The sequence below is a fragment of the Microcaecilia unicolor genome, chromosome 6, assembly GCF_901765095.1.
Source record: "Microcaecilia unicolor chromosome 6, aMicUni1.1, whole genome shotgun sequence".
NCBI lineage: Eukaryota > Metazoa > Chordata > Amphibia > Gymnophiona > Siphonopidae > Microcaecilia > Microcaecilia unicolor.
In genome coordinates, this window is record NC_044036.1 from 332,817,008 (window position 1) to 333,058,815 (window position 241,808).

The 241,808-nt window shown below is 44.3% G+C and overlaps 3 protein-coding genes and 2 long non-coding RNA genes across 19 annotated transcripts; 2 read left to right on the forward strand and 3 right to left on the reverse strand.

Annotated features, from left to right (window-relative positions):
• The first annotated feature begins 1,276 nt into the window (after window positions 1-1,276).
• Window positions 1,277-40,935, forward strand: AMZ2 (archaelysin family metallopeptidase 2). Of its 3 annotated transcripts, none has more exons than XM_030208482.1 (7): window positions 1,277-1,371; window positions 5,397-5,643; window positions 15,142-15,315; window positions 22,638-22,766; window positions 33,367-33,530; window positions 36,878-37,054; window positions 39,370-40,935. In XM_030208482.1, exons 1-7 carry the CDS (start codon window positions 1,330-1,332, stop codon window positions 39,514-39,516), a joined length of 1,080 nt encoding a protein of 359 aa, XP_030064342.1. In that variant the 5' UTR covers window positions 1,277-1,329; the 3' UTR covers window positions 39,517-40,935. The 3 variants fall into 3 exon arrangements, with proteins under 3 accessions (XP_030064342.1, XP_030064340.1, XP_030064341.1); XM_030208480.1 differs by having other exon boundaries at window positions 5,397-5,679; window positions 39,370-40,934; XM_030208481.1 differs by having other exon boundaries at window positions 5,397-5,655; window positions 39,370-40,934.
• A 12,648-nt stretch (window positions 40,936-53,583) lies between these two features.
• On the reverse strand, window positions 53,584-57,700 carry LOC115473483. Its single transcript, XR_003942667.1, has 3 exons — window positions 57,617-57,700; window positions 55,105-55,234; window positions 53,584-53,855 (listed from the first exon to the last, which is right to left on the reverse strand). It is a non-coding gene; the product is annotated as an uncharacterized LOC115473483 (long non-coding RNA).
• An 804-nt stretch (window positions 57,701-58,504) lies between these two features.
• ARSG (arylsulfatase G) lies at window positions 58,505-231,874 on the forward strand. Of its 7 annotated transcripts, none has more exons than XM_030208465.1 (12): window positions 58,506-58,604; window positions 120,980-121,872; window positions 127,169-127,356; window positions 138,566-138,613; window positions 144,805-144,916; window positions 153,595-153,732; window positions 177,617-177,813; window positions 184,380-184,460; window positions 189,697-189,805; window positions 211,653-211,773; window positions 227,857-227,947; window positions 231,304-231,874. In XM_030208465.1, the coding sequence occupies exons 2-12, from the start codon at window positions 121,619-121,621 to the stop codon at window positions 231,621-231,623; spliced, it is 1,659 nt and encodes a 552-aa protein (XP_030064325.1). In that variant the 5' UTR covers window positions 58,506-58,604; window positions 120,980-121,618; the 3' UTR covers window positions 231,624-231,874. The 7 variants fall into 7 exon arrangements, with proteins under 7 accessions (XP_030064329.1, XP_030064325.1, XP_030064327.1 ...); XM_030208467.1 differs by lacking the exon at window positions 58,506-58,604 and adding an exon at window positions 76,894-76,914; XM_030208468.1 differs by lacking the exon at window positions 58,506-58,604 and adding an exon at window positions 90,230-90,249.
• SLC16A6 (solute carrier family 16 member 6) lies at window positions 64,992-75,870 on the reverse strand. Of its 7 annotated transcripts, none has more exons than XM_030208472.1 (7): window positions 75,777-75,870; window positions 73,486-73,580; window positions 70,185-70,426; window positions 69,086-69,229; window positions 67,665-67,793; window positions 66,493-67,311; window positions 64,992-65,340 (listed from the first exon to the last, which is right to left on the reverse strand). In XM_030208472.1, the coding sequence occupies exons 3-7, from the start codon at window positions 70,417-70,419 to the stop codon at window positions 65,093-65,095; spliced, it is 1,575 nt and encodes a 524-aa protein (XP_030064332.1). In that variant the 5' UTR covers window positions 70,420-70,426; window positions 73,486-73,580; window positions 75,777-75,870; the 3' UTR covers window positions 64,992-65,092. The 7 variants fall into 7 exon arrangements, with proteins under 7 accessions (XP_030064332.1, XP_030064334.1, XP_030064333.1 ...); XM_030208474.1 differs by having other exon boundaries at window positions 75,798-75,849; XM_030208473.1 differs by lacking the exon at window positions 75,777-75,870 and adding an exon at window positions 74,977-75,213.
• On the reverse strand, window positions 207,351-239,588 carry LOC115473482. The gene is made up of 3 exons (XR_003942666.1): window positions 239,519-239,588; window positions 213,687-213,933; window positions 207,351-207,921 (listed from the first exon to the last, which is right to left on the reverse strand). It is a non-coding gene; the product is annotated as an uncharacterized LOC115473482 (long non-coding RNA).
• Between the last annotated feature and the right edge of the window lie 2,220 nt (window positions 239,589-241,808).

The window sequence follows — 241,808 nt, forward strand, 5'->3', positions numbered from 1 at the left end:
CCATTAGACTACTTCAGGTAAGCCAGGAGGCAGTGTGTTTTTTTTTTTTTGGGGGGGGGGGGGGGGGGGGGGGGAAGCACAGAGTCTGTGCAGAAATGTTGAATTCTGTGCAACTGGGGAATTCTGCACTCCACAGTTGTGCAGAATTCTGGCAGATGTGGTATTCTATAAAGATGTATGTGTAAATTTCCCATGTGGATCCAAATAGGGGGCATGGGTGTTTGTAGAATTTGCACAGTGTTATAGAATATGCTAGCCCTGTGCCTAATTTAGGCACAAAGCTTTATACTAGCCTTCAGCTGGTATAAATCCTTGTGCCCGAAATTGGGCATGGATCTTGGCATGAAGCGCTAGTCTATAAACAGCACTCCAAGTAGGACGCCCTTTATAGAATAGCACTTAATGCCAGGATCCATCAACTGTTAGTGCTTTGTGCATTTCAGGTATACCTAACAATAATAAAAAAAAATAAAAAAAAAAAGTAGCACGAGCGGGTCTGACGAACAGCCGTAGCCTAACTCTGTTTAGATGTTATTTAGTTTCGGTTGGTGTGCACTACCTGTTCCACGGTTAATTTTATTCCTGGGGCCCTGCGTCAGGTGCTCCCTTAAACCTCTCTCGTTATGCTACTCTTTGGGATTCTACACAAAATGTTGCTGTTCTTTGAGATTCTGGAATCTTGCTCCTGTTTGCCCTTTTTCCTTATTTGTCCTGTTTGTCTGGCCTAATTACATTATAAGCTCTGTCGAGCAGGGGCTGTCTCTTCTTGGCCAGTGTACAGCGCTGTGTACGTCTAGCAGCGCTACAGAAGTGATTAGTAGTAGTACAGTTTCTGACCTTGAGAAAGGGGATTTAACTCCAAACTTTATATTCTTTGATTTTTTTTTTTTTAATGTCCCAACCCCTTAGATTCATAATAGTGAGTGCACCTGAGTAGGAAATCTTTCAAAAACCTTAATCGAGGCTCAAAATAGAAAGTACAAACTCCCAAACCCAACGAAGAGCTATGATTTCATTTTATTTGGCAACCAGCAACACGTGGTTGGTTTATTCCAATATAAATATACAAAGCACTATATAGAGAGAGAGGGTAGGGGAATGCCAGATGTTTGATGCAACGAGATAGATAGATAGATATAATTAGTATCTATCGTTGCATCAAACATCTGGCATTCCCCTACCGCCTCGCTAAACCATCTGCGATGTCCTCTGTGCAGCTTTGCCGCTTCCTGCGCAGCTGCGGTGAGCCGGTGACGTACTTCCGGCGTTCGGATTGGTTGGTGCCTGTGTTGTGCTTCCGGTTTCTTGTGGTGGTCACTGACAGTGAGGATGGAAGTTACATTGAGAAGGGAACAGGAGACCAAGGAGGAGGTTAGTTAGTAAGACTGAGAAGTAAATCTGCGGGGGGTGGGTGGGGGGTTACCCCTCCCCCCCCTCCACTGCCTCTGTAGCTAAGCCCAGAGCTGGCATGTGCACGAGATCTGAGCACGAGATTTTTTTTTTTAAGTATTTCTTTATTAATAGTCGCAACAATAATTCTACTAAGTAAAAAGCAGCGTGAGAAGCCGTGAATCGGGTGCGCAGGTCTCCAGCCCCAGGACCGCTTTAACGGGCTGGGTGAAGAAAAGTTGGGGGGGGGAGGGGGGTTATGCGGAGGGCGATGCGCGCACGGCGAGGAGGAGGCTCCGTTTCTGATTATCTGTTTGCATTTCTTTGAATCCCTTATATGCTGCCCTGAATGCTTATATTCGTCCCTGCTCCAAATGGTGCGTTGTCTGTCTCTGAGTTTTAAAAGCCACCCAAAGTGTAGAGTAAAACAAATAAATAAAGATATTGGTGGTGTGGAGATGAATACTATTACAGTACTGAAACTTCCACCTGATACAAAATTACAAAATTTATAATAGTATGTGGGGAAAAGCCTCAAAGAGCTCCCAGATCAGATATCAATCTGTCGGAGCTAAAATAGACCATCCGGTCTTCTCTTCATCATAGGCATAAAAAACCCCCTCCAGGTAATCCTCGATGAATTTCTATAGGCAAAAACCCCTTATGAATTGCCCTATGTAAATTTCAACTAGGGCTACAATAGTTTATTCAAAATTTAGTTTCTCATAAATAAGAATTTTGTGTTGCAATGCACTTAGCTTTGTTGCTTGAGATTCAATGCTACTGTTGCTTCATGCTGTGTTGAGTAATTTAACAAGGATCAACACAGCATGAAGCAACAGTAGCATTGAATCTCAAGCAACAAAGCTAAGTGCATTGCAACACAAAATTCTTATTTATGAGAAACTAAATTTTGAATAAACTATTGTAGCCCTAGTTGAAATTTACATAGGGCAATTCATAAGGGGTTTTTGCCTATAGAAATTCATCGAGGATTACCTGGAGGGGGTTTTTTATGCCTATGATGAAGAGAAGACCGGATGGTCTATTTTAGCTCCGACAGATTGATATCTGATCTGGGAGCTCTTTGAGGCTTTTCCCCACATACTATTATAAATTTTGTAATTTTGTATCAGGTGGAAGTTTCAGTATTGTAAGAGTAAAACAAATAGCCAAGGTATCTTGTTTGAGAAGGCATCGTGTGATCAAGTGCATCTGCTTTCTACCTGTATCCCTATTAAGCCTGCTGCTGAAGAGTAATTAGAAGGGACACTGCTGTTCAACAGAACATCAAGCAAACCTTTTCCAAGATGAGACAGGGGATAAAGCTAAAGGGCATAAAATGAAGCTGCAAGGGAGGAAGCTACAAGAAATATCTGGAAATACTTTCATGCACAGGGTGACAGACAACTAGAATGCTCTCTTGGGTGAAGATGGTATGGTAAGAGCAAAAACAGTGATGGAATGCAACAGTGCGTACTGTACCCGAAAGTACATTGCTTTTATAGCTTTGGGGATGGCAGACTATATATAAGAAATAAAAATAAACGTGGGATAGATACAGAGGATCCCTATGTAGCAAGAGAATGGGATAAATGTACAGAGCATTTCCACGCAAAGCTTGTGAGAAGTACATAGATCATTTATAAATGATCTAGAGATGGAAACAACTAATTGAATAATTCAATTCACTGATGACACAAAGCTATTCAAAGTTGGTGGTAACAAATTGCAAGAGGACCTTATGAGACTGGGAATCCAAATGTCAGATAATGTTTAATGTGAGCAAATGCAAAGTGATGCACATGGGAATGAGGAACCCAAACTATAACTTTTCCCCATCCTAATCTTCCTTCCTCCCTCTCCCCATTCCTGTTTCTCCCTACCTGTTCTCTGTATTGATGATTTAATTTCTCAACCATTAATTTCTCAAAAAAGCAAAGTAAAAAATGCACACAACTATTGTGCAAAATAATATTTTTTTAAATAAAACAATGTTTTTATGTAAATGTCGCACACTGTACTAAGTAACATTTGTATATAGATAATAAAGAAATAATTGCTGTAGAATGGAGGCTGTGCCTTTAAACAATCCTGTTGCACTGCTTCAGGTTTGTGTGTGAAAATTTGATGATGTGTTAGGATACAGCAATGATTCCCAAACCTGGTCCTAAAGGCACTTCAGCCAGTCAGGTTTTCAGGATACCCACAATGGATATTCATGAGAGAGATTTGCAAGTACTGTCTCCACTGAATGCAAATCTCTCTCATGAATATTCATTGCGGATATCCCCAAAAATCTGACTGGTAGGGGTTCTTCCAGGATCGGGTTTGGGAACCACTGGAATAGAGAAAAGATTTGTAAGAACACACAGGCAAATTACATGTAACTATCTCTAGGGAAAAGGTGATTAAAATCACCAGAAACAAAAAATGAGATTTTAAGGAATTCTGTTAGAGCAAACTATTTTTAATACTTGCCTGGTTTAGGTCCTATCTATCAGTCTATGGTGTTTGGCAGCACCTCATTGCCACCATAGGCACTGACCTGTGGGGTACCACAAGGATCGATACTGTCACCTATTCTGTTCAGTATCTACCTCAAACCACTAGCCAAACTGACTCGGTCAATGAACACTCAGTTCTACATCTATACAGATGATGTGCAGCTATTTATACCCATTGAACCTGACATACCCACAGCCCTGAATAAACCTACTACCTGTCTTAACATCAATTCAAGAATGGGCTAAAAACAGCAAACTTTGCCTGAACCCAAGTAAAACCAAGCTTCAATGGGTCCCTAACACAAGTGGGCACGTACCTGACATCGAAATCTCTTTGGGGAAATATGAACTTCCCCTCAGATCACAGCTTGATTCAACACTTACTCTGATCCCCCAAATCCAAGCAACCTTCAAGAGTAGCTTCTAGCACTTACAACTACGCTGCTCTTCTCCATACATTGAGAAGGCAAGCCTTGTCTCAATTGTGCAGGCCATGATAACATCAAGACTGGATTACTGTAATGCACGCTACACTGCTCTGACTACAAAGGGTCTTCACCAGCTCCAGTTGACCCAGAATGCTGCAGCAAGACTAATAGAAGGTTGTAAGCAACGTGACCACATCACACCATTTTTGGAAAAGCTTCACTGGCTACCCATTCAAAACTCTGTGTTTGACCTTCAAGGCCCTTAAAGGAAATGGCCAAGAGTACTTGAAGAACAGGGACACCCTCTACACACCTCCAAGGATGCTAAGGTCTTCCCAAGGAATATCCTTAACTACACCCTCTCCAAAGGACATCGCGTGATGTGATACCTGTAAGCGAGTCGTCTGCAGAGTATCCCCCACACTCTGGAATGCACTAGGTTTTGCTTAACACAAAGCTATCTCTACTTCAGGAAGCTGATGAAAGCTTGGCTCTTCAACCAGGCCTTTAAAGGAAGAAGTAACTAACTTGTTAGTCCCACTCACACATACAAGGAGTGACACGGGCTGCACATTCTGCAGCAGGACATGTTTATCGACTCCTAGCCTAGCTAATATTCAAGCAACTTTCTTTTACCCTGTCTTACCTATATGTTCCATCTTTGCTTACACTGTATGATGTCTATTAAAATTTAGTGTGTATTGTGTTGACATTGTAAATAGTAACTATTCCCTACTTTATTGTTGTTTGAATATTTTTACTGCTGTAATTGTCTATTGCTTATTTTTGATTTATTCTTGCTGTATACTGCCTTGAGTGAAATCTTTTAAAAAGGTGGTAAGTAAATAAATAATACAACAGTCCAAACCCCAATCTTTGTATGTGAAAAAAAAAAGTTACAGACATTTAAACATATAACTTTTTCAGACTGCTTATGGACCCACAACATGAAAAATGTTGAGAATGGCCAATTTTGGATCTGCTACTTTAGGTACCTTTTCCCAGAGACGGTCACATATGACATTCAGTAATGAATAGTAATACATATGTAAGATGCTTGTCTTTGTTTCAGATGCAGGTTATTAGACACTCAGAACAGGCCCTGAAAACAGCGTTGATCTCCAAGAATGGGCAACTCATTAAGCTATACGAGAAGCTCAGCCAGGGAGAGAGACGTTTGCTAAATGAAGCATTCCGGCCAGATAGCGTTCTGTTCCAGCCTATTTCCGTGCATTCTGAGTCTGACTGGATCCCCTCTCACCCGGAACCAACTCAGGACTTTGAACAGTTTTATCAGAATCCTTACAGAAGCACACCAAGTGCAAAGAGAAGTATCATCTATGTTCAGCCTATTGGTATTGCAGTTTACCATTGTCGAATGTTTGTACTTGCTGCTGGTTATGTCTCAGATGATGAATTCATAGGTTTTGACACTTTTCTTCCGCTCTAGCCATCTAGATTCCACGATCAACCAGCCGCCAAGGCTAAAACCTTCAGGGTTAATCATCCACAAGTAGGGGTGTCCTCTTAGCAACAATCCCCCCTCTCTGTTCTGGAGTGCATTACCTCCACATGCATCTGTATCCAGGACTGTTAAAAACCCTAGGAATCATGTTGCCACAGCACCTAAAATTCAGTAGTTTGTTCCTACTGCTGAGTCACGGGCTTGGCTCAATAAACTGCAGCTGTTCTAGTCTTGGGTGTGATTCTGGCCTGAGAAACCATTGCTGCACTGCATATTGGGGCCCAGAACAAGATGTTCGATGTTGCCGTCCAGGCCCCAGTTGAGGTACCATAGGTCAGAGTTGCCTCTTGCCTTAATTCATTCTCCTGGTGTCCTGTGAGGCAGTGGGAGGCAAGGGAGGATAAAAAAAGGGCCTTAGGTAAAGGGAAGAGATGATTACAAGGGGGCAAAAGTACCTGAAGGAAATTGAAAAAGCAGGGATAGGTAGGGATAGTGCCTCAAAGGAGAAGCAATTGGTAGACTGTAAAGACAAAAACAGAAAAAGAAACATTAAAAAAAAAATCCTTGGTACCTAAAAATTTGTCTACCCTGCCTCTCTAACATATTTTGGAAAACTAGTAGTAGAGTTGTGGATGGGTAGCCGGTGAATAAGGAGTCCTTTAAATACTGGTTTCAGTGTATCCCTTCACTGGGACAAGCTTTATTTGACTGGATTGCATTCATTTTTATTCTTTCTAACCCTACAGAAATTGGAAAGAATTATACAAAAGGGGTTGAGAATGTCTATCGGGGGCAAAATAACTCTGAAAATTGAACAGAATGGGATGAAATTTGACGTGTGGGAAAAACCAGTGAACTGGGCTGGATTGGACTTGGAGGTTAAAGTGAAATAAACCCCCTCCCAAAAATGGCCCAATACATTTCTATGGTCGAAGTAGTTCCAACATCTGTAATGTAAAAATGAAGTTAAACTGAAAGACAGCAGTTAGGGATTTGCTTCTTTCAAATTACCTCTTCCCCTTCTCTATTCTCCCCACTCTCTGAGAACCTTCACAACTGCCCTCACCACCCTCAAAGTAGTCCCTGCAACATCAGCCTCTCCCCTCAACCTGCTCCCACTCCAAAACAACCCCCCATCCCCCCAACCAGAGAAATAGCTTAGTGGTTAGGGCACCAGTTTGACCACCAGGGAAGCCCAGTTTAGATTCCACTGCTACTGCTTGTGATATTGGGCAAGTCATTTACTACTACTACTACTTAACATTTCTAGAGCGCTACTAGGGTTACGCAGCGCTGTACAATTTAACAAAGTCCCTGCTCAAAGAGCTTACAATCTAATAGACAAGTGAACGGTTGGTCCGATAGGGGCAGTCAAATTGGGGCAGTCTGGATTCACCGAACGGTAAGGGTTAGGTGCCGAACGCAGCATTGAAGAGGTGGGCTTTAAGCAAAGACTTGAAGACGGGCAGGGAGGGGGCTTGGCGTAAGGGTTCAGGAAGGTTGTTCCAAGCATAGGGTGAGGCGAGGCAGAATGAGCGGAGCCTGGAGTTGGCAGTGGTGGAGAAGGGTACTGAGAGGAGGGATTTATCCTGTGAACGGAGGTTACGGGCGGGAACGTAAGGGGAGATGAGGGTAGAAAGATAGTGAGGGGCAGCAGACTGAGTGCATTTGTAGGTAAGAAGGAGAAGCTTGAATTGAATGCGGTATCTGATCGGAAGCCAGTGACGTGACCTGAGGAGAGGGGTGATATGAGTATATCGGTTCTGGCGGAATATAAGACGTGCAGCAGAGTTCTGAACAGACTGAAGGGGGGATAGATGGCTAAGTGGGAGGCCGGTGAGGAGTAAGTTTAAACCTCCATTGCTTCAAGTATAAACTCAGATTGTGAGCCCTCCAGGGACAGGAAAATACCTGGTGAACTTGAACGTAACTCACCTTGAACTAATACTGAAAAAGGTGGTACTTATTTACTTGGATTTAATCAGTGCTTTTTTCGTGAAGGTATGCACCGGTACGGCGTACCGGCACCTTTTTTCACCTGTCCTGACTTTGAGCTGTGCTCTCGCTCGCTTGCTGTCTCGCCTCTGCTCTGCCACCAACGGTACGGTAGCTGTCCTAAGCTTCTCTCTCAACCCCCCTCCCCATACCCCCATACCTGTTCCAATTCAACTTTCGAGCACTAACAGAAGCAGCATTTCACATTTAGCTGCCTGTCCTGCATCAGCCCAGGAATCTTTCTCTCTGCAGTGCCGCGCCCCTGCGGAAACAGGAAGTTACAGCAAAGGGGGCGGAGTGCAGCACGGCAGAGAGAAAGGACTCCTGAGATGACGCAGGGCAGGCAGCTGAATGTGGAACGCTGCTACTGTTAGCGCCAGAGAGGGAAAATCATTTCAAAATGTACCTGGTAGGTGGGATGCATGGGGAAGTGTTTACCAATGCTGGCAAGGGAGGGGGACAAGAAGAGAGACATGGGGAGGGAGGAAATGTTCATTTGACCTGTGCACGGGGGGTGGGGGGGGGGCGCAGGAGAGAGACATCCTGGACTAGAGGTTAGAAAAAGCGGGAGACTGCTGACGGGGTCAGTCTATCATACTGCTTCACCCAAAACAATTCCAAACGCTAAAAATAGCAAAAAGATAATAAGAAATAAGGGACTGCCTATGTCTGTCCATCTGTAAAAAGTTTAAAGCTGTCCTAGTTGGATAGACAGTGTCTTCAAAGGTGGAGGAGAAAAAAATTATTTTTTAACTTATTGGACACCTTTTTAATTTATTTGAAAGCTTCCCATATGTAGATATAAAGAAACTGTATTTTGTGCTCATTTTTCTACACTGTCCTATACAATACAGTTGGCAAAATTTCAGTGAGGATAACCTGTTTCTTGATGGGTTCATCTTAACTGTTGTTGTAATCTGCCTTGGGAAGCCTGGTATTTTAAATATTGGAAGTACTATTAAAATCTCCATTCATTGGGGCACATGGAATCACATCTTCACCTAGACATAGATGGAGAGGAAAGCAGGAGAAAGAGAATTGCTGGACATGGATGGCTGGAGGGGTGGACAGGTAAGAGAGGAAAATCACTGGACATGGAAAAGAGGAGAATTGCTGGACATGGAGGGGTGGACAGGTAAGAGGAAAATCGCTGGACATGGAAAAGAGGAGAATTGCTGGACTTGGATGGCAGGGGAGAGAGGAGAATTGCTGGACATGGGAGGGGAGGGCAGGGGAGAGGAGAGATGCTGGACATGGATGGAGGGGAGGGAAGAGAAGAAGGAGATGCACATAGATGGGAGGGCAGGGAAGAGAGGAGAAATGCTGCAAATTGATGGAGAGGAAAGCAGGAGATAGAGGAGAATTGCTGGACATGGATGGATGGAGGAGTTGGCAGGGAGAGAGGAGAAATGCTGGACTTGGATGGAGGAGAGGGGAGAGAGAATTATTGCTTTATATGGTTACAGGGGAGGGAAGGGAGAGGAGAAATGCTGGATATGGATGGAGGGGAAGAGAGAGGAGAATTGCTGGACTTGGATGGCAGGGGAGGACAGGGGACAGAGGAGAATTGCTGGACATGGGAGGGGAGGGCAGGGGAGAGAGGAGAGATGCTGGACATGGATGGAGGGGAGGGAAGAGAAGGAGATGCACATAGATGGGAGGGCAGGGAAGAGAGGAGAAATGCTGCAAATTGATGGAGAGGAAAGCAGGAGATAGAGGAGAATTGCTGGACATGGATGGATGGAGGAGTTGGCAGGGAGAGAGGAGAAATGCTGGACTTGGATGGAGGAGAGGGGAGAGAGAATTATTGCTTTATATGGTTACAGGGGAGGGAAGGGAGAGGAGAAATGCTGGATATGGATGGAGGGGAAGAGAGAGGAGAATTGCTGGACTTGGATGGCAGGGGAGGACAGGGGACAGAGGAGAATTGCTGGACATGGGAGGGGAGGGCAGGGGAGAGAGGAGAGATGCTGGACATGGATGGAGGGGAGGGAAGAGAAGAAGGAGATGCACATAGATGGGAGGGCAGGGAAGAGAGGAGAAATGCTGCAAATTGATGGAGAGGAAAGCAGGAGATAGAGGAGAATTGCTGGACATGGATGGATGGAGGAGTTGGCAGGGAGAGAGGAGAAATGCTGGACTTGGATGGAGGAGAGGGGAGAGAGAATTATTGCTTTATATGGTTACAGGGGAAGGAAGGGAGAGGAGAAATGCTAGATATGGATGGAGGGGAGGAGAGAGGAGAAGTGCTGGACTTGGATGGAGGGGAGAAAAGAAAAAAGAAGAAGATGCACATGGATGGAGATTAGGGAAAGGGAAGAGAGGAGAAAAACTGCACATGGAGAAAATAGGCAAAAGCTGGATCCACGTTATGGAGGAGGGCCAAGTTTTTACTTACGGATGTATGGCAAGAAATGAAGAAGAAAGGAGGAAAGTAAAGAAATAATTGGAAAGGAAGCTCTGGAAACGGAGTTAAGGGAACATATAGAGAGCAGTAGAATCAGAGACTGGGACCAATATGGATAGAAAAACAAAGTCACCAGACAACAAAGGTAGAAAAAAATCATTTTATTTTCATTTTAGTGTTTGAACTATGTCCAATTTGAGAATTTACATCTGCTGTCTTATTTTGTACTGGGTATACTGGAGCTGTAACAGCTTACAGAAATTATTTCTAATGAAAAAAATCACGTAATTTTTTTCTCCTATACTAGTATAATATTTACATAGTAGATGACGGCAGAAAAATACCTGCACGGTCCATCCTGATGTCTGTTTATATGCGCCATAGCTGGTATAAGGGGTGTGGCTAATGTGGGTGTGGCTAGCATAGGGGTGGAGTCATATGTGGTGACCCCGCCCATAGTGAGTACCGGCACCTTTCTTTCTACAAAAAAAAGCACTGGATTTAATTCATACAGTAACCCCCCCCCCCCACCAACAGAACATAAATCCCAATAAATAAATATAAACAGCACGTGCAGTGATTAAAAAAAAATAATTTTCCTTTATGGGATACATTTTTATTCATTTTATCTATATTTCAGTTTTTGTTACTGTTAATTCTGTAAAAAACAAATGACCACATCATACAGTTTTCTTATTGATTGCTATCTGTACTGCCCACTACTATCGGTTGCTGTGAGCAAGGCCAGATTTCACCATTTGGCAAACTACGCTCATACTTTGGGTCAAATGTTTAGGAATGCCCTGAAAAATGTGTTTACATAGTAACATAGTAGATGACGGCAGAAAAAACCTGCACGGTCCATCCAGTCTGCCCAACAAGATAAACTCATATGTGCTACTTTTTGTGTATACCCTACTTTGATTTGTACCTGTGCTCTTCAGGGCACAGACCATATAAGTCTGCCCAGCACTATCCCCGCCTCCCAACCACCAGCCCCGCCTCCCACCACTGGCTCTGGCACAGACCGTATAAGTCTGCCCAGCACTATCCTCGCCTCCCACCACCGGCTGGCTCTGCCACCCAATCTCGGCTAAGCTCCTTAGGATCCATTCCTTCTGAACAGGATTCCTTTATGTTTATCCCACGCGTGTTTGAATTCTGTTACCGTTTTCATTTCCACCACCTCCCGCGGGAGGGCATTCCAAGCATCCACCACTCTCTCCGTGAAAAAAATACTTCCTGACATTTTTCTTGAGTCTGCCCCCCTTCAATCTTATTTCATGTCCTCTCGTTCTACCGCCTTCCCATCTCCGGAAAAGGTTCGTTTGCGGATTAATACCTTTCAAATATTTGAATGTCTGTATCATATCACCCCTGTTTCTCCTTTCCTCCAGAGTATACATGTTTAGTTCAGCAAGTCTCTCCTCATACGTCTCCTCATAAGACTCAGAAGGTCAGGATTACCAACTGTTTGGCTTTTTCCAGGTTTTCAACAGATTTATACTGATGTCCAGAAGAAAGCAGAAAGATGGCTAATGTATCTGTCCATTTTATTATTGCCCCTTGCGCGAGTGAGGCTGCTCCGCTTGCTTTCAGTGTAACTAACACCAGAGAAATTGGGTAGGAGGATCCAGCTAATGGGAAGGAGGTTGGGGGCAAAGCACTGGCAGCCAACACAATCACAGGAAGGGAAAAGCTGATTTGCAACAAGTTCTTTGCTATACAAATGTAGTTTCTCCATGTGGGGGGGGGGGTAGAAATGAAGACTTCTCCTCAAAAATGTCCCAGTACATTTCTGTGGAAGAACCAGTTCTATCGACTGCAGCACACCTATGTTAATTTCACTGTAACATAGTGATTAAGATATTGCACTTTTCAAACTGCCCTCCCCCCTCATGTCCTCTTCTGATCACAGGCACTCAAACGCACACAAAACAAACACGTACATGCATGCAGAGGTTTTGGAAAGAATTCCATGAGCTGTACCCTGCATGCTTTTCTCACTTGTTAAAGAAGGGATAGCTGCACAGCAGAGTCCATTTAATTACCGCTATGGTTTTGTTCTCTGCCCTGGACAAGGGCAGATTATAAATAATCTCTTCATTTATTTATTGATTTAACATGCCCATATGGATACACTTTGACTAATTTTAATGTATGGAATTCGGTTTCCATGTATTGATATTTGTATGTATTTATCATGTTTCTGGAAGTCAAATAAAAAATATCATATATTTTGTGTATAAAAACATTCTTAATTTTTCCATCAAGAATTCAGTGTGTTACAAATTGGAACTTTACATGTTACAGCAGATCAGAAATATGGATCCACAGCTTCCAAAATGCCCAGTTCAGAAAGGGGATTTTGGCCCAAGCTTTGATTTCTGACAACCCCATCCTGATGCACTATGGTGTCTGCAGTGCCCATATCAATAGTACGATCAGGGACTATAAATACCACACTGCTTCGAGATATAAGTTCAAAATTAGGACTGGCCAAAAAGTCTCTCTCCTGGAACTGGATATCTTGGAAAACTTTGTACATCATCTAAAAGATATAACGTGGTATATTGTCTGCACCAGGAAAAACAGAGAAGCCTAGATATATTGCACTCCTAGGTGGATCTCCGTTTGGAGTAAACATAGTAGGTGACGGCAGAAAAAGACCTGTACGGTCGGTCCATCCAGTCTGCTCAACAAGATAACTCATATGCGCTACTTTATTTGTATACCCGACCTTGATTTGTATCTACCATTTTCAGGGCACAGACTGTAGAAGTGTGCCCAGCACTAGCCCTACCTCCCAACCACTAGCCCCGCCTCCCAATCACCGGTGCTGCTACCCAATCTCCGCTAAGCTTCTGAGGATCCATTCCTTCTGAACAGGATTCCTTTATGTTTATCTCACGCATTTTTGAATTCCGTTACCATTTTCATCTCCACCACCTCCCGCAGGAGGGCATTCCAAGTATCTACCATTCTCTCCGTGAAAAAATACTTCCTGACATTTTTCTTGAGTGTGCCCCCTTCAACCTCAATTCATGTCCTCTAGTTCTACCGCCTTCCCATCTATCATTTGCGGATTAATACCTTTCAAATATTTGAACGTCTGTATCGTATCACCCCTGTTGCTGCTTATTCTAGAAATAAGCAATGGATTTTCCCCAAGTCTATTTTAATAATGGTCTATGGACTTTTCCTTTAGGAAGCCATCCAAACCTTTTTTAAACCCTGCTAAGCTAACTACTTTTACTACATTCTCTTGCAACGAATCCCAGATAGAATGATGAAAACGATGATATCAAACTATACATGCCAATGGGATGCTATGACTTGGCCTGCATGAACTAGACAATAGGCGGGGCCTACAACAGTGCTGTCAGCTGATGCTAGAAATCAGCATTGAGCAAAGCATAGACATGAAAGGTAGAACTGAGATCCTGTAAATAACTAAATAGCATTTGGGATACTTTCCTCCAGGGTATACATGTTCAGGTCCGCAAGTCTCTCCTCACACAACTTATACAGGGGCATCAACACTTCCTTTCTTCTGCTGGTCACACCTCTATACTACTACCATTACTACTATTTAACACTTCTATAGCGCTACAAGGCATACGCAGCGCCAGCCTAGCAACCTTCTACCGTGTTTCCCCGAAAATAAGACACTGTCTTATATTAATTTTTGCCCCCCAAAATGCGCTAGGTCTTATTTTCAGGGGCTGTCTTATTTTTCGGGGAAACATCGTGGTTGGATCGGGGTTGGCCCGCCCGCCCTCCGTCGCTCCCGGAACTAACCTTAAACGCCTCCTTTCACCTCCGCAGCAAGCAGCAGCAGGGCAGGCCACTCCTTCCTTCCATGTCCCGCCCTCGCCTGACGTAACATCCGCGAGGGCGGGGCACAGAAGGAAGGAGAGGTCTGCCCTGCTGCTGCTTGCTGCAAAGGTGAAAGGAGGCGTTTAAGGTTAGTTCCGGGAGCGACGGAGGGTGGGTGGAGGGGGGGGGGCAGCCTTGTTCGGCTCTCGGCGGCCCTGCTTTCAAACAAAAATTTGCTAGGTCTTACTTTCGGGGGAGGCCTTATATCTACCAAGTCAGGAAAACCTCTACTAGGTCTTATTTTCAGGGGATGTCTTACTTTCGGGGAAACGGTAGCTACAGCCACCGCCTTGTCACACTGTTTCATCGCCTTCAGATCCTCTGATACTATCACCCCAAGATCCCTCTCCCCATCTGTACATATCAGACTCTCGCCGCCTAACACATATAAGGAAATCAAATGTGTGCATTCAATAGGGGACACCGTGAGTATTTTAAAAACAGTTTGCAAGGGGCACCTAGGGGTCTTTCATTAAGGTGTGCTAGCGTTTTGAGCTCCTGCTAAAAATCAGCTAGTGTTAAACACTGAGACGCCCATTATATTCCTATTTGCATTTAGCACGAGCTAGAAACACTAGCGCACCTTAGTAAAAGCTTCCCTGGTTAGGTATTAATCTGCTGTGCCATTTTTGAGCAGTATTCTGAAGATTAGCAAATTTGTTGTCAGTTTCGTATTGAAGGTAGTTGCTTTCATCCTCTTAGCAGTAGGACATTTTGCTCCTCTTTTGAATTATGATAGTTTGCTTAAATCAGCTGAAGCTATGCACTTTTGCAGGCTGTTGAGTGAAGGACTGCACTAAAAACTTAATTGGTTTCTTACAAATCAAAGGCTTGGTTATACAGGATGACCGGGAAAGCACTGGTAGCATAGTAGATGATATCAGATAAAGGCCAAATGACTCATCCACAGAATGTAGAAAGAGAGACATTTATTTGAGAGACTAGAAAAAATATATTTTTAAGAAGTGCAACTTGACATAAAAGTTTTCAGCGTTGTTAAAAACTGTGGTATTTTGACATAGTGTAAATGTGAACAGACCCTGATGTTTACTGTTACTATTGTCTGCTCAGGCTCCTTTGGTGACTCGAGAGTTACTGCGGAAGACTATCTTCACTGGCTGAAAAGTTACTGTGAAGCGTTTTATTATGGCTTGGCTGTGAAAATCTTGCAGCCCATTCCCGTGTCATCTACTAGCTGTGCGTTTCGAGTCAATGAGCACACACACAACCTCCAGATTCATGCAGGTACTTAATGAAAGTTTAAGGTAACAGTGACTCTTTTCTTCTGATACCGAGACAGATGACATGCTACTTTATCATAGTGCCAAGAGTCTGAAAGGAGTGTTAAGAAAATTAAACTAATTGAAAACTAATTGATTAAGAGAATTTCATGTAAGTTGCTGACTGAAGATATATATATATATATTTTTTTTTTTTTTGCAAATTGAGTAGTCCAGTGGTTCCCAAACCTGTTCCTGTTGGCACCCCAGCCAGTCAGGATTTCAAGATCTCTATAATGAATATTAATGTGAGATTTGCATGCAGTGGAGGCAGTCCATGCAAATCTTTCTTATGAATATTCATTTTGGGTATCCTGAAAACCTGACTGGCTGGGGTGCCTTCAAGACCAGGTTTGGGAACCACTAGAGTAGTCAATAAGGAAATAATTACAAAACTATTCACAAACCAATATCTCTAGATAATTCATAATATGACTGAAATTTGCAGTACTCAAATTTACCACAAGGTGGCAGTATCATCTTTTGGATAAAGTAGCTCCCCAAAAATATATTAAGGTAGTCCAATAAATAGGTATCACCTTTTATATTTTTGTGTGTATCATTTAAAATATGTACTGCCCCTTGTTGTTTTGCTTTTCGCTTGTACAGTTTTGATGATTTAATGTTCTGACTTTATTTTGGAGGGTTACAGAGGGATGCTTATTTTTTTTACCTTGATTTACATGGAGTAATCTGCATTTGAATCTCTGTAGCATCTCCTCTTTAAAGGAATTCAAAATAGCGTTAAAAACTGGGCTCTTTGGCGACATGTCGTGATAAAGTTCAGGGGGAGAGTGATTTGGAACGTAGCCTGAGGTTTCTTCTTACAGTTGCCTATTGTTTCCCTGTTTGCTCAGCATCCAATCTTGGGTTAATCCTATTGTCTGCCCTGTTTTATCTATGTATAACTATGTCAGGCGCAGGGCCGTGCCTAGGGTCTCGGGCGCCCCCCTGCAGTTGGCCCCGCCGGCAACTGCAGTTGGCCGGCGCGCCCCCCCCCCCCCCCGAAAACGATCGTTACACTACCCGCCCTCTTCTCCCCAGATCCTTTTCCCTTTTGTTTAAATTTACCTCTCCAGCGCGCGGCAGCGTAGTGTTAGTGAGAAGGAGGCGGCGCTCCCCCGCCCCGACGTGTCTTCTTCCCTTCGCTCAGTGTCCCGCCTTCTTCTGACATCATTTCTGAGCGAAGGGAAGAGACTGACACGTCAGGGCGGGGGAGCGCCGCCTCCTCACTAACGCTACGCTGCCACGCGCCGGAGAGGTAAATTTAAACAAAAAAAAAAGGACAAGGATCTGGGGCGAAGAGGGCGGGGTAAGCATGGTGCGGTGGGGCGCCCCCCAGAGGATGGCACCCTCCTGCCATGCTTACCTCGCTTACCGTGTCGGCACGGCCCTGGTCAGGCGTTACTGATCAAGGAAGTAGGTGAAGATTTCTCTTTCTGGTAATGTATCCCTTATAGGATAACTACTTATCAATTTTACTTTTGATTTTGTATTTTTTTTTGTTACATTTGTACCCCGCACTTTCCCACTCATGGCAGGCTCAATGCGGCTTACATGGGGCAATGGAGGGTTAAGTGACTTGCCCAGAGTCACAAGGAGCTGCCTGTGCCTGAAGTGGGAATCCAACTCAGTTCCTCAGTTCCCCAGGACCAAAGTCCACCACCCTAACCACTAGGCCACTCCTCCACTGTTGCTACTATTTGAGATTCTACATGGAATGTTGCTATTCCACTAGCAACATTCCATGTAGAAGTCGGCCCTTGCAGATCACCAATGTGGCCGCACAGGCTTCTGCTTCTGTGAGTCAGACTCACAGAAACAGAAGCTGCAGGACGTCAGACTCACAGAAGCAGAAGCCTGCACAGAATCTCCAATAGTAGCAACATTCCATGTAGAATCTCCAAAAGTAGCAACATTCCATGTAGAAGTCGGCCCTTGCAGATCACCAGTGTGGCCGCGCAGGCTTCTGCTTCTGTGTGTCTGACGTCCTGCACATACGTGCAGGACGTCAGACTCACAGAAACAGAAGCCTGCGCAGCCTTATACATGGAATGTAGCAACATTCCATGAAGAATCTCCAATAGTAGCAACATTCCATGTAGAATCTCCAATAGTATCTATTTTATTTTTGTTACATTTGTACCCTGCGCTTTCCCACTCATGGCAGGCTCAATGTGGCTTACATGGGGCAATGGAGGGTTAAGTGACTTGCCCAGAGTCACAAGGAGCTGCCTGTGCCTGAAGTGGTAATTGAACTCAGTTCCCCAGGACCAAAGTCCACAACCCTAACCACTAGGCAACTCCTCCACTCCATTCATTTCTGTACTGTGGTTTGGATGTTGACTGAATTCAATCTTTGTATGTTTTCTGTCCTTTAGAAAATTGTAGTTATGCCCGGTTCTGCGTGTCAGTATGGGTGGTATAGAAAGTCTGAGTAAACTATAAACCACATATAATAGGAGTGATATCTCATTTTGTTTATAACAATAAAAATATATTAAAATACATACTGCCCCCTGTTGGTCACTGATGGCACTGCAGGTGTAAAAGTGGTTATTTTTCCAATATTCAACTAGATCCCTGTGTTTTCTGGGAAAACATTCCAGCTTCTAGATGGGGTTTTTTTCCCACATAGGTCTTCCTGTCCTGAATATGTGGTTGCTATAACTTAATGCATCCCAAATGCTGTTTAGGTGTTTACAGGATCTCAGTTCTACCTTTCATGTCTATGCTTTGCTCAATGCTGACTTCTTGCATCAGCGGACAGCACTGTTGTAGGCCCCGCCTACTGTCTAGTTCATGCAGGCCAAGTCATAGCATCCCATTGGCATGTATAGTTTGATATCACCGTTCTCACCATTCTCTCTGGGATTCGTTGCCAGAGAATGTAGTAAAAGTAGTTAGCTTAGCAGGGTTTAAAAAAGGTTTGGATGGCTTCCTAAAGGAAAAGTCCATAGACTATTATTAAAATAGGCTTGGGGAAAATCCATTGCTTATTTCTAGAAAAAGCAGCATAAAATGTATTGTACTGTTTTGGGATCTTGCCAGGTACTTGTGGCCTGGATTGGCCACTGTTGGAAACATGATGCTCGGCTTGATGGATCTTCGGTCTGTCCCAGTATGGCAATACTTATGTACTTATGCCACTATAGTAACAATCCCAAATGAGGACTTTGTGCATCTTAACCTCATTAGGGATGCAGTTTGGGAATTGCTGCTATAACTTGAATGGCTGATGAAATGGACTCTGGTCCTCAAAAAATTATGCCTCAATAAATTGGTTAAGGTGTCATTTAAATGGCTGAATGGCTCAGGCTAGAATTTGTAAACAGGTAAATGGTTGTTATTTTTTTTTTAATAGTTTTTACAAAAACCCTGGCAATGTTATTCTGGTTTCTAATTTTTAGATACATCTATTTTATCATGAACATTTGATTGTTAAGCTTTTGAATAGTTTGGGAGACAAAATGAAAACATAAGTGATGTTTTTAAAAGGAAAATGCCAAAAATGAGGTTATAGATATGTGACTTGTTTTCAGGGAGAAGGGGGGATGGGGTGGATAGTTCCCTCAGTTCAAGGGAACTGGTCATAGTCTCTTATAACAAGTAGTTGCACTCTGACAGTCATTTGCAAACTCTCCTCTTCCTTAGCATCCCTCTGGACCGGCCCAGAATGTGACTGATGAGTTGTGCACCCCTTCCAGCAGGTGGAGACTGAGAAAAAAACCGTGACTCTAGGGAGAGCCAATAAGAGCCCTTGCCAGCTAGAGAGAGATCCAGTAATCTCAGTCTCCAGCAGGTGGAAGGTGGTGAGCCCTTCAGTCTCATTCTCTATACGTTTCTATTTTCTCTGGGATTTTGTCTTCCTAGTGAGTGTATAACTCTTGTTCTGTGCATCTTTAAAAAAAAGGAGAAAGCCTATTAGTTTGAGGCAGAGGTCCGTGGGGGTCTCTTTGTGCCTCGGGGGTGCCAAACTCGGGTGGCCGGGTCCCTCCCCCCTTGTCCTCCCTGGTCTGATTTTGAGCAGTGTTTAAATTAATATTTAAATACATATAAGTGATTCAGCACTGAAAGACAGCTTCCTCAGGCACTTCAGGGGAATAGCCTTAGAGGCAGGGCGAGGCAGCCGCAAAAAAGAAAAAGCTGAGCATTGCTTTTTGGTTTACTGTGGGTATTTGGGCAGCGCAACTCCCGTTTCTGCCTTTTGTGTGGCTAGCCTCTTCTCTTGCTGTATTCTTATTGCTCTTAGCGTTTAAAAAAAAAGGCACGATGGCAGAAAAGCTCAGCCGCTGTTTGGTCTGTCAGCGGCGGGGTGTCAATTCCAGTGGTGTTTGTAAGTTTTGCACCGCGCTGGAGGATCAGTCGGCAGAAGTAGGGACGTCTCGTCCCTCTGCGCCGGCAGCTGGGGGGTTCGATTTGGGCGCGAATGTGGTGGCGAGTTTGTGCTCTATGGCGGCTCCAATTTTGGCTGGAAACGCCGCCATCTTGCCTTCCCCTTCGGTTTCTGCGTCTCTGCCGGCAGTTCCAGTTTCTCTGCCTGTTCCGGGTCCTGCTCTGATTTCTTCGGCGGATGAGGGAGGTTTCCCTTCTGAATTTGTACTACAAATGTTTCAGGCTTTTTTGCTGCATAAAGCGGGTCTGGTAGAAGCCCCTGGGAAGAGGAGCCCAGAAAGGTTGATTTATTGGTAAAAGGTATTTGCCGCCCAGGTAAGACCTTCCCTATGCATCAGGATATTAGGAATATCATTCAAGCTCAGTGGGAGGTCCCTGATTCTGCTTTTCATCTCGCTAGGTCTATGGTCCGGCTTTATCCTGTTCCGGATTCCGTCAAGGAGCTTTTGCGCCCTCCGGTCGTAGATGCCGTGGTGTCTGCGGTTACCAAACGAAATACAGTTCCCGTGGATGGTGGTTCTGCGTTGAGGGATGTCCAGGATCGCCGTATAGAATCCCTGTTGAAGAATTGCTTTGATGTCTCTGCTTTGGCTGTGCAAGCTGCTATTTGTGGTTCCTTAGTGGCAAGAGCTTGTTTTCGCTGGTCTGAGAGGGTCTTGGACCGGGCTTCGGATGACCTTTCGGCAGTAGATTCTGAGGTTGCAAAGTTAGAGATGGGTTCAGCATTTTTAGTGGATGCCCTTTACGATTTGCTTCGAGCCTCTTCTAAGTCTATGGCTTTGTGTGGCGGCCCGTCGTTCTCTTTGGCTTCATGGCTGGGCGGCAGACGCGGCTTCTAAATCCAAGCTTAGTAAATTTCCCTTTAAGGGTTCCATTTTCTTCGGTGAGGAGTTGGACAAGTTGGTTCGTGGCTTGGGAGAGTCTAAGGTGCCAAGGCTTCCTGAGGATCGTCCTCAGATTTTGGATTTTCTGCAGCGTGGCTTCGACAGGGGCCTGGCCTTGGCCTCCCTAAAGGTACAGGTTGCGGCCTTGTCTTATTTTCGGGGTCATTTGCATGGCAAGTCTCTTGCTAGCCATCCGGATGTTCTACGGTTCTTGAGAGGGGCTAACCTGCTTCGGCCTCCGAATCAGTGTTTTTTTCCCCGTTGGAATCTTAATTTGGTTCTTTCAGTACTTACCAAACCTCCCTTTGAGCCACTGTCTTTGTGTTCTTTGAAGGATTTGACTCTCAAGACTGTTTTTAGTGGTTATCGCCTCGGCCAGGCGAGTCTCGGAATTGCAAGCCCTTTCGTGTAGGTCGCCTTTTTGGAGTTCAGCTTGGATCGAGTTTTTCTCCTTCCGGTCCCTTCCTTTTTACCCAAGGTGTTGTCTCGTTTTCATTTATCTCAACAGGTGGTGTTGCCAGTACTAGGTTCTTCCTCTGGGTCAGAGGAACAGCGTCGCTTGAAATGTTTGGATGTCAAGTGAGTTCTGAAGCACTATGTTAAATCTACGGAAGAGTTTCGTCAGTCCGATCGGTTGTTTATTCTGCTAGGAGGTTCTCGCAAGGGACTTATGGCTTCTGAGCCCACTATTTTTCGCTGGCTTAAAGAAATGATAGCTTCAGCTTATCTGCTTGCTGGGAGGACCGTGCCAGAAGGAGTTAAAGCACACCGTACCAGAGGTCAGGCGACTTCTTGGGCGGAGCGTTGTTTGGTCCCTCCTGAAGACATTTGTAGGGCAGCGACTTGGTCTTCATTACACTCCTTTTCGAAGCACTATCGTGTGGACATCCACAGTCATCAGCAGGCTGTTTTCGGGGAAAAAGTCCTAATGGCGGGGCTGCTAGGGTCCCTCCCATGAATTTACTGCTTTGTTACTTCCCATCAGTCACATTCTGGGCCGGTCCGGAGGGCTGCTAAGGAAGGAGAAATTAGACCTTCCCTGCTAATTTGCTTTCCTTTAGTCCCTCCGGACCGGCCCAGATCCCCCCCACTTCAGTTATTCTATTACTTCAAGAACTATCTAAGGTTTTTCTCTTGGGAGCTGTGTTGCTTGTTGCGTTAAAAAGAAAAAAAAAGAAGCAAGAAAATACGACTGCTATTTCTGTGACTCTTTATGTCGCCTGTTGGGCGTGATTCAAAAAGACATGTCATTGAGACATTATTTTCTCTCGGGCACGTACCCTTGGTTGGCAATGTGCCAGTGGCTGCTCAGGCTTTCGGATGCACAGATGTTTTCTTTTACTTCTTTCTGCTTTGATACTCATTTACTGGATCTCTGTCTAGCTGGCAAGGGCTCTTATTGGCTCTCCTTAGAGTCACAGTTTTTTCTCAGTCTCCACCTGCTGGAAGGCGTGCACAACACATCAGTCACATTCTGGGCTGGTCCGGAGGGACTAAAGGAAAGAAAATTAGCAGGTAAGGTCTAATTTCTCCTATGTGCCATGATCACACTACAGTATCATCTATCTCTATACTACATTACCGTTTGACAACCTTTTAAGGGCTTGTTGATGAAGGTGGCAAGTCTTTATTCACAATAGAACACTTTCTTTTCAGTGCCACATATAGTTTAAGATTTTGAGGTACATTTTTTTAGTGCCCAACCTTATTTCTTGCATGTATTTCTCCTTCCTTCTTGTTATTTTTTTCTTTGATATTAATATTAGTTAATGCGTTGTTTAGAATGGTGTAATTTCTTGGTTCTATATTCTGGAATTTAATGGAAAAATTTGGAAATAAAACGCGTTCTAGTGTATACATTAAGGGCTAGTGATTCCTGCGCCACAAATGAAAGGAAATCAGTTCCTATGGGCTTCCTTTCGTTTGCTGCATAGGAATCGCTAGCGCGGCTTTGAAAAAGAAGCCCTCATTGACTGTAGTAATTGAAAGTTGTTTTTTTTTTGTACAGAGGACCTACTGAAATTCTTAAAACAGATGAAACCCAAAGATGCTTTTTGTATAGTGGGGCTCACGATGATAGACCTGTACCCAAAAGAGTCCTGGAATTTTGTCTTTGGTCAGGCTTCATTGACAGAAGGTACTGTATCCTACATAGTGCTCACGATTGGTCAAATGCGGACAGTTCCTATGTATGTTTTGTAAATTTGTGTTACTTCTGATATATTAGGGGCCCTGTTTACTAAGCTGCGTTTTAACGCACTTGCCCACAATATCCCTATAGGCGCCTACACGGTTAGCGTGTGCGCTAATTGTAGGTGCGTTAAAAATGCTAACGCGCCTTAGTAAACAGGGCCCTAATTGTGCAATTTCTGTATTTTTGTTTTGTTGCAAAATGTGTGTTTACATCCCATCCTCTTCAAAGGCCCCAGGTGAGAGAACATAAATATGAACGAATATACTTTTTTTTTTCCCTTAAACGATACATGCGTAGAAAGCTTCTGGATTAACTGCAGTTAACTAGGTTTTCTCTTGTTTTGTTTCTGGAAGTGAGTCCAGATATCAATGTCAGCCTTTTCTAATATTATATTTTGTATTTCAAAGATTCAATTATGAGCTGACAGATTTTAGCTAAAGCTTAATTCTTCTAAGACCAGGCTTTTATGGTTTGGAATACAACTTCCATCTTTTCCCTCTTCTGCGTTCCTACAGGAACTTATATTGCCTGAGAATATATGTAAATTTTAAAATCAAAAACTAGTAACATTTTCTTCTCCTGATTATGTATAATATATAACATTTTTTACTTCACAATGATCATTTATTTGCATCATATCATATATACATATACTAGCCGTTGAGCCCGTAAAAACGGGCTAGTAAAGGAAGGGGGGTTTGAAAGCCCCCCCCCCGGATAGGTCACCGCCGCCCCTCCCCCCCGGAGTCGCCGCCCCCCCCCGGAGTCCCCTCCGCCACCCCTCCACCCGGGCCGGGTACCTGGCTTCACTATTCAAACCGTCGGAACGCAGCACACAGCTCATCTGAGCTGCCGTCGGCCTTCCTTCTTCTCTGCGTGTGTTCCGCCCTCGTGTGACGTAACGTCGGTGAGGGCGGGACACAGGCAGGTAAGGAAGGCCAACAGCAGCTCAGATGAGCTGTGTGCTGCGTTCTGGCGGTTTGAATAGTGAAGCCAGGTACCCGGGCTGGGTGGAGGGTGGATGGCGGCGGCGACTCCGGGTGGGTGGGGGGAGTGGTAGCGGCAACCCTGGGGGGGGGAGCGCTGGCGACGGCGGTTCCCTCATTCGCAGGTGCGCAGGTTCCCTCTCTGTCACGCCCCCGTCATCACGTATTGACACGGGGGCGGGACAGAGAGGGTCTCTACTGCGCATTTGCGAGTGAGTACGCCTCTTGCCATTTATATGTTTGATAGAAGTCTTAGTACTTGTAGAAATTCTGTCAATTTAACATATATATAATTAGTTTTTAAAGATAAAATTCTCACTAATAACATGAGATTTATTGACAGATAAATTTAAAATTGAGTCTTTGATATATATTGTTTAACAGTTCCTTAATAATTAATATTTTTTTTGTCTTTTTTGTCTTTTTATTTTTTTATTTTTTCGTTTTCCATATAGTATTTAGCAAGATCACTTTTCAAAACGTAATATAAGAGCAATGGACCTTTTATTGTAGTACATTTGTTTCTTTGTTTTTTATTGCATAATAATTTATAGTTTAAGAGATAAAAATTGATATGTTTTAAATTAAATTTGTTTTATTTAGACTCCTGACGCAGGCCGGTTGGGCCGAAACACAGCTGTGTCGAGTCACATCACCTTAATAAAATCATCTTAATTAATTCATTTTTTTGCATTTTTCTTGTGTCGTCTTTTTCTGATTTTTGATTTTGTTTACACACACATTTTTCTTTTCTTCTTGTGCATATTTTTGCAATCCTCATCTTTTCAATTCTTTATTTCCTTGTTCCATTTTTTTTGTTGTTTCTTCTTTTTTTTCATTTTACCGTTATTTTGCGTCATCTTCGCTGTGTTTGATTATTGCCTGAGGGAAATCCATCTTTTTTCCGTTTGAAAGTACCATGAAAGTTTTGGGAGTAACTTTGGATTCCCTCCTCACTTTTCAACCACTAGTGAATACTGTAGTACAAAAATGTTTCCTTAAGGCAATTGAGATGTGTTTGTGCACTTTTTGAACAATATCATTTTGTGATTTTTGACTCTCTATATAACATAGTAGATGACGGCAGAAAAAGACCTGCACGGTCCATCTAGTCTGCCCACGATAAACTCATATGTGTATACCTTACCTTGATTTGTACCTGTCTTTTTCAGGGCACAGACCATATAAGTCTGTCCAGCAGTATTTCCCGCCTCCCACCACCAGTCCCGCCTCCCATCACCGGCTCTGGCACAGACCCCGTATAAGTCTGCCCTCCCCCATCCTAGCCTCTCAACCACCACCCCCTCTTCCCCCCGCCACCCAATTTCAGCTAAGCTTCTATATTGTCTTACTTGGATTATTGCAACTCACTGTATGTTGGAATTTCAGTGGACTTGCAAAGAAGATTGCAGCTACTCCAGGACACGGCTTCTCATATGATCTTTTAAGAAATCTAGATTTGATCACGTGTCACCACTTTGAGAGAATTACATTGGCTCCCACTGAATAGGAGAATAGATTTTAAAATCTCTTGTTTGCAGTGGCGTTCCGAGGGGAGCTGACACCCGGGGCAGATCATCAATGCGCCCCGCCCCCCGGGTGCAGCGCCCCCCCCCCCTCCCCCGGGTGCACGCCGCTGGTTACTGTTCCGGGGCAGAGGGAGCATGGAAACCAACGACGCTGACTGGCGCGCAGCACCCCCCCCCCCAACGGCGTGCACCCGGGGCGGACCGCCCCCACCTTGGTTCGCACTGCTTGTTTGTGTTTAAAGTTTTTTGAGAGGATATTCCAGAAGAGTTTTTGATGATAATATTTTTTTCCCATGGGTAAGCTTTCTAGGATTTTTAAGCTCATATATCCTTCTTTTAAAAATGTTTCTTAAAAAAAAAATGCTCGAACAATCTTTCTTACAAGGTGGTTTCAGTTTTGAACACTCTTCCTGAGGATTTGCTGATTCATATTTCACATTCAGAAAATATTTAAAGACTTAATATTTTTCTGATAAATGAAATCATTTTGTTTTTTTATATTATGTATCTTCTGTATTCATTTTTATTTTTGTAAACCACTTTGGGACCTTTTTAAGAATAGAAGTGGTATATAGGACTAGTGAATAGAATAGAAAAAAAAATACATTGTGAACCTTCATCAGTCGCTCTATTTTTTTTTTTTCTTTTTCTGTTACTATCTGTACTTAGAAACTTCCATAAGTTTGCAGCACTGTAGTATAACTGGCTGCAAAGTCTGCAGTGTTGGTTGCATGCCATTTTGATCAACCGAAGACAGTAAGATAGTGTTGTGTGTATTTATGAGCTTCTTGAACTTTCCTCCTTGTAAGTAAGCCTCATTAGTACACGCTATGGGATCCTTTTACCAAGCTGCATGAAAAAGAGCCCTGCGCTGGCGGCGGGGGCCATTTTTCCTGTATGCCAGGGCCCTTTTTACCGCAGTGAGTAAAAAGATTCCAGGCACACATGGCCATGTGGCAGGGAGCCCTTACCACCACCCATTGAGGTGGCGATAAGGGCTCCCACACTAACCTAGCTGTAACCGGGTAACATATGGTGATACCCGATTACTGCCGCGCAAGCCATTTCCGAGGGTTTTCTATTCCCCCCCCTCCCCCCCGGAAATGGCGCATGCTCAGGGCAGGACTACCGCTGGTGGTAGTCCCAAAAGAGCAAGCGGTAAACTCGCGTTGGGCTTACCGTTGCTTTGTAAAAGGGCCTCGCTGTAGGAGACTAGAATATTCAAGCCTGAGTGCCTACTTGTTTCGTAGATTGAGACAGCGAGGATACCCAGGGAGGGTATTAAAAAAAAGCATGCAAGAGAGCCAGGAATGCACACCGACAATGGCTGTTACAACCCCGCCCTGCCATGCGGAACCAACAACATCGAATGGTCTGTGTTTTACCCTTCTCAACACAAGCCAATTGCATTAAAAAGATCATCCGACAACATTGGCCACTGTTAGAACTACATGATATTTCTTCAGACCTCTGTTTTGCATATAAGAGATCGAGGAACTTGGGAGAGTTATTTAGTAGAACATACAACAAAATGCAAGCATCCACCATAGGGGGACACGGAAAATGCCAGAGGTGTGTATACTGTCGATACGCATGGTGTACTTCGGTGATCAAACAACCAAATAATGGACAAGATTATACATTCTGAAACCGCACAGATTGCGAATCTGTGAGAGTCATATAAGGGATTCAATGTCCGTGCACAAAATGGTACATCGGACAAACGAAGCGGCGAATAAAAGATCGTATAGGTCATCTGGTCAATTGGGGCACTTTTTTTAGGCTTGGTCCTAAAAATAAATGGACGGTCTGTGCCCTGAAAAGGACAGGTACAAATCAAGGTAAGGTATACACAAAAAGTAGCACATGTGAGTTTATCTTGTTGGGCAGACTGGATGGACCGTGCAGGTCTTTTTCTGCCGTCATCTACTATGTTACTATCAGGCTCATTTTCAAAGCACTTAGCCTCCCAAAGTTCCATAGAAACCTATGGAACTTAGCCTCCCAAAGTGCTTTGAAAATATGCCTCTATGTATAGCAGAATGAAAAATAAAAAAGGTGGGAATATAAGCCAGGCTATCCAAAGAATGGAACCAAATTATCTTTAAAAAAAGAAAATGTAATAATTTTCAAACAAATAATAATATAACAATCACACATTAAAAATGACTCGACACAACGTTGTGTTTCGGCCGGATAGGCCTACATCAGGAGTCTTATTAATCAAGGTGAAATTGAATATAGCACATCAAAGGAATCTCAAAATGCAGATAAAAGATTCCAAGGATAAAAGATCTGCAGATAAGATCTTAAAAATGGTCTTTCCCCAGGCGGGCGATCAGACTCAGCCACTTTCAGTTGAGTCCCTTTCCTCCTTTCCCTACCACTCTCGGGTGTATAGCGGAACACCTAAGCAATTTAAGAAATAAACAAAAAAAAAAGATGCACCTCTGGTCGCCCACTGGGCGGAAGCGGGACATCAAGAAAAAGATCTCCTATTTGTGGTGTTACAACAAATACCTGGTGATTTTTCAGGAGAGATAGTATCAAGATTACTTTTAATGGAACAAAGACTAATTTATCAATCGAAGACAATGGAACCCCGCAGGGTTTAAACAAGGAAATTGATTGGTGGATTTAGACACCCCCCCCCCCCCGAGACCGTTTAAAAGAAGGGCAGGGAATAGAAAGGGAGATACCATGCATGCGCCGGCGTTTCGGTCGAATGAGATTTGAGGCAGCACTGCTCCTGCCAAAAATTGTTTGACTATAATATCTATTTTATAGACTTTAAAGGAGTTTTCCTAACTTTCATAACGATTTGTGAGCAAATATAAGAAATGAACAGACTCGTATCACTCTGACATGGCATTAATTCTGAACAAAATTTGTTTTAGCATTCCGTTCCTCTGAGGACGCCAACAAGCGCAACATGCCCGCATGTAGGGAACTGGAAGAATGTGAGAGGCTGAATACCGGAGCTTAACCAGAAATCTTCTTCAATATTGTAGTCTAGAGAGCATACGTCAGAACCGGGACTCTGGCAGGACTACTCCAGAGCACCATCACCATCTCCACTCCATAAGAGCCAGAGAGATTAAACTTTGTACACCAACCAGGGGCGTAGCCAGACTTCGGCGGGAGGGGAGTCCAGAGCCTGAGGTGAGGGGGGCACATTTTAGCCCCTCCCCCCCGGTGACATTGCCAATATCCCCCCCGCCGCTATTGCCGACACCCCCCGCTGCCGCTAGCACCACCACCACCAACTATGACTCCCCTCGCCGTCGCTTACCTTTGCTGGGGGGTCCCCAACCCCCGCCAGCCAAAGTCTTCTTCCTTCATTTGGTTTCTGAGTCAGACAGCGACGGCGGGAGGGGGGTTGAGAGGGTCATCGGTAGGGGGGTCCAGGGCCAAATCTATGGGGGCCCAGGACCCCGTGGCCCCATAGTAGCTACGCCACTGACACCAACAAAGAAATAAGAATTGACCATCAGGTATAAGCACATAAAAGAGGTGGAGGCATGAGTGCGATGATGTAACCATGGGTAAATGAAACAGTGATGCACTGTGATAAAGTCTAGCCGGAAATACCCACACACTGAGCACAATAGCATAATATAAAAAGAAAAAATTACACTGTATTGACACAAGATAAGGCTTTAGTGTTAAAAGGTGTTAATGTCTGTATAGAACTCAGACAGGTTATTACGATCACAAAGTGTCTGACTTTATTGATTCTGTTCAGAATGTTGAATCATCAATAAAAACCATTGAAACATAAAGGTGTTAACACTATAAAGTTTTTTTTCTATGAAGAAGTTAACAAAACAAACGAAGATTAATACCCCAGTAAAACTACTACTAGTTAAAATTTAATGCCAAGAAGTGTAGAGTGATGCACTTGGGGTGCGGAAACCCAAAAGAGAGATACCGGATAGGAGGGGCGAGATTAGTAAGCTCAACTCAGGAGAGAGACCTTGGGGTGTTGGTGTCTGAGAATCTGAAGGTGAAGAAACTATGCGACAAGGCGACGGCCTTGGCCAGAAGGATGCTACGCTGCATAGAGAGGGGCATAACCAGCAGAAGAAAGGAGGTGTTGATGCCCCTCTACAAGTCGTTGGTGGGGCCCCACTTAGAGTATTGTGTTCAGTTTTGGAGGCCGTATCTTGCTAAAGATGTAAAAAGACTGGAAGTGGTGCAAAGAAAAGCTACAAAAATGGTATGGGATTTGCGTTGCAAACCATATGAGGAGAGACTTGCCGACCTGAACATGTATACCTTAGAGGAAAGGAGAAACAGTAGTGACATGGTACAGACATTCAAATATTTGAAAGGTATTAATCCGCAAATGAACCTTTTTCAGAGACGGGAAGACGGTAGAACTAGAGGACATGAATTGAGGTTGAAGGGGGGCAGACTCAGGACTAATGTCAGGAAGTATTTTTTCACGGAGAGGGTGGTGGATATGTGGAATGCCCTCCCGCGGGAGGTGGTGGAGATGAAAATGGTAATGGAATGCAGACGTGTGGGATAAACACAAAGGAATCCAGTTTAGGAGTGCTTCTGTGGAATCTTAGCGGATATTGGGTGGTGACACCGGTAATTGGGAAACAAAACGGGAGCTGGGCAGACTTCTACAGTCTATGCCCTGATTGTGACTGAATAGATAGGGATGGGCTGGAGTGTAAATTTTAAGGGGCTTCGGCATTAGCTTCAGAACTTAGTACAAGAACAGTGCTGGGTAGACTTCTACGGTCTGTGGCCTGAGAAAGGCAAGGACAAATCAAACTCTGGTATACATATAAAGTATCACATACCATGTAAAATGAGTTTATCTTGTTGGGCAGACTGGATGGACCGTACGCATAATTAAACTCTGGAATTTGTTGCCGGAGAACGTGGTGAAGGCGGTTAGCTTGGCAGAGTTTAAAAAGAGGTTAGACGGTTTCCTAAAGGACAAGTCCATAAACCACTACTAAATGGACTTGGAAAAAATCCACAATTCCAGGAATAACATGCATAGAATGTTTGTACGTTTGGGAAGCTTGCCAGGTGCCCTTGGCCTGGATTGGCCGCTGTCGTGGACAGGATGCTGGGCTCGATGGACCCTTGGTCTTTTCCCAGTGTGGCATTACTTATGTAGTTACCGTGTTTCCCCGAAAATAGGACATCCTCCAAAAATAAGACCTAGTAGAGGTCTTGCTGCAATTTGAAAATATAAGGCCTCCCCCGAAAATAAGACCTAGCAGGGGAGGCCTTATTTTTCGGGGAAACATCGGGGTCACCCCCCCACCCTTGATCGCCGGCTCCCCCCCTCGATCGCCGGCTCCCCCCGCCCTCATTCGCTCCCAGAACTAACCTCTTAAATGCTTCCTTTCACCATTCATCTTCGCACTCGCAGCAAGCAGCAGGGCAGGCCACGCCTTCCTTCCATGTCCCGCCCTCGCCTGACGTTACGTTACGTCAGGCGAGGGCGGGACACAAGGAAGGAGTGGCCTGCCCTGCTGCTTGCAGCGAGTGCGAAGATGAATGGTGAAAGGAAGCGTTTAAGAGGTTAGTTCCGGGAGCGACTGAGAGCGGGGGGAGCCGGCGATCGAGGGGGGGGGGGTGACCCGATGTTTCCCCGAAAAATAAGGCCTCCCCTGAAAATAAGACCTAGCGGGTCTTGGGGAGCAAAAATTAATATAAGACAGTGTCTTATTTTCGGGGAAACACAGTATGTATAAGTCTTTATCTGCCGTCATTTATTATGTTAGCGTCTAACACGCGTAAACCATTTACGAGCGTTAAAAACGCTAATGCGTCCATAGCGCCGTTTAGTAAACTTAGCCCTTAGTTTTTACACCAGAAACTCCCAGTCTTTAAATCCTGCATAGGAGCTTGGTCTCTAACGATAAAGAAAACTGTTCAAATGATTAAATGGTAAGTACTGTCTTCCTGTCTGATCACGTCATCATTTTAATATATGCTGGTATGAGCTGTGACTGACTTCCAGGTTCTTCTTTTCCTGGCTGCTGCATGCTCCCCACTTTGGGACAGGATGAGCTGCTGTTGGCCAACTTGTAGGAGTTGCAGGCCCGTTTTGGGAGGAAGGGATCTAATTGGCTGTTTAGGGGTACCTCTTTGGGTTTGTACAGTTTAAACAGTTAACTGTAACTACTCACATTTAGTTAACTTTTTAGCAGTCTCTACATCCTTTCCAGTATATAAAGAATTTGTGTAGTGCATTGGACCTGACATATAATAAATTAACATGTAAAGCTAAAGTTGCGGTGATGAAGGCCATGTATTGAATATACATTATTATGGGAAAGGTACCCAAGATAGTAAGATCCTTTAGCCCTGCTTTTTTTGTTTGTGTTCTTTTTTTTTTTTTTAACTTGCTTCTACATAAGTATTGCCATACTGGGAAAGACCAAAGGTCCATCGAGCCCAGCATCCTGTTTCCAACAGTGGCCAATCCAGATCACAAATACCTGGCAAGATCCCAAAAAGTACAAAACATTTTATACTGCTTATCCCAGAAATAGTGGATTTTCCCCAAGTCCATTTAGTAATGGTCTATGGACTTTTCCTTTAGGAAGCCAGCCAAACCTTTTTTTAAACTCCGCTAAGCTAACCGCCTTTACCACATTCTCTGGCAACAAATTCCAGAGTTTAATTACACGTTGATTGAAGAAAAATTTTCTCCGATTCGTTTTAAATTTACTACATTGTAGCTTCATCGCATGCCTCCTAGTCCTAGTATTTTTGGAAAGCGTGAACAGACGCTTCACATCTACCCGTTCAACTCCACTCATTATTTTATAGACCTCTATCATATCTCCCCTCAGCCGCCTTTTCTCCAAGCTGAAGAGCCCTAGCCGCTTTAGCCTTTCCTCATAGGGAAGTCGTCCCATCCCCTTTATATCATTTTCGTCGCCCTTCTCTGCACCTTTTCTAATTCCACTGGTAGTGGAATGAACTGAAATGCTAGATAAAATGGGAATGTGTTTAAAATGAAACTGACCGATAGGTTTGGCTCCTAGCCACTACTCAATTGCCTCCCCTTGTTCCTTCTCACCCAGTACTTCCCTCGCCCTTAATTGTCTTGTCTGTCTGTATTATTTTAGATTGTAAGCTCTATCGAGCAGGGACTGTCTCTCTGTGTCGGGTGTTCAGCACTGCGTGTGTCTGGTAGCGCTATACAAATGTTAATAATAATAATAATAATAGGTTTGGATTTCCAGCAGAGGGCAGTAGAGGAATGCTGAAGTGTCTGCATTTGATAAGCTTATTCTCTTCTCTGTATCATCTTTTCATTATAGGACTGTACCGTATATTCATATTTTATATGATTTGGCCCTGAATACATTATTTGTATTAGACCAAAAAGTGATTTAAGTTCAAATGCGAATAATCTGGGGCTGTACTGTGCTAAATCCTCTGAAATAAACACTTGATCTCTGATTTCATGTTGCTTCTTTTATTGTTTGTTATGTTAAAGCTCAGTGTCCATTATTCATATTCAATATTCGTATTCACCTGAACAGTAAAATATGCTGTTCGGTATAGCTCTACTTTTCAATACTGAGCTAGTGATTGGGACCACTTGAGAGCATCAGCCATGAAAAGTGTCTCGTGTACAGAGCGCTGCAAGCCACGAGTTCAAATCTTGATCCTGTCACGTGCAGAAGATGTTGACCCTCCGTATTCTGATTTAGCTAAATGCTAGTAACATTTGTCCTTTGTAAGCAGGTCTGCAGGAATGGGTGGTCACTGTATGCACATGACTGAAAGCTTAAGATTTATAAAGCATGTTTTTATTTCTGATGGAGCTATAGAAATGTACATTTTTCTACAGCATTTGTCAGTCAGTCTTCTGTGAAGAAGATTCCCAAAGCAACACCTTGTAACACCTAGTGGCAAACTTACTTCACTGAAATCCCCAATCTGAACTGTGTGCATGAAGTTGAAAAGGAGCTGTAGGCATGTGACTTCTGCATAGAATCTGTCTTCTTAGATATGTGTTTTTTCCATCTTCCACAGGGATGGGGATTTTCAGCTTTGCCAGGTACGACAGTGATTTCTACAGCAGAAACTACAAAGGCCGGCTGAAGCCAGGGAAGAAGCTAACTGCAGGAGACTACTCTGTGTTTGATGGCTATTACACCCCTCCTGTCACCAGCACGCTGCTTCTCAGGTCCTGCAAGGTGAGTGCCCAACGCCTCGCTTTTTTTCTCTCCGATCTTAATTTTGGCCTGTGTACAGGCTTCTCAACCAATATTCTCCAAATTCAGCAAAAGGATCCATGACTGGGAGGGATATTGTGCCCTTTTAGAGAATTTTGAAGGCAAAGGGACACTGATTCCTTTAGATAGGTCAGTGCAGGTAGAGAAAAGTTGGCTTGACCTATTGTGCATTTTACTTATAAGGTTTAAATAAAGTAAGAAAGCACTTGGTGAAAATGACATTATCATTTAACAAGATATCCCATTTTACCATCCTTAGTAAAGTAAGTGGTAAGAATTTTCCCATGGAGAGGCAGGTATAAGGAGGTACTTTTTTTTTTATAGGAAGGAGATGGTGTATGAAGTCCAACAAAGAGAAAGACAAGCAATCCCACAAAGTTAACAAGACCAACAAAACAAAACAACTAAGATATAATAGAATAAGTGAATTCACAGCATTCATTGACTACTAGTTAATCCACTATAAAACTGGGTTATTAAATATAATCCAAAATGTGTATAAAAGAAAGTAGTAAAAAGGTTAGGAAAAGCAAATAAACAAGCATAATAAGTACCAATATGCAGACAATGTAAAAATGCATGAAAATAAGAGTACATAAAACCTCTAAAAAGATGTGACATGAAATAAATAAAACTAGCATTCAGAAAAATGGTAACGGTTAAGTCCATTTGGGTGTACTCTGTTCAATTCAAAAATGAACCTTCATATGTAATAAATTCAAGTCGGTATTGCCATCTGTCCATCTCGGAGTAATGGTTCTAATAACACAGAATTTTAAATCATCAAGATCATGACCAGCCTGGACCCAGTGTTCTAGAATGGGTGCTGAAAAGATATGCCTGTTAATACAGCTTCTATATTCTACTGTTAACCATCATTTTTGTTTTGCCTACTTAAAGAAGACCGCAAGGGCAAATAATATTTTTACTGCTGTAATTGCCTATTGCTCATGTTTGATCTATTCTTACTATACAGCGCCTTGAGTAAATTCCTTCAAAAAGGCGGGAAATAAATCCAAATAAATAAATAAATGTAGACTACGTAAGCTGTATTACAATTGCTGGAAAAGTTTAGACTGTACATTTTTTTTTTATCTGTGGAGAGATGAGTAAACTCGGAGATTAACATAACATGTCTGCATGTTGAACGTGATCCACGGGGGTGTGTGCTGTGTGAACAATGTTGGCCTGTGGGGGAGCAGGAAGGGCAGCGAGGACAAGCCTGTCTCTGATTCCTCTCACGTGTATAGGCTTTTGTAGAGCGTTGTCTTAAAACATTCAAGGTTTTGTAAAATATGCCAGTGTTTGAGGATGATATTTCTTACACCATGAGTCAGATGAGAGAATCTTAAAGTGCAAACAACATTAAGAACTTGTTTCTCTTTATTTCCTGTAGATCCTCTCTACAATGTTAACGGGCTTTCCCCCCTCAGTGCAGCGCTTTGGATAAACCCCCTATTTGCAAACTTAGCTGTGAGTTTAGCCAACTGGCGTCTAAAGTGAGCAGGTTCAGAGCAGTGTCAATGTAAACGCAGAAACTGGCGCTATGGTAAATTGCCCTTAAGTTGTTCTGATAGCTGGTGTAATGTAGATAACTATTTTTGTCTGTAGGTTTCTTAAACAGTGAGGTAATAAATCTGTAACGACCTTTAGTTATCAGGGCATCCAGAAAGGATAGTTTGTGCTGATTAAACTGTATTTTAAAGTTCAAACGAGGATTCCTTGTATTGAACCAAACAAAAAAACGTGGTCAGACTTTTCTGTGCCATCTAATGTATGTGAAGCAATCCCTTTACATAGAGACAGAAAAATTTAGACAGATAAAGACCATATGGCCTATCCAGTCTGTCCATCCGTACCATCTACTCTCTCCCTTAGAGATCCTACATGCTTGTCCCAAACTTTGTTGAATTCAGATACAAACACAAGTAGCCTTTTGGGGGAGACGATGACCCTGTTTTGGTAAGATATGGATATGCTCTTTTCAGGCTTAGTAAAAGAAAGCACTATGGGGGCCTCCATTTAGGTGCCCCAAGGACACATGCCGAGAGCCTGTTCTGTAACAGCATCTGGGTGTCCAGATTCCATTCTACAATACTATTGTAACACGGTATCAGCATGTTTTTACATTTATACGCCTGCAGTTACGCTGACCGTAGACCTGACATAACTGCAGTCGTGCAAATGCAGCAAGGATGTATCTAAGTAACTTTATTCCGTGCTTAAGTGGGAGTTGTACCCGTGCTCTGCACCATGTCAGATACTGGTGCCCTTAGAATAACACTTAGGCACCCTGCTGGCACTTTTGTAAATAAGTGTACCCTGACGCACATAGGAGCTAGTATTCTGTAAATTTGTGCACTCAAGAGGCCCTTTTTACCTCCTGAATTGTGATCAAATGTCCTTCTCAAAGATCTAGGGTTTGATTGGATCAGATGTCTAGAACACTGTCTAAAAAAAAAGAAAGGAGGAGTGGCCTAGTGGTTAGGGTGGTGGACTTTGGCCCTGGGGAACTGAGTTCAATTCCCAGCACAGGCAGCACCTTGTGACTCTGGGCGAGTCACTTAACCCTCCATTGCCTGCCGCATTGAGCCTGCCATGAGTGGGAAAAAGTGCGGGATACAAATGTAACAAAAATAAATAAAATAAAAATTACAAAAGTCCAGATCAAAAAATGAGGCTGCTTAACTGTTCCACTCCAAATGTGTATTCTTCTTCAAGTCAACCGGTTTTGTATTTGTAAAATAAGGTGCGTCACCTCAGTGAAGGACACACAAAGCAAACTGAATTGAGCAAGATGCTTGTGCACCCTATGTTTGTGTTTTTTCTGGGTCCAGCTAAAGTTGAACATTGCTCTCATGCAGCTCATGTGTTTAGAAGTGAAGTGTCACATTTCAAGTTCCAACTAAGCCAGTTGTGTGCTTTCTAAACCTTTTTGACAAATGATCCTTTTTTTTAATGCATAAATCATTTTACTGCCATTAACTTGTTAAAACATGAAGATTTGGATTTTAGGTGACTATCCAGAGGGATCAGATTGTAATATAAAAAGAAAAAATAACCTTGGGATTGTGTGCTCATGTTCATTTGTTATCAAAGCCCAGTTCGGATGTTATAGCCCATATGTACTTTTGATTGGAACCTATTACATGGGTTGTTCTTTGGGACCTGAAGCTGTCAGTACAGCACACTGTGTCAGAATCCCTGTGGACACTTATTTGTAAGCCTGCTGTGGGACTATAGGGTAGTGATAAACAGGAGCTTCCACGATAAATAGTGGCTACAGCAATTAATGTATTGTGTTGCAGACCCTGACCCATGAACTGGGACACATCTTTGGGCTTCGCCACTGTCAGTGGCTGCAGTGCGTCATGCAGGGTTCCAACCATCTGGAGGAATCAGATCGACGACCACCCGAGTTATGCCCCATCTGTTTACGCAAGCTCCACTGTGCACTTGGCTTCAACATAGCAGAGAGGTACAAGGTAAAGAAAGTCAGTACTAAGTAGCTGGGAAAGAAAAGGGTTTTTGAATGTGTAATTCTGTTAAAATCAAGAAGTCGCTGAAGGAAAAGCTGAAATCTTGTGAGAATGAAAGCATGGCATAACTCTTCTCTAAATACTGATCAGAGGGAAGGAGTCATGGCCACGGTGAAGGAATTACTGGCAAGCATTAAGATCTCAGCAGTATTCAGAGAGCTTTCAAGAAATCTGATTGCCTGAAATGTAAGGCATTAAGATCTAAGGAGGGTTCAGAGAGCTTTCAAGAAATCTCATTGGCTAAAACCTAAGGCATTAAGATCAAAGGAGGGTTCAGAGAGCTTTCAAGAAATCTCATTGGCTGAAACCTAAGGCATTAAGATCTAAGGAAGGTTCAGAGAGCTTTCAAGAAATCTCATTGGCTGAAACCTAAGACATTAAGATCGAAGGAGGGTTCAGAGAGCTTTCAAGAAATCTCATTGGCTAAAGCCTAGTTAGCATTAGGCAGTGTCATACTTCAGACTTATCTCTGCTGAATGTTCATATCAGCTTATGACAGAATAGATTCCTTGTAACTTGACTCTTGTTTATGAGAATAACCTGAAGATAGTGTAATAAATGAACTTTGCAACCGGGTGAACACACCTGGAGAAGGGAACCTGTGTCGCCTAGAAGGTTCATGATGTACTCCAACATTTGCACATTAGTCTCATGTTGACTTAATATTATCACATCCTACTGTACAGATTCTAGTTATCTCACAGATCAATATGATGACGGTAAGAATGCTGCACTGAAACGTAAATACGAGTGGTTTTGTTTACATTGACATTTAATCACTTTACAATTGTTAAGCTGTTAATACAATGTAAGTTGTTTATATCAAGGAGATTAGAGCAGCTTTTAAACTAGAAATTGGTTGAAGGCCGACAGTCGATCAAAAGTGCATGGTTTGGAACAAGATCTTTAAAAGATATCACCAAAACAGGGAAGGTGGGGCACCCCAATAGTGAGGTTGCAACTGAAACTACAGTAGATCAGATGTCTTTAAATAAAGAGCAGACTGATTTTCAAGATTGCAAATTAGTACTCAACTGCTGAGCAAGCTGTGAATAGGAACAACAAACAATGTTTGAAATGTTTATATGCAAATGTCAAAAACCTAAAAAAATAAGATGGGAGAGTTAGAATATATTGCACTAAATGAAAAGATAGATATAATAGGCATCTCTGAGACCTGGTGATTCCTGAAAAAAGAGGTATGGTCACAGTAAAACACATGAACCGGGATAAAGGGGATGGAACGACTTCCCTATGAGGAAAGGCTAAAGCGGCTAGGGCTCTTCAGCTGAGAAAAGATGGCTGAGGGGAGATATGATAATGGTCTATAAAATAATGAGTGGAGTGGAACAGATAGACGTGAATCGCTTGTTTACTGTTCCCAAAAAATACTAGGACTAGGGGGCACGCAATGAAGCTATTAAGTAGTAAATTTAAAACAAATCTGAGAGAATATTTCTTCACTCAACATGTAATTAAACTCTGAAATTTGTTGCCAGAGAATGTGGTAAAAGCAGTTAGCTTAGCAGGGTCTAAAAAAAAAGTTTGGCTAATTTCCTAAAAGAAAAGTCCATATGCTCTAATTAAGATGAACTTGGGAAAATCCATTGCTTATTTCTAGGATAAGCAGCATAAAATCTGTTTTGCTGTTCTGGGATCTTGCCAGGTACTTGTGGCCTGGATTGGCCACTGTTGGAAACAGAATGTTGGGCTTGATGGACGTTCGGTCTGTCGTAGTATGGCAGTGCTTATGTCCCTGTTCACTGCCTTGGGTGAGTTTCTTCGTAAAGGCGGTTAATAAAGTCCTAATAAATAAATACAATTTTGGTTGTAATAGCAGCTGTGTTCGTTGAGGGCCTACCATGTTAGGAAGGGGTATTACTAGCCAGAATGTCTGTATCTGAGAACTAGGGTTTGATTAGAGACCAGCAGTAAACCCCCTGATTTCTGAGCAGTAGCACTTGTTCAATAGCCTGCAATGTAAACCAACTCTGATACTTTGTGCTGAAAGAAGTGGTCAGCTAGACTGAAAAAAAAAATTAACTATGCTGTAGTCTGTATGGAAGGTTTTCAGTATTAAAATAAAATGACATTTTATAACATAGTTCAAGGGGGAAAATATGTCTGTAGGCCATTGCAGTTGGACGTTACTGATCTTCAGTAAGAATATAAACACTGTTTGTTTTATGTTGTGTTTGGTGTTTTTTTTTTTTTTAACTGTTCATTTGGATTTGACTCTGCTGCTGCTCATATGTTTCCAGGCTTTGCTGCACTGGATTGATGGAGGAGGCTGTGGTGTGGAGGATCCTGGTTGCAGTCATAAAACACGCCATTCGCCCAAGGCAGTGGAAGATTTTAAGGAGCACAGAGGGTGGATCCTGAAATGTCTGGACTTGCTGCAGCAGTGAATGAATTGAGCACGTACTGTCTCTAGAGTGAAAGTACAGAGCTGCTGCCATTCATGGTCCAACGTCAGGTGCAGTCATTGACAGTCCTGGTAGGAGAAGAATGCAGTAATAATTATAATGAATTGTGTCATATGCCTTTGGGGTTGTGTATGCTACATCATAGTCATTTTATTTCTATTATGGCAATTGGCCAGCTGATGTGTATTGGAATGCTACACAAGCCAAAAAACATGCAACATTGTTTACTCCAGCGAGCAGCTTTGAATGGGCTTAAATAGCCCTGAAATTCTCACGTGACTTCAGAGATTGACCTGGGATTGTCAATTTAAGCATCTCATAGGTGAGATTTGTATGTCTGTTGATCAGTTTGAAGCACACGCTTCAGTATTAGACCTGCTAATACATTTAACTACGTCATATGTTAATGATCTGTGCAACTGACAAAATCTAAATGAAACTACATAAAATTTAATGCATGATAGTTGTACAGACAGCATCTGCTATTACAAAGAACCCCCAAATATTCTGCCATTGAGCTTTTTTTAAGGCCTCACTTTAAGAAAACGTGTTCAAGTACTTTTCCTTTCTCTGGGAAAATTACTGAATACATAATGCTCCAGCTGGTCTTTTTTCTTTTCACGTTGCCATTTAATAAAATCTCCCAAATTAATTTTCCCTGCTTCTTTTCCTCTGTTGGTCCTCAGGAAGGTTTCATTCCATAAAGGGGATTAGATGAAAAGGTGTTCCAAAGTACAAACCTTTTGCTTGTTTACGAAGAGAAAACTTGGCAGTGCTTCTGAAATATAAGTCTTCTAATTTGTTTAGTCAACTCCTGGTGATCTGCTGTTTTTTTTTTCCTGGTAACCAGGGTGTGTCTGTGCTCACTTTCTCAGTTATAGGCAGGGCTGTCTCAACAGCAACCGCTTTGCCACATTCACGTACCAAGATGTTAAAGTTCCCTTCCCCTTCTTGAAAATCAAGTCTTTCTTTTGAAACAGATAGGGTTTTTGGCAGCTGTATAGAGGACCTGTCGGACATTGGCCAAGGAGAGATTGATTTTGATTCTTCTTGGTGACCCTGCTTTATTTTTGTTGCTATAATACAGAAGACTTGTATCTAAGATTAATCGAAAGCAGTACACAATTGGTAAGGGTTCTATAGGGCTCAGAAAAAGTTTGTGAACCCCCCCTAAGATGGTCTGTATTTTAGCACAGCTTATACTTGAGCAGAGGTCCTAATCTAAATTCTGAAATAAGAGAGAGCAAGAACGTTACTGAATAAACGACTTACAAAAAGGATGTTTTAATTATTTAATTACCAACAACGAAATATTAAATATCCAATAGTCTCTGATAAATAGTTAGAATATAATTGATTGTTTGCTGAATTGATGTATGTTTTTGCAGACTGATGTAAGCCACATTGAGCCTGCCCATGGGTGGGAAAATGTGGGATATAAATGCTATAAATAAATAATCCACTGCTGGAACCAGGATCGCTACCTAGTAAAAATTGATACTGATATACTCCAATCCAGTATTACACTATATTGCTATTCACCATAAATTTTTTATATATATATATATTTCTTTTTTTGAGCACACCCAGATATTTCCACTATCTTCAGCATTTAGATATACTTCTGCCTAGTGGTATAGCACTTCTTTCATCGGGTTACTCATTTTATGTGTGTATAAGTGCTAACGGGTTGGTACATTCACTGGACTTTTTTAAACAATGTACCTTCTAAACCAACCCTTGTACGATAAGATATGTAAACCAACACCAGTTCACTTCATAGAGTAATACTTAGTAATACTTCAAGAATGGCAATAATCTCAATAAATCAACCAGCACTTATCTTTCTTCGTTCTGCTTCCTCAGTGCCTCGCTACTTCCAAAGGCCAAAATATTAGAAAACAACCAACTGCCTTCCCCTGAACGTGCCCGACTCCACGGGTTTCAGGATTCTTTCTTCAGGGACTAGGGTTAAAGCCGCCCTCTGCACCATCTATCCTTGTAGAGCAAACTGCAAGATGGTTCTGGTATTCAAATTGGTAGCTTATATAGGCGCCCGTCTTGTGATTTCACACAGGAAGTTCCTTTTATGACGTCACTCTGATTCTTCCCTGGTCAGTGTGCATCTTCAAACATTTCTCAGGTCGCCCTCTTCCAACTCTCCCGAGCTAGGGAAAAGCCTGTTCAGTACTCATTTCTTCAGGCTGGACACTCCCTTCATCCCAGCTGGCTTCCAAGAAGCCTCACCCAGACTCTCTACCTCTCCCTTAATTCTAGTCCCTGAAGAAAGAATCCTGAAACCCGCGGAGTCGGGCGCGTTCAGGGGAAGGCAGTTGGTTGTTTTCTAATATTTTGGCCTTTGGAAGTAGCGAGGCACTGAGGAAGCAGAACGAAGAAAGATAAGTGCTGGTTGATTTATTGAGATTATTGCCATTCTTGAAGTATTACTAAGTATTACTCTATGAAGTGAACTGGTGTTGGTTTATATATCTTATCGTACAAGGGTTGGTTTAGAAGGTACATTGTTTAAAAAAGTCCAGTGAATGTACCAACCCGTTAGCACTTATACACACATAAAATGAGTAACCCGATGAAAGAAGTGCTATACCACTAGGCAGAAGTATATCTAAATGCTGAAGATAGTGGAAATATCTGGGTGTGCTCAAAAAAAGAAATATATATATAAAATTTATGGTGAATGGCAATATAGTGTAATACTGGATTGGAGTATATCAGTATGAATTTTTAATTATTTATTTGGCAGAAAGATTAACAAGGTATCTTTGTAATTTGATCTGATAAGAGGATTGTGAGCTTTCACGTAAGCAACAGTGAGAGGCATACAGGCCCTTAGATGTTGAGCTGGAGTGCTTTTGTCATCTTGTGAATTATTATTTCTTTTAGGTGACTGCTGTTGGGTGGAATCACTCTGGTCCTCGGCTTTTTTTTTTTTCTTTTCTAAATTTAATTTATGGACTTGACAATTGATGGATGGAGCCCTAAATGTTTACAAATGGCCTTGTAACTCTGTCCAGACAGATAAGTGTCAGTTACACTCTTTCCACAGGTCCTCTAAAATTTCTTTTCATTGGGGCACAATACGTTCTAACAACTTTTATGGTGAAAACCAAACTAAAACCTTCCGATCATCCAGGATCACCAAAGTCAGTAGTGCAGATTTACTCATCATCCAATTATTTCAGCAGCTGATTTGAATTAGCCAATTATGCTAAAGAAACTAAGGGGTTCACTTAAGTATTTCACATACTGATTCTGAATTATTGTTCCTATTTTGTATATTACTGTTTTCTCAAGAAACACAGAATTGTGTAATGTGTACCCTTTTCATTGCATATGAAGAAGACTAAGGTTCTTATTACACTTGGGGTTTACAAATTTTTTTCTCAGTACTCTTAAGTCTGACAAAGCAGACTCTTCCTGGAACTAATTAGATTCCTCCATAGGAGATTCATTTATATTCAGCATCCCTTGGGATTTTGGGAGGAAGAAGCCATATCCCACGCAGACAGACGTAATTGTCTCCAGTATGAATTAACTATTTAAATTCTACATTATAAGCAAAGGGTTATTTTTCTTGATTGTATTTATTTATTTATTGCATTTGTATCCCACATTTTCCCACCTCTTTGCAGGCTCAATGTGGCTTACAATACATCAGGGATAGTGGAAATATATGAGAAAGTCAACGTTTAGTATTACAGAAGGATTTTGGGTAACATGATAATGATAAAGCATGATAGTAGAGTAACAGCAAATATTATAAGACAATTCTGGATATGTGTGGAGGAGTTCACATTTGTTGATCTTTGTGGTATGCCGTGTTAAAGAGATGGGTCTTCAGTAGTTTGCAGAAATCAGTTAGTTCATATATGATATGAAATGCACACAGTAAACAGCTCATCTCAAAACCATTAGATAAAATTCTATTTTTGAGAGTTTTGTTGCTGTTCAGAATACTGGGTATCCAGCTTTTTTTTTCTTGCTTTAATTTCTTATATACCACCTCCAAGCCTGAAAGATATTTAAGCAGTGGACATTCAGGTACAGTGGGTATTTCTGTCCCTGGAGCTGATGTGCTTTGAGATCAGGAAGGAACATGTACTGTACTAACGAGAGCAGGTCTCTAGTTACTGGTAATCCTAGAGCTTACCTACCCCTGTGTCCAATAAATCAGGAAGTTACATATCATAAGTTTGGCTGCTTGTCCTGTTAAACCCTAAACACGTATTCCTGTGTGTGTTACCTGGTTTCTGCAGCTTTGCTACATGAAGATAAAGAACAGGAGTCTTTCTAATCCACATGAAGACCTGTTACCAGGGAGCCTACTTTTGTTTCTGCTTTTTTTGCAGGTAGGGTTACTAGTCTGCTCCTGGCTTGAGGCTGGTCTAGACTCCGTGTTACCTCAGGGTAATGCACATATACAGTATGTTAAGCAACACATTAACCTCCAAACTCTGCCCAATTCTACCCCTTATGCTTACTTTATTATCCCTGACATCACTCCCTGCATGCACTGTTATACATCTGCCCACTTCCTGGGGGCAATTCTAGCTGCAAAGGGCTAAAATATAAATTAACATATGCATCCAGGTTCCCCTACATTAGCACGCAGCTATGGAATGCATTACCACTTGCCGTGAGAAAAATCCGCGACCTAACTAACTTTCGGAGATCACTGAAGACCAGCCTGTTCAACAAGGCATACCACAACGATACAGCCTAACTACCAGATAAAGAAACTCAAGCCAGAACTAGATAAAACCCAACTCTCTCTATACTTGACTACCAAAGTCTACCCTACCGTGAACGAACTTTAACACAATACCACTCTATCTCCTACTCCGAATATGAACTCTTTATACCTGAATGTTTAATCTACTATGCCAATCACGATCTCTAATGTAATACCACTGTATCTCTCTCACTCCGGAAATGGCGATCGCCATGACGGAACAATGTAAGCCACATTGAGCCTGCAAATAGGTGGGAAAATGTGGGATACGAATGCAACAAATAAATAAATAAATGGATTTGTAGGGCTAATCAATAACTCTGGTTAAGAGCTTGTGGCTTATCTGTTTAGAGTATGATTTTGCCCTAAAGTGGTCCCAAAACAAAAAGTGAGTGGAGGAGTGGCCTAGTGGTTAGGGTGGTGGACTTTGGTCCTGGGGAACTGAGTTCGATTCCCGGCACAGGCAGCTCCTTGTGACTCTGGGCAAGTCACTTAACCCTCCATTGCCCCATGTAAGCTGCATTGAGCCTGCCATGAGTGGGAAAGCGCAGGGTACAAATGTAACAAAAATAAAATAGATACTATTGGAGATTCTACATGGAATGTTGCTACTACTGGAGATTCTACATGGAATGTTGCTATTCCACTAGCAACATTCCATGTGGAAGGCTGCGCAGGCTTCTGTTTCTGTGAGTCTGAAGCCTGCGCGGCCACATTGGTGATCTGCAAGGGCTGACTTCTACATGGAATGTTGCTAGTGGAATAGCAACATTACATGTAGAATCTCAAATAGTAGCAATAGTGGAGGAGTGGCCTAGTGGTTAGGGTGGTGGACTTTGGTCCTGGGGAACTGAGGAAGGGAGTTCGAATCCCACTTCAGGCACAGGCAGCTCCTTGTGACTCTGGGCAAGTCACTTAACCCTCTATTGCCCCATATAAGTCGCATTGAGCCTGCCATGAGTGTGAAAGCGCAGGGTACAAATGTAACAAAAATAAAATAGATACTATTGGAGATTCTACATGGAATGTTGCTATTCCACTAGCAACATTCCATGTAGAAGGCTGTGCAGGCTTCTGTTTCTGCAGAACGTCAGACTCGCTATTCCACTAGCAACATTCCATGTGGAAGGCTGCGCAGGCTTCTGTTTCTGTGAGTCTGAAGCCTGCGCGGCCACATTGGTGATCTGCAAGGGCTGACTTCTACATGGAATGTTGCTAGTGGAATAGCAACATTACATGTAGAATCTCAAATAGTAGCAATAGTGGAGGAGTGGCCTAGTGGTTAGGGTGGTGGACTTTGGTCCTGGGGAACTGAGGAACGGAGTTCGAATCCCACTTCAGGCACAGGCAGCTCCTTGTGACTCTGGGCAAGTCACTTAACCCTCTATTGCCCCATATAAGTCGCATTGAGCCTGCCATGAGTGGGAAAGCGCAGGGTACAAATGTAACAAAAATAAAATAGATACTATTGGAGATTCTACATGGAATGTTGCTATTCCACTAGCAACATTCCATGTAGAAGGCTGCGCAGGCTTCTGTTTCTGTGAGTCTGACGTCCTGCACGTACGTGCAGGACATCAGACTCACAGAAGCAGAGGCCTGCGCGGCCACATTGGTGATCTGCAAGGGCCGACTTCTACATGGAATGTTGCTAGTGGAATAGCAACATTCCATGTAGAATCTCAAACAGTAGCAACAGTGGAGGAGTGGCCTAGTGGTTAGGGTGGTGGACTTTGGTCCTGAGGAACTGAGTTCGATTCCCACTTCAGGCACAGGCAGCTCCTTGTGACTCTGGGCAAGTCACTTAACCCTCCATTGCCCCATGTAAGCCGCATTGAGCCTGCCATGAGTGGGAAAGCGCGGGGTACAAATGTAACAAAAATAAAATAAAGGGTTCTCACGAAGGTTTTGCTGCAATATGAAAAGAGTGCCACGCTTTGGAAATATATTACAATTTATTGGTTTTATACATTTTATATATATATATAATATAATAAAACGCACCCTCGGATACATTTCAGCTCACTGCTGCATACCGGGGTTGCTTTACCTGTAGATGCATTTAAAATACACCCGCTATTGCGAGCCCTTAGGGAGACCTGGAGGTGGACATGCAGGAGACGCCATTTCTCGGCCCGGGTATCACCTTGGTTGTCGATCCGTAATAATCCGGCCTTTCTTCCAGGCCAAGGGGGTGGAATATTTCACAAATGGGAAAAACAAGGAATAGTGTACTTAGCAAATATTGTGACTGAAGAAGGGAAAATATATTCATATCTTGAGCTTCAACAAAAGTATAAGATATCGGGGAATAATCACTTTGCATACTATCAATTAAAACATTATTTGGCCTCTTTGGATTGGAAAGATTTGACGGAGGATGTGGTGGAGGTCCTGTCAGAGGATTTCACCCTAGAAGCTCAGCTTGCTGTTCCCTTAAAGTTTCATCATCAACAGCTTAAGGATTCAACGGCTGAGCTAGATTACATGGGGTTGGCACAAAGGTGGTCACGGGATTTAGAGTGTACGATTTCCCCTGAAGTCTGTAAAATGTACCTGCAGTCTTTATACAGGCAAAGGTTATCAATACCGCAGAGAGAGAGGTTATATAAGTGGCTCCTAAGAACTCATATATCTCCAAGAAGAGCATTTAAAGCTGGATTTGCGGAAAATGGGAAATGTCCGAAATGTAATTATGAAATGGCCTCACTGGGACATATGTTTTGGAGTTGCAAACAAGTAGAAAGATTTTGGAAACGGGTGGGGCAAGAAGTAGACCGGATTTGGAACTGCACTTTTATTAGAGATCCACAAATACTATTCAATAACTTTAGATACACAGCAACACCTCCAGAGGGTCTCAAAGCGTTTTTACGTATTGGAGTGTACTATGGCATTAATTCAATTTTGCAGTTTTGGAGAGGCAAGGAGGAGCCTCCCTTACAGGTGTGGCGGGGTCAAATGCTTAAGCAAATGCGAGTTGACCGGTGTGGAGTCCAAGAGATAGATAGTACACCGGGCCAGAGGTTCAGGGCGCAGTGGGAACCAATGTGGGAGACCCTGACACCCAGAGGAAGGAGTTATTTGTTAAACTTTTAAATCTGCTGGTGTATTACATTGAACATGTGGTTTTAGGGGTGGAGAGGGAAGACTGTGAGATTAATATGCAACCCCATTTAAAGCAGACAGTATAGGTACTTAAACTATTAAATTAGGCCACTAGATTCATACGGAGGGGCTTGGAAAGACACATGTAACAAGCAGGCCCTCCCATACTTTCAATGTTGGGGGGACATTTGGATACCCACACACTGGTCTGAAGAATGAAATGGCCTTAGACTATGCTGTTTAAATTTGTCTCTCTTGGATATAAACTGGATAAACAGAGAAAGGTGTCAGACTCTGTGTAATGTAAAGGGATGGGGTTGGGATGGGTGAAGGGAAGGGGAGGGGGGATTTGACAAGTATTAGCCATAATCTTGGAAAAGAAAGGGAGAGATTCCGCCCACCGAGTCTATAAGAACTCAGGGTTCGGTGGGGAGACACGTGGGATGGGTGGGAGGGAGAAGGGGAGAAAATGGTTTAAAAGTTTGATGATGGATGATGTTATGGTTTGTAAGAATGGAAGTCTTTGGGTAACACTGCGTGTACCCATGACTATTGTTGTGATAATATATGTTTATCATCAATAAAAATGTTGAACAATAAAACGCACCCTCAACGTTCTGAAGCCATCTGACGTCACTCCCAGGCTGAAGGGTTCGTGGATTCATGGTGGTGAAGCCATCCCACTCACAGTGTCTCTCTGCCCTGCCCTCGCGTCAAACGTTATGACGTCGAGGGCGGATCTATAACAGTGAAGGGATCGCTCGAACCACCAGACCACGCCCCCAACCTCACAGATGTCACTCTGTTCCTACAACGCTGCCACTTCAACGCCCCTCCCGTCCCTCCCACCGACTTCAACACCCCCCTCCCTTCGCGTTTCTGCCCCCCCCCCCCCCCCCGGATCCCCCCTGGCAGGAACCTGAGGACAACACGCTTTCCTGCGCAAAACATCCCACAAAGCCTCTGGCCGCTACCCGCCCCAGGTCCATCGCTCGCCCACCCACCGATGCTACCGCTACGCCCACAACTTCGCCGCTCCACCCGCCCCCCCTTCCTAGCAGCAGACCACGCCCCCTCCAATGAACGAACACTGCCTCTCATATCTCTTCTCTTTGGGTCGACTTCCCTCCCTGTGTCCCGCCCTTCCGGAAATTACGTCACAAGAGGGCGGAACACAAGGAGGGAAGACGACCCGAAAGGAAGTGAACTGCTGGGCTGGCGAGGCGTACTGCGTGCAGTACTACACCGGAGCTTCTGTGGGACAAGAAAAAGGTTGGTGGGCCAGGGATGGAAATGGTGACCGCCGATCTCAGGGGCAGGGGCGACTGGAGAGCTCATGGGGAGGGGCATGGATGGCCTGGCCTGCTGCGTGCAGCACTTTATAACGGGGGTAAGACACGGGGGGGGGGGGGGGGCGGTGACCGGCGATCTCGGGGGCACCGGCAACCGCATAACTCAGGGGGAGGGCCATGGATGGGAACAGAAAGGGAATGATGGTGGACATGGGGTTCTTGGGGACAGATACCGCATGGCAGGGCAATGTAGGAGAAAAGGCAGAAAAGACAGGGAGCACTCTGGAACTGGGAGGGAGAGAGGACCCTCCAACTGTGACGGACGAAGGGATCCAGAAACAGGGACGGAGAGAGGGAGGGAGGATCTACAAACACAGAGGGAAGGAGCAGGAACCTGGAGGGAGGGAGTGGGGGACCAGGAACTGGGAAGTAGGGAGGGACCAAACCTGGAACGGAGGTAGGGATGACCATGGAAGGGGGGGGGAAGTGGGGAGTGACAACAACCCTGGAACTGGATGGACCACACTGGAACTGGGAGGGAGTGAGGAGAGGGGACCCTCCCCCCACAGACTCTCATTATCACACACACCCAGTCTCACTCTCTCGCACACACACCCAGTCTCACTCTCTCTCTGTCACACACACACACTCGCATATTCACTCTCTCCCTCTCTCTCTCTCTCATACACTCTATCAGACATACACACTCCGAGGAAACACCTTCCTAGCGCCCGTTTCATTCGTTTCAGAAACTGGCCTTTTTCACTAGTATATATATATATATATATATATATATATATATATAAAATAGGATAGATATATTAATATGGCAAAAGCAATAAGAAAAACTTAGCAAGACTTATCAGTATATGCTAGAACAGTAAGGTAACAATATCAGTGCAACTAATAAATATTCCTCAGACATGACATAACCAGTGCTACCCTAAGATCACATGCCAGAAGGGTCTGACTCGCTTGGCAATGCTTTCTATCTCACCCCGACTATAAGAAGAATAAGTAACCTCACCCTGTGGGCTGCCTGGAAAAGTCCTTTGGCTCCCTCTGTGTGGCAGGTCTCTCCTTTCCCTCTCGGACTCCAATCTGAAATTTCCCAACTGGCTACTGGACAAGACTATGTAGATAGGCCGCCTGCTGTACTGTGTCTTCAGTCTGTGTTCGCTGTGAAAGCTGTCAGCAATGAAGCTGGAGAGCACACACCTCTTCTCTGGAACAATCTTATTTATTTATTTAGATTTTGCTCACACCTTTTCCAGTAGTAGCTCAAGGTGAGTTACATTCAGGTACTCTGGATAGTTCTCTGTCCCAGGAGGGCTCACAATCTAAGTCTGTACCTGAGGCAATGGAGGGTTAAGTGACTTGCCCAAGATCACAAGGAGCAGCTGTGGGATTTGAACCGGCCACCTCTGGATTGCAAGACCGGTGCTCTAACCACTAAGCCACTCCACCCCAAAGAGTCATCTTGTTACTCTTTGGGGGGTTCTACATGGAATGTTGCTACACTTTGAAATTCTGCATGGAATCTTGTTATTCTTTAGAATTCTAGAATCTGTATTTATTCAGATTTTGCTCACACCTTTTTCAGTAGTAGCTGAAGGTGAGTTACATTCAGGTACTCTGGATATTTACTCTGTCCCAGGAGGGCTCACAATCTAAGTTTGTACCTGAGGCAATGGAGGGTTAAGTGACTTGCCCAAGATCACAAGGAGCAGCAGTAGGATTACTGAGCAGTAACTGTCATTATCTTGGCACAGGAATTCTCTGTGCAGATGATATCTTGAGGTCCCTGGCCTTTGGTGATGGTCCTCTGTTTCAGAGCTGGTACCTTACAACAGATGGTCAGCCAAGATTACCACATACACGTCAGTGTAAATCACATTCTGTAGGTTTCACACCAGAGAGAAAAATGCAGATGTTCTTCGATTGTCAGTGTCCAGTGCTGCAGGAAGTCTTGTAAAAGCCATGATAGTATTGTCCAAAAAAAGATGGCTCCTGCCTAGTCAGTTCATAGGCCATGCATACAAGCAAGTATGGGCAGTATATCCCACTACCGATGCCTCCATTTAGGTACCCTGAAACTGTACTATAGGGGCCTATTCTATAACAGAGCCCAAGTACCTAGGCTCCGTTATACAGCACTAGAATAAACCAGTCTCGACAAGCCAAATTTAGGTACTCACACTTCTGCCAGCTGTAGAAACAGTGTAAATGTGAGCACCTATGTGTAACAGTGATGTGTCTAATTTGGAGCCCTGCCCATGTGCACTGCCTCCCCTTGTAAATATCTACTGTGCAAGATAGGAGCATGATTACTGTCACGAAACGCTTAACACCCACCTGAGGGTCATGCAGCCACCTAAAGGGTCCAACCCAGCACTACTCAGGCTCGCCTGCACCTGTGCACGCAATCCTACACTGACACCTTCCACCCACCACACTGGGTTCCGCTTGCCTCTGGGCGAGTCTCCCATCCACAAGTTAATTCCCCGATGGTTTCTGAGGACACTGGGGCCACAATCCCAGAGGGGTCTCACAGTTCCTAGAAATCACCACAGACCAAGAACACAAACTACCAGGATTCTGAGTCAGTCCAGGACAACTAATAGGTTTATTATCATAAAAAGTTAGAACGGTGAAAAGATGTGAACAGCAAACAATAACAGGTAAAAAAAAAAAATAACAGGAGTCAACATTAAAATTAACTAAACACTTTTCTACTACCTAAGTAGTACCTGGGGAGTTCAGGAAAAATAACTATTCAAAGAATTTGAACAGGGTCTCAGTGCAAAGATCTCTACTCTCCACACTCCCACTCTGAGACTGGGGGATTCCACCCAGGGTTGCCAGGTGGAAAAATTTTTTCCCACCCAATCGAGCCCAAATCCAGCCCAAAACCCGCCCGAAGTCAAACCCCGCCCCTGACACCCCCACCCCCGCCCAAAACGTCACTAACCCCGCCCAAAACGTCACTAACCCCGCCCCCCGCGGCCGAAAAAACCGCTTTTAAAACCGCCCAAACGACCCAAAAGGAGCCCAAAAAACCGCAACCCGCCGCGGGCAAAAATTGCCCGCGGCGGGTTGCGGAAAACCGCCCACCTGGCAACACTGATTCCACCACATTCTGGCTGGATCTTCCACTTCAGGGCCAATCAGGGCCCAGACCATTAACACTGAGGGTATTTGGCCAATAGCATTGCAGGTTACTTTCCCTCAGGGCTTTTTCTCTCTTCCTGTGGAAGATACGCTGAAAGGAAAACAGCTGCAGCTTAAAAGCACAGGACAGGCACCACCTGCTGGACAATTAAGGGAAATGCACTCAGGGGAAAATAGGCATGTAGGCACATATGTGTACACACATGTGTGTATACGCTAGTATTCTGAACATTTATGCATATAAACATTAGCACCTAGTTTACACACAAATTGAGCAATTTTATAAAGCTTTTCCATATCAAAAGCCTTTCTCAAATTATCCTCAAAGTATTATCAAACGCTACTTTACCAACTGTTTACTTATTGCTGGTAAATTTTTAAAACAATGGGCTTTCTCTCTGGGTGTAGCCAGCCCTGCAATTTGGGGGAGGGGTGGACTGGGGGGGGGAGAGGTGATGCATTCCTTCCCCCCCCCCCCCCCCCCGCCGCCGCTCCCTTCTGCTTGTTTCTGGCTCGGAGCAGCGGCAGTCCGTTTATTTGGCTGACGGGGCTCTGCCTCCTCCCCCCCCCCCCAGCAAAATAAAGGCGAGTTCAGGAGGGGACCCAAGCCCAAGTTTTTGGGCCTACTTTAATAACTAGCTCCCAAAATTCTTAAAGCCTGTGCAAACTAGCTCCAGAAAATCGCTGCCTACATGGAGGGGCATAATCGAAAGGGATGTCCAAGTTTTGTTGAGGACGTCCTCGCAAAACGTCCCGATGGAGGGGCAGGGAAACCCATATTATAGAAACAAGATGGACGACGTCCATCTTTCGTTTCGATAATATGATCAGGGACGTCCAAATCTTGAAATTTAGGTCGTCCCAAGAGATGGTCGTCCCTAGACTTGGTCGTTTCTGATTTTCGGCGATAATGGAAACCAAGGACGCCCATCTAAGAAACGACCAAATGCAAGCCCTTTGGTCATGGGAAGAGCTAGCATTTGTAGTGCACTGGTCTCTCTGACATGCCAGGACACCAACCGGGCACTGCAGTGGACTTCATAAATTGCTCCCAGGTACATAGCTCCTTTACCTTGTGTGCTGAGCCCCCCAACCTCCCCGCCCCCAAAACCCACTCCCCACAACTGTACACTACCATAGCCCTTACAGGTGAAGGGGGCACCTAGATGTGGGTACAGTGTGTTTCTGGTGGGTTTTGGAGGGCTCGCTGTTTCCTCCACAAACGTAACAGGTAGGAGGGGGGTATGGGCCTGGGTCCGCCTGTCTGAAGTGCACTGCACCCACTAAAACTGCTCCAGGGACCTGCATACTGCTGTCATGGACCCGAGTATGACATCTGAGGCTGGCAAGAAATATTTTGAAAGATATTTTTTGAGGGTGGGAGGGGGTTAGTGACCACTGGGGGAGTAAAGGGAGGTCATCCCCGATTCTCTCCGGTGGTCATCTGGTCATTTCAGGCACCTTTTTGTGCCTTGGTCGTAAGAAAAACACGACCAGGTAAAGTTGTGCAAGTGCTCGTCAGGGACGCCCTTTTTTTTTTCCCCAATATGGGTCGAGGATGTCCATGTGTTAGGCACGCCCAAGTCCCGCCTTCGCTACACCTCCAATAGGCCCCCTTGAACTTTGGGCGTCCGTGCAACGGAAAGCAGTTGGGGACGTCCAAAATCAGCTTTCGATTATACCAATTTGGACGACCCTGTGAGAAGTACGTTCATCTTCCGATTTGTGTCGAAAGATGGGCGTCCTTCTCTTTCGAAAATGAGCCTGATATTGATTTAAACTTGGGCACAAACCAACCTGAAGGCTCCATGGTAGCGAACTGTCACACAATCTCCGAGGTTTAATTCTTGGGTTGTTCTGGTTGCGGATACTGTGGGAGCCTCAGTGGGGGCTGGGTTCCATAGGGCCAAAGGACACACCGCAATGGATGCACTGAGTTGAGCGAATAAAAACTTTCAGTACCAAAGCCCAACAGGAGCAGGAGGAAACTGCAAACCCTAAACAAAAGGTTAAATTTCAACCCTTTGATATTAATTTGTTGAATTTCCTATCAGCTGGAAAATAATCAAAATGACTTAACAGGCTTAAATATTAGATGTAGTGGTTTAATTAATGACCAAATTATGTTTCCAGGGGGAGGATAAACTTTTTAATTAATGTTCCTGAGAATCGGGTTCCTGCTGTTTCCCTTAATACAGTGGAGAATTTTAATCTTGTAAGAACATCTGTCTTCATTATTTTTGCTAAACTGATTTTTTTTTGTCCTCTTTCAAGCTAGAGGAAAATTTTGATGTGTTAACTGATACTCTATTTACCAGATTGTTACATCTCCATTTATTCTAGAAATGTCTATTTGTTCTAGTACTGCTCTGTACCTAAAATTGCCTGCCATATTTGGTACTATGAGCAAAATGTTTATTTTATTTGGAATTGTTTGATTTTCAAAGTTATTGGCTGATGGGTACCGTTTAGTATGTTTTTGTGGTAGAATTGTCAATTGTGTAAAACGTTACAGATATCAATTTTATTGATTTGGTTCTGTTTCCTGATTTTGATTGGTCTTTATACAGTACTGTTGTTCACTTTGAGGAAACTTGGTTTGGAATACTGGAATGTAAATAAAGGGTGAAGGGTCATGAATTTGATATACTGCTTTTAACATTTATTATATATGCAGGTACTTTCTCTGGCCCTAGTGGTCTCATATTTAAGATTTGTACCAGAGCCAATGGTGAGTTAAGCAACTTGCCCACAATCATAAGGAGCCACAGTAGGAATCAAATCCAGTTCCCCAGGTTCTCAGCCCACTGCACTAACCAGGCCAGTGGTTCCCAAACTTTCTCGGGTCATGGCACCCCTAGACTACACATTTTCTCTCACGTTCCCCCCCCCCCCCCCCCCCAGTGGTGAGTCTTACCATTGCGGCCAGGGATGCCCAAGCCTCACCAGCCAAAGAGGTCCACTGCCAGAGCTCCATACTGCTTGCGCAGTGAGCAAACCGGTGGCATGCTTCAGCTACTGATGCCTGCATTCCCATGTATGCCCTCCTCCTCTTTCCATTCAGCCTCTGCCCTCCCTCTCTCCCCACTTCCATCCAGCCTCTACCCCTTTCACCCAGCTTCTGCCCTCTCTCTCTCTCTCCCCTTCTATCTAGCTTAAGCCCACTCTGTTTCTGCCAACGTCTGCCTCCTCTCTATCCCCCCATCCCCACCGCTGCTCTCTAGACCAGCAGCAAAGGAAACTTACAGCCACTGCGATGGAGGACTTCATTCATACAGCTGCTGACTGTGCCCCGGAACAGGAAATGACAACATCCGAGGGGGCAGGACCATCATCCATGTGTAGGGCGAGTCTGGCCCCCGTGATGGCTGCTCATCTAGAAAAGTAGTAATGGCAATGAGAGAAATATGCTGTGGTCCACAGTTTGGGAACTGCTGCATTAGGCTACTCCTAAATATCAAACATATAAACGGCGAGTGACCGTACTCACTCGCAAATGCGCAGTAGAGACTTCCCTGTCTGTCCCGCACCCGCGTCAATACGTGATGATGGGAGGGGCGGGACAGAGAGGGAAACTGCGCCGCCGAGGTTGCTACCCCTCCCCCCCACTTGGAGTCGCCGCCGCCACTCCACCCGGCCCCTTTCTTCCCTTCTAAACTTACACATCCATTCGCCGAACGCAGCAACGCACATCAGCTGAGCTGCCCCTTCCTTCTCTGCCTGTGTCCCGCCCTTGCTGACGTTACGTCACAGGAGGGCGGGGCCACAGGCAGAGATGGAAGGGCCAACGGCAGCTCAGCTGATGTGCCTTGCTGTGTTCGGCAAATGGATGTGTACATTCAGAAGCGAAGAGAGGGCCCGGGCCGGGTGGAGGGGTGGTGGCGGTGACTCCGAGGGGGGAGCGGTGGCGACCTCGCGGGGGGGGGGGGGGGGGGAAGGAAAACTCCAATACCAGCCCGTTTTTACGGGCTCAACGGCTAGTCTACTATATAAATGAAGAGTGACTGGCGTGCCGCGCATGCGCAGAACAGCGCAGCACGTCACACATCTCTCCCGGCGTAGTTAAACTTACAGACAGGAACACAGCTGCGGGTGACCGTCGAGCACTGGGCGGGGATCATCCGACAGCGGCTCCGAGGCACAGACCGACAGGTCCGATTAGCTGCTGCCACCGGCCTGGGAGCCGGCGCTTCCCTCTGCGGCTTTCTTGGGCGGGGGCTTGGCTGGACCCAGCGGGGCTCAGACTGCTTTCTTGACGGTGCTTCTTTTGCCCGTTTTAATGGGCTCAACGGCTTGTTTAAAAATAGACTAAAGGGAGATGGTTTTATTTTTTTTTTTTTGGTTAAACAATGTGATTGATTAGCTGGACCACGAGGTATTAAACCTCACTAAATTTAAAAAAACGGCTCTTTTAACCCTTCAGAAGAAACCTGTATCTTGTACCAGCCATAATCCCTAGAGGAGTAGCCTAGTGTTTGCAGAACCAGGACCCAGTTCAAATCCTGCTGATGCTGTTTATGGACTTGGGAAGTTACTTAAACTTCCAGTGTGTTGGGTACAAACGTAGGGCCTCTTTTACCAGGCTGTGCTAGCAATCCCGGTGTGGTCATGCCAACAAAGACCATTCATTTTGAATGGCTTCTTTCAGCATTGCCACATGGTAATTGCTAGTGCAGTTTGGTAAAAAGAGGTCCTTAGGTAACTACTCTAGTGATAGGAAAATATTCATTGTACCTGAATGTAACTCACCCAGAGCTAGCCTGGGGCCTTACTATCATTAGCTAGAGACCTGAAGAGCATCTGCTTTTCTGCCCTTTCTAAGGAATAAAAGACAGAGAAAGGAGCTGAAGTGCAGCACTTCTGAAGCCCTGTTGACCCACAAGAAAACTGGATTTTAAAGGCTGCATATATCTCTTCAGAGTTGACCAGTGCGGCTAAGAAAGCAAATAGAATGTTAGGTATTATTAGGACAGGAATAGAAAACAAAAATGAGGACGTTATAATGCCTTTGTTTCGCTCCATGGTGTGACCGCACCTCAAATATTGTGTGCAATTCTGGTCACCACATCTCAAAAAAGATGAAGCCAGCTTCACCGGCACTGCAGCACAGGAAGCGCTATGGTGGTTTGGTAAGAGACATTCTCACAATAGATTGTTCTGATCTTTAAGGGGCTGCAACCCAGGGCCGCCGAGAGACTGAGCCGGGCCCGGGGCAAGGCTGCCCCCAGGGCCCGTGCCGCCGCCGCCACCCCCCCTCTCCTGCTCTTAGGCTGCCGGCGCTGCAATCCCCAGTCACCACCCTCAGCACCGTCGACAGCCCCCTTCTGTCTGCCACCCTGACTGGGTCCCCTGCATTCAAATCGGCAGCGCCTCACCTCCGTGTGAAGGTGGCAGATCGCCTCCCTTTGGGCCTTCCCTCACTGTGCCCCACCCTCATCTGATGTAACTTCCTGTTTCCGTGAGGACGGGGCACAGTGAGGGAGGGCCCGAAGGGAGGCAATCTGTCGCTTTCACACGGAGGTGAGGCGCTGCCGATTTGAATGCAGGCGTCACGGTGGCGGATGAGGGGGGCTGTCGACAGACCTGAGGGCAAGCAGGTGAGACCGGGAACTGCAGCGCAGGTGACCTGGGAGCAGGAGGAGAGAGACCCCAGCGCCGGAATTTTGTTCCCGCTGCTCCCCCCCCCTCGCTGTGGCCCTGCTGCAACCATTTGTCATTGTCAAGTTTTATTTAAAATGAATATTAACTATATACATACGTTTTCTCTTAAAGACCAGTTGGTTTGCATTTTACTTGGTTGCTTTGAAAACAAGACCTGGCTGTGGCCTTCAAACATGGATTCTTGGTCTACATCTTTCATGAAATAAGTAGAAGGTGAAATGCATTAAAATGTGTTGTATTTGCTTGAATCCTGCTACTGCAGTGGTGGGTTGTGTCCAATAGCAGTGTTTAGCTGCCTTTATGGAGAGGCTCCTATGCTAAGGCCCAGCAGCACAGAATCGCTCCCTCACAAAATTATATCCGATTCAAGGAAAATGCAGACACAGGTTTAGCAACACCAGCCGTTTTAAACGTGCACATGTAGAACATGCCTCTCGCACAGAAATGCTTTAAAAGGGAGAAAAAAAAATCCTCTCTGGAAATCGTAACAGCAGCAAAATAAAGCTCTAGAGCAGAGAACAATTTTGCATTTACAGGTTCCAAGGCAGTGCACGTGCAGTTCCATCCGCGCACACTTTCTACAACTGAACGCAATGCAGGACAGACGTCTAGAGCAACGCTGCAGAGGCGTTTGTGCTGCTCTTCTTAACTGGCCACGCGCAAGGGCTACGGCAAAGTGCGGTTCTGGAATCCAGTGGACGGGAGCTCTCTCCTTCGGGGATTTCCAGGAGCGCCTTAAACAGGGACGTCAAGGAGGCAGCTAACAACATGTCCAAGTGGGGTGAGATGAGAGGCAAAGCAGTCACTCAACAGTCCGCTCTCCCTCCAACCCCAATTCCCAGCTGCTGCCGGCGTCCAGCGTTTCTCCCTCATTCCGACGCTGCCCCGGCCTCGAACAGGCGCGCGAAACGGCCCCGCGCGCGCTTATCTTCCTCCGGCGCCCGCCCGCCCGCTCTCTGACGCCATTTCCTGTTTCCGGCAGGGAAGCACCAACCGTCTCTGAGGGAAGAAGAACGTCGCCTCGCGGGACGCCCGTAAAAACGAAAACTGCGGGGACTGAGGTGACTCGAGAGAGAAAGTAGAAGGTAGGTAGGGCGCGAGGGGGGTGGGCCCGGGGAGGGGGGAGGAGAGCGGAAGGGAGGGGTAGGCCGGGGAGGGGGAGGCGGAGTGCGCGCGGCCCCGTGTGAGGAGGATTGTTAAATCCTCCTGACTTTGTATTTCTGGTCGTGGTGTTTGTGTGCATGAAGTTTGTACTTTTTTTTACTGCACAGTATTTATAAATGTTTTGTAGTTACTACTACTACTATTTAGCATTTCTATAGCGTTACAAGGCGTACGCAGCGCTGCACAAACATAGAAGAAAGACAGTCCCTGCTCAAAGAGCTTACAATCTAATAGACAAAAAATAAAGCAAATCAAATCAATTAATGTGTACAGGAAGGAGGAGAGGAGGGTAGGTGGAGGCGAGTGGTTACAAGTGGTTATGAGTCAAAAGCAATGTTAAAGAGGTGGGCTTTCAGTCTAGATTTAAAGGTGGCCAAGGATGGGGCAAGTACCTGGCAGAAACCCAAATAGTAGCAACATTCCATGTAGAACCCCAAAGAGTAGCAAGATTCTAGAATTCTAAAGAATAACAAGATTCCATGCAGAATTTCAAAGTGTAGCAACATTCTATTTAGAATCCCAAAGAGTAGCAAGATTCCATTCAGAATCCTAAGTACATAAGTATTGCCATAATGGGACAGACCGAAGGTCCATCAAGCCCAGCATCCTGTTTCCAACAGTGGCCAATGCAGGTCGCAAGTATTACTACTACTACTACTATTTAGCATTTCTATAGCGCTACAAGGCATACGCAGTGCTGCACAAACATAGAAGAAAGACAGTCCCTGCTCAAAGAGCTTACAATCTAATAGACAAAAAATAAAGCAAATCAAATCAATTAATGTGAACGGGAAGGAGGAGAGGAGGGTAGGTGGAGGCGAGTGGTTACAAGTGGTTATGAGTCAAAAGCAATGTCAAAGAGGTGGGCTTTCAGTCTAGATTTAAAGGTGGCCAAGGATGGGGCAAGACGTAGGGGCAAGTACCTGGCAGAAACCCAAATAGTAGCAACATTCCATGTAGAACCCCAAAGAGTAGCAAGATTCTAGAATTCTAAAGAATAACAAGATTCCATGCAGAATTTCAAAGTGTAGCAACATTCTATTTAGAATCCCAAAGAGTAGCAAGATTCCATTCAGAATCCTAAGTACATAAGTATTGCCATACTGGGACAGACCGAAGGTCCATCAAGCCCAGCATCCTGTTTCCAACAGTGGCCAATGCAGGTCGCAAGTATTACTACTACTACTACTATTTAGCATTTCTATAGCGCTACAAGGCATACGCAGTGCTGCACAAACATAGAAGAAAGACAGTCCCTGCTCAAAGAGCTTACAATTTAATAGACAAAAAATAAATAAAGTAAGCAAATCAAATCAATTAATGTGAACGGGAAGGAAGAGAGGAGGGTAGGTGGAGGCGAGTGGTTACGAGTCAAAAGCAATGTCAAAGAGGTGGGCTTTCAGTCTAGATTTAAAGGTGGCCAAGGATGGGGCAAGACGTAGGGGCAAGTACCTGGCAGAAACCCAAATAGTAGCAACATTCCATGTAGAACCCCAAAGAGTAGCAAGATTCTAGAATTCTAAAGAATAACAAGATTCCATGCAGAATTTCAAAGTGTAGCAACATTCTATATAGAACCCCAAAGAGTAGCAAGATTCCATTCAGAATCCCAAGTACATAAGTATATAAGTGTTGCCACACTGGGACAGACCGAAGGTCCATCAAGCCCAGCATCCCGTTTCCAACAGTGGCCAATCCAGGTCACAAGTACTACTACTACTACTATTTAGCATTTCTAAAGCGCTACAAGGCATACGCAGCGCTGCACAAACATAGAAGAAAGACAGTCCCTGCTCAAAGAGCTTACAATCTAATAGACAAAAAATAAATAAAGTAATCAAATCAATTAATGTGAACGGGAAGGAAGAGAGGAGGGTAGGTGAAGGCGAGGGGTTACAAGTGGTTACGAGTCAAAAGCAATGTTAAATAAATCAATGTTAACAGCATTTTTAAATAGTTACACAGATGTACAGAATGTTGCCAAAACAGTAGTATAAGGCTGAAGACAACTCCCCCCCCCCCCCCCACTCCACTAGGCCGCTCTGTTCTGTTCCTCAGGCCCAACCCACCACACGCGCGTTCATTTCATTCCCCTCCCCCCCCCCCAAGGCTCTTATGTATAAAACTTACCGGGATTAGCAATTTGTGATTATGACAGGGTTTAGCGTGCTCTGTAGTCAATCAGTAATGTGCAGACGGGTTCTGCAAGCCCTTTTCTGTTCAACGTTGCACCCAATGTGAATTGCATGCTAACATATTGCAAGAGCTAATTGGCATGTAAATGTACATTCCGAGCTATGCACAGAAAGGCCTGCCTACATTTAGGGGAGGTCTGGAGCAGCCATAGCATGACTGTAGCATCTCAGAGCAGCAGGCCACTGTGTTTCCATGCCGGAGCGGGGCATGAGCTGTGGATGGGTGGGTGCACATTTTACCCTGCCTCCCCACCGCTCACAACCCCTGCCGTAATGCCATAGACCTGGGCTGGCAGGGGCCCCGCCAGCAGAAGCTTTCCTGCAGAGATATTTGCCACTGCGCTGTCTGCCATGTTTTCCTGCCCCAGAACACATGCTCATTTTTAGTGAAATTGAGTATGTGTGAAGCACATGCTCAATTTCACTAAAAATGAGCATGTGCACGGGGAAAGCAGGGCAACCAGAGTAGTGCAAATATCACTGCAGGAAACCTGCTGGCTGGGCTTGGGGACTTCTGCCAGCCAAACCAGCAGACCTTGGGGACCATGCACCCCCAAATTGTGGGGCCCAGGCTCACTGTGGCTATATCACAGTTACACGTGTGTTGTGTTTGTGTACCGCACTAGCACTGTGAAGTTATGGAGCACAGTAGCTGCAGGGGACATGCTCCCCCCCCCCCCCCCCAACAGGTAGTGCACAGCCTTTGCATTTACTGCGTGTTTTTGATGTCTAAGCACACCAAGTTCAAACCTCCCAATATTCAAAAGCATTTAACTGGCCAGGATCTGCACTGGGCTGGTTAAATGCCCCATAACTGGCTATCCGGTGATATTTAGCTGCAGATAGCCAGCTCTCTCCCATTGACTATCATAGGTTAGCGGCTAGCAGATAACCAGTTATATCGGCTGACATAACCAGCTATCCGCCAATTTTCAGCCCCACTTTAACGGCTATATTTGGCCGTGTGAATATGTGGGATGTTTTTGGTTAGAAGATAACTAGCTGTGCCTGAATATCAGCATAGACGGTTGTCTTCTAAGCAGCCAAAACTAAAACGAATATTCAGTGGTCACTGGAAACGGCCCAGCATTGAATATCGGGCCCCAAAGTCCCTTAGCAATAAAATACAGATAAAGGAAATGTTTCCTTGGCAAAGTTTAAATTCTTGCTTTGTCTGTTACCAGATGTTTGCAGTTTTGATTTTGTGAGCTGATGACTCAATTTAGAAAGGTAGTTTTTTTGTTTTGAGGCCCTTTAAATGGAATCCATCCAGACGGGGGAGGTTTTGTTAACTGTATCTCCCAGACAGAGAAATTAATGTAACTACCACAATTCTTAAACTGAAAATGCTTAATTTATGAGCTGGTTAATAATACCAAAACCTAGTGTTAAAAAAAATATGGTATGTAGCCCTTCTCTGCATTGACTTTTCACACAAGGTATCAACCCTATGGCTCACCCAAATCTTCATCAGCATGACTTGTCAATTTTCACATAAATATACTCTTTATTACACAAAACCTTTTCCAAAACATATAAAACTTATCTTGGTCACATTCAATCAAACCTGAGCCTGCACTTTATCTTAATTGCATTAATGACATGTTTTGCAGATTTTTTTTTTTTTTGAGTGCTGAGTTTTGGTGTTATTGGGTATTGTTACCCCAGCTCTTTTGAATCTTTGTTGGGGCTGTTAATTCCTAAATTGAGCTGGTAGCACATTTTTCCCACCTCAGATTTTAGCCCATATTTTTACACTAGTTCCCTGTTGCTTAATGTACTGTACCCTATGTGTTGGGTGCTGTTGACTTGGTTGATGACATTTATTTTTTAGTACTTTTCAACAGAGGTTAAATGACATTGAGGCAATACTATGTTCCTATAGAGACAAACTTTTTCTTAAAGGGACTGATCAGGATGAAAGGTGGGGTGAAAACCACATTGGAATTTGTTCTAATAATATTGAGGCAACTTTAATAGGTCATTTTGAAAACTGTACACCTGTGCTTCATTTAAGGTATAAGCTGAGTTATGCATTGAGTGTGATAGAGGAATTATTTGGCATTTACATTGAAACCTATTTATGCCAGCTATAGACCTGATGTAAATAAATGCAGATTCTCACACTCACCCCCCTTCCCCCCCCCCCCCAAATGCCAGTTCAGTCTAGCCTTCTGGAAGAAAATTTAGTAGTAAAAGTATTCTTACAGAATTGGCTCACAGCCCCTGGAAATTTGCATTTTTTTTAAGTGTTAGTACATAAAAGCACAATCAATCATTAAAAAAAAAAACAGGTTTTATTGGAAAGTTTTTGTAAAATATAATACTAAACAAAACAGCAATCTTGTCTTAAACAAGTAAAAATCGCAGTTGTGCATCTCTCACTCAGACTTGATTTGATTGGTTATATAGCATGTACATGCGTGGTAATATTTTTAATCCATTTTGCAAATGATTGTCAGGTTACTGAACTATAGAGAAGTAGAAGTCTATCACAGTCAAAATTATTCTTGTGTTTACTGCTGTAGGTACATGCAATGCTGTGTTTTCTAAAACCTATTACCTATGGCAGCTAGCTGTAGTGATTGTTTCATGTGACATTCTAGTGTAACAGTTAATCTACATGAAAGTGACATCATATATTAACACATTTTTTAAAAAAATAGTCAACTGCTTTCTATCACATGTTTGCCTGAGCTACTGTTTTAGGGATGTGCAGGGCACATCTCGTCTTTAGGTGTCCTGTGTTTGTTTTATTTTGATTCAGGGCAGTGGCAAATAGTGCACACTGTTGATGACAGAATAACACCCCAAAGCTTTGGCTAAAAAAGAATAAAACAGAGAACATTGTTGATGTTTTCCACGTGGTATCAAATGAATGCACATCCCTACTATACTTATGACCAGATATAGCAGCAAAAATGTCACAAGACTGTATAAGACAAAAACTAAGGAGAAGCTATAAATATTTTTGTATTCATTCTAAACCAGTACTATGTTTCAAAATTTAAATGTAAGATACTTTGAAAATGCGTGTTATGCTGTGGATTTCAAGTGGATGTGGAATTTTGAACAGCACATTTTGGTCCACTTGGATTCTGACAACTGGTGTACATTTTTATTTAAAATCCAAGCAGAAAAGCATGTTCTTCAGAAAGTATATATGTGCCTTTTAAAAGTCTGTCCACTTTACATTTAAACAAATTATATTCCTACTTGTACCTGCACATTTGCAGCCTGGGGGGGGGGGGGGGGGGGGGGGGGGGGGGGGGGGGACTGAGTATGTTTAACAGCCATTCAAATTTCTTCAAGTGGAATGCTGATCCTGATCCATACATACTTAACCGAGCCTCAGCCATGACACTTCATGTTGGTAGAAACATGAATTACTAACAGCATAATACAGACAATCTGATTATAAAAAACGTTTCTAGAAATATCCAGCCATGAAAAATGTTACAAACTAAATAAAATATTCTCATTAAGTTTTTATACAGGTTCTGTTGTTAAAATCCAACAGCAACCTATAATACTTCTATAATAAATATTGATTTGCATTAACCAGACACAGGTTATCTGATTTGAATACTAGGCAATGATATGCAAGAATGAAAGTTTCTTCAGTCAGCAGCTGTAGCAATTACTGGCCATAAAAACCTAACATCTCCAGCTCCTCTATTCACCTTATTAAATTAACATATATAAAAGTTAATTGTGTTTGGTATAGACACCTAAATAACATTATACAGCAGTTCATACTGGTAACAATAATCCATAAGTGGCACAGTACCTGCCAAGATTGTACAGTAGTTTTTCTGCATCTATTTATAATGCATGGCAGGTTTTGCAGATTAATTTGGTATCAGAACCAAAATAACTTGAATATGTAATATTAGCCATTTTGCAGCATGGGCCGTTTGATAACAGACTACATGTATGCTTGTTATCTCTGTAGTGCAGGAATGTAACGCAGAGGATACAAACTGAATGGTGATACAAGGCTGTTTTGGTGATGTACACCTGCATGGAATGTTTTTGCACATTTTGGCCAGTTGAAAGAGAACATACTTTCTCATAAACAACTGTAAAATGGCAACTGGGTGTATTTCATTATTTTCCTTCTAAAATGCAGCTAAACCTATTAGGGAGTATAACTTCTTCCTCGTGGTTGATTCTTGTAGTCTTATTCAGTGTTTGATGCATAGAAGTCTTCCTTAGGTCGTGCTTTCGTTGGTGTTTTCTGGAGCATCATTCTTTCTTAAATCCATTTCAAGAAACTCGTCTGGTATTTGTACAACTTCCTCATTTTCTTCAGTTTGATTCTCCGAGTGCTGCTCCTTTCTTTGACATAGACCCAGTTTGCATGGTCGTACTAAGGATAGAAATATGGCACTTATTGCCAATCCGACAGCACAGGAGTAGAATGCAGATCCAAAGCTCTGTGTGTAGTCCACTAAAAAACCTGCCAAAAAATTGATACCAGTTAATCATTTCAAAACAATGTACTGCCCCAGCTTCCTTCACAATTTGTAGGAGGCTGGAGAATGCTAATATTAAGGAGACACATACTCTGAACTGCACAGATATAGGGGCCCTTTTACTAAGCCGCGTAGGCACCTACGTGCACCAATTTGGAACTATCGCCCAGCTACCGTATGGCCCAGGTAATAACTTCATTTTTTACGTGCGCACAGCATGAACCGGGCGATAATCGGCATTGTATGTATGTTGACGATTACAGCCCGGTTAATGCATGAGACCTTACCACTAAGTCAATGGGTGGCGGTAAGATCTCAGGCCCAAAATGGATGCGCATCAATTTTTATTTTGCTGCAGGTCCGTTTTCAGCCTCTCCCCCCCCCCCCCCCCCCCAAAAAAAGCCTTTTTTGCAGGCGCGCTGAAAATGGACCCGCATGCATGCAATACACGCATCTACACCAGCGCAGACCACTTTTCAGTACACTTTAGTAAAAGGACCCCATAATTGGTTATCTTTTGGGAAACTAATAATGATGGTACATTATTATTCAGAGTTCACTTCTTACTGTAATATGAACTTACACAAATGACATTGTCATAGTTTTCTTATTTGTTGCAACAAAGATCAATTTCCAGTCAGTATACTGCATGAGAATTACACAGTGGAAGCAGCTGTTACAAATTACACCTGAATGTGGTGTTTGTTCACTAGAGCCCAACTGCTGCTGCAGGAATAGGTGTTTTAATGTAGCATTGCCTCCACTGTAGTGTAAATATTGGAGACTTAAAGACAGAAGGCACCCACATGAAGAAATGAGTTATAAAGCAGGTGTACAGTATTCACGCCTGGAATAGACTTTCCGAGCCTGTACGTCTAGCCCCGTCTCTTGCCGTTTTCAAATCCAGGCTAAAAACCCACCTCTTTAACTCTGTTTTTGACTCCTAACCACTACTCACTTGCCCCTCCTCTTTAATTCCCCTAACTCTTACTTGTTCTGTCTGTTTACCTGTCTAATTTAGATAGTAAGCTCTTTAAGCAGGGACTGTCTTTTCGTGTATGGTATACAGCACTGCGTATGCCTTGTAGCGCTATAGAAGTGATAAGTAGTAGTTCACAAAAACAAAACAAACTTACCTCCAAGTGGTGGTCCAGCCAACCCAGAGATGCTCTGAATAAAGACATACACTCCAACTGCAGAGGACATCTTCTCAATACCCACAACATCATCTTCAGCTAATAGTGGAATGTGTGTGCCTGCCACTGATCCAAGCATGCACCCAAAAAATGCACTGCACACTATCAGTCCCCAAAATTCAGAAGCAAAAGGGAAGGCAAATAGAGAGATGCACACCAAAATGACAGCGATAAGCTCAATGTAAATCTTGCGGATAGGCTCTCGGGTGAGGACCAAACCAGCACCGATTCTTCCAAAAACTTCAGAAATAGCCATGGCGGAAAGCATATAGGCAGAGCGATCCTTATCAATGCCGAGACTTTCACTGAGAGGAATGATGAACAGCGAAGGTGCAAAGAATCCCAGAGTGGCAAACAGACCGAAAAGCGCATAACATATAAAACTAGCATCTTTCAGCACAGAAAAGTCCAGCAGTGGCATTTTCTTTTTAGAAGGGCAGCTAGCCCCTGTGAGCATCTGTACATTTTCTTGGGCCGCTTCATTTTCTCTCTGAGAATTTTCGAGTTGTGGAACTGTTTTGGGAGAATTGGTTACTTCTACTCCAGAATCAACAGAGTCTATCGATATGCGAGTTTGCTCATTTTCAAGCATGTACGTTATCGCCTGGTTATCTTGTCTTGGGGGCTCTCCGACTTCTTCTGGTGCTTGGATTATAATTGGTCGGAGCAGTGCTCCACAAACAACAATGTTTAGCTGTAATGCTCCAATGATCAAGAGGCTGTACCTCCATCCAATCTGTTCTATAAGATAGGTGATAGCTGAAAGGGGAGGAGGAGAAACAAAAACAAGATGAAGATAACGTCACACTGAATAGATGCTGTGTTTATTTTACCGATGGCATTTTTTTGTGAACATATTTTGTATATAGCAACTTCTGAAATGAAGTACTGTCATTTTGCTAATCTACCAAAACATATTTAAGTAGCAAGTTAAACATTCCATTTTTCAACAAAGACATATGAACTCTTTGATACCATCTCAGCAATCCAAATGCAAGTGAAAAGTCAGTATTCCCTTGAAACTCGGTTTCAATATCCTATTAGTTATATATTGGCTTTAAATTATATATAGGTTAGAAATATTTCTAGATATTGTACTCTGGTTAACCTACCTGGGGCAAAACCAAAGACGGCAAAACATTCTCCAGTAGATGCAACGGCAGTGACCAGTGAACGTTTTTTGTCAAAATATTGTGACAAAATGGTGACAGTTGGAAGAAAGCTAAGACAATATCCCAGACCTGAAATCAACAACAAGTAATAATGAGGAATGTGGGAACAGTGAAACTACATTGTGTACCTTTTTTTTTTTCCATTGGTGAATTCACGCTTTCATTTTCAACTCTATATGGCATTATTAACAAAGGGTGGAACTGCACATGGAAACTAGTAAGTTCTCCCTTTTCTGAGGAATAAATGGCATCCATCTGAATGGCTTGAATTGGGATGAATCAAATTCCCAATCATTTTGCAATACAGAGAGAACCAGGGCTACAGAACTGGTTACAGACAACCAGAAAAAAAGTTTTATTTATGTAATGTGATATTTGCTTCTACTTCAAAATGTGTCAGCATCTTGACCAAGAATAAAATCAATAGAGAGGACAAGTGAAAGACATTCTGCTGTTTGAAGAATATGGTTAGTACCATTTTATTTTGGGGAGGGGGTTAATAATTCCTCTCAGCTCACTTGGAACCAGGGCTGGGAATCTGGATTATAAACCTTCATTTGCACAATCGGGGAATTTTTGTCCCCATTTAATAGAGCTACCCTTCTGTTCCTAGTCTGGTGACTGCAGCAAACAGAGTCTGGCAGCTCCTCCCTGAACCTATATTGTGAACCCTAAATCTGGTCAGTTATTGCCCTTACTAATGGCTATAAATTCCTTCCTTCCTAGAGGCTGTGAACTCACTGTTGCCACAGCATCCCCCAGGCAACTTGAAGTATGGAAGCTACTTAGGTACACAAATGTGGAATGCACTACCAAAGAGTGTGAAAACGATCCATGACCATCTAAACTTCAGTTGATCATTAAAGACCTGTTTTGCAAGGTCTACCCTACTGACCCAAATGCCTCAATTCTGCAATGCATCAAAACCTTACATCGTATTGGATATTATATATTCTTTATTTCCTTGACCCTTATTGTACTTGTATACCCTTACCTTACCCTTATTTTATACTGTATTTAACATCTACCGGACCTGGCGACTGCCTTTGCGGTATTATGTAAGCCACATTGAGCCTGCTAATTGGTGGGAAAATGGGGGATACAAATGTTACAAATAAATCTGGAAATCAAACCAGGGACTCCCTGCATAGCATTGTGCAGCACAATGTCTGGTGGAATATGATGTGCCACATTGCTAAATGTGAAACTGTTGCTACTGTTTTAATCGTAAACTATTGGTGAGCTACTGGTTTAGCTCAAATACCATGACTTTTAAAACATATTTAAGAAAACATAGCATCTCTTCTCGTAAGATACAGAGACCAATGAAACACTTTTAGCTAAAGGAAAAAAAAACTCACCAGAGACTACGCCAATTGTGATGTACATTTCAATAATATTTCGAGCAAACGAAGCAGTGATCATTCCAGTACTGACAAGAAGGCCTCCAACCATGACTACTGGACGATGGCCAAAACGATTACTCAATATTGTGGACAAGGGAGCTACAGAAATAAAAGCAAAGTTAAAATTAACATGTTAAATAGCATTTAAAGTAATTTGACACCACAAATCTATTTTAAAATTGTCCATCAGGAAATCAAGGATTATGGCACATTTTAAGAGGCTAGTTATCTAAATCAAAACATATGCTCATAATGCACATTGTATTGGTAGTGGCTTTCCAGTGGCAGTTTATCCATATATAAAGATACAAATACATTATCTCTTTATGTGGATTTTTTCAAAGAGATAGAGATCTACCTGCTGCTGAAAATACATGGATAAAAGATATACATATAATTTATTCCATGTATCTTTAAGGAAAGCGAAAGTGCATAGGACTTGATATATCGCCTTTCTGTGGTTACAATCAAAGCAGTTTACATATTATATACAGGTATTTATTTTGTACCAGGGACAATGGAGGGTTAAGTGACTTGCCCAGAGTCACAAGGAGCTGCAATGGGAATTGAATCTGGTTCACCAGGATCAAAGCCCACTGCAATAACCACTAGGCTACTCCTCCACGTTGTTCTCTTTTATCCATGCTATTTCTGCAGGTGCATAAGTGGTTTTTAGTTATCAACTCTTTAATGCCTTTCCCAAATTTTTAATGTAGAAATTGCTCTAATTTCCCTTTGCATTATGAGTTGGTAATAACCACATATGGAAAACACCCCTTGATCAAGACTCCTTGTACAGTATGGACAGACATTTTTTAATAACTTGGTATCTCTAGAATGAGTAGCAAGCCAAGTACTACCCCAGTGTAATGTCTGGCAGTAAGCCAAAGAGGAAGTACATTAGGGAACTAGGTCTAGCTTAAAGGCTGCTGCAGGTTTGCTTTGTATTAGAGAACGTGTTACAGGAACTAGGAAAATGCAGTGAGCTGTGCATGATGGGGGGTAAACAAAGGTCAAGAACTTTGCAAGGGAAGATTTTAGAATGAGCACATACCTGTAAATGTCCACACAAACACACAGATAGAAACTATCCAGGATATCCTGCTGTTGCTTTCATCAAAGTAGACCTTAAGTTCGTTGAAAAAAGTTCCGAATGATTTGATGACTCCATAACTAAACACTTCCAAAATGAAGAAAGCAAAAGCCACAATCCAGCCCCATCCTCCATCAGGGATTTTTGGATAAACATTTGCACTGGTGCAGCCGTTCCCACTTTTCATGACTGTCATCTTTAATCTGCAGAAAGGACAAACATTAGTGAAGTTTTTTAATCTACTGTGTAATAAATCTGTTCGTATACCTTTCTAATATTCCTGAACAACCTTGTTGAAAAAAAAAAACCCCGGAACTAAAGTTTTTGATTTTCAGTATTTATTTTTGTTACATTTGTACTCCGTGCTTTCCCACTCATGGCAGGCTCAATGCGGCTTACATATTGTATACAGGTACTTATTTGAACCTGGGGCAATGGAGGATTAAGTGACTTGCCCAGAGTCACAAGGAGCTGCCTGTGCCTGAAGTGGGAATCAAACTCAGTTCCTCAGTTTCCCAGGACCAAAGTCCACCATCCTAACCACTAGGCTGCGCCAGTATATTTTGAAGATAAGGTGAAAGTTAACATAACAGAACATGCAAACGTTTTAAGCTGAGGACCAGTGACTATTTGGAGAGCCAATTGTGATGGAGAAAAATTGAATATTTCCATCTAATCCCTTTACTGATGTCCTTTAACCCCCCCCCCCCCCCCCCCCCATAAGTTTATTCATAAGCTTGCTTATTGTTTTATGTAGGTTGTTTGGACTTACGGTAGGTTTATTGATTAACCCTTATTATTAGGTTATTCAAAATGGTATTCATGTTAGCTGTTTAACACGGCAGTTGGCACGTTGCATTTAATTGTTAATGTGGCGTGGCACTGCACTGTTTAACAGCAATTCCAACATTAAACAGCTAAAGTTTAGCAAATAGGGGTCTTGGGGGCACTTTTACTAAGCCACGGTAGCAAGCGCTAAATTGACACTACCACGGGGGTAGCGCAGGTGCCCAGCGGTAATTCTGAAGTTGGCACACACTGTTTCCTGTTGTAGAAAATAATTTTCTACCTCAGGGGACGTTCCTGGCAGTAATCAGCAGCATGGCCATATTGCTGCAGGCTGATTAATTACTCCCCGAGTAGTGCATGAGCCCTTACCGCCAAGTATAAAGGAGGCGGTAAGGGCTCAGAAAATAAATAGCTGCGCGCTACTTTTAATATTAGCTCATGGCCATTTACTGCCCCATTTAAAAAAAAAAAAAAAAAGGCCTTTTTACCCGCCACAGTTAAAAAAATAAAAAATTGTCCAGCCCATGCACCAATTTCACACATCCAAACCAGCACAGGCCACTTTACCACAGCTTAATATTATTATTATTAGCATTTGTATAGCGCTACCAGACACACGCAGCGCTGAACACCTGATACAAAGAGACAGTCCCTGCTCAAAAGAGCTTACAATCTAAATAATACAGACAGACAAGACAGTTACAGGCGAGGGAAGTAATGGGTGAGAAGGAAGGGACAAGGGGAGGGCAATTGAGTAGTGGCTAGGAGCTAAAAAGCAGCAGTGAAAAGGTGGGTTTTCAGCATAGATTTGAAAATAGGTAGAGATGGAGCTTAGTAAAAGGGCCCCTTAATAATTAGTGGAAGACTTGTAGGTACAGGAGGCAAATATGTTCCTTTGTCCAATCAGCTGAGGATTTCTTTTTGCTAAGTTGGTTTTTACCATTCTGTAGTACAAGGGTGGGCAACCTTGGTCCTCGAGGGCCACAACCCAATCAGGTTTTCAAGATTTTCACAATGGATATGCACGAGATGTATTTGCATACAATGGAAGCAGTACATGCAAATCAGATCTCATGCATACTCATTGTGGAAATGTTGAAAACCTGAGTGGGTTGTGGCCTTCAAAGATCATGGTTGTCCACCCCTACTCTTGCAGGAATATGTTTTATGAAGTAGGCAGCACTGCTCTGTAAATTCAAATGCCTGTCTTACTACTAGGAAAGATGATAGTAATATTCAAAGATTTATGTTCCTCAAAATTTCACTACATTCCTAAATTGAGAACATAAAAAAATTGGATGGCAAATAGATCACAAATTGCATAGTTCAGCCTTTTTTTTTTTTTTTTTTAATACTGGATCCCCGGTCTAAAGGTTTCATCTATGGTAACATGTAAATTGAATAAATGAGGCACTTATTGTTTGAGCAAAATTTGATATATATTTTTTTTTGTTACATTTGTACCCCACACTTTCCCACTCATGGCAGGCTCTATGCGGCAGGCAATGGAGGGTTAAGTGACTTGCCCAGAGTCACAAGGAGCTGCCTGTGCCGGGAATCGAACTCAGTTCCTCAGGACCAAAGTCCACCACCCTAACCACTAGGCCACTCCTCCACATCCAGTTAAAAATCCACTGAGCTGTGGTTACAGTTGGTCACAATCAACCAACTTGCTGAAGCAGCTCATGGTGGCATTGGTCACCAACAGGTCAAGTCTATAAACTATGGGTGAACAGTTACACGCCGATTATGGGCGTCTTAGAGAAATGGTGTATATATGTCAAAGTCCCACCTAAGCCTTATTTTGTAAATACTTGTGCATATCAGTGTTCATTTTGCAGGTCAGCATGTACATGGGCAGTCTGTTGGGACTCACACCCACGCAACTTACAAAATGCTGTAAGCTATGCATGTATTTCTGGCACTTTAGGCTCAAACACTTGCCAGCCATAGAGCTGGTGGGTGTGCACCTAATTATAGGCCTGTATTTTTTGTCCTTAAAGTAATATTGTATAAAGGAAAGTCTGTACCTTTTGTTATGTTGCTTTATCGAATAGACTCCAGCAGGTGTTCATAGGCACCCAGTGATATAATTGTCTTACATGGGGCAATGGAGGGTTAAGTGACTTGCCCAGAGTCACAAGGAGCTGCCTACCTGTAGTACAACTTAAAAGAAGCAGCAAGTACAGCTTTGTCTTATGTGAGCATTCCTACTTAAGAAGCAAAGAGGAATTCCTGAGTCTATTTCAGGCTTAAGCCAGCTCTGTGGAAGCTGAGTATCCTTTGCTTTATTGTGTCCAGGGAGGTATAATTTCTGCTGTGTTCAGCACCTCCCAATAATAGACACCTTTGTGTTCAGATAAGGAGACCAGCTCTATAGACAGGTTTAGTTCCCCCTCTCCCTTCCTTTCGGTAGGGGTGGAATACAGTAGCAACTCTGTATTTTGAATCAACTTTGGATGTCGCAACCTACCTGAGACTTAAAGCTCAAGCAGTGGTGTAAAAAAAAAAAAAAGCTTTAACGTATCTTGATCCTTTGGAGTTGATTGCAGAAATTGGAGTTTCTACCTGTGAATTTAGCAAAAAAATAAAAATAAATAAAAGCAGTTAAGAGAACCAGCAAAGTGTTGGATAGACATTAATGCCAGTAGAGTGACCAGTGTTTCTCAGCAGTGCCTGCTCTACTGAGAAGACCCAGGCAGGTTGTTTAATATTTCAAAACACTACGAAAATAGATACACAGGCAACAAACGCTTCCTTTATTCTGTCTATAAATAAAGCTGATTGAAAGTGAACATTGCTTAATTCTGAACTTAAAAGATATTCTTAGGCACTTTAAAATACCTTCCTTCTATACTTATGAAGTGGATTGATTGCTGGGTGCCAAAACTGCGGGCGCTCTAGTGTTGTAGTGGGGAATTACATCCTGGACATGAAAGTAACTGCAAAGGGAGACGGGTTTTTTTTTTTTATTGTCTTGGGGGTGATAAGTGCGAGATGCCGATTTAAAGATTGTGCACGTAAAATAATTTCTGCAGTCTAAACGGCTTTTTTTTTCCTTGGCCGGTCACTCATCAGCTAAAATTAACAATGTCTGAAAGTACACTACACATGTATCTGGATAGATGTTCTAGGTTGTGCCCACTGACATACTTAAGCCATTCATTCATTTGTTACCTAGTTTCTTGTTTGAAGTAGTCTCGATCACACGTAGCTGTCTCTTTCGTCTAAAATGCTCCCAACTACAGAGTAGCATACCTGTTCTGCCTAACCATTGTCTCCATAATTTTACTGCTTTTGTGATAACTGCGTCTGTTGCAAGAGAGCAAGCCAGTTGATTTACGTACACTCTATTCCAGTAATCTCGTCTACTTGTTAAATATGCCTGCAACCCTCAACTCTTCCTAATTAGTTTTACTAATCATCTCTATAAATTTAGAGCGTAATGTTTAAAGATTTGCACACTTTTTTTGGTTCTACAAGAAGCAGGTTATTGCTCAGTAAAAGCACTAAAACAGAAAACCGGAAATGTATTTTTTTCTTAACATCAGACAGAGACCAGGCATCCATGCTGTTTATCTTAAGTTTGAAACGCATCACTTTTTACTTGTTACAAAGGAAGGACATAACAGCCTAAAACGCCGTAGTTTGATCTCTCTTGTAGTGGGAATGGACTTCATCCGAATACACTGGAATTTACACATACGCATATACATAACATATATACGTAAAAATATATATATATATTCATAGAGCAAATTCAGTACAAAAATTACGTATTGTCATTTAAAATGCAAGACAAAAAAAAAGGCAGGATTTCATTATCTGACACGTTGGAGTCTGAAAATGACATGAAATTATTTCCAAAATTCTAATACTAAACTTGCCCTCAGTTTTACAGCACTTAATTACATAAGACAAATTATTGCCCTCTTTCATTAGAATAATAAAATATTTGACTTACCACCGAATTTAAGGTCAAATAATTCGAAGAGAAAAATGTGTATATATAAATGTATAATATATTTGTTTTAAGCAGCTGTCCCTACTAGAACAAGATCAATAACTACGCTTAACTATTGCCTTGCTGTGCACCAGCGCTGAAATTAAAGTTAAAGGGCTAGATAATGTTTTCGAATTTTGGTCCCTGCTGCTGTTTAGCCTGCCTGAGAGCCCTGTTTGGCTAGTCCCCTGTCTGATCAGAGAGCTCTCTCATCTCACTAGCCTTTCTCTCGGTTTTTTATACCGGCTGTAGCCGGTCTGCTGGCTCGGGAGCGCGCACCATGCGGATCCGCCGAGAACGCGCGTCACAGTTGTTTCTTTCTTAGAAAAAAAGAACTTGAGAGGGGAACATGATGGGAGGGTTAAGAAGCTTGTTGCCAAGTTTGGTATATCCTGCTGCGTTACTTATTATGGTACTACTTGTAAAAACGCACAAGGATTCGTGGGGAATTAAGGTTCGCATCTGGATCCGGATAAAATGACCCATGGATCGAAATATTAGAGAGATGGGACAAAAACAAACAAAACAAGACTCATATTAACGTAGAATGCAGTGCACTTGGCTGCTTTGGTAATACATTATCCTCAAGGACAAATATGATGGTTTCAAGTCTTAATAGTGATTCTCTCTTTGGCACGATGTTTTGTAAAAGCTTTGATTGCTAGTCCTTTTTTAAGCATACTATAAGATTATAGCGGTTGCAAGCAGGCTAAAATGTTTTGTTAGCAAAAAGCATAGGTGCACTTTTCCCCCAGATATACCTTTTTTTTTTCTCTTCATACCGTGGGCTATGCAGTGCTCCTGTTCATCTGCTGAATATGGGACTCTGCTACTGGTCCAGCTCGAGCAGCCGTTTAGTAAATAAAGGTGTTCTCCCTCTCTCTCTCTCGCCGTAAATCTTGTGACAGTCATAAGTCAACATATGTAATTATGCAAGGGACAGAGAGAGGTCGGACATGCGGACAAATGTCATCACCCCGAAGGCAACAAATGTGCACTGTATTGGACTGATGCCACTGCTCTGCTACTGTTGAGGATGTTAGGGGAGAGGGTGGCAGACTGCCCTGCAAGGAAGAGATAAGAGCTCGATGGGTGGGGGGGGGGGGAGAGTTATCTGCTGGTTAATGTTATCAGTTGGTGGTGGGGGGGGGGGGTTCATTGTCTTCTCCACCAGTGTGAACACCGAGAGAACATGCTGTCCCCTGGTCATCTCCCGCCTTTCCTGGAAACCGGTTCTCCCCTAAGGCAAAGGCTGAGAAGAGGCGCGCGCGTTCCACCACCGGCAAACCGTGACGTAGACGACAGGAAGTGGCAGCCGGCGCGCGCGCGCTCCTCCTCCCCACGTGTTGCGGCCGCGCGCCCCAGGCAGCTCGAGCCGGCCGGGTGGAACAGGTTTCCGCCAGTTTCGTCGCTAAAACGGAGGCGCAAAGAGTTTGGTGTCAGGGTGAGGGAGGGGAGCGAGGTTGGGCTGAACTGGGAGGCTTCCCCCCTCCTCCCCTAGTGCACAGAGACAGAGTAGGACTCAGGAGCTCTTTCTGTTGCTGCAGGTTGCCGAGCTAGCATGTAGAGCAGCAGAAGGGAGTTCCCTGGCAGTGCAATAGCTAAGCTGCAAGGGTAATGCGGGGAGGAAGCCAAATTGCCCCGGTTGTTCCATTCATTGCCTGTTAAGCAGGGTATGTCTGATTGGAAAGAGAGGACACAAGCTTTATACATAGAATGGGGAGACGTCAATGCATGAGATTTTTTCGCTTTACAGCTGGAGGCATTAAGGTCCTTGTGCCTACTCTGTGGGTGCTTGAGCAATCCCCCATATTGAGAAAATTCCTTGTATGTGTCCAGGGAGGGGTTATTTCCACTGGGCTTAGCACCCCCAGTTTATAAAAGAGATCCAGAACAAAAGTAAGTGACAGTGCGATTGATAATGTTACGAATTTCTTGCCTATCCTTACGATCTTCAGAGTTGCATCTTAGAGTGTAGGATACTCTTCTGCCTAATGGTTAGAACAGCGAGCTGGGAACCAGTGGAGCCCGGTTCAAATCCCTTTGCGGTTGTTTGTGATGTCGGGCGCGTCACTTTAATCCTCCGTTGCCTCAGGTATGAACTCAAATTGTGAGCTGGCCAGAGGCAGATAAATACCCACAGTATCTGAATGGGTTTGTAGGCGGTGTAAAAAAAAAAAGGTCTCAAGCGATAGGGGGGAAAAAAATCCATTTCCTAAGCTTGTTTTCCCTATAGACATACAAGGCACAAAAGCTTTAGTAAACTAAACTAGAAGGCCCTAGACTGGGGGCGAGCTACGAACTGGTGACAATACACACCCAACAAGGGAGAGTACATAGCCCAGGATCCAGCTTAAAAAAAAAAACACCACATGAAAAGAGAACAGCCCTGATTATTACCTACAATTCGTAGATAAGACCACTGAAATGAATGATCAGGACAGCCATTCTCCTGCAATTTTCTTCTGATTTATGTACTATAGATGGAGCAGGCTACAAATATTTATGAACGCATGCCACATGAAGAGCTGCAAAATCAGCCATTTCCATAGAACTGCCGGTAGCTAGAATTGTCAGTCACAGTGAACCTCTTTTTTCCCTCTTGATAGCATATTTATTAGGATTTACGTGCTGCCTTTTTGAAGGAATTCACTCAAGGCTGTGTAAACATAAGCAATAGACAATATGCATACTGGGGAGGAGAAAGACGGTGGTGATGCAGGGACACTTCTTGTGTCCGGACCACCTCAAGCTGCATCGTCCTCTACTGCCTGCTGTGCCCACAGTATTGGACGTTGTAACAAGGCAGAGTGCCCCTCGGGTGCACAGAGCTGCCATTAACATGGCGGCGTACACCCGATGAGCTAACACCGGGAAGGTTAGTGGGTGGGTGCTGGGCAGCCAAGGAGTTTTCCCACTGTGCACTGTCACCCCGCTGGGGGGGGGGGGGGGTGAGGAAGAGAGCAGGGGCTATTAGAGCCTAAGGGAAGGTCCCCATTTCTGATCAACGTTCGGAAGAACAAACCTGGTGGACTTGATCTTTCTGCATTCGGAGAGGTTCCTGGCACGGTATGCTTTCAGCCCGAGGAGGAACCAGGTGGTGCAGAGGCAGGACAAGCTGGCAGTGGCTCAAGTGAAGGCAGCCTGAGTTGCGCTACTTGAGGTTACCCGCTTCCGTGAGTTGGGGAGGGTGTCTGAGAGACAACGCATGTCTGCTGTTGTGGCATGCAAGTTTATTCAGATTTTCTTTCTCCCTCAAACAATACCCGACACACCATGGAGAAGGAAGCCGGCATGGTCACAGAACAAGAAACTGGGGGGACTACAGCTTTGGGGGTCCAACCACAAGACCAAGGGAGGACAACAGCTGCCCGACAAGTGGAGTCGTAGTGAAGGAGTCAAGGTACAACCCTCGTATGCTGAGTGGCATGGGCAGTGGGAATCATCCCAAGAAGGTGAACAAGGCAAACTGACTGAGAGAGAACGGTGAGCCAACCACAGCAAGATGCAGAGCAAGATGAAGAAAAGTGCTGCAGGAACACAAAAAAGGCGTCGCAGGGAGGAGGAGGAGCCATGGAACACCTGAACCCCGTGAGCACCTAACAGCTACTGCCAGTGGAAGCAAGCAGCACAGACACACTGAACATCCCCCAAGTTGCCGCATGGGGCACACCTACTACATACAGGCTTCTACTCCTATACATTGGCATGCAGCCAATGTTTACCCCTCCTGCATGACGACTCAGTCGCTGTCTCACGGGACAGATGCTTCCTGGTCAGGAAATCCTGGGCCCAGCTTTGGGCCATGGCATTCTTTCCTCCAAACCTTGATACTTCCCTCTCACGGTAGTTGGGGTTACCCCCCTCACACTTCGATGTATGGGGCTTGGCAGTTATCGCCCTCCACCGGCCCCTTTTCAGACACTATGCTCGGGCAGTCAGCGGGCCCATATCGTAGACCAATTATAGCTTCACATCGGTTATAAATCAAACCAGAGTAATAAAGGATGCAATAGCGTTCACATGGGTAGTTTTATCAGTTGTAGAGACATTGCAAGCATCAAATACAACTGCAGGATTTCCTGTAGACTTAACAGAGGCTTGAGCCACCTCGTCAGATCTGGCTGCAGGTTCTGATAGTAGTCACATTGCAACACAAAATGTGAATGGTATTTTGGCTCCAGATAGCATTGCTAGTTGGTCAGTGACACAGGCCGACATTGGGGAGGGGGAGAACACACTACCCGCTGCAGCAGGTAACAGCGGGCAAGGTTTGCGGTTGCTGGGGGGGGGGGGGCTGCAGGAGTTTCAGGTACCAGCTTGGCACAGACATTGTCCAGCTGTTCCAGTCTGGTGCCCCCCATGGCAGAGAAGAGGAGTTAGGAGAAGAAGAAAAGGAAGGGTAAATCTAGTTTGTTTTCTAGCAATAGCAGCTCAGATTCTTCCTCCTGGATGAGGAGGATACCCAAGCAGGTGCAGGGGAAAAACCTTTACAGGGTGGAAGTGATTGGCCTCCAGCATTAGCGGCCCTTCCCTGCCTGTGGGAAATGGTCCCCATGGCTACCAGAAAAAAAGATAACGAAACTGAAGTTTGACATTTTCCTGTTTATTATAGGGGAGAAGAAGGGATAAGAAGAGTAAGCACAAGAAGGATGAGGGTGTGGGACGGACAAAGGGAGCCTCTCAATCATTTTAAATTTAGCTGTGGGTAATAGACATGGTTAGCCAGGCTGATCCTCCCATGCTAGGCAATACCCACAACATCTTAGTGGTGTACAAGGGACTATGAGGGGTTCAGGTGGTTAAAGTATGACAAGGAGTACCAAGATAAGATGGAAAAGAATTCTTCTTCGTCTTGGGGGTCTAAACATGTGGATTTATGATTATACATCATGTCACACAAAGGACCATTTGCCAGTGCCCATAATGGGTCATTTCAGCAGACAGCGCATGGGGGGCAAGGAAAGAGCACTGGTTCACAGGATGGGGTCTGCTGGAGTTGGCATCCTGTAGCCTGCAAAACTGCAAATACAGACACGGCTTCTCAGTATATGGAGCCGCTCACACGGCAGCAAAATGTGGCAGTAAGGTTCCATTCAGGCACCTTCCCCAGCAATAGCACCTTTTCAGAAGGCCCCTTCTTTAGAGCTAGAAAAAATGTGGCCATGATTTGCCAGATACCCATGCAAGAGGGATGCCCAGGTCCTTGGGAGGGTTTTGCATTTGGTATTAAAATTCCCTACACAGGTTCCATAGAAAGGAGCTTTCTCTTTAGCTTTCTTTGGGGCTTTTCGAATATGCAGATTGGTTGCCACTCCAGGAGAACACGCTCAGTTTGCAGGTTATTGCACAGCAGTGTTATCCTTGAGGGAACATGCCTCTGACGATTCACAGGTCCAAAATGGATCAGATGGGCAAGTCATCGAGCTAACTCAAGTCGACTCCTTCACCACTTGTCTTGTGCTAAACACTAGGACAGACATGGTGACAAAGCCTGGGGGGGAGGAGCCTTTCTTGATACACCTGGACAGTTCCCCACTCACATTCTAGTTCACTGCAGTGCTACACAAATGTTTGCAGAGGGCGGAGTACAACTCTAACAACTTTGGGACTCGTTAATTCAAGATAGGTGCTGCCACCAGTGTGGTAGCAGAAGAGTTTTCCCCTGTGGAAATCAAGAGAATAGGTAGATGGAAGTCTGAGAAGAAGACCTGTGTGCCAGCTGAGCTCCCTGATGTCCCCTAGGCCCCTCGTTAATGTTGGCTGCATAGCACATGGTTCAAAGCGTGACACCGGTAGATATTCTTTTCTTCCTCAAAAGCTGCATAGAGTATGATTGAGGGAATAAGGGGAGGAGGGAAAGAAACAGGGGAACAAGATGACTAATGGGATTTTAGGAAGAGCGAGTGAGTGGTTCATAAGCACTGTGGATTATGTAGAGGGTGGGCAGGCAGGAAGTGATTGAGGTTTGAGGGCAACGGTAAAGTGTGGGAGGAGGTGAGAGTAGGGATTGGAGGGGGGTACAGGAGGGAGAGTAGAGTAAGTAGGTGAGCCAAGGCAGAGAGTGGGAAGAGGGGAGGGGGCTGCTGTGGGAAATTGGAAATGGGAGGGCAAAGAGTGTGTGATGGGAAGGGTTGTGTCTGAAAGGATGCCTTCCTCATCCTGATTCTAGATCAGCCTCCCCTCCTTTGTTTCATTTTTTTCCCTCCGCAAACCCATACATTTATACCCCTTTTTCTCCTTCTTCTTGTGCCTGAAATCTCTCTCCCTTCCTATCACTGATTATTCAGATCTATTTCTTCCAAAAAAGGACTAAATAAATTAATTGTACAAGCAGGAAATGGCAAAACTTGACAATACACTCATTCTTCACCTGGTCTAGCTTGCTACATACCGTAACTTAGACCAGTTCCTTATATCATTAACTGTACAAAGTACTTACCTTTAGTTTAGCCACCCATTTATTTATCCCAACTGACTCTGTACCACGCATCTTGGCCCCATATATATATCTGCACTTGGCCCTCAGCTATATAGTAAGCTGTATTGTAGAAAAGCATCAGTACCATAGCTTATTAGATATTTATTAGTATTATGCTGACATCGTATTATATCTCTGTTATTTAAACTTCAGTACTGTTAAATGTGTACATGTTTGATCCTGTTTCACGGTAGTCTTATTAGGTTTCAATTTGCTGTTTTCAGGTTTACCTCGTTCGTTGTATTTATGTTTATACTTGGTCGTTTTACAATTGTTATGCTGTTAACAAAATTGTGAGTTTTATGTTAAAAGTGTACCTGCTGTACACCACTTTGGGTGAATCTCTTCATAAAGGTGGTTAATAAATCCCAATAAATAAAACATTTGAATATCTTATGTAAATATATATATATATATATATATATATATATATATATATATATATATATATACACACACACACACATACGTACGTCCAGTAGCGCTATAGAAATAAGTAGTAGTAGTAGTGTGTGTGTGTATATATATATATATATATATATATATATATATATATATATATATATATATATATATATATATATATGGACTATATGTTATCATCAACAATCTAGGACCAGTCGTGGTCAATGATGCCATCCTCTTGCAAGCCTTGGATGGTAGCCTTATCCTAATATAATTTGTGCCATCTTCTGCCAGCAGTGTCCCTTGGTTATCTATATAGAACAGACAGGTCACCTCTAAGAAGAAAAATGGTCCCAAATTTGACATCAGAAATGGTGCTATCAAAAAAACCAGTAGAAGAACCTTACAGCTTTCCAGAACATTCTCTTTAATAGTTCTACATTTAAAATTCAAAGAAGCACTCCTGTGTGAAACTTCTGAATTAAACTCATCAGAAAGCTTGACACCACCACCCTGAGCCTGAATAGGGAACAATAGATTCTTGGTCCACTACAGATGAGAAAAAACAATGAAGGGGATAATCTCAAAAATTCACGTCCATCAGTTGTAAATTAGCTTAACTATGCTGCTGTTATCGCTCACTTTCAACACCCTACTCTGTCTGACCTTCCCAATGTCATCTCTTTGTGTGCTCCTGTCTACTCTGTTTTCATGTATATTTACCCACTTCCTGAACTTTATGCAGCTGACAAAGTGGACTCATCCCCAGAACCTCATGACTCCATAAATCCATTGGTTTGTAAGGTGCCGCAGGCCTTTGTCTCACTTAAGTTTATTATTTTAGAATTAGCCAGACCCTCAAGGTGAATTATTATTATTTATTTATTTAGATTTTGCTCACACCTTTTCCAGTAGTAGCTCAAGGTGAGTTACATTCAGGTACTCTGGATGTTTCTCTGTCCCAGGAGGGCTCATAATCTAAGTTTGTACCTGAGGCAATGGAGAGTTAAGTGACTTGCCCAAGATCACAAGGAGCAGCAGTGGGATTTGAATCGGCCACTCTCTGGATTGCAAGACTGGTGCTCTAACCACTAGGCCACTCCTTCACCCCAAAGAACCTTGTTACTCTTTGGGGTTCTATATGGAATGTTGCTACACTTTGAAATTCTGCATGGAATCTTGTTATTCTTTAGAATTCTAGAATCTTTATTTAGATTTTGCTCACACCTTTTTCAGTAGTAGCTCAAGGTGAGTTGCGTTCAGGTACACTGGATATTTCTTTGTCCCAGGAGGGCTCACAATCTAAGTTTGTACCTGAGGCAATGGAGGGTTAAGTGAGTTGCCCAAGATCACAAGGAGCAGCAGTGGGATTTGAACCGGCCACCTCTGGATGTCTAACCACTAGGCCACTTCTCCACAATTATATACGGGTACACTAAATAATTCCCCTGTCCTCAGAGGGCTTGCAGTCTAAGGGGCCAATTGACAAAGCTGTGCATTAGAGCCACTGACCACACGGCTTCTGCAAAAAATTACCGTTGAGGTTTAGTAATCAGTGTGTATGAAAATTACTTTTTCATTAAAATCAGGTACTAATCCATAGCTCATTGCATAATGCGCTGACAGGATGGGTGACATGAGCGGTGATTGGCTCATGCACGAACAGGTAGGGGGACTTAAAAAAAAAAAAGACAATCACCAGTGGTCTGCATCAGCCCCATCCCCTTGAGTGGCCCCCAATCCTTGGTAGTCTAGCAGTCCAACCTGACCTCTGCCCCAACAATAGAAAAGCACCCCCACCCCCTGACTTAAAAAAAATTCTCTGATGTCTAGTGGCACTCCCCTCTTCGCTATTTAAAAATGTATCTTTGGTGTCTAGGGCACCCCTTGTGACCTTCCCCCCCCCCTCCCCCCCCCCACATGTGTACCTTCAAAAAGGCAGGAGCGATGCACACTTCCTCCTGCCTGTGTACTGCCATCTTGAAAAATGACAGCTCCTGACCCCTCCCTCCCTCCTACATGCAAAACATCAGTCTGCCAAATAAGGGAATTTGTTTTCCCTACTTGGTAGTCTGGTGGAGCCTAAGAAGGGAAAAGTTCCCTTATTTGACAAGCTGATACCCACTAGGTGTATCCCAGAATGCACCATGTTGGCTCAGGCACTACCATTTTTCAAGATGGCGGTACAGAAGCAGGAGGGAGTGGGTATCGTTCCTTCCTCTTTGAAGGTATATAGTGGGGCACTAGATACCAGGGATTTTTTAAATAATTGGAGTGTCGGGGGGGAATGCCGCTAGACACCAGGGCATTTTTGAAAATAAGGGGAGGTGGGGTACTGCTAGACAGCAGAGATACTGGGCTGATGGAGAAAGCTATGACCTGCTCAGGGGGTTCAGATCGGGGTGCTTTCCCTAACCGCTTCTTCACTGGCAGCAGATTTCTAATGCAGTAGACCAGGGGTAGGCAACTCCGGTCCTCGAGAGCCGCAGGCAGGTCAGGTTTTCAGGATATCCATAATGAATATGCAGGAGATCGATTTGCATACCATGGAGGCAGTGCTTGCAAATCTATCTATCTCCTGCATATTCATTGTGGATATCCTGAAAACCTGACCTGGCCTGCAGCTCTCGAGGACTGGAATTGCCTACCTCTGCACTAGGCTACTCCTCCACTGGCAACATTCCATGTGGAGGCAATGCGGCTGTGCAGGCTTCTGTTTCTGTGAGTCTGACGTCCTGCACGTACGTGCAGGACGTCAGACTCACAGAAACAGAAGCCTGCGCGGCCGCATTGCTGATCTACAAGGGCAGGCTTCTAAATGGAATGTTGCCTGTGGAATAGCAACATTCCATGTAGAATCTCCAATAGTAGCAATATTCCAGAATCTCAAATAGTAGCAACAGCAACATTCCATGTAGAATCTCAAATAGTGGCAACAGAATCTCCAACAGTAGCTAACATTCCATGTTCCACTGCACTAACCACTAGGCCAGGGTAGGCAACTCCAGTCCTCGAGAGCCGCAGGCAGGTCAGGTTTTCAGGATATCCATAATGAATATGCAGGAGATAGATTTGCATACCATGGAGGCAGTGCTTGCAAATCTATCTCCTGCATATTCATTGTGGATATCCTGAAAACCTGACCTCGAGGACTGGAGTTGCCTACCCCTGCAGTAGACAGCTAGTAGCCTCTTTACTATGCATTTTAATATGCTTCCGTGTGAGACATCTATAGCATGATTGATGATACAGCCCCCATTTTCCTGTGGTAGCTGAGGGGCAGATTCTGTAGTAACAGCTGTAGAATTCTATGGCTATAATGTGGCCTGTTTGCATAGATGGGTGTAGATATGCATACTAAGATATTCAAATGTTCTGCCATTTCCGGTGTGTAAAATTAATTTATTTGGTCCTTTTATTGGTGAAAATGGATCTTAATGATCATTGCTAGGAAGGGAGAGGGGGCACTGTGCAGCCTGCATTACTTCCTGCATCAGCCCCTAAGTTTGTATCTGAGGCAGTGGAGAGTTAAGCGATCCGCCGCTTTTGACACTGTCAATCATGACTTACTTCTTCCCACACTGTCCTCATTTGGGTTCCAGGGCTCTGTCCTCTCCTGGTTCTCCTCCTATCTCTCCCACTGCACCTTCAGAGTTCACTCTCATGGATCTTCCTCCACCCCTATCCCCCTATCTGTTGGTGTTCCCCGGGGATCTGTCCTTGGACCCCTTCTCAATCTACATCTCTTCCCTGGGCTCCCTGATCTCATCTCATGGTTTCCAGTATCATCTCTATGCTGATGACACCCAGCTCTATCTCTCCACACCAGACATCACTGCAGAGACCCAGGCAAAGGTATCAGCCTGCTTATCCGACATTGCTGCCTGAATGTCCAACCGCCACCTGAAACTGAACATGTCCAAGACCGAGCTCATCGTCTTTCCACCAAAACCCACGTATGTTACTATGTATGTATGTCTCCTCTTCCTCCACTTTCTTTCTCAGTTGATAACACCCTCATCCTCCCCGTCTCATCTGCCCGCAACCTCGGAGTCATCTTCGACTCCTCCCTCTCCTCTTTGCATATCCAGCAGATAGCCAAGACCTGCCGCTTCTTCCTCTTTAACATCAGCAAAATTCACCCTTTCCTCTCTGAACACACCACCCGAACTCTCGTCCATGCTCTCATTACCTCTTGCCTTGACTACTGCAACTTACTCCTCACCGGCCTCCCACTTAGCCATCTATCCCCCCTTCAATCTGTTCAGAACTCTGCTGCATGTCTCATATTCCGCCAGAACCGATATACTCATATCACCCCTCTCCTCAGGTCACTTCACTGGCTTCCAATCAGATACCGCATTCAATTCAAGCTTCTTCTTCTTACCTACAAATGCACTCAGTCTGCTGCCCCTCACTACCTTTCTACCCTCATCTCCCCTTACGTTCCCGCCCGTAACCTCCGTTCACAGGACAAATCCCTCCTCTCATTACCCTTCTCCACCACCGCCAACTCCAGGCTCCGCTCATTCTGCCTCGCCTCACCCTATGCTTGGAACAACCTTCCTGAGCCCTTACGCCAAGCCCCCTCCCTGCCTGTCTTCAAGTCTTTGCTTAAAACCCACCTCTTCAATGCTGCATTCGGCACCTAACTCTTAACCGTCCAGTGAATCCAGACTGCCCCAATTTGACCGCCCCTATCGGACTGACCGTTCATTTGTCTCTTAGATTGTAAGCTGTTTGAGCAGGGACCGTCCCTCTATGTTAAATTGTACAGCGCTGCGTAACCCTAGTAGCGCTTTAGAAATGTTAAGTAGTAGTAGTAGTAGACTTGCCTGAGATCAGAAGGAACAGCTTCCCTGGTAATATGGCCCCACAAAAATTAATGGTAAAGCTTCAAAATAGACGTAAACCAGAAGGGTCTGCTGGATTAGACTGATTAATGGTTATTTTTTTTAAATATAATCAGAACAGGTATCTTTGCTAATACAAATTAGCTGATGGTTATGGGTGGTGAATTAAAAGAGGAGTAAGAAGGAAGTATACTATCAGCTGGAGGACTGGCATTCTTTTTGAACCTGTCTAGTAAATATCACATGAGATTTTAGGTAGGTAAATGCAGCATAATGTTATGGGTCTCAGTAATGGCAACGTGGTCTTTAGAATGAAATGGGTGTTTGCCAGCATGAGTCACAAGAACACCAGTGGATGCAGAAAGGTTGCTAAATTAAAAATGAGCACTGGCTGCCAAGCCGCAAAAAAAGCAAAGCCAAGCACTTAATGTGCCACGATGGAGAGATCAGCTGCAGGAATAGATAAAGAAAAATTTTCCATTATGCAGCCCTGTGTCATATGTATGACTCTCTTACGACTGCGCTCTCATAACTACTGGTCCTCCAGGGAAAAAGCTAGCATTGAAAGAATTCCATAGCGACTCGGGGTCTAGGAGGGAAACTTAATCTGATTTCATAATTCAAATATTCCGGGAGGTTAGATTTAGAAATTTCCAGGTCCAAAAAAATGTATTTTTAGTAGTGAAGATTAAATTGAGTTGTTTAGTCCTGACATTCTGTTTTACAGCTTAAAAGGATGACAGATTTCCACAAATAGTACTAACTAAGGAATCGTGCGATTACCATCCTTGTGAAAGCGTTCTTTCTGCATTATACAGATCTGTAACAGTTTGCACACGTATTAATTTCATATTGTAAATATTAACGTAAACACAACATGCATATGTCAGTTTGTTTGTGAATTGTGGATTCCAGAAAAGCTAGATCAAGACAAATGGCTTGGCTAGGTTGCATCCTGTAGGTGCTCAGACTTCTTCAAGGTCGCAGAGAAAAATTGGCAGACAGTAGTATTGCTTTTCTATGTCCAGGACTTCACCTGCATCACAGCTTCATGCTCAAACCGCTTATGCATTCTTCCTCCTTTCACTGATTTCTGTAGTTGCTACGTCATTGGATTTCTTCTGGTTGCACAGTGCTGATTTTTCAGAAGTGTTTGATCTAGTCTTTGCTGAGATGTTTGTAGCCACTTAAGATAAGCACCAGCCTAATTCATGACACTCTGATAGAAAAGTGTCCATTTAATTAGACTATAAAAGCATGGGTCTATATTTTCACATTTGTAAAAACGTCTGGAGAGAATTGTGTTAGTCCGGACTAGAAAATGACAAAGGCTGGTGGCACCTTATAGACTAACCCTGTAGTTCCCAAACCTGGTCCTGGAGGCAGCTCAACTAGTCAGGTTTTCAGGATATCCGCAATGAATATTCATGAGAGATTTGCATGCACTGCTTCCTTGGTATGCAGATCTCATGAGTATTCATTGTGGATATCCTGAAAACCTGAGTGGCTGAGATGCCTCCCAGACCAGGTTTGGCAACCACTGGACTAATCAATTTATTGAGGCCTGAGATTTCCAGGACAAGAGTGCACTTTTTCAGATGCAGCAGCCACAGAATTTTCATTTTAACCCTTACAAACTCCAAAATGTAAATAAAGCTATGCATTTATATACAGATGATACTGACATTTTGAAGTTAGATATCTAAATTTTTCACAACAGGGAAAGCAATTCATTATTTGCAAACCTTGAGGCTGATTTTCAAAGCATAGAGACTTATACAGGCAGATGATCAAAAGCCCTGCGCTGTTCCAAACAGCGCCCTAAAAATAGCACCGGGACAGCGCAGGGCTTTTCTGCATCGATGATCAAAGATAATGCATGCAAATCTAAGCAGTGCTATTATCTTTGATTATCATGTTTAAAGTGCCGGAGAATTGTGCCGAGCATGCGCTCAGCACAATCCTCCCGCACTTGTTTGACAGGTCTGGGCTGTCAAAAGCCCAAACCTGTCAAACAGCCTGCCCCGAGACCCGAACAACGAGCCCCCCCCCCCAAACCCCCAGAAAACGTCGTGGCCGCCGCCGGCCAAACCCTCTCCCACCCACCGACGGGGGGGGGGGGGGGCTGGAGGATCGGTGGATCTCCAACCTCCCAAAACCCCCAGAAATCGTTGATTGGCCGCCTCTGGCCAAAGGATCTTTTCCAACTGTGATCCATCGACCGGGGGTGGGGGGGGGGCTGGAGGTCCACCTCCCCCAATCGTTGTCCTTAGATTCCCTGGTGGTCCGTGGTGTGCTGTGGTGTCGTGACACCCCCCTGGCCCCCTCCCGGCCCCCCCCTACCTTTTGTTGGAGGAGGGATGCAGCCTGCCTGCCTCCCTCCTCTTCCAGTCAGTCGACGCCCAAAATGGCGGCGCCCAGCCCCGCCAATTGCATCCTGGGATGCGCTGGGCGGGGCTACAGACCATGTAAGGGAATCGCTGGGCGCCGCCATTTTGGGCGTCGACTGACTGGAAGAGGAGGGAGGCAGGCAGGCTGCATCCCTCCTCCAACAAAAGGTGAGGGGGCCAGGGGGGTGTCACGACACCACAGCACACCACGGACCACCAGGGAATCTAAGGACAACGCTGGGCGGAGGATTTGGGATGAGCTGGAGGTCCACCGGACCTCCAGCCCCCCCCCCCCCCCCCCCCCACTCCCGTCGATGGATCACAGTTGGAAAAGATCCTTTGGCCGGAGGCGGCCAATCAACGATTTCTGGGGGTTTCGGGGGCTGGAGACCCACCGGATCTCCAGCCCTCCGTGAACATGGGGGGGGGACCGGAGGTCCACCGGACCTCCAGCCCCCCGTTCGCGTTTGCCTTGGGGGGGAAGGGGGGCCTGCCAGCATGCAATGCTCACCATTCCTCCCTAATGATCCGCAAAATCTAACGCCAGCTCGGAGCTGGCGTTGATTTTGCTGCGGCCAGCGACCCAATCTTTGGCGCGCTGGTCGCTGATCATTGGGGATGAATGCGTTAAGTGCCAATTAGCATGCATTTGCAAGCTAATTGCGCTAGAAGCCCTGTTTAGCATGCATTTGCATGCTACTTGCGCTGAGAGCCCTCGAGTGCGCTGTTTCAGGTGCTCGAGGGCTCTGATCATGGGTCGGCTGCAAACTCTGGCGCTAGTATGGCGTTAACAGCCTCTAGTGCCAGAGTTTGCTTTTGATCATGAGGGCCATAGAGTTACTCATGGTACTGTGTAACTTTGTAAGTCTGTGTACTTTGAAAATGAGCAGCATAGTCTCTGCTGAAATGCAAGCTGTTGATTATTAAGCTTGCTACTGAAGCAAATATTTGTTTTGAACTCGTAATATATATAACTTACTGTGCTATGTGGCTTCAGATATATTGATTAATGAAGCAAACTGGTAAATCTGTTCACCCCCACCCTGCTTTCTATCCATTGTATATGGAAAATGGGATCTCATAGATTAGAAGATACTCCTCTATTGTAAGTAAAGCCCTGTGGTTGCCAGGTGAGCGTATTTGAATAAGACATAGAAATAGGTCAACAAGCAAGTGGTAGGTGACACCCTTCTACTGGGCTGTTAACAGATTTGTATCCTCTGCATCAGGATGGTGCAGAATGAGCTGCACATGAAGTTTCAAGCGGATTGCATGTTGTATTACTGTAGTGGTATTTGTTTTCAAAAGGCTAAAGAGTTATTGAGTTTGCAGAGCAGTGAGAGACATGCAGCAAGATTTTACAGCTACAGAAGGTCTACCAGTAAGCCAGTGACTAGAAACTACTGTGACTTTTATTTCTATATTTTTATTTCGAACACCTGAGATTTTTAATTTATGTACTTAGTGATCCACTCGTGAAGAGTTTTCTTCTGCTTTCGGTCTCTCTCACTGAGAATTATTTTTGAATTTTTATCTAACAAAACTCATGCTTCCTGCAGTTGAAAAATTGGGTTTCCGCTGGCAAAAATTCAACATCTTGATCTTTGCTTTGGAGTCCTCATATTATCAGAAAATGGCCATAGCAGGGTCCTCGTAAAATGTGGACCCCACAGACTCAGCACGAGGTCCACGTTTTATGTAGACCTCCAATAGCAGCCATTAAAAATCTTCACACGGTCCAACTGCAGAACACTGAGAGCCCAGCAGGACACGATTACTGGGCACAGTGTGTCAGTGAGTGATTCTGCTGAAAAACAATACTAAAAACGTGACTAAAATTATACACCTAAGAAATTCATTAGGCACGGCCATTCAAGTTTTATTGCTAAAGGAAGCATTTAATATTTGACCTGCTGTCCTCGGAGAATACAGGCTACAGGTGAGTAACTTCGCTTCAAGGCTTTTTACTCTAGTCTGTAACATAGTAGATGACGGCAGAAAAAGACCTGCACGGTCCATCCAGTCTGCCCAACAAGATAACTCATATGTGCTACTTTTTGTGTATACCTTACCTTGATTTGTACCTGTCCTTTTCAGGGCACAGACCGTAGAAGTCTGCCCAGCACTATCCCCACCTCCCAACCACCAGCCCCGCCTCCCACCACCAGTTCTGGCACAGACCGTATAAGTCTGCCCAGCACCATCCCCGCCTCACGCCACTGGCTCTGCCACCCAATCTCGGCTAAGCTCCTTAGGATCCATTCCTTCTGAACAGGATTCTTTTATGTTTATCCCACGCATGTTTGAATTCTGTTACCGTTTTCATTTCCACCACTTCCTGCGGGAGGGCATTCCAAGCATCCACTACTCTCTCTGTGAAAAAATACTTCCTGACATTTTTCTTGAGTCTGCCCCCCTTCAATCTCATTTCATGTCCTCTCGTTCTACCGCCTTCCCATCTCCGGAAAAGGTTCGTTTGCGGATTAATACCTTTCAAATATTTGAACATCTGTATCATATCACCCCTGTTTCTCCTTTCCTCCAGAGTATACATGTTCAGGTCAGCAAGTCTCTCCTCGTACGTCTTGTAACGCAAATCCCATACCATTCTCGTAGCTTTTCTTTGCACCGCTTCAATTCTTTTTACATTCTTAGCAAGATACGGCCTCCAAAACTGAACACAATACTCCAGGTGGGGCCTCACCAACAATTTATACAGGGGCATCAACACCCCCTTTCTTCTGCTGGTCACACCTCTCTCTATACAGCCTAACAACCTTCTAGCTACGGCCACCGCCTTGTCACACTGTTTTGTCGCCTTCAAATCCTCAGATACTATCACCCCAAGATCCCTCTCCCTGTCTGTACTTATCAGACTCTCCCCGCCTAACACATACGTCTCCCGTGGATTTCTATTCCCTAAGTGCATCACTTTGCATTTCTTCGCATTGAATTTTAATTGCCAAACCTTAGACCATTCTTCTAGCTTCCTCAGATCCTTTTTCGTGTTTTCCACTCCCTCCCGGGTGTTCACTCTGTTACAGATCTTAGTATCATCTGCAAATAGGCAAACTTTACCTTGTAACCCTTCGGCAATGCCACTCACAAATATATTGAACAGAATCAGCCCCAGCACCGATCCTTGAGGCACTCCACTACTCACCTTTCCCTCCTCCGAACACTGTACCTAGTGTGGTCATTGTGGTTAGGGTCCTGGGCCAGGGGCTATGCATCAAAGCTCCTACTGCAACCCTGCCCTGAAGCCAGCCACAAATGTGTTACCCAATGATTATAACCTTCTCCCCCACCCCTGGGGTTATGAATTGCTGCCTCCACAGCATCCCAACTCCAGAAGAACCAGGTTGAGGAGTTCACATGGCAGTGCACAGCACTTGTTACCCTGAGCCACCAGGACAGCCATCATTAGCAGTCTAAAAGTGATCAGACAAGATAAACTGTCTAGTTTATAGTGAGGAAAAATTAGATTACATTCTCACCATTAATGTTTCTCATTTACATAAGTTGCACGTTTGTAGACCTTAGCTTTGTGAACAGTTAAGGAAATTATTGGATTTGGTACAGATATATATCTTTAAATTCTCGTTGATGAGTGGAACAGCTCTACAAAACTTTTTAGTACTAGGTGGACTGACAGTTAACTTTTTTTTTGGTAAAAACCCTTCCTTAAAGCAGAATTTGACCTGTGTGATAAATCATGTACAAGAATAATTTTGGGACAAAGTGTCCCTAAAGGACTATTGTGTTTAGTGAATCTAAATTTAATAAAACCTTGTGATGCAGGCCACTTGTTCAGTCTATGGCTGTAAAGCTAACTCACAGTGCACATCTCTTTGACCGTATCACCAATGCTACAGTTAGACCACTGGCTCCCTGCCTCAGCACAAGATTCTCCTGCTGGTGTTTAAAGGACAACTTCCCGCGGCACCTACTTATTCCCTATGTCCCAGGTCATTCTCTCTGTTCTTCCACATTCCATCTCCTTCCTCACTACGCCCACAGCTGTCCCATGAAATCGCCTTTAGTTACTTAGGTCCAAAACTTTGGAACTCGCTCCCTCCTTCTTTCAGAGCTGAAACATCCTATTCCAAATTCAAAGCTCTTCTCAAGACTCACCTCCAAGTCATCTTTCCCAACTCTTTTGACTCCCTGCATCTCCCTCTTCTCTATTCCTCTTTCATCCTGTTCTTCCCCTAATCCGGTTAAGTTTTATGTAAACCACAATGAAGCTATATTTATTTGGCCATTTTGTGGTATATGAAGCGATTGTAATTAAAAATAATAATAAAAAATGATACACTCGGTTTTCTGTGCTCTGAGCAAAACAGATTGTCAGCTTGGTGACACTAAAGTGATGCACTTGTGCAAGAACAGGTTGTGACCAGATAGTGCACAGCAGAGAAAGATGGAGCTAATAGTGGCCTGTACAACTTTTCTTGGCACCCAGAACGCATTCTACCCAGCAGACACAACCCTAGCAGGAGGGAAGCCCTGAGCCCAAAAGCTGCATTAGTTTTTGGCTTAGAGTAAATAGAGAGAACTGGTGCCAAAAGAGGAGGTCCTGCCACTGAGCAACACAGCCAGACGTAGCCTGACAACTGCTAGAATATCTCGTCTTCCTGATCTGCAAAATAAAAACATAATTGGTCAAATTATTGGGTGGCCACTGCTTAAATTTGTGCATGCAGCAGATCTGAACTTGGCAGGGAATGGGCATTAAGTCTGCTTTGGAGTAGTAACATAGTAGATGAGGGCAGATAAAGACCAAAAAAATGGCGCTCTCATCTGCCTACAGGAAGTTACAGTTGTGCAAGGTTCCACGTTAGGAGTCACGGACCAAGAAAGAGATCTAGGTGTCGTCGTTGATGATACGTTGAAACCTTCTGCTCAGTGTGCTGCTGCAGCTAAGAAAGCAAATAGAATGTTAGGTGTTATTAGGAAAGGAATGGAAAACAAAAATGAGGATGTTATAATGCCTTTGTATCGCTCCATGGTGCGACCGCACCTCGAATAAATGTGTTCAATTCTGGTCGCCGCATCTCAAAAAAGATACAGTGGAATTAGAAAAGGTGCAGAGAAGAGCAACAAAAATGGTGAAGGGGATGGGACGAATTCCCTATGAGGAAAGGCTAATGCGGCTAGGGTGCTTCAGCTTTGAGAAAAGCCGGCTGAGGGGAAGTATGATAGAGGTCTATAAAATAATGAGTGGAGTTGAACGGGTAGATGTGAAACGTCTGTTCATGCTTTCCAAAAGTACTAGGACTAGGGGGCATGTGATGAAGCTACAATGTAGTAAATTTAAAACGAATCAGAGAAAATGTTTCTTCTCTCAACGTGTAATTAAACTCTGGAATTCGTTGCCAGAGAATGTGGTAAAGGCGGTTAGCTTAGCGGAGTTTTAAAAGGTTTGGAAGGCTTCCTAAAGGAAAAGTCCAAAGACCGTTATTAAATGGGGAAAATCAACTATTTCTGGGATAAGCAGTATAAAATGTTGTACATTTTTGGGATCTTGCCAGGTATTTGTGACCTGGATTGGCCACTGTTGGAAACAGGATGCTGGGCTCGACGGATCTTTGGTCTTTCCCAGTATGGCAAAACGTATGTACTTATTATTTGGCAGATCTGAAAATGTGTTTGTCCAGGGCTCTTTGCAGGCAGTATAATGATATGTGTCAGTTTTCTTCTTCTTATTAAGATAAAATACAAATCTGCAGAATTTAAGCAAGCATCGATAAATTGGTTAGTCTGTAGGTTCCACCAGCTTTGTTCTTTGAAGTGCAGCTTCAGGTCATGTTCCTTACTTCTAAAGCTTCTTTTCCCACGGCAAAGGTTTGTTTCTCATGAATTAGTTCCTTTTAAGTATTTCAACATTTTATCACATTGTCCCCATTCCTCCTCTCCTTTCTCTCGTCCCAGCTGCTTATAAGCAGCAAGCCGTGAATGACTTATGGGGCTGCCATAAGTGTGATGGTTTCAGTGGCAGGGTGAGATTATCCCACATGTTTTATGTATACCCATGAGGAAAGGATATACATAAAATGTGTGGCAAACAGAGGATCCCTATATAGAAAGAGGATGGAATCGAAGTAAAATTAAGTGACCTTCACACTTTAAACAGGGTATAGATGGGAGTAACTTGCACAGAGCACCTTGTTCAGCAGAGTGAATGGACCAAACAGATTTTTATCTGCTGTTATATACTACTAGTAAAAAAAAGGCCCATTTCTGACACAAATGAAACGGGCACTAGCAAGGTTTTCCTCGGAGTGTGTATGTTTGAGAGAGAGAGTGTGTGTGTCAGAGAGAGAATGAGAGAGAGACAGAGTGTGTGTGTGTGTGTGTTTGTGTGAGAGACAGTGTGTCTGTGTGTGTGTGTGTGTGTGTGACAGAGAGAGTGTGATAGTGTGTCAGAGAGTGTATGTGAGAAACAGTGAGTGTGTGCCCCCCTCCCCACCTCCCTCTCCCCTGTCCCCCCTCCAGCCATCCATGTCCAGCGACCCCCCCCCCCCCTCGGCGTATCAAACCCCCTCACCACCCGCAGCTGCCACTGGTAACGCTGTCCGGCCGCTGCTGCTTCTCCTGTTGAGCAGCATAGGCGGCCACTACAAAAAGAAAGTAATAAATGTTTTTAAACATCAAGCTCGGCACCGCAGACAGCCACCAGGCATTGGCTGTCTGCTCTGTAGCCGCTCCGCCTGTCGCCTCTCACGTTGCTGCGCTCCTCCAGGGTCTTACTCCAGGGGCAGTGACGTGGAGGCGAGAGGAGAAGCGGCTGCAGAGCCGACAGCCAATACCTGATGGCTGTCTGCGGTGCCTCGCTTGATGTTTAAAAACAATTATGGCCTTTTTTCTTTTTTTTGCGGCCGCTGCTGCTCAACAGGAGAAGCAGCAGCGGCCGGACAGCATTACCAGTGGCAGCTGCGGGTGGTGAGGAGGTTGATGTGCTTCGGGGGGGGGGGGGGGGGTGTTTCATGTGCCAGGGGGGTGATGCGCGGAGGGGGTGTTTGAGCGGCGCACTCACAGCTGATTTCCAGACAGGGGGTGGAGTAGGGAAACACTTGCTCCGCGTGTTTCCCTACTCCTCCCCCTGCCTGGGAATCAGCTGTGAGTGACGTCAGCTACGGAGCCTAGCTCAGCAACTCCAGGAGCCACGGATACAGGCAGCTACTTTAGAACGTTGGAGGTGAGAATTATTATATAGGATGTCTTTTTAGTGTCATGTGTCTTCTGGCTCAGGCCCTACACCATTCTGGTTACTTTTATTGACAATGAGACTTTATTCACCTATAGGAATAAGGGGGTGAAGGGATGGGATTTGGTATATGCCTTTCTACCTGTGGCAATGGAGGATTAAGTGACTTGCCCAGAGTTACAAGGAGTTGCACTGGGACTTGAACCCAGTTCCCCAGGATCAAAGTCCACTGTACTAGGCTACTCCTTCACTAGCAACATTCCATGTAGAATCTCAAATAGAGAAAGGGAAATGGGATTTGATATACCGCTTTCCTGTGTTTTTTTTTTCCAACTACATTCAAAGTGTTTACATAGTATATACAGATACTTATTTTGTACCTGTGTCAATGGAGGGTTAAGTGACTTGCCCAGAGTCACAAGGAGCTGCAGTGGGAATCGAACCCAGTTCCCCAGAATCAGAGTCCGCTGCACTAACCACTAGGCTACTCCTCCACTAGCAACATTCCATGTAGAAGCCTGCCCTTGCAGATCAGCAACGCGGCCGCGCAGGCTTCTGTTTCTGTGAGTCTGACGTCCTGCACGTACTGGGTGCAGGACGTCAGGCTCACAGAAATAGACGCCTGCGCAGCCGCGTTGCTGATCTTCAAGGGCAGGCTTCTATATGGAATGTTGCTAGTGGAATAGCAACATTCCATGTAGAATCTCAAACAGTAGCCAACATTCCATTTAGAATCTGAAATAGGGAAAGGGAAATGGGACTTGATATACTGCCTTTCTGGAGTTTTTGCAACTACATTCGAAGTGGTTTACATATATTCAGGTACTTATTTTGTACCAGGGGCAATGGAGGGTTAAGTGACTTGCCCAGAGTCACAAGGAGCTGCAGTGGGATTCAAACCCAGTTCCCCAGGTTTAAAGGCCATTGCACTAACCACTAGGTCTACTCCACTCACTACTATAGAAGGAAAGAGACAGTATATTCCTTTTACATAATGAAGGTCCAGCGTGACATACATATCTTTCTGTGCAGGATCTTTCCATTTCTTACAGGCATACATCATATTTTTTTTTATTGCATTCACTTGCAATTGTTACCTAAACTTGGGCGTTTAGATCTTAGCCTGACACTGTACTTTGCGGGCAGTCTGTTTAGTGAATGCTTGGATTTCCCATAATTGTCTGCAGTATTTTCTGCCTTTCTGAGCTTACGTTAGTTCTAAAACTACAAATGATCTGAGCAGAATATTCCACAGGATGGGGCTGGGAGCCACTTCTAATCTCCGTTCTTTAGGAATGACTGCATAGTCAAATGAAACTCGGAAACCTAAGAACTTGATTTTACTCCAGTTCCTAAGCTGTTCTTCACTTCTGGGTTGTGGTTACCTATGTCTGTTCTGTTTTTAGTAGCAGAAATGTCCATGCTTTCATAGGGGCAAGCGCTTGTGTATCCTGCCTGCTAAAAATTGTAAGAAAAGACATCTATGGCATGCATAGTTAGTGGTTACCAAAACATTTCATTCCTCTCTGCTACTTTTAAGAACATGATGGTCCATCTTAGCCCAATATCCCGCTTCCATCAGTGGCCAATCCAGGTCACAAGTAACAAGATTCCATGCTGTCGACCCCAGGAGTAAGCAGTGGCGTATCCTATGTCTATCTTGATAGCAGATTATGAACGTTTCCTCCAGGTATTTGTCCAAACCTCTTTTAAAACCCAGATACACTAAATGTTACCACATCCTCTGGCAATAAGTTCTAGAGCTTAACTATTCATTGAGTGAAAAAAATATTTTCTCCTATTCGTTTTAAAAGTAACTTCATTGAGTATCCCCTAGTCTTTGTACTTTTTGAAAGAGTAAACGATCAATTCATGTTTACCCATACTGCACCACTCAGGAATTTGTATACTTTAGTTGTCCATGAACCAGAGGAAACCAGAAACTGAAACATTTTGGTCCGTTTTCAGCCACTAGGAGAGACCATGGGCTTATATTTTTTTTATTGGTGTTTGGATGCATGAGAACAATACCAAAGAAAGCAGGTAAAAAGCTAAGCTAATTTAGCAAAATGTAGAGTACTTTCACCTCTTTTTACTAAGGTGCGTTATGGGCACATTAGCATTTTTAACACGCATAAATAGTTTATGCGCGTTAATCACTAATTCGCCCATAGAAATGTATAGGTGCGTTAGCATTTAACGCACCTTAAATGTAAAGGTGCGTTATAAACACAAGGAGCTGCCCACTACACTAACCATTAGGCTACTCCTCCACTAAAGGCTAAAGGTTCAATACACAAAACAAAAAGGGTGAGAGAAAGAGGGCAGTGTCTTGTAACCCTTTCCACTAGAAAAGGGAAAGATATGACCCTATTAACAAAAATGGAAGCAGTAGGTGAAGCATATAGAAGTTTAATTTTATCTAAAATTGGTCCCCGAAAGCCAAAGCGATATAAGACTTCCTAAAGATAAGACCAAGAGACCATATCAAAAGCTTTTTCAATATCAAAGCTAACTAGAATATCTTCTAAAGCATTGCATTGCACTATGTCCATAGCACAAAGCAAACTGCGTACATTGGCCACAGCACTACATAAGTACTACGATACTGGGACAGACCAAATGTTCAACAAGCCCAGCATCCTGTTTCCAACAGTGGCCAATCTAGGTCACAAGTACCTGGCAAGATCCACAAAACAGTACAATATATTTTATGTTGCTTATTCTAGAAATAAGTAGTGGATTTTCCCCACGTCCATTTTAATAATGGTCTATGGACTTTTCCTTTAGGAAGCCATCCAAACCTTTTTTAAACCCCGCTAAGCTAACAACTTTTACTACATTCTCTGGCAACGAATTCCAGAATTTGATTACTCATTGATGAATAAATATTTTCTCCAATTCATTTTAAATTTACCACTTTCTAGCTTCATTGCGTGCCCCCTAGTCCTAGTATTTTTGGAAAGCGTAAACAAGTGATTCATGTGTACCCGTTCCACTCCACTCATTATTTTATAGACCTGTATCATATCTCCTCTCAGCCATCTTTTCTCCAAGCTGAAGAGACCTAGCTGCTTTAGCCTTTCCTTATAGGGAAGTCGTTCCATTCCCTTTATCATTTTCGTTGGCCTTCTCTGTATCTTTTTCTGATTCCACTGTATCTTTTTTGAAACGCAGTGACCAGAATTGAACACAATAATTGAGGTGCGGCCACACAATGGCATTATAACGTCTTCAGTTTTGTTTTCCATTCCTTTCTTAAGATTCTATTATCCGCTGCCGCACTTTGAGCAGAGGGTTTCAACGCAATGCCCAATCTCCCGATCTCGTAAGGTCCTCTTGTAATTTTTCACAATCCTCCTGTGATTTAACAACTTTGAATAACTTTGTGTCATCAGCAGATTTAATTACCTCACTAGTTACTCCCATCTCTGGATCATTTATAAATATATTTAAAAAACAGCGGTCCCAGCACAGAACCCTGGGGAACCCTACTATCTACCCTTCTCCATTGAGAATACTGACCATTTAAGCCTACTCTGTTTTCTATCTTTTCACCAGTTTTTAATCCACAATAGAACACTACTTCCTTTTCATTGACTCTCCATTTTCCTGTGGAGTGTTTCATTAGGTACTTTATCAAATGCCTTTTGAAAATCCAGAAACACAATCAAGCTCATTTTCAAAGCACTTAGCCTCCCAAAGTTCCATAGAAACCTATGGAACTTAGCCTCCCAAAGTGCTTTGAAGATATGCCTCAATGTCAACCGGCTCACCTTTATCCACATTTTTGTTTACCCCTTCAAAGAAATGTAATAGATTGGGGAGGCAAGATTTTCACTAAATCCATGTTGGCTTTGTCATTAATCCATGCTTTTGAATATGCTCTGTCATTTTGTTCTTTATAATAGTCTCTACATTTTGCCCAGCAGCAACGTCGGGCTCAGAAATCTATAATTTCCCGGATCTCCTCTGGAACCTTTCTTAAAAAACGGTGTTACATTGACCACCCTCCAATCTTCCAGTACCATGCTTGATTTTAAAGATAAATCCAACAAAACCAACTTGATGGGGTGCATTGAGCCGAGGTATAATATCAATTAATCTATTAAGATCGGCCAGTATGACCTTGTAAGACAGGGATCTCAACCTTGTTTAGGAATTGTGACTACTTAGCTGTACGCATAGCCAAGGGAAAAAAATCCTTTAATCTGAGCCTCCTCATATACAGCTAATAAAGTGCACACAGCTTTATGTCCCATGATCTTATAAAATTCCAGAGGAAGGCCATCTGAACCTGGAGTTGCCCATTTTCTAATAGCATAATGTAATTCCCCGGGATCAATTGGAGCAGTCAATAGGTCCAAATCTTTAGTGGTCAGTTGAGGAAGGCCTAAACTGTCAGAGAATGAAGCATAATCTGGAGCAGCTACAGAGTTTTAAATAATTATGAAACATATTGCAAATATCGTGATTGTTCTGAAGAACCATACCGCTCGTGTTGTGACTCACAGTAACAAAGCAGGGTCCCAACTCTGCATGAACCAAACAAGCTAGGCAAGTACCCACCTTGTTCACGTATTTAAAAAAGCAATGACAACCACATTGAAGAGTGTTAACAGTACTTAGTGACTTCTATTTTCTGGAGCTAAATGATTAGCTAAGTTGTGCTGGCAATAACAAAATCTGGTAGCGATATCTCAAATAAGAAATCATCTTAAAACCGCCTTCCCAGCTTCCCAAAAAAGACCTGGGGTAGATTCATGCTGATTTTTTACTAATGCTATATTCTTCCCACTTAGTAAGCAGAAATTTATGGAAAGATTCATCCTGATAGAGCCCTCTTGGCATTTACCATAAAGGTGGGATATTCCTTCCGGTTCATGCAGAGACCAAACATCACCATTGCATGATCTGAAATGCAGGTGCACATTTTAAAATTAATAAAAAGAAAAAAAATCCAGCCTGATATTCACAGTTCTATGTTCTCTGGTGGCTATCCATATAACTTCATCATCCATATAAATCCATATTTTTTCAGAACTGATATGGATAGTATTTGGCTGAAAATATGACTGACTGACTGACCCGATACTATCCATACTGCAAAGAGGTGGGAAAATGTGGGATACAAATGCAATAAATAAAAATAAAATAAATATAAGAAGGGGGTCAGGTTTAGGGCAGTGTGAGAGGAGGCTGAATCATTCCCTGGATTACAACAATACAGTACTTTCCCTTTTGAAAAGTGGTGTATCTCATCTACATAGGGGTCAGTTCTATAAAGTGCCTCAATTTAGGTAACGGAATGCAGTGTGCTGCCCGCTTATGCCAATAACAGACCTAAATGTAGAACTTTAATTTGTAAGTGTAAGAATAAGGAGTGTATGGAGTGGAGGAATGGCCTAGTGGTTACAGCATCGGTCTTGAAATCCACTGCTCCATGTGATCTTGGGCAAGTCACTTAACCCTCCATTGCCTCAGGTACAAACTTAGATTGTTGAGCCCTCCTGGGACAGAGAAATATCCAAAGTACCTGAATGTAACTCACCTTGAGCTACTACTGAAAAAGATGTAAGCAAAATCTAAATAAATATTTGAGATTCTACACGGAATGTTGCTAGTGGAGGAGTGGCCTAGTGGTTAGAGCACCAGTCTTGTAATCCAGAGGTGGCTGGTTCAAATCGCACTGCTGCTTCTTATGATCTGGGGTGAGTCACCTAACCCTCCATTGCCTCAGGTACAAACTTAGATTGTGAGCCCTCCTGGGACAGAGAAATACCCAGTGTACCTGAATGTAATTCACCTTGAGCTACTACTGAAAAAGGTGTGAGCAAAATCTAAATAAATGAATATATGGAATGTTGCTACTATGGAAGATTCTACATGGAATGTTGCCACTTTTTGAGATTCTGGAATGTTGCTACTATTTGAGATTCTAGATGGACTGTTGCTAGTGGAGGAGTGGCCTAGTGGTTAGAGCACTGGTCTTGCAATCCAGAGGTGTGATCTTGGGCAAGTCACTTAACCCTCCATTGCCTCAGGTACAAACTTAGATTGTGAGCCCTCCTGAGACAGAGAAATATCCAGAGTACCTGAATGTAACTCACCTTGAGCTACTACGGAAAAAGGTGTGAGCAAAATCTAAATAAATAAATAAATAAGAATCTATAACCTATGCGCATAAATGTTTGTCATATGCTGCAACTTGTGCAATTATTGAATAACGCTGAGTGTGTGCCAACCATTTATCTGCATGAATGTTACCTTCACACGTGTAAGTGCCAGTATTGTTTAACTTTAGCTCGCTGTCACATCCCTCGCTAACTCAGTCTGTTCCCCACTGGAAGCTAGCCCCGACGAGGAAACCCCGCCGCCGGGCGGTTTACCTGGTCTCTGCCCCGATAGTCGGTCATCTCGGCCCTGGTGCGGGCATGGCCAGGATCCTTTGCGGCGATGGTCGGCCCATTCCGAGACCGCGTCCGAGGGCCGGCTTTCACGGCCGCCTTGCTCCCCGTCGCCGGCTATGGAGTCTGCACTCGTGCCGGCGGGAAAGATGGCGCCGAGACCCGGGGGTCGGCGTCTTTTCCGCATCTTGAGCGCGGGAACCAAAACTCCGCCCTGGAGGACCCTGATTGGAGGAATGGAGCTGAGGCTCCGCCTGGGGACCTGTGCTGAGCCAACCCAAGTGGTTCCTCGATTGATGTCATCCGAGGTTTCCGCCCCTATCTGCTGTGGCTCGGCTTCTGATGACTGACAGTATTTAAGGAACAGGTTCCCTTCAGGTGTTTGCTTCGGCTTCTGCTTCCAGAGGTTCCAGCCTGCGTGTGTGGTCATTTAGACTTCATTGCTTGTTTCCCTGACATTCCAGTGTGACCTTCTGCCTGTTCATGGACTACTCTGTTTGCCGCCTGCCTTGACCTTCTGCCTGTCCATGGACTACTCTGCTTGCAGCCCGCCTTGACCTTCTGCTTGCTCCAAGACTACTCTTGCTGCCGCCTGCCTTGACCCACTACCTGACTGCTGTTCGTGGTTCTGGTTCCTCGGTGCCTGGTCAGTCCGTCAACCCCCGCAGTTCCAGAAGCCCCGTTGGCCGCCTGCAGCTGGGGGCTCAACTCCCGGTGAACGGTGGTCGCTGCGGGTGAAGACTAGGGGTTGCTCGGCTGTCCTTTGGGGAACGACTGGGGAGTCACACCCATTCCCCTGCGGTATCCAAGGGCTCACAAAGTCGTCAAACAAAACACTCGCTTACAATTAGGCGCTAAATTTATAGAATTAGGGAGATTCTGGCTGCATAACTTTGGTGAGTTGTTATATAATTATTGCCTTCATGATTACAATTATAACATAGAGAGTAGGTTTCCCTCTCAGAGACTATGAATCTAGCCTGCTAAAATCATTTGAAGTGTTAGCAGAGATTACGAGCATTTTTAGATTTCAGGTATAATTTTATTTATTATGTTGGATTTTCCTCGCATGTTTTTAGTAGTAGCTCATGGTGAAATATATTCAGGTCAACTAGGTATTCACAATCCAATTTTAAAATTTTGTACCTGAGGCATTGAAGGGTTAAGTGACTTGTCCAAGATGAAAAGGAGCAACAGTGGGATTTGAACTGGACACCCCTGGATGTCAAGCCCAGTTCTTTAACCACTAGGCTACCCTTCTACTTTAAGTCTCTGTCCTTTGCTGGGTTACCTGAGACAGTGTGAGAGAGAGCAACGTCCAAGGAGTGTCGCTGGGAAAGTGGGGCTGAAGCCCATTGCTTTGAAATTAGACTATATCCTGCTGCTGTTTTTTAGGGATTTTGAGTGCCTGCATGAGTGGGAAAATGTGGGATATAAGCGAACAATAAATAAATAAATTAGTACCCTTAATAGTTTGCATGAGTGAATCTTCTTTAGTCCTTTGAAAGTTGCAACCGTTGAACTTTCATGATGCCGTGGGTGAGAATTTTCCAACTCCTAAATTGCCATTATGCACACTATCATGTGTCCAACGTGAACATTTCTGTGTAGTATCTATTCCCTCATTTAAGAGATTCACCTGAGGTTTCAGAACATTGAGGCAGCTTTGCTTATTTTCCCAAACTTATCATTATTTTATTGTCATGAATTTTAGTCAAAGCGTGTACTGAGAATTCCCTGTGAATTGAATTCATACTACGATGAGGTTTCTATAAGGCAGATTCCAATTTGCTTCGTTAGGCATTTGAAGGTTGAATGATGAGTAACCATATCAAACCGGTTTCAACCGTGTCTGGGCTAGAAAGAGTAGGTTTTGTGATGAGGAAATCTGTTACTTTCTTTTTAGTTGTTGGAAGTGCAGGACATGGTGTTGTGTGAGAGAAGATAAAGCTCAGCCTTTGTTCCATAACTGATAATTGGAATTGCCCCACAGATACTGTATCGTATGTTTATGTGTATTACAGGCACTTGATATCCTGTGTAATCTGATGTGCATAGTTATTATCTTTAAAAAAGAATATTGTTATAGGATGCTGGAGAACAGGCCTTAACTGCCATAAAGGTGAAAGATTGCTGGGACCTTTTTTTTTTCTTTTTTTATAGAAAAACAGAGAAAAATGATAGTAAAGACTATATAGCCTAACCAGTCTGCTCATCTGCACCAAGCTCTACGATCCATTCTTTTCCCCTAGAGCTCCTACGTGTTCCATGCTTTTTTGAATTCAGATATAGCTCTTGTCTCTACCAACTCCTCTGGGAGGTTGTTCCACCTGACCACCCTTTCCATAAAAACTGTTTCCTTAGATTACTCCCGAGTCTAACCCCTTTTGCCCAGTTTAGTAGGGTTCAAGAAGGGTATGGACACATTCCTAGGATATGAACAGTAGTGATTGGGGTGGGGTCCAGGTTGCTACACATTTACACATCTGCATGGAGTACTAGATGAGCTCTAGTTTGGATCTGTGGGTGTTATTAAAAACTTGGGGACAATGACATGGACAGGATACAAGGTTAGATGAACCATTGGTTTCTCCCAGTTTGAGCTCACAGCTTTAGTCATGCCTAGACCAATAGTCAGGAACCACTTAAAAATAATGACTTTCCTTGCTGCATGCTGCCATATGGGAGACATGGTTCCCTCAAGTTATTTTAGCTAGGTAAAGGCATCTGGCTATCTTTCAGCAACAATGCCTACTGACTTTATTCTAGTTCTAGTAGCATGTATCGTGTGCTCTAGAGGGAGCACCAGTTGGAGTGCTTTTCAGGGCCGCTGCTCTGATGACTGTGATAAAATAAAGGGGAATTAAAACCGAGCAAATTGTGTCCCTGCCCTCTCCATCCTTGGAAGTTGTGATTGAAGGCTTATGGTACTGCTGTCTCAGGAACAGCAAGGGCAGCAGAACACCTTGATCTGTTTGGCGCTCATACCAAAAATATGTAGCCCATCCTCAAGCTCTCTAGTTGCTAAAATCGGCCGTGGTCCCAATGGGCCATCCTATTCCGCTGCCTATGAACAGTTTAGTCCCATTTGAGCCCAATGGACTGAGCAAGAACTGTCAGACCCTACCACCCCCCCCCCCCCAAAAAAAAAGAAAAGCATCCATTCCTTCAAAAAGACGGTAAATAAATCCTAATCCTATATAATAATTCCCACCACCAACGTTGTAAAGTAGCCTGTGTCCGTGGCTCCTGGAGTTGCTGAGCTAGGCTCCGTAGCCAGGCTGACGTCACTCACAGCTGATTCCAAGGCAGGAGGAGGAGTAGGGAAACACGCGGAGCAACTTGCTCCGCGTGTTTCCCTACTCCTCCCCCTGCCTGGGAATCAGCTGTGAGTGCGCCACTCAAACACCCCCTCCCCTGAAGCATATCAACAACCCCCCCCCCCCCCAAGCACATCAACCCCCTCGCCACCCGTAGCTGTCACTGGTAACGCTGTCCGGCTGCTGCTGCTTCTGTTGAGCAGCCGCTCCTCCTCTCGCCTCCACGTCACTGCCTCTAGAGTAAGACCCCGGAGGAGCGCAGCAACGTGAGAGGCGAGAGGAGGGAGCGGCTGCAGAGCCGACAGCCAATGGCTGTCTACGGTGCCGCGTTTCAGGTTTAAAAACATTTATTGTTTTTTCCTTTTTGTAGCGGCCGCTGCGGGTGGCGAGGGGGTTTGATGCGCCGGGGGTATAGGGTCGCTGGACATGGGTGGCTGCAGGGGTAGAGGAGGGTCGCTGAACATGGGTGGCTGCAGGGGGGCAGGGGGAGAGGAGGGTCGCTGGACATGAATGGCTGGAGAGGGAGGTGGGGAGGGGGTCCTGAGACCAGAGAGGTGGGGATGGGGAGGGGGGGCCTGTGAGAAGGGGGGTGGGGGACCTGCAAGAGGGGGGCACACACTCCCTGTCTCTCACATACACTCTCTCTAATACACTCTCTGTCTATCACACTCTATCTCTCTGTCACACACACACAGTCTCACACACACAGACACTCTGTCTCTCACACACTCTCTCTCTCACACACACACACACACACACACACACACACACACACACACTCTCTCTGTCTCTCTCTCATTCTCTCTCTGACACCCACACTCCATCTCTCACACACACTTTCTCAAACATACACACTCCGAGGAAAACCTTGCTAGCGCCCATTTCATTTCTGTCAGAAACGGGCCTTTTTTACTAGTAAATAAATAAAATGTATGGGCCATGATATGATGGAAAGAAGAGGAAGAAATAGGTCATAGGGCATTTGGACTTTTTTTGGGGGGGGAGGGGAGTTGCTGATTAATCTATTGGGTTTTCATCACCTTAAGAATGGAAAGGTCTTTCCTCTCACACACACCTATTAAAATTTTGCTTTAGAATTCAAAGACCAACTTGGAAGAATGTGAACTTGAGATTTCTTTCTTTTTTTGTTTGTTTTAGTATTTTTATTTATTTATTTTTACAAAACCAGTGGCGATAAACCTAAAGTTGAGACATTATTAGAAGCATCATGTCATAGTGCATATTTCTTAAACTCTGTTGTCACTGCCAGATCTGGTAGTGTCATTGCTTGTTGCCTGCTGTCTGAGGCACTTGATTTCAGTTTGCATTTCAATGCCCAAGGGCTAGGAGTCTCGGATCAATTATTTTAAGTGCTTTAATGTAACGCATGTGAATGCGCTTCAGGTTATATTTTGTCTAAAATGATTGTGATGACCTCGGGTGATTGTATGTTTTCATATGCTGCGCTAGGCTGGAATGTGGCTGATTAGTTGTTACCATGGGCATTGGGCTAACAGCTGTGTAACATTCCAAGAAAGTCCAAGGACTTTCAGCACATTGGCAGTTTGAATATCTGTCTGATAACATTGGTGCTGGTTGGGAAAGTAATGTGTCATTGTTGTCATTCTAGTGAAGGCTACGATTTTTTATTTATTTTGCCTTGTGTGGCCAGTTTGTCTTGGAAATTTTGTTAATGTAAATAATAGCCTAAATAGAGCTTTATATGAGACAAGCTTGCTTTTTTCCCCCTACCACATGTCCATCACCCTCTCGCATTCCTTTGGAGCTTCACTCTCTCCAGTTTCACATGGTGACTCTTTGTTTTTGAGCTTTTCATTCTGTATCGTCTGGTGATTTTGTGTATTAGTTCTTAGATTCCACGTAACTAATCTTAGTGGATTACAGTTATTTGAACCTTTTATTGAAGCCTGTTGAATACTTGGATTTGGATTTTAGTTCGTTATTTATTTGAATGTCTCATATGTCCCTTTCCTTTTCTTTCTTGTAGAGTACATCTTTAACATCTTCGTTCTCTCAGCAGATGATTTACAGTGCAGGCCCTTTTTAAAATTACTTTCACTGTATCGATATCCTTTAATAAATGTGGTCTCCAATGCTGAACACAGTTCTGAAGGTGGGCTCTTGCCAGAAACCTGTAGAGAGATTGTTACTTGTTTAGCTAGTAATGCCTCCTTTATTGACTTCTCAATGCTTCTCTAGTGTTTTGAAATACCGGCCAACTTGAGGTCATCAGTTGGATGACCCAAAGGACATTTTCTTTTTTTGGTGACTGACTGCCAGCTATTCACCTACATTTGTACCCCGCGCTTTCCCACTCATGGCAGGCTCAATGCGGCTTACATATTATATACAGGAATTTATTTGTACCTGGGGCAATGGAGGGTTAAGTGACTTGCCCAGAGTCACAAGGAGCTGCAGTGGGACTCAACCCAGTTCCCCAGGACCAGAGTCCACCACCCTAACCACTAGGCCACTCCTCCACTCCACTCCCCCTACACTGCCCCCTATCTTATATTGTAGTTTTACCCCAATCTCCTTATGGTCTGTGTTTTCAGCTCTTCTTACTCTCCCATTTAAGATGATAAGGTGCCCAGACCTAGCTTGGCCACTGTTGGGAAAACAGGATACTGGGCTAGATGGACCATTGGTCTGACCTAGTATGGCTACTCTTATGTTCTTATCTTTTTCATGGATGGGATAGAAAATCTTCTAATAAACTTGGAAACTTGGTAGCACTAAGATTTTTGCATCCTAATTGCATTTTTCTAAGTGCAGCACTCGTAACATTGACCATTTTCCTAAATATTTAAAATTAATCTTTCATCATATTTACCCTTTCTATTTGTCTGTTTTTCAGCTAATGACAACTGTATAGATAGGTTAACATATATCTCCATTTACATAAAATTTGTTATACATATAACACAAAGCAAGTAACAGCCCAGAACACAGCAAATTCCTTATCAATAAACCAATTCAACTTATAAGGATATTCAAAAGTGCTGGCCCTAGCACTGCTCCTTGTGACACCTACTAATCACTTTGCCTGTACCAGAATGACTCCCGTTCACTATCGCTCTAAATCAGCTTTTCACCCAGTTCATATATTTTTGTAATTCATTTTCTTAAAATCAGAAGGCTTGTTCTAGTTGGGGATGGTTTTGATCTATTGTCTACCTTGATCCATGCAGTACACTGGTCACCGAAATCCAGGTGGTCCCCTACCATAATGCCAATGATACTGTCTCCATAGTTAGTACTACACAGCATCATTTCTCCACAAATGACCTCCTTTTAGTTGCTTGAGAAGTTTTTGTACAGATTCAGTTTCCCTCTGTTCCCCACTCACATGCTGTAATCTGTACGTGGTAGATCTACTGTTCTCATTAACAGCACCACAACTTTGTATGCTATCTTTTGGATGGCCTCAATCGTGTATATATCTGCCTATTCCTCTTGTGACGGCAGCCTATAGGTTGCATCTACATAGATATTAGACGCCTGAAGTTTCTTCAAGACAACCCACAGCAACTCAGCTGCTCCCTGGCTCACTGGATTTTATTTTGTCTATAGCATATAAAGTTAATCCACCTCCTGCCAACAGTTTTGTACCTAATTTGTCCTTTTAGAAAAAGAATGTATCTTGTATAATTACCTCCACTCCTGCTAATCATAAACATGGCTAATCATCTTGTATCATAGGAGCTTGTAGATTAATGAGTTTGTGAGACCATGTTCATTTTCTGTCTTCCTCTCTCTAATTTCCAATGTCTTTCTTCCTAGAAATTGCAGCAGTTCTCCAGTTTCTATTTGGCATTTTAAATGTCTTCCAATTAACTAATGTTGTGGAATGTTCTGGTCTTTTCTTTTGGATCTGCTTATTTCTGTGTGTTTCTGTGAGTTTTCACTGATAGTGGCAAGACAGGAATTTTTGGCTGACAACAAACTGACAAAACCATTGCCATGACATCCCAGCCCAACTGTCTTGTTACAAACAAACTGACAAGACCCCCCGTCGTCATGACATCCCAACTGTTTGTTACTGAGCAGAGGTGTGGCAAGGATCCTAAGGGCCCTATCACAGGTCTCCTATATACTTGCAGGATTGCTGATTGGGTGATATATGAGGTGGTCCTTTGTGATGGGAAGGGTATATAAGTAACTGCTCATCTAAAGAGACTCTGAAATAGCCCGGCTGGCAAGAGAAGTTTCATATCCTTGCCACAACCTGTTTTCCGAGGGGGGTGTACTTCCCCCTCCCCCCCCTCCCCCGTGAGAACTAATTCTTTACAGCTAAGAATCTTTCATTCATTCTTTCTTTCTTTCTTTCTCTCAGCTCTGTAACCTTTGTATGACAGTGAGGAATAAACTTTCCTTCCTCCTTTTTCTCTTTTCTCCGAGTTCAGACTGATTCTTTTACAAATTCCAAAGCTACTGGTGTTAGACTCTGTTCTGTAAAACTACTAATTCCAAGAGCCAATACTATTTCTTTTACTATTGCGGTGAGTAATAAAGATTCCTTTTTTTTTCTAACTTACTCTGACTTTTTCTAAGAATAGCATGACCGAAACACAGCCAGTACACTAATAGTTTGTTGTATCCACCTGCTACATTTTCCACATACTTCCCCATTCTCAAGAATTCTTTATGGTCAGCATCTCCAGTTGAACCAAATTCAAAGCTTTTTCTTGCTAGGTTGTTAAATCTTGACTCAAAAATATTCTTTTATTTAATTGGAAGGCATATACCAGCTTTACTCGACAGACATTCATTGCATAATCAAGCCATGGTAGAAGAAACCAAAGCATTATTGTTGACACATCTGTGCGGTAGAGGGGAAGAGCCGTTAGTTGTTAGTATGTGGTGAAGCACTTCAGTAAATCTAGTCCTCTAGGGCAGGGAAGTGCGTACCCTACTTGAAATGTAATTTTGTCTTGATCTTGGATTTGAAGAGCAAATAATTCCAGAATCCAGGGTGAGTCCATTCCTCACCATGCTTTTCCAGTGGATTGAAAGGGCTTAGCGGTGATTAGATGGCAACACGAGTAATTGGGAAGCAAAGCCAGTGCTGGGCAGACTTCTATGGTCTGTGCCCTGATCATGGCTGGACAGATTCAGCTTCAGTAACAGGAGAACAAGGTCCGTACCTGGCATACTGATCGTGCCTTGATTCTAGCTGGATAGATAGGCCAGTGCCGGGTATACTTTTACGGCCTGTGCCCTGATCGTGGCTGGATAGATATGAATAGGCTGGAGTGGGGTTTCAATAACAACTTCAGTAGTTGGAGAACAAGACCAGTGCTGGGCAGACTTCTACAGTTTCTTCCCTCAGAGTGGCAAGGACAAATGAAGATCAAGTATGCATATGCAGTATCACATCATACCTTATGCTGTGAGTTTATCTTGTTGGGCAGACTGGATGGACCGTACAGGTCTTTATCTTCTGTCATCTACTATGTTACTTCTGCATCCAGTCTCATGTATTTCTTCCTGATGGAGTTAAACTTTCCTATATTATTGGTTGCCTACATTGATAAAGTGGTACGGTGTAGTGCTGAGCAGGTCCATTGAGTATGAGGCTTCTAGCAGGCAGCACACATATCGTGGTTGACAGATGGGTTTATCTGAAAACAATACCCAGTCTTCTTTGAGCTATAAGTACACACATTTTCTTTTAGTAAATTAGTAGTGTATTTTGACTGTTGATAAAGGGATTTTATCCTAGCTGAGAATTATTGATGTGTTGAAAGGATCACAAGGTACGATACAAGCATAACATTACTGGTACAGTTGCTTCAGGTTTCCAAGATGTTCAGGTGATCTGCAGAGAAGAGCCATGGTTATACCCTAGAGAATGGGATGGGGATAGGGACAGAGCCTGTGGGGATGGGGCGGGGACAGATCCCACGGGGATGAGGCAGGGATGGGGACAGAGCCCATGAGGACAGGGACAAACTTTGACCCTGTGTCACTTAATGCTTTTAAAGCTGTTAATGAACTGGACTGTTATTTATGTTTGAGTGAATCAGGTGACAATATTTTTATTTTTTGGAAAAACAAGCAAACATTCTGTCCACAGCTAGCAACATTTGCATGGGGGATCCTGTACATCCTGCTACCAACACATCTTCTAAGAAGACATCTTCTATTGCAGGAGAGACTGTGGAAGACAGGAGAGCTAGACTGAATCCTGAGATTGTTGATGACTTCTTATTCATCCACAGATTAAAAAAAATCATAACAGTGCTTCATAGGGCATATTTCTCGTCTCTAGGGCATATAGAACGGGTTGCATTTTATACCCCTGGACATTTTAACAGGGTAGATTAGGATTCCTGGGGGTAGTAGAAGTTGGCTATTGTTGGGGTTGCAAGGGTAGTGGTGCTGGGAGGGTTTATTATAGCTGCTCATTGTTATTATTGTTTTCTATTTGTTATTTATACACAACAGTTGCACAGATTATTGTTTCTTTTTATACTTTAATAAAAAATCATTAGGCTTCTGCAGATGAGAACAGAGCTAATGGGGTGGGGATGGAGACAGGACATGCGGGGACAGGATAGGGATGGAGACAGGGCCGATGGGGTGGGGACGGAGACAAAACCCACGGGGATGGGGCTGGGATTGGGACAAATGTTATCCCTGTGCCATTCTCTGTTATACCCTTAACATATGTTACTGTAATTTCATCTATGCCACGGCTTCCCAAGACTCAATACAGCAGCTATTATAAATGAGCAGGTACAGAAGACAGTGATAGGAATAAGGTTTGAGTGACAAGTAAAAGACATGGTGGGAGCTCATGCTAGTTTAAGTGTGCTCACTTATCTGGGGATTCTTCTGCTGTCGGACACTCGTAACTTGCATTCTTTAAATTTTCAACATTTGTTTCATGAAGCAAAAAAAAAAAAAAAAAAAGCTTGATAGCATGGGCCCAAGTTGCCCTTCTTCTTGTGTAGCTATATTAATTTGTACCAGGTGACGATTTTTCTCAAATGGTTGTATGTTCTGCAGGTTCTCCCCATCAGATTAAGAAAGATTTAAGGAAGCTACATGAACAAGTTGGAGCCTTTTTCTATGGCAGGTGGAAGATAGGAGGTCTGGGACTGTCAGATTTTTGTGGACGTACAGTCAGGCATGTCTTACTTGCCATTTTAAAGATTGACTGTCGGATACCCATGATTATACGCTCAGGGACATAAATTCAGCTTTGTTTCGGCCCTGGCACTTTAATTACCTACTTCATGCTTTATATGGGCTGCTGCTCATGGAGGTTAAACATAGTTGTCTTCTAAGACCCCTAAAAGACCTTTGGAAAGATTTTATTAAGGTGTGGGGTGACTGTGCTGAATGTACTTCCTTACTGCCTGTCTGTGGTAATGGTGGATTTGTCCCCGGTTGGGAGCATGGAGGTTTTGTTACATGGAAGGCAATTGGTTTTTCCCTCTTTGAACATTTTTTGACACCGGATGGGCATTTGCAATCTTTTGGAGATCTTCCTTCTCAGCTAAAGAATTGTGGGGAGTTTTTTGGTTTTTTTTTGCTTACTTCCTATTATGTCCGCTCATTAGATCTCTTGCCTCTAGCTATGCTTCTTGATCATAAATTCACAGCTTTCTTCATAGGGGTTTCAGATGATCGGGTAACCATTTCCGGATCGCATAAGGCTTTTCAATTAATGGATCCGGCTAGGGATTATGGTCTTCTACAACTGGCATGGGAAAGAGAGGGGGCTTGGCCTTTGAGGTTGCTTAACTTTCCTCAGCTGGTGAGGAGTATTCCCCCGGTGGCTCATAGTGCAGACAATCGAGAGTGTCCGTTCCAGGCTAGACATTGGAGCTTCTTTCCCCCCTCAGCATAAGCTATTATCATAGCCTTCCCAGCTTGTGCAAAATGTGGTGCAGAGGGCGGTACCTTGTACCATGTATTTTGTGCTTGTCCTCATATTATGTCTTTTTGGGAAGAAATATCTGCATATCTTGGCCATTTGCTGGGCTCTCATATCGCCCTTTCTTTTGTGACTTGGATCTCGCGTTGTGAGGGTGATGTGGGTGTCTGGACAAAGGGACCTAAATTGTTCCTCCATAAAGCGACTTTGGTGGAGAAGTGTATCTTCCAGCAGTGGGTTGCCCCGGAGGGTCCCTCTCATTGACAATGGAGAAATCAACTCTATGCACTCATGGGAGTCTAGATAAGCACATCCAACTTATAAACGCTCTAAATGCTTTTTGGCGATTTGATCTACCTAGACCTTCACCCGTGGTCTAGGAGTCCAGTTTTAAACAGGAAGGTTCCTGTTGCATAGGGCTTTTATGAAGGGGCTTTATCTCTTTTTAGGTCATGGCTCTATGAGAGGGTGTTGTGTGGTGGATTAGATGTGAGTTTCGGAGGGAGGGTGGGGGTTGGGGGAATACAGGAAATATGGGGGTCAGTATGGGATGGGGAGGGTTTGGGGGAAGGTTGTAAGAATGCAAGCCTCCCTTCCCCACAGTGGATCGGCATTTCTTGTAAAACTTGGTTTTTGTTGCAGAGTTTCAGGGATGCTGTTTGTTACTAGATTTTTTTTTTGTTACATTTGTACCCCGTGCTGTCCCACTCATGGCAGGCTCAATGCGGCTTACATGGGGCAATGAAGGGTTAAGTGACTTGCCCAGAGTCACAAGGAGCTGCCAGTGCCTGAAGTGGGAATCAAACTCAGTTCCTCAGTTCCCCAGGACCAAAGTCCACCACCCTAACCACTAGGCCATTCCTCCATATGCTGCTATTAGTTGTTTCTTTGCTGGTTGTTGTTTCCATTCGACTGCTTTAATTGAATGTTGTATCTTTGATGTTTTGTATGAGTTTATCCAATAAAATATACTTAAATATAAGTGTGCTCATGTAGCTAAAATAGAGAACCAGAGAAAATGACAGTAGGGCAGACCAGGTGGAATTGATCTTTAACTGCCATCATTTACTGTGTTACTATGTATGCAGTAATCATATAGCAACATAAAAAAACAAAAAACAAATAGAAAACAGAAGAATCATGCAAGGAGTAGACTTTTATGGGGCCTAAATTGTTTCATGACAGGGAGCTAAATTATTCATATTTCATAAAATGAAACAAGGCCTCTCAATGCATTACATAAACCAAACCATTAACTTCAATAAATGCGGTTATGGATGTGCAAAGCTCGTCTGCTGTTTATGTGCTCGGTAACAAGAGGGAAGCTGAATATTTCAGTGTAAAGTGAGGACCTTATCACAACCTGAACTCCCACTGTAGTCTGATTTTAGAAAATATCTCTTCACAGGGATGTCATCCTGAATTAGTGTCCAGCTGTTCTCGTCTCTCCTCGGTTACTGAAGCTTGTTCAGTGTGGGCTGTTCTTCTGTCTCCTATTCAGCTTGGATTTTTCATTTTTATTTGAGCTGAGCTTGGTGATAGAATGTTCTTTTTATGTCCTGTCTTGTTATACATTAATATTTGGAACAATTGGTTTTCTTTCCACTTCTTGGAGCAACTTTTCTTACGGACTTGAAAATTTACCAGGGAAATTATTTGTGGGTTTTAGTAAAAACAGCAATTTATTTGTGCATTGGGAGAGTTTGTAATTTTCCTTGGCTTAGTTTAAACTTTATTTAAAAAACATTTTGCTGCATATATTCATCTGCATGGTTGGATAAATTTCTTTTTTCAAAATTAGTTTTCCTCATTTTAGTCTTAGAGGAAGTGTAAAAAATTATTTTGAGCATAAATTATGGCTTTTTTTCTAAATAATATTCAGCTGGGCTGGTCAGTGCATAAAGTGCCTGCACTGGCATTTAACTGTATTCATATACTTAGAAGTTTAGCTGGCACCACTGAACACACAAATGAGCAGCCACCACACCTCTGTCTTTCTGTTTGCTATTTTGCAGGCCTAATTTTAAACACATAACTTATCTGTTTAGCAGCTGAATATTGCTGCTAAATATATAAGTTTCTGTTCCGCCTTCTCCCCTCTTTAGCAGGGGTTCTCAACTCAGTCCTCAGGACACACCCAGCCAGTCAGGTTTTCAGGATATCCAGTGGCGTACCAAGGGTGGGGCGGTCCACCCGAGTACACGCTGCAAGAGGGTGCAGGGAGCAGCCATGCGACTGTCTGCTCCTCCGGTTCCCCTGCACCCTATGACATTACTTCCTGTTCCGGGGCAGGGAATTGGCAGAGCCAACAGCCATTTGACTGCTTCCTGCACCCCCAGGAGGTGATGCGCCAGGGGAGTGCACAGCGGCGATCTGCCCCGGGTGGCAGCCAACCTAGGAACGCCACTGAGGATATCCACAATAGATTTGCATGAACGGCCTCCTTTGTATGCAAATCTATCTCATGCATATTCATTGTAGGTATCTTGAAAACCCGACTGGCTGGGTGTGCCTCAAGGACTGGGTTGAGAACCACTTTTCTGGATAAAATGTGGACATTCAGTAAATTATCCAATCTATATCTTCCCGGTCCTTTACCCCAGATTTGTCTTTTAAATAATACAACTTCATTTTTGGATGATAGCTCACAAAGGATCCTCTTTTACTGTTTGGCAGCTGCCAGATGTGCAATTGCTCAGCTGTGGAAGGCACTTAACACACCTAGTTTGGTGGACTGGAGGACTTGTTTGCGAAATCTGTTCTTGATGGAAAAATTAACGGCTATTAAATATAAGGAACAGCAATTTGACTGCTTGTGGGCACCAATTGCACTCCTGCTTCATTACAAGTTGTTGATTATATTGATTTGTGGTAAATCTCGCGGTTCCCACACAGTGTATGATGCTTATATAAGTTTTGCGGGTAGGGGGGACAGGATGGGGAGGAGGGAGGGAGGAATGGGGGTTTAGGCAAGGGTATGTTTGAACTGTTGTCTTATTTGTTGCATTTGTATCCCACATTTTCCCACCTATTTGAGCCTGCAAATAGGTGGGATACAAATGCAATAAATAAATATTTGCAGGCTCAATGTGGCTTACATAGTACCATGATGGCAATCGCCAGTTCCGGTATAAGAATTACAGAGTGGTATTGCGTTAGCGTTCATGAGTGACAGAGTAAATTAGGTAATGAAGGAGGAAGAGTTAAGTATTGTCCAGTTCTGGTATAGGTTTCGTTGTGTTACAGGGTTCAGGTTAAGTTGGATCGTTATGGTATGCCTTTTTGAACAAGTTGGTTTTTAATGATTTCCGGAAGTTTGTTAGGTCATGCATTGTTTTCATGACGTTTGGTAGTGCATTCCGTAGTTGCGTGCTATCATAGTGGTTTTATTGTTGGTTATTTGCTTATTGTTTTCGGTTTGGGACCCTTTGCTGGAAAACGTTTCAATAACAATTTTTAAATGGGAAAAAAATGTGGCCATTTAGCCCAGCTTTTTCCTTATAAGAACTAAAAATACATGCTTAACTGAGTTTTCCATTCATCATTTGCTGGCAAATGCATACATTTCTTTGAATATCCTGCCTTTAAGGGCAGTTCTGTATCGAAGTTCCTACACTAGGTGCCCGGATAGCACAGGCAGATACTTTTCCTGTATAAAATACTAGCCTACTGGGTGTTACATACATACCTAGAAGTAAGGTGTGAGCAAGTAACATCAGCCACACAACTGTAAATGCCAGAGAATGTGCATAATTTTGAGTGTTTTATAAGGAACACACATGTGAGCCCATCCTAATCTCCATCATGAAAATATGCGTGCTCCGAAAAGTGTGCATTGGTGGAATAGAGGCATGCACGTGTCTATATTTGCACATACTCTCATATAGAAATGATAAGTAGTAGTAGTATATCGTAATATTTGAAATACTTACGTACACAGCAGTGCACATAAATGTTAGCACATCTTTTATAGAATTACCCCTGAAGGAAGTAATTCTATTAATTGGCACCTACAGTTCAGCGCCACTTAAATGCGTCATGAGAAAAATTGGCACAGTGGTACCAAAATCCCGTTATAGACTTGGGAGCATGTGCCAGTGGGGAATGAAGATTGTAATGCAACTTTATAGAATTATCCCCTTAATGTTTAGCATCGTGCCGATAGGTCCAAGGACCTCCTTTAAGGTAATTTGACCTTTCCCAGTGTGTTGCTATTTATGGGGGTGTGTGAAGTTTTAGGGAGCAGTTTTCAGACTTCTTTTGGACAAAATCCGCTGGTATCTTTTACTGAGGGACTTTACAGAGAGTTTCAAAGAGTAGGTGCTGAGTACTTCCACTTTGAAACTTGCTACAGGTACAGAATAGCTGTGGACATTTGCACCTGCTTTTCATCCTGCTAGACCAGTCCAGACTAGAGAGCTGCTCAGGAACGGGGTTACTAAGAATCCCCTCCAGGTCCACGGGACTCCTGTGGGGATGGACGCAGGTCCTGTGGGTGGGGATCCCACAGGGATAGATGTAGGTTCTGTGGGGTTCCCACAGAAGTGTAGTGCCAGGCCAACCTACCTATCCTTTCTTTGTGCCATGACAATTATAATAGTACTAAAAAAAATTAATGGATATGGTTGACAGCATTGAGAGGGGAAGATATCAACATGGGCTACTGTTGAGTTATTTAGCACAAGTAAAGTTATTGTAACACAGGGGATGGAGGAGATTACTTATGGGAATGGGGAGGGTTGGAGGAGATTCTAGTGGGGACGGGTGGGGGGATGGCTTAGATTCCAGCGGGACGGGTGAAATTTCTGTTCCCATGCAACTCTCTAGTCCAGACCTGTGGGTTATGTTCCTTTTCAAATCAATGGAGGCAGAGACTTGAAGATTCTGATGACAGCAGTATTTTTCTGCCGGTGCTTAATTCACTCAAGGTCCAGTAGCAGTGCTTGCTTGCTTTAGAGGCAAAATTGATTGGGCCTCTATTGCAGCCTACCTAGCTGGATGTTGTACAATTTTATAAGTAAACATTTTTGTACAGTTAAGTTCATTCAACCCTCACTTTGGGCAGTGGTACCCTAATGGTATCTCATTTTGGTGTTGTCGGCCCTCACTAGGCCCTCCCCCCCTTTGAACTTCTTTAGCGGTCCTCCGTAAAAGATCTCACTCTTAAAACAGTTTCCTTATGGCTGTCTGTTCAGCTAGAATGATATTAGATATTATTTAGGATATGGACCGTTTCACAGTTACTCTTTGGGCACAGTTCATTCTGGCCAACTGTTTTGAGTCAACTAATTTAATTTACCCTTTTTTTAAAGAGGTGCTTTCAAGAAACTTGACTTTTAGGAGTTTATTTTCTTTGGTTTAGTCTGGAGACTGCTGGTGTGTGAATAATATCTAATTCTCTTTTACTAAGGCAGACTTGTTCACTATACATAACACCATGTTGAGAATAAAATGAGTCAAAACAAGCTAAGAATATTTTATAGAATTTTCGGTAATAAACTGCATTACATGGAAACATTTGCTTTCCCAGATCTGCTTAGTGATTCAGAGGGAAAACATGCCATAGTTATTAAACCTAATACACAGGCATCCTCAGAGATGCAACCTAGGAATAACTTTTAAAGATATAAGCAGCAATCCTGTGTCCATTATGGGCCATAAGTAGGTGACCATATGTCCACCAAACCTCAGAGATGCTGGTGGCTGACAGCAGTATTGGACCATACGACCACCGGGACTTAGATTGATTTCTGTATGCTTAGAGTCCCTGGAGAAAATTTTTAAAAAGCTAGGCGTGTAGGTATCCTGTAGTAGTAGTTAACGGTAAAGAACCAGGGAAGCCAGGGTTCAAATTCCACTAACACTCCTTATGACCTTGGGCAAGTCACTTAACCCTCCATTGCCTCAAGTACAAATTTAGTTCATAAACCCTTCTGGGAAAATATGTACCGTACCTGAATGTAACTTGCCTTGGTCTAAAAATGAAAATATATGCAACTTGCCCTTCTTCACACAGCAATGAAAAATGTTAAGTCAAGGTGAAAAAGCTAAAGTAGCAAATGCTACCAAAACAGGGATTATCAACCCAGTCCTAGGGACACACCCAGCCAGTTAACTTTTCAGGATATCCACAGTGAATATGCATGAGAAATTTGTATGCACCTCCTCCATTTGATACAGATCTCTCTCATAGGTATGGTTATCCTGAAAACGAGTGGCCTAGTGGTTAGGGTGGTGGACTTTGGTCCTGGGGAACTGAGGAACTGAGTTCAATTCCCACTTCAGGCACAGGCAGCTCCTTGTGACTCTGGGCAAGTCAGTTAACCCTCCATTGCCCCATGTAAGCCGCATTGAGCCTGCCATGAGTGGGAAAGCCCAGGGTACAAATGTAACAAAAAAAAAAAAAAACCTGACTGGCTGGTTATGTCCCAGGGACTGAGTTGAGAACCCCTCTACCAGCATTTGCCAGTTGCAGCAACATCTTTAAGATCTCGGGCTTTTTTTTTTTTTGTCTCCCTTGAACTCCTGAAGAATCATCAGCGTGGATGGTTTGAAAACTCCCTCGTACTTGCAGAGGTTTGATGATCCTGCTTTGATACTTTACAAAGCCTAAACTCATAAAACTCGCGTGTTCAGAATTTTCAGCTGATAATTCATTTTACAAACTTTACAGTTGCTATACTCAAATCTCCTTCTAGTTCAGAAGTAAAAACGTTGGCAAAATAGCTTAAAGATTACCAAATCTGAGCTGTTATCACTAGAGGTAATGTTGACTTGACCCTCCTTTATGTGTAATTTGCAGTGGTAATGCTTGGAAAACCAAAGTATTTACATTTCTGTGACATTGTAGCTATTTCTGGGAAAGAAAAGTCAAAATTAGCATTAAAATCATAGTTTAGAGGGAGCATAAATTATTTCTTTTCTATAAATGTTATAAATAGAAATAAAGCGTTTCTCTTGTAATTTCATTTCTTTCTTTTCTTTTTCAGTTCTGTTGCATTTCTTCAATAGGGAAGTCTGATGCGATTTGAAAATACCATGTCATTCAAATAGCAGTAAATGGCCAACATCTGATACAGTATCCGGGGGAAAAAGCTGCTATCATTTTATAACAGAAAGATAAGTGGCAGGAATGAACCAAAATAATATGTTTGCACTGGGAACTGCGCTTCGTAATGAACGACCATGCTTCTACTAGATGTCATTCAAACTGCTTGATCAACTAACCAAGACAAAATAACTGCAGATGTATGAATGAAGAGCCAAAGATTGATGTATTTAAAATTGTGTGCGCCCATAAAATAGACCGGGAAAGATGGCCCGCTCAAACTTTTACTGAGTGATTGGATCCAGAGAGTCCATGGAGAGACGTTCTGTTGTTTTTCAAGGCGCATGATATTTTCATTGCTGTTCCGATGAAGATTATGGGCTTGCTTTAATGGATGCCTTTTGTCTGAAAAGCTCTCCTGTATCTTAGTAAATAGGAAACCTAAAATATCAACAGGTTCTCTGAATATCACATTTGCAGTTTGAGTGTTAGTTTGCAATCACAGAAGACCAACCTCACAAAATCCATTTTCTTTAAATGTCGATGTGTTGTTTCCTTCCAGGTGTAACTCCCATGGGGGATGTGTTGCAGTCGTGCAGAAGGCCTTTATTGCAAAATGCAAGGATTCTTTTGGCAGTTACTGCTTTTGATTACTGTTTTCACTGGTTTCTTTCTTTGCCTTTCGAACTATTTTAAAGGCAAGGCAGCTGGTTCCAAAAAGCCTAGTTTTGTAGTTATTTTAGCCGATGACATAGGATGGGGTGATCTTGGAGTAAACTGGGGAGAAAGTGAAGACACACCACATCTGGATAAGATGGCTCAAGAAGGAATGAGGTAAGTTCCAGAGTAATAAGGAAGCTTTTGCTTCATTATTCGCTTGTCAATGATTTTGCAAGGCTTGGCACACTGCCTGCTTTTCTTTCATTATCTGTTGGTGGAGTCTGCATGAGGTAGGAGGAAACAGCAGCAGGTCCCTGGTGTATCTCCCCAGTGCCACTTAGATGAAAACAAGTAGCAGCTTCACAGTAATTACTACTACTATTACTATTTGACATTTCTAAAGCGCTACCAGGGTTGCGCAGCGCTGTACAATTAACAAAGAAGGACAGTCCCTGCTCAAAGGAGCTTACAATCTAAAGGACAAAAAGTGCAGTCAATCAAGATTGAGGCAGTCTAGATTTCCTGGATAGAGGTACAATGGTTAGGTGCCGAAAGTGACATTGAAGAGGTGGGCTTTGAGCAAGGATTTGAAGATGGGTAGGGAGGGGGCTTGGCGTATGGGCTCAGGGAGTTTATTCCAAGCATAGGGTGAGGCGAGGCAGAAAGGGCGGAGTCTGGAGTTGACGGTGGTGGAGAAAGGTACTGAGAGGAGGGATTTGTCCTGTGAGTGGAGGTTACGGGTAGGAGTGTAAGGGGAGATGAGGGTAGAGAGGTAGTGAGGGGCTGCAGATTGAGTGCATTTGTAGGTTAGTAGGAGAAGCTTGAACTGTATGCGGTACCTGATCGGAAGCCAGTGAAGTGACTTGAGGAGAGGGGTGATATATCGGTCCAGGCGGAAGATAAGACGTGCAGCAGAGTTCTGAATGGATTGAAGGGGAGATAGATGGCTAAGTGGGAGGCCAGTGAGGAGTAGGTTGCAGTAGTCAAGGCGAGAGGTAATGAGAGAGTGGATGAGAGTTCGGGTGGTGTGCTCAGAGAGGAAAGGGCGAATTTTGCTGATGTTATAGAGAAAGAAGCCAAAAACAACAGAGAGTCCAAAATCTCCCGCAAAAAAAACACAAGAAAACAACAAAACAAGCGGAAGATATCCAGAAGGACCAGACTGAAGCCGCAGATGTTGGAAACCAAAATAATTTATTACGACCCAACATGGTCCGTGTTTCGGCCGAAAAGGCCTTCTTCAGGGGTCTTCAGACTGGCTTGTTTTGTTGTTTTCTTATAGAGAAAGAAGCGACAGGTCTTGGCTGTCTGCTGGATATGGGCAGAGAAGGAGAGGGAGGAGTCGAAGATGACTCCGAGGTTGCGGGCAGAGGAGACGGGGAGGATGAGGGTGTTATCGACTGAAATAGAGAGTGGAGGGAGAGGAAAAGTGGGTTTGGGTGGAAAGACAATGAGCTCGGTCTTGGCCATGTTCAGTTTGACATGTATTTCTCCCCTCTTTAGTGAAATCCCTGCATGCGCTTTGGAGCTGCTGAGTTCAGGTATAGGACAGGAAAGTAGATTTTTAGTGCTGGGATTTTTTGAAGGGACTGGAATACCTTAACTCTAATACACCTACCTTTTGCATTGCTATAAACTCTGTCAGGGCTGGTGCAAGGGTGTTTCACACCCTAGGCAAACCTTCAGCCTGGCACGCTCTCCAATTAATTTTTAGGCCCCGTGGCTCCCCAACAAATACGATCACCCCAACATATCACCCCCATATCTCAAACAATTATTACCTGAATTGGTTATTACTCTATTTACCATTAACTTTCTCTTTGCTGCTTGTACAATTTCTCATTCATAATAGATTTTCTAAATGTTAAATATCCATAGCTGTTCCAGTATGTTTATAATACTGTATTGTAAAATTGGATTCTTACAACAAATTACTTTCCTATGTATTTTTCTTAGTTATGTATCTAATACTGTTTATTGTAAGCCACATTGAACTCAAACTTGTTTGGGATAATGCGGGATATAAATAAATAAATAAATAAACATCACCCTTCCCAGAATAATCTGGGTAAACTGACTTTTTGGGAAATTCCCGCCCCCCACCTCCACTTGTAAAAACGTGTCCTGGTATGAGTTTGTGTGGTTGCCAGGACATATTGTTTTGCTTTTACTCTAGATACTTTTGACGCCATCCAGAAGCTGCTCGCCTAAGCAGTCGCCTAGTGAGTAATGGTTGGACTGGCCCTGCTCTGGATTGAGATATGTGAAGGGGCATGTTCGATGATGTCTAAATCCCATTTTTGACATTTTGCTGAAAACATTCAAAAATGAAGTGGCAAACATAGAGGGGCATAATCGAATGGGGCCAGCCGTCTATAAAGGTGGCCATCTCTAATGACGGCCCCGTCAAGCGGCGTACCTGACTGTATTATCGAAACAAGATGGCCAGCCATCTTTCGTTTCGATAATACGGTCGGGGCCGGCCAAATCTCACTATTTGGGCCGCCCTCAGAGATCGCTGGCGTTAGAGATGGCCGCCATCAGTTTCCGTTGATAATGGAAATTAATGGCGGCCATCTCAAGCCCAGCCCAAATCCAAGATATTTGGTCGTGGGAGGAGCCAGCATTTGTAGTGCACTGGTCCCCCTCACATGCCAGGACACCAACCGGGCACCCTAGGGGGCACTACAGTGGACTTCACAAATTGATCCCAGGTGCATAGCTCCCTTACCTTGGGTGCTGAGCCCCCCAACCCCCCCCCCCCCCCAAACCCAGTCCCCACAACTGTACAACACTACCATAGCCCTTAAAGGGTAACGGGGGGCACCTACATGTGGGTACAGTGGGTTTCGGGTGGGTTTTGGAGGGCTCCCATTTACCACCACAAGTGTAACAGGTAGGGGGGGATGGGCCTTGGTCCGCCTGCCTGAAGTGCACTACACCCACTAAAAACTGCTCCAGGGATCTGCATACTGCTGTCATGGAGCTGGGTATGACATTTGAGGCTGGCATAGAGGCTGGCAAAAAAATGTTTATTAATTATTTTTTGGGGGGGGGGGTGGGAGGGGGTTGGTGACCACTGGGGGAGTAAGGGGAGGTGATCCCCGATTCCCTCCGGTGGTCATCTGGTCAGTTCGGGCACCTTTTCGAGGCTTGGTTGTGAGCAAAAAGGGACCAAGTAAAGTCTGCCAAATGCTCGTCAGTGCCGCCCCTCTTTTTTCCATTATCGGCCAAGGCCGGCCATCTCTTAACCACGCCCACGTCCCGCCTTCGGTACACTGCCAACACGCCCCCTTGAACTTTGGCCGGCCCTGCGACGGAAAGCAGTTGAAGCCGGCCAAAATCGGGTTTCGATTATACTGATTTGGCCAGCTTTAGGAGAAGGCCGGCCATCTCCCGATTTATGTCGGAAGATGGCCGCCCTTCTCGTTCGAAAATAAGCAGGATAGTGGTTTTTTAATCTAAAAAAGTCTACCTTTTTGTTTTGCAAATGGCTAATTCCTAGACATTCTGTGCTTAGTGCATTTTTGAATGTTGTGACCATTTTTGAAAAAAAAAAAAATCCAAGGGAAAAACGCACAAAAACAAGCCATTGGGACAATATTGAGGGGGGGGGGCAGCATTCTTAGTAGACTGGCCACACAGACATCCCAGCAGAGCAGTGGGGTACCCTAGGGGGTGCTGCAGTGAACGTCACATAAAAGGTCCAAGGTACACACATCACTGCTACCCCCTTATGTTCTACGATGAGCCCTCCAAACACCACCAAAAACCTACTGTACCCAACTGTATACCACATCAATAACCCTTGTGGGTACAGTAGGTTTTTGGAAGGCTCACACTTTCCACAAGTGTAACAGAGTGGGATATGGGCCTGGGACCCCATATCTACAGTGCACTGCATGGACCAGTAGGCTACTCTAGGGACTTGCTTGCTGCTCTAATAGGAGTGGCCATAACATTTGACGCTGTCACAGAGGCTGGTATGTACTGTTTCTTTCACATCTTTTGGGGATGGGATGGGGAGGGGTCACCTGGTCATTTATGGCAACTTTTTATGACTTTTGTCATGATTGAAACATGTCTAGACCAAAGTGTCCCACTTTTAACCCTGTACTTTTTTGCTTTGTTCCATTATGGCAGAAAAATGTCCCAAGTTTTGAGAACACCCAAATCATACCTCCAACATGCTGCCTTGTGATTTGGACACACTGCAGACGGACTGCATAGAAAAGTATCTTAAGAATGTGTTTTGAAAATAGCAGTTTGGACATTTTAGACAAAAAATGTCAATCTGCTATTTTTTGGACGTTTTCCTGTTTGGAAAATGAGCCCCATAACACCATTTCTGGTGAAGAAACCGGTTTGAATTTATTACACCCAGTTTTATCAGGGTTGAAGGTGTCGGTAATACAGTGAAATATTAACTTCTTCAGCTGAGGTTTTCTGTTGAATAATGAAGACTTGTGACATGTACAGTAGTTTTCAGCTTTGTGACAAGGTAGGAAGTTTTCCTACTGAAAACCAATACGGGAGCAGTTTTTTGCCTGTGTGTCCTAAGTCAAAGTCTGCACCAATTTTCAAATAGAAAGTATGTTCATCCTTTCTCTGTGAAACTGACCAGGAGTGCACAATTGCATGTGCTTTTTGTGTTGGCACTGGTTCTATGGAAAATTACATGGCAGAATTGAAAATGCAACCTGCACGTTATTTTCTTTCTCCTCATCCACCTACCCTAAAATACATCTCCAGGCTCACTGCCCTCAATGCGGATAAAAGGCTCATCAGGTAGAGAGAGGAATGGAGGTGGGGTATTTGGAAGTGTGGCGGTAACAGGCTTAGATGTGGAGAGTGGGAATGGTTAATGTGATGGGGAAGATGGAAGACGATTTAATTAACTTATTTCCAGCAATTTGATAATAGTGCAAAGGGCCTTAACATAGGCATTAAAGCAATTCACAATAAAAGCTCAAAGTGAAAGAGAGAGAAAGGGTAGATGGGGGTGGGGGGTGGGGCTATTTAGAGGACAGAGGAAGAGAAGGTCTATGAAGAGGAAGAAAAGATGTTGTTTGTGCGTGTTTGAAAGCTGGGATAGTGGGTTGGTTGATTTCGAATGTGGTGGGCAGATCATTCCAGAGTCTGCGGCCAAGGTAGCTAAAAGCAGTGTCATGGGTATTATTGAGACGAAGAACTGGGGGGGGGGGGGGGGAGTGAGGAGATTGTTGTCAGCAGATCTAAGGCAGCAGAGGAGAGAATATGGTACCAGGAGCTTGTTGAGATATGAAGAGGCATCTGGGAGTCTAGATTTGTAAACTAGAAGGAGTATCTTAAATTTGAGGTTAGTGTACTTAATGGGGTTTGGGGATAATACATAAATGTTGATTTTGGAAATATAAAATAAGATTAGAGAGAGAATACTGATTTACTATTGCATCGCTACTAGCCATGCTCCCAACATTTTGTCTTTCAGGTTTGTGGATTTTCACGCTGCTGCATCTACTTGCTCCCCTTCTCGTGCTGCTTTGCTCACAGGGAGATTGGGGCTTCGTAACGGAGTGACTCACAATTTCGCTGTCTCTTCTATAGGTGGCCTTCCACTCAATGAGACCACCTTAGCTGAAGTTTTAAAGGGTGCTGGCTACAGGACTGGGATGATAGGTAATGGAAAACACTAGTATATTGAGCTTTTCAAACTTGTATATTGAGTTTCACTGCACCAGTTGCTTAGTGATGATAGGTAATGGCTCTGAATCTTGAATTCACCACCCCCACCCCATTTTGTGCTGTTTTTGGTCAGCCAAGAAGGTGGCCTGCTGCTATTTCATGTTTTTGTAACAATTTTTACAATTTATCTTTGATTTAATTGATGTCAAATTCCGCCAATCTGTTATTTTACTGACCTAACCAATCACACCAAAACTCACTACTTCATGATTTTACCTTAACTATACTATTTAATCACTATTCCATGCAACCCATATCCTCCATATATCCACCCTAGTTACATCGTTATTCATAGTTCTATGTAATGTTTTCACCTTGTTACACCAGAGTTACATTGTTGTTCATAGTTTTCACCTTGTTACACACTAGTTACATTATTATTCATAGTTCTATGTAATGTTTTTCACCTTCTTACACTGTAAGCCACATTGACTCAAACCTTGTTTGGATAATATGGAGTATAAGAACTAATAAATGAAATGAAAATGAAGTTGGAACGCTCAAAAGACTTTCAGAGATCAGCTACAGAAACAAATTATTCTCATTCAAACGGACCAGGTTGCAGTGTTCTGTGTGAACAAGCAGGGTGGTACAGGATCCCACCCCTTGTGTCAGGGGGCAGTGGGCCCTCATTTACGGAATGGTCCTCCAAGCCACATACCTAGCAGGAAAGGACAACTGCCTGGAGGACAGACTGAGCAGGGTTTTATAACCACACGAGTGGTCTCTCAGTATGGGCATAGCCTGCAAGATTTTCCAAGAGTGGGGCACCCCCTTGGTGGATCTTTTTGCCACTCATCTGAACAACAAGGTCCCCCAGTTCTGTTCCAGGCCTTTCTCCTCCACTGGGGCAAAGGTATTCTGTATAAGTACCTCTCATAGAGAAGACTTTGCTGAAACTCGAACAAGACCAGGGAATTATGATCCTAATCGCTCCCTGTTGGCTGAGGCAGATCTGGTTTCCTCTTCTATCCAGTTATATACTGCCAAAAAAGCAAAGTTGTTCACCTCTAGCAGGTGTTCTCCGAGGACAGCAGACCAAGTATCTTTTTGTGACAGTATTTATATGACAGAGACCCATGCTCGTGCATCGGGCGAAAAGGCACCAGTGCATGCACAGTGGGATGCTGCTAGTAAGTTCTACATTCATTTCGCTAATCAGCATCTGCACCAGGCTCCGTCAGATGACATCATCCAGCTGTGAGAATACCTGGCCCTTTGTCCTTAGAGAACACCTACGGGTGAGTAACTTTACTTTTCAGTAGTATATAGTTGGATAGTGCTGCTGAAAATCCAGGGGGATCGCCGCGGCACTATCCAGTTATTGCCAGGGCAGATCCGGAAGTTATCCGGACAGTACTTGAATAACTATCTGAGGAAGTGGGACCATAAAAATAACTTCCGTAACTTGCCTGGAAGGTTTATGTGGGCATTGGCGCTGAATATTGGCTGGCACATGGATAATTTCCATCAGCCAGGCAAGACCCAAATTAGGTCCAGCATTGAATATCTGGATCAAATTCAGCCCACAGTGGTCAGCGCCTTAAAAATGTCTGACCGCCGCCAGATGTATGGGCCTGGCCAGCTTTGTCTACTCTGAGTCTGTTTCTCTGTTTAAAATTCAACACTATTATAATTTTATTTATAATTTTAAATAAAAAGGAATGATGGTTCAGATGTAGAGGCTGAGGGGTAGATGCACTAAAAAAAACGAGCCATTAACGTGGGTTTTAAACTGGTTCTAGCTAGTTTAATGTAAAGTAGTAAACCAGGACATGCACAAAATGGCATTTTCCTGTCACGGTAGCAGCTAACGAAAATGGAATGCAAACTATTATAATGAGATGCACTACCGTTTTCCAATCCCCTTACCGTGGAAAACCTAATGGGAGGTCTGCACCTCTCGGGGCTGCTGTGAGGGAATTGGAAAGGAAAAAAAAAGTCCAAGAAGTACTCAGAAGAGCAAGAGGGAAGGGGGAAAAAAAAAAGGCCAAGTGCTCGTCAGGGATGTCCTTCAAGGACATCCATGACAAGCACTTGGCTTTCTTTTTTTTTTTCCCCTTCCGCCACCCCCCCCCCCCCCCACCCCCCGTTTAACGATGGAGTAGAGAATGCAAGCGAGCTACAACGAGGAACTCATTTGCATTCCTTTTCCTTGATGCATGCCCGTTCCTTACCGATTCGCTAAAGGAATTGGTAAGGGAAGGGCTTTAACGATTTTTTAGTGCATCTTGGCCTCAATTAGAGTCTGAAAGGGGTACATTTCCCATTTTGGCTGCTTTACCCTGTTTGAATTGCTACACAAACACTGTAGTTAAGTCAGACATCAGAGGGCTGATCTGGGCCGATGATCTTCTCTTCCTCACCAGTTGTTTACAAGTAGTTGCACTTATGGCACCTCAGCTGATATTCTTTTTTTTTTTTTTTTTTTTTTAAGAACATTAAATATTGTGCAACAGCCTGCAGAATGAGCGAGAACAGTATTGTCAGTTAACAGCTGGATAAACTGAGGCACAAGGATGTACAAAGACCTTCCTGTGGTTGCAAACAGTCAGCACTTAAACCCTGGAGTTTCTGGTTTCCAGTTTTGTTCTTTAACTGTAAAGACTATTCAACGCTTTTCCTGAGGGTAAACAGCTGTTTACCTGCAGGAAATGCCCTGCTGAAAACTTGGCCATCCTGATACTTTTTCCTGTCAAAGAGGGGGCAGAGGAAGGTTGGGGGAGGCAAAGTGGAGGAGTGGCCTAGTGGAGTGGAGGAGTGGCCTAGTGGTTAGAGCACCAGTCTTGCAATCCAGCAGTGGCCAGTTCAAAGAGATCTTGGGCAAGTCACTTAACCCTCCATTACCTCAGGTACAAACTTAGATTGTGAACCCTCCTGGGACAGAGAAATATCCAGAGTACCTGAATGTAACTCACCTTGAGCTACTACTGAAAAAGGTGTGAGCAAAATATAAATAAATAAATAAAGAGCACATTTTAGTTTTGAAAACCTCAGACAATTTCCACAGTCAGTGCAAATGTATGTGGATACTATGTATTCTCCGAGGACAAGCAGGCTGCTTGTTCTCACGACTGGGTTGACGTCCGCGGCAGCCCCCACCAACCGGAAAAAGCTTCGCGGGACGGTCGGCACGCAGGGCACGCCCACCGCGCATGCGCGGCCGTCTTCCCGCCCGTGCGCGACCGCTCCCGCCAGTTACTTTTTTTCCGCGACTGAGAGAGTCGTGTTTTTGCAACTCTCTCGTTTCAGCCGCCGGAATTTTCGACCGCGTTTACGCGGGTCGTCGCTCTTGGCCTTTTCGGCCTCTTCTTCTTTCGTTTCGTTTTGTTATCCAAAAAAAAAAAAAAAAAAAGAATTTTGCGCGTGTGGAGCACGCGCTCCTCCCTTTTCCCTCGCTTTCTAGCGGGGACGCCTCGTTGCGGCCTAGTGGCCGCTCGGTCGGTTTCAATTTTCGTGGTGTGATTTTAGCCACCATTGCCGACTTTGACTTCGCCGACGCGATTTTTCCGTCGATGTCCTCGAAGGTCCCGAGTGGATTTAAAAAGTGTGGTCGCTGCGGCCGGCCGATCTCGCAGACCGACACCCACGCTTGGTGCCTCCAGTGCCTCGGGCCGGAGCACAATCTCAAGTCGTGTGCTTTGTGTCTCGGTCTCCGGAAACGGACTCAGGTTGCGAGGCAAGTTCTGCGGGACCGTCTTTTTGGAACTTGCGCCGGCCCCTCGACGTCGACCTCGACGGCATCGGTATCGAAGGCCGGTTCTTCGGTACCGGTATCGATGCCCGAGACATCGGCACCGATGGCAGCGACCCCAGGAGAACAGGTCCCGTCGGCCCGCCGGTCCGCCGGCGAGAGTGGGGTAGAGAGACCGCGTGGGCAGTCGGCCCCGGTCACTCCCTCAACTCGTGAGCCACGGGACCGAACCCTGTCGGACCCGGTACCTCGAGACCGAGGGGGATCGACCTCCTCCTCCTCCATGCCCTCCGGCACCGGTGACGTGCACCGGAAGAAGGACAAGAAGCGCCGTCACCGGGAGCCCTCGGTGCCTGAAGAGGAGTCGACGCCGAAGCGTCATCACAGAGAGGAGAGATCTCCGTCGGTGGTGGAGGTACCGACGCGTCGGGGTTCCGGCACCTCGGTGCCGTCTCCTGGCCCCCAGCAGCTTCTGGCACCGACACCCTTACCGGCCCCACCGCCTTTCTCGGCAGCGGGCCTGGACGAGTGCCTCAGAGCCATCCTTCCGGGGCTCCTGGAAGGGCTGATGCGCCAGGCTGTGCCGGCGCCGGGGGTGCTTGCGCCCTCGGCGCCGATGACTGTGGCGCCGGCGAGCTCTAGCCCGGCGCCGGGGCAGTCGACACCGCCGCCGCTTGCGGTGCCGGTCTCGACAGCCACGCAGGTGGAGTCCCCGTCGACGTCGATGGAGGGAGCTCCGTCCCCGCCGGCGCGGGAGTCCACCGCTCGACGACACCGAGGCCTCGGTGCCTCGACGTCGAGCCGGGCCCGGTACCGGACTCAGCTACATGAGCTAATGTCCGATACCGAGGATGAGGACTCGTGGGGGGAAGAGGAGGACCCGAGATATTTCTCCTCAGAGGAGTCTACGGGCCTTCCCTCGGACCCCACGCCGTCACCGGAGAGGAAGCTCTCACCTCCTGAGAGTCTCTCCTTTGCCTCCTTTGTGCGGGATATGTCTATAAGCATTCCCTTTCCCGTGGTCTCTGTGGAAGAGCCGAGGGCCGAGATGCTCGAGGTCCTCGACTATCCATCACCACCTAGAGAGTCCTCCACGGTACCGCTGCACAATGTCCTGAAGGAGACGCTGCTCCGGAACTGGGTGCGACCATTAACTAATCCCACCATTCCCAAGAAAGCAGAGTCCCAGTACAGGATCCACTCTGACCCAGAGCTCATGCGGCCCCAGTTGCCCCATGACTCAGCGGTCGTGGATTCTGCTCTCAAGAGGGCACGGAGTTCGAGGGATACCGCCTCGGCGCCCCCGGGGCGGGAGTCTCGCACTCTGGACTCATTTGGGAGGAAGGCCTACCAGTCCTCCATGCTCGTGACCCGCATCCAATCTTACCTGCTCTATATGAGCATCCACATGCGGACCAATGTGCAACAGCTGGCGGACCTGGTCGATAAGCTCCCGCCGGAGCAGTCCAGGCCTTATCAGGAGGTGGTCAGGCAGCTGAAGGCGTGCAGAAAGTTCCTGTCCAGGGGGATTTTTGACACCTGTGACGTGGCATCTCGTGCTGCGGCCCAAGGTATAGTGATGCGCAGGCTCTCATGGCTGCGTGCCTCTGACCTGGACAACCGCACCCAGCAGAGACTGGCTGACGTCCCTTGCCGGGGGGATAACATTTTCGGTGAGAAGGTCGAGCAGATGGTGGACCAACTGCATCAGCGGGAAACCGCTCTCGACAAGCTCTCCCACCGGGCGCCTTCAGCACCCGCCCCCACGGGTGGGCGTTTTTCCCGGGCACGGCAGGCTGCACCCTATTCTTTTGCAAAGCGTAGGTACAACCAGCCGGCCCGAAGGCCTCGTCAGGCACAGGGACAGCCCCAGCGCGCTCGTTCTCGTCAACAGCGTGCGCCTAAGCAGCCCCCTGCGCCTCCACAGCAAAAGCCGGGGACGGGCTTTTGACTGGATCCACGGGAACATAGCCGCCCTACAAGTGTCCGTGCCGGACGATCTGCCGGTCGGAGGGAGGTTAAAATTTTTTCACCAAAGGTGGCCTCTCATAACCTCCGACCAGTGGGTTCTCCAAATAGTGCGGTGCGGATACGCCCTGAATTTGGCCTCCCTGCCTTCAAATTGTCCTCCAGGAGCTCAGTCTTTCAGCTCCCATCACAAGCAGGTACTTGCAGAGGAACTCTCCGCCCTTCTCAGCGCCAATGCGGTCGAGCCCGTACCACCCGGGCAGGAAGGGCAGGGATTCTATTCCAGGTACTTCCTTGTGGAAAAGAAAACAGGGGGGATGCGTCCCATCCTAGACCTGAGAGGCCTGAACAAATTCCTGGTCAAAGAAAAGTTCAGGATGCTTTCCTTGGGCACCCTTCTGCCAATGATTCAGAAAAACGATTGGCTATGTTCCCTGGATTTAAAGGACGCATACACTCACATCCCGATACTGCCAGCTCACAGACAGTATCTCAGATTCCGCCTGGGCGCACGGCACTTTCAGTATTGTGTGCTGCCCTTTGGGCTCGCCTCTGCCCCACGAGTGTTTACAAAGTGCCTCGTGGTGGTAGCGGCCTACCTACGCAAGCTGGGAGTGCACGTGTTCCCATATCTCGACGATTGGCTGGTCAAGAACACCTCGGAGGCAGGAGCCCTCCGGTCCATGCAGTGCACTATTCAACTTCTGGAGCTGCTGGGGTTTGTGATAAATTACCCAAAGTCCCATCTCCAGCCAACTCAATCTCTGGAATTCATAGGAGCGCTGCTGAATTCCCAGACAGCTCAGGCCTACCTTCCCGAAGCGAGGGCCACCAATCTCTTGGCCCTGGCTTCGCAGACCAGAGCGTCTCAGCAGATCACAGCTCGGCAGATGTTGAGACTCCTGGGTCATATGGCCTCCACAGTTCATGTGACTCCCATGGCTCGTTTTCACATGAGATCTGCTCAATGGACCCTAGCTTCCCAGTGGTTCCAAGCCACCGGGAATCTAGAAGATGTCATCCGCCTCTCCACCAGTTGTCGCACTTCACTGCTCTGGTGGACCATCCGGACCAATTTGACCCTGGGACGTCCATTCCAAATTCCGCAGCCCACGAAAGTGCTGACGACGGATGCATCTCGCCTGGGGTGGGGAGCCCATGTCGATGGGCTCCACACTCAGGGTCTGTGGTCCCTCCAGGAAAAGGATCTGCAGATCAACCTCCTGGAGCTCCGAGCGATCTGGAACGCACTGAAGGCTTTCAGAGATCGGCTGTCCTGTCAAATTATCCAAATTCGGACAGACAATCAGGTTGCAATGTATTACGTCAACAAGCAGGGGGGCACCGGATCTCGCCCCCTGTGCCAGGAGGCCGTCGGGATGTGGCGTTGGGCGTGTCGGTTCGGCATGCTCCTCCAAGCCACATACCTGGCAGGCGTAAACAACAGTCTGGCCGACAGACTGAGCAGAGTCATGCAACCGCACGAGTGGTCGCTCCATGCCAGAGTGGTACGCAAGATCTTCCGAGCGTGGGGCACCCCCTCGGTGGACCTTTTCGCCTCTCAGACCAACCACAAGCTGCCTCTGTTCTGTTCCAGACTTCAGGCACACGGCAGGCTAGCGTCGGATGCCTTTCTCCTCCATTGGGGGACCGGCCTCCTGTATGCTTATCCTCCCATACCTTTGGTGGGGAAGACCTTACTGAAGCTCAAGCAGGACCGCGGCACCATGATTCTGATAGCGCCCTTTTGGCCCCGTCAGATCTGGTTCCCTCTTCTTCTGGAGTTGTCCTCCGAAGAACCGTGGAGATTGGAGTGTTTTCCGACTCTCATTTCGCAGAACGACGGAGCGTTGCTGCACCCCAACCTTCAGTCTCTGGCTCTCACGGCCTGGATGTTGAGGGCGTAGACTTCACTGCGTTGGGTCTGTCTGAGGGTGTCTCCCGGGTCTTGCTTGCCTCTAGGAAGGATTCCACTAAAAAGAGTTACTTTTTCAAGTGGAGGAGGTTGTCGTGTGGTGTGAGAGCATGGCCCTAGAACCTCGTTCTTGCCCTGCACAGAACCTGCTTGAATACCTTCTGCACTTATCAGAGTCTGGCCTCAAGACCAACTCAGTAAGGAATCACCTTAGTGCGATTAGTGCTTACCATTATCGTGTGGAAGGTAAAGCCATCTCTGGAGAGCCTTTAGTCGTTCGATTCATGAGAGGCTTGCTTTTGTCAAAGCCCCCTATCAAGCCTCCTACTGTGTCATGGGATCTCAACGTCGTCCTCACCCAGCTGATGAAACCTCCTTTTGAGCCACTGAATACCTGCCATCTGAAGTACTTGACCTGGAAGGTCATTTTCTTGGTGGCAGTTACTTCAGCTCGTAGGGTCAGTGAGCTTCAAGCCCTAGTAGCTCATGCTCCATATACTAAATTTCATCACAACAGAGTAGTGCTCCGCACTCACCCAAAGTTCCTGCCGAAGGTGGTGTCGGAGTTCCATCTTAACCAGTCAATTGTCTTGCCAACATTCTTCCCCAGGCCGCATACCCGCCCTGCTGAACGTCAGTTGCACACATTGGACTGCAAGAGAGCATTGGCCTTCTACTTGGAGCGGACACAGCCCAACAGACAGTCCGCCCAATTGTTTATTTCTTTCGACCCTAACAGGCTAGGGGTCGCTGTCGGGAAACGCACCATCTCTAATTGGCTAGCAGATTGCATTTCCTTCACTTACGCCCAGGCTGGGCTGACTCTTGAGGGTCATGTCACGGCTCATAGTGTCAGAGCCATGGCAGCGTCGGTGGCCCACTTGAAGTCAGCCACTATTGAAGAGATCTGCAAGGCTGCGACGTGGTCATCTGTCCACACATTCACATCTCATTACTGCCTCCAGCAGGATACCCGACGCGATAGTCGGTTCGGGCAGTCGGTGCTGCAGAATCTGTTTGGGGTGTAATCCAACTCCACCCTCCAGGACCCGAATTTATTCTGGTCAGGCTGCACTCTCAGTTAGTTGTTCTTCGTAGGTCAATTTCTGTTGTTTCCTCGCCGTTGCGAGGTTCCATTGACCTGGGTTCTTGTTTTGAGTGAGCCTGAGAGCTAGGGATACCCCAGTCGTGAGAACAAGCAGCCTGCTTGTCCTCGGAGAAAGGGTATGATACATACCTGTAGCAGTTGTTCTCCGAGGACAGCAGGCTGATTGTTCTCACCTACCCTCCCTCCTCCCCTTTGGAGTTGTGTTTTATACTTTATTGCTTGTCATTCAACTGGCGGGAGCGGTCGCGCACGGGCGGGAAGACGGCCGCGCATGCGCGGTGGGCGTGCCCTGCGTGCCGACCGTCCCGCGAAGCTTTTTCCGGTTGGTGGGGGCTGCCGCGGACGTCAACCCAGTCGTGAGAACAATCAGCCTGCTGTCCTCGGAGAACAACTGCTACAGGTATGTATCATACCCTCTCTCTCCCCTTCTGATTTTCAGACATGGGGAAGCCACTGTTTGACCTGGGATTGGTAGCATGGAATGTTTTTACTATTTGGGTTTCTGGCAGGTATTTGTGACCTGGATTGGCCAGTGTTGGAAACAGGATACTGGGCTCGATGGACCATCGGTCTGACCCAGTATGTCTATTCTTATGTTCTTAGCTTCAAAAATTGCCTCATAGGTCCTGCTTTGTCCTGCGATTCCTGTTTGCAGTCTTAAAATCATGAGCCTGCTTGTGACAGTTCATTTTGATTTCTCACAGAGAAGTCTTTCAGACACCATTTATTAAACTGTATTCAGATTTTGCCGTTACTACATGGTGATTGTCAAATTAATGTGTGGGAACGGTAAAACCTGTGAATTAACTGTTGGGACTGTTCTGAGCATCTCACGAAGAAAATGTAATTCCTGCACTTTTAAGAAGGGCATTTTTTAAAGGATTTTTTGCACATGAAGGTAAAGGGACTTTCTCAGTGGTTCAAGGTGCGTTACGTTCAGGTGTAGTTTGTATTTCGCTATCTCCCCAGAGGGCTCACAATCCCAGTTTGCACCTCAGGTGGTGGAGGGTTAAGTCGCCCAAGGTCATGAGAAGCAGCAATGGAATTTGAACCAGGCTTCTGTGGTTCTCAGTCCCCTGCTCTAACCATTAGGCTACTTCTCCACCTTGTGTATATTAAAGACCTTTTGTAAAATTACCCCATGGTTAGGTGCATAAAAGTGCATGCAGTGACAAGAACTTTTATGTGACTCGGGTGTAGGTGTGTTTCTGGGACAAAGTTTGGGCAGAGCATGAGCAGAGATGCAATTTATATGTGATATTTCTACAATTCACATGAGTATTTGCACCTGCCTCTGAGCAGATGCTAGCATCCCCAGCTGTTTTCTAGCCATGATTTCTGCAGGTTTGGTGAGATAATTTTATAAGGACTTATTGGCCTTCAAATATAGGCAACCTGGTAAAAGCTTACCCTCTAAAGATATGATAGAGGTCTATAAAATAATGAGTGGAATGGAGCAGGTAGACGTGAATCGTCTGTTCTGTCCAAAAATTCGATGAAGCTACAAAGTAATAAATTTAATACGAATCAGAGAAATATTTTCTTCACTCAACGTGTAATTAAACTCTGGAATTTGTTGCCAGAGAATGTGGTAAAGGCGGTTAGCTTAGCGGGGTTTAAAAAATGTCTGGCGGCTTCCTAAAGGAAAAGTCCATAGACCATTATTAAATTGACTTGGGGAAAATCCACTTCTTATTTCTGGGATAAGTAGCATAAAATGTATTGAACTTTTCCGGGATCTTGCCAGGCATTTGTGACCTGGATTGGCCACTGTTGGAAACAGGATACTGGGTTTGATGGACCTTTGGTCTGTCCCAGTGTGGCAATACTTATGTACTTATGTAATTTCTTCAAATGAGTTAGTTTTACGCATACCATGACGGGAATGAACCCCACTCCTGTGCCAGGGCATGTGGAGTATGATCTCAGTCTAAAAAGTTTACTGCTAACACTCACTGTAGTACTTGCATTGTGCCACAGAGAGCTTCTTTCTGGAGTTCATAAGATGTAACATGTATAGGCAACTTATCCAGGTGCGCTTGGAAGTTCTTTTTCCTCAAGCCTCTGATGCCCAGGGCAATATTTCTGTATATTATGAGCCCACTAGGGACAGTGAAAGTACGTGCATATAATACATGTAAACAGAAAGGCATTAAATACCTGTAGATAATATGTGAATCGCATTGATTGTAACCACAGAAAGGCGGTATATCAGATCCCATCCCACTTCCCACTATATCAAATCCATGACCCATATTCTGTGCCCTCTTATACATTAGCTGTTTAATGAGGCAGTTACTATACACTGTTAACACATATTGCTTTGTTAATTATTAGCACACATTAATTCCTACATTCAACAGCTTAGCTAAGTAAATAGGTCTCTAAACCGGGCATAACCATGTAAATTGACTGAAAATAAATTTAGAACTGAAACTACTTTATCCTTTTAACATAGGAAAATGGCATCTGGGTCATCATGGCTTCCATCATCCCAATTTTCGTGGTAAGTATTGCTGTCTTGGCTCTTGAAAGCGTCCGTTGTCATTGAGCCCAGTGCTGGAATAAGAGGGTCTGCTTTTTATCATTACTGTAGTCTACCCACTCCCACCAAGGATTGATACAAATGTAAGAGTTAAGATTTGTCTTGTTAACTTCAGGAATTACCGTGACAAATCTTCACTTTTAAATTTCCTGCCCCACTGACAAGTTCATAGTTTAAGTATGGCCTGGGTGAGAAGCAGGCAAAAGGCATGGCTCTAATTTAAAACTAAGAAACTTATGAAAATTATGCTCTAAATAATTCTTTGTATTACTTGTGCATATAGAAAAGGTTACTTCTTATATATATCTAAATAAAGGCCTCACAATCCAACTCAATGGACACACCTATAATGGCTTTCATCACAGGCCACCAACCACCTCCGAAAAACCTGCAGAGTGAAACAACTCTATAATAGAGACAAAAAAACAATCTGCAGTAAAAAAAAAACAGAGAATGGTATAGTAACAAATCAATTGTCACAATACACAAGCAATACTATTCAACTAACTCAACATCTTGTGTATATTTTCGGAAGAATGATTATCAAACAGAAAGGCTATATAAAAGGGATTTAATTTAAAACTACCATAAACACAAAGAAACAAGTTGGAAATGGGAGAGTCTTTAAAACTTTTGGAGAAAAGACCTCAGTTAGCCCTGAAACACAAGCTCCAATTTGCTAGTAGGAAAGTTTGCTCATGGAACACATCAACAGTCAGAAAAACTCCAAAAGTACTCCCATCTTCAAAAACAAATTTTTCAATTTTTAAAATATATTTTTATATCACAATTTTAAAGAATACTACAAAAATATTTAGCTTGCTAGAAAAGCAGTTCTGGGAGTGCTTAAATCGGCCCAAATAAAGATAAAGCGCCGGCAAGCAAAGAAATACCTTCAGGCGTTACTTTGAACCATGCTCTCAGGAAATATCAGATTCCCGTTTTGCTCTCGCTGTGTCAGGGGAATCTCTAAAAATACAAAAGTCAAAATAGATGCATGAGGGGAAAAAATACCGTAGCCCAAAGAACTATATATAAAAATACTTGCACTTCGCCAGTTAATAACACTGCCAGAAATGCATTTAAAAAATGGCCCTCTAGGCAAGTGACGTGGTTTTATACAGGAAATTAAACAATTCACCTGATTTCTTAAAGGGAAACTGGCACTTTAATAAAAAGCTTCCCACGTGACGGTTGCATTCAATCCTACTGGTTCACAGGAGCTCAGTATCTAAAGTCTCCTCCACAAACAGAGGGTTATTGTAGTTCAATTCCCCAACATTTCAAATCAAGGAATATATGATAGTGTAGTACAGAGTTGTACCACCGGAGCCTCAATCCAATTGTATACTAAACAGCTCTTATGCTCCAGCATCCAAATTTTAAAAGCTCTTGAGGTTTGACCAACATACAAATTTATTTATTTATTTTTGGTGCATTTTTACCCCACATCTTCCCACATGAGCAGGCACAATGTGCCTTACATAAATTCAAGAGGATACAATACAGAGAAGGCACGGATTTGGAGTGTGACAGAAGGGGAAGGAACATGGGATGGCACAGGTTAAACATTGGGTTAGCCAGTGGAATAAGCCTTGTCGAATAAGAATGTTTTTAAGGACTTCTTGAACAGTTGATGGTCGACTAGCTCTTTGAGCTGTTTTGGCAGGACATTCCAGGATTTTGGACTGATGTAGGGGAAGGACGAAGCATAAAGGGTGTTGTACAGCAAATTGCATACATCACTCCAATTGAAGTAGAAGATATTTGCCCAAATAGCTTATAAATTGTCTTGTCAAACGGATTCATGAAAGCAGTTGCCTCTTCAGTAATCTCACAGACAAGGCAATGGCCGCATATATGGGCCCTTTTACTAAAGGGTTGCCACGTGGCAATGGGCTTGCTGTGCGCCAATCCAGAACTACGTCCAAATGCCGCTTTATGTAACTTTTTAGAAGAAAACGAGCTCCATAGGAACCTATGGAACTTTCTAAGTCTAAATGCTTTGAAAATGAGCCCTTAAGGAACTTGGCCGTAATATTCTGGAGAACCTGTAAACGGGCGAAGGAAGACTCGGTGCAGCCCAGATAGAGAAGGTTGCAATAATCTAGGGAGGATAAAATCAAGGCTTGAGTAAGAAGTTTCAAATGATCAAAAAGAAAGTAATTTCTAACACGTTTCAGTAATTTTTAACCCCCCCCCCCCCCCCCCTCCCCGGGTGACTTTATTTATTTGATCTTTAAAGTCTAGAATAACGACCAATACTCATCAGGAGAGAGCAGATTATTAGCAAATGGATCCCACTACATAAAAAGCACCTTGCAATAAATAAGAGACATTATTAATTCATATTCAGGTGGGGTAGTAAATGTAGCCCTTATTCAACAAGAGAGCACAAATTTCAGAAACCAGGACACTGTTAGAAGAAAACAGACTGTGTAAGTAGAAAACCATGTCTTTAAAAAAAATCACTTTTTAAGGTTATTGCTGCTGTCTGCTAAAGGAGACACATGCAGATTAGGTATGGCAAGAATGAGAGGAAAGCACTCCTTTATGGCAGGAAAGCCTTGAATTCAGAACATTATCAAGGTTAGTCTGTGCTGTTAAAGTGCAGCCAGAACGCTTCAGGATCTGAAGCAGAGACAGCAAAACGGGCTGGGCCACACAGAATCAGCAACTGTGGAGCTTGGCAAGGGAGATGTAGGGGTTGGTTTCTGTGCCCCCATCCCAAGCAGAAAGTTGTGAAGGCTTGCTCAGATTCCTTTGAGCCTGGCCTGGGCTAGTCACCTTGAAACACTTCTCTGTCTCAGACCTTTTGATTTTCTGTTGGTTTTAACAGCTGATCATTTTCTGGATGATTTCAGAGTTCAGTGAAACTTAAAATAGTACAATTAGCAAAATCTTTACAAAGATATTTCTGTAATAAAAGAGATAACTGTATATAGTATAATACATATACTGATCTGTCTCCTAAGGAGTTGATATTCAAAGTGATTTAACTGGGCAGGAGTCAGGCTAGCTGGTCCAGGGACACACATTCAGTGGCATTTAATGAGACAGAGCTGCTAAGTGTCCATTTTGACCACTGTGGTACTCTCAGGGCAATCTGAGGTGGAGCCAGGACGGAGAGATATTCAATTCCAGAGCCCCCTTAGTTGACTGAGCATGAAGGACTGTGTAAATAGCAGTCCCAAATATATCTGGTTAGCTGTTTGCATGCGGCTGAATTATCGGCTGTACTCAGATAGCTTCTGGGTCTAATTTAGGTAGCGGTGGTTAATATTTAAAGAAACACTGACCTCCACCAGCTGAATATTACCCCCCCCCCCCCTAAACGTTTCATGTTTCATAACCTTGACTTGTTGGGTTAGTCTGGGGCAGGGTGGTGTAATCTAGACCAGATGTTCTCAACCCAGTCCGGGGGACACACCCAGCCAGTCAGGGTTTCAGGACCCTCATAATGAATACGCATGAGATTAAATTTGCATACGATGAAGGTAGTGCACACATATTTATCTCATGCATATTCAGTCCTGAAAAGCTGACTGGCTGGATGTGGCCCAAGGACCGGGTTGAGAACCCCTGATCTAGACGCTCACATTTACGCACAAATTTAGAATACTAGCACTTGCATGCTGAAGTGCACACATACATTTAAATGCTGTTCTGCAAATACGTGCTCAGCTTACATTGTGCCTATGTTTAAGGGGGGAGGGGGGTACACGTGGATGGGACGTAGGCGGGGCTCCCACTTATACTTTGTTAATGCACGTCCCTGCTGCATTTAGGCCCCTGTACTTACACAAGCTCTATGACTGGTCAAAGTGCAAGCGTCTAAATGTTAGGTGTGTCGATACCAGGTTACACTCGTGTTCTATAATGGACCTGGATTCCTCTATAGACAGGCTCTTACTGCACAGCCCCGGGGCGCCTAAGTGGATGCACCCAGTTATAGAATCACTAGGAGTAGCCTAGTGGTTAGTGCAGTGGTTTGATCCCACTGCAGCTCCTTGTGACTCTGGGCAAGTCATTTAACCCTCCATTGCCCCTGGTACAAAATAAGTATCTGTATATATGTAAACCGCTTTGAATGTAGTTGCAAAATACCACAGAAAGGCGGTATATCAAGTCCCATTTCCCTTTCCCTATTTGAGATTCTACATAGAATGTTGCTAGTGGAGGAGTAGCCTAGTGGTTAGTACAGCGGACTCTGATTCTGGGGAACTGGGTTCAATTCCCACTGCAGCTCCTTGTGACTCTGGGCAAGTCACTTAACCCTCCATTGCCCCAGGTACAAAATAAGTATCTGTATATATGTAAACCGCTTTGAATGTAGTTGCAAAATACCACAGAAAGGCGGTATATCAAGTCCTATTTCCCTTTCCCTTAGTGCACAATATCATTTAAAGGCAGCTTGTACATCACTTCACTTCTCAGAATTACAACCATAAAAACTGCTCCTTATTCAGCCTGTACAGTTGAAACAAGTTAGAGCTTCAATCCCACTTCTCTCTTTGTCTACCACAGCCCTTAATTATAAGGACATTAAGAGCTTGTCTCCTCTGTTTTTGTCTAAACTGTTTATTTCAAAAATATGTAGTTCATTGTCTTTTCATCTTGTTTATCATGTAACAAGCATGACTTTAGTCAGGGCCGTGCCTAGGGTCTCTGGTGCCCCCCTGCAGACTATCAGTTGGTGCCCTCCTACAGGCTATCAGTTGGCACGCGCCTCCCCCCCTCCCCCCCCGGACCTGCCTGGCTCCAAGGCGCGTGGAAGAGCCATTTCCTGCCTTCTTCCAGCCCTCGATCCCCCACTCCCCTCGTCGTCAATCATCTCACGTCTGCCCTCAGCTGCCCGATAGCCCTACCTTAAAATATTGTAATTTTCCTTGGCACCGGCATTGCAAGCAGCAGCAGGCTCCAGCCTTCCCTCGCATGGTTCTGCCCTCGCGGAAACAGGAAATACGTCAAAAGGGCGGAGCCATGCGAGGGAAGGCTGGAGCCTGCTGCTGCTTACAATGCCGGCGCCGCCTGCTCAAGGAAAATTACAATATTTAAAGGTAGGGCGAGGGCAGGAAGGGAACGAGGGCTATCGGGCAGCTGGGAGATGATTGGTGACTGGGGAGCGGGGAAGTCTGCAGCTCGCGGGGTGGGGGCAGCGGTTGGGCCCGGTAAGATTTTTTTTTTTTACAACTCGACAGCACGGCGCCCTTGAAGGCAGGCACCCCCCTGCGGCGCTTACCCCGCTTACCATTTTGGCACGGCCCTGACTTTAGTCACCTTTAATTGTAACCTTCCCCATTCTGCGTGCCATGCCTGGAACTCTTAAGTTGTGTTTGAGGGGCACCATCAGTGGGGTCTTCTAATGCTTATGATTCAAATAGTGTGGCTTGTTGTCCAGCCACTTGCCTTCGGATTGGTTAACATGCTTTAGATGCAAATGGTTTGAGAGCTCCAGACTGCCCCAATTTGACTGCCCCTATCGGACCGACCGTTCACTTGTCTATTAGATTGTAAGCTCTTTGAGCAGGGACTGTCTCTCTTTGTTAAATTGTACAGCGCTGCGTAACCCTAGTAGCGCTCTAGAAATGTTAAGTAGTAATAGTAGAGCTGACTTGACTTGAAGTGGCTTCATGTTGGCGGAGTCGTCCAGTGATGTCAGCACCTCTGCCCAGTTATGGGATATAGCAAAAGCTGGGGAGTCTTCTTTGAGGTAAACTAGCCCATATTTCATAAGGGTCTAAGAGGTTGATCCTGCTGTCTTATATGGTTATATGCAACTTATTAAGGAGGGCCTCGAAATGAGACCTAAAGGAGTTCCTGTAAATCTTATTTATTGATGCTTTTTTTTGTTTGATATTGTGTTATTTCTTTTACTGTGAAATTATTTAGTTACTGTGTTGTTGATTTTATCCGTGTTTCATTGTAACCCGCTTAGAAATTTTGGAAAGGTGGGTTATAAAAGTTTATAAATAAATAATTTTGTCTAGGTAGGGTATGGGAGTATTTTCACCCTGGCTAGGCAGGAAGCTTTTTCAGTTTTAATTGATTTTGAATCTATTTTGCACCTCTTCTGGTAAAATCATTTGTTGCTTCCTGTTAAATATTCAGAAATAGATTGTCTTGTATTTGCTAAATTATCCCTTTTTCAGGTTTTGATGATTATTTTGGAATACCTTACAGTAATGACATGGGATGTACAGACACTCCAGGATTTAATCTTCCTCCTTGTCCATCCTGTCCCCAGCATCTCAAGTCTGCAAGGTATATCTTTCTCTGTAAAATATACTATTCTTATACACTTCAGGTGCGTCGTCCTCTAGACAGATCAATCTAAACTTCACATTCTTGGTAATCAGCTATACTGGTCCATTTTAACCAGTAGAACTGATTTGTGCAAATGATTTTGTCATTCTGGCACTTGACATGTTAAAACAGTTACATCAGAGTCTTTGACATCATTAGCCTAAACAATTAATGATTCTATTGCTTAGCTTCCCATTATTCCAGAACTTGTGGGATAGTTGTGTCCATCAACCAGCAGGTGGAGTTAAAGAACTGAAAACTGAGCTGAGCCATATCTCTCTTGGCATCCAGTTCAACTCCTTGGCATTTTCTACAAGAAAGTGTAATAGGACAGGAAATGACATGACGTCAAAAGGCTGAAGCTGTCTCCTTGCTCAGCCGCCATATTGGTACTTCCAAAACACCGGAGGAGCTAGCGAGTTTGAGTCACTCATCTCTTCAGAACCACACTCCCACAGCATTCTTGCCAAGCAAAGGAGGCTATCATCTGATATATTCACATTGTCATCTTTCATTGTTATTTTATGTCAGTTCTATTTAGAAACATGGCAACTTGTGCAGTATACAGAAGAACTATCACAACGGAATAACCTTTCATCGGTTAGAGTTGTCTTTTGCTTTATTGTAAGATAAAATCCCCAAATGTGAAAAGAGCATTTCCAGTGACACTGGAAGAACTAGCGAGATTGAGTCACTCATCTCCTCCCAGGTAGCAGAACCAACCTCCCATAAAGCTCAGTCGAAGTCACATCCCATTGGTCCTAGGTCCCCCATCCCAAACTCTGTGGCTGCTTAAACAGATCTTCTGCTGAGCAAGAAGTGTACAGCAATCATCTCGCCGAACAGCCATTAACAAGCACTATGCAACACTCTGCTTACTGTTCCTTCCTTTCTTTCAAAAGTGGTATCAGCATTTCATCTCAACCAATCTGTGGAGTTTCCGTCCTTGAAGCATAGAGTCCTCATTAGGTATCTGGAAGTCACGAATGAGTTTCACAAATCGGACAAACTGTTTGTGTTTTTTGATAAACAGAGGTTTGGCTTCATGGCTTTTAAGCCCACAATTGCTAGATGGCCGAAGGAGTCTATCGCATCAGCTTATTTGCTTGTGGGGAGGTAGGCTTCTCGGGCCTTGTGGGCTCATTCTACAAGGCATGAGTCATACAACGACATCCTGAGCTGAGACTGCCTTACTGTTTCTGGTGGATATTTGCATGGCGGCAGCATAGTCGATGCTACATACCTTTGCTAAGCATACTGGGTGGATGTTGTGTGTTCAGAAGCCAATTTTGGGGCTTCCGGTCCTCAGGGCAGAGGCACCAGAATCCCACCCGCTCTAGGAATTACCCTCAAAATATGCATAACGTAAATATCCATACATGCATTATTAAAGCAATGAACAATAATTTTTATAGGCAACCCCCCCCCCCCCCCCCACACACACACACACACACAAACACCTTCTGAGTGTCTAAGACATAAGCATCACCATGCTGGGACAGACCAAGGGTCCATCGAGCCCTGCACCCTGTCTCCGACAGCGACCAAAAGAACAAGCATTTCGTCCCGCCCATCCCAGAAATAGTGGATTATTCCTACGTCCATTCAATAACATTCTATGTCCTTTTCCTCCAGAAAGCCATCTAACCTTTTTTTTAAACTCCGCTAAGCCAACCGCCCCAACCACCTTATCCGGCAACTAATTCCAGAGTCTAGCCACGTGTTGAGTGAAGAAAAACTTCCTCCGATTTGTTTCAAATTTACTACACTGTAGCTTCATCGCATGCCCCCTTGTCCTAGTATTTTTGGAAAGCGTAAACAGACGCTCCACATTAACCCGTGAATTTAGAGTAGCAGATTAATATCTTCTTTACCATCATCCACCATTATTGCTGGTAAAATGTCTGGTTTTGCTTTTACTTTGAAACCAATAGGAAAGAATTTCAGAGATGATATATTTGATTACACACCACATCAGTTCAAGTTCACAGCATAGAACAAAACCTAAAACCAAAACCTTCCCCCAAGACTGACCACGACCCACATCAACCCCAAAATTCAATTAAAACACACAATCCCAAAGTATAAATAAATAGCCCTCAATCAACCTCACTAAAATAATAATAAAATAGATACTGCCTCCTACCCAGGCCTATGTTCGCTCAAAGGAATCACCCTTTCAACGGAACAGCAATAATGACTTTGGGATACTTTCCTTTTTGAAAGTAATTCTTAAAGCATGTTAAGAACATACCAAGTAAAATCAAATTCAAACCTATCACCACCGTGGAAAGCAGCCTGTGGAGTACCCCAAGGATCACCATTATCACCAATACTCTTCAACATGATGATGATCCCATTGGCAAAGTCCTTATCCAAACGAGGCCTTAACCCATTCTTTTATGCAGATGACGTTACAATCTACATTCCCTTCAGACATAATTTGACTGAAATAACCAATGAAATAAATGATAGCCTGAACATCATGAACTCCTGGACAAACTCATTCCAACTGAAACTGAACAGTGAAAAAACACATTGCTTTATCCTCTCTTCTCAACATAACAACTTCAAACCCGCAATCTTAAACACCCCAGGACATACACTCCCTATTTCAGATAGCCTAAAAATACTCAGAGTAACTATCGACCGCAACCTCACTCTCAAGAGCCAAGTAAAAACCGTAATACAGAAAATGTTCTACTCAATGTGGAAACTCAAATGAATAAAACCTTTCTTCCCGAGGGATATCTTCCGTAAACTAATACTAAGCCATGCAGATTACTGCAACGGAATCTATGCGGGATGCAAAGAACAACTCGCAAAAAAACTCCAGACCACCCAAAATACAGCAGCATGACTGATATATGGTAAAACACGATTCGAAAGCGCTAAACCCCTTCGAGAAAGGATGCATTGGCTCCCAATGAAAGAACGGATCATCTTCAAAATCTGCACTTTAATCCACAAAATCATTTACGGCATAGTCCCAGGATACATGACAGACCTCATTGATCTACCAACTAGAAACAGACTCAGATCAGCACAATCATACCTAAACCTACATTACCCAAATTGTAAAGGGCTAAAATACAAAACAACTCACGCATCCAACTTCTCCTACATAAGTGCACAACTATGGAATGGACTCCCGCATGCAGTGAAAATAATACATGACCACCTAAATTCAGGAAATCATTGAAAACCCACCTCTTCAAAAAAGCTTATCCCACCGATCCAACCTAAACCCCCACACCCAGCAACACAACATAATCTATGATTGTACTGGACAATTTAATATCCTCGACCCCATGACGCCTGATACACTTCTACCTGTGACCATAACACAACCTTGTATTTATCAAATCGCCTTTACGATACTTTGTAAGCCACATTGAGCCTGCAAATAGGTAGGAAAATGTGGGGTATAAATGTAACAAATAAATAAATTAGGTAGACACCTGTTTACTCATAAAATGAGATTTCAGTATTGCCTAGGCTCTGCATGTTACTTTTCTTTTATAATGTGCATTGCCACCTTCCCTGATGGGGGGGGAGGGTAAAAAGGGCAGAAGAGCTCATGGAATTGAGAGTCTGGGGGGAAGGTTTTGATTTTACCTTTTTTTTCTATGCTGTGAACTTGAACTGATAGAAACAGCAGGGGCAAAGCCTGTAGGCATTCTTCTACCTGAAAACCTTGCAGGTCCGGTTCAGAGGGAAATGTTTGTAACTTCCACGTGGCATCTAAATAAAGTTTCCTCCCTTTGACATCACTGTCATGATGATTAATTATTATTTTGGGCACTTATGAAAGGAAATAATATTCCTGCAAGTCTTTTGGCTCTGCTGCCCTTCCATTACAAGATCTCCTTTGTTTTCCAGCTGTGTCTGTGTCAGTTGAACATAGATTGCTTTCTTTTTAATAGTTGCCAGTCCTGCTATGGCTGGTTGGCTCAGTGATTACGATGCACTGATAATATGAGGAAAATGAACAAGCAGGTTAGGGTGTTCCTACTAGCTGAGCAACCTTAGCTGCTCTTTACTTATTTCATTGAGTGATGAAGCTCGTGACTTGAAAGCAAAAGTTTTCGTAATCAAATCCCAGAGTCTCCAGGGAGAGTCTGGAGCTGTTGTTTGTGGTATGTACAGTCCTCCTTTTTCCCTCCCATCACCCTGATGGAGATAAGGCCTGGATGTAACCTGGTATAGATGGCAGTGCTGATCTATTCTATGCACATTGTCACTGCTATCTCTTACATGATCGCTATTGTTCCCTGCACAAAGTGCATGAGTCGTAGGAGCTGAGTGGAGAATTGTTCTGCATGATATGTCAGGCTACCTATGAGCCATCGGGCTCGGTCTGTTTTTTAATATTAGTTATACAGCAACCAGATGGTGGTTATTTTAGGTAACCTAATGTCCCAGGCTCCTAAAAGAACACAAGGCACGACCATGTCCCCTGACTCATCTCATCAGGAAACCCAGTTAGAGAATCTGATTCTCCACAAACCATGCAGACTATCTGACAACTCATTTTCTACTCCAGTAAAATTATGCTGGCTAATTTATGTAATTAGTTACTAACTTAATTATCCATGCAAGCCTGACCAGAAGAAAAGTAACTTGTTTTGGTCGCTTTGAAGTTTTAGGGTACAGGTGATCAAGAGCCAGGCACAGTGCCAAGAAAGTGCACCCAGATTTCTTTTTATTCCGTAAAGAAGAGAAATCCATATTGATGACAAGAATGATGTACACTTTAATCATTCTACACTTGAACTTATCCAGAATGCTGAGATTCAACATGCTTTGTCATTCTGATCACTTAATCCTAGGTCCATTTCTCTACACTTGTTTATTTATTTATTTGTTACATTTGTATCCCACATTTTCCCACCTATTTGCAGGCTCAATGTGGCTTACTTAGTACCGTGATGGCGTTCGCCAGTTCCGGTATGAACAAATACAAGGTGTTATTGTGGTAGAATAAGGTTCATGTTTGGTAGAAATTTAGAGGAACTTAGGGAGGAAGAGGGAAGTAGGGGTGTGTCCATTATGATCTTTGGTTTTGTTGTGTTGTAGGTACTCTGGCTTTTATGTTGGGTCGGTGGGATTTGCTTTTCTGAACAGGTTTGTTTTTAGTACTTTCCGGAAGTTTAGGTGGTCGTTCGTTGTTTTTACTATTTTTGACAGTTACTTAGCAGACCTCATCTGCTTTCAGCTTACACATCTTGTTCGAGAAACGCTTGTCAATCTTGATGTTTTCTCCCCAGAAGACATGAAGGGTGTTGATAACTGAATGAAGAACACAGTAGGTGGGTGAGGTTTGACGTGTCTTAAATTACCAAGGCTCCAGTTACCTGTTGCTTTGTGTTCTGTAATCTGCTACCGACTTGCAAGTCAGCCTGTGATACAAATCTTTCTCTGCCCCCTTCTCCCTCAACTCGTTCTCTTTCCACTCCCCCTGCTCAGTTTTTATTTTCTTTCTGTCTCCAATTATTGTCACTTCCATCTCCAGTGCCACTAGAGGCCTGAATCACAGAGCTTACCGTGCTTGCAACATTTGCTTTATACTGGTTGGAGCCAGTCTAAAGCAAACATTATTTAGCACATAATGCACAAAGGGGTTCTGTGTGGCTTTAACCTTTTGCTGTAGCTGCTAGCGATAATCCAATGCACATGTATTACAATGAGCTCATTAGTATTAAAGTGAGCATTCCATGCAATGCACAGACGTTTCCGTGCGATGCACAGAAAGGAGTACCTACCTTTAACATGCAAAATTTTCTGGCAGGTCTGGAGCTGTCGTTGTGTGAGGGTGACTTCTGGGAGAAGCACTGTGCTTGCATTTTTTAGTAGCAGAACTTGTCTGAAAGCAGAGAACATCTTAGAGGGATGAAGAAACAAGCAGACAGTCAATTGGCTTGGGAAAGCCACTATGATGTTTGCTTGGGGACTTTCAGCAAGGAGGAGATTCCCAAGTGAAATCATCGGGGGCAGTCTGAGAGAAGGCAATATAGGGTTACCATATTTGCAGAGACAAAAAAAGAGGACACAAAAAATAAAATGCTGGCCCCCACCCCTGCCATGCCACACCCCGCCACACAGTCACCTTGACCCCCCCCCCCCCAAGAGCTACATGTCTCCCTTTCCTTTCCCTCCTAGCCATGAGCAGCATGTCCCCCCCCCTCCATGTATGTCCCCATCATCACCAATCTTTTTTCCAGCCCCACTCCTTGCATCCACACTCCATCCATCTTTTCTACAGCCCCTACCCACCTCCCCTCCCACCCTTAGGCCAAGGTACCCTCCATGAATTTACCATAACGCCCCCTGGTGCTCTAATGACCTCTTTGGAGCAAGAAAGGATCTCACTCTTTCCTTCTCACTGCTGCTGACTTTCTCACTGCTGCAACTTCTTCAAAATGGCTGCCGAGACTTCAAGCAGTGGCCTCACGAGACTTCTGCGGAGCCAGCATCAGAGAACTGCAGGGGAAAGGAGACGGGGGGACAGCGGAGCCAGCAAGTATTGCAGGGGAAAGGAGAGAGTACAGTAGTGAGGATTCCTGGGCATGTGCAAGAACATGGACACTTCCTGAGAGACTGTTGATGTGCATGTGCTAGGTGCTTTCCCTACCGAGCTGCTTGCTAAATTTATGTGACTCTGATCTGCATGCGATTTTTCTTTGAGCATCGCTTTCTATTTCAAATCAGTAATTTCTATCGTAGATCTAAATACACGTGGTTTTGAACGGGGTCTTTTGAGCATCAGACCCTAGATGTCCTTTTCTTTCTGCCTTTGCTGCGAGAGGAGCAGTGCAGTCTCTCCCACTGCCAATGGTGGTGAGGTTCAAAGAGCAATGCTTTTACCTAGATGCCCAATGCTATTGTAAGGGAAGTCTCAAAGCAGCAAAAATGCAGTTTGAGTCACAAGGAGTCACCTTGACCCCTCCCCCCCCAAGAGCTACATGTCTCCCTTTCCTTTCCCTCCTAGCCTAGGAGTGGCCTAGTGCTTAGGGTGGTGGACTTTGGTCCTGAGGGACTGAGTTCGATTCCCACTTCAGGCACAGGCAGCTCCTTGTGACTCTGGGCAAGTCACTTAACCCTCCATTGCCCCATGTAAGCCGCATTGAGCCTGCCATGAGTGGGAAAGCGCGGGGTACAAATGTAACAAAAAAAAATGAGTTGATCAAAGAGAAGCCAAATGCAGTGGTTTTGTGTGCGTCTCTTTGACATCATGATTCTCATTTGTACCTGGCCTCTTCAGTAGCCAGTAATATCGTTGTGCTCTCTTTTGATGGTTTACAGGTACTGCTGCTGCAGTTCTGACAGGCCTGATCAGATCCAGGTGAAAGAACCAGGGTTATATCAGGCCCGACGTTAGGGGATGACAAACAAGGCAAGTGGCCTGGGCCTCCATGCCACGGGGGACCCCAAGCCTAAGGAAGCATATTCTGCAGGTGGATTTTGAGGCCCCCTCCCCAGTTTCTGCGCTGGGTCCCTATATATATAATACTGACCCTGGAACCTATACAAAGTGCCATTGCTGGGCTGGCCATGCTAACCAATGCATAAAGCCATAGAAGCCTTTTCATCCTCAACTGGAGTTCACAACTGTACATTTGTATTGATGTTCTCTTAATTAAATATTTGTTAGCCAAAACTAAATCTGTTAAGTATTCACAGTGTGCAGGTCTTCATTCATTGATAGTACAGTACAGTCTTGCTTACCCAACGTAAACAGGACTGAGCCATGTGAAAAGTCGGATAATACGAAAAACAATGGTAACCCCTTAAAAATGCATTGAAAACATACTTTTTGCATAAGGAACAGGCATATATGGTATCTGCATTTAAAATACAGTATTGTTTATGAACACTAACCAGCATCATGTGAAGCCAATAAACAGGAAGAGAACCTGCGCACTTCTTAATGGCAATGTGATAACATCACGGTGTGGGGGGGGGGGGGGTCCTGTCGAACATGCCGGATGGTTGGATTAGCGACTGTCAGATAATCAAGACCGTACTATAATATTAAAAGCAGGTTTGTTACTATGTTTTTTTTTCTCTTGGCCACAATACTGTTTATATTTAGATAAGTCATAACTCAGGTACCTACTTATTTTTATTGGGCTTCTGTTTGTGACACTTAGCCAAAAATAATTAAGACACAGTCTGTTTCCTTTTAGAAGGAGCAGATCTGTATTTAGTAGCATCTTTTTTAACAAGAGCTTTCAAAGGGCCAGTGCAAGGGGTAAAAAGCTGGGAACCGTGGTACAGCAGAATATGTATGTGCAGGTTGGAGAAACAACACTGGCCTCTTCAGTAGAGCTAAGTAACTGTTGGATTTTTTACATATCTGTACAGTAGTGGTAAAGAATCCAACCTTTGGTGACCTTCTAAATTTTCAGCAAAATAGGTTAAAACAAAACGCTGATATCCCTATAGGTGTGTTATGAATTTCATTTGGCATAAGTTAAATAACACTGAGCTTTACCTTGTACAGATTGTCAAATTTCAGGTTTACTAATCGCGTTTCTGTATATGCGATTTTGCTATGCTCCATGTGAAATGTCCAATAGCTTATAACTTGAAATCTTTCCTAGTTACTATGATGTTTTCTTGTGTTTGTTTAGCTGTCACAGAAGAGACTGCTACACTGAGATTGCATTGCCTTTACTTCAGAACCTGAGCATTGCTGAACAGCCGGTGAACTTGACTAGCCTTACACAGAGATACACTGAGAAAGCCGTTGAGTTCATCCAACATGCTAGGTAAGCATGGAAGAAGCATATTACTGCTTCTCTGTGGTGTCCAGCATTTCCTACAGAGTCCATTGCTCTGCATCATCTGTTTTTCATTCATGGATCAATCAGGATTAATTTAAAACATCTGCAGGTCAGGTTACTTATTAATGTCTACAGAGCGGACTTTGTATTTTTCAGGGGATTTCAAAGTTGCGTCATTACATGTGTACATTATGGTCCACTTTTAATGGAATCGGTTGTTTACACACGAGGACAGCCACGGACAAGAGCTGTGTTTAGAAAATTGTTGAAGAGTGTATCATTTTCTAAAGCATGTGTGAATATCGCATGATGGCTCACATACTATTGAGTCCTAGTTTTAATTTTGTCGGTACGAGCAGGAGTATTTTGTTTTTGTCTGTTATATTGTTATATGTCATATTTTAAGTTTTTGTTGTATTATTGTTTTTTATTTAGATTGTGTATGTAGGTGGAATACAGATTAATAAACCTTAAACCTTAAAGTCATAACTAGGCTGGTCTTTTATACTAAGGCGCGCTGGCGTTTTTAGCGTGCAATAAACGCTAAAGACGCCAATGTATTCCTATTGGGGGTTTTAGTGCGCTTATTTTTAATGTGCGCTAAAAATGCCAGCGCGCCCAAGTAAAAGACCCCCTAATTTGAGCAAGAGTCAGTGGAGGGATATGGAGCTCATTTGACACCTCTGGCCTGGGTCAATATTTCATCCAGCTTCTTCCTCAGTGACATTTACTGGTAATCTAACATGGTTCCATGCTAGTTCTCTTTCTCTTTGACTTTTCCAGTTTTAATCACGTGTTCACAGATCAAAGAGTGACTTTATGAACAGGTTCCCACATTCCTTATTTTATTTTATTTTATTTTATTTTTTTTGTTTGTTTGTTCACTACTAAAAAGGAAATATCTCTGTAGTGCTTGCCAACATCGTATTCCAAGCATGAAGTCATCAGAAGTATCCGTTGATGCTGGTCATTTTTATATTTTGAGATAAAGTTTTCAAGGGAAGTCTGTGTAGAGTCAGACGTGTGAGATGCAGCTGTCCTTGTTTTGGTGAATAGAAGAGGATTTATACAAGACGTGGAGGCATATTTTCAAAGCACTTAGACTTACAAAGTTCCATAGGTTACTATGAAACTTTGTAAGTTTAATCGCTTTGAAAATGTCTCTTTGTATGTCAGTATCAGTCAGATGCATAACGCTCACGCAACATTATTTAGTTACATTTGGGTAAACTGAAGCACAGGGATAGAGAGAAAGTTTAGCTGTACTTGTAGGGGGTAATTTTATACAATTTTTTTGTACATAAAACAGATTTTATAAAATTATCCCATGGATTACGGGCATAAAAGTATTGTGTGGTGCAAAGAAGGCATGTACTGTTATGTGACTCAGGTCTAGGAGTTTTTATTTTTAGGGTGGAGCATGTCAGAGTAGCGATTTACATGGATAACTTACAAAATGCACATATACTTCACGCACTTAACATTTACACCTGCTCCCAAGCAGGCATAGATGTCCACGGCTCCATCTAGTTGTGATTTCTACTGGTTGACCCCCTTGTATTTTATCAAGACATATGAGTGCCCGTGCACCTGTATTGAATAGGTACCTGTGGGACTGTCAAACGTAGGCAATTTGATGAAGTCAGGATGTGAAGTCTGGAGCCCCACATTCATTCTTGTTTCCCAGCGCCAGCCACTAGTTCAGACTCCTTATCCTGGTACGCTGTGCTGCATGTTGGAAAAATCACACTCTGCGGATCTTAAGAATTTGCACGTACACATGTCTCCCAAATCTAGGTGTGAGCATTTACACAAGCTCTGTGGCTGATGTAAGTGTCCATGACTAAATACATATTCACTAATATACCCAGTTATGCTAGCATTCTATAAAAGAAAATAGACTATACTAGATGCGAGCACATTGTATTGCCTCCCTCCCTTCACCCTCCCCACAGTTTTCTTTCCCATCTCCCTATCTAATCGGCATTTAAAAGATCGTGTAAATTCAAACAAAACATACCTCTTATAACTCGTTAAAATGTAACTCAAAAACAATAGGCATTACTTTGTTAAATGTGCAAGAAAACCATATTCTTCTTCTTAACATTGTTTTCTTAACTATCAAAGTCTATAGTGGTCTCACAGTCCATCGTTTCAAACTATGTGCAAATAATAAACCGTCTACAGAGCCAGAGCTCATTTCCATTCTGTGTTCCTCGATTGTTCATCCTGCAACTGAAAAAGAACGTTCCGATGATATATGATGGCAGGAGTTTCAAGTAGAGGTGTGACGGGGACATAATCTAGTCCCTGTCCCCTCATCATGTCCACAGACTTCCCATTGTCCCCGTCCCTGTGTACACCTCTGCCACATACTTTCCTTTTTAGAATATGTACACAAGTATTGCCATACTGGGACAGACCGAAGGTCCATCAAGCCCAGCATCCTGTTTCCAACAGTGGCCAATCCAGCTCACAAGTACCTGGCAAGATCCCAAAAAAGTACAGTACATTTTACGCTGCTTATCCTAGAAATACAACCAACTAGTGGTAGAACATGTGGTACTCCGTGCTTCTAATTGCTAGTTTGTAATGGGGAAGTCTCATACGGTCACTGAGGCAACTGTATGAGACTTCCCCATTACAAACTAGCAATTAGAAGCACGAAGTCTCATACGGTCACTGAGGCAACCGTATGAGACTTCCCCATTACAAACTAGCAATTAGAAGCATGAAGTCTCATACGGTCACTGAGGCAACCGTATGAGACTTCCCCATTACAAACTAGCAATTAGAAGCAAGGAGTATCACATGTTCTACCACTAGTTGGTTGTGTTTCGTTTACGGTACATTGGTGGAGCATTGCCATCTACATTTTTTGACAGTTATCCTAGAAATAGGCAGTGAATTGTCCACAAGTCCATTTTAGTAATGGTCTATGGTCTTTTCCTTTAGGAAGCCAGCCAATCTTTTTTAAACCCCGCTAAACTAACTACTTTTACTACATTCTTTGGCAACGAATTCTAGAGTTTAATTACACATTGAGTGAAGAAATATTTTCTCCGATTCGTTTTAAATTTACTACTTTGTAGCTTCATTGTGTGCTCCCTAGTATTTTTGGAAAGAGTAAACGAGCGATTCACGTTTACCCGTTCCATTCCACTCATAAGTTCCAAATAGGCTTCTGTTTTATAGAATTGCTCTCTTAAGCCTTCATTCCAATTAAATTTCCAAACTGTATTACAACCCGTTGTGTGTGTAATTCATTTTTCACTCTGCAGATTCCAGCGTCCGTCCCCTTCTTGAGTCATCAGAAACAGTATAGTTACTGGTTACATATAGGGCCAGGTTCTATATAAGGCACCTAAAAAAATCTGTGCGGTAAACATTTCCGCCTAAGTGTATTCTATAAGTGGCGTCTAGATTTTGGCATGGTATAAAGAGTACACTTAGTTGATATCCCAGCGCCTCCATTTACACTGACAAAAATGTGGCATAAATCCCTGCACGTAGATTTACACGCACTGGGCCACATTGTATAACGACACACGTAAATTTGGAAATGCCCACTGAACACCCATAACCACGCTCCATTTGAACTGCACATATTAGAATTTAGGTGCAGTTCATTACAGAATAAGCTTAGCAAATTGTACGTGTAAATTCTAATTATTGTCAATTAGTGCTCATTATTATCAATGCTGATTCGTTTGTTAAGCCAATTAACTTATGCACGTTGTTATAGAATGTGCCTGGATTTCAGCAAAGATCTCTAGGTGCTCTGTATAGAATCTGGCAGATAGATGGGCTGCGAGAAGAAAAGAACCCTGCATGACACTGAGTGTTTTTCTCTAGGCGTAGGCTCTGTTTAGTTGATTCACGACAGGATTTTGCCAGATGACGGGCAGCGTGCAACAGATTTCTTCTTTTCTGGGAAAGGAACTGTATGTTTTGACTCCGTGCCATTCACTGCATTTCTGAGACACAGACACATGTTGCAATGCAAACTGTGGATGCACTTAAAGTTTATTCTAAGTGTCGTTGTAAGACTGCACATTATTTAATCATCCTGTTATAGAAGATAGATATGAAAGATTCCTCCAGTTGTATTTACAGCAGTAAAAAGATCATTTAAAAGACTTCCTCTAAGAACTGTGTATCTTTTGCTGCCAGTGTATTAACTGACCAGTATTTTATTAAGAAGCTGTTGACATACGCTGTCTTCTTGAATGTCTTATTTGGAATTCTTTGGTTGGTACCTAGCAGTATTGTTTAAGAATCTTATTACTGGTCTATTCAACAGGTTAGGAAAGATGAGAAAAATATTGGCCACGGTGAAATTTTCTAGGTGGAGTTGAAGAGTGCATATTTAAAGGTCATTGGGCATGATTAATATCGAGATTGTTGTTTTCCCAGAGTTCCGGATATGACTCCTAAAGTTTTTTCCTCTGAAATGATTCCTCTTAGTATATTTATTCAAAAGGAGTGAAGCCTGTGAAACTGGGATTATCTTAATCAGTGGGAATTGGATTAGAGATTCAAGTGTTTGTATTGTTAAATAGTTTCTGGTTTTAAAAGAGAAAAAAATGAAATCAGGTCCATTATTTCCACTAATACTGGACAATAAGTATGTTTCCAACGAAATTAATTGACTATACACCGTCTTGGGTTTGAAGAAGCCAACCAGACGATCAATGTGGAATAATGATTCAGATAAATAATAACTGGGGACAATCAGGTTAATACCACGTTTTCTTGGTTTACTGTTGTTTAATTGATCTCCTTGTCTTGTTTCACTCTCCCTATTTATTTTGTGGTCTAAGAAAGAGAAAGATTGTATATAATTCATTTATCTAGTTGAGATTGTTTTCCTCTAATATTGTATTAATGTACAGTCATCTCTGTATTACTGTGTGCAAGTGACCCTTGTAAAATGAAAAATTATAAATAAATGATTAAAAAAAAAAAAAAAGGTCATTGGGCACTGTTACATTTTGGACATACCATCCAGACAGTGCCAAACTTATCAAGAATTCAGTAGATACTGTATAGTGTTTAGAAAGGGCACATACTCATTAACGTCCTCACAATCAAATTAAATTGCACACCCTTCCACACACAATATCTTATGAATAATTATATCCAGAGTTGCTGTTCTTGGACCATCAGAGGTTCGGCTGTTTCTGGAGTCCCACTACAGTGGGTTTTAGTTTCATTCTTCATCAGTCCCAGATGTTTATTACGTTACGTAGCATTGCACTACATAAAATTCTTATGTGTTGCTAATACCCAAATAGGGAAGGGGGAAAAGGGAAATGGGAGTTGATATACCTCCTTTCTGTGGTTTTTGCATCTACATTCAAAGCGGTTTATATAGTATATACAGGTACTTATTTTGTATATGGGGCAATGGAGGGTTAAGTGACTTGCCCAGAGTCACAAGGAGCTGCAGTGGGAATCGAACTCAGTTCCCCAGGATCAACGTCTGCTGTACTAACCACTAGGCTACTCCTCCACTAGCAACATTCCATGTAGAATCTCAAATAGTAGCAACAGAATCTCAAACAGTAGCCAACATTCCATGTAGAACCTTTAGATAGAAGCAACATTCCATTTAGAATCTGAAATAGGGAAAGGGAAATGGGACTTGATATACCGCCTTTCTGAGGTTTTTGCAACTACATTCAAAGCGGTTTACATATATTCAGGTACTTATTTTGTACCAGGGGCAATGGAGGGTTAAGTGACTTGCCCAGAGTCACAAGGAGCTGCAGTGGGAATCAAACTCAGTTTCCCAGGATCAACGTCTGCTGTACTAACCACTAGGCTACTCCTCCACTAGCAACATTCCATGTAGAATCTCAAATAGTAGCAACAGAATCTCAAACAGTAGCCAACATTCCATGTAGAACCTTTAGATAGAAGCAACATTCCATTTAGAATCTGAAATAGGGAAAGGGAAATGGGACTTGATATACCGCCTTTCTGAGGTTTTTGCAACTACATTCAAAGCGGTTTACATATATTCAGGTACTTATTTTGTACCAGGGGCAATGGAGGGTTAAGTGACTTGCCCAGAGTCACAAGGAGCTGCAGTGGGAATCAAACTCAGTTTCCCAGGATCAAAGTCTGCTGTACTAACCACTAGGCTACTCCTCCACTAGCAACATTCCATGTAGAATCTCAAATAGTAGCAACAGAATCTCAAACAGTAGCCAACATTCCATGTAGAACCTTTAGATAGAAGCAACATTCCATTTAGAATCTGAAATAGGGAAAGGGAAATGGGACTTGATATACCGCCTTTCTGAGGTTTTTGCAACTACATTCAAAGCGGTTTACATATATTCAGGTACTTATTTTGTACCAGGGGCAATGGAGGGTTAAGTGACTTGCCCAGAGTCACAAGGAGCTGCAGTGGGAATTGAACCCAGTTCCCCAGAATCGGAGTCTGTTGCACTAACCACTAGGCTACTCCTCCACTCCACTAGCCTACTCCTCCATAACATTCACATTCTCACACACATCCACACACCCTCTCCCACCTGCATCCATTCCACCTCCACATGGCCTCGTGAATGAGGTAATTCTATAACCGGGTGCCCTGACGTAGGCCTTCCACGCTGAGCACCAAGATGCCATTGTACAAGACCAGTGTAAGTAGGCATTAGTGTTCTATAAGTTAACTTGGAGACACACCCATGCCCCTCTCCTGCTCTGTCCACGTGTACACCCCCTTGCAATTACTATGTACTGTTTGTATCGTAGCACTTCTGCACGTATAACGCTTGTAACTCCACGTGTGCAGTTACAGAACTGCCCTTTAGTGTTTCTGAGACAGGTATAGTCGTGTCTTGGGTTCAGCCTGTAGGATCAGTTTATTAGCCCAGTGACCGCATTAAGTATTTCACATTTAATTTACCCTTTTAGTGACTTGCTGCCATGCTGTCTGCTTCTGAATCGTCTACTGTAACCTTATTAACTACTACATTGTTATTTGGCTTTGCCCACAAAGCATCCCAGAAATTTGATATTCAGCTGAAAGCTAATTTGACATTTGGTGGATGCCGGAGAAGACTGGGGATTTGAGTTCTAACATGTGATAGGCAGGCAGGAGGCGTGTGATGTTCTATAAACAGGCTGAGAAAGGACTTTATCTTCTCAGATGTGTTACTGATTAAATTATACCAGCTGGAAATGTACAGGGCACTCAGATGGCTCTTCTGTTATGTAACTATTATGCAACGCTTGAGCATAGCAAAAAAAGAATGGCTCAGGGTCCAGCTTTACCATTCTTGAACTTAAGTAACTGCTACCCTGATTAAATTTCAAAAATAATACAAGGTGACCCGGAAAGTATTCAGTCCAAAAAAACTGTAAATTAGTGTAATGATTTCTGTACTGCAGCCATCAGAAATTGTATATTATCTCTTGAAAATAATTTGTGTAAGTCAGAGAATGGCTAGGTTTCATAGGTTTTTTGGGGGGGAACCATGGGGTTGATATTTAACGGGGTTTAACTCGTGAGCGGAGGAGTAGCCTAGTGGTTAGTGCAGTGGACTTTGATCCTGGGGAACTGAGTTCGATTCCCACTGCTGCTCCTTGTGACTCTGGGCAAGTCACTTAACCTTCCATTGCCCTTGGTACAAAATAAGTACCTGAATATATGTAAACCGCTTTGAATGTAGTTGCAAAAACCTCAGAAAGGCGGTATATCAAGTCCCATTTCCCTTTCCCCCCCTTTCCCTTCCCCCTATTGCCTGGTTAAACCCTACTGAGGTGTGGCTGCCAGTATTCAATGGCACGTTACTGGGTTCCGCTGCTGAATATCACCTCGAACCAGCTGTTTCCTAATGGTTAGTGCAGCGGGCTTTGATCCTGACAACCTGGGTTCAATTCCCACTGCAGCTCCTTGTGATTTGGGGCAGAGTCACTTAACCCTCCATTGCTCCTGTTTAGGGGGCGGGGAGAGAGATATTCTCATTCATTTGAAACCAAGTGGCAAATTTCGCTCCTGTCCCAACTAGCCACTAGACTACCCAATGATATGGTAGGCCCAGGGTTGGGGGGGTGGAGGGCCTAACTGTGGATCCAGGAAGGGGGAGGGAGTGGGGGCTGCACATTTCAGTGTCGGCCAAAATGCACCATTTTCAGCTGAAACTGAAATTCGGTAGGCTGCAAACTCTACAGAAGTGCTACCAAAACTTCTAATACTGGAAACTGCATTTTGTATTGTTGTCTGAGGTATAAGTATGTAAACTGATGCACATACATCCCTTTTACACTTCTCTTCCTAGGGGTGGGGTTTACACATGCACATGGCTTATAAATACACATATCTGCCTCAGATACTTGTAATTTTCAAAGGGAAAGTATGCACATAATTTCCCTTTTTAAAACTGGTACCACCTCTGCGCATATCTGCCTGTCATGACCTGTTATAAAATTACCTTCTAAAATACCTGCAAGGAAATTTAGCAGAGAAATAATGCTCTCTATTAATACTTTCAGCCAGAAGAATTTCAGTTCCGTAAGACTGAGCCCCTGGAACCATCCCCAGTCTAATCATGGAAATATTCTTTAAAAATTACACTGATCTACTGTTTATATTCTGGTTATGTGGCTATTGCCTTTACCTGAGATAAACGAGAGGATATCTGAACGGAGTATTGCAACGACTGTTCATGAATATCATCTAATGTATGCATGGCAGATATTTTCACTTTTCACATTCAATTTTATTTGATATAGAGTCTATACAAATATATCAAAGCAGTTTACAATAGTTAAAATCATATAACAGAAAGGGGAAAATACAATACATGAGCATGTCTAAATTACACTCAAATAAAATATATCATGAGATTATGTTAAAATTGTTGGATTATTTGTAGTAAATAATTAGCAGATTTTAGTACACACAGCTTCAGCTTTAGAAATGTTAATTTCTTTCTTCATCTCTCTCTCATTCATCCCTGAATAATTCACTGCTGAGTCACTTTAAAGTTGAAGTAACAAAACATCTGTTTACTCACAGTTTGCAGTTAGATTATAATCAGACAGGCTTATATATACATATTACTATACATTTGTATTATCAGCTCCTTCCATGTGCTTAGATGGTAATGGATGCTCACACCACCATAGATCCTCTCAGGTTAGGAGAGATCATGAGCTCCATGTGCTCCATGTGCTGCATGTGCTGCATGTCTAACCCCCACAGGAAGTTACATAGCTGTGTGACCTCTCTAAGTAATTCACATCAGAGGTCACAGAGTAATCACAGAGAAATAATAGGTGACAGTCAATGCATGTAAAATACAATTACATTCCAACAAAAATTACTCAGTGAAACATAAGGAAGGGTGGGTGTGAGCAGAAACAAGACGACATCAGGTGCAATATTGCCAGCTTTGTGGATCACGAAGCAGCATAGCCAATGAGGCAATTCAGGAGGATACAGAGGGGAATGCTAAGTATCTTAAATTTTTTAAATGAAGCCTCAAAACAAAATTCAGAAGGAATAGAATTTTAAAGTGATGGTGCTATAACATGAGAACACGATTTTCCCGCCTTATAGCAGAGGTCTTCAACCTAGACCTTGGGGAACACCCAGCCAGTCGGGGTTTTCAGGATAACGAGGAAACGGAAATGGGACTTGATAATACCGCCTTTCTGAGATTTTTGCAACTACATCCAAAGCGGTTTACATATATTCAGGTACTTATTTTGTACCAGGGGCAATGGAGGGTTAAGTGACTTGCCCAGAGTCACAAGGAGCTGCAGTGGGAATCGAACTCAGTTCCCTAGGATCAAAGTCCACTGCACTAACCACTAGGCTACTCCTCCGACTGGATGGATGTGCCCCGAGGACTGGTTTGAAAACCTCTGCCTTATAGGAATGAACCTTAAGATGATTAGGAACTACTAACAGATGTTGGGAAGACCGGAAAAGGCAGGAGTACGGACTAATAGTAAACCACAATGAGATATTTACTGGAGCCGAAAAGAAATTAGAAGCCAATGTTCTTCAGTTAAGGGAGAGACACTTGTACTTTGCACTATGACTCAGATTCACTGCAGTGTTTTGTATTAGTTGAAGCCTTCTAAGTTGATGTTGAGGAGACCATTTAATATTGAATTACAGTGATCAAGTCGACTCATAACTAATGAATGAATCAGTATGCAAATAAAAGAGATATTTTTAAAAAAAGGAACTGGCTGGTTGATGAGATATATTGCAAGGATGATGATATATAACAGTGATGGCGAACCTTTCAGAGACCGAGTGCCCAAACAGCAACCCAAAATCTAATTATTTATCGCAAAGTGCCGGTACTCATTATGGGCGGGGTCACCACATGACTCCACCCATATGATAGCCACACCCCTTACACCAGCCATGGCGCATATAAACAGACATCATTGAAAATATTATACTAGTATAGGAGAAAAAAAATAACATGATTTTCTTTCATTATAAATCATTTCTGTAAGCTGTTACAGCTCCAGTATACCCAGTGCAAAATAAGACAGCAGATGTAAATTCTCAAATTGGACATATTCCAAACACTAAAATGAAAATAAAATTATTTTTTTCTACCTTTGTTGTCTGGTGACTTTGTTTTTCTATCCATATTGATCCTAGTCGCTGATTCTGCTGCTCTCTATCTGTTCTCTTAACTCCGTTTCCAGGGCTTCCTTTCCATTTATTTCTTTACTTTCCTCCTTTCTTCTTCATTTCTTGCCCTCCATTCATGTCCAGCAACCCTCCTCTCCCCTCCAGCCACAAATGTCCAGCCACCCTCCTCTCCCCCCTGCCCTCCCCTCCAGCCACCCTCATCTCCCCCCTGCCCTCCCGCCCACCCTCCCAGCACCAAGCAGGCCTCCCTCCCACCAAGCACCAGGCCTCCCACCGAGCACCAGGCCTCCCTCCCACCGAGCAGCACCCAGCATCAGGCCTCCCTCCCACCCAGCATCAGCCCTCCCTCCCTCTCACCCAGCACCAGGCATCCCACCCGGCATCAGGCCGGCCTCCCACTCACCCACCCAGCACCAAGCATCAGGCCTCCCTCCCACCCACGCACCCCACCCAGCACCAGGTACCCATCACCCCTCACACCCAGCACCAGGCATCGGGCCTACCTCCCTCCCTCCCACCCAGCATCAAGCACCAGGCCTCCCTCCCACCCAGCATCAGGCCTTCTTTCCTCCCACCCATCGAGTACCAGGTCGCCCCCCCCCCCCCCCCCGGCACGCGCGCCCAGCCATTTTCCCTTCATCCGTGCTACAAAAAGAAAAAGAAAAAAACCCCAAGCAATCGTGGCACCACGCGCCGTCCAGTTCCCGCCCCCCCCCCCCCCCCCCCGAAATTTAAAACTCATACCTGTCCTGCTCGGGGTTAAGGCAGCGTCGGCAGCGACAGCACCAGTGAAAAGCGTGCTAGCTTGACACGCCTTCAGCTTCCCTTCTGTCTTTCAAGCTCTGGTCCTGCCCTCAAGAGCTTGAGAGACAGAAGAGAAGCTGAAGGCGCGCCGAGCTAGCACGCTTTTCACTGGTGCTGTCGCTGCCGACGCCGCCTTAACCCCGAGCAGGACAGGTATGAGTTTTAAATTTCAGGGAGCGGGAACTGGACGGCGCGCGGTGCCATGATTGCTTGGGTTTTTTGTTTTTTTTTCTTTTTGTAGCACGAAGGACGGGGAAAGTGGCTTGGCGCGCGTGCCAACAGAGAGGGCTCTGCGTGCCCTCTGTGGCACGTGTGCCATAGGTTCGCCATCACTGATATATAAGTACAAGGTGATGCTGGACATTTTGAGCTTAATATACAAGTATCTTCCATAGAGATACCAGTTTGAAGTTCATGAATATCGCCCTTGCCACTGTTTAGGGTAAAAAAAAAAAAAAAACATTACAGTTTTCAAAGCGCTCATACTTTCATCCACAGAGAAAAAGGGCAGTGAAAGGCTGGTGGAGGGAAAGTGCAACCAGAGATTTCAAAATGAAAATGAAATCTCTGTGCCAATGTGGCATCTGTATTGCACCTTCTTCAAGACAGGTGCGAACTGCGTGGGTATCTGTGGTCCACACAGAGTTCACCCAAATTTTGTAAGGGACATCAGTAGGGGGTTTTCTTTTTCAAATTAGATTACAGACCCATGGGTAAAAATTATCCGTGGACCTGCATCCATCCGTGCATTTGATGGTTGTTCCTACATTTTTATTGAAACAAATGAAAGTAACTTCTTTTTGAAACTAGTGGCAGACTGTGATTTTGCAAAATTCAACGTCATCAGCGGGCACTGTGAAATGCACTACAGTTAATAGACAGAACACTTTATAATAGAAGCAGGTCTCTTTCTCTTCCTCACTTTGCTCACTTATGTCGGTGTCTGAGGATGCATACATAATTGAACGGTCAGAGGTACTAAACATGCTTTTGATGTAGCAGTATCCTCAAATCTACAGGAGGATGTCTTGTTCCGTCTTGCCAGATCCTGGGAATGACACACCCAAGTTCTTTATGACAGTGGAGCTTACACAGTGGTCCTTAACTGAGAATACCTGCATGCTCTCTACCATGACTTCTTTGAATTTATCTGCAGCGATAGAAACGCTTGTAACCCAATCTCTTGTCACCCACCTCCCTTCTCTAGGGAGATCATTAAGTCATGCTTTGTTATATGGAAAAAAACAAGATGGTTGGATTAATTGGCCAGCTGAAAATAAACATGTAGTAACAACAGATGATTGGTGTTGGGATACAGCTGTAGTACTCGGTCCATATCATGCCGTGAGCCACAGTTATTCTATATAATAATTTGCACCTCCAACGTTCTGAAGCTGCCTGCCAGGAAGTTGAAGCCCAGTTCGTAATGTGTGAAGCCTTCCACTGTCGTCACTGTGTTGCCTGGGAAACCGCGACACGTCTCAAGCACGGGCGCTACGAGTTCGCACCACCATCTCCATCCCCTCCCAGTTCAGCAGTCCCGCCCCCTCTCCTCCCATGTCCGCCGGCCAGCGCCTCCCTCCTTCTGTCTCCGTGGCCTCCGACAGCAAGGAGGACGTGTGCGGGTGCCCCAGCCCTTCGTATGTGGCAGCTGCTGTTTAAAAAGTTTTACCTGCTGCTCGGCCGCCAACACTGAAGTCCAGCAAGTACAGACGCTGCTTCAGACAGGCTGTGGTTTCGCTTCTGTTTCTGCAGTTCCAGTGGTCCCGCCCTTCTGCAAACAAGAAATGAGGGCGGGACCAGAGGAACAGTTGAAACAAGTGGCGTCTGTACTTGCTGCACGTCAGTGTTGCCGGACGAGCAGGAGGTAAAACTTTTTAAACAGCTGTCTTTCTTCTATGTTTGTGCAGCGCTGCGTACGCTTTGTAGCGCTATAGAAATGCTAAGTAGTAGTAGTACGAAGGGCTGGGGCACCAGCACACGCCCTCCTTGCTGTCGGAGGCCACAGACCCAGAAGGAGGGAGGGGCCCGGATAGAGGGGGGGTCCTGAGACGAGGGGGGAGGAGGAGGGGGAGGAGGAGGGGATGGGGGCAGGAGGAGGGGTGGAGAGGGGGAAGGAGGAGAAGGGTGGGTGATGAGGAGGGGGGAAGGGGAGGGGGCCCTGGAACCTTGCTAGCGCCCGTTTCCTTTCTGTTGGAAACGGGTCTCTTTTACTATTATTTTATATTGAACAAAGTATGGCAGATGCACATTCAAATAACTATCTGCAAGATTTCTATATCATACGAAACTGCATTGCTCCTTAAAACCTGTCCACGCTTTTTCTTTAAAAACAAAGGAGAAAGGAGCTTAGGATCATTTTTCAGGAAAAGGTTATTCTTGATAAGTTGGATTTCAAATTGTACATTTGAAATGTGTGTAAGAAATGCTTTTTTGTTCTCCAGATGATATGTTCGAAAAGCCCTCGTCTTACCAAGAAATCCACTTGGAAGCAGGTCATACCGGACTCTGGGAGCTCAGTATAGGCAGCCTTTGACATACAGAGTGCTCTCTGTTAAAGTGTGATATTGTGGCCTTGCAGCCGTGTTTAACTGTTCCCTGATGTAGGCATTTGAATGCCAAAACATGTCGGGCATTGAGTGTAACATGTAAATGGTAGGACAACAGTGATGTAGAACAGTATCATGGGTTTTGCTCTTCTAATAAAGGTGTTTACATCTGTGGCTACTGCTCAGTTTGTGTTGCTGCTTCTGTTTGTACCTGTCACTTCTGCAGCTGTTTTCATGCTTCTTCCTACTGGCCTAAATTTAAATGTCAATTGTGCTCATAGATACTAGCACTTGTGCGGCTAATTGTACACTTTAGGCACTTAAGCAGTAGCTGCGTGCTCAGAGTTATTCTATAAACGTCAGAGTTGGTGTTCTGCTAGTGGTGCTCAGTATTATGCTGACCACCCCTGGCGTTATGCCTGGAAAATCAATGCTGGGCCACGTCTGGGCTTCGGCATTGAATTTCAGGGTTTGTGGAGCTGGTGAAAAACATAGCCAGTTAAGCTCGATATTCGGTTATGGGTTACCGCATAAAGATAGAACTGACTTTTATGCAGTGCCATTTATGCAGTTACCCCAGCCAACAGCCAGATGCTGACTCCACCCCTGGAATGCCCGCAAAACAGCTAGTAAGCACTAACTGGTTAAGTGCCACTGAAAATGACCAGTTAGTCCCAAACAGGCAATGTGACCAGCCAGGAGCTGTTTCTGGCCGATTAAATCGCTATGAATACTGACCCAGACATGTTCAACTCAGCATGTGGGGGGCATTCACAGGGGAGGGGCGTGAGGAGGACCAACATTTATTTATTTATTTATTTATTGTACATTTGTATCCCGTGCTTTCCCATTCAAAGCAGGTTCAATGCGGCTTACATATTAATAATGAATACAGCATATTGTTAGAGAAAGTATAAGTTAAGTATAGCAGAATAACAAAAGGGATAAGTAGGTGGAGATAGGCAATGGAGAAGGGAGAAAGATGGGAGATATAGTCTGGATCAAAGTCGTTGTCGTCTGGATATGTGTTGGGTAGATGTGTTCATAAGATTAGTCTGGATCATTTGGATAGGTTTGCTTGAATAGATGGGTTTTCAGTGCTTTCCGGAAGGGTAGATAGTTGCAGATTGATCGGATAAGTCTGGGGAGGGCATTCCAGAGTTGGCTGCCTAAGAAGTTGTTGGATCTATAATAGGTTTTGTACTTGAGTCCTTTGCAATTGGGGTAATGCAGGTTGAGGTAATTTCGTGACGCTTCAGACATGTTCCTGGTTGGGAGGTCAATCAGATTGAGCATAGTAACTTACAGAATACTGTAGGTAAGAGGGGACACCTAGGCGTGTCGGTCCTGATTTACACTAGTCAGCTGTAACGGAGTAGAATTAGCGCTCAGCACGCAGCATCTTGTGGTACCTAGTTAGAGAATTACCCGAATATATCTTTGCAAGATGCTAGCATTAGCAGCGGAAATTACACCTGTATTGCAAATGCAGATACTCATCCGCTCAAGAGGCGTAAGCGTCTGCGCCTAGATTATTCAAGTATGGGCATAAATTAGCATATTTCATAATCTAAACATACACTTGCAAACTCTCCCCACACTCCGCCCAAACACCACCCCCTACACGCCTAGCGGGAAAGTACACGCCAGCATGGCATGGCTCATACTTTAATACTAGTTGGAATTTTCTAAAAGGTCACTTGCACACTTAAAGGACTTTGTCAGATTACCCCCGTTATTCACAATGATTGTGTCAAAGGAGATGGGGGAGGGGGATGAGCATCGGATGCTCTGCCTGAAATAGAACCAGAAGATAATCGATACAGATCCAAAGAAGGAAGCAAACAGTAGGAATATCTGAGTATAAAATACCTTGAGATCTCCCTGGCAGTGGATTAATTGGCAGTCCAAGTGCAATAAAAGCTGGGGTTAATGTGTTCTTACGTGGGACTGGCCTGTGCTGTAAGCCTAGTTTTAACTCAGCACTTTTAAGGGCATTAATTTTTTTTTCTTTTTTTCAGATTGTGCACTAATGTTCCCATTAGCTCACAAAACCTGTAAACAATACAAGTGCACTAATACTGCCTCCTATTTGGCATGCGCTTATCAGTACACGCTAGCTGAATAACACAGGAAAATCCATGCCCCCTCCCAAATGTATTTTTGAAAAATCATTAACACAAGTAACCACATGCAAACAGGCAAAATACTGCAAAAGGCTTTAATGCACCCTGCGGTAGCCTGTTGATGAGCTTAACACACTTTAGTAAAAGAGCTCCTTAATTTCATTTCCTTCAAAGTCTTATAAACTGCCTCTTTCAACAAAGCACTGTACAGTGCGGGGTAGCAGGTCTCCTCTTTGCCTTTACCTTGATTATCTCTTTATCAAGGTCTTGGAGATCGTAATTCCCCCCTTTTATTTTTCAATTCTTAACCCCTAACTAGAACCTTCTGCTCTCCACCTGTGATTTTTCTTTTTCCTTTTGATTAGAAACTGCTTTGGTATATGTTTCCGCAAACAAACCTCAACCAAACAATATTTCAAACACCTCCAGCTGCTAAACTCCTGCTGATTAGTAACATAAAACAGTGACAGCAGATAAAGACCAGTCTGCCAAGAAAAGTAGCCAAGGTTGCTCCCATCTGTGCTCGATTTCTATTTATTTATTTTGTGTGATTAATTTATGTTTTATTTTGAGTGGAAATACTCTGTCTTTCCATATTGGGTTCCTCTGTGTATGTCTCACACCTTGTTTAAATTCTGTCACCCTGTTCATCCCCCACCACCTCCCATGAAAGAGCACTCCAGCCGTCCACCACCCTCTCTATGTAAAAGTATTTCCTGATGTTGCTTTTCAGTTTTCCCCCTTGCAGCTCTAGTTTTCCTTGCCTGAAACAACTTAATTACAGCATAGAATTACTGAAATTATCACATAGCATCTCCTGAATACTGTGACAATGGGAAATTTACCCTATCCAAGAGCATGTCAAGACCTATCAGCTCCTTCTCTCAGCCTTGTTGTCATGTCTTTAAATAACTATGAATACTTGTACACTCCATATGGGGGGAAAAAAAGCAGAGATGTTTTCTTGGTGCCATTCAAGAGATGCAACACAGAAAATAATGAAATTTTTTCTGCCACCCTCTTAATTTTTCAGGAGAAATATTTCATCTTAAAATAGTTCACTGTTCCTTTCATTTGTGCTTAAAATATGCATTACAAAAATGTCTGTAATGGTGAAGGAACATCCTGATTCTTGGCACCTTTTTATTCATGGTAAAGGTTTCCAGTTCATAAGCTGTCCTGTAATGTGAGCATTGAATGGGACCAGCAAGTGTCTGTCCTCTTCTCTGCTCAGTGTTCAATGATATTGGCGCTGCTGGTTTGGAATTTTAAACAGATGAATGTGCTTCATTATGTTCAGAATGTTTTTGTAAGAAGATCTGTATTTTGAAAGAAACCGTTCTGAACTCTGTTTCTGAACTAGGTTTCCATATTGTCTGCAAAACTCTGGCAAGTTGCCATAATCTGTCCATTCTTTAAGCAGTATATCTCACACCCCCTTTTTTTTTGCCCAAGAGCTTATCTGAAATAAAGGAGTTATTGATTTATCTTTTCCTTCAGGAAGTGTTTCAGCACTCTGTTTACTTTCTACTTTGATATACTGCAAAAAAAAAAAAAAAACTTTACAAAGTTGAAGCATGCACACTTCATATGCTGTCCTTTCTACTGCTAAAAACGTTGTAAGATGTACAAAAGACTTTGGGGAATATTTACTAAGCTGTGCTAACCAGATTACTTGGGTGTTAGCATACAGTAGCCGTTAGCACAGACTCACTAAAACCAGCTAGTGCAAGAAAAATCCCATGCTAGCTGCTTAGTACAGGTAAGGGCGGGATCTGGGCAGGTCATGGGGTAAGATGGGGGTCTGGCTCTGACCTACAGCTAGCATGTGGGACCTTGCCACACTCTAGCTGTTAGAACTACTGATAGCATGGCTGCACTTAACATCACCTGAATTTGGCATTAAGGAAGCATGACCTTGTAGCAGTAGTAGCACAAGACTACCACTAGGGGTGCCATTTTGGAGATGGTGCTGGCAGATCAGGTGTGATGGGGGGAATCGCTCCTGCCCAATGACCACCGGACCACCAGGGAAAATGCTGGTAGGCCTATAAAGATGATGGAGGGAAACGGCATCAGAACACAGCACTGAGGCCGATGTTCTGGCCAGCTGGAATAACACTGTTTGCAAGGTGGCTTGCAAGCAGCGTTATTCATTGACCATGTCAGCAACCCACGAGACACTTAATACTGCAGGTTGCTGACTCCATTTTCCGAATTAATGGCCACACCCTAGTTTTGCCATTACTGTGCAGCCATTACCAAAAATTAGTGCATGAGCCCCTACTGCAACTTATTTTGTAAGCGTAAGGGCTCGTGCACGAATCCTGTGCTGATCAGTTAGTGTGCGGCAGTCTAGATGCGCTAACTAATTAGCACGGGAACGTACACTCTCTACTGCCAGGCGTTCTCTCACAGAAAATTTTTTAAAAATTTTAGCGTGTGGTTTGCACACGTACAATCAGAACTTACCACGGGATGATGCGGCTCATCCGCAGGTAAACCCACGTGCCAGTGCTTACCGCAGCTTAATGGAAGGAGCCCTTAGAGTTTTATGGATTTAGCTTTTATTGGGAAGCTCATGCTTAACATTGTTTTTTCCTCCTATCGCTTTGTAATTTTTCAACTCGATCAAAACCAGGGTTGAGATCTGGTGCCATGAGTCTTTGGTCGCAACTACCTGAGGATATCCCCTTATTTCATATTTCCCTACCCCTTCCCCTCAGTGCTCTGAACATCCCTAGTCCACTCATTGCAATGATGGTCCTGGACCAGGGCGCCTTCCAGACCACTCTGTATTATAGGCCCTAAATCCAGTCACAATGTGTCACCCTTGAGAATTGGCCGGACCTCATCCTTCCCTGAGAAGGTCTGAAACAGGGATTGGCTGCCATCAGGCCACCCCTGTTTTATACCTCGCTTTTCCCTACAGCTCAAGTCACACTGAGTGCTGTGTAGAAGTGTACCGTATTTTTCGGACTATAAGACACACTTTTTTCCCCCAAATTTGGGAGGAAAATGGGGGGTGCATCTTATAGTCCGAAGGTAAAGATTTTGGCAGGCTGGCAGGCCGCCCGCCCTCCCTCCAAGTTCGGGATCGCCCTCCCCCCGGCCCTGTCACCACTTCTCCCTACTCACGCGATCTTCCCTGGTGGTCTAGTGACGTCGGGACAGGAAAGAGTTCCCTCTTTCCTGCCCAGCGCACTGCTCTCCATCCTCCTGTATGCAGCCTGACGGTCTCGGCGAGATTCAAAATGGCCGCCAAGACTTCAATTCTCGGCGACCAGGGGCGTATCTGCGTGGGGCCTCAGGGGCCTGGGCCCCCGCAGATTTCGCCCTGGACCCCCCTACCGCTGCCAACCCTCCCCCTCCGTTGCTCGCCTACCTTCGCTGGCGGGGGACCCCAACCCCCGCCAGCCGAGGTCCGCGTCCTCCTGCCGCTGCCGGCTGCCTTTGGTCCTTTAATTCTTCCATTGAAGCTGGCGCCGACGAAAGTTTCTTTTGAGTCTGACGTCGCTGCACGTTGTACGTGCAGGACGTCAGACTCAGAAATTGTTTCTGAGTCTGACGTCCTGCACGTACAACGTGCAACGTGCAGCGACGTCAGATTCAAAAGAAACTTTTTCGTCGGCGCCAGCTTCAATGGAAGAATGAAAGGACCAAAGGCAGCCGGCAGCGGCAGGAGGACGCGGACCTCGGCTGGCGGGGGTTGGGGTCCCCCGCCAGCGAAGGTAGGCGAGCAACGGAGGGGGAGGGTTAGCAATGGCAGCGGCTGGGGGGAGGGGGATCGGCAATGGCGGCGGCGGCGGGGGGGGGGGGGCTATAATGTGCCCCCCCTCTCTGGCCCTGGCCCCCCCTACCGCCGCAGTTCAGATACGCCCCTGTCGGCGACCATTTTGAATCTCACCGAGACCGTCAGACTCAGGCAGCAATGCATACAGGAGGATGGCGAGCAGCGCGCTGGGCAGGAAAGAGGGAGCTCTTTCCTGCCCCGACGTCACTAGACCACCAGGGAAGATTGCGTGAGTAGGGAGAAGTGGTGACAGGGCCGGGGGGAGGGCGATCCCGAACTCTGAGGGACGGATTCGGACAAGACGCACCGGAGCACCTAGGTTTTAGAGGAGGGAAAAAGCAAATTTTTTTTTCCTATTTCCCTCCTCTAAAACCTAGGTGCGTCTTATGTTCCAAAAAATACGGTAGGTGCTTGGATGCTTGTTAGTTTAAATCTATTTCCTGCCAATTATTTTAATAAATTGGAGCTGCAGGAGTGTGCATTCCATAACACCTTTGCATAAATGTTTTTCTGTGGTCTGATTTTAAGGTCAGCGTAACACCAAATACTACCCCATTAGTGACAAGTTGGAGTGGAGGAGTAGCCCTCATGGGTAGAGCAGTGGCCTGAGATCCAGGGAAGCCCAGTTCCAATTCTGCTTCTCCTCATGATCGTTGGCAAGTCAAGGTACCCTTTTGTAAAGCTTAGCATGCTCTAACGGAATCAGCATGCACTAAATGCTAAGAATTCCATTTTATACCTGTGGGCCCATGTATATACCTGTGGGCTTCTTTGCATATAGCGCATGCTAAGCTTTAGAAAAAGGGCCCCTTCTGTTGTGAGCCCCGTGGGGACGTGGAAAATACCTGCTGTACCTGAATGTAACATATATTGAGCTACAGTTGGAAAAAAAAGGCATGAGGTTAACGCAACATCCCCTTCTGCAGCTTGTGCCTGAGATTGCTGCTGATCTTTGACATATCTGTTCTTCAATGAATATGACCTCAGTTAATTAAATTAAACAGCTTCTTAAACTTGGTCCTCCAGCAGGATCTATGAATTTAACACATTCGACTACAATGGCAGCCCTCCGCAGGTTCAGAGGTCTGCAGTAAATTGATCGTGACTGGAATTTACTGGCCCAGGCTGGATGGTGTAATTAATGCAAGATAACCAGCCACTGATTGTGCAAGAAGAGTTGTCTTCCTTGTTAATAAACCATAATTAGTTAATTGCAACACTGAGTTCTCCTCTGGCACATACTTTCGATTGTTTGGTTGAAGTGATTGTGTCTGTGCTACAGATTTACACATAAAGCGGTAACAGTTTTCTCCAGAGACAAGCAGGGGAACAGCAGGTACATTTGCTAATAATATTATTATGTTGTGCCGGTTTTATTACTCATATCTCTCTGCACATTCTTGCCCAAGAACACAGGAGCCTCCAAATCATAAAGAGCCCAAGGATCAGTTTTGTAACATTAAGAATGTTTGTTTATTTCCGGCCATTTGTAGACACACCCTAAAAAATGTTAACGGAGGATAGTTGTTTTAAGTACTTTATTTATGTTTTCAGTATTGGTTTCTCCTGGGTGAAGACTTTTGAATACAGTGAACGTCCACATCAGAAGGCTGGTTGTCATTTTAACAGGAGACCTAATCCTCCTGCTTTTGAAGAAGTGGTTGTTACCTCTCAAGCTAAATGCCAAAAAAGAGGCAGTTTCAGTTTGTGAACCCACATAAGCCATCCTCTTTTCTTTTTTTTCTTAAGATAATAAATAGAAATAAAACAAAACAGAGAAAAGAAAATAAGATGATACCTTTTTGTTATTGGACTAACAATACATTTTTTGATTAAATTTCGAAGGTAACACCTTCAGATCAGAAATCAGCAAATGTTGATAAATAATATCAGCCAAAGAAAAAGCAGAGCTGGGCCTTCAAGACTGAGACAACAGGAGCCCTTTATTAAGATCAGACCCGACACGGGCCGTGTTTCGGCGTAAACAACGCCTGCCTCAGGGGTCCAAATCCAATGTCAAGATGCACAGGTAGGGAGCTCAATAAAAACAAATTCTTGTTAGTATACGACTCTCCACAGACAAAATTGCAGAAGCTCCTGTAGAATGCTGTCGGTCAGAAAAGCCGCCAAAGTGCTCTTTGTAAATAATATCAGAACATATAATGCAAAACCATTCCAATGACGGTCTCGCAGGAAGAGGGTGTGGGGTAGGTTAGGTAAGAAATGGGGAAAGCTGGGTGGGTGAGAGACAGGGAGAGATGGGTGGGTTATAAGAGAGTGACAAAAAGTGGCATAATGTGGATGCACTACCCATATGCTAAAAGAAATTATTTTTTGGCACTGGGGGCAAAAATTGTGTGTTGTACTAATCAGTTAGTGCATCTACATAAGTACATAAGTAATGTCATACTGGGAAAAGACCAAAGGTCCATCGAGCCCAGCATCCTGTCCCTGATCAGGTCAAGGGCACCTGGCAAGCTACCCAAACGTACAAACATTTTATACAAGTTGTTCCCGAAATTGTGGATTTTTCCCAAGTCCATTTAGTAGCGGTCTATGGACTTGTCCTTTAGGAAACCGTCCAACCCCTTTTTAAACTCTGCCAAGCTAACCGCCTTCACTACATTCTCAGGCAATGAATTCCAGAGTTTAATTATGCGTGAAGAAACATTTTCTCCCATTTTTTCTAAATTTACTACACTGTAGTTTCATTGCATGCCCCCTAGTCTTAGTATTTTTGGAAAGCGTGAGCAGATGCTTCACATCCACCTGTTCCACTCCACTCATTATTTTATATACCTACATTGGCGTGTGCTAACCGATTACGTAACGGGTAGAGGGGCTCAAGCACTAATGGAAAAATTAGCGCATGCCCATTCATTTAAACGATTAGAAAATTCAGTCATTTTACCCCAGCAGTAAAAATACCCCCCCCCCCCCATATCAAAATGATGAAAGAATACAATATAAAAACTTTAAAAAAAATGTTTCTCAATATATAAAGCAGTACATAAAAGAATAAGATACCTGTGTCAACCATTGGCTACAATAATAAATTCCACAGCTTGATTGTGTATCGGCTTGATTCTGTATATGGCGTCTAAAATGTAAGCGCGTCAGAATAACGCATTTAGTGCTATTCTAGATACCACATCTACAGTAAAATGCGGTTTATAGAATAGCGCAGGGGGGGGAACGTTCGAACATTTAGGCTTGGCCATTTACATCACTAAAAAGCTGCCTAAATGTACGCGCATTCCCCTGAATTCTATAACTATGTGCGTTGACTGTTCCAACATTCCTACACTCCTCCCATAGCAGTGCCCCCTTTTCAGCTAGGCACATTGGAATTTATACGTGCCTCTTTTTATTGCCCATTAATGATAATTGGTTGTTGGTCAATTATGATGACTAATTGGCTCATTACTCAATTGAGTAGCGTGCATAAATTGGCCATGCACACAATTTAACTTGCGCTATTTGCTGCGTGTTATATAGAATCCAATTCTGAGTGTAAGAAGCCCTTCTCCAGTGTATTTTAAACGTGCCACCTCACTCTTGGTTTTATAGGCCTCTATCATATCCCTCCTCAGCTGTTTCTTCTCCAAGTGGAAGAGCCGTAACCTCTTTAGCCTTTTCTCCATAGAGAAGCTGTTCCATCCCCTTTTATCATTTTGTTTACCCTTCTCTGTACCTTTTCTGGTTCTATGTTTTTTGAGATGGGACAAGCAGAACTGCAGTTAAATTTGATGTTTGTATTGAAACAGTCTGATTTCTGATTTTGTTCCTTCGTTAAATCCCAGCCCATTCCAGTGAAGTCTTTGACCGTGTTGCAGTGAATGGGCAGTGCATTTTGTGAACACAGTCTAAAGTCCTGCAGCTTCTTGTCAGGATGACACTATATTTTTCATTATGAAAAGCATCTTACCAACAAATTCTTTTCTGTTTTATCTAGTGAAAGTGGTCAGCCATTCTTCCTGTACATCGCTCTTGCGCATATGCACGTACCACTCTCAGTCCATCAAGACCATGGAAACTTATCCAGCAAAGGGCCGTATAAAAGCGCTTTACGGGAGATGGATGACTTAGTCAGCAGGATAAAGGACAAAGTTGACAACACAGCGAGAGAAAGCACAATCATTTGGTTTACAGGTAAGAAAAGCAGACACTGACTGCAATAAATCAAGATGGCACTCCTTTATTCCCTTCTGAAGCTGACATTTGGCTATCTCGTGGGTAGAAATTCTGGCTAGTATTTTGGTGCCTTGCGGACTTGTGAGCCAATACAGAGGAGAAGGAATGATGTCACTAGTCTTATGTAATTACTGTTAGTGTAACCTGCATGGAGCAGCAGGTGCAACCCTGGCCACCTTTCTGTGCAGACTGGACAGACCGTGCTTACGGTCTTTACCTGTCGTCATTTACAATGATACTGTTAGGTTATCTAAGGCCCAGTGAAAGAGATAATAAAGCAGAATAGCTTATTCCATATCATCAAGCTGATCAATCCATAGACTGGTGGGTTGTGTCCATCTACCAGCAGGTGGAGATAGAGAGCAAACTTTTGCCTCCCTATATGTGGTCATGTGCTGCCGGAAACTCCTCAGTATGTTCTCTATCTCAGCAGGTGGTGGTCACACACAGCAGCAGCTCTGGCTAGGCCTCCAAGCCTAATCCTTAGGTTTTGTTGAGGCCTGGGGTTGAGGGCTCTTTTGAGCAAGTGCAAACCTGGTGGTGCCAGGTCCCTCCTTTTCTCCCCCCTCCCGCTGGCTCCGTTAAAAAAAAAAAAAAAAAAAAAAAAATTTTAAACGTCCTTAAAGGCGTTTATTTCGACGTTTATTTAAACGTTCATTGCAGCTACTCACTGGGACACCAGTTCGTTACAGCTCGGAGCGGCAAGCAGGTAATTTTACCTTTTTATAGCGGGCAGGGGGTTCCCCGATTCTTCTCCTCGTGGCATATGGCGTCGGAGGGCGAGGGCGCAAAGGGTCGCTCCCCGGATCGCTGGAGCGCTTCTAAAGGGGATGCGGGGGTTTTACAGCCTGATTCGCCCTTGATGGGTGACAGCGGTTTTTCCCGCCATAAACGCCCATCCCCCGCTCCTCGCCTCCGCCATCTTGGCCGGCCACGCGGCTCGGACGGCTTCTTCGTGGGCCGCCCTTGAGGTTGGAGACATTAATGCCATGAACGCCCTTAATTTGGGCGACGGCACAAAAGCGGCTAAAGTTAAGCGCCGTTTTTTCCCGCGCGGCTCCTTTGCGGAGTGTCGCGCCGGACGCCATTTTGGATGCGCAGCATGTCTCTCCCCCGCTCGTGTGAGCGCCGGTTGAGGGTGCGTCTAGGGCTGTTGCCCAGGCTGCGGAAGTGCACAGTCTGGGGGGTTTCTCCCCCGAGTTTGTTTTGCTGCTGCATCAGGCTTTCCTCATGCAAAACGCTGCCCCTGCTCCCTCGTCTGGTAAAGAGGTTGAGGTTCCCAGAGGTAACGCCCTCGGGTTGATTCCCAGGCCTTGGAGGACTTTGTCTCCTCCGATGTAGATGAGGGCAGCGTGTCTGAGGTCTCCCAACGGTCCTTGCGGATTCCTTGGAGGAGATAGATCCCCGCTCGGATGGAGCGGATGACCCCTCTGCAGCGCGGCTTTTTAGCCCAGAGGATTTGCCCAACCTGTTGTTACAGGCCATGGACACTTTGAAGATTTCCTCTCCGGAGGACGTCTCTCCCTCAGCCCCTGTTGGCTCTGCCATTATGCTGGGGACGAAGCGCCCGCCTAGAACCTTCCACGTGCATGATGCCATGCACACCTTAATTTCGGCTCAATGGGATGTCCCGGAAGCGAGCCTTAAAGTGGCTAGGGCTATGTCCCGCCTCTATCCTTTGGCTGTGAGTGAACGTGAGGCCTATCTGTGGCCTACCGTGGATTCTTTAATCACTGCGGTGACTAAGAAAACGGCTTTGCCGGTGGAAGGTGGCACGGCCCTAAAGGACGCCCAAGACAGAAGATTGGAGGCGGCCTTAAGGTCGTCCTTTGAGGCAGCTGCTTTAAGTTTGCAGGCCTCTGTTTGCAGCTCCTATGTGGCCAGGGCGTGCCTGACTATGGTGCAGCGGGCTTCCCCCTCGGATCATTCCTTGAGGGCTGATTGGCCGGCCCTGGAATCGGGCTTAGCCTATTTGGCAGACTTGCTGTATGATGTCTTGAGAGCCTCAGCTAAAGGCATGGCTCAGACAGTCTCTGCGTGGCGGTGGCTTTGGCTGAAACATTGGTCTGCTGACCACGCCTCTAAATCCCGCCTGGCTAGATTGCCTTTTAAAGGCAAGCGGCTCTTTGGGGTCGAGCTGGACAAAATCGTGACCGATCTCGGCACGTCCAAGGGCAAGAAATTACCAGAGGTCAGGGCTCGGGCTAGTACTCGTCCCGGTACCTCCAGAGGACGGTTGCAGGAAGCCCGTCGGTACCGCCCGGGCAAGTCGGGTTCCTCTGCCCCCTCTTCCTTCAAGAGGAATTTCTCCCCCAAGCAGCATTCCTTTCGCAGAGACCGCCGTCCCGGAGGGGCTCCCTCCGGTCCTCCCCCAGGGTCTCGTACCCAATGACGGGGCCTTGGTCCACGCCCCAGTGCAGATTGGAGGACGGCTGTCCTCGTTTCGGGGCGAGTGGACCACAATAACTTCAGACGCGTGGGTGCTGGAAGTCATCAGAGACGGCTACAAGCTAGAGTTCTGCCGACCCTTAAGAGACGGGTTCGTACTCTCTCCCTGCAAGTCTCTGGTCAAGCTGTGGCAGTGCAGCAGACCTTGGACAATCTGATCCGCCTGGACGCGGTCGTTCCGGTGCCAGAAAGTCAGCTTGGCAAGGGACGTTACTCCATTTACTTTGTGGTACCAAAGAAAGGAGGTTCTGTCCGGCCTATCCTCGACCTCAAAGGGGTCAATCGGGCCTTGAAAGTGCGGCACTTTCGCATGGAGACTCTCCGCTCTGTTATAGCGGCAGTGAAGGCAGGAGAGTTCTTGGCCTCCTTGGACATCAAGGAAGCGTATCTGCATATTCCCATCTGGCCTCCTCATCAACGCTTTCTGCGTTTTGCAGTCCTGGGACGACACTTCCAGTTCAGAGCCCTCCCATTCGGGTTGGCTACTGCTCCGCGGACCTTTTCCAAAGTAATGGTGGTCATTGCGGCCTTCCTACGAAAGGAAGGGGTACAAGTCCATCCTTATCTGGACGACTGGTTGATCCGAGCCCCCTCTTATGCAGAGTGCGGCAAAGCTGTGGACCGGGTAGTTGCTCTTTTGAGCTCCCTGGGATGGATCATCAACTGGGAGAAGAGCCAGCTGCGCCCGACTCAGTCCCTGGAGTACCTGGGAGTTCGATTCGACACCCAAGTGGGCAGAGTGTTCCTGCCAGACAATCGGATTGTCAAACTTCAGGCTCAAGTGGACCAGTTCCTAGTAGCCTCTCCTCCTCGGGCTTGGGACTATGTGCAGCTGTTGGGCTCTATGACGGCCACGATGGAAGTAGTGCCCTGGGCCAGGGCTCATATGAGACCACTTCAGCTATCTTTGCTGCGGCGCTGGACTCCGATGTCGGAGGATTATGCCGTGCGCCTTCCCTTGGACCCAGCAGTGCGCAAGGCGCTGAGCTGGTGGATGCAGACAGACAAGTTGTCTGCGGGAATGCCTCTGGTGACCCCAGAGTGGATTGTCGTCACGACGGACGCCTCTTTGTCGGGCTGAGGAGCCCACTGCTTGGGAAGGACAGCGCAGGGGCTCTGGTCTCCTGCAGAGGCAAAGTGGTCTATCAACCTCCTGGAACTCAGAGCCATTCGGTTGGCGCTTTTGGAGTTCATCCCGGTACTGGTGTTGAAGCCTGTACGGGTCCTGTCAGACAATGCCACGGCTGTGGCCTATGTCAACCGCCAGGGAGGTACCAAGAGCGCCCCTCTAGCCAAGGAGGCTATGAATCTTTGACAGTGGGCGGAAGCGAACCTGGAGCAGCTTTCAGCGGCCCACATTGCCGGAGCCATGAATGTCAAGGCGGTCTTTCTCAGTCGCCATACCTTGGAGCCCGGAGAGTGGCAACTATCTGCTCAGGCGTTCTTGGACATCACGAAGCGCTGGGGCCAGCCGAGCCTAGATCTGATGGCGTCATCGGCCAATTGCCAAGTGCCGCGCTTTTTCAGCAGAGGACGGGACCCTCGATCCCTGGGAGTAGATGCTCTTCTCCAGCAGTGGCCGACACAAGAGCTCCTCTATGTGTTCCCGCCCTGGCCCAGGTTGGGCAGGGTGCTAGACCGGGTGGCAAAGCCCCGGCAGGGTAATCCTGGTGGGTCCGGATTGGCCCAGACGTCCCTGGTATGCGGACTTGATCAGGCTCTCAGTCGACGATCCTCTGCGGCTGTCAGTGGAGCAGGGCCTGTTACATCAGGGTCCCGTGGTGATGGAGGATCCCTCCCCCTTTGGGCTTAAGGCCTGGCTATTGAGCGGCAGCGTCTGAGGAAGAAGGGCTTCTCAGACAAGGTCATCGCCACTATGCTAAGAGCGAGGAAGCGCTCTACTTCTACTGCTTACGCCAGGGTTTGGCGTATCTTTGCAGCGTGGTGTGAAGCAGGCTCACTTTCTCCCTTCACTGCTCCAATTTCCTCAGTGTTGGCGTTCCTGCAAGAAGGTCTGGAGAAAGGCCTGTCGCTCAGTTCCCTTAAAGTCCAGGTTGCGGCTCTGGCTTGCTTCAGGGGCCGCCTGAAGGGTGCTTCCCTGGCTTCGCAGCCAGATGTGGTGCGCTTTCTCAAGGGAGTTAATCACCTGCGCCCTCCTCTGAACTCAGTGGTGCCTGCGTGGAATCTCAACCTGGTGCTAAGAGCATTGCAGAAGCCGCCTTTTGAACCCTTGTCAAGGGCATCTCTGAAAGACCTGACGTGGAAAGCAGTCTTTTTGGTGGCTATCACTTCAGCCAGAAGAGTTTCCGAGCTCCAGGCGCTCTCATGTCAAGAGCCTTTTTCTGCAGTTCACTGAGGCAGGAGTGACTATTCGCACAGTGCCTTCCTTTCTGCCCAAGATTGTTTCTCGCTTCCATGTGATTCAGCAGCTCTGTCTCCCTTCCTTTCGTAGGGAGGACTACCCAGAGGAGTACTCTGCTCTTAAATATCTGGATGTGAGGCGAGTCATCATCAGATACTTGGAAGTGACCAATGATTTCCGGAAATCGGATCATCTGTTTGTCCTGTTTGCAGGTCCTTGTAAGGGTCTGCAGGCTGCTAAGCCTACAGTGGCAAGATGGGTCAAGGAAGCCATTGCAGCGGCTTATGTGGCCGCAAGGAAGGTGCCGCCTATCCAGCTGAAGGCTCACTCCACGAGAGCTCAGGCGGCCTCGATGGCAGAGGCCGGATCCGTCTCCTTGGAAGAGATATGCAAGGCGGCAACTTGGGCTTCGGCTCATACATTCTCCAAGCTTTCCGTTGGCGGTGGCTGCACGGGCGGAGGCCCGGTTTGGAGCTTCAGTGTTGAGGTCAGGGATTTCAATGTCCCGCCCTGGGTGAGTACTGCTTCGGTACATCCCACCAGTCTATGGATTGATCAGCTTGATGATATGGAAGGTAAAATTATGTATAATCATACCTGATAATTTTCTTTCCATTAATCATAGCTGATCAATCCATAGCCCCTCCCAGATATCTGTACTGTTTTTATTCTGGTTGCATTTCAGGTTCAAGTTTGGTCTTCAGTTACTTCAGAAAGACTTCGTGTTCAAGTTTTTTCACTTGGATTCTTCAAGAGTTGAGACGAGTTTGTGTTACAGTGAGCTGCTGCATTCCTCTCCCCCCCGTTTTACGGGGCTGGATTGAGACATAAATTCTGCCGGCACTCCCTCCCGCTTCGTGCGGCTGTAGGGCAGCTTTGTACCCCTCCCGCTTCGGCGGTGTTAGGGTCAGTCAGCTCCTCCCGCGGTTGCGGTTGCAGGATAAGCCAGATCCCCCCGCATCGGCGGGTGTGGTGTCCCTCCCCCGCTCCGCGGGGATGAGCTGGACGGATTCCCCTCCCCCACTTGTGTGGGGATGAGCTGGGTTAATTCCCCTCCCCCGTTTCGGCGGTGGTGAGCTGGGCAGAGTGTCCCTTCGTGGGTGTAATTCTCTAAGTGCTGAGTCCTGCGGATGGAGCTTTGATATCGACATACTGAGGAGTTTCCGGCAGCACATGACCACATATAGGGAGGCAAAAGTTTGCTCTCTATCTCCACCTGCTGGTAGATGGACACAACCCACCAGTCTATGGATTGATCAGCTATGATTAATGGAAAGAAAATTATCAGGTATGATTATACATAATTTTACCCTCATTCAGTGCAAAATCAGGCCTTGAATGCCTGAGGTTCTTCCAAATAAAAATTTTTTTCCTTGCTTTTACCCCCCCCCCCAGATGAGCAGCTTTCAGCAAAAGCTTTTGTGACTTTCTAAAGAAACTGGGCAGTGACTTTGCAATTTCTCATCTCCATATTTCCTTCTTGACTTAGGAAAAAATATTTTCACAGGAAAATAAGAATGTTGTGTCTTTCCCTGTCATAGTATGGACAATTCCCATTTCCTGTTTCCACTAATATCTTGACTCTGATCAATAGGTAATAGATGGCAACTAACAGAAAAATTGAAAATTGGTTATTTTTGTAAACTTTTTCTGTAGCACTTTAAATAAATTTATTGTACTGTGATTTATGATTAAGCTCTTTGTTATGTTGCAGGGGATAATGGCCCATGGTCTGAAAAATGTGATTTTGCAGGATCTGTTGGGCCATTCATCGGAGCCTGGCAAACTGAACGAGGTACAGTCGGGGGCACCATTCAATCCGGGTTCCATCCACCCAGAATCTTTTGTAGTCTCTGGAGGGTGAATACTAAAAAGAACCAAAATACCAACTATCATAAAAGCAAATATGTGGGAACAAGTGAGCATATAAAGGAATGGCACAATATATCGCCATGGCAGTCCGCGTTTATTTAAATGCTGGCTGCTACAGTTTTTTTTATAATTTTTCATTTTACAAGGGTCACTTGCAAACAGTAATACAGAGATGACTGTACACTGATACAATATTAGAGGAAAACAATCTCAACAAGATAAATGGATTAATGGATAAAAGGAGATCAATTAAACAACAGTAAACAAAGAAAACATGGTATTAACCTGATTATCCACAGTTATTATTTATCTGAATCATTATTCCACATTGATCGTCTGGTTGGCTTCTTCAAACCCAAGACGGTGTATAGTCAATTAATTTCGTTGGAAACATACTTATTGTCCAATATTAGTGGAAATAATACACCTAATTTCATTTTTTTCTCTTTTAAAACCAGAAATTATTTAACAATACAAACACTTGAATCTCTAATCCAATTCGCACTGATTAAAGTAATCCCAGTTTCACAGGCTTCACTCCTTTTGAATTAATATACTAAGAGGAATCATTTCAGAGGAAAAAAAACTTTAGGAGTCATACCCGGAACTCTGGGAAAACAACAATCTCGATATTAATCATCTTTAATAATAATCATTTTGTTCAAAGTTTTCGGGTCTATTATCATTTTCAAAATCTTAACCGTTTCCTACCCCTGTAGAACTTCATTTGCTGTATCAATTTTTCATTCTCAAAGGGTTCGATTTGATTATCCATGTGGCTCACTAATAAGATTATATCTGAAGCAAAGTTATTTACTACCACCGTTAAGTCCTGGAGCGCCTTCCAGATGATATTCAATGTAACCTCCACGGGAGCCAAAAACTCCAAGCTGATAGCTCTTACGGGTTTAGGAGTGGCACCACCGACACGGGTTCAGCTGTAAACGACTTCCGTTTCAGCATGGATTCCTAACTCACTCCTCCACTCCTTTGGACATGGTGGTTAAATGACTCGGGAGCGATGAAGTTGTTTCCAGGTCCAAGAGCATCGACGCTCCTTCGCTGGCGCTAATCAAAGGACTCATCAACCCAGTCATCTGTGGGCAGCTCGTCGCGCAGCGGTCCCACACTTGCTGCACATGGGACAAAACGCTGGTCATCGGCAGCTGATCCCCCATTGTCCCCTTCTACTCAGTTGGCTGCTACAGTTATGCTATAGCTGGATATTTAGAATTAGGTCAGTCCAGGGGTAGATCCTAGAGGGGTAGATCCTAGAGTTACCTGGAGATTCTATGCCTGTATCTGGAGCACTATCCAAACAGCTCGGGACTAGAGAATGACACGGGGACGAAGATGGGGATAAACTTTGTCCCCATGTTATTGTCCCCCTGTTAATGAACTGGACTGGTATTTATGTTTGAGTGATGTAGACAGTGATATTTTTTTTGGGCGGGGGGGGGGGGGGGGAACAAGCAAACATGCTGGCCATAAGTAGCAAAATTTGCATGGGGAATCCTGTACATTCCTGCTACCAGCACATCTTCTAAGAAGACATCTTCTATTGCAGGAAGGACTGTGAAAGACAGGAGAGCAAAATAAATAAAATGACATATCTTTATATAACACAACACAAAAATCCACAAACCCATAAAAGATGTAACAGCATAAAATCCCACCCCATCCACACTTCTCCCACTCCCATTTTTAGCTTCACCAAAAGCCAGAGCACAAAGTCAAGTTTGTAGTCTCTCATGTGGAACCTCACAAACTTGTCCTCCCACATCACTGGGGGTGTGACATTCCACCCGTAAGAACCACAGTACCCAAAACCCTATACCTATATATATGAAGTCACTTGGTCTGTGAGCTGCAGGAGTGACCTCTGTGATATTTATTTATTTATGTATTTATTTATTGCATTTGTATCCCACATTTTCCCACCTCTTTGCGGGCTCAGTGTGGCTTACAATAAGATATGAATAATGGAAATACATTTGTTACAACTTGGTTATAGGTTACATTGTACAAGTTTTGTGAAACCATCGAAGCATCATTAAGAATATAACAATGGGACATCAACATTGAAACGTTGGAAAGAGACAATGGGAAGCTTAAAGGGCAGTGTTAAGACACAGAGATATATGGTGTATTCTATGTGGAACAAAATGGGTCAAATGGGCACTCAGATAATCTAGACCATTATGAAATAGAGATTAAGCACAGAATCTTAAATGCTCAACTCAGCTGGGAGCCAATGCAAAGAATGAAGGATAAGTGTCACATGATGAAACTATGGGCTTTCATTTTCTCTGTCAACTGCAAGTATGTAAGTTGAATTTGTGGGAGACCAGAATACAAACTGTTATAGTATTGAAGCATTTTTACAGTCTGAATTTACCCGGTTAACTCTCCAAATCCTGGCACTGAAAACTTCTGCTATATAAATTCCTGCTCCTCCCCCAGACTGCCCTGGCGCTGTCTGGATAAATTCCCTCTCCACCCCAGGACTGCCCTGGCTTACAGGCATTTTTCCAGCAGCATAATCCAGAAAATGCTGTGGAAAAGCCAGGTATGGCCCCTGCTACATGGACAAAATACTGCTGAGTATCTAGCCTGTAGGAAACTGGGCACCCAAGAAAAATCTCAAAACAGTAGGAACACCTGAGACCTATTTCCAGCTCCTGACAGTTGCTTCATCACAAAATCCTGCTGAGCTTTACCAATACTGCCTTATAAAAAGAAGCAGTTCTTTGCGGATTCATCTCTGACTGGTCCTTCTTCCATTTGTCACTCAGGCTGTTACATCTACGGCTTTAATAACCTTAATCCTGGATGAATCCATCCTTCTTTTCTGAGCACTCACTAAAATGTGTCCCTCTGGCCAAAAGCCTCTCTTTGTTTACTTTTATTTATTTATTTGGATTTATTAACCACCTTTATGAAGAGATTCACCCAAGACGGTGTACAGTTTCACATCAAACTTACAATTTTGTTAACAGCATAACAATAGTAAAATATACAAGTAAAAAACATAAATATAATAAATACATCAAATTGAACCCTAATAATAGGACTACCATGAAACAGGATCAAAAATATACACATTTAACAGCACTGAAATTCAAATAAAAGACATATAATACGATTTAAGCATAATAGTGATGGAATATCTAATAAGCACACAATTAGAACATTCAAATAACCTAGTTATGATACTAATACTTTTCTTCAATACATCTTATCATATAGCTGAGGGGCCAGATGCAGATGTATAGATGGGGACAAGCTGGGTAAATAAATGGGTGGCTAAACTCAAGGCAAGTTCTCTCTACAATTAATCAAGATATAAGGAACTGGTCTAAGTTACAGTAGGTGTAACAAGCTAGTCCAGGTGCAGAATGGGTGTATAGTCAGTCACCCTATGTATTAAAGGCTTGGGGGAAGAGCCAGGCTTTCGCCTGCTTCCTGAAGCAGAGGTAGTCTTGAGTAATATGGATCCCCTCTGAGAGTAAATTCCAGAGTGTGGGGGCTACTCGTGAGAAGGCTTGCTGATGGGTATCATATCATACAATTTCTTTTGATGAGGGGACAGATAGTGATGATCCTTGAGAAGAGGATCTTAGAGGTCTCACAGGTGTGTAGAGAGCTAACTTATTCTTTAAGTACTCTGGCCCATTTTGTCTGAGGGCCTTGAAAATCAAACACACAGTTTTAAATTTAGCCCTGTAAGGTACTGGTAGCCAGTGCAGTTTTTGCAGGAAGGGTGTGATGCGGTCACGCCATTTGCGGCCTTCTATCAGCATTCTGGATTAGTTGGAGCTGATACAAACTCCTTTTGTTTTATTGTTCCATAGGGCAGCCCAGTCATTGAGTGCTTTTTCCATCTAAGACAATAGGAGATAATTCAGATTCCTTCCCAGCTACTCCATTTCAATTATGTGTTTAAAATGTCTTAGGATAACTGTATGACAGAGAGAATTGGAAAATTAGGCTGATGGTTGAGAGAGAAAATGGTGGAGGGCTATGGAGGAGACCAGAGGGTCAGATTGAGAGGAAAGAGACATGAATGGGGGGGGGGGGGAACTGGGGGAAGAACTAGAGACTTGTGGGGATGGGAAGTGGGAAGAGAAAATGATTGAGCTGAAGGAGAGAGAGTCTGGCTGGTGGGGAAGAAGAGAGTCTGGTGGGTACTGGATGGGGGCAAAAAGAAACTGAAAGGGGAGAGGGAAACACTGGTGGAGATGGGCTGGGGGAGGGAGAGTCTGGTAAAAGCCAATTTGAGAGTATGAAATGGAAAGTAGTAGCGAACTGAGATTCCTCATTATTTTTAAATGCTGCCCAAAGTGAAAGGACTGTGTTTAGTATGGAGCCGATCAGGTACCGCATACAGTTCAAGCTTCTCCTACTAACCTACAAATGCACTCGATCTGCAGCCCCTCCTTACCTCTCTACCCTCATCTCCCCTTACGTTCCTACCCGTAACCTCCGCTCTCAAGACAAATCCCTCCTTTCAGTACCCTTCTCCACCACCGCCAACTCCAGGCTCCGCCCTTTCTGCCTCGCCTCACCCCATGCTTGGAATAAACTCCCTGAGCCCATACACCAGGCCCCCTCCCTGCCCATCTTCAAAACCTTGCTCAAAGCCCACCTCTTCAATGTCGCCTTCAGCTCCTAACCACTTTACCTCTATTCCTAACCACTTTACCTCTATTCTGGAAATCTAGACTGCCCCAACTTGACATTTCATCCTTTAGACTGTAAGCTCCTTTGAGCAGGGACTGTCCTTCTTTGTTAAACTGTACAGCGCTGTGTAACCCTAGTAGCGCTCTAGAAATGTTAAGTAGTAGTAGTAGTAGCTTAAAGACAGAGGCTTCAGTTACCGTGGACATTAAACTACCCATAGTGGTACTCATGCTAGAGTATTAAGGACAATTTTTACCATGCCAAGGGTATAGATCCCTTGGTTCACCTGTCTGTTTTTCTTTTCCTTGCTGTTCTATCTACAGTGGTTAATTAAATGTATTTGAAATGCTCAGACCACAAAAATGGGTGTCCCTGTTCTAAAAAAAAAAAAAAAAAAATTAAGCTTGTAACTGAGGTATTTCTTTTCTTGTTGATGTGTTTTGGAAGATCACTTGCTTTCTCTACCCGTCCTCCAGGTGGGAGTTCAGCAAAGCAAACAACCTGGGAAGGTGGTCATCGAGTTCCAGCCATCGTGTACTGGCCAGGGAGGGTCCCAGCGAATGTTACAAGTCCTGCTTTGCTAAGGTAAAGTCCAAAGAGCAAACTGTTATCTGGCTTGGCAATTATTATAATCTGAATTTAACATGTGCTGATGGAGCAAAGAACATGAGGTTTATTGGGCTTCTTAGAAAAGATGAGGTAGATTGTTTCTTATCAAGTTACAAGGACTTTAACATTACAAAAAGGTTGCCTGTTCAAAATATGGAGATGGGAGGAGGGAAACAAAGTTGAGCGTGAGGTAGAGGTGAAAGAAAAGCTTTTTACTGGGCTTGCACAATAGCTCAATGAGGCCCCGACGCTCGGAAGCAAATGCAGGCGCTAGAAGCCCTTAGCTCCAGGCTAGCGCCCGCATTAGTGGACACCAAATACTCGGAGGGCTCCAGTGCGGGGGACGGCATGCTAATCTCAATTAAATTAGCTAATTTCCTATTCAACACGATGCTCAAAGAAGAGCCCCTGAACAAGGGCATTCTTACCGCCAGGAGCCTTACGCCTGCTCGGAGCATGCATTAGGTAACCCAGCAAGCAGTGAAGCAGCCCGGGAAGCCAGCCCAGGCCAGGGAGAAGAGGTTCACCCTCGTCCTGGCCATCGTGATGGGGGTGGGAGGGAGTGGGGCAGGGGTGTATGAGAGAAACATAACACTCCTGTAGTTGAAGCCATAAAATCTGAAGGGAAACATATATTAAGGGGTTACATTTAAAAATCCATTGGTGGAGCACACATGGGTTTGTGTCCAATTTTAGCTTAAATCCTGCAATAGTTTGTATCAGAAAACTTTCTTGATGCTGTCGGCACTTTCTCCTCCTCTCTGGCACATGCATCTCTTCAGCATATTCACCAGGCACCATCCGCCCGATTTACCTCATGCTCGAAATAGCACTCATATCGTTTGCATACTATTTAGCTTCGAGCATGAGGAAGTAATTCCTTGGCACTGATCAGCATAACAAAATATACAAAAAGAATTACCCAATGAACGAAGTGCTGAACCACCAGGCAGTGATATTATCACTTGTAGTAATGAGTGGAAATTCTGAGGGTATTCATAAAAAAATTTTGAAAAATATACTAACGCTTTGTGGGTAGCCTTTGCAGTGCATTTAAGTTTGAATAACTTTGAGTCTAGGCAACTTGTGTCCTGGTTTGGATATTTAGTACTGTATACAATATACCAGAGGCTGTAGGATTTTTGGTATTAGTACAGGCAGCAAGTGAAGCATTTGCCGCGTGGCCATTTTGGGGGGGGGGGGGGGGGGGAGTCCTTACCACTGCCCGATTAGCACTGGGTACACCCCAGTGCTACAAAAATAAATATATTTTTGTAGCACTGGATATGACAGTGCGTTGGGGGTGGGAAGTACCGCTGGGCTGATGTGGTAGCCCGGCAGTACTTCCTATTTAACAAGCGGTACCGCCGCTTTGTAAAAGGGGCCCTAAGCGCTTTGAAAATAAGCACCTTTGGTTCCTTGTAAGCTTGTAACCCTCAGTTGCTTCAGGTACAAGCTTTGGGCTCCTTTTACAAAACTGTGACAAAGCCCATTCAATTCCAATTGTTTTTAACTAATTGGGCTCATATATATTAATTGCTGTTGATTTTTGTTGTTTGTTATGTTTTCATGTTTTTATTGATTGTATGTTGTCTTCTGTTACCCACTTTGGGTGAAGGCAGGATAGAAATAAAATAAATACAAAATATATGTTTACTTGCATAAAAACCTTTGATTTCTGCCTCTTTATTATTGAGCAATAACTGTTATATATTTGGCAAATAACATGGCCATGAGCACACATAATTATTATTTTCCAATAAGACAGTTCTGAAACAAGTAGAAACTAGCAGCTTTGTAAAATGAAGAATTTCTGGGCATTTAGATTGTATTATATAAATAGCAGAAAAGTGACCAGTAAGACTCAGAGTAACCAATACCTTATCTTAAGGAAATGTGACTAGAGATATGAAAGAGGGTTTTGAAAGCAGGCAGGAAAAGGAATGCAAACATTCTTTTCCTAAGAATCAATCGTTAAATAGATTTGAAAAGTACTACTCTTAGCATGATAATTAGTGGCATGTGGGTTCAGGAGTTCAACATATGCCTCACATTCCAGAGGCATTTTGTTTCTGTCCAGAAGAAGCAGAAAGTACCTGAGTACCGTATTTATTGGACTCTCCTAGTGTAAATCAGGTTCTTCACACCACTATACCATGAAACCCGAGTCTTACACCCTTGGCCATATATATTACAGCTAAGCTCAGATTCACAACCACTGTAGCTATTAATCTTGCACTATGAAGGAGTTATATAGATAAGTCTGAGTAAGCCGTAACCCAGTGTAGTGTCTTCTGTTATCAGGACAGGTGATCCTTCCCATAAGGTTCTGAATGTTGCTCTCTGTCATGCTGCTCTGCACTGATTTTCTATGGGCCAGATTCTATATATGGCATCAAAAAATCAGCACCAAAAACGGTGTTCGTAATTTTCGGGAACGCCCATGACCCGCCCGTGCCACCTCTTGTGATCTGCGCATTAGAAATTACGTGCACTACTTTACAGAATACGCTTAGAAAGTTGCGTGCATAAATTCTAATTAGTGCCGTTAATTGCTTGTTAAAGGCCAATTATCAGCACTGATTCGCTTGTTAAACAATTAACTTTAGTCACCGTTTATAGAATCTGGGCACTGATCCACTATGGAGCTCATTTTCAAAAGAGAAAAACGTCCAAAAAGTGGCATAAATCTAAATTGGTATTTTCAAAACCAATTTTTAGTTTTTCTGTGAAGTCCGTCAGAAGTGCAAAACACAAGGGGGCGTGTCAGGGGCATGTTAAAGGCGGGATCTGGGCATTCTTAACACTTGGACATTTTTCAGCCATAATAGAACTAAACAAAACCGTCCAGGACTAAAATTAAGACATTTTGAGCTAGACCTGTTTTTATAATGAGTAAGGCACAAAAGGGAGCCCTAAATGACCATATTATAGGAAGGAATCGGAGTGACCCCCCAATACCCCTCCTCAGTGGTCACAACCCCTCCCACCCCCCACAAATGTGAATACAAATATGATTTAGCAACCTCTGTGACAGCCTTAGATGTTAGAGCCAGGTCTATTAGAGCAACATGCAGGTCCCTGGAGAAGTAGTGTAGTGGTCAGTGGAGGACTCTGGTCCATATCTCCCTTTACCTGTCACATTTGTGGTGGAAACTGTGAGCCCTCCAAAACTCACCAGAGACCCACTGTTCCCACATATAGGTAAGCTGTGGGCTCTGGGAGGCTCAGCAGACAAGATAAGGGAGCAGCGGTGAGATGTGTACCTGGGAGCATGTTTTTGAAGTCCAGTAGGGTGCCCCATTTATCTCCTGGGACATCTGGGAGACCAGTCTACTAAAAATGCTGGCCCCTCCTACATCCCAATGGCTTGATTTTCTGTGTTTTTTTTGTTTGCCTGTTTTTTAAATGGACCAAAAAACAAAATGCCCAAAGCACAGAACCTTGTTAGAAATAGTATTTTTGAAGACAAAAGACAGACGTTTTGCTTTTTGGACAATTAACTTCTTTCTTATTCAGATTTTGGACGTTTTTTGCAAAACGTCGAAAGTTGGACTCAAACGTCATATCGAAAATGCCCCTCCACATCTCTGAAGATCTGATATGGAAAAGTATAGTTTAATACTTTATGTTTCAACATTTGTATTTATAACAATACATAGAAAATACTTAACAACAATATAAATGTCCAGAAATATAAATATGTACAATGCAAAGACGGCAGAGTAAGGTCTGTCCTCTATTATTCACATTTTCTTGCCCCCTCCCACCCCCCCACTATCTTGATTCCCAGAGTGTTTAACGCCACCCTCCATGAACCGTAATATAACAGAATCATGTTCTTATCACCGAACTGTAAACAATATAGTTTAATACTTTATAGGGAGTGGTATTTATGGCATTTTTTATTCTCTAACTCTTCCTAACTAAAATTACATTTTGTGCCTTTAGTAATTGCTGTAATATCACAGTCCCTACCACCGGCTCATAAACCGTGAGTGAGTCTTGGGCTGGCAATAGACACAGAAATAATGAGGAGGAAAGAGCACAGGTTGTTCTCTCAAGGTTCAAGACTATAATTTGATTGAACAGTGTCTGCTGCATGGTGATAGTGATGGGGGAGAAGGGGGAGGGGGCTTGCATTGCCAAAGTTCAGAGCATATAAATGGAATAATTCGTTCTTCAGAGCTTGTCGAGCAGCAGTGCTGACCTTAAAACATAAAACGGACCACAGAAGGAGGCCATAAAAACAGAATTGTCGATAAGGAGGGAGCTGTAGAGCTTGGCTTTAATCCTCACATGCCTAATTTGTGACATTAATTTTACAAGCTGAGCTAGGTAAAATTTCACCTCTGAGGCCAGTCTTTCCTGCGAATAATGTGGAATGATAAGGTATAGTTCAAATGTCCAATTACAAGTATCTTGCATAAGACTTTTTAAAATAAAGTTGAGTCATGTGAGATGATTTCAACATGTGCTGTCTGTCCCAAATATACCCAGACTCCATGGAGAAATGTTGGCAAATCCATGTCTTCTCAGAGCCCTGATGCAATCGTACATCTGCTGTTCAGAGTAATAACTGCCACTTCCTGCAATTTACTTATTTTTTTTTTTATTTCTGCATTCATCCAGTACTTGATATATAAAATAACAGCATGGCAGTTTAGAATCTCATAGTAAAATCTGCACCGGTAGAACACACATGAAATAGACAACACAGAAATCGAGAGGCTATTTGAGAGGAGTGAAATAAGTAGCACAGCATCATTCCCTCGTTAAATCCCACTAAACTTCATTTAAGAACATAAGAGTAGCAATACTGGGTCAGACCAATGGTCCATCTAGCCCAGTATCCTGTTTTCCCAACAATGACCAAGCCAGGTCACAAGAACCTGGCAGAAGCCCAAATCGTGGCAACATTCAATGTAGAACCCCAAAGAGCAGCAAGATTTTGGAATCCTAACGAGTGACAAGATTCTATGCAGAATCTTAGAGTGGCAACATTCCATGTAGAACCCCAAAGAGCAGCAAGATTCTAGAATCCTAACGAGTGACAAAATTCTATGCAGAATCTCAGAATAGCAACATTCCATGTAGAATCCCAAAGAACAGCAAGATTCTGGAATCCTAAAGAGTGACAAGATTCCATGCAGAATCTCAGAGTAGCAACATTCCATACTACAAATCCCAGGGCAAGCAGTTGCTTGCCATGTCTGTCTCAATAGCAGACTATGAACTTTTCCTCCAGGAATTTGTCCAAACCTTTTTTTTATGTAAAAGTATTTTTATTGATGAAAGCATAAATGATACAATATCATGCCAATCCTTAATATTCTAGTGGCAAACATTTCAGACCTGTGCTAATACATCTGAACTTCTATCATCAACATTTTATTTTCCCCCCCCCCCTCCCAGTCCCTCCCCCCTCCCCCTCCCTTTTTTATAATATGCTTATTGACTATATTCATTATTAAAGAGAAAATCTATACAGAATGACTATCCAGGAAGATTTACAGGAACCTTTGGACTGTATCAAAACAGTGATCGAAGCATTGTTCAACCAGATTCATAATGAAAATAAATATGGAAAGTTGTCAACCTTCTGTAGTCGGTACCTGTGGTTCTTGTGTTTCACTACTTTCCATGTCTCCTCCATCATATGTCAAAGTTATGATTCATCAACAAATTGACACCCACAAGGCTGGAGGAACATATCATAGTTGTAAATATCATCCTCTTTTCCCTATCTCCCATACTCCCATCATTCTATGTCATGCTCTTCCCATCTACCCTCCCTTCCCCTCCTAACCCACCCTGAGATATCTTCCAGAAATGTATCACGCTGTAAAATCAAAGGGAATTCAGGACCAGACTTCTACCTCTGGTGTGTAGTGTCTGAACATATGGGCCCCAAATGTCCAAAAAGGCCTTCCTCCTCCTCTTCGAACCTCCCACCCCTCGGCGCTCATACAACATTAGTTCATGGAATCTATTCCTCCAGTGCCAGAAATCCGGGAGAGCACTGCCCACCCATTGAGAAAGTAATAACCTCTTGCCAACCAAACAGGCCCTACGGATCAGGTGTCTTCCAGATATGCCCTGCAGTGCAAACACCTCATGTTTATCCAGCAACACACCCATCGGGGAGTCCACTACCCCAGAGCCCAATAGAGAGGACAGATATTGCAGAACCTCCCCCCAAAAATGGTGTACCCGAAAACATTCCCACAAACAGTGAAACAATGACCCAGGTAATCTTCCACATTTTTCACATAGTGGGTCTTCCACCCCCCCCCATCCTAAAAATCTGAGCTTTTGTAAGATATGCTCTATGTAAAATTCGGTATTGGCATTCACGGAAACCTGCATTGCCAGTCATCTCCGGAATTCTAGAAACTAACATATCAAAATCCAGAGACAGCCCTGGTCTCGCTAAATCTCGGGCCCATCGCATTTGTATTAACTCCCGGTCCTTTAGAAGTGGCAATTTCCCTAAGATCTTATACAACTTAGAGACCGAGAGTCGTTCTGTGTCTCCTCCTGTGAAAAATTGTCTTATTCGGTGACAATGTCTATGCTTCAAAGCCTCTGAATCTACCGTCCGCACATAGTGTATAATTTGATTATAGGCAAAAATGTTATTCATGTCATAGCCAATACCCAAAGCGCCCAAACTTAATAGCGTCCCTTGCTGGTTTAAAAGATGCTCCAGACGACTAATGCCCAAGCGTCCCCAAGCCTGAAATGTTTTATTGTCCATTCCCGGTTTAAATAATAAATTCCCACAAATAGGTAGCATATCTGATGTGTGTTTCGATATACCCCAAATACCCATCAGGTCCTTCCAAAGAGACCGCAAAGGTGTTAGCAACAGGCTATTTCTTAGATGTTCAGGTATGCGAGCCCCAGGTGCCTGTAACAAAAAATAAAAGTGGCAAGGAGCAAAAAATTGAGCCTCTATTCTACGGGGTGTATAATCTTCACGGTCAAAAAACCAGTCACCAAAGTAACACAATAAGCATGCCCTATTGTATCTTCTCAAGTCTGGCATACCCAGGCCCCCCTCTTTCCAGTTGCCCATTAACAGAGGTAGTGGTAGTTTAGCTTTTTTCCCTCCCCAGCAATATCGTCTGAGTAAACGATGTAAGACTTTGAGATCTTTATGTTTAATAAGAACTGGTAACATCCGTACACAGTAAAGCCATCTAGGGAATTCCACCATCCGAAACAGCTGAATGCGCCCATAAAGTGTAAGGGGCAGTGTCACCCAACTTTTCAGTCTCGTCTCTGTACCACTTAGCAATCTATTTACATTCAATCGATAGAGATCCGCTGAGGTCATAGACAACCATATTCCCAGATAGCGAAATGACCCTCGTGCCCACCGAAGTGGGAAAGCCTGCCCCCATTCCTTCTTCTGGTCCTCTGTGGACGCCAATGCCAGAGATTTCATATAATTAAGCTTAAATCCTGCATAATCTCCAAATTCTTGGAATAGCTCCAACAGAGCCGGGAGAGACTGAGATGGTTGTGTCAAGTGCACCAGTAAGTCATCCGCAAAGGCTGACAGAAGAAACCTCGAGGCCCCTATCGGGATTCCCTTAATCTCTGGATGAGTTTGTATCGCCCTGACCAAAGGGTCCAAAGATAAAACGAACAGGAGAGGAGAGAGCGGACAGCCTTGTCTAGTACCTCTAAAAATATGAAATGAGCGAGAACAGACCCCATTCACCCACACATGAGCCATTGGCTCCAGATATAACACCTGTATCGCATCTAAAAACGATCCTTGAATACCATAGTGTTTCAAAGTCTCAAACAAGTAAGGCCAGCTCACTCTGTCAAAGGCTTTCTCTGCATCAAAACTAATTAACAGAGAAGCCAGACTCTTATATTGCACTGTCTCTAAAGAGGCCAAAATTGCACGAAGATTCCGAACCGCTGTCCTTCCCTTCACAAACCCTACTTGAGCCTCTTCTACCAGGTCCGGGAGTACCTGGGCCAACCTATTTGCCAGTATCTTAGCGTACAACTTGGCATCCACATTGAGAAGAGAGATTGGTCTATACGATCCAGGGTCTGTCATATCCTTACCATCCTTCGGGATAACTACAATCTGAGCTCTCTTCATGGTTTCAGGCACCGTCCTCTCCTCTATCATGGAATTAAACAAAGCCAAGAGCGGTCTTTTGACATGTTCATAGAACTGTTTGTAAAATTCCACTCGGTAGCCATCTGGACCTGGCGTTTTGTGAGAAGCACTTTGTTGTAACGCCAACATAAGGTCTCCTTCCTCAAGTGGGCTATTTAATCGTTGTATTTGGCGAGGGGACAACTTGGGCAACTGTACCGACTCTAAGAACATACCTGCACTCAGTCCTTCATCTACAGGCCTTGCGTATAAGTCCTCATAATACTGGCCAAATCGATCTGCTATACCCTGATCCGTTCTCAATAACTTTCCATTTAAATCTTTCAGTTGCAAAATTCTAGAGGCTCCCCTTCTACTCCGCACCATATTCGCCAGCAACCTCCCTGCTTTATTGCTGTATTGGAATAGCTTATATTTATAATAAAATTGGGACTTAACCGCCCTCCGATGTAGCAATTCGTTGAGCTCTTGCTGCGTAGTCAAAAGCAGTGACTTATTCTCCGCAGTAGCATTCCTACCATACAGTTTCCTATATTTGCGGACCTGCAATTCCAACCTCAAGATCTCCCTGTCTCGAATCCGTCGAGTTCTAGCACAGTAAGAGATTATGTCTCCGCGCAAGACAGCCTTTTCCGCTTCCCAAAAAAGTGTCGGCTGCTGGCTATGGATCCCATTATGGAACTCATAATCTGTTATCCTCTCTGCTAAAAATGTCTGAAATTTTTGATCATTTACTAGGTCTAGGGGATATCTCCAAAGGCGTAATCCACCCCCCTTCACAGGCCTCCCCCATCTCAGCCAGATCAAAGCATGGTCTGAGACCTCATAGGGACCAATCTCAGCCTGAACCATCTGTGAAAACAGGGGAGTTGAAACAAATAGATAATCTATGCGAGATTGGGATGCATGGGCTCTGGAAAGATGGGTGTAATCTCGGTCCGATGGGTGTAAAACACGCCACACATCCACAAGGTCTAATGCATCACAGAGCAAAGTCAAGGCTCGAGCACCTCCTCCCGAACCCCTGGCACTAGCACCGGATCTATCCAGCTGAGGGTCAACCACTAAGTTAAAATCCCCTCCCAGGATAATATTCCCCCCTTTAAATTTTGACAAGTTGGAGATCAGCCCCTGAAAAAACTTCTTATCATATGCATTTGGGGCATATATATTACAGAGCACTAGAGTATGACCCTCAATCTCTATTTCCGCCAGGACATAGCGGCCCTCCGAACTTCTCAAGGTGGAGGTGATCTTTATCTGCAGACCTTTTCGAAAAAGAACCAGGACTCCTGCTTTCCTCCCCACCGCTGGGGCTTCCAAGAGAGATCCCACCCACCCTGTCTTAAATTTTTGGTGCTCCCCTGAGGACAGATGTGTTTCCTGCAGTAGGGCTATATCCACTTGTTGTCTTTTCAGCGCCTGAAGCACCTTTGTTCGCTTTATCGGGGACGACACTCCCCCAATATTCCAGGAAACTATCTTAAGTGACCCCAGTACACCAGAAATCCAACAACAGCATGAAAAAAGTTATACATTTAAACAAAAGAAGGGAAACCCTCCCAGCCCCTAGGGCCTCCCTTTTCGATCCCTTTGAATTTTTCCTCTGAAACTCAAACTCTGTCAGATACCTCCCTCCCTCTTTAACCTTCCCACCCCCCATTCCTACCCCTCCCCCCCCAGAATCACTCAACCATTCCCGCATGGTTAAATCACGTGAGCTCCCCCCTCCCCACGCCTTCCTTTAATTTAATATCTAATATAATACCTCCCCCCCCTCCTTATGTAATCCCTAGACCCATCACTATTGGGACTATCCCCTTATTGGTATCCACAATTACCCTGTGAAAAAACCTCTATCCCAAAAGAAACCCATCCAACCTTTGTAATCCCTACCAGGGAATTTATAATATCAGATGTTAGGGCCCAATTGTAAAACCATGTCTCTCTTCTGCAAAGTATGATTCTGTGGGGCCCCTCAACAAAGAACCTTTAAAACAGCAACAATAAACATAACATGCCCCATGTATCCTCTTTATAGTCAGTAACAGAGAGGTACATTCTGGGTTATAAGATTACCAACTGTGTCCCGTCAGCTCGGCGTGAGCTCGCCACCTCAGCTTTTTCCAGATCATCATCTTAATCAGGTCAACCAGGTTCTTCCTGGCTGTTCTTTCAGGCCGGATCCTCAGGGGTCAGATCTCGCTGCACAAACTTCAATGCTTCTACCGCTGATGAAAACAGGGAATGTTTCCCATTATGCCAGATCTTTAGACGGGCCGGATAAAGTAAAGCAAATTGAATTTTCTTTTCAAATAATTGTTGGCACACTCCACGAAATGCTCTTCGCTGTAAAGAAACTCCAGTCGAAAAGTCCTGGAAGCAGCGTACTGTATGGTTCTCATATTGTATAGTTCCAGCCTTTCTGAACGCCCGAAAAATTTCCTGTTTGTGGGCAAAGTTCAAGACTTTGAAAATGACGACTCTTGGGCGGGGGTCCTTCGAATTTCCAGGCCCCAGCCGGTGAGCACGTTCTATTCTTAAAGGCCCAGCAGGCAGTTGTAAAGGTAGGATTTTTGGTAGCCAGTTTTCTAGAAAGTCTCTTAATTCTGCGTCTTTGATCTTCTCAGGCAACCCAATCATTCTTATATTACTCCTGCGAGCCCTATTTTCCAGGTCCTCCAGCTTACTCTCCAGCCGTTCTACCTTGCTCTCCAGGTCTTTTTGTGTTGTCTCATGCTGCTGCACTCGATCTTCCACATCAGATAAACGCTGCTTATATTGTGAAAAGTCTGACTGGATGTTTTCCAACTTCGCGTCGATGCCTCCTAATTGTTCTTTGATCGCTTGTAATTTGTGATCCACTGACGCCCCCAACATAGCTGAGACTTCCGCTGCCACCTCCGCGGCCCACGCCGAACTCACCGACCTCGGGCCGTCTCCGTCTCCGTCCGCCATCTTGGAATCTGTTGTACGGGTCCGCATGTTTTCCTTTTTGGGGGGTTTAGCCGCCATCGCACCTCTGCCAAGCTCCGTTTTAGTATTTCGCGATACCCCGATGTTTCGGATCGCCGTTGTTATCCTCGCTTTTGAATGCGGCGAAATAGGATATTTATGGGCGAAAAACGGCGCGGGGAGGGCGGGAGCTCCGCACGACGACACCTTCTCTCTAGCCGTGCATCACGTGATCCGATTGTCCAAACCTTTTTTAAACCCAGATACGCTAAGCATATAAGCATATCGAAGTTTAATTTTATCTAAAATTGGCCCCCGAAAGCCAAAGCAATATAAGACTTCCCAAAGATAAGACCAAGAGATCGTATCAAAAGCTTTTTCAATATCAAAGCTAACTAGAATAGCTTCTAAAGCATTGCATCACACTATGTCCAAACCACAAAGCAAACTGCGCACGTTGGCCAAAGCGCTACTTAAGTATATAAGTATTGCCATACTGGGACACACCAAAGGTCCAACAAACCCAGCATCCTGTTTCCAACAGTGGCCAATCTAGGTCACAAGTACCTGGCAAGATCCCCAAAACAGTACAATACATTTTATGCTGCTTATCCCAGAAATAAGCAGTGGAATTTCCCAAGTCAATTTAATAATGGTCTATGGACTTTTCCTTTATGAAGCTGTCCAGACCTTTTTTAAACCCTGCTAAGTTAACCGCCTTTACAACATTCTCTGGCAACGAATTCCAGAGTTTAATTATATGTTGAGGGAAGAACAATTTTCTCCGATTCGTTTTAAAATTACTACTTTGTAGCTTCATCGCATGCCCCCCAAGTTCTAGTATTTTTGGAAAGAGTAAACATGATTCACGTCTACACGTTTTACTCCACTCATTATTTTATAATCTGTATCATATCTCCCCTGAGCCGTCTTTTCTCCAAGCTGAAGAGCCCTAGCCACTTTAGCCTTTCCTCATAGAGAAGTCATCCCATCCCCTTTATCATTTTCATTGGCCTTCTCTGTACCTTTTCTAATTCCACTATATCTTTTTTTGAGATGCAGTGACCAGAATTGAACACAATATTCGAGGTGCGGTTGTACCATGGACCGATAGAAAGGCATTATAACATCCTCATTTTTGTTTTTCATTCCTTTCCTAATACCTAATATTCTATTTGCTTTCTTAGCCGCCGCAGCACACTGAGCAGAGGGTTTCAACGTATTATCAACAAGACCGCCGAGATCACTTTCTTTTTCAGTGACTCCTAACGTGGAACTTTGCTTTACGTAGCTATAGTTGATTCCTGCACAGTATTGCTTGCAAAGATGTTAATCAAGATCAATCTCTGAGGCATTCCACAAGTCACCTTTCCCTCCTCAAAGTGTGCAAGGGCATTTTTTTCTCATTGCAGAAAAGATATTTAAAGGGGGTTACCTTTGAGTCTCGCCTACAGAGGTTGCTCATTATCTGCTGGATTCTATATATCGCGCCTAGCGTTGCGCACCTAAATGTAAGCGTATTCCATAACAACGTGTATCACTTAATTGGCTTAATAAGCCAATCAGCGTTGTTAGCAGCACTTAACAAGCAATAATAAACACTAATCGTCAATAATTAGAATTTTTGAGCATAACTGCCTAAGCGTATGCTGAAACTCACTGCGCTTAAATTTAATGTGCACATCCAAAAGTGGGTGTTCCCAAATTTGTGTGCATTGCTATAGAATATGGAGCAGTCCATGTAAATGTACGCACAGGGATTTATGCCCCATTTTCGTTGGTATAAATAGATGCATGCAGTTTTAGGCACTGGGATGTCAACTTAAGCGTATTCTATATACTGCGCCCAAATATAGAATACGCTTAGGTGAAAATGATTTCTGAGCAGATTTTCCAGGCTCCCACCTTTTTCTCCCCTCGAATTGCTTCCGTGTTATGTTCCTATGTATTCTTCGCCCTTTCTTGGTTAATGAGGCTTGTTCAATACTACTTCATGCATTACTTATCTCAAAACTTGACTACTATAACATCGTTTATGCAGGCCTCCCATTTTTACAAATTATAAGATTACAGCTCATCCAAAACGCAGCTATTCGTATTCTTACTGGACTTCGTCGATTCAATCATATTTCTCCCATATTTAAACAATATCATTGGCTTCCTATCACATATTGAATACAATATAAAATCTTAATCCTTACTCAGAAAATACTCTACACACAGATTCCATCTTATTTATCATCTTTGATCATTCCTTATTGCCCCTCAGGCTCCTTACAGTCATTTATTTATTTATTTGCTACATTTGTATCCCACATTTTCCCACCTCTTTGCAGGCTCAATGTGGCTTACAATAAGCCGTAATGGTGATCACCATTTCCGGAATGAGAATTGCAGAATGTTGTTGTATTTCAAGAACAGAAAATGTAGTACAACTTAGAGAAAATATATATACAATTCGTTTCAGTTATTTAGGAACAAGGGTAATGTGTAGCATTCAATAATGACAATGTGATATAGAAACCAATAAAAAAGAGTTCAATGTTTACTTGTTCTAGTAAGAGTTTGATGTCAGGTCGTTTGAGAAGGATCCTTAACCAAAACCAGTTAACTGTTCTTCTGTTGCATACAGTAGTCTCCAATTCACTGCCAATTTAGCTTTCTTCTCCTTGGTTCCATCTTCATGGAATGCCCTGCTCTTTGCTCTTCGTATTGAACAAACTTACGCACGTTAGGATTACTTTAAAAACTCACTTATTTACAAATGCTTTCTCAACTGGCTCGGAATTATGATGCTGCAATGTTTGCCTCAGCTTGTCTCATTACATAGTAGCATAGTAAGTGATGGCAGATAAAGACCTGAATGGTCCATCCAGTCTGCCCAACAGTCACATTCATTCTCTAGATTAAATCAACAATGATTGTGATATTACTGGAGTTGCTGTTGAAGCCTATCCAAATCCATCTTTGAGTTGGAGTTCCTGATTCCTTTCTTTTCAATTGTGATATTTTAGTTTTTAGTGATTGCAAACCACTCTGATTATATGAAGGACAGTATATCAAGATTAAATTAAAGTTTGCTTCACTTAACACAAGACTATCTCTACTTCAGGAAGCAGGTGAAAGCTTGGCTTTTCAACCAGGCATTTAACAGAAAAAGCAAATGACGTTGGCTGCACATATTATATAGCAAGACATGTTTATCCACTCCTACCCTAGCTAAGATAATGTTCAAGCACCTGTCTAACCTCGTTTTAATTGATGTAAAATGTAAGCCACATTGAACCAACAATTTTGATTGGAAAATGTGGGGTTCAGATGCAGAAATAATAATAATTTGAAATTTCTTTAAACTAGTCCCTTATTTTCTTACTCCAGTTACCCACTTTTATCTATTTATATACTCCATCTTTGCTTACGCCCTATACTGTCTATTAAAATGATTTATTGTGTTGACATTGTATTGTAGTATACTATGTATTGTTATTTAAATATTTTTACTGCTGTAGTTGTCTGTTGCTTATGTTTAACTTATTCTTGCCGTACACCGCCTTGAGTGAATTCCTTCAAAAAGACTGTAAATAAATCTTAATAAATAAAGGGGGTCTTACAAAGCGGCAGTAAGCCCAACGCGGGCTTGCCGCGTGCTAAATCAGAACTACCGCCAGCCCAACGTGGCCGTCGGTGGTAGTTCCGGCTGGAGCGCATGCCATTTCCGGCAGTTCCGAAAATTTTTAGTATAGCACAGCGCTAACCCGGGTTACTGCGGGAGCCCTTACCACCACCTCAATGGGTGGTGGTAAATGCTCCCCACTGCATGGCCACACGGTAGGGGTTATCTTACAGCATGGCCATTTTGGGAGGGCTTTTTATCCGCTGCGGTAAAATGGCCCTGGCTTGCTGGAGAAATGGCCCTTACCACTACCGCAGGGCCCTTTTTCCCGCAGCTTAGTAAAAGGACCCCTAAACAAACAAACAAACTAGCTTACAGGTGGGAGAGGGCCAGAGCCCGAGGTTGGGGGCACATTTTGAGTGCCGCCCCCCCTGCCATGCCTCGCCTCGTCGCCACTTCCCCTCACCGCCTCTTCGCTCCCCCTGCAAAAACAAATACCTTTGCTGGCGGGGGTCCTCAACCCCCGACAGCCGAAGCTTCTTCAGCGCCCGTCTCCAGCGCAGTCGCGTTTGCTGCCCTGCTCTTCTATCTTCTTGCTCCTCCTGTGCATGCTGACGCTCCTTCTCAGTTTCACGTAAAGGAGCGTCAGCGTGCACAGGAGGAGCAAGAAGAAAGAAGAGCAGGGCCGCAAACGCGGCTGTGCCAGAGACCGGCGCTGAAGAAGGCTTCGGCTGGCGAAGGTTGGGGACCCCCGACAGCCAAACCAGGAGCCCAGAGGAAATTTGTGGGGGCCCGGGCCCCCGTGTCCCCCCGTAGCCACGCCCCTGGTATATACCTACTTGGTAATGCAGGTATTCTAGAAAAGACAGTAAGAGTTTATGTTCCTTCATAGAACAGGTGCCTACCAGGCAACCCTGTCATAGAATCACCTCTGACAAGTTCAAACACAGCAAGTTTCAAGTTTAATAAATGCCTGATTTACCACCTGTAAGTAAAAGCTTTCTCTGCGGTATACAATATTAATTCTCAATAGGATAAAAACAAAAGGAACTCCATTGTAGTAGAGGAAAGGAATAGCTGTACGAGAAAACAGGAGGAAATAAGAACAACCAAACTTAAGTAATAAATTAGGGATAAATCCCAAGCCTAAGTCTGAATTAATAAAATCATATCAAATTAAGTCAAAATAAAACATCATCTAGTCTGTTTCAGGTGGGCAAATTGGGGGGAAAAGCGTCGGTAAATAAGTTTGTAAGTTGGCCTTACCATTTTTTAGGGATTGTTCTATTCTATGGTGGAAGGGAAGGAGAGTTGTACCTATAACATTAAATATGCTTGTACAGACAAAATCATTACAGAGTTGTTGGAATGAGGGGACAACCAGTAGATTTGCTTGGGACTATACGGAATGAGCTTTGTCCGCAGTCTGGGCATTGTGTTCATACCGTTTGTAACTTTCTAGTGAAGTGCTGAGAGCCTGAGACATCATAGTGAACGTTCCCCAAGAAGCTGTTACTACTGTTCCAAGCAGCAAAAGAATTTCCTGCCTGAATTTGCTGGTTTTGTGTATCCGTAGTCAGTGAAGGGTTTATAATATAAGGGGTCCTTTTACTAAGGTGTGCCGAAAAGTGGCTTGTGCTGGTGTAGACACGTGTATTGGACGCGCAGAGGTTCATTTTTCAGCGCACCTGCAAAAAAAGGCCTTTTTGGGGGATGGGGGGCTGAAAATGGACGTGCGGCAAAATGAAAATTGGCACGCGCCCATTTTGGGCCTGAGACCTTACCACCACCCGGGCGGTAATGATCAGTGTGTGAAACAAAAAAACAAAAAGGCACACAACTGCTTACAAAACAGTATAACGTTAATGCATATCAGTTCAGTTGGAAGTAGCAGATAAGTGGAACTAGATTTTTGGAATAACGGTTCTCATCCCACTATTAGTGTACATGATATATTTATATACATTTTTGATAGTTTGTACCCCTGACGCAGCCTGAGGGCGAAATGTGGCCACGTCAGGCATTATCCTATATAATAAAACACACCTCCAACATTCTGAAGCTAACTGCATGGCTGAGGCATTCCTGCTCTCTGTATCCATCTCCTGAATTGACATCACGTACTTCCGGGTTTGTCACAAGCAGAAGTGACCAACCACACGAGGTTTCTCAGCTTCAGAATGTTGGAGGTGCATTCTATTAAATAGGATTGGTCAGTTCCTTGAAGTACAGCCAGAGTTCAGACACCAGAGAGAGAGGGGGGGCCTGACACCAGAGGGGGGGGGAGGTATCTCTGTCACACACACACTCTCTCTCTCTCACAGTCAATGTCTTTCTCTCTCTCACTCTCACACACTGTCTCTCACACACTCTATGTCTCACACTGTATCACATTCACTCTCTATGTGTCACACAGTCACTCACACACTCTCTTGGTCTCATACACTCAGTCTCACAGACAGTCTGTGTGTCACACACACTCTCTCTCTCGCACACACTGTATCTGTGTGAAACACACTCTCTCTGTCTCACACTGTGTCTCACATATGCACTTGCACACACTCTCATTCTCACACACACACTCTCTCTCACAGATACACTCGCACCCAGACTCATTCTCTCTCTCTCTCTCTCTCACACACACACACTCGCACATTCACTCTCTCTCACACACATAGTCACTCTCACATACACTCTCTCAAACATACACACTCCGAGGAAAACCTTGCTAGCGCCCGTTTCATTTCTGTCAGAAATGGGCCTTTTTTACTAGTTACAAATAAATGCATTTGATTCCACTGCTTTGTTGCTTTTTATATGATCAGTGTGCGTACAATGCCGATTAGCGACTGGTTAGAGCCACACGCCGGAAAATTTCCGACGCGCATACAAAATGAAATTACCACTCGGGCCACACGGTAGCCAGGCAACAGTTCCAAATTGGTGCATGTTGGGCGTGCGTAGGCGCCTACGCGGCTTAATAAAGGGACCCCTAAGTGTTTTAAAACTATTCCAATTTTTAGAACGCAATGTTAGTTTTTCCCACACAGCGAAAAACATTTCTATTCAAAAGGTGATGAAATCATTAGAGTGTTAGCTTTGGCCAAAGTGTGATATTTTTAGACTTAAAAGTAGATGATATACAAAAACTCCAGCATGGTCTGAGTAGGATGTTATTCTGTGCAAACATGAACTTCCTTGTACTCGAGCATTTCCTGTCCTGGGAGCTGCCTAGTGGAAGTGAAACTGTGTTTCACACTGCTGCAGTGTCAGCAGTTCTGTAAAACCCGAGTGCTCCAGTGGCAGATTTTTCAAGAAGTCCCTTTCTAGCTTGCTGCAGGGTTGAAAAAATTCCTCCCAAAGTTGAAAGAACTAAAGCGGTGCCAAGAAAGAAAAAAAAAACAGTTTTGTTTTTAACTTTGTTATGGTAAACAATGAGTGACTTTCTCTCTGCCAATATTTCTGTCTTTGCAAACATATTGTGACATTCTGAAATATTGCTGACTTCAGATGAAATATTCAGCTTCTGTCTTGTATAGCACATTTAGGAGCCCTTTTTAGTGGCAATCCTTGGTCAACTGCCACCCGGGGCGGATCACCGCTGCGCGCACACACACCCCCACCCCCACCGGGTGCAGTGGCATCCGTCTACCCCCGGGTGTGCAGCACAACACACACACACACACATACATACATACATACATACATACACACACACATACATACATACATACACACACACATACATACATACATACACACCCAGGTGCATTACCTGCTGGGAGCAGCCGCGCGGCTGTCGTTTCTGCTGGTTCCCTGCTCCCTCTGCCCCAGAACAGAAAGTAACCTGTGCGGAGCAGAGGGCACAGGGAACCAGCGGAGCCGACAGCTGCGCGGCTGCTTTCTGCACCCCTCCAGCGGGACCACCGCCCCGCCCTCAGTACGCCATTGGCCCTTTTACTAAAGCTTTAATGCATATTAACAGACATTAGCGCACGCTAAATGCTGTGTCCTGTTTAATACCTATGAGCCATGTGGCACTTGGGGTCCCTTTTACTAAGCTGTGATAGGGTACCACGTGGGTATCACGCACGAATTCAACCCTACTGCTAGGATAGCGTGGGCGCCCCGCGGTAGTTCCGAAGTTAGTGAGCGCAATTTCTCACGATAGAAAATAATTTTCTACCATGGGGGGGATTTCCAGCAGTAATTGGTGGCTCAGCCACACTGCCTGATTACCGCATGAGTATCGTGAGAGCCCTTACCGCCTTCTAAATAGCCGTAGTGGTAAGGGCTCAGGCAGTAACTAGCCACTTGCTAATTTTACTATTAGGGTATGGCCATTTACTGCCCACATTTTTTTTAAGTTAGAAAACAACAAGACAGGCAGTCCGCCAAATCCAGCATGGAAGATAAAACCGGAAGGCAGACCTTGTGAAGAAAACAGTGTTTATTATGAAATTAAAAGCTCCCAGGGAGCTTTTAATTTCATAATAAACACTGTTCTTCACAAGGTCTCTGCCTCCTGGTTTTATCTTCCATTTAAAAAAAAAAAGGCCTTTTTCCCACTGCGGTAAAAAATAGCCCAGCACGTCCCAATTTTATACACCAAAACTAATGCAGGACACTTTTTACCATTGCTTAATAAAAGGGCCCCTTAGTGCATGCTAATATTCCGTAGTGCGCACTAAGTTTTATTAAAGGGCACCTTAGTTTATGGGCATAAACAGTGGTGTGCTGGAGCCGGCTCGCACCGGCTCGCAAGAGCCGCTTGTTAACTTTGCTCGGCTCTTGCGAGCCGGTTGTTGAGACCCGCGAGCCGGCTCTCCTCCCTCCCTCTTCCCTCACATCACCGACCTGACGAATTCTTTGGGACAGGCACTCTTGCCTGCCCGCTGCAAGTGCTAACTCTCCCCCGCTGGCGCTGCAGGTTCGCGCTTTAAAAATGGCCGCCGAGACTTCCAGAAGCGGCCTCGCGAGACTTCGCCATTGTAAGTCTCGGCGGCCATTTTGAAGAGCGAACCGGCAGCGCCAGCGGGGGACTGAGTCAGTGCTTACAGCGGGCAGGCAAGACTGCCTGCCCCGAAGAATTAAAGGAGTCAGATCGGTGACGGGAGGGAGGAGAATTCTATTAACAACTCGGGAGGGGGTGGCAGGGGAGAGAACTAGGGAGTCGCTGGGCATGGGTGGATCATGGAGGGGAGAGAAGGGTCGTCGCTGGGCATGGGTGGATCATGGAGGGGAGAGAAGGGTCGTCGCTGTGGATGGAGGGCAGGGGAGAGGAGGGTCACTGCTGGATTGGGTGGATGGAGGGCAGGGGAAAGGAGGGTTACTGGGTATGGGTGCATGCAGGGCAGGGGAGAGAAGGGTCGCTAGGTATATAGGTGCATATAGGGCAGGGGAGAGGAGGGTCGCTGGACATGGGTGGATGGAGGGCAGGGGAGAGGAGGGGAGAGAGAAGAAATGCTGGACATGGATGGAAGGGAGGGAAGAGTGAGGAAGGAGATGAGATGAGGGAAAAGGAAGAGAGGAGAAAAACTGCATATAGATGAAGAAAATAGGCAGAAGTTGAGGACCAGAAATGAAGAAGAAAGGAAAGAAATAAATGGAAAGGAAGCCCTGGAAACGGAGTTCAGAGGACAGATAGCAGCAGAATCGGATACTGGGCCAGCATGATCAGAAAAACAGTCACCAGACAACAAAGGTAGAAAACAAATCATTTTATTTTCATTATAGTGTTTGGAATATGTTCACTTTGAGAATCGGGTGTTCAACATTAAAAGTTTATATTTATTTATTTACTTTATGGCATTTTATCCCACATTAAACATGAATTAGATTGGAACCTGGGATCATTTAATTTTTTTTTTCCTGGAGAGAGTAATGCATTGCCGCCCCCCCGGCTATAGCCAGCTCTGCAATTTTGGGGCGGCACAGAGGTGGAAGGGGGGGGGGGGCGCAAGGGTGGACGTGGGGGGGCGCAGAGGTGGACCGGGGAGAGAGCCTGTTGTTAAAAATTTACCAGCACACCACTGGGCATAAACCTGATGACTGATGAATTGTTGACAATCTCTTGAGCTGGGAAGGCACGGTCTTATTAAGTATTGCCATACTGGGAAAGACCAAAGGTCCATCAAGCCTAGCATCCTGTTTCTAACAGTGGCCAATCCAGGTCACAAATACCTGGCAAGATCCCAAAAAAGTACAAAATTTTTTATACTGCTTATCCCAGAAATAGTGGATTTTCCCCAAGTCCATTTAATAATGCTATATAGACTTTTCCTTCAGGAAGCTGTCCAAGCCTTTTTTAAAAAGGCTAAGCTAACCTGCCTTTACCACATACTCTGGAAACGAATTCCAGAGTTTAATCACATGTTGAGTGAAGAAACATTTTCTCCGATTCGTTTTAAATTTACTATATTGTAGCTTCATCGCATGCCCCCTAGTCCTAGTATTTTTGGAAAGTGTAAACAGATGCTTCACATCTACCCATTCCACTCCACTCATTATTTTAGAGACCTCTATCATATCTTTAGAGGGTAAGCTTTTACCAGGTTGCCTATATTTGAAGGCCAGTAAGTCCTTATAAAATTATCTCACCAAACCTGCAGAAATCATGGCTAGAAAGCAGCTGTGGACGCTAGCATCTGCTCAGAGGAAGGTTTGGACGGCTTCCTAAAGGAAAAGTCCATAGACCATTATTAAATGGACTTGGGGAAAATCCACTTTCTGGGATAAGCAGTATAAAAAGTTTTGTGCTTTTTTGGGATCTTGCCAGGAGTGGAGGAGTGGCCTAGTGTTTAGGGTGGTGAACTTTGGTCCTGGGGAACTGAGGAACTGAGTTTGATTCCCACTTCAGGCACAGGCAGTTCCTTGTGACCCTGGGCAAGTCACTTAACCCTCCATTGCCCCATGTAAGCCACCTTGAGCCTGCCATGAATGGGAAAGAGCGGGGTACAAATGTAACAAAAAAAAATTGTGACCTGGATTGGCCACTGTTGGAAACAGGATGCTGGGCTTGATGGACCTTTGGTCTTTCCCAATATGGCAATACTTATGAATATAGCAGAGATGGTCTTACCAAACGTTTACTTTTTCTTTAGTATTTTAGACATCTTCCCCACCTTGGTTTTCCTGGCAAACGCAAGTCTTCCTTCTAACCGGCACTTTGATGGTCTAGATGTGTCCCAGGTTATCTTTGGGAATTCCCTTGAAGGCCACAAGGTAAGCCTAGGGTCATATGTCTTAGGAATTCTGGTTTCTCAATATCATGCATGTTATATTAAAGGTTCAACATACTTACAGAGAAAATTAAATATCTGATCTTATCTTAGCACATTTCTAAAAAAAAAACTGTATAAAGTTACTGTAAATAAATGGGCTACTTGAAATTTTGTTTGCAGTGTTGGTATGTCTGGCATTTAATCCTGTAGCAGTATAATCTGCACTGGACTGCTTTATATTTTATTGCTAAGATGAAAGCTCTTCTTTCTCTAATAAGATTATATAAATAAAACAATATAAGAAAACAAAAAAGTTGTAATGCACTTACAGATAAAGCATACATAAAATCTAAACAAATAACTCACAGCAGATCAAACTTTCACATAAAAATGGGGTAAATAATATCATCATTTATCGACAAAACCCTGCAAAAACAAATTAGTTTTCAATGTCTTTTTAATCTTTTGCAAAGTTGGACACAACCGCAATGCCCAAGAAGTTTATCCCACAATAGCGACCCAGCTATAGAAAAAGTAGCTGCCACAGTTTCTGCAAAATGGGTATCTGACAATGGTGAAATTGTGAGATATCTTGCATTTTCAGTCCTGAGATGCCTCACTGGTCTATGTAGCCCAGTAGTGTCCTCCCAAGCAAGTATCTTCACTCGAAGGGCCCTCCCCCTCTAAGGGCTACCCACTACTCAGAAGCCCCAGCCCTGTTCAAAATAGCCCCCCCCCCCCAAGGTCCCCCAACTGCCTGAAGGCTCCCCTGCACTCGTACTGTTAAAATAGCCCTGTGGTCTAGGTGGCTGGCAGGAGTCACTCCAGCATTGCTGGCCCCGGGATCCAACATGGTGCTAGTGACCCCTACCAGTAGTCTAGCGGTACTACCACTGGGGGGGGGGGTCTTTCCATATAAGGACTTCTTTTGCCCTGGCCCTTCATCTATGAACACAGAACTGAAATATTTGTTAAGAAATTCCTTACCAACTTCTATATATTCCTGCCCTTCACCCTTAAGTCCACTTTTGCATTTCCTCCTATCACTAACATATCTTGTCCCCCCATTTTTCCTTTGGCCTATATTTTCTTCCATTTGCATCTTTGCTTTCCTGACTACTTTACTATCTTAGCCTTTGCAGGTATTGTTGCTTGTCTTCCTCTTTCTGCAATGTCTTGTAGTTTAACGTTTACCTTTTATTCCTGTCTTTTTGTCTACTACTTTCTAAAACCATATCAGCCTTCTTTGCCTCTTAGTGTTATTTACTTTCCTAACAAAAAGGTTTGTTGCTCTTAAAATAGCTCCACTGCCTTTCTACTTCCCCCAGATATTCCCAACCAACTAACGGCTCCATAGGTTATTCCCTACTCTTGGCAAAGTAACACCCTCAGTTTTCACTGAATCATCTCATCGTGTCCTAATATTGAACGAACCCATTCGGTGATCACTAGATCCCAGATGATCACCACTACAATGTCAGAAACGCTCTCTCCATTCATAAGCACTGGATCCAGTATATTTCCTTCCCACATGGATTCCAGCGTAATCTGTTGGAACAGTTCTTCCTGTAGAGAATCCAGTATCTGTCTACTTCAAGATAACACTGCAGCAGGGAAGTTTCAGTCAACATCTTGACATATTGAAATCATCTATCAGTATCGCATTCTCTTTCAGAGCACTATTATGAATGTCTTCAGTAAAGTCCCTGTTCATTTATTTAACCTGTAAAGGAGATCTCTAAATTAAACCAGTGTAAAAAGATATTCTATTCCCTCTTTCCCAGATTAACCTACAGTGCTTCCTCCTTATCTTATAACTCATGCAGTTCTGTTGCTTTAATATTATAGCATCACTTCTCTGTTTCCTCCTACCCTGTCTTTCACAAATAGATCATAGCCCAGTATTTTACTTACCTGGGGGCTTTCTTCACCCATCCCCAATGACCCTAGTTTTAAAAATCCCACTTCAGTACATTAGCCAGTCTGCTGCAGAATTCACTTCACTTTTCTTTGATGGATGCCATCTCTGCTCTGCAGACCTTGGGAAATCATCTGGAATCGCTTTCAATGACACCTTTCCCACTGCCATGGCATTCCTCTCCAGGATGGGGCAATGCCGTTTCTTCTATGTTGATTCTACTCCTCCAGTCTTCCTATGAGCCTTTTTAAAAATGGAAAGGTACACAAGAAATAAACCAGTGAGGTTGCTGAACCATGCTGCAAGTTTTCAGGTTGTCCTGGGAGGGGGATGAGAAGAAAAAGAAAAGTGAGCAGGGCTGGGAAAGGGAGGGGAGACCAAAGAGGGCTAGAGCCACAGAACAGATGAGATGGAAGAGTTAACAGAGAGAGGAGATACAGTTCTGAGGAAAGTAAAAAGAGGATGAGAAAAATGGCCACCAATAAGTAAAAGCAATGACAGGGGAAAGAGCATAGGATGAAGGGAAGTTTGAGGAAGAAAGGAGTTAGAGCTGATGAAAAGAAGGTCTAAAGGGGTTTATTTAGTAAAACTTCTGAGTTTGCAGCCAGAGAATTAGTCTTTGAAATGAGCTTGAATACAATAAAGTTGTTTTTAGGAAGCCTTTCCAGTTCAGACTATGTTCTATACGAAATTGTTATCAGGGTCACTGCCACTCCCATCTGCTCCCTCCCCTCCTCTTTGGCCTCTAAATTGATGCAGTAAATTTCTCTAAGACACACCAGTCTTTGCTACATTTCGGGGGTGCACGTATTTTGGAATGCATCTCTTGTTTGGACACCGTTATTTCGATTCTGCAATAGCCATAGCTCCTATTTCTACACAAAGTTTTAGAGAGCTGGTTTTAAATTGTTTTTGCAGCTTCCTTTGCTATTATCATTTCAGTAGTTTTCCATCCTTTCCTACTGCTGATATCCTGGGCAGCCAGTACATTAATAATTAACAAACAAGCTGCAGGCTGCCAATATTTGAAAAGATCATTTCTAATAGATGTAAAAGCTCACTGCTCATGTACCTTCTAAGCTGTTCACTTGCTTCTACTGAAGTCAAATAAACACAATTTTGTCAGCTGATGCGTAAAGAATGCAACCTAGTGATAATCCATGCCAAGATCCTGGAGTTGCTACTGATGGGACAACTTATAAACATCCTCTAGACTTAAGTATGAAACAGCTTTGGTGGCCACCTTGCCCTTGAATTATTCATGAATGCCAATTTTACACTGGCCTGTGGTGTGTGATGTACCTTAAAATGTTTTTCAGTTGTACTGAGGCCAGATCATTTCTATTTAGCAGTGGTAAATAGGAGACACTATCCTTACGGGAGGAGAGAAAGAAAATACAAAAGAAAAAAAAAGAAGTTTCCCTTCTTCTGAATGATAGCACAGTGTGGAGACCCGGAGAGAGCCCTGTAAGTTGAGGATGTACCAAGACAGGGAGGCTGTTTTAGGGGATTTGCTGCCTTCAAGCATTACAGTTTTCTCCGAGGACAAGCAGGCTGCTTGTTCTCACTGATGGGTGACGTCCATGGCAGCCCCTCCAATCGGAACACTTTTCTAGCAAAGTCCTTTGCTAGCCCTCGCGCGCCGATGCGCACCGCGCATGCGCGGCCGTGTTCCTGCCCGAAACCGGCTTGAGCCGGCCAGTCTTCTTTTCTCCGCGCTTGGTACGGTTATGTGTACCGTTCGTGCCCCGAAAAGTCGGCCTCGCGCGTCGTTTTTTCGCGATTTTCTGTGAGAATCTCCAGAAATTATTTGTGGATTAACCACTTTTGGTTTTTCCTGCCTTTACTTCGAGTTTTTTTCGCCCCATTAAGTTTTCTTTCGTTGTCGGGGTAGGCCTTACTTAGGCCCCGGTCGAAATTTCCCTTTTTTCTGTGCCAAACTTCGCCATTTCGTCTTTTGATTTCGCCGGAATGATTTTTCCGCCCATGACATCGAAGCCTTCCAGCGGCTTCAAGAAGTGCACCCAGTGCGCCCGGGTAATCTCGCTCACTGACAGGCACGCGTCGTGTCTTCAGTGTCTGGGGGCTGGGCACCGCCCTCAGGCCTGTAGTCTGTGTTCCCTTTTGCAAAGGCGGACTCAGGTAGCGAAGTTAGCCCAGTGGAACATTTTGTTCTCGGGCTCTTCGTCGGCATTGGCACCGGGGGTATCGAGTGCATCGACGTCTTCAGCGTCCAGACCTTCAACCTTGGCGGCCAGTGCATCGAGTGCATCGAGGCATCGGCCCTCTGCATCGGCGCCGAGACATCGGGCAGCTGCATCGACGTCGGTGGTACCGGGACCTCGTCTGCTGATGTCGTCGGACGGTGGTGCTTCGTCTGGAGTGCAGGTGAGGGCTGTCCATTCCCCTGCTGGTGGCGGTGAGCCTTCGGGTGGGTCTCCCCCTACCCTGAGGGCTCCTGCGGTACAGCCCCCCCGAGACCGACCCTCTTCGGTCTCGGCCCCGAGGAAGCGACGGCTGGATTCTACGTCCTCCTCGTCGGTACCGGGAAGCTCTGGTGACATGCTTCGTCCCAAGAAGTCGAAGAAGCATCGTCACCGGTCCCCTTCCCATGTCGGTACCGAGAGCTCTGGGTCGCCGAAGGAGTCGGCACCCAGCAGGCATCGGCGCCGAGAGGACCGCTCACCCTCTGTTCAGGAGGTGTCGATGCGCTCCACTCTGGAAAGCCCGGAACAGCCTCCACGCCCGGAACAGGTTCTGACGTCGACGCCTGCATCGACCTCCATGCCTTTCTCTGCAGCCGCTCTGAACGAGAGCCTCCGGGCCGTCCTCCCAGAGATTCTGGGAGAGCTGTTGCGCCCTACCCCTCCGGTACTGGCGGTGCTTGCGCCATCGGTACCGTCGAGCGTGGCGCCGGCTGGCCCATCGCCCGAGGTGAGGTCTCCTGCGTCGGCGCCGCGTGCGGTGCCGGCTGCCGTCGCCTCCCAGGAAGGCTCCCCGACTACGTCGGCGGAGGGAGCTTCGCCGATGTGGGCGAGGGAGTCTACCTCTCAACGCCCCCATCGTGGACGTGGCTCCACGGAGTCGAGTCGGGCACGGTTGCAGACACAGGTCCGTGAACTCGTGTCTGACACCGAGGGTGAGGCCTCGTGGGAAGAGGAAGAGGACCCCAGATATTTCTCTGACGAGGAGTCTGAGAGTCTTCCTTCCGATCCCACTCCCTCGCCTGAAAGACAGCTTTCTCCTCCTGAGAGTCTGTCTTTTGCTTCCTTTGTCCGGGAGATGTCTACGGCCATCCCCTTCCCGGTGGTTGTGGAGGACGAGCCCAGGGCTGAAATGTTTGAGCTCCTGGACTATCCTTCTCCACCTAAGGAAGCGTCCACTGTTCCCTTGCATCATGTCCTAAAAAAGACATTGCTTGCGAACTGGACCAAACCTTTAACTAATCCCCACATCCCCAAGAAGATCGAGTCCCAGTACCGGATCCATGGGGACCCAGACCTGATGCGCACCCAGTTGCCTCATGATTCTGGAGTTGTGGATCTGGCCCTAAAGAAGGCTAAGAGTTCTAGGGAGCATGCTTCGGCGCCCCCGGGCAAGGACTCTAGAACCTTAGACTCCTTTGGGAGGAAGGCCTACCATTCTTCTATGCTCGTGGCCAAAATCCAGTCTTACCAGCTCTACACGAGCATACACATGCGGAACAATGTGCGGCAGTTGGCGGGCTTGGTTGATGCGCTCCCCCCTGAGCAAGCCAAGCCATTTCAGGAGGTGGTCAGGCAGCTGAAGGCGTGCAGAAAATTCCTGACCAGAGGGGTGTATGACACCTTTGATGTTGCGTCCAGGGCCGCTGCTCAAGGTGTGGTGATGCGCAGACTCTCATGGCTGCGTGCCTCCGACCTGGAGAATAGAATCCAGCAGCGGATTGCGGACTCACCTTGCCGTGCGGATAACATTTTTGGAGAGAAAGTCGAACAGGTGGTAGAGCAGCTCCACCAGCGGGACACCGCATTCGACAAGTTCTCCCACCGGCAGCCTTCAGCCTCTACCTCTACAGGTAGAAGATTTTTCGGGGGAAGGAAGACTGTTCCCTACTCTTCTGGTAAGCGTAGGTACAATCCTCCTTCTCGACAGCCTGCGGCCCAGGCTAAGCCCCAGCGCGCTCGCTCTCGTCAGCAGCGTGCGCCTCAGCAAGGCCCCTCGGCTCCCCAGCAAAAGCAAGGGACGAGCTTTTGACTGGCTCCAGCAGAGCATAGCCGACATCCAAGTGTCAGTGCCGGGCGACCTGCCAGTCGGAGGGAGGTTGAAAGTTTTTCACCAAAGGTGGCCTCTCATAACCTCCGATCAGTGGGTTCTCCAAATAGTCCGGCAAGGATACACCCTCAATTTGGCCTCAAAACCTCCAAATTGTCCACCGGGAGCTCAGTCTTACAGCTTCCAGCACAAGCGAGTACTTGCAGAGGAACTCTCCGCCCTTCTCAGCGCCAATGCGGTCGAGCCCGTGCCATCCGGGCAAGAAGGGCTGGGATTCTATTCCAGGTACTTCCTTGTGGAAAAGAAAACGGGGGATGCGTCCCATCCTAGACCTAAGGGCCCTGAACAAATATCTGGTCAAAGAAAAGTTCAGGATGCTTTCCCTGGGCACCCTACTTCCCATGATTCAGGAAAACGATTGGCTATGCTCTCTGGACTTGAAGGATGCCTACACACACATCCCGATACTGCCAGCTCACAGACAGTATCTGCGATTTCAGCTGGGCACACGTCACTTCCAGTACTGTGTGCTACCCTTTGGGCTCGCCTCTGCGCCCAGTGTGTTCACAAAGTGCTTGGCTGTAGTAGCAGCAGCACTTCGCAGGCTGGGGGTGCACATGTTCCCATATCTCGACGATTGGCTGGTGAAGAACACGTCCGAGGCAGGAGCCCTGCAGTCCATGCAGATGACTATTCGCCTCCTGGAGCTACTGGGGTTTGTGATAAATTACCCAAAGTCCCATCTTCTCCCAGCGCAGAGACTCGAATTCATAGGAGCTCTGCTGGATTCTCGGACAGCTTGCGCCTATCTCCCAGAGGCGAGGGCCAACAACTTGCTGTCCCTCGTCTCGCGGGTGTGAGCGTCCCAGCAGATCACAGCTCGGCAGATGTTGAGATTGCTGGGCCACATGGCCTCTACAGGCCATGTGACTCCCATGGCCCGCCTTCACATGAGATCTGCTCAATGGACCCTAGCTTCCCAGTGGTTTCAGGCTGCTGGGGATCTAGAAGACGTGATCCACCTGTCCACGAGTTTTCTCGAATCCCTGTATTGGTGGACGATTTGGTCCAATTTGACTCTGAGACGTCCTTTCCAAATTCCTCAGCCACAAAAAGTGCTGACCACGGATGCGTCTCTCCTGGGATGGGGAGCTCATGTCGATGGGCTTCACACCCAAGGAAGCTGGTCCCTCCAGGAACGCGATCTGCAGATCAATCTTCTGGAGTTACGAGCGATCTGGAACGCTCTGAAGGCTTTCAGAGATCGGCTGTCCCACCAAATTATCCAAATTCAGACAGACAACCAGGTTGCCATGTATTACGTCCACAAGCAGGGGGGCACCGGATCTCGCCCCCTGTGTCAGGAAGCCGTCAGCATGTGGCTCTGGGCTCGCCGTCACGGCATGGTGCTCCAAGCCACATATCTGGCAGGCGTAAACAACAGTCTGGCCGACAGACTGAGCAGGATTATGCAACCTCACGAGTGGTCGCTCAATTCCCGTGTAGTGCGACAGATCTTCCAGGTGTGGGGCACCCCCTTGGTGGATCTCTTCGCATCTCGAGCCAACCACAAAGTCCCTCAGTTCTGTTCCAGGCTTCAGGCCCACGGCAGACTGGCATCGGACGCCTTCCTCCTGGACTGGGGGGAGGGCCTGCTGTATGCTTATCCTCCCATACCTCTGGTGGGGAAGACTTTGTTGAAACTCAAGCAAGACCGAGGCACCATGATTCTGATTGCTCCTTTTTGGCCGCGTCAGATCTGGTTTCCTCTTCTTCTGGAGTTGTCCTCCGAAGAACCGTGGAGATTGGAGTGTTTTCCGACCCTCATCACGCAGGACGAAGGGGCGCTTCTCCATCCCAGCCTCCGGTCCCTGGCTCTCACGGCCTGGATGTTGAGAGCATAGACTTTGCCTCTTTGGGTCTGTCAGAGGGTGTCTCCCGTATCTTGCTTGCTTCCAGGAAAGATTCCACTAAGAGGAGTTACTTCTTTCTATGGAGGAGGTTTGCCGTCTGGTGTGACAGCAAGGCCCTAGATCCTCGATCTTGTCCTACACAGACCCTGCTTGAATACCTTCTGCACTTGTCTGAGTCTGGTCTCAAGACCAACTCCGTAAGGGTTCACCTTAGTGCAATCAGTGCATACCATTACCGTGTGGAAGGTAAGCCGATCTCAGGACAGCCTTTAGTTGTTCGCTTCATGAGAGGTTTGCTTTTGTCAAAGCCCCCTGTCAAGCCTCCTACAGTGTCATGGGATCTCAATGTCGTTCTCACCCAGCTGATGAAACCTCCTTTTGAGCCACTGAACTCCTGCCATCTGAAGTACTTGACCTGGAAGGTCATTTTCTTGGTGGCAGTTACTTCAGCTCGTAGGGTCAGTGAGCTTCAGGCCCTGGTAGCCCAGGCCCCTTACACCAAATTTCATCATAACAGAGTAGTCCTCCCCACTCACCCTAAGTTCTTGCCAAAGGTCGTGTCGGAGTTCCATCTGAACCAGTCAATTGTCTTGCCAACATTCTTTCCCCGTCCTCATTCCTGCCCTGCTGAACGTCAGCTGCACACATTGGACTGCAAGAGAGCATTGGCCTTCTATCTGGAGCGGACACAGCCCAACAGACAGTCCGCCCAATTGTTTGTTTCTTTTGATCCCAATAGGAGGGGAGTGGCTGTAGGGAAACGCACCATATCCAATTGGCTAGCAGATTGCATTTCCTTCACTTACGCCCAGGCTGGGCTGACTCTTGAGGGTCATGTCACGGCTCATAATGTTAGAGCCATGGCAGCGTCGGTAGCCCACTTGAAGTCAGCCTCTATTGAAGAAATTTGCAAAGCTGCGACGTGGTCATCTGTCCACACATTCACATCTCATTACTGCCTGCAGCAGGATACCCGACGCGACAGTCGGTTCGGGCAGTCAGTTCTTCAGAACCTGTTTGGGCTTTAGGATCCAACTCCACCCCCCGAGGGCCCTGTTTGTTCTGTTCCAGGCTGCACTCTCAGTTAGTTGGTAAATTTTTTAGGTCAATCTCAGTTATGTCCTCGCCGTTGCGAGGCCCAATTGACCATGGTTGTTGTTTTGAGTGAGCCTGGGGGCTAGGGATACCCCATCAGTGAGAACAAGCAGCCTGCTTGTCCTCGGAGAAAGCGAATGCTACATACCTGTAGAAGGTATTCTCCGAGGACAGCAGGCTGATTGTTCTCACAAACCCGCCCGCCTCCCCTTTGGAGTTGTGTCTTCCCTGGTATTTGTCTTGCTACATATGAGACTGGCCGGCTCAAGCAGGTTTCGGGCGGGAAGACGGCCGCGCATGCGCGGTGCGCATCGGCGCGCGAGGGTTAGCAAAGGACTTTGCTAGAAAAGTGTTCCGATTGGAGGGGCTGCCGTGGACGTCACCCATCAGTGAGAACAATCAGCCTGCTGTCCTCGGAGAATACCTTCTACAGGTATGTAGCATTCGCTTTACTGAGGTCCTAAAGGCGTCCAAACAGAAAAAAAATCTTGGGCACAATTGAGAGAGTACGTCTTGAACCAACCTCTTTATTCCTGTGAGAGGCATTCCCCTAATGAGCACACGGCACGAAGAGAAAAAGAAGACAGTATCTATATATGTTTTAGTGACTCTCGGTGACATCATTGATTGCTGTTACAAATCATTTTTATAGTGCTACCAGTCGTACCCACTATTAAAATATTAAGATTAGGTTATCCTTAGAAGAACAGATAAACTTTTTAGTTAAGTTTATCTTCTCTGCAGAAAACTTAGATTTGTAAATATTTTAAAGAAGATCAGTTCAAGATTTTAGTGTAGTCCATTATTTTGAGTTAATTAGATTACTGTAATAGTGCTTGTTTGGGCTGCACGAAGAAGATACAAAAAAGAATTCAAACCATCCGACTGATTTTCTGTTTGAAAAAATCTGATAGATTGTCTCAGTTCTCCTTCTTACCTACAAATGCACTCAGTCTGCAGCCCCTCATTACCTCTCTACCCTCATTTCCCCTTACGTTCCCGCCCGTAACCTCCGCTCACAGGACAAATCCCTCCCCTCAGTACACTTCTCCACCACCGCCAACTCCAGGCTCCGCTCATTCTGCCTCGCCCCACCCTATGCTTGGAATAAACTTCCTGAGCCCTTACGCCAAGCCCCCTCCCTACCCATCTTCAAATCCTTGCTCAAAGCCCACCTCTTCAATGTTGCTTTCGGCACCTAACCTTTATACCTTTCAGGAAATCTAGACTGCCCCTATTTGACTGACTGTACATTTGTCCTTTAGATTGTAAGCTCCTTTGAGCAGGGACTGTCCTATGTTAAATTGTACAGCGCTGCGTAACCCTAGTAGCGCTTTAGAAATGTCAAGTAGTAGTAGTAGTTCATTAAGTTGCATTGGTTGCCAGTAGAGGCAAGGGTTTTATTTAAATTGCCCAATGTTTTATATAAAGTCCTGTATGGTCCAACTTCTTCCTAGTTTCATGGTCATTGATAGTAGAAGATAAGAAGATTTATAGGAAAGGGAATGAAAACTGTTTTATTTTTCCATCACCCAAGGGAGTGAAAAAGACAACGAATTATTATCTTTTGGCTTTCCAGGCCACAAGGTTTGGGAAAGATATTTTGACTATTATTAGTCAATCTACTTCATATGGGAAATTACGCAGAAATGTTAAAACAATTTTGTTTTGGAAATATGTTTTAATGTCAACTGGTAATTTGATTAAATTTTGTGCATTGTTATTGATTGGTTACTATTGTAATTTCATGGATATGTCCAGCTTCTTGGTTTTTGTTAGCTACCCTGAACTGTAAGGCCCGAGCAGGCTATAAGCCTTATTATTATTATTAATAACCTGTGCTGGAAACAAGCCATATGAACAGAAAGAAGTTCACAAATCCTGCTGGAAGAGAGGAAGCTAAAGATGAATGAAAACCACATAAATACATATCATAGGTACTATGCAGTGCAGCTATGAAATTGCAGTATAATAGTTACCTGTTAAAAATCAGAAATAACATAACAACAACAACAAAAGAATTAAAAACCACAGTAAAAATGTCATCACTTGTTCGACTGAGCATCCATTGTTCAGTACAAAGAGCCAACATGAGTCATTTGTGGTGGTTCTCTTCACTGCTCTCCAGTGTTGCCTAGTAATAACATTCCCAAAAGAAATCTGAACACTGCTTCAAATACTACAGCCTGGAGGGAAAGAACAGGCACCAAATGACATAAAGAAGGAACAAGGGAATTCTCAACTACAGGAGAACAAACCAAAGAAGCATAGTCAGCCATCTTTTTTTATATATGTTTTAATATATTTTTGTTTATTTGAATTATTTATATTGTTTTATTTTGTATGTAATGTTTTTAAATTTGTGTGTTTTCCCTGACGAAAGTTTTACTCTGAAACATGGACCATGTCAGTCCTCAATAAACAGTGCTTCCCACCCTCTTCTTATAGCATAAGGAAGGAACAAAGGGAATTCTCAACACTATAGGAGTAACAAGCCAAAGAAGTGTAGTCGGCCATCATTTTTATATATGTTTTAGTATATTTTTGTGTATTTGAATTATTTATAATTGTTTTATTTTGTATGTAATGTTTTAATTCATATGTGCTTTTTAGACCCCTGGTGCAGATACTACTCTGAAATCTAGGCCATGTTGATTTCTCAATAAACAGTGCTTTCCACCCTCTTGTGGCCGACCACACTTCTTTGGTTTGCAGCCTATTGGTTAGACTTTGATCCTGGAGAACTGGGTTTGATTCCTACTGCAGCTCCTTGTGAATCTGGAGAAGTCACTTAACTCTCCATTGCCCTAGGTACAAAAATAAGTACCTGTATATAACATGTAAACTGCTTTGATTGTAACCACAGAAAGGCGTTATATCAAGTCCATCCCCTTTCCCTTATTGTATTGAGAATAATGATGCAGCTAGGGAGAGACCACCTAGGTCTAAAACCCAAGTGCAGGTCTGAGTTAGAGGCAGATGCAGCAACCAAACGTAAAAAAATCTAAATCGTTAAAGTCCCTAACGATTTTAAAATAACGAAGAATGCACCAAAAAAAAAAGTCACACATGCTGAGATCGGTATTGAAACGTACAATGTATCAAAGAATCACAATACACATCGTTAATCGGCCCCCAAATCATACGCAGAGCAGCCAAGCGTTATGTTAGCTGTTCTGCGCATGCCACAAACAGTCAAAACACTAGCACATGGCTCCCAAATCAAAACAAAAATAAAAAAAGGGTCGGGAGGGGGCAAAGGCGCTCGTCAGGAGCGTCCTGTATGGCTGTCCTTGCCCCCCCCCCACCCGAGGTCGCCGTTCCCCCCTGCCCCACTTCCCCCTGCATTCTAAATTAAAAAGCAAACATACCTTTAGCAGCCCCGGCCCCCCCTCCCTTCCTCACTACTCTGTCTCCCCTCAGCTCCGCCTCCCGACATCCTCCGCCCTGTGCCCCGCCCCCTCTTGGGGTCGTCGCTGCCATTCCCTTCCTCCATCGGGCCCCCCTCCCTCTTACCGGGCCCGTGCAGCGCCTCTCTCCTCTGTCCGAAGGCGCTGCACAGGCAAGAAGAAAAGCTGATGCCTGCCTTCGCCCAGCTTCTGTCGCGCGTCTCTCTCCTCCTGGGCCCGCCCCTGTCTGACGTCGGTAACCTACGTAGGTTACTGACGTCAGACAGGGGCGGGCGCAGGAGGAGAGAGACGCGCGACCGAAGCTGTGCGAAGACAGGCATCAGCTTTTCTTCTTGCCCATGCAGCGCCTTCGGACAGAGGAGAGAGGTGGCGGGCCCGGTGGAGGGGGGGAATGACGGCGACGACCCCAAGAGGGGGCGGGGCACAGGGCGGAGGATGTCGGGAGGCGGAGCTGAAGGGAGACAGAGTAGTGAGGAAGGGAGGGGGGCCGGGGCTGTGCGAAAACAGGGGTTGAAAGATCTTGCAAAGAGTGGCATGAAGTTCTGGGGACCATTTCTTCCTCCTGCCCCTGGATTTATTGCCATGAAAAATGTTCTCTGTTGCTGATCGAGAGACAGATGATGAAGCCTTTATTTTTTCTCCTTCTAAGCAATGTGTGTTTTGTTTGCAGTCTGAGGACGGGGATGCATGCCTAGAAAAAAAATATTTTTGAACTCCTTGGGGCTTGTAGAGGCTTCTGTTTATGGATTGTGCCTTTCAGTTTCCTTTTGACCAATCACAGCGCTATTAGCTCTGCTAATGCGGTGGGATTGGCTCACAGTTTGTTTGTTTTTTCACTTTACTATTTTTCCTGGCACAGAGCTGTCCTAACGAGAGGTCCAGGTTAGTGCATGTCGTTTCAATGGGGTTTTCACACTAATTGCTTATCTCCATTCCGTTTTCGTTAGCTGCTGGCTTCCTCGGTAAAAGCCCTTTGATGCATGCAACGGATCAAATTTTCCTCGTTGGAGGGCCATTAAAGGCTCATTAAGCTTTAGTGCATCTGCCTCTTAGTTCTTGGTTTGCACCTATATGTCACATGGCAGTTGTATAAACTTGGGAAGGGCTGGCTGAATATTCCCTTTGTCAGAGGATATTCTTCATACTGCAGGGTTTTAATTGTCTTGACACTGAGACATTAAGTGATGGCAGCTCTGATTTCCCAGGATGTCCAGATAGGTTTGGTTTCTTACTGAACAGAAGTCTTTTGAGATTCTTTTACCTCTATATCAAAAAGAAACATTCTCATGAGTAATGGGAGGAAGAATCTTTAGTACAATCTCTAAATATGACCATTCTGGCATGGCCTTTGGTTCACAACCACCATACAGGCTATCATGCTTGGTTTCCATGCAAAATCACTATAGAATTCAAAACACAAATGGAACTGTCTGGTCTCTCTCTACACCCACTACACCTTTTCCAAATCCAACAGACCTCCAGCGACACAGCCCGAGTGTTCAATTCCTGGAGAGGTTCCCACAGAAATCTCGTTATACCTCTATAAACAGAAAGGGATTTAGGGGGGTAATGTAATGTAGTTCCGTCACGTCTTCTGCAGACAAGGTCCACATCCAGTGTGTGTTAATACACCTAATAGCATACATACACAATACAACATAACTGATCCTTCCAGAGAAGAGAAAATGGTAAAACCTAGAGGACATGAATTGAGGTTGCGGGGTAGTAGTCTTAGGAGAAATGTCAGAAAATTCTTTTTCACAGAGAGGGCGGTTGATGCCTGGACTGCCCTCCTGAGGAAGGTGGTGGAGAAAAAATGGCATGGGATGAACATAGAGGATCTCTCATTAGAAAATGAATGGTATAAAAAACAAAACTTAAAGGGTTGCATACGTGTTTGAACGTCAAGTGGTGCTTAGATGGCAACTCTGGCTGTATCAACTAAGGCCGGTGCTGGGCTGGCTTGTACGGTCTGAGTCCCACATATAGCAGTCCGGTTTAGGATGGGCTGGAGAGAGCTTTGATGGAAATTCCAGTAACTTGGAACGTGAAGAGGCTTTTATGGTCTGTGTCCTGCAAATGACAAGATGGATTCGGATAGGCTTTCACAGCATCTCCAGTAGTTGGAACATAAAGACAGAGCCGGGTGGACTTCTACGGTCTATGTCCCAGAAACACCAAAGAAAGACCATGATCAAGTATATAATATCGTGTTAATTGTTGATTAAATCTAGAATTGAGAATGAATGTGACTGTTGGGCAGACTGGCTGGACCGTTTTTTTTATTTATATATTTTATTTTTGAAATTTTACAGCATAAGTGAAAATACAACAGATTGCTAGCTGGACAACTTCTCTATCCCATCACAAATTACACAGAAATACAACAACTATGTGATCACCCCCTCCCCCCATACTCATCAAGATATTCAGTCCAGTGTCTTGGCCACTAACAACCTATCCAGGTCGGAGTCAGAAGACCACTTCACATAAGGGTCCCAAATACACTGATACGATATTAGATGCCCAGTCCGTAAAGCCATAAGTTTCGACATTAAGTGAATATAATCCATTTTCTGCAAAATCTGTCGAAGCCCTGCCTGGCAAAGTATGTTGTTTCCAGGCAGCAGCAACCATCAATTTGCTAGCCACAAACACATAAGCTGCCAGCTGATGCGTAGAAGACTTCACTCCTTGTGGCTTAGCATGTAAAAGGCAATATTCCATCTTTAAAGGATAGTGGACTCCAGTTAGTTTTAACACCAATTTCAACACCAGAGTCCAAAATTCCTGGGCATGTGGACAAGTCCACCAAATATGAAGCATATCACCCTCCATCCCACATCTTCGCCAACACAAAGCGGAGTTTGCGGGGAAACATTTTAGATAGTCTTTTGGGTGTCTAGTACCAATGATATAAGATCTTATGTCCATTTTCCATCAAATTACTAGATATCAAAACTTTAAGCAGAGATTTGAATATATCTTCCCACCTTTCATAATCTAAGGAAGTACCCAACATCGATTCCCACTTTGATAGGTAATATGTGACCATTCAGGTCTTTATCTGCCATCACTTACTATGTTACTTTGACATCAGCCTGCGATAACTTTTCAGTGCTAGAAAAAGAAAGATTAACTGGGGACACATGTCAGATCAATTTGCTGATAGCACTGGATTTTAACAGGTGTTTGGTGTCATTTGTAGTTCTCCTGTTTGGGCAGCATCACAGCAGGACACTAAATTAATGTTCTCTTCTTAAAACCATGTGTTTGTATTTCTAGCCCTGGGAGACTTCTGCCTATGCTGCTTTGTTCCAGCACATCTGGATTGATAACTGGTGTCCACAGTTGCATCTGCTTTCCTTGTTGATTACTGCACACTGTGGTTCTGACTCTTGATGAATGGTTTTGAAGCATCTTTGTATTTTTGCACTGGTTGCGAACATTTGTCATAAGATGCAGGATTTTTTTTTTTCTGTCTCTCTCTTTAGACTCTCTTCCACCCCAACAGCGGCGCTGCTGGAAAATACGGTGTCATACAGACTGTTCGGCTGGAGCAGTACAAGGCATTCTACGTGACAGGTGCGATCAAAAGCAAGTGCCCTTGTGTAGTATTCAGGGCATATTTTTATTATGAAAGCTGCTTTACCAGCTGAGACACATTTTTGTTAAATAATACAAATAACATGTGAAATATTTTTGCAAACTTTTGTTCTCCACCTCAGTTTAGTGGGCTGATGGCATTCACTTGTGTCACAGGTGTGGTACAATTATGTGAACATCAATTTCCATGCAATACTGCTGTGCTAATTGGAACAGACAAAATATACCGGGAACATTTTGAAGGCAATTCTATCAAAAGGCAGTAAATAAATCATAGTCATAATATCCTATATAATAATTTGCACCTCCGTCTGGATGCCTGGGTTCATAACACACTTCCCATTGGTCCGCCCTGGGGATGACGTCACAGGGCAGACCAGTGGGAAGTGAGAGGGAAGGGAACCCAGCACCAGCAACCAGAGGTGAGTACAGAATCGCCCCTCCGAGTTCCATGACCCCTACCTCCCTCCCTTCTTCCACTCGCGTCTGAGTTCCACCACCCCGAATTCCATGCCCCCCTTCCTCCCTCCCTCCCTCCTTCCACTCCCGTCTGAGTTCCACACCCCCCCTCTCCTCCGAGTTCCACCGGCCTGAGCCTCCCTCCCTCTCTCTCTGTGGTCTCCGAGTGCAAGCAGGATGTGTGCGTCTGCCCCTCCGCTTCGTAAGTGCCAGCTGTTCTTTAAAACTTTTTACCTCCTGGTCCGCCGGCAACAGTGAACTCGAGCAGGCACGGCATGGCGCTTCAGACTGCCTTCGGTTTTGCTTCCGTTTCAGCTGTGCCTCTGGTCCCGCCCTCATTTCCTGTTTGCGGAAGGGCGGGACCAGAGGCACAGCTGAAACGGAAGCGATACCGAAGGCAGTCTGAAGCGCTGTTCCATGCCTGCTCGAGTTCACTGTTGCCGGCGGACCACGAGGTAAAAAGTTTTAAAGAACAGCCGGCACTTACGAATGGGAGGGGCAGCCGCACACGTCCTGCTTCCACTCAGAGGCCACAGAGAGAGAGGGAGGGAGGCGCGGGGTTGTGCAACTCGGATGACAGTGGGTGCATGGAACTCGGAGGGCATGAGACGAGGTGGGGGGAGGGGGGCACGGCACGAGAGAGGGAGGAGGGGTCCTGGAACTCCACCGGAAGGGGAGGGCCGGTCCTGGAATTGGAAGGGGAGGAGTGGGTACTGGAAGTCGAAGAGGAGGGGGGAGGGAAGGGGCGGGTCCTGGAACGCGAAGGGGAGGGGTTCCTGGAACTCGAAGGAGAGGGAGGGAGGCAGGTGGGGGGGGGGCATGGAAGTCAGAGGGAGGGAGGCAGGTAGGGGGGCATGGAATTCGAAGGGTAGGGGGGCTAGAACTCAGAGGAGGGAGGTAGGGAAGGGGCCCTGGAACCTTGCTAGCGCCTGTTTCCTTTCTGTTGGAAACGGGCCTCTTTTACTAGTCTAAAATAAAGGGGGGGGGGTTACCTACACATCCACGTGTAGCCTGTTCTATGAAAAAAAAAAAAAAGTACACCCATGCTTTTCTTTATAGAATACCAGTGTAACATGTCGAACACCTAGAGTTAAGGCATGACTACTTTACACCTGCCACAGATCTGCTGCAAATGCTCATACCTAAATCATGAAAGAACACTCTTAAAGGTGCAATTCTGTAATCCAGATGCCTGCATTTACACGTGAGTGTCTGTACATAAGCTAGGCACTGTTCTGCAAATACCACTGAGCTTGTGTAGTGTATATTTGCAAGGGGGCGTACACTTGGGCTTGGGTCCCACATATGCAGGTAACTTAAAGAATAATTTGTTACATGCATCCTTCTACATTTAGGCACCCACATGTGGCAAACATAGCAATTTTTGAACCAGAAAAATGTCTGTCTTGTTGTTTCAAAAATGGCCGTTAATTAGATGTTTCGTGCTCAGTGTAGTTTTCTTTTGTGACCATTTCCGGGAATAAAAAGTCCAAGAGAAAAACTCACAAAAACAAGACATTGGGATATCAGGGGGCCAGCATTCTTAGTAGACTGGTCACACAGACACCCTGGCAGAGCAGTGGGGCACCCTAGGGGGCATTGCAGTGGACTTCACATAAAAGATCCCAGGTACACATCTCACCATTATCCCCTTATTTTGTATGGGGAACCCTCCAAAACACACCAAAAACCTACTGTACCCAACTGTACACCACTACAATACCAGGGGTCACCTATATGTGGGTACAGTAGGTTTTTGGTGGGTTTTGGAGGACTCACACTTTCCACCACGAGTGGAACAGTTAAGTGGAATATGGGCCTGGGTCCCTTTCTCTACAGTGCAGTGCACCGACCACTAGGCTACTCCAGGGATTTGCTTGCTGCTGTAAATGTTACACTTGTATTCTGTAATGGAAACTAGGGGCCCTGCTTCCATTATCGACTCCTACTGTGTGGTCTTGGGGTGCCTAAATGGAGACACCCAGTTACAGAATTGCCTCCTCAGTATAGGCCTACACAGGAATGGAATAAGTTGCCATGAAACTCTTGGAGTGTAGTCAAAATCTATGGTGACACTAGAATGAGGCTTGGAATATACCGAGTGAGGCAATTGGTGCAGCAGAATGAAGCTTGGAATGCCCAGAGAGGCAGCCGGAACACCAGACTGAGGCTTGGGACACTCACTGGTAGAATAGAGAATACCGCCCAAAAACCCACGGGAGGCTGTTGGGATCAGGAGGAAATGGAGGGCTGCGAGCAAATAATAACATTGACACCTGCAGGGTGGGAATGGAGATCAATCGTGGGGGTGGAATGGATATTAGCGGGTATGGATTAGATTCCATTGGGGACAGGCAAGGATGGGTGAAATTGCGTACTCCTAAGTGTGGAACTTTGCCAGACTCCGTCCATATGAATGCCCACCCTCAAACTATGCATGGTTGCTTTTAGATGTCATTGTATAGAATATCACCTAGCTGGAACATTGGCATTTGTGTACATATATGATAGCATTCTAATCATTTGCATGCATTCACAGTCACCCCCTTTAGTGGGTGGAGGAGTAGCCTAGTGGTTAGTGCAGTGGACTTTGATCCTGGGGAACTGAGTTCGATTCCCACTGCAGCTCCTTGTGACTCTGGGCAAGTCACTTAACCCTCCATTGCCCCTGGTACAAAATAAGTACCTGAATATATGTAAACCGCTTTGGATGTAGTTGCAAAAACCTCAGAAAGGTGGTATATCAAGTCCCATTTCCCTTTCCCCCCTTTATGCTTAAAAACACACTCCAACAAGTAAGTTAATTCCTAAATATATCATCTTCGTTGTCAGCAGTAGATCTGAGGCTGTGTCCTCTTTGTTTTCCTTCCTTGTAGGGGGAGCAAAAGCCTGTGATGGGGGCCTGGGACCTGAAGTGCACCATGACCCTCCTTTAATATTTAATCTGGATCAGAGCGTTCAGGAGAAAGTTCCTCTAGACTGCAGTGCTGCAGAGTATCGGAACGTATTACCCAAAATAGAAAGGACTCTTACTGCCATCTTTCAGGATATTGCCACAGACAACGTGTCCAGTGCTGATTATGCTCAGGATCCGTCAGTGACTCCCTGCTGCAATCCCCAGCATTCAGTGTGTCGATGTGAGCCTAGTAACAAACCATTTACAGCTCAGCTAGAGCACACGCGGGTAAGACTGTAAGGCAGGGACATGGGCCCTTCTAGTGACACAGACATATGGGACTCTTTTAACCCAATAACAGGGGAGGGCCTTGACAAAATCCTAAGAGAGACCTTCAACCAACTACCTGCTCCCTCGACCCCTGCCCATTAAAGATAGTGCAGCAGCAAGCAGGGGCCTCGTAGAAGGCGCCACAACAATTGTGAACACCTCTCTTTATAATGGGCAACTACCAACAGCATTAAAAAGGGCAGTGGTGCAACCTTTGCTAAAGAAGAACAACCTTGACCAGGACAAACTTGAAATTTCGCTACCAGCCAGTATCCAACATCCCATTTCTAGGAAAACTTACAGAACAAACAGTCTGGGTTCAGCTCAGTGATTGGCTAGAAGAGAGAAATGGGCTAGATCTATGTCAATCTGGATTCAGACACAATTATGGAACTGAAATGGTCCATGTATCCCTACAAGATGATCTTCACAGAGACTGAGACAGGGGATTTGCCTTGGTGTTAGAATTGCTAGATTTCTCAGCAGCTTTTGACACTGTGGATCATGATATCATGCTAGCACAGCTGGCAAAAACTGGTTCCTTGGTTCAGATCCAGTCTATCAGACAGACAACGGTCCATACTGTTCAGTAGCACCTCATCACCAACATGGGCACTGACCTGTGGGGTACTACAAGGATTGATACTGTCATCTATTCTGTTCAATATCTACCTCGAGCCACTAGCTGAGCTGATTCAGTCGATAGACACTCAGTTCCACATCTATGCGAATGATGAGCAACTACCCATACTTATTGAACCTGACTTACCCACAGCCCTGAATAAACTGATTACCTGTCTGACATCAGTTCAAGAATAGGCCAAAAACAATAAACTTTGCCTGAACCCAAGTAAAGCTGAGCTTCTATGGGTGCCTAACACAAGTGGGCACATACTTGACATCGAAATCTCTTTTAGGAAATATGAAATCTCCCTCAAATTTCAAGTCAGGAACCTTGGAATACAGCTCAATTCAGCACTTGCTCTGAACCTCCAAATCCAAACAACCTTCAAAAGCAGCTTCTATTTCTGTTACTTTCAATAACTACGCTGCCCTTCTCCATACATTGAGAAGGCAAGCCTTGTCTCAATTGTGCAGGCCATGATAACATCAAGATTGGATTACTGTAATGCACGCTACACTGATCTGACTACAAAGGGTCTTGACCAGCTCCAGTTGACCCAGAATGCTGCAGCAAGACTAATAGAAGGTTGTAAGCAACGTGACCACATCACACCATTTTTGCAAAAACTTCACTGGTTACCAGTGCAATACAGGGCCAGATTTAAAACTCTGTCTGATCTTCAAGGTCCTTAAAGGAAATGGACCAGAGTACTTGAAGAACAGGCTCTCCCTCTACATACCTCCAATGTCCTCCCAAGGAGTATCCCTAAATACACCCTCTCCAACGAACATCACATGATGGTGATACCCATCAGCAAGCGAATGCACTCCGTGAAAGGCTTAACACAAGACTATCTCTACTTCAGGAAGCAAGTGAAAGCTTGGCTCTTCAAGCAGGCCTTTAATTCAAAAAGTAACTTAACTTACTAGTCACAGACAAACAGACAAGGGGTGGCACCGGCTGCTCATACTATAGCAGGACATGTTTATCTACTCCTACCTTAGCTAAGATAATATTCAAGCACCTTTCTGACCTCATGTGCAACTTTCTTTAAATTAGTCCCTTATTTTCATACTCCTGTTACTCTGTCTTCTCTATCTATATGTTCCATCTTTGCTTACACCCTATGCCGTTTATTAAAATGTTTTATTGCATATTGTGTTGACATTGTAATGTAGCATATTATGCCATACTTTGTATTGTTATTGGAATATTTTTACTGCTGTAATTTTATTCTTGCTGTGCACCACCTTGAGTGAATTCCTTCAAAAAGGTGGTAAATAAATCCTAATAAATAAATAAATAAAATAGTGACCGTTCTCCAGTTCCTCTTGGAGGTTTTTTTCCTCTTGGCTTTCCAAATATATGGACTGTATTTTTTTTTTTTACTTATTACTACTTGGCTAATGCTACTATGTTTGACGTTTCTGGGATTTCTTCCAAAGCTTATTTTTTGGCTTTGTATAGTAAAAACTAAAAACTAACCTGTTTAAAAAGGCATACCCTGCCGATCCAACATAAATGCCTGATATCTGCAACACAACAAAACTAAAGTACGTAATGGACATAGCACAACTCTTCCGTTATATGATGCCCTAATGTGGCTGTGCCACATGAACTTTGTCTTACCACATCATCACTTTGTATTTGTTCACACCGGAGTCTGCAAACGCCTCTCCGGTACTATGTAAGCCACATTGAGCCTACAAATAGGTGGGAAAATGTGGGATACAAATGTAACAAATAAAATAAATGCAAATTTTAAAAAAATGACCTGTTTGCTGGTCTTTTGGTCATGTAAGAATCTCCATAAGTATTGCTGTTCTAAAAACATATTTTTGCTGGAAGGAAAAGAGAACAATCACAGATAGGAAATTGTTTGCTCAGTAGACATGCAGGATATATTACCCACCCAAGTGAATGATGACGTGTTGGTGTCAACATCGAGCATTTCTACAAAGCTGAATAAAAGTCTAGAAGGTTTTTTCCTGACATACATGGCACTCACCACTCTACTGCCACCACACAGGGCCCCTTGTTTTTGGCTATAGACTTAGACACATTTTCTCTAGTAGACACTTTTTTTGTGAGAGATCCCAATTCCCCTTGGTGGATTTTTTTTCCCTTCTCTTCTACATAGGTAGAATTTAGAACTCTCTAAGTAAGTTAATGGGATCTTGCCAAGCACTTGTGCCCTGGATTGGCCACTGGAGACAGGATACTGGGCTTGATGGACCTTCAGGTTGTCCCAGTATGAAGAAATGTCAATTCTCCTTTCATTTCCACTATTCATGATATATTGTAAGCCACATTGAGCCTGCAAAGAGGTGGGATAATGTGGGATACAAATGCAATAAATAAATAAAATGATCCTTTTGTTAAGTTTTTCCCTATTTATAATATTTGAATCTGAGTTTTGGTTAGGTGATTCTGTCTCATGCTATGAGTTTTATCTTGTTGTTCAGATTGGATGGACTGTGCAGTTTATCTGCTGTCATCTACTATGTGAACAGGAGCAATCATGAGACTTCTTATCAGATCCCTCCCCTCCACAGGAGGATCTTGCCTTCCAATCTAAACTCAAGCTCTATTGAAGAGAGTTGGAAGGCTGCATTCTCCATTGAGAATACTGACCATTTAACCCTACTCTCTGTTTTCTATTGTTTAACCAGTTTGTAATCCACAATAGAACACTACCTCCTATCCCATGACTCCAATTTCCTCTGGAGTCTTTCATGAGGTACTTTGTCAATCGCCTTCTGAAAATCCAGATACACAATATCAACCAGCTCACCTTTAGCCACATGTTTGTTCACCCCTTCAAAGAAATGTAGATAAATTCTCTAGATGATTTAGAGGCATTACGTGAGGGTAATTCAATGAGGTTGTTCATGTACATTGGGGGCCGAACCATACAAAATTTTGTGAATGAAGGTACATAGCTTAAATTATATTCTATCTTTTATTGCCGCCAATGCAAATCGTACAGAAGGGAGGTTGCTTTGGAGATGCGTGGTAGTCTGAATATGAGACGTGCGGTAGTGTTTTGAGCAGTTTGTAGATTTAGAGGAGATACCCTTTAAGTCTTGCATAAATAGAGTTGCAGTAATCAAATTTTGTTAGGACTAGGGATTGAACTAGGGTATAGAAGGCTGATTTTGCGAAAAATGGTCTTAGTCTTCTCAATTTCCATAATGAATTGAAGGCACTTGACACCACTTTGGGAGTGAGGAATTGGTCAATTGTGACTAAAATTTTCACAATTGAGTCCAGGGGATATGTGATGTTCTCAGTGGCAAATGATTTAAGATTTATAGAGTGATGAGGATTAGTAACTTAAGAATATAGTTTTATTGGTGTTGAGTTTAAATTTGAAATTGGATGCCCAAGATTCCATTAGAGAGACCTAATCTGATGATATGAGTAATATCATTTATTTCTTTAGTGAATGGAATATAGATGGTAACATCGTCTGCATAAATGAATGTTGAGAGACCATTTTTCTCCAGTAAATTGCCTAATGGAATCAACATGATGGTTAAATAGGATGGGGGACAATGGAGATCCCTGGGGCAATCCATAAACTGGGGACCATGCTGATGAAATTATGCCCGATTGTTTCACTTAGTATGATCTAGACCTTAGGAAGCCTAAGAACCATTTTAACACAGCTCCACAGATTCCGTAATAGTCAAGAATGTTTCGAAGGATATTATGATCAACAGTGTCAAAGGCACTGGACATATCAAATTGAAGATTTAATATTTTATTACCAAAGCTAAGTTCTCATCTAAATTTAGCTAGGAGGGTGGTGAGAATAGCTTCGGTACTGTGAGAAGGTCTAAAACCAGACTGTGAGCTAAGTAAAATGGAGTGAAGTTGGAGATAGTCCATTAGTTGATGCGTGACTAACCCCTACCAATAATGGGATTGAAGCCAATGGTCTGTAGTTAGAGACTACACTTAGGCTGGTTTGAGTATTCTTCTGTATGGGTCAAAATAATGTTACCATTTTGATGGGGGAATCAGTGACATAGCCAGAGAGCCAATTTTGGATGGGCCTGAGCCCAAATTGGGTAGGCACAATATTTTTTTCTGCCCTGCCCTACCCCAACTGCAAAATATAAATACAGTAGCTAATGATCCTCAAGCTCTGTCAGCTGAAGACTTTTCTGAAGTGTACGGCAACACTGGAGAAATAAAAATAGAAATGCATTTCCTTTCTGCAGAACACAGTACAAGCAGATTTTGCAAAGCCAACATATTAAACATTCAAAATAAATTATATTTTTCCATCATGTTGGTTGCAGTTTCTCTTCTGCTTTCCTGTCTGACGTCTTCTAATTTTCTTTGAAGTCATTTGTCTTTTTTTACCCTCACTACACCTGCTTCTGACATAGTTTTTTTTAAGCTCTTTCCTCGTTTTTCTTCTTTCTGCCTCGCTGTCAACTGAAATTTCACCTTCTCACTGTTCTCCTCCTTTTTAGTTTACAGCTACCTATCAGATTTCCATCTTCTTTCACCCACTAGCTTTTCCATTCCCCATCTCACTCCTTCCCCAGCCCTCCATTCCCTCTTACTACCATATTTCTATCCTCTGTAATCAGTCTTTTCATTCACTTCCTTACCATCCCCTTCCTCCCTCTCCTGGCCTCTCCCACATGGTTCCACCATTCCAGCATCTTCCTCCCTCCAAAACCTACCAAAAACATACTATACCCTACACCACTACAACAGCCATTATGGCTGTAGGTACCGTGGGTTTTGGAGGGCTCACACTTTCCACCACAGGCGTAACAGAGTGGGATATGGGCCTGGATCCCCTTCTCTATAGTGCATTGCACCAACCACTAGGCTACTCCAGAGATTTGCTTTCTGATGTAATAGGTCTGGCCATAACATCTGAAGCTGTCATGGAGGCTGGTATGTACTGTTTCTTTCACATCTTTTTTTTTTTGTTGGGGGAGAGGGATCACTGATCACCGAGGGACTAAGGGGGGTATCATGCCTTAATCCCTCCAGTGGTCCTCTGGTCATTTAGGGCACCTTTTTGTGATTTAGTTGTGATTGAAACAGGTCTTGACCAAAATGTCTTAACTTTTAGCTCTGGATGTTTTGCTTTCTTTTATTATGGCAGAAAAATGTCCCAAGTTCTGGGAATGCCCAAATCCCACCCCCAACAAGCCCCCTTGTGATTCAGATGCACTGCAGCAGATCTGCATAGAAAAATATCTTTAAAATGTGTTTCAAAAATAGTGACTTGGACATTCTGGCAAAAAAGTCCATCTGCTGCTTTTTGGATGTTTTTCTGTTTTGAAAATGAGCCCCTTATTCTGCCTATTTATCTGCTTGTCTCTAGCTGAGTTCAGGGGTCAAGCTGGCAGCTGCTGCAGGCTTTTATATAGGAACAAGGACCTGGCAAATGTAATAAACTCCTCAGTCAACCAGATTTAAAAAAAAAATTTTCAAAATAAAGTGGATATTATATTTACGCTTATCACAAAATAAGATAAAACAGACAGTGGATGTGGGAAAAAAAAGTAGAATCTGTTCCAGTTACACAGCCTGCCCACACTTTCATCTGTCACATTTCTACCACACTTTTCAGCTTGAAGCACTCGAAGCTGAAGCTCTTGACATAGACTGGGGTTAAAAGTTCCAGCATCTGTGTCTCTAGTATGGGACGGCTGATGCTTTTCCAACCGGGACAAGAATTATTTTTGGCAGCTCCACAGTAAATGTTCCTGCAAGGTCAGATCTATTGTCATACTCACTGTAAGTATGAGTTAGGCTATTTTTGTCACTCAAGTTTGGATTTCAAAACAAAATCTTTTTTTTTTTTTTTTTGAAAATCAGCCAGCATCTCACTTTTCAAGACTCCAGCAGAAATGAAACAAGATATTTAGAGAGATGTCTTCCAGTCAGAGTAGCAGAGTCTCTGGTGTAAATTACAAGCGAGTGCTTAACTGAGCAAACGGTGTTTTCTTTCAATTTTGCCTTTTTAAGGGCAACAGCCTTATCATCATACAAGGCTGTAGTCCATCTGGTAACGTATTTCTTGCAGCCTGAATTTATTTTCTATGATTTTGTGTAGACTAGTCACATCTGGATAAATCCATATTCTCTTCACACAAAAAAAGAGATTATGAATTCCTTTAAAAAAAAAAAAACAGCCATATTACCGCATTTTAGTCCTGCTCAAACACAAATGATACCAACAGTCATTCATTCTTTCTGAATCTTCTGTCAATGATGCTTCCAGTAACTCTGCTACATTTAACATTTCTGATCTCATTCCTTGAGACACTTCTGTCCCGACTTTAGAGGAAATATAATAAATTCTATTTATCGGTGGCACAGAAGTACATAAGTAATGCCACACTGGGAAAAGACCAAGGGTCCATCGAGCCCAGCATCCTGTCCACGACAGTGGCCAATCCAGGCCAAGGGCACCTGGCAAGCTTCCCAAACGTACGAACATTCTATACATGTTATTCCTGGAATTGTGGATTTTTCCCAAGTCCATTTAGTAGTGGTTTATGGACTTGTCCTTTAGGAAACCGTCTAACCCCTTTTTAAACTCTGCCAAGCTAACCGCCTTCACCACGTTCTCCGGCAACAAATTCCAGAGTTTAATTATGAGTTGGGTGAAGAAAAACCCCTAGTCCTAGTATTTTTGGAACGCGTGAACAGATGCTTCACATCCACCTGTTCCACTCCACTCATTATTTTATATGCCTCTATCATGTCTCCCCTCAGCCGTCTCTTCTCCAAACAATGAGGTCTATGTGCAGTCAGTATGCACTTAACATCCGAGTCCTTTGTTTTTAAAATTTAGCGGCTGCATAGCTCTTGGTCAAACATCTTGAGGTCTGGCCAAAATGTTTGTTTGGGGGGGGGGGGGGGGGGTTGGCAGAGGCATTCTGGGTGGGACCAATTTCTGTGACTAGCATAAATAAATAATAAATGTCTTTAAACATAATTTATCCATCTCAGCAGTCCACTTTGAACAGAGAAGGGCCAATGAATATCAGGCATAAAGATAAGCAGGCAAGTCCTCTGCTTATGCAGTGGCTGAGCACTGGCCCCAGGAAGTCTTGAAAAATGTATTGTCTGTTTAAATGTACCCGCTAAGGTACTCAGGAGTCAGCCACGCATGTTTGTGCCCTTGGCTTTCACAGTTATGTGGAACAAGCAGGTTCTGCAGAGGATGCCCCTACCCTGGGAGACAGCTACCCACCTTCTTCTTGTCTGGTTGCTGCCTCAGTCTTGTGGTTTCAAAGTCCTGCCCGGCTCAGAGGACACTGCTTGCAAGTAACCTCTGTTCTGATCTAATAGAGCTGGCCTGCTGATGAATTGATATACTTTGTGTCATTTGATAATATGCCTTTCCAGGAAGAACTCGGGGTAATCACGTCATTAAACCAACAGCAGCATGTTCCCTGTGCATGTATATCACTGCTTAAGTCAGGGTCTCTTCAGCAGCAGGCACTGGAGATGCATCCTCATACTTTTCTAAACATGGTTGAGAGATTTATGCAGAGGCACATGAGTGATTAGAGCTCAGTCAGCAACAGAGAAAGCAGTATGAGGGCCCACCTAATAATACATGATCTCTCAGTGGTTTGTAAGAAAGATTTACAAATATAATCATAAAATAAAGATGTTCATATACAAAGTATTTTACTTATTTTTGAACTGTTATGATTAGTTTTATGCACAGAATCTGTAAATTATTACTTTCTCATCGCAGCGCACAACCACTTGTTCAAAAACCACTTCAGTACGGGACATTTTTGCCACTTATAAAAGTGTCAGAACCTGCGTCAACATGGCCACATTTTGCCAATGCTGTTTCAGGACAAAAGGCCCTGAAAAATAATAATCATCACAATATTTAATCCCACTCTGAAAACATTTAAACAAGCTTCTAAGTTGCAACAAAGCATAACTGCTACCAAGACGCTGTTTCATGTTACAAAATGGTGACCTAACGCCATCAACTATTTCAAAGACCCACCCCTCCCTGAAGAAAATCCTAATCACTAATCAACGGAGGTTACAAAAGAGATGTCCAATCAAGCTCCAACTTGAGTCCCCCCAGAGCTACCGTATTCAATGTAAAAATCCATCTTTGTTCTTTCAAATTTAACAATGCTATATCACCCCCTTCAAAACCCATTTGTATTTTTTCCAAAACTCGCCAATGCATATCAGTCCAATGACGTCCCTTCTCTTCCCAGTGCACTACCAGAGCCAGTGGTGGGAGGCGGGGCTGGTGGTTGGGAGGCGGGGCTAGTGCTGGGCAGACTTCTACAGTCTGTGCCCTGAAAATGGCAGATACAAATCAAGGTAAGGTATACACAAGAAGTAGCATATCTTGTTGGGCAGATTGGATGGACCGTGTAGGTCTTTTTCTGCCGTCATCTACTATGTTATTACTGTTATCAATAGAAATCAAACAAAATAAAACATGGAAAAGAAAATAAGATACCTTTTTTATTGGACATAACTTAATACATTTCTTGATTAGCTTTCGAAGGTTGCTCTTCTTCCTCAGATCGGAAATAATAATCATCACAATATTTAATACCACTCTGAAATTTAATTTAATACCACACTCCTCTATGTTATTACTGGAAGCTGTAAATTTAAGGTCACTGAACAATGAATTAATCCATTTCAGTCTTGTGAATGCCCAGCATTGCCTTCCCATATAAAAAAAGATATCAAGAAATCTATGCCACAATTTTCTGTGTTTAAACCAATGTGATGGATAAGTACATCAATCCTCAAAATCGGCCACAACCAATGTTGCTGTGGAGGGTGCTTTGGAGTGTTGGAGAAAATACAAATGGAAGGGGGGGTGGTGATATAGATGCACTGTTAAATTTGAAAGAAGAAAGATGGATTTTTACATTGAATATGGTAGCTCCAAAGGATTTGAGCATCTCTTTTGTAACTGCCGTTGATTGGAGTTCCCCTCCGAAAGGGTTGGGTCTTTGAAAAAAGTTGCCATTTTGTAAATGAAAAGCGCTGATAGGAAGCAGTGTCTTGGTAGCAGGTATGGGTAATTATGCTTTGTTGCAACTTAGAAGCTTGTTTAGATGTGGTATTGAATATTGTAATTATTATTATTTTTCAGGGCCTTTGTCCTGATGCAGCATTGGTGAAATGTGGCTATGTTGACGCAGGTCCTGATACTTTTATAAGTGGCAATAAAAGGTAGATGGAGAAAATATACTGTACAGAAGTGATTGTGCACTGGGATGAGAAAGTCATGTGTTAAGAGCCCCCATCAAGCAAGACTGAGACTACTTGAATTTGGATTCATCACAGAATATCTGTAAAAGCAGGATACAGAAGATAAATTGGCTGCAGCTCTAACCTTAGTGGTACAGTAGTCCAGAGTTATAAAAACTGGTACTTTGCATTTCTTCTTGCCCTCACAAATGTGACACTCTAGAGCAGTATTCTCTTCCTATTTTGATGCATTTCCTGGCTACTGAATTCCAAAGGCCACAGCCCAT

What these genes read in the sequence shown, in the direction of transcription:
- SLC16A6 (XM_030208472.1), bottom strand. Translation starts at nt 70,419, where the DNA reads ATGACAGTCATGAAAAGTGGGAACGGCTGCACCAGTGCAAATGTTTAT. An exon ending in GTTTGTGTGGACATTTACAG is followed by an intron (nt 69,230 to 70,184) that starts GTATGTGCTCAT and finishes TTATTTCTGTAG; the next exon opens with CTCCCTTGTCCACAATATTG. An exon ending in GGCTGGACCACCACTTGGAG is followed by an intron (nt 65,341 to 66,492) that starts GTAAGTTTGTTT and finishes ATTTTTTGGCAG; the next exon opens with GTTTTTTAGTGGACTACACA.
- ARSG (XM_030208465.1), top strand. Translation starts at nt 121,619, where the DNA reads ATGTGTTGCAGTCGTGCAGAAGGCCTTTATTGCAAAATGCAAGGATTC. An exon ending in CTACAGGACTGGGATGATAG is followed by an intron (nt 127,357 to 138,565) that starts GTAATGGAAAAC and finishes CTTTTAACATAG; the next exon opens with GAAAATGGCATCTGGGTCAT. An exon ending in AGCCTGGCAAACTGAACGAG is followed by an intron (nt 184,461 to 189,696) that starts GTACAGTCGGGG and finishes CCCGTCCTCCAG; the next exon opens with GTGGGAGTTCAGCAAAGCAA.
- AMZ2 (XM_030208480.1), top strand. Translation starts at nt 1,330, where the DNA reads ATGGAAGTTACATTGAGAAGGGAACAGGAGACCAAGGAGGAG. An exon ending in TCAGGCTTCATTGACAGAAG is followed by an intron (nt 22,767 to 33,366) that starts GTACTGTATCCT and finishes CATCTTCCACAG; the next exon opens with GGATGGGGATTTTCAGCTTT. An exon ending in TGCTTCTCAGGTCCTGCAAG is followed by an intron (nt 33,531 to 36,877) that starts GTGAGTGCCCAA and finishes ATTGTGTTGCAG; the next exon opens with ACCCTGACCCATGAACTGGG.